Below are 288,358 nucleotides of genomic sequence, written 5' to 3'. Positions count from 1 at the left end.
CCGCAATCTCAGGCTGTAATTTAACACCGTCGGGCTGTACCTAGCGGGGATACAGCACTGCGCCATGCTTCATAATCCAAATGGAGGTTCCTTTTCTTCAGTGCAGACATTCAAGGCGGCCCTTGGGGGGATCCAGAAGTGCGGGGATGTCCCTACCGGCCGTAGACAGCCTGTCTCCGGCGAGATGTTTAGGAGACTGTCGTCCGCGCGGGATGGACATTCTTTTGGGCACTCCCCTAGTTTGGTTATTAAGGCAGCTCTGTACCTCGGGTTTATGGGTTCCTTAGGCCAGGTGAGTTCACCAGCACCTCCCCTAAACGTCAGGGATTGCAGGTGCGGCAATTGTCCTGGGTCCATGACCCCTTTGTCCTCTGGCTCCCTTCCATGAAATCTAATCGGCTTGGGCCTCCCTCGGAGGTCAGGTTCTCCAAAACTTCGAACGATTGGTGCCCGGTCATGGTCCTCCGGCGATTGGTAGCCCTGTTGCCAGATGCCTCCCTAGATGGCCCGCTGCTTCCTTAGCGTGGGAGTTTCAGGACTTCGATCCAGTTCGTGTCCCACATCAGAACGCTGGCTTCAGGTCTCGGTCACAACCCGCTGGCCATCACAGGACACTCGCTCCAGGGCCGCGTCCTCAGCATGAAAAAAGGGGGTCCCGGCGCACGTGATCAAATGCATGGGTCGCTGGTGTTCTTCTTGCTTCACGAGGTACATCCCGAACCCAAACGTAGAGATTTCCCAGGCTTTCTGTAACCTTGCTCTCTGAGAGGAATTAAATGTTTTGGACACTACTCTGCTCTCCTCGTCTATTTTTGCCCACTGCTAGGCTTACCCTCGCCCCTGGCTCCCGGCACAACACAGCCAGTTTAAGTCAGGGGAAGCGCTTCCCCCTCATCATAGCCTAAGCCTCTCCCATAAGTGGAAGGCTGAAAAGTCAGCCTAAATTTGTGGGAGGGGCGTCTTACCTTCTTAAGCTCCAGCCCCCAGCTCCTCAGGGCGCTTCTGCTCATACCCACCCACCCCCCCCTGTTCTCAAACACTCCCTTTAGGGTATGCCCACTGCTAGGCTTACCCTCGCCCCTGGCTCCCGGCACAACACAGCCAGTTTAGGTCAGGGGAAGCGCTTCCCCCTCATCATAGCCTAAACCTCTCCCATAAATATATATATGTATATATATATATGAATAAAAAATAGAGGAGCAGCACACAAATCCAAGGTGGTGCAATTCCTTGAAACGGATCGCGGACTTTGATCCAGCTGAGTATATGCAGAAAATAATCCAAGGCAGCACACAGGTATCCGTGAAAAAAAGGGTATTTTATTCACCCATGTGTAGACAGCAACGTTTCAGCTCTCTCAATGGAGCCTTTGTCAAGCCATAATAGAAAGTGCAAACTCAGGTGCTTATAAAGCATACATAGTTAACAAAGTGATTACATAATTGTATCCCAATTAATAAAAAAATTATTAATAAAACCAGTGAATTCTCAATTGTACATGATTATATTGTAAAAAGTATAACCAAATAGAACCAAATATCAAGAAAGTGCTGTGTGCCACAAATATTAACCATCGATACATACAGGGAGTGCAGAATTATTAGGCAAGTTGTATTTTTGAGGATTAATTTTATTATTGAACAACAACCATGTTCTCAATGAACCCAAAAAACTCATTAATATCAAAGCTGAATATTTTTGGAAGTAGTTTTTAGTTTGTTTTTAGTTTTAGCTATTTTAGGGGGATATCTGTGTGTGCAGGTGACTATTACTGTGCATAATTATTAGGCAACTTAACAAAAAACAAATATATACCCATTTCAATTATTTATTTTTACCAGTGAAACCAATATAACATCTCAACATTCACAAATATACATTTCTGACATTCAAAAACAAAACAAAAACAAATCAGTGACCAATATAGCCATCTTTCTTTGCAAGGACACTCAAAAGCCTGCCATCCATGGATTCTGTCAGTGTTTTGATCTGTTCACCATCAACATTGCGTGCAGCAGCAACCACAGCCTCCCAGACACTGTTCAGAGAGGTGTACTGTTTTCCCTCCTTGTAAATCTCACATTTGATGATGGACCACAGGTTCTCAATGGGGTTCAGATCAGGTGAACAAGGAGACCATGTCATTAGATTTTCTTCTTTTATACCCTTTCTTGCCAGCCACGCTGTGGAGTACTTGGACGCGTGTGATGGAGCATTGTCCTGCATGAAAATCATGTTTTTCTTGAAGGATGCAGACTTCTTCCTGTACCACTGCTTGAAGAAGGTGTCTTCCAGAAACTGGCAGTAGGACTGGGAGTTGAGCTTGACTCCATCCTCAACCCGAAAAGGCCCCACAAGCTCATCTTTGATGATACCAGCCCAAACCAGTACTCCACCTCCACCTTGCTGGCGTCTGAGTCGGACTGGAGCTCTCTGCCCTTTACCAATCCAGCCACGGGCCCATCCATCTGGCCCATCAAGACTCACTCTCATTTCATCAGTCCATAAAACCTTAGAAAAATCAGTCTTGAGATATTTCTTGGCCCAGTCTTGACGTTTCAGCTTGTGTGTCTTGTCCAGTGGTTGTCGTCTTTCAGCCTTTCTTACCTTGGCCATGGCTCTGAGTATTGCACACCTTGTGCTTTTGGGCACTCCAGTGATGTTGCAGCTCTGAAATATGGCCAAACTGGTGGCAAGTGGCATCTTGGCAGCTGCACGCTTGACTTTTCTCAGTTCATGGGCAGTTATTTTGCGCCTTGGTTTTTCCACACGCTTCTTGTGACCCTGTTGACTATTTTGAATGAAACGCTTGATTGTTCGATGATCACGCTTCAGAAGCTTTGCAATTTTAAGAGTGCTGCATCCCTCTGCAAGATATCTCACTATTTTTGACTTTTCTGAGCCTGTCAAGTCCTTCTTTTGACCCATTTTGCCAAAGGAAAGGAAGTTGCCTAATAATTATGCACACCTAATATAGGGTGTTGATGTCATTAGACCACACCCCTTCTCATTACAGAGATGCACATCACCTAATATGCTTAATTGGTAGTAGGCTTTCGAGCCTATACAGCTTGGAGTAAGACAACATGCATAAAGAGGATGATGTGGTCAAAATAATTATTTGCCTAATAATTCTGCACGCAGTGTATGTACCGGTGCCATCTCGTTATGGGCCCGGTACATAGATGACATTTTTATCATCTGGAATGATACTTCCCTGTCTTTCAGTAATTTTGTCCAACGACTCAATTCCAATACCATTGGCTTAAGGTTCACACATGAGTCCAATACAGAGACCCTACCCTTTTTAGATGTGTATATCTATAAAAAAACACCTCTGATGAACTTTCTACTCTGATCTATAGAAAGCCAACTGCAACTAATTCAGTGCTGCACTGGAATAGCAGTCATCCTACACTGCTCAAAAGAGGGATCCCGCGGGGTCAGTATTTGCGACTCCGCCGTAACTGTTCTGAAAAATCTGAATTTATCAAACAGGCTGATGTGCTGAGGGCAAGGTTTTCATCTAGGGGTTACCCAGACCATACACTCAGACCGGCCTTTCAGACAGCACTCTCTACTGATCGTACCAAACTACCTGGTGATAAGAACAATGGGGATCGGAAAATATGCCTCATCACCACTTTTGATGGTGCGTCAGGACGAGTTAAAGAGATCCTCAAAAAGCACTGGCCTATCCTGTTAATGGACCCCGACATCAGGGAGGTCATCCATGACTATCCACAAGTTACATTCAGGAAGAGCAGTAGCCTACGGGATTTCTTGGTCCAAAGTCATTACACCCCCGCCCCACAAAAGGGCACATGGCTGGATCGAGAACCTAAAGGATGTTTCAGATGCAGCGGCTGTGTTGCATGCAACACGATCCAATGTAGTAAAACCTTTTACAGCACTAATCTAAAGAGATTCTTCACAATTAAGCATTTCATTAATTGTAGGACGAAGGGGGTCATCTATAAGATTACTTGTGACTGTAAAAAGGAATACATTGGTAAAACAAAAAGGGAGTTTCGTTGTCGCATAGGGGAACACCTGGGAGACATTGCTAATGGCAGAGACACTGCTGTGTCTAGACACGTACACGAGTGTCACCAGGGTAACCCCAAATGCATTAAAGCCATAGGCATTGAAGTGGTTTACCCACCCATATGTGGTGGAGATTGGGATCACATCTTATTACAGCATGATGCCCGGTGGACCTATCTTTTACGTACCATGTCTCCATCAGGATTAAATTAGCAACTCAATTATAGTTGTTTTATTTGATTTTCTGTAGCCCTTTTACTATACTTTGATCTCTTATCAGCATATCTGTGCATGTTGCACGTATGCTGCACGTGTGCCGCGTTGCATATGTGCTACATTTATCATTTTAGACTGCTGATTACTATATACACTATATGACATATGTGCGGCATTTACATTGTTATTGTAGACTGCCGACCCTCCGCGACCCTTATATGGGCAGACTGCAATTGTTCCTAACTGCCTGATGCCATCAGCTAAATAGTATCCTTTTATAACGCCTTAAATACAGTCTTTCCATTGCGGCTGCTTATCTGGTGGACCGCATTACTGACAGCTGCCGGGGACGCGTCCCGGTCACTAGGCAACCCTGTCAGAATGAACTGCGCATGTCCCGGCAGGTTCAAACGCGATGACGTCATCAGTGCTCACCACGTCATCAAGGAGAGAGCTAAGCCTCGTTTTGGGATGGCACTCTGTTTAAAAGACCGGTGGCCTTAACATGTAAGTTAGGCTTTTCATCACCTGCAAATACTAGGCCCCTAGTCAGGGAGGATTGTGGCCATTATCACATGCCACAATACGGCCCCCTATTTAGCCTTTTGAGCTGACTTCACATCCCGACTCAGCTCCAACGTTATTTGGGAACCGGCGGTCCAGGGCCAATGCATTACTGCGGCTCCTTGACTCCAACCATAATTGTGCTCAGCTCCCCATGTTTCCCCTGATGAGTCTTCTTCTGAAGGCGAAACATGCATGTAGAGATAGATAGGAGCAGGGCTTACTAGGGCTATTTATTTCAGGGCAAGGTTCCTGAGCGGGTGCTCTACTGTTAGGCTGCTACTTGTGTTTAGTTATCAGGGCCAGACCACTACCCCCCACTTAGGGCTTAATTAGAGATTTTTCCCCCTACCTTGCAGTATTTCATTAGCACGTTATTTAGCCCAGGGATAGCTATTACCTCTATTTCAGCTTCCTTCCTGGGATCGTGGATCATTGGAACCTTGAGGGTTGTGGTAGGACATTTGGTTATCAATGTCAGGTGCAGCCGGCCTTTTTCCTACCACATTTTTTATGTATTGTGATATATCATTCATTTTCAGGGATATCTTATATTAATAATATTTATTAAAAGTTATGTTTTAGGCTTTTCATACTCCATATGATTGCCTCTCCAGGTTGTATTCGCCCAAGCAGACTCAAATAGCGTAACGCACTTACACAAATAGAATTCTGCGAATGTTTAATGATCGATTTTTTTCGCATAACAGGAACCGTTGTAAAATAGGCTGCATGGAATGGTATTTCAAGGGTCACTCAGTCAGTACACGATAGGATGTGTGGTAATATTTAAGTGCCGATTTTTCTCATAATATACACTATATGTGAAATACTTGTAGTAGTTTAGGCGGGAAAACCATTACACAAAAAGATGTTTGCGAATGTGCTAGCAGTGAATTTTCGCATAGAATGCAATATATATTGACAGTGTTAAAATGAAATGAGTACTGAATGGTTTTTGAATTGTCATGTGAATTCTTGGCACGGTTGCTTGTCATGGAACATAACTTAGCTTTTGCGAAAAATCGTCTTTTGAATATGCGCGTAGATCGGATCGCACAGAAGCTTTAAGCATTAAGCATAGCAATGCTTGACTTTGCTGAAATGACAAATATTTAGAATATAGCGTTATATTCGACAATTACGAATATAGCACTATATTCGAAAAATACGGATTGGGATTGCCATTATGCTATTATATTTAAGCGCATACCTAAGGATAACATTTTAAATATCTCATAATTTAAATTTCTTACATATGGAAAAGAAATTAGGATGCTTCTTCAATTTCAATGTATGCAAATTATATATTTTTTTTAAATGCGCTTGATTCGAGTCGGAAAAGGCATTTGAGTAATGCACTAATTAGTAATCAAGAAGATGTTGAAGGAACTTCGATAGTTAGAATTTACGAATATGGAGAATATAGTGCTATATTCGTAATTGACGAATATAGCGCTATCTTCGACATATTCGATTACCAACCCAACCACAGTTGTCAGGTGCGATGCGATTAATGCGCTTATTTAATTGTAATTATTCGCGTGAACAACACTGACGGGAAAAATAGAAATTGGGAGAAGTTTTTATTAATCTGAAAGACAGAATATATATGTAACGGTCGCGTACACACACACACAGGGGGAAGGGAAGTGACCACTGCGCTCCACCCTTACCCCTGGCCCTGCCTACTTGCCTCGTGAGTCCTAATGACAGGGGACAACTGGACGGCAATTCCTAACTTGGAATAAGTGCAGGGATGATAGACAGACAAACAAAAGGACGTGAACGGACCGAGTCAATACCAGGAAAGCTACAAAGTACAAATGGAGCAAGCAGAGAATTGTCAGGAGAAGCCGGGGTCATAAATACCAGGAGAGCAGCAAAGCACACAAGGAGCAGGCAGAGGATCGTCAGGAATTCAGCAGGAGGTAAGTACGCCAGGAAAGACCAAATCACAGGTGGAACCTAAATTAACAGGCAACCTGTGGCCAGCAGGCTGCCTGTATTTATAGTGGGGAGTGAGGGTCATGTGACGTGGCCAGCGTCACATGACCGACAGACCAACCAGTCGAGCACCGAGTGATCAGCTCGGCGCTCAAGGCAGACTTAGGACCAGGGAGCCACCCAGCTAGTAACACCGCCCTGAGAATGAGGTCAAACACAGATCCTCATTCCCAAAGCTAAGCAACAGGTCTGCGGGTAATGGGGGACCGAGTGCACCTTCGGAACCCCGTTACAATATAATATGTGCATTCTTCAAATTGCATTTGGCCGTACTGTAAAGTGGGGTCTGGTAGAGGACGTCCCCACTCCAGTACAGCCTGACACAGTTTCTTTTGACTAGGCCCATGTGCAGCATGAGGCCCCAAAACGTCCTCTTCTTGGCTGCACTGACCGGAGTCCAGCCACCGGCCCAAGCCAAAAAGGAGCTGGGGTGTTGAGCAATGAACTGTTGGGCGAACAAGTTTGTTTGCTCCACCATCAGATTCATAAAGTGGTCACTGAAAAAAAGACTAAAATATTAATCATATTAAGTGAAGCCCACTGTGGGAATCTGGATTCCTGGTTGGCCAACAAAATCAGGAATCAGAGGCTCAAAATCCTCTGGGGTACACCATGCAAGTTCACCTGTAGGGGGCTCAGGTGGACTTATCTGGTGGGCCGGAAAACTAGTACGAGTCCCAGAGCTGCTCGTACTAGTGTGGGCCACAGGGTCCCTGGCATGGCGGTCCCCTTGCTCCGCCTGGCAGCATCTCCGCCGCCTTGGGGGCTCATCATCATCGCTAGATGATGAGGAGGATGCAATTGACAAGAGGAAAGTGGGGTCATCCTCGTCCTCATTGGGACTCTCGGAGTCGGAGGCAAGCTGGGCGTACGCCTCCTCGGCCGAGAACATCCCGCGGGGCCATAGGGGAGCGTGTGTGTGCGTGCATGGAAAACTTTATTTAGTGTGCGTGTGGGGGCACGGGTGTTCAAGGACTTTGCCCTAAACCTAACAGAAAAAATAAATAAATAAAAATAACCCAAAAATGGCAAAAGAAAAAAAAAAGATTCAAACTGTCTGATCAGCCATCCGGAGCTGATCAGCAGTGGGATGGGCGATGCGCTAACAGTGGCCGGACGCTAAGAGGGCCGGCCACACTCAGCGTACGCAAAAAAATAAATAAAATAAATGCTTGCGCCCCCAAATATGTGTGTGTGGGGGTGGTGGGGGGCAAGCTACAGCACCCCTGGGGGGTCTAGGGTCACACAGCTGTGCAAACTTTTTTTTTTCCCCTAAACTTTCCCTGAATATCCCTGCCTAACCTAACCTTTCCCTAACCTGCCCCTAAAGTACCATTTAGTCCCAGATCATCTGAGACGTGCTGCGGTGGTCCTCTCATGTACTTATCTTGAAACATAAGTGGTTGGGTATCGGTGCACTCAATATCTTCCACTTCTGGGGCAGGGCTAGGTGGATGGCCCTGGGAAACCCTGCTAGCAGAGTCATCAAAAAGCAGAAGAGACTGCTGCATGACTTGGGGCTCAGACTGCTTGACTGATTTGCAAGGGGGTGAGGTGAAAGACTGATGGACATCGGCTGCAGGTGCCAACTCTGATCTTTCAGCCGGAGACTGGGTGGGAGACAATGTAAAGGAACTGGAGGCACTGTCATCAACCCAATCTACTATCGCCTGTTCTTGTTCTGGCCTCAACATACGTAGAGCCGCATTACGCCCGACCAAATACTGCTGACGGTTCTGTCGCCGACTCGCACCTGAGGAAGGTGTTTCACTTGTGCGTGTAGCTGGCACAGATCAACCACATCCTCTCACTGCAACAGGAGCTCCACCAGCAGCACCACGACCGGGGTCACGTCCCTTATTTGACGCTCTCCTCATATTTCTCAAATTTAGGATCTTGCCCAAAATGGGTGTTTTTTTAATAGCAGAATAGAACAACAGTAACTAAAGGGTGTATCTCACACGTACAGATGCAGCAAAGGCTGCAAATTAAGTATTTTGCACAAAATTGGTGTTTTTTTAACCCCTTAAGGACGCATGACGTACCGGTACGGCATGTTTCCCGAGTCCTTAAGGACCCATGACGTACCGGTACGTCATGGCTTTAAATCGCGATTCCGGCACCGCGGGGGTTAATCGGAACGGGATGCCGTATGAAATCATTCAGCCGGCATCCTGTAACAATGCAGGGGGGGTCATTTGACCCCCCCGTATCGGCGACGCAGAAAACCGCAGGTCAATTCAGACCTGCGGTTTTCTGCGTTTCCGGTCCATTCGGGTCTCCGGTGACCCGATGAACCGGAAAAAGACTGCGATCGGTGGCGTAATTATACACCACCTATCGCAGTCCGAGGATTTGGAGAGGCGGCGCTGGCTCTGGTGCTGAATGCCGCTGTCCAGGGTGCTGATTGGTGCAGGGGAGAGAGGCGCGAGATTCAAACTTCCTGCGCTCCTCTCTCCCCTCCTCTTCCTGTTCTGCACGAGCACCCGGCAGCATCGTCCAGCACCAGCTCCTGAGTCCCCCCTAATCGCCATCCATCACCCTCCTGCACCCATCGCCACCCAGGTAGGTTAGGGTCAGTGAGGGAGAGGCACCGTTAGGCAGGGAAAGAAGGGAAAAGTTAGAAGAAAAAAAAAACTTTTATTCTAAACTTTCTTTGGTACATCTTTCAGACCCCAGACCCCCCCCTGCCACTTGCCCCCCACCACCAACCCCTCTTCCACCACCAGCCCCCCCCACCACCAGCCTCCCCCCCCCGTCCACCAGTTCCCCCACCACCACCCTCCTTACCACCACCTTTTTTTTTTCCGTGTGCTGACTGTCCGGCACTCTTAGCGTCCGGCCACTGTTAGCGCACCGCCCCACCGCCCCACCACTGATCAGCGTTGTACCGCTGATCAGCAAGTTTAAAAAAATTTTTCTTTTTTTTTCTACCACTTGCCCATTTTTTTGCCTGGACTTTTTTTAGTACGTGAACACCCGTGCCCCCACACACACGCACATACAATAAAGGTTTACACACACGCACATACACACGCACACACACACCCATGGCCCGCCGGATGTTCTCGGCCGAGGAGGCATATGCTCAGATTGCCTCCGACTCCGAGAGCCCCAGTGAGGATGAGGATGACCCCACATTCCTTTTATCATCCGCATCCTCATCATCATCATCTGATGACGATGAGCCCCCAAGGCGGCGAAGACGCCGCCAGGCGGAGCCAGGGGCCCCGCGTGCTAGGGATCCTGTGGCCCACCCTAGTACGAGCCGCCCTGGGGTTCGTACTGGTTTCCCGGCCCACCAAATAAGCCCACCGGAGCCCCCTGCCGATGAACTTAGCTGGTGTCCCCCAGTGGACTTTGAGCCCGAGATTCCGGGGTTTACTGAAATTGACTTTTTTAGTTTTTTTTTCAGTAACCCACTGGTGAATCTGATGGTGGAGCAGACGAATCTGTACGCCCAACAGTTCGTCGCTCAAAACCCGGGCTCATTTTTGGCTAGACCCGGTGGCTGGACGCCGGTCAGTGCAGCCGAGATGAGGACATTTTGGGGCCTCGTGCTGCATATGGGTCTAGTTCAAAAACCCAGTGTCAGGCAATACTGGAGTGGGGACGTCCTATACCAGACTCCACTGTACAGTATGGTCATGACACGTCCCCGGTTTGAGGCCATCCGGAAATGTCTGCATTATTCCGATAATGCAGCATGTCCCCCCCGAGGTGATCCTGCCTATGACCGGCTGTATAAGATACGGCCGGTCATCGATCACTTTGGGGCCACATTTCAGCAGGCCTACGTACCTGGAAGGGAGGTCGCGGTTGATGAGTCTCTCGTTGCGTTCAAGGGGAGACTCAGTTTCCGCCAATACATTCCCACAAAGCGGGCGAGGTATGGCGTGAAGCTATACTAAATTTGTGAGAGTACCTCAGGGTACACTTACAAATTTTGTGTGTACGAGGGGCGATATTCCCGTATTCAACCCCCAGAATGTCCCCCCACTCTGGGTGTTAGCGGGAAACTCGTGTGGGACCTTATGTACCCACTGCTGGATAAGGGTTACCACTTGTACGTGGACAACTTTTATACTAGCATTCCCTTGTTCAGGTCCCTTGCCGCCAGATCCACGTTCGCTTGTGGGACCGTGCGGAAAAATCAACGCGGCCTCCCTGCCCACTCCCTCCAGGTACCTATCCCCAGGGGTGAGACCCGTGCCCTTGCCAGTGGAAACCTGTTGCTGGTCAGGTATAAGGACAAGAGGGATGTCCTTATGCTGTCCACAATCCACGGTAACAGCACCACCCCAGTCCCCGTGCGAGGTACCGCGGCAACGGTCCTCAAGCCCGATTGTATCGTCGACTACAATCGGTATATGGGAGGAGTTGATCTCTCTGATCAAGTCCTCACGCCATATAATGCCATGCGCAAAACCCGGGCATGGTACAAAAAAGTTGCGGTCTACTTGGTGCAGGTTGCCATGTACAACTCTTTTGTACTATCCCGAAGCGCTGGCAGCACAGGGACATTCCTCCAATTCTATGAGGCAGTCCTCAAGGACCTGATCTTTTCGGACCGGGAAAGAGCAGGCCGGAGTACCTCGGGAACTGGAGGCGCCCGGATCGTCCCTCGCCAACACTTTCCAGGTGTGGTCCCCCATACTGAAAAGAAGGGACGAACCCAAAAAAGATGCAGAGTGTGTCACAAGAGGGGGATACGGAAGGACACCACCACTCAATGTGAAACTTGCCCCGATCATCCGGGCCTCTGCGTTATCGATTGCTTCAGGGAGTATCACACTTCCATGGAGTACTAAATTTTTATAATCCCCAACAGTCCACTAGAGAACATAAAAAACTATGGCTCTCAGACTTTGGAGACACGGAAACATTTTTTTTTCCCCAAAAAATATTAGTTTTAGTGCAGGCATCCTCAAACTGCGGCCCCCCAGATGTTGTAAAACTATAACTCCCAGCATGCCCAGACAACCTACAGCAATCAGCAGGGCATGGTGGGAATTGTAGGTTTACAACATCTGGAGGGCCGCAGTTTTTAGGATGCCTGCTTAGTGTCTCCAAAGTCTGAGAACCATACATATTGGGCATCGTCGCGTGCGTAAAAGTCGTCGCTATAAAAATAACTTTTGCCCAAACGCCTCGGATGAACAGTGTTAAAAATATAAAATAAAAACGATGCCAAAACACCAATTTTTGGGCAAAATTTCCATTTGAATCCTTTTTGCCGGTAACAAAGCAAGGGTTAACAGCCAAACAAAACTCAATATTTATGGCCCTGATTCTGTAGTTTGCAGAAACACCCCATATGTGGTCGTAAATGGCTATATAGCCGCACGGCAGGGCATAGAACGAAGGGAACTCCATATGGTTTCTGGAAGGCAGATTTTGATAGACAGTTTTTTTTTTTGACACCATGTCCCATTAGAAGCCCCCCCTGATGTAGCCTAGACTAGAAACTCCAAAAAAGTGACCCCATCTAAGAAACTACACCCCTCAAGGTATTCAAAAGTTACTTTACATGTTTATGTTAACCCTTTAGGTGTTCCACAAAACTAAATAGCGAATGTAGAAACAATTTTAGAATTTTTTTTTTGTTACATTGCCTCAAAAAAGAGTAATATAGAGTAATAAAAAATCATATTTACCCTAAAATAGTCCCAAAACAACAACCACCTTATCCCGTAGTTTCCTAGATGGGGTCACTTTTGTGGAGTTTCTACTCTAGGGGTGCATCAGGGGGCTTGAAAGGGTACATAGTGTAAATAAACCAGTCCAGCAAAATCTGCCTTCCAAAAACCATATGACGTTCCCCTTCTTCTATGTCCTGCCGTTTGGCCAAACAGTAGTTTACGACCACATATGGGGTGTTTCTGCAAACTACAGAATCGGGGCAACCCATTTTGAGTTTTGTTTGGCAGTTAACCCTTGTTTTACTCCTGGAAAAAATTTATTATATTGGAAAGTTTTCCAAAAAATAGAAATTTCAAAATTGTTTCTCCATCTGCCATCAACTCTTGTGGAACACCTAAAGGGTTAACAAAGTTTGTAAACCCAGTTTTGAATACCTTGAGGGGTGTACTTTCTTAGATGGAGTCACTTTTTTGAAATTTCTATTCTAGGGGTGCAACAGGGGGCTTCAAATGGGACATGGTATAAACAAAACCAGTCCTGCAAAATCTGCCTTCCAAAACCAATATGGTGTTCCCCTCCTTCTATGTGCTCCCGTTCGGCCAAACAGTAGTTTACGACCACATATGGGGTGTTTCTGCAAACTACAGAATCGGGGCAACCCATTTTAAGTTTTGTTTGGCAGTTAACCCTTGTTTTACTCCTGGAAAAAATTGATTATATTGGAAAATTTTCCAAAAAATAAAAATTTCAAAATTGTTTCTCCATCTGCCATCAACTCTTGTGGAACACCTAAAGGGTTAACAAAGTTTGTAAACCCAGTTTGAATACCTTGAGGGGTGTACTTTCTTAGATGGAGTCACTTTTTTTGAAATTTCTATTCTAGGGGTGCAACAGGGGGCTTCAAATGGGACATGGTATAAACAAAACCAGTCCTGCAAAATCTGCCTTCCAAAACCCATATGGTGTTCCCCTCCTTCTATGTGCTCCCGTTCGGCCAAACAGTAGTTTACGACCACATATGGGGTGTTTCTGCAAACTATAGAATCGGGGCAACCCATTTTGAGTTTTGTTTGGCAGTTAACCCTTGTTTTACTCCTGGAAAAAATTGATTATATTGGAAAATTTTCCAAAAAATAGAAATTTAAAAATTGTTTCTCCATCTGCCATCAACTCTTGTGGAACACCTAAAGGGTTAACAAAGTTTGTAAACCCAGTTTTGAATACCTTGAGGGGTGTACTTTCTTAGATGGAGTCACTTTTTTGAAATTTCTATTCTAGTGGTGCAACAGGGGGCTTCAAATGGGACATGGTATAAACAAAACCAGTCCTGCAAAATCTGCCTTCCAAAACCCATATGGTGTTCCCCTCCTTCTATGTGCTCCCATTCGGCCAAACAGTAGTTTACGACCACATATGGGGTGTTTCTGCAAACTACAGAATCGGGGCAACCCATTTTGAGTTTTGTTTGGCAGTTAACCCTTGTTTTACTCCTGGAAAAAATTGATTATATTGGAAAATTTTCCAAAAAATAGAAATTTCAAAATTGTTTCTCCATCTGCCATCAACTCTTGTGGAACACCTAAAGGGTTAACAAAGTTTGTAAACACAGTTTTGAATACCTTGAGGGGTGTTCTTTCTTAGATGGAGTCACTTTTTTGAAATTTCTATTCTAGGGGTGCAACAGGGGGCTTCAAATGGGACATGGTATAAACAAAACCAGTCCTGCAAAATCTGCCTTCCAAAACCCATATGGTGTTCCCCTCCTTCTATGTGCTCCCGTTCGGCCAAACAGTAGTTTACGACCACATATGGGGTGTTTCTGCAAACTACAGAATCGGGGCAACCCATTTTGAGTTTTGTTTGGCAGTTAACCCTTGTTTTACTCCTGGAAAAAATTTATTATATTGGAAACTTTTCCAAAAAATAGAAATTTCAAAATTGTTTCTCCATCTGCCATTAACTCTTGTGGAAGACCTAAAGGGTTAATAAAGTTTGAAAAAACAGTTTTGAATACCTTGAGGGGTGTAGTTTCTAGAATGGGGTCATTTTTGGGAGGTTTCTATTATCTAAGCCTCACAATATGACTTCAAACCTGAACTGGTCCATAAAAAGTGGGATTTTGAAGATTTCTGAAAATTTCAAAATTTGCTTCTAAACTTCTAAGCCTTGTAACATCCCCAAAAAATAAAATATCATTCCCAAAATGCTACAAACATGAAGTAGACATATGGGGAATGTAAAGTCATCACAATTTTTGGGGGTATTACTATGTATTACAGAGGTAGAGAAACTGAAACTTTGAAATTTGCTAATTTTTCAAAATTTACGGTAAAAATTGTATTTTTTTATGCAAAAAAATTAACTTTTTTGACCCAATTTTAGCAGTGTCATGAAGTACAATATGTGACGAAAAAACAATCTCAGAACGGCCTGGGTAAGTCAAAGCGTTTTAAAGTTATGAGCACTTAAAGTGACACTGGTCAGATTTGCAAAAAATGGCCAAGTCCTTAAGGTGAAATAGGGCTGAGTCCTTAAGGGGTTAAAATACCAGAATAGCACAGCAGTATCTAAAGCGTGTATCTCACACGTAAAGATGCAGACAAGGCCACAAATTAAGTATTTTTCCCAAAAAGGGTGTTTTTTGAATAACAGAATATGACAGCAGTATATAAAGCTTGACTTTCACACGTACAGACACTGACTAATGCGGCAGAGGCCCAAGATGGAGGGTATTGCCAAAAATGGGTGTTGTTTAAAACCCAAAAAATTATTGCAGTATTTCAAGCTTGTTTTAACAATCACAGATGCAGCAAAGGCTGCAATACTAAGTACTTTGCCCAAAAGAATATGACAGCAGTATATAACGCTTGAATTTCACACGTACAGATGCAGCAAGGGCTGTAAAATTTAGTATTTTGCCCATCTAAGAATCTACACCCCTCAAGATATTCTAAACTTATTTTACTTATTAGGTGTTCCACAAGAGTTATTGGCAAATGGAGATGAAATCTAATAATTTATTTTTTGGGGCAAATTTTCCATTTTAATCTATTTTTTCCAGTAACAAAGCAAGGGTTACAGCCAAACAAAACTCAATATTTATTGCCTTGATCCTGTAGTTTGCAGAAACACCGCATATGTTGTCGTAAAGTACTGTACGTGCACACGGCAGGGCATAGAGGGAAAGGAGCACCGTGTGGTTTTTGGAAGGCAGATTTTGCTGGACTGGTTTATTTACACCATGTCCCATTTGAAGCCCCCCTGATGCACCCCTAGAGTAGAAATTCCATAAAAGTGACCCCATTTTGGAAACTATGGGATATGGTGGCAGTTTTGTTGGGACTATTTTTAGGGTACATATGATTTTTGGTAGCTCCTATTACATTTTTTGAGGCAAGGTTACCAAAAATAGAAATTCAGAAATTTCTTCTCCATTTGCCATAAACTGTTGAGGGACACCTAAAGGGTTGTTTGTAAAATCAGTTTTGAATACCTTGAGGGGTGTAGTTTTTTTTTTAGATGGGGTCATTTTTATGGAGTTTCTACTCTAGGGGTGCATCAGGGGTTCTTCAAATGGGACATGGAGCCAAAAAAAAAGGCCAATAAAAAACTGCCTTCCAGAAACCATATGGCGTTCCTTTCCTTCTGCGCCCTGCCGTTTGGTCATACAGCAGTTTACAACCACATATGGGGTGTTTAAGTAAACTGCAGAATCAGGGTAATAAATATTAAAACAAAACATGCAATGCAACAGCTCTCTGCAAACCAAATAAAGTACAAAAATGCATAATATCTGCCCCATAGGCTGATTTTAATTAGTGTGAATATATATCTTAGCCTGCTCTCCCTCATTCACTGGAAGCCATTTGGCACCAGGAGAGGTATAGTGTGGACTCTCATTGCATTCTTTGGTGGCCATTTGGTACCAGGAGAGGTGTGGAGGGGGCTCTGCATGCATGTTGGTACCTGCATTCCTTGGATATAATGGAGGCCATTTTGGCACCAAAGATGATAGAAATTAAAGCTGGCCCAGCATGCATGTGGAACCTACACTCCCTGAATTGTATGGTAGCCGTCATGGCACATAACAGGTAGAATTTAGTGTTAGGAACCCGTCTTACAGAGATCTCTTTGATGTGCGGCAGACAGGCTCAAATAATTTTGTACAAAATAATTTGCCAAGCATCTCTAATTTATAAGTATAGCATTAGCAATTATTATGCATTTTTGTACTTTATTTGGTTTGCAGAGAGCTGTTGCATTGCATGTTTTGTTTTACAGTGTTGTTCTCAGCCATAGCAACGTGCCACTGTGCATTGGGATGTGCTGACTGACCAGCTTTTTCTTTGCAGTTTGTACTGGAGGTGTGGTTGACACCTCAGTCGTGCACTCCTGACCAGCTCGTCTGTCCCATAGGCTGATTTTAATTAGTGTGGGTATATAGCTTAGCCTGCTCTCCCTCATTCACTGGAAGCCATTTGACACCAGGAGAGGTATAGTGTGGACTCTCATTGCATTCTTCGGTGGCCATTTGGCACCAGGAGAGGTGTGGAGTAGGCTCGGCATGCATGTTGGTACCTGCATTCCTTGGATATAATGGAGGGCATTTTGGCACCAAAGATGATAGAAATTAAAGCTGGCCCAGCATGCATGTGGAACCTACACTCCCTGAATTGTATGGTAGCCGTCATGGCACATAACAGGTAGAATTTAGTGTTAGGAACCCGTCTTACAGAGATCGCCTTGGCGTGCGGCAGACAGGCTCAAATAATTTTGTACAAAATAATTTGCCAAGCATCTCTAATTTATAAGTATAGCATTAGCAATTATTATGCATTTTTGTACTTTATTTGGTTTGCAGAGAGCTGTTGCATTGCATGTTTTGTTTTACAGTGTTGTTTTTAGTCATAGCAACGTGCCCCTGCGCATTAGGATGTGCTGATTGACCTCCTTTTTCCTAATAAATATAAAGTTTTGTTTAGCTTTTAACCCTTGCTTTGTTACTGGAAAAAATGGATTAAAATGGAAAATTTGCCCAAAAATTGCTGTTTTGCCACAGCTTTTTTTTTTTTTTGACAGTGTCTACTTTTTTAAATTTATTTAGGTTTTACACTATATTATCCTTTTTTAAATAAAAAATGAAACATTTTAGTATCTCCATAGTCTAAGAGTCAGTTTTTTTTTTCTTCGTCTTTAGCCGATTGTCTTAGATAGTGGCTAATTTTTTGAGGGATGAGAGGACGGTTTTATTGGTACTATTTTGGGGGGGCATATGACTTTTTTTTTAAAACCCAGAAAATATTAGCTGTTTTTCTAGCTTAAATTGCACACTGACTAATGTGGCAGAGGCCCCAGATGGAAGGTATTGCCAAAAATGGGTGTTTTTTAAAACCCAGAAAATTATTGGAGTATTTCAAGCTTGTTTAAACAATCACAGATGAAGCAAAGGCTGCAATATTTAGTACTTTGCCCAAAATGTTTTTTTTTTTACTAACAGAATATGACAGCAGTATATAAAACGCTTGAATTTCACACGTACAGATGCAGCAAGGGCTGTAAAATTGAGTATTTTGCCCAAAAAGGGTGTTTTTTAAAACCCAGAAAATTATTGCTGTATTTCTAGCTTAAATTGCACACTGACAAATGCTGCAAAGGCACCAGCTGTAGGATTTTGCCAACAATGGGTGTTTTTTTAAACCCAGATTATTATTGCAGTATTTTAAGCTTGGATTTGTATGTCACAAAAAGCACATATGCTGTGCTGGTGAACTGAGCTTGCATAAAATGGCCACCGCCACCCACCTAACTAACAGACGGATAAAAGTTATTTTTCTGTGTCACTGGGCTCAGGGCAGGGTAAAAAGATTGTGCACTGCACCCACAAAACTAATTCTAGGTAGATCGCTTAGTTAACAAGCACTTCTGATTAAAGATTATTTCCTATTCTCTCCCTCACAGCAGCAGCATCCTTTCCCTACACTAGTAACAGCAGAATGACGTGCAGCGCTACGTGACTCCAGCTTATATAGAGGCTGGGTCACTTGCTGCACTGGCCAATCACATGCTGCACTGGCCAATTAACTCACTGAACACCGAACCCGAACCCAAACTTTTAATGAAATGTTCGGGTCGGGGTCCAAAAATCCTAAAGTTCGGTACGAACCCGAACTTTACAGTTCGGGTTCGCTCAACCCTGTTTATAACAAATTTTATTTGTTTAGAATTGATTTGCTCATCTCTAAAAGTAACCAATGAGGAGATTATACAAGGTTTTTTATATGTTTTAATGACAACTGATCTTAAAACGGTTTTCTGGTGACCTATAGTGATGATCGAGCACCAAAGTATTCGGGTGTTCGGCCCAAACACATTGCTATATTCGTGTGCTCGGCTGCGTATAATGGAAGTAAATGGGAGACAAACAGGCAGGGTGGGTGCCTGGTCCATTGGAAAAAGTCAGAAAGTGACAGAGACACCACCAAAATCGGGAACAGCATAGGGACGATGTCTGGATGCATCTTGGACTCCGAGGTCACTGCTGGGAAGCATGTTGTCTGAGTTGTATGCCACTTTTACAGATTGACAAAAATATGCACAAAACCCTCCCAAAAAATCAATTTTACAGGAAAAATTGTTAGGAAACATTCTTTTCTGTATATTCAATTGTATATAAGTGCAAGTGCTGCAAAAAATGACAAGCAAGAGGCACTCCAAAACAGCCTGTATATCACATAAAGGAGGGTCTCATTCACATTGTGGTACAATTGTTCAGGTAGTGGGACTCCTACACTCATAAACTCTATGCAGTGTAAGTGAAAGAGCTGCCAAAAATTACAAGGAACCGGCACTCCAAAACACCCTTTGTTACACATAAAGGAGGGCATCTTACACACCCTTGAAAAATTATGATTGATGGCCTGCTGGTGACCCTCAAAAACATTTGGAGCAAGGGCCTGCTAATCTGACCATCTAAAACATTAGGGCCTGCTGCCGCATTGGTGACTCTAGATAACCTCTGGGCGATTGCACGGCCCCGTGGCGGTGACAATCCATTTTGGTGTCTGCCCTATCAACTTTAAATGTTCTCTTCTGCACCTACCATGGTGATCATGGGTAACGGGGAATCAGGGCTCGATCCCACATACCACATCCAAGGGAGGTCAATGGCTGAAATCTGTTGTTGCCGTGCCCCATTTTTTCCCAAATTGTAAACCACCTAGAGAGGGTGGGACAAGTTATTAAAGCTCAAGATTCCAAGGTAGGCAGCAGGCTTGCAGCAATTACCCACTCCCGACTCAGGGAGGTAGTGACGGTAAATAACAATACAGCACTCCTAAGCGGCCCTGTTATTGGAATGAGTAGAATTTCCGTTTACGAGGATCTATTGGAGGGCAAGTCTGGTGCCAGCAGTCAACTTGCTCCCGGCCTCCACAACGTTCACCCAGTGTTCCATCATGGTGAGGATTGTGTTGACCAGACTCTTGGCTACTGAGACTAGACTTGTAGGTGAGGGCCTGCTGCCGCTTTGTTGACTCTAGATCACTTCTAGGTCATCGCACGTCCCCGTGACGGCGACAATCCATTTGGATGTCTGCCCTATCAACTTTGGAGCAATTTTTCAACAAGGACCTTCTGGTATAGCACCGGTTTGCTTGTCCTCTCCACCAGAGAGATGAGAGATGAGAGATGAGAAGTTTTCTTTGTAGCGGTGGTCGAGAAGGGTGAATAACCAGTAATTCGTGTTGTCTAAAATGTGTATAATGCGCGGGTCGTGGGAAAGGCATCCAAACATGAAGGCAGCCATGTGTGCCAGCGTATTACCAGGCAAGACTTTGCTGTCATCAACAGTAGGTGAGCTGACCCCGTAAAAGATTGTAGGTGAGGGTCTGCAGGTGATCTGACCCTTTAAAACATTATATGCGAGGGCCTGCAGTTGAGTTGACCCTGTAAAAGATTTTAGGTGAGGGCCTGCTGGTGACCTGACCCTGTAGAACATTATTTGCGAGGGCCTGCAGTTGAGCTGACCCTGTAAAACATTATATGCAAGGGCCTGCTGCTGAGCTGACCCTATAATACATTAGGGGCAAGGGCCTGCTGCTGAGCTGACGTTGTAAACAATACATGTGAGGGCCTGCAGTTGAGCTGACCCTGTAAAACATTATATGCGAGGGCCTGCAGTTGAGCTGACCCAGTAAAACATTATATGCGAGGGCCTGCAGTTGAGCTGACCCTGTAAAAGATTTTAAGTGAGGGCCTGCAGGTGACCTGACCCTGTAAAACATTATATGCAAGGGCCTGCAGTTGAGCTGACCCTGTAAAACATTATATGCGAGGGCCTGCTGCTGAGCTGACTCTCTAAAACATTAGGGGCGAGGGCCTGCTGGTGAGCTGACGTTCTCAAAAATTATATGCGATTGCCTGCTGGTGAGCTGACGCTGTAAAATATTATATGTGAGTGCCTGCTGGTGAGCTGACGCTGTAAAATATTATATGTGAGTGCCTGCAGGTGAGCTGACGCTCTAAAACATTATATGCAAGTGCATGCTGTTCGAATGACGCTCTAAAACATTATATGCGAGTGCATGCTGACGAAGCCTTTTCCTGGCGAAACGCACGTCGAGGTGCAGCTCTGGTCAGACACTCGTTGCTTCCGCATATCATGGGTAACTTATGCACTCTGTAATCTATGTTTTGTGCTTCATTTTGCTGTTACTGCTTACACATACCATTGTTGCTCTATTATGATTCTATTTACCATGTGACCTGGCTGTTTGTTTGTTCTTTCATACAGGTAGGCCACGAGCGTCATGTGTGGTGGGCAACCTTGATATGTGTGACTAGGTGATTTTTTGTACATTTGCGGAATGCGTCTATTTATATGTTATTTTGGGTGAATCTACATCTCGCCCACTATAGTGCGGTTTAGCACCCAGTGTTCCTGGCATGTTCCCCTGTTAGTGTGATATATGTGAGGGTGGGGGTTCTCGGCTCCGATAAACGGGGCATCCTATCCCCCATTACCTTGTGCCTTCGTGTCATTGTATATCTATTTTATGTCTTAATAAACTACATATATTTTATATGAATGTTTTCCTCATTTTTTGTGGGGTTATTGTTTTTGGCTCTTGTTGGTTACAGCTGACACTTTAAAACATTATTTTCAAGTGCATGTTGTTCAGCTGATGCTCTAAAACATTATTTGCTAGTGCGTTTAGGTGAGCTGATGCTCTAAAGCATTATTTTCAAGTGCATGTTGTTCAGCTGACGCTCTAAAACATTATTTGCGAGTGCCTTCAGGTGAGCTGATGCTCTAAAACATTATTTGTGAGTGCCTTTAGGTGAGCTGACGCTCTAAAACATTATATGCGAGTGCATGCTGTTCAGCTGACTCTATAAAAAAAATTGAGTTGAGGGCCTGCTGCTGAACTGACCCTATAAAAAAAAAATTAGTTGAGGGCCTGCAGTTGAGCTAATCCTATTAAAAAAAATAGAGTGGAGGGAATATATACAATCTGGATGAGGAGGAGGAGAAAACAAGATTCAACCATATACTCTTTTTTTGTGGTGGAAAAGGTGCATGGGAATACACTAAAGTAGATTGAGTACATTATAAATGATAGATTGAAATTGCCTTTATGTTCATCATCAGCTCAGCTCTCATCTGTTGAAGTTGAGAAGTCAGGGGCAATCCAGGCCTTGTTCATTTTTATGTGAGTCAACCTGTCAGCATTGCCAGTGCCAGTTTGCACTTGTGTTCAAATGACTGTGTTATAGACATTTGGACGCTGCCCTGGGACAGGGAAGTGGATGTTGTTGCTGATTCATGCTGGTTCATGCAAAGGTCCAGGTGCAGGGCGAGGGGCATCCGGGCCTGCGCCTTCGACAGTGGATTGGCCAGCAGTGCGTAACACAGGGGAAGAGGAGGCAGTGGTGTGACCCGCAGACCCATATTGTGGACCCAGGCGTTCGGCCCACTTGTTAGGGTGCTTAGATGCCATGTGGCGGATCATGCTGGTGGTGGTGAGGTTGCTAGTGTTCACACCCAGGCTCATTTTGGTACGCCACTACCACTCTTTTGTCGTCTGCACTTTCATCAAAAAAGCGCCATACTGCAGAACACCTACCCCTTGGCAAGGTAGATTTACGCATGGGGGTGCTCGGTGTAACGTTTGTGGGCCTGTTTGGTGTGGGACGACTTCTCCATTTTGCAACCCCACTGCCTCTTCTAGCCTGTTGCGGTGCTGAGGATCCCTCCCTCTCTGTACTGTTGTCCTCGCTCGGCTTTTCACCTTCCCATGTTGGGTCAGTGACCTCATCGTCAACCACCTCCACTTCCTGACTCTGCTCATCCTCCTGACTTGACCTAACCACAACCTCAGTGATTGACAACTGTGTCTCATCATCATCTACCTCGTAAACAAATGATTGCCGTTCACCACCGTCATCTTCTTAAGACTGTGAAGGCTCAAGAGGTTGGGAATCAGGGCACAATATCTCAGGTCCCTCTTCAAGCGTGCTGGGCTCGAGGGCCAAATGTAATAGTGACGCTGGAAAGATCTCCTCGGAATAACCGAGTGTGGGATTACTCGTTTGGCAAGCATCTCCATGGTGGGAGGAAGGATGATCAGAGTGAGGATTCAGTTGAGCAGACTCTTGGCTACAGAGACCGGACTTGGTGGAAGAGAGGGTGGTACTTAACCGACTGGAAGCATTATATTCAGCAATCCAACCGACCAACTGTTCGCACCGGTCCGACTTGGACAGTGTTGTCCTGCGCCGCCCAGCTAAGTTGGACATGAAGCTGGGTACGGTGGATGTTTTTTTTTTTCTGGTGCACAGGCAGCAGGCACAGTTTTATTGTGCCCAGGGCCACGGCCTCTGCATGCACCATCAGCATCACTACCGCTTCCACGTCTCTTTGTACTCGCCTTCTTCACATTTATGTTTTTGTCACTAGATGTGGCGCAGATTGCTTTTCAGTACGCTAAAGACACCGTTTTCGGATGCAGGACAGTATATGTCACAGAAAGCCCAGATTAGTTAAATTTTCCCTAAAGAAACAGTTTTCGGATGGAGTACTGTATATGTCACGGATGTGTATTACACGCGTACACTACAGAGACAGTAGATGAGGCCTGGCCCCTAATTATTTAAATTAACGCTAAAGAAACAGTTTTTCGGATCACGTACTGTATATGTCACAGAAAGCCACACACTATGGACACTAGATTAGGCCCAGATTATTGGAATCTGCCCTAAAGAAACAGTTTTTGGATGGCATACTGTATATGTCACAGAAAGCCACACACTATGGACCGTAGTTTACGCCCAGATTATTGGAATTTGCAATGCAAACTCCGTTTTCGGACCAGATTAGCTAAATTTGCCCTAAAGAAACAGTTTTCGGATGGAGTACTGTATATGTCACGGATGTGTATCACACACACACTACAGAGACAGTACATGAGGCCTGGCCCCTAATTATTTAAATTAACGCTAAAGAAACAGTTTTCGGATTGCGTACTGTATATGTCACAGAAAGCCACACACTATGGACACTAGATTGGGTCCAGATTATAGGAATCTGCCCTAAAGAAACAGTTTTCAGATGGCGTACTCTATATGTCACAGAAAACACACTATGGACACTAGATTAGGCCCAGATTATTGGAATCTGCCCTAAAAAAACAGCTTTCGGATGGCGTACTCTATATGTCACAGAAAACAACACCCTATGGACACTAGATTAGGCCCAGATTATTGGAATTTACACTAAAGAAACAGTTTTCCAATGAAGTACTGTATATGTCACAGATGTGTATTACACGCACACACTACAGAGACAGTAGATGAGGACTGGCCCCTAATTATTTAAATTAACGCTAAAGAAACAGTTTTCGGATTTCGTACTGTATATGTCACAGAAAGCCACACACTATGAACACTAGATTGGGTCCAGATTATAGGAATCTGCCCTAAAGAAACAGTTTTCAGATGGCGTACTCTATATGTCACAGAAAACACACTATGGACACTAGATTAGGCCCAGATTATTGGAATTTACACTAAAGAAACAGTTTTCGGATGGAGTACTGTATATGTCACGGATGTGTATTGCACGCACACACTACAGAGACAGTAGAGGAGGACTGGCCCCTGATTATTTAAATTTACTCTAAAGAAACAGTTTTCGGATGGAGTACTGTATATGTCACGGATGTGTATTAAACACACACTATAGACAATAAATGTGGCGCTGATTATTTGAATTTACGCAAAAAGACACAGTCTGCGGATGATGTACAGTATATGTCACTAATAGGTATTAAAGAAAATTATCTTGCTGCTGTCAAACACACACAAAGTAGTCCTTAAAAGGACTTTGGGGTCTTTGAAAAGCTTTTGGTAGTAAAAACAGCAAATTGTTCTCCCTGCACTATCTGTCCCTTCCTCAGCACGAATGTCCCTGAGACTGATCAATTTAGCGCAGGTAAAAATATATTGCTGCTCTAAAACACACAGACACACACAGTAGTCCTTTAAAAGGACTTTTGGGTTTTTGAAAGGCTTTCTTCGAATAATAACTGAGAATGTCGCTTCCTACACTGCCTTTCCCTTCCTACCCTCTGGTCTGCCTGACTATGACTGATTCGAGCACGTGTCATCGGGTGCTATATAGCATCCGATGATGCGTTCCGGCCAGCCAATCACTGTAATGCCAGCAGCCAACATGGCTACTGGCATTACAGTGATGGTAGTACTTACCTGCACGTCTATTGGCTGCTTAGCAAGGAGACTGGCATGGTGCTCGAGCACATGCAGTACTCGGCCGAGTACCGCCATGTGCCGAGGATTTCGATGCTCGGGCCGAACCGGTATTCAGCCGAGCATGCTCGCTCATCACTAGTGACCTATCCTCAGGACCAGCGGCAGACTGTAAACTTAAAGTGGCCCTGGAAAAAATACAAAAATTGGCCTTGTTTTGTAATTGGGTCCAAATTGATGGAAGGCTGGGCCAACACAAGTAGTTGGGGCCAGCAATACCATATAATGGCACATTATACCTACCCAACAGAGCCAAATACCACAGTCCATCACAAAATACTGCCTCCAGCAGCACAAAATACATTCTCAAAAACTTCCACTGGCTGGCTGTGAAAAGGGCTCAGGCGGCCCCCTGGGTATGGGCCCACCAGGAAATTCCCCTGTAAGGTCTATGGCCAATCCACCCCTGCTCAAGACAGATTAGTTTCTCATCTGTGGGGGCCCGACACCCAGGACCCCCACCGATCACCTGCCTAAAGAGAAGGGCGCACACTGTGCCAGTGGATCCTTCCCCTCTTTGTTTACCTGCTGACCATCAACATTGCAGTGAGCCTGTGAGCGTCACTGCCTTCTCGCAGCTTAGCAAGCACAACGCTGTGCTCAGCCCCATTCACTTCTATGGGGCTGAGATGCACCTAGTCCATGCAACTGATGAAAGTGTCATCACTGGCCTAAGGAAAGCAGTGAGAAGACCGCGGTGAGAAGCAGTGAGAAGACCGCGGTGAGAATACCTTCCCAAACAGTTGGACGGCGGTAATAATGAGATTATGCTACATTTTGTTGTTTTGCTTTTTTTTAAGGGGGGAGGAGTAGGGCATTCTAGATTTAGCTCCCCTTTAACATGTCATATACAGTACAGACCAAAAGTTTGGACACACCTTCTCATTCAAAGAGTTTTCTTTATTTTCATGACTATGAAAATTGTAGATTCACACTGAAGCCACCAAAACTGTGAATTAATACATGTGGAATTATATACATAACAAACAAGTGTGAAACAACTGAAAATATGTCATATTCTAGGTTCTTCAAAGTAGCCACCTTTTGCTTTGATTACTGCTTTGCACACTCTTGGCATTCTCTTGACGAGCTTCAAGAGGTAGTCCCCTGAAATGGTTTTCACTTCACAGGTGTGCCCTGTCAGGTTTAATAAGTGGGATTTCTTGCCAAATAAATGGGGTTGGGACCATCAGTGGCGTTGAGGAGAAGTCAGGTGGATACACAGCTGATAGTCCTACTGAATAGACTGTTAGAATTTGTATTATGGCAAGAAAAAAGCAGCTAAGTAAAGAAAAACGAGTGGCAATCATTACTTTAAGAAATTAATGTCAGTCAGCCGAAAAATTGGGAAAACTTTGAAAGTAAGGGCTATTTGACCATGAAGGAGAGTGATGGGGTGCTGCGCCAGATGACCTGGCCTCCACAGTCACCGGACCTGAACCCAATCGAGATTGTTTGGGGTGAGCTGGACCGCAGAGTGAAGGCAAAAGGGCCAACAAGTGCTAAGCATCTCTGGAACTCCTTCAAGACTGTTGGAAGACCATTTCAGGGGACTACCTCTTGAAGCTCATCAAGAGAATGCCAAGAGTGTGCAAAGCAGTAATCAAAGCAAAAGGTGGCTACTTTGAAGAACCTAGAATATGACATATTTTCAGTTGTTTCACACTTGTTTGTTATGTATATAATTCCACATGTGTTAATTCATAGTTTTGATGCCTTCATAGTTATGAAAATAAAGGAAACTCTTTGAATGGGAAGGTGTGTCCAAACTTTTGGTCTGTACTGTACATATTCCTGACAGGGATAGATGCTGAAGTATTTTATTTTATTTTTAAAAAGCCAAACACCACAAATGAAAGTTGGAAAAAATGTCAACAAAAACACAAATGTGTTGTAGAAAAAGGAAGGAATATAGGCTCACCCAACTTGAGGTATGGAAAGGTGCTCTAGTCACGTGTTGACCCACCCGGTCAAGAGAAGAAACAAAAATTTAATGTAGAATAAAGTGACTGGCACTCGACCTTTGAAACCACGAGTTTGCAATTTATTTGTAGATTGGTTCATACAGTATAAAATAGCAAATATGAAAACTTGTGTATAAAAGTGCAGATTTAAGCACCTATAAAAAAATCGCAAATATAGACACATTGCATAAGATGGCTAAATGAACAAGCATAAATATTTGTATATAAAATCGCAATGTAGATGGGTATGGTATAGTCCCAATCCTATAACCTAAGAGTCGTATTTGGATGGTCCTCTTGCTTGATGTTGAGCAGACAATAGTCACAGACTTGTCATGAATAAGGATCTGTATTAGAGTATCCAAAACACGTAGACCAATCTGCTATGTTGGATATTTAACAATTTAGTGTGTTATTGGAATAAAGAACATATCTTTTTTGGAAGCTGGGCCCTTTTCTTCATTTTTCACAGTTTTGACTATGGTAAGCAATGTCAACACAAATGTAACCTACAGGAATTGCAGCAAAAAAAAAAAAAAAAATTGTCATTGGCAAAAGTTTTAGACTTATTAGATATAGTACTATATTTTGTTTCATCACATGGAGCCGAGGGGAGTCAACTACAGTTTATAAGGTTAAAAGTGAACCAAGTATCCAGGAAGAATCAAAATATATGCTCGTTTTTCAGATCAAAAGGCTTTTGTTCTTGAGTTTTCTTTCTCAGAATTGTGCCAGTTTGGTATTGCAATGATTTATCCTAGGAAAGTGTTCAGCTACAGGTAAGTCTTCCTTGATCATTTCAGCATTCTTTCATTTTGTGTCTGTGAAGATTGATTCTTGTTCTTAGTTTGCCTCACCAATGTAGCATTTATCTTTGCATCTCTTGTACTGTAGGAAGTGTACTTCATTCCAGAATAAAAAATTTTCAGCTGTGAGTGACAGTTGACGCTGGGCACAGTTTGCGGCATCTAGTTACAAGCATTTGTGCCACTTTATTTTACTTTACGGAACTTATTCTGTGTAAGAAGAAAGGCATCTTTGTCCAGTTTTTCATGTTATCACCCATTGACAACAATAGATTTAAAAGGAGATAACTGTTTTGTCAGCGTTTGAAGGAAAAAAAGCTCTAAAAATGAAACACTATGGCAAAACACTAGAGATTTTTAGATACAAAGATATTATGTATACAATGGTAGCTAAAAGCAGTCAAAAATATATTTTGAATGATACCTTAACCCTTTTAAGACTGGGGATATTTTGTACATTACCTTGATGCTCACAGCAAAATCTCACCTTTTAGTATGCTGATACTAATACTAATGGTGATGTATTACTAATTTTTACTTCAATGTGTTTTGTAGGCCTTATTTAGAGAAAATAAATTGTCAGACAGGAAAAAAGAATCAAATTTTCCTAATTTTCTCATGCTATGTTGTAAGGTAGCTTGTTTGATATTTACCCGCAAATACTATTATTTTAATTCTCTTGCATAGTGCTGAAAACAAGAAGCTTATTTTATTTTTAATTGTTTCTATTTCTCTTTAGCTTTAGACTATATTTTAAGTAAAGTTACAAATGTAGGTAGGTAGAAATTTGTGGCCAGTGGAAATTATTATTTTTGGTGTAACATAGATTTTGCATGACATACCATAATAATGCCTGTACATTTTGAGAGGATCTTTTTAATTTTTTTTCAATATTTATTAATATTTTTTTCATTTTATTTACTCTAGTTGAAACATTTTACTGTGCTATTGTTATGGCACAGGTTAGTTAGGAGCACATTATTATTATGTATTCCATGCAGGCTCTTTATACAGACCACTGATTAGGCCTTATGCACACGACCGTTGTGTGCATCCGTGGCCGTTGTGCTGTTTTCTGTTTTTATTTTTTTTGCGGACCCATTGACTTTCAATGGGTCCGTGGAAAAATCGGAAAATGCACCGTTTTGCAGCCGCATCCGTGATCCTTGTTTCCTGTCCGTCAAAAAAATATGACCTGTCCTATTTTTTTGACGGACAACGGTTCACGGAGCCATTCAAGTCAATGGGTCCGTGAAAGAACTCGGATGCACACAAGATTGTCATCCGCATCCGTGATCCGTGGCCGTAGGTTACTTTCATACAGACGGATCTGAAGATCCGTCTGCATAAAAGCTTTTTCAGAGCTGAGTTTTCACTTCGTGAAAACTCAGAACCGACAGTATATTCTAACACAGAGGCGTTCCCATAGTGATGGGAACTCTTATAGTTAGAATATACTACGAACTGTGTACATGACTGCCCCCTGCTGCCTAGCAGCACCCGATCTCTTACAGGGGGCTGTGATCCTCACAATTAACCCCTCAGGTGCTGCACCTGAGTGGTTAATTGTGCATATCATAGCCCCGTATAAGAGATCAGGGGCTGCCAGGCAGGAGGGGGAAGACCCCCCTCCCTCCCCAGTTTTAATTTCATTGGTGGCCAGTGCGGCCCCCCCGGCCTCCCCTCCCTCCCTCTATTGTATTAATTTCATTGGTGGCCAGTGCGGCCCCCCGGCCCCCCCTCCCTCCCTCTATTGTATTATCATTGGTGGCCAGTGTGCGCCCCCCCCCCGGCCCCCCCTCTATTTTTTTCATATCATTGGTGGCCAGTGTGCGCCCGCCCCCCCTCTATTGTTTTAATATCATTGGTGGCCAGTGTGCGGCCTCCCCTCTCCCCCCCCCCCCGATCATTGGTGGCAGCGGAGAGTTGCGATCGGAGTCCCAATTTAATCGCTGGGGCTCCGATCGGTAACCATGGCAACCAGGACACTACTGTAGTCCTGGTTGCCTTGGTTACTTAGCAATATTAGAAGCATCATACTTACCTGCTGCGCTGTCTGTGACTGGCCAGGAGCTCCTCCTACTGGTAAGTGACAGATCATTAAGCAATGCGCCGCATAGACCTGTCACTTACCAGTAGGAGGAGCTCCCGGCCGGTCACAGACAGCACAGCAGGTAAGTATGATGCTTCTAATATTGCTAAGTAACCATGGCAACCATGACTACAGTAGTGTCCTGGTTGCCATGACTCCGATCAGAACTCTCCGCTGCCACCAATGATCGGGGGGGGTGGAGAGGGGAGGCCGCACACTTGCCACCAATGATATTAAAATAATAGAGGGGGGCTGGGGGGGCCCAGACTGGCCACCAATAATATTAAAACAATAGAGGGGGGGCCGGGGGGCGCACACTGGCCACCAATGATATTAAAACAATAGAGGGGGGGCCGGGGGGGCGCACACTGGCCACCAATGATATTAAAACAATAGAGGGGGGGCCGGGGGGGGCGCACACTGGCCACCAATGATATTAAAACAATAGAGGGGGGCCGGGGGGGACGCACACTGGCCACCAATGATATTCAAACTGGGGAGGGAGGGGGGGTCTGCCCCCTGCTGCCTGGCAGCCCCTGATCTCTTACAGGGGGCTATGATAAGCACAATTAACCCCTTCAGGTGCGGCACCTGAGGGGTTAATTGTGCTGATCACAGCCCCCTGTAAGAGATCAGGTGCTGCCAGGCAGGAGGGGGCAGTCATGTACACAGTTCATAGGATATTCTAACTTGAAGCGTCCCCTTCACCATGGGAACGCCTCTGTGTTAGAATATACTGTCGGATATGAGTTTCACGATCTAACTCAAATCCGATGGTATATTCTTTTTTTTAATTCTTTATATTTTTATTTTGAAAATACATAAAGTTAATACATAAACCAATTTAAAATAAATCAGTATATATAGTAAAGCAGACATACATATCTTTATTTCCCTCCCCCCCCCCCCATTGGCTGTCGTTTACAACAAAACAGTAAATACATTTAGAGATATCTACGTGGCTCTGCGTGCTACTCTCCGCTTCCTTTCCATATCCTCATAAATTTTGATTTGTTGAAGGTATAGATCCCACCCTCTTGAAGAGGGCTGAGAGGCTGAGCCCCAGTACTTCACCAATATAACTTTCGCCACCATCAAACCCCTCATCCAAATCCGTCTAACCTGGGGGGGGACTTCTGTTTCCGAACCATAATCTCCTAAGATCACTGTCAATATCCCCGGGTTATATTTCATTGAGGATTCTTTTTGTAGAGCAGAGAAAACCTCATCCCAATATTTTCTTATTTTATTGCAACTCCAGAACAAATGGACATAGTTCGCATTCACATGTCCACATTTAGGACAGCAGCAGTCCCGGCCCCTATTTTGGGGAAATTTTTCTTGAATTTGGGGCGTATAATACAGCCTATGGAGGATCTTGAATTGTATTAGTCTATGTGCACTGGAAACTGTCGCCCTTCGCACGTTCCTGTAAATAGTAGACCAGTGTAAAGGGGGGCAATTCAACTCTTGCTCCCATTTACTTGGGCTTTTGAAAGGCGTTACAGCCACCAGTGCCATTCGGAGTTTAGAGTATAATCTAGATATTTTCACCTTCTCATCCTTCTGGGCATAACAGTAATCAAGAAATATATTCTCTCGTGGGATAATACGACCCCTATTCCTAGAGGCTTCAAATAAGTGTTTCAAGCGTGTATACATAAATACATCCAATGGTGAACAATAATTAAATCCAAATTCCGAAAGTGATTTAAATCGACCTAAGTAAAAAAGGTGAGACACCGTGTAGATGCCATTGCGTGTCCAGTAACCAAAATCTGTAATTTTGAAGAACTCCTCCAGCGCCCCGTTCCCCCACAGAGGAGTGAAACCAAGCGGACCGGAGACTTTAAGAATCTCCTTCAGCCTGTTCCACACCCTCTGCAGTGAGTAAGGGACCAGCAAGGACCTCCTCATTCCCATAGTACCAGTTTCCAAACATACAAAAATGTTCTCTATTGGTGTGTCAATAACTTTATTCAAGTATTGTGATAATAAACTCTCTTTCCAATGGCAACACCGCTGAATCTGTGCACAAAAATAATAACCTTGAAAGAAAGGTAGTGACAGCCCACCATCTGCCTCCGACAACCATAGATATATCTTCCTACCCCAGATTAGGTCATTAATCAGAGTCTCCAATCTATAAAAAAAGATGTTGTCAATCCAAATAGGGGAAGCACACATCGGGAACAAGACCATAGGTAGAATAATCATCCTAATCAATGCGATTCGGTCTGTCTGTGCCAATATTAGCTTCCGCCAAGCGCCAACTTTAGTTCTAACTTTATTCAAAACTGGGGCAAGATTCAGGTCGTAAAATCTACTTATTGGAACCCCGATCTTAACCCCCAGATAGTTCAAGGAATCGTTAGGGGCCAAAATACAGACTCGGCTCCCCAGATCTACAGCTTTCCGGTTCAGCGGGAGGAGCGATGACTTTGTCCAATTGATCATATATCCTGATAATTTACCGTAAGATTCTATTACCTCTATAACATACGGGAGGATTTTCCATCCCTGATCCAGGAACAGAATCACATCATCTGCATATAGACTTATTTTATCGCTCACTCCCGCCACCCCGAAGCCTTCTATACAATTCTCCAAACGAATCCGACAAGCCAATGGTTCGATAAAGAGAGCGAAAAGAAGGGGAGACAGGGGACAACCCTGTCTCATCCCTCTCAACATCGACACAGGAGAGGAGCTCATACCATTGACACTAATACGTGCAACTGGCTGTGCATATAACATCTGAGTCATTTCCAAAAATGGATTTCTAAAGCCGAAATGGGACATCGTAGCCCAGAGAAAAGACCACTCCATCCTGTCGAACGCCTTTGCGGCGTCTAATGACAGGATGGAGTGGTCCACACCACCCCCAACAGACAAATTCAGATAGACCCTATATATGCTCGTCTGAATTTGGCGACCCGGGATAAAGCCCGTCTGGTCCGGGTGGACCAGACCGGCTATAACCCTCTTCAAGCGATTAGCCAGAATTTTTGTAAAGATCTTATAGTCCGTATTTAAGAGCGATATGGGTCTATATGACCCCACATCGCAGGGGTCCTTGTCCTTTTTCAGGACCAAGATAATTACTGCCTCTCTGAATGATGATGGTAAAGAGCCAAATACGCAGGATTCATTAAAGACTTGAAGTAGAATTGGCAAAAAAGATTTGGCATGGTATCTATAAGTTTCAAACGGTAGCCCATCTGGGCCGGGAGAAGAACTATATTTTAATACCGGAAGAGTCGCTTGGAGTTCCTCCAAAAGAATAGGGGAGTCCAACATCGCTCTCTCCTGGGTAGATAGCTGGGGGAGCGCCAATTGTTGGAGATATTGATCCATATCCGTGCGTCTAAACATAGAGTCAGATTTATAGAGGGTAGAGTAATATTTCACGAATTCCTCTCTTATCTCCTCTATGGATCTCACCCCAATTCCTTGGGAGTTCCTGATTTCTTTTATAGTAGTGACCTCTCTATGGTTGGCCACCAAACGGGCCAAAAATCTACCTGTTTTACCAGACTCACAAAATCGGTTCTGACCTTGAAAGAAGAGCTTATTTTGTGCTTTTTCATATAAAATTGCTTTTTTGGTATATTCTAACATAGAGGCGTTCCCATGGTGATGGGGACGCTTCAAGTTAAAATATACCATTGGATTAGAGAAAACTCTGATCCTATGGTATATTAACTCCTGACTTTACATTGAAAGTCAATGGGGGACGGATCCGTTTGCAATTGCACCATATTGTGTCAACGTCAAACGGATCCGTCCCCATTGACTTGCATTGTAAGTCAGGATGGACCCGTTTGGCTCCGCACGGCCAGGTGGACACCAAAACAACTTTTTTTTCATGTCCGTGGATCCTCCAAAAATCAAGGAAGACCCACGGACGAAAAAACGGTCACGGATAACGGACCAACAGAACACTGTTTTGCGGACCGTGAAAAAATACTGTCGTGTGCATGAGGCCTAACAGTGATGTAATGGTAACAGCCAGTAAATCATTTTACTAGTGATCTTACACATGGATCACATTTTCTCTGCATACTTCCAATCCCCCTATGCAAAAGGAATGCCTGTGCCAACATTAGTAATGGGCAAACAATATCTGTGTATTTTATTGTTACAGGGATCAAATTAGATCAGTTTCCTGTCATAGTACATGATTGGGCTATCACTGTGACAGCCCAATCCTTCTGATGGCACTAAATTTATAGGCTGCAGGCACAGTTTTTATTATGCATTTTTGTACTTTTTTGGTTTGCAGAGAGCTGCTGCATTTCATGTTTTGTTTTACAGTGTTGTTTTCATCCATAGCAACGTGCCCCTGCGCATTGGGATGTGCTGACTGACCCCCTTTTTTCTTTGCAAAAATGACACATATTATGGACATGATTTCCTGGACCCAAGGTTTCCCAGCAGAACATTGTCAAGAACATCACACTGCCTCTGCCGGCTTGCATCCTTTACAAAGGGCCTCCTGCTGCCATGTCTTCACCAGGTTAGTGGTGCATACACACCTGGATGTCCACATAATCTAAAAGTAAATGTGACTTATCAGACCAGGCCATCATTTTGGTACCTGCATTCCTTGTATATAATGGAGGACATTTTGGCGCCAAACATTATAGAAATTAAAGCAGGCCCAGCATGCATGTGAAACCTACACTCCCTGAATTGTATGGTAGCCGTCATGGCACAAAACAGGTAGAATTTAGTGTTAAGAACCCGTCTTACAGAGATCTCCTTGACGTGCGGCAGAAGGACTCAAATAATTTTGTACAAAATGATTTGCCAAGTATCTCTAATTTACAGTACAGACCAAAAGTTTGGACACACCTTCTCATTCAAAGAGTTTTCTTTATTTTCATGACTATGAAGGCATCAAAACTATGAATTAACACATGTGGAATTATATACATAACAAACAAGTGTGAAACAACTGAAAATATGTCATATTCTAGGTTATTCAAAGTAGCCACCCTTTGCTTTGATTACTGCTTTGCACACTCTTGGCATTCTCTTGATGAGCTTCAAGAGGTAGTCCCCTGAAATGGTCTTCCAACAGTCTTGAAGGAGTTCCCAGAAATGCTTAGCACTTGTTGGCCCTTTTGCCTTCACTCTGCGGTCCAGCACACCCCAAACCATCTCGATTGGGTTCAGGTCCGGTGACTGTGGAGGCCAGGTCATCTGGCGCAGCACCCCATCACTCTCCTTCATGGTCAAATAGCCCTTACTTTCAAAGTTTTCCCAATTTTTCGGCTGACTGACTGACCTTCATTTCTTAAAGTAATGATGGCCACTCGTTTTTCTTTACTTAGCTGCTTTTTTCTTGCCATAATACAAATTCTAACAGTCTATTCAGTAAGACTATCAGCTGTGTATCCACCTGACTTCTCCTCAACACCACTGATGGTCCCAACCCCATTTATAAGGCAAGAAATCCCACTTATTAAACCTGACAGGGCACACCTGTGAAGTGAAAACCATTTCAGGGGGCTACCTCTTGAAGCTCATCAAGAGAATGCCAAGAGTGTGCAAAGCAGTAATCAAAGCAAAAGGTGGCTACTTTGAAGAACCTAGAATATGACATATTTTCAGTTGTTTCACACTTGTTTGTTATGTATATAATTCCACATGTGTTAATTCATAGTTTTGATGCCTTCAGTGTGAATCTACAATTTTCATAGTCATGAAAATAAAGAAAACTGTTTGAATGAGAAGGTGTGTCCAAACTTTTGGTCTGTACTGTATAAGTATACCACTAGCAATTATTATGCATTTTTGTACTTTATTTGGTTTGCAGAGAGCTGCTGCATTGCATGTTTTGTTTTACAGTGTTGTTTTCAGCCATAGCAACGTGCCCCTGCACATTGGGATGTGCTGACTGACCCCCTTTTTCTTTGCAGTTTGTACTGGAGGTGTGGCTGACACCTCAGTCGTGCACTCCTGACTAGCTCGTCTGCCCCATAGGCGGATTTTAATTAGTTTGAGTATATAGCTTAGCCTGCTCTCCCTATGACACATAGTATGGACATGATTTCCTGGACCCAAGGTTTCCCAGCAGAACATAGTCAAGAACATCACATTGCCTCTGCCGGCTTGCATCCTTTACAAAGGGTCTCCTGCTGCCATGTCTTCACCAGGTTAGTGGTGCATACACACCTGGATGTCCACATAATCTAAAAGAAAATGTGACTTATGAGGCCAGGCCATCATTTTCTATTGCACCCTGCACCCTGGTTCACTGCTGTTCCTCCCTTGGACCCCTTTTGGTAGGTACTAAACCCTACACCCTGGCAAATACAGAATGCATGCCATTTTGAAAATGCTATGACCAATCCATCTAGCCTTATTCAAAGTTGCCAATATTACTTTTAGTATTGAGCGAATCAGAGTATCCAAAGTGGACTTTGATCCGAATTTAAGAGAAAATTAGATTCAAACAAAGCGGAATTTCCTCGTGCCTCATGGTAGCAAATCAATTTTCTCTGAAATGGCAGTAAAAAAAACATACTTAGCTTACCCATGAGCGCAAGGAGGCCACCACCGCCCTCTTGATTGAAGATCTCGCAAAAAATCTTGTGTGCAGAGACATATGATGTCATCACACTGGTCAGCGAGTTTCACACACACAGGGGGTGGGGTAGTGACCACTAAACTCCACCCTCACCCCTGTCCCCACCTACTTGCCTTGCAAGTTCTAGCAACAAGGGACAACTGGTCGACAAACCCTTAGCTAGGATAGTGCAGGGTAGACAAACAACACATATACAGAAAGGTCAAACAAGCCACGTGAAAACCAAGAGAGCAGAAATGTTACCGGAGGAGCAAGCAGAGAATCGTCAGGAGACTTAGGACAAGCCGAAGTCAAACCAGGAGAGCATGCCAAGACCAGAGGATGAGATGGACGGGAAATCGGAAGCCAAGCAGGAACAAACAAACCAGGTGAGTATCATGCAGGAAGGACCTCAATAACAGGCTATCTGTGGCCAGCAGATTGCCTGTTTAAAAAGAGAGTGCTGGTGGAGTCGTGTGACGTGGCCAGCGTCACATGACTCCTGAGTTCTGATGCAGCTGAGAGATCAACTCGGCGCTCAGCCCTATTGCGGTTGTCATGGGAACGGGCGACGCCGGGCACGCTGATGACGCGAGCGTGCCCCGGCCGTCCCCACTTCCCAGAAAACCGCATCGTGACAGCGAGATTTTGAGCTGGATCTTCAATCAAGGTGGCCACAGTGGTCTCTTCGCGCTCAAATTAATAAAGTATTTTTTTTTACCGCTTAACCCCTGAAAGCCCACATTTTTTAATCTCAGATGCCGTGATCAGCAATGAAACAGCATTTGAGGGATTCAATGACACCATTTCCCACAAAGAAATATGCTTCTCGATGATGTAATTCTTTGTGAAATTTTCTAAACTTCGCTCACCTCTCATTATCTTTACTAGTGATGAGCGGCAGGGGTCATATTCAAATTCGCGATATTTCGCGAATATTTTGTAGAATATTTATTTATTTTTTACTCGAAAAATCGGAAAGGTAATGATTGTGTAATATGCGAATTTTTGGCATTTGAATTTTCGGATTCAAATTTTTTATTGCGAATTTTTCGACTTACAACTATTAGACAAAGAAGATTATAGCACTATATTAGCTAAATTGCTCTATATTCGATTTTTTTCGAATATTCTCTATATTGCTATAACTTAGTTTTTTCGAATATTCGTAATATTCTAAAACAAGAATATTTAGCAATATAGCTAATATTCAAAAATAACGAATATAGAGCAAAATTCGCAAACACTACTACTCCTAAAGTCAAGTATATTGCAGCCTTCTTATTGGCCCACATGCTAGAAGCAGTGAGGGATCATGTGTACTGATAAAAAAAATAAAAAAAACATTTTTTTTTTCCGAATATTCGAAATTACGAATATATATATATAACTATATTCGAAATATTCGCAAATTTTCAAAGTACCTATATTCGCAATAAAAATTCGAAATTCAAATATTCGTGATCAACACTAATCTTTACCCATTGACAGGTGAAATTGTCATCTACCAATCACCTGTCAATTGTTTTATTGTATGATAATTGCAGAATTTAAGCAGATCAGATAATAATACATAGAGTGCACTAGTTTTTAACATTTTAAATACATTAAAGGGTTTCTACCACCACATTTTCACCAATTTAACTGTCAGACACTAGCGATCTGCTAGTGTCTGCTCTACCTAACCATGCTATTGTAATCCCTTTCTGTGCAGCGGTTACTCTAAAAAAGTAGTCTTATTGGTATGCTAATGAGCCTCTAGGTGCTATGTGGGCGTCTTTTCAGCACCTAGAGGCTCCGTCCACTCACAATTTTCGCCGCCCAGCGCGCTCCAGCCCGCCCCTCTCCTCTAGATTGACAGCCCACTCGCGCCTGCGCCGTGTGCTTCTGTATTCGGCGCAGGCGCAGTGACTGTTGGACTGCTCCCTGCGTCGTAATCGCCGCAGGCGCAGTGAAGATGCCGGCGCAGGGAGACGGTCACTGCGCCGAATACAGAAGCACACGGCGCAGGCGCGAGAATTCGGCCGAGATGCAGAGAAGTAGTCTGTCAATCTAGAGGAGAGGGGCGGGCTGGAGAGCGCTGGGCGGCAGAAATGGTGAGTGGACGGAGCCTCTAGGTGCTGAAAAGACGCCCCCATAGCACCTAGAGGCTCATTAGCATAGCAATAAAACTATGTTTTTTAGGGTAACCGCTGCACAGAAAGGGATTACAATAGCATGGTTAGGTAGAGCAGACACTAGCAGATCGCTAGTGTCTGACAGCTAAATAGATGAAAATGTGGTGGTAGAAACCCTTTAAGCAATGAATGTATTTTTTAATTGGTCTAATATGTCTAGAACTGTTTTATTGAACTTTCGTAAATTCTAATTAAACATATAGTCCAGCATAAGAAAAAAATGTCCACTGTTGTCTGCGAGTTGTGCCTGCTATTTCTGCAATACTAGACTTGGCTCACAGATTTGGTTTTTGGGTGAGGGAAACTTTTTTTATTACTAATCTCAGACAACCTCTTCAGATGTGTTCACATTATGTTCAGGGCTTATGAGCAGCCTGCAAGTTTAACCCTTTCATTACCAAGGGTCATTGATGCCCCAGTGTACATGTCAAAATTTACAAATCTGACATGCTTCACTTTATGTGGTAATAGCTTTGGAACACTTTTATTTATCCAAGCCATTCTGAGATTGTTTACTCGTGACAAATGTGTCACGAGAATGGTACTTCATGACAGTCATAAATTTGAGTCAATATATTTCACCTTTATTTATGAAAAAATCCCAAATTTACCAAACATTTAGAAAAATTTGCAATTTTCTAAATTTCTATTTCTCTGCTTTTAAAACAGAAAGTGATACCTCATAAAATATTTATTACTTAACATTCCCTATATGTCTACTTTATATTGGCATCATTTTGTAAATGTAATTACATTTTTTTAGGACGTTAGAAGGCTTAGAAGTTTAGAAGCAATTCTAAAAAAATTTAAGAAAATTTCAAAAACCACTTTTTAAGTAACAGTTCAGGTCTAAAGTCACTTTGTGGGACTTGCATAGTAGAAACCCCCCATAAATGACCCCATTGTAGAAACTACACCCCCTCAAGTTACTCAAAACTGATTTTACCCCTTTAGGTGTTCCACAAGAATTAAAAAAAAAATGGAGATGAAATTTCAAAATTTCACTTTTTTGGCAGATTTTGCATTTTTATAAAAAAAAAATCTTTAACACATTGAGGGTTAACAGCCAAACAAAACTCAATATTTATTACCCTGATTCTGCGGTTTACAGAAACACCCCATATGTAGTCGTAAACTGATGTAAGGGCACACGGCAGGGCGCAGAAGAAAAGGAACGCCATATGGTTTTTGGAAGGCAGATTTTGCAGGACTGATTTTTAGATGCCATGTCCCATTTGAAGCCCCCCTGATGCACCCTTACAGTAGAAACTCCCAAAAAGTGACCCCATTTTGGAAACTAGGGGATAAGGTGCCAGTTTTATTGGTGCTATTTTGGGGTACATATGATTTTTAATTGCTCTATATTACGTTTTTTGTGAGGCAAGGTAACCAAAAAAATTGCACCTTTTTTATTTTATATTTTTTACTACATTCATCTGAAAGTTTAGATCATGCACTATTTTTATAGAATGCGTCTCCATTTTCTGAAAGCCATATTTTTGCAGGGGCTTGTTTTTTGCAGGAAGAGTTGAAGTTTTTATTGGTACCATTTATGGGTACATATGATTTTTTGATCATTCATTATTACACTTTATGGGGCATGCTGACCAAAAGAATTGTTGTTTTGGAACAGTTTTATTTTTTTTATTTTTACAGTGCTCACCTGAGAGGTTAGGTCATGTGAAAGTTTTATATAGCAGATCATTATGGACGTGGCAATACCTAATATGTATTACATTATGTTTTAGTGTCTCCATAGTTTGAGAGCCATAGCTTTTTTAATTTTTCGGGCGTTTGTCTTAAGTAGGGTCTCATTTTTTTGCGGGATGAGGTGATGGTTTGATTGGTACTATTTTGGGGGGTATATGCCTTTTTAAACTCTTGGTGTTGCACTTTTTGTGATGTAAGGTGACAAAAATGGCTTTTTGGCACAGTTTTTTTACGGTGTTCATCTGAGGGGTTAGGTCATGTGATATTTTTATCAAGCATGTTGTTACGGTGCGGCGATACCTAATATGTACACTTTCTTTCATTTATTTCACTTTAACACAATAATAGCATATTTGAAATAAAAAAAGATTTTTTAGTGTTTCCATGTTCTGAGAGCTATAGTTTTTTTTAATTTTTTGAGCAATTTTCTTATGTAGAAGCAAATTTTTTGTGGGATGAGGTGAAGTTTTTATTGGTACCATTTTGTTTGACATACACCTTTTTGATCGCTCGGTGTTGCACTTTTTGTGATTTTTACACAGTTTTGAAATTTTTTTTAATGGTGTTTATCAGACGGGGTGGATAATGTTATTTATTTATAGAGCCGGTTGTTACGGACGCGGTGATACCTAATATGTCTAGTTTTTGTTTTGTTTTTTAATTTTTTGTAGGAAAAGGCAATTTATTAAATTTTTTATTTACATTTTTATTTATTTATTTTTGCTTTTATTATTTTCAATTTTTTTTAATCAAGTCTCACTTGGATCTTGAAGATCCAGTGGGGCTGATGGCTGTACAATACTTTGTAATGCTCTTGCACTGCAAAGTATAGTACTATCAGATTTACTGTAGATGGCAACACCGGACACCTTTGCAAAGCGGCATCTAAGGGCAGCCGCTGCCACCATCAAATAGAGCAGGTGGACCGCATTGGGGAGGAGGCACAGATGGGGGCAGGATACATGGATGGGGGGGACCGAATCAGGGGTAGGCAGGGACAGATGGCGGAACGGGAGAGCGCCTGCCCGGCAAAGAGGCAGGGCTCACAGGGGGGGTTGGAGGCACATGGGGGGGCACAGATGAGGCCCACAGATCGGGGGGCATGAGGACACATTACCTGATTTCAGGCTCTGATCTGCAGAGTGCAGATCAGAGCCTGCAACAGGCACTTTTACACTGCCGTGATCCGATTGGTTTGTCTGCACAGACTAACCAATCGGATCGATTGCCAGCAAGGGACCACTCTAATTGGTCCCTTGCCGGCATTACTGAACTGTATGCTGTCCGTGACAGCAGCAGGGCAGGGGCAGAAGCTTTGACGTCTATACACGTGCTAGATGCACGGTGTATTTGCAGACAGGATGTATATAGTCGTATAGCAGTCGGTAAAGTATTAAAGTATGCCACATATGTCCTAGATCAAGGGTCAGCAACCTCTGGCATTCCAGCTGTTGTGAAATTACAACTCCCAGCATGCTCCATTCACTGCTCTGGATGGTCTGAGAACAGCCAAGCAAGTGTGCATACTGGGAGTTGTAGTTTCATCACACCTGGAGTGCTGAAGGTTGCCGACCCCTGTCCTAGTAAATCAAACTGTCAATACAGATGTGTAAATCTCCATTGATTCACATTTTTTGTATAAATATGGCTATTGAGGTTTATGGGCATGTCAGCATAGTCATACGCCAAATGTACATCACTGACTTGATGTAAATAAAGCCTAAGCCTAAGGAGATTACACGTGAGTATTCTCTTTCAGTTGCATTGCAGATGAGACATTCAAATATAATATAAGGACACAATTAATATGTAATACATCCTTTGAATACATTTTGTCATCTATATGTAACTATAAATTACTATAATCTATTAGTTACTACAAGGTGACCCACTGAAAAGTAACCCGCCTTCATCGATAGTATGACAAGATGAATGAGCAAGTGAATTTTTATAAATTTTTTAATTACCCACAAGTCCCAAAAGATGGTGAAAGCGGTCCCCATTGATGTCTCTGCATCTTTGGGCACGTCGGATGATGCGGTGATGCTGCAGAAGAAAAATGTCCTGCTTTTTCCAACAGGATGGGGCAGGGGTTCATGAACTGTTTATGTAGGAGCGAACTGTGAGCAAGGGGTTATGGCCTTACGTTTGACAGCCTTATCCACATGAGTTTTTATCTGTGGGGAAATTTAAAACAGAAAGTGTACACTAACAATCCACATACCCTGGATGAACCCAAGGAAAACATCACAAACACTATCTTCAGCATCACTGTTGAAGAGCTGCAATCAGTATCAGCCAACAAAATACGACGTGCCCAAAGATGCATAGACGTGAACAGGGACCACTTTCAGCATCTTTTGTGACTTGTGGGTAATAAAAATAAATCCACTTGCTCGTTAATCTTGTTATACTATTGCTGGAGGCAGACAACCTGTAGAATTTATAAGTAAATTTACTAGCTATAAAATATTGTCCTTTGAAGTGCCCTTTCAACAGTTACTAGAGTGACCATTTGTTTAGCTGAATCCAGTTAATTGTCAATGTAATTTTACAAATTAAAAATCTTATTCTTCCTATATAATAATAAATAGGTGACAATCACAAAGTTTGATAAAGGACAGCAGGGTTGCTACCTCCGTATCGATCAAAAATTAGTTCAGCACTAGTGGAGAAAATACTTTTTATTTTCAGTTAAACTGTGCCTGGTGCAACTGAAAAAAGTTGGCCGAAGCCAACAAAGTTTGTGACTGCATCTATGAACGGAATTAACTCAGTTTGAGACCCAACACAATTTCATTGTGACCTTGAGCAAGCCACTTCATCTCCCTGTGCTCCACGTACCAAGCAATTATTTTATGAAGTGTTTGAAGCAATGGAATTTCCTGTTAGCAGTATCCAGCCATACTATCCAGTAATATAAAGGAAATGGATGGATTCTGATTAGTATAATGTGATTCATGTTACAGAAAAAGGATTCATGTTAATGCTGCTTACAATGCAAAGTTATAGACATGATATTTCTGATTAATTTCCTATGCTAATAAGTATATTTACACTACTCACAAAAAGTTAGGGATATTTGGATTTCGGGTGAAATGTATGTAAAATGTAAAAAGTTCACTTTACAGTGATATTATATCATGAAAGTACGGCATTTAAGTAGAAGTATGCAATGGTGATTTTCTCATCTCAAACACTTTATTGAAACAAAAGCCAACAACAGTGGTGGGTATAACCCCACAAAAAATCTCAATGTCTCAATAACTTGTCGTATGGCCTTGTGCATCAATTACAGCTTGGCAACAACATCTCATGCTGTTCACAAGTCGACTTATTGTCTACTGAGGCATTGCCTCCCACTCTTCTTCAAGGTTGACCCTTAGGTCATTGAGGTTCTGGGGTACAACGTTTTGAGCCTCTTCACGGCAACTCAGCTGATCCCATATGTTTTCTATGGGATTCAGGTCTGGAGAACATGCAGGCCACTCCATTTGAGGTCCCCCAGTCTCCAGCAATGATTCCCTAATGATGCGACCTCTTTGAGCTGGAGCAATGTCATCCATGAAGTTGAAATTAGGCCTGTGTTGTTCATGCAGAGGCAAAATGACTGGATTAATGATATTATTCAAGTAGTATGGGCTTGTCACTGTACCATTCACAAAGTGTAGGGCAGTACTGTACTGACTTACCCAAAATGTAACATCCCCACCACCAAAGGCTTGTCTGGTGACAACAGTGGCTGATGCATAGCGCTCTCCTTGACGTCTCCAACATCATTGGAGGTCATAATTTCTGCTCAGTGTGAATCAACTTTAATCAGTGAACAGCACTAAGACCCACTGGTACCTTATCCAGCTCCCTGCCCCATGCAAGACGATGATGCCTGTCGTCTAGCACGCAGACCACACTGTTGAACAAATGATTTTGAATGGTCTGACATGACACTTAAATGAGCCTGGAGTTATGTGGCATTCATAATCCGGTTCCACAGGGCATTGGTCACAATGAACCGGTCAACAGTGTGGCATGTGGCCAAAGGACGTCCACTTCTATACCTTTCTGTGACTCTTCCAGTCTCTCTGTATCTCTGTTGCAACCTGTTGATGACACTCTGTGACAATCTAAGCTCAGTGGCTACTTCACCCTGAGAACATCCTGCTTAAAACCTTGCAATGGAGAGGCACTGTTGATCAATTAATTAGCAATTCTAATTGAACCAGGCAATTTATTGGTAGTGATGAGTGGCAGGGGCAATATTCGAATTCGCAATATTTCGCGAATATATGGTAAAATATTCGTCATATATTCGCAAATATTCGTATTTGAGATATTTGTTTTATTGTGAAAATCTGTAATAAAAAAATTGCATAATGCTAATTTGTATGCGAAAAAAAAAGGTGTTGGTCAAAAACGAGTATATAGCACTACAGAATATACTGCTATATATTCGTTTTTAGAATATTCGTCATTTTTTCCATCTGAACAAATGATTTCTCCCTGCTTAAAATGCTTGTGGGTTAATGAGTCCTTGGCCCACAAGCAAGAAGCAGGGAGGAATCATGAAAAAAGACGAATATTCAAAAAAACGAATATATAGCACTATAGGGAATATATTTGTTTTGAATTTTTTTTGAATATTCATCTTTTTTTTTTCTTCTCCAAACAGTACAGTTAAACCCCTTTGGCATACTCCTCCCTACAAGCGTCCCCGTCACCATGGGAACGCCTGGTGGTTAGAATATACCATCGGATCTGAGTTAGATTGTGAAAACTCAAATCCGATGGTATATTCTAACACAGAGGCATTCCAATGGTTGCAGGTAAATGAAGAAAAAAGGTCCCGGAGACAAATGGAGTTCCTCTGTCAGCTCTTCTTTATTTGTCACATATATTTGACAGACATAACCACCTCATACACGGCATGACGTTGACGCGTTTCGGGTTGGTACCCTTAGTCGTAACAATTTGCTATGTGTGACCCCTCAATTTAAAGGGGTTGGAGTACACCTCCCCCAACAACGAGGAAGGAGTCTCCAACTCCATAGGTTGCCACACATTAAGACACACCTTTTCATTTGCTGCATCAATCACGGATATAATTAGTAACACACTGTGTGGACACTTCTCTGAGCATATTAACCCCGGGTATACCGAGGTATTCATTCCCAGTCAAGAAACCGCACAGTGTGAACATGCCATCATTCCAACAATTAAAAAATATATAATACATACAAAAACATACAACAAAAAATGACCTTCTGTACTCCAGCAGGCTGGAATCAGTTCTATTGTAGCAGATTACATTAAAAATTCATTTGTAATACTGTTACTTGATAATACCGGCAAGTAACCTATTGATCCTGGAAGCAAATATTGAAAGATTCTGCTGCTCACAGGTAGCAACGGCTGCATATATATAACATAGTGAAAATACATAGCTTTCAATAAACCCTGGATGCGCTAGATGTAACCGTTCTATAAACAGCCAGAATGCAAGCGAAAAGCCGCCCTATCTGACCAGCGTCCTGTGCACAGATGAACAGAGATATGTATAAAAGCCGAACAGCCTGGCTTATCAACATTTGGGGAAGATTCTTTTGATAAACATACAATATACTATCATACTGAGTTTCTTAATGGTATATATTTGAAACTAGTCTATTTATTTAGTAACTCACTGATAAATATATATTAGTTTTTTTTTCAAGTTGAGACCTACTGGAATTCTAGTGTCAAGTCTAAAAATCCAGTAGGCCTCTCGGAGAAGGATTTTTTTCCGATGATCTCCGGCCCTTTTTGTGCCAGAACTCGCTCTATGGCATATGCCTGAAAAAATGACACCTCACGAGCATGTTTCTGTATGAAGTGCCTTGCTATATTCGAAATATTTAAAATATTCGGGTTGTTAATATAATTAAGATGTTCAAGAATACGGCTTTTGAACTTGCGGGCTGTGCTGCCTACATACATCAGATCGCAATAAGTGCATCTGATTACATAAATAACACCTTCCGTATTACAATTAATGTAACTACGGATGGGAAATTTGCATGAGTGAGCTGAATTCTCAAATAACTTTGTAGGAAGCACATAATCACAGGTCTTACAAGGATTGCCTCCACATTTGGTAAATCCTTTGTAAATAAGCCAGCTTGGCTTGAACTTGGTTCCCATGTTACTGGCAGTGTACAGGGACGGAGACAGCGAGCAGGACAGAGTAGTGGCTTTCCTAGAAACAATTCTGCAGCCTGATTTGAGAGCTTGGTATAGAATGTCATCATCGAATAGAATAGGTAAACATTTTTTTATTGCAGAACTGATTGTATTGAATTCACTACTATATGTCAAAGATAAAGTAGGAACACTGTTCTGGTCACTGTCTCCGGATGCCTCCACACCGCCAGCAGGGGCCTTCAAGCCAGGCTTATGTTTTGGCTTTCCAAATAACATATCTTTTTTTTCCTTCTGTGATGCTATCTCTCTCCCTCTTTTTATCATCCAACCTGGATAGTTTCTATCCCTCAATCTTTTTTCTACTTTATTAAATTCCTCATCCAATTTTTCCTCTTCGCTACAGTTTCTGGCTGCACGCATGAATTCACCCACGGGAATTGCTCTGATAGTGTGCATGGGGTGATGACTTTTGGCATTCAGGATAGAATTACCTGCCACTTCTTTCCTGTAGGTGATGGTGTGCACTACCTCACCTGGACTCCCGCGGAGTGTCTAATCAAGGAAGTTTGTATGGGATTCATGTGCTACACATATGAATTGTAAATTGTAATGGTTATTGTTTAAATATGCCTGGAGGTCTGGGACGGCAGACACACCGCCGGCCCATATCATGAGCACGTCATCGATGTATCTGCCGTACCAGACCAGACCAGGCATAAATGGATTATCCAAATTGCAGATATATTTCTCTTCCCAATATGACATTGTCAGATTGGCCAGTGATGGTGAGAATCTGGCCCCCATTGACACTCCGCGGGTCTGTAGGTAGTGCACCCCATCAAACATAAAATAATTATGAGTTAACAGGAATGCTGTTATTTCACAAACAAAATCGATATAACCGGAATGAAGTCCAGTATATCGATGGAGATGGTACTCCATTGCCAGCAGAGCAACCCCGTGGGGAATAGAAGGATAGAGGGAGACCACATCTGCTGTAATCCAACTGTAATTTTGCTCCCACTTCAATTTGTACATAGCTCGTAGTACATCCGCTGTATCTTTTAGGAACCCTGGAGTGCGCCTGACTAGAGGCTGGAGAATATTGTCCAGCCAACTACCCAGGCGCTCTGTCAGGGAACCCATGCCAAAGACTATGGGGTGAAGGGGGGGGGAAGGGGGTGGACGCCCTTATGGACTTTGGGCAAGGCATGCATAATGGGTGTGACTGGGGCATCCACGCACAGGTATTTGTATTCACTGTCACTGAAGATACCCAACTCCTTTCCCTTCAGTAGCAGTGACATATAGCTTTTCATATATTCCCGTAATGGGTCTCCTAATAATTTACTGTACGTGGATGTATCAGCCAACATCTCCCGTAATTGGTTGCCATAAATCTCCTTGTCCATGACGACCACCGCCCCCCCCTTATCCGCCATTTTGATGACCAGGGAATCACACTGTTGTAACTCCTGGAGTGCTCGGGCTTGGGATGCACTAAGATTGTTATGATTATTAGTTTTTTTACTTTCTATTTCAATATTCCTCAGCTCTTTTTCCAATACCTCCTGAAAAATATCCATACTGCCTGTGCGAGACATAACAGGATAGAACTTGGTATTTTGTGTATGGAATTTTCTAGGAGGTTTGGGTAAATCCCTAATTCCCTGTTCCTCCTGAAGACCCTCTAAACAACACAGTGATACTTGTTCTTTGAACAATAAATCTTTAAAGGAATTTTCCTCGTATCTCTGTGTCCCGTTATATGGGGAGTCAGGAGGAGACGGAATATCATGAAAATGTCGAGATACAGTAATATTACGTACAAATTTATTAATATCAAGTAAAGTGGAAAACATATCAAAATGGCCTGTAGGTGCAAAATTCAGACCGAGGGAAAGCACACATCTCTGTTCATCACTCAGTACAACGCTGGACAGGTTAACAACACTTAACTGTTCAAAATTCATTTCTGTTTTGTCTGCAGTCGGGTAGCTCTTGGATGCCGTTGACCGATGCCTCCGTCCTCCCCTAGTTCTACGTTTTTTGAGACATTTGCTATATCTCATTTTTCTTTTTCTATTTTGGACCTTTTATAATAGGAGGCAGTATTGCCAATCTCATCAAATGAAAGAGGCAGGGCGGAGACATCAGTTCTTGGCTCCAATTCACCAGCTGCATGTGAGAATTCAGATCCCTCTGTATCCGAGGAGAAACTGACTCTAGGTATTTTCTTTTTTTTACGGTTTTTCAGTATCGATTTGGGTGTGGAATAAAAGTTATCCCGCCTCCCCCATTCATAGACTTGGTTGTGGTTATAGTCATATAAGTCCCGCTGGTATTTGGAATGTTTATACTCCATAATAGTGTCCTCGAGTTTGATAATAGATAACTTCATATCTTCTGCCATTAGCATATATTCCGGATTGCTATCAAATTTCTCAAGCGATTCTCTGGTAGATTGGATTTCCCGTTGCAGTATAATCAACTTATCATTTTCAAACTCTATAATGAGTTTCATTAGCTCCATAGAGCAGTCCGTCAAAATGTTGTTCCATCTGCATACAAAGTCATCTGAAAAGACGGTGGTGGGAACTTTTTTAATTCTTAGCCCACGTGGGATCATGCATTTTTCTTTATATTTAGTGAGAGTAATACAGTCCCACCAAACACGGGTCTCTTGGTTCAATAAGCGCTCCAGGTTATTCATTCCACTCTTGATATCTAAATCACTGGAGCCACCTTGATCTTCAGCAGAAAAAACTGAATCCGCTTTGGATTGCCGGTCCGGCCGGATACAAAAGGTCATTATAAAAAGGTATGTCCGTTTTTTTTTTTTCTTCATTTACCTGCAGCCTGCTATGGGAACACTCCCCTAGGGCCTCTGGAGCCGGGACTACAAATTCCACCAGGAAGGTGAGCTGGATAAAGTTTTCTATAGCGTTCCAATAGTGATGGGGACGCTTGAAGTTAGAGTATACTAACAGGCGCATACATACTGGCCCCCTGCTGCCTGGCGGCACCTGACCTCTGACAGGGCACTGTGATCCACACAATCAACACCTCAGGTGCCGCACCTGAGGGGTTAATTGTGCGGATCACAGCGCCCTGTCAGAGGTCGGGTGCCGCCGGGCAGCAGTGCGCCCCCCTTCCTCCACTATTAAAATCATTTATGGGCAGAGCGCCCTAACCCCCCCTCACCAGTATTATAATCATTGGTGGCCAGTGCGGATCCCCCCCTCCGTATTAAACATCATTGCTGGCAGTGCGCCCTCAATCCCCCCTCCCACCATATTAATCATTACTGGCAGTGCGCCCTCAATCCCCCCTCCCCCGTATTAATCATTGTGGCAGTGCGCCGTCAATCCCCCCTCCCTCCCCAGTATTAATCATTGGTGGCAGCACGCCCTCAATCCCCCCTCCCTCCCCAGTATTAATCATTGGTGGCAGTGCGCCCTCAATCCCCCCTCCCCCGTATTAATCATTGCTGGCAGTGCGCCCTCAATCCCCCCTCCCCCCGTATTAATCACTGGTGGCAGTGCGCCCTCATTCCCCCCTCCCATCCCAGTATTAATCATTGGTGGCAGTGCACCCTCAATCCCCCCTCCCTCCCCAGTATTAATCATTGGTGGCAGTGCGCCCTCAATCCCCCCTCCCTCCCCAGTATTAATCATTCTGGCAGTGCGCCCTCAATCCCCCCTCCCCCCCATATTAATCATTAGTGGCAGTGTGCCCCCCCTCCCTCCCCAGTATTAATCATTGGTGGCAGTGCGCCCTAAATCCCCCCTCCCTCCCCAGTATTAATCATTGCTGGCAGTGCGCCCCCCCTCCCCAGTATTAATCATTGCTGGCAGTGCGCCCCCCCATCATTGGTGGCAGCGGCAGTTCCGATCGGTGTGCCAGCAGTGTAATGCTGGGGCTCCGAAAGGTTACCATGGCAACCAGGATGCTACTGAAGTCCTGGCTGCCATGGTCAGTTAGTCAGCATTGTACTAACCTGCGCTAGGGTTGCCAGGCGCTTCTTCTTCTCAAACTCACAGGTCTGTGCGGCGTATGCTTATAGCAATGCGCCACACAGACCTGTGCAGGTAAGTACAATGCTGACTAACTGACCATGGCAGCCAGGACTTCAGTAGTGTCCTGGTTGCCATGGTAACCGATCGGAGCCCCAGCATTACACTGCTGGGACTCCGATCAGAACTGCCGCTGCCACCAATGATGGGGGGGGGGGGCGCACTGCCAGCAATGATTAATACTGGGAGGGACAGGGGATTGAGGGCGCACTGCCAGCAATGATTAATACGGGGGGAGGGATTGTCAGCGCACTGCCAGCAATGATGTTTAATACGGAGGGGGGGATCCGCACTGGCCACCAATGATTGTAATACTGGTGAGGGGGGGGGGAGTTGGGGTGCACTGCCTATGAATGATTTTAATAGTGGAGGGGGGGCGCACTGCTGCCCGGCAGCACCTGACCTCTGACAGGGTGCTGTGATCCGCACAGTTAACCCCTCAGGTGTGGCACCTGAGGGGTGTCATGCCCTGCTCGGCCGGTGTGCGGAGGTCTGTCAGATTGGCAGCACGTGTCTAACCTTTTGTTTGTTTTGGAATCATGCTGGATCCGCCTTCCTTCAGGTGCTCTGGGTGGGGTCATTGGCTTAAATTGCCTTCAATCCCAGAGGGCCATGCGGGTTATAGAATTCAGTCTGGCCTTGGATTCAAGGAAGGAAGGATTGTCTGTTCCAGCTCAGATAAGTTTGGTTTCTGTTTGTGTTGTTTGCGGTCTAGGCTATTTGTGTGTCTTCTGCTCCTTCTCAGGGATTCAAGGGTGTTTGCAGTCCAGGCACGAGGAAACATCATTCCTACCATCAAGGTCTGAATGTGGGCTTAGCAGCATAGGGAGAGAAGTCAGGGATGTGCTAGGAGGTGACCTTTCCCCAGCATCTAGCCTAGACACTTGTGTATTTGGTTGTCTGTGTATCTGAGATCCTGTCCGCCGTGACAAGGGGTTAATTGTGTGGATTACAGTGCCCTGTCAGAGGTTAGGTGCCGCCAGGCAGCAGGGGGCCAGTATGTATGCGCCTTTACCATGGGAACGCCTCTGTGTTAGAATATACCATCGGATTTGAGTTTTCACATCTAACTCAGATCCGATGGTATATTCTAACCACCAGGCGTTCCCATGGTGACGGGGACGCTTGTGGGGAGGAGTATGCCTGACTCATTGACCACAAGCATTTTAAGCAAGGATGAATCATTTGTTCAGGTGTAAAAAATGACGAATATTCGATATAATGAATATATAGCAGTATATTCGTAATATTTGCGAATTATCTAAGTTGCGATATTCGCAATTAATATTCGCTATTCGAATATTTGCGCTCAACACTATTTATTGGGTGATTCATCTTAATAAAGAATGAGACACCAATGCTTTTTAACAAACTTTTACCTTTGTGATTCCAGTCAGTAGTAATGCAACGGCCCCAGCAGAAGCTTTGGGCGTGCACACATTTCTTCTGAAATGTCTATAATTCCTAACTGCGAGGTGCAAACTCCAAAAGCAGCAATGTAAGTTGTCAACTTATTAGAAAGGGTTGCCAGAAGCTAGAAAAATCCTGTCCTTTTTATTAGCTGTAGACACGGATTACCCTCACAGACAAAAACCTTACACCTCTCTTCCAGCTTCTCAGGGGTTCTTCAGCTACACTCAGTTACAGGGATTCACTGAAGTCTCATGGGGTCAAATTGACTGACAGGGTTGACAACTGCTCTTTCAGCTTCTCTCTTACCACCAACAGACATTGAACTGAACCAAAAGAGACTAAGCATAAGAGATTAAGCTTAACCTTCCTTCTGGAAACATTTCAAGTTAACAACCTATATTTAAACTCTTCAGGACAAAGCCATTTTTTAATCATCTGAATCGGAATTCAAGCTGAAGTTTAGAAAAAATTTGATTCGCTGCAAAGTCAAATTTCCTTATGCTCCGTGGTAACAAATCAGATTTTTTTTTAAATGGTTGCTGCACCTATTGCAAAAAGAAAATAAGAAGCCCAGGAATGTGATATGACCCATAACACTGTGCAGCTGGCCAATCAGCAGATAGCCATCCCCTGTGATCTCATAGTCCTATAAAAGGTCTCATTCTGCGTAGTTTCTGCCATTTCAATGTAAGCTAAGCTTAAGGAGAGACATAACAAGTAGAGATGGCCTTGCGGTTCGCCCGGCTGTCATTTTGCGGCGAACTTTGCGTGTTCGCGATTCGCCGAACATGCAAACATATGGAGATATTTGCGCCCGCCATATTCTTTTACATTGTGAAGAACTTTGACCCATGACACATCCATCAGTTAGTACAGGACAGCCAATTGAGACGTTTCAGCACATGGACATACCCCCTACCTTATAAATAAACCTGATCTGGCCGCCATTTTACATTCAGTCTTTTGCCAGTGTAGGGAGAGGTTGCTGTGTTGAGCAAGGACAGGCTGTTAGGGACACCAAACTCTAGCTAATAGGTCCACAAAAGTCCTTTTTAAGGACTGGTATAGGTGTGCTATTGATTGGTGTGATACACAGAGGGGTGTGATATACTTATAATATACTTTTATAATGAGTCAAAAACATATAGATCTATATAGTGATCACCTGGAAGTCAGGGGCCTAGGGGCTAGGGGCTTACTAGGGCCTTTTTTTTTATATAGGGTAAGGTTATCAGGGCGGGTAGTCTGTGGTTAGGCTATCAGGGCCAGAATAGCACCCCCCTGTATGGCAATATCAGGGACAGTTCTTTGCCCACCCTGTCCTTGAATACCACATCATCATCTAACCCAGGGATAGCTGTTTTTTGCTTTCCCTCTGGGATACATGGATGTGCACAGGAACCCCCCGGATTGTGGTAGGACATATGGTTTCTGATTTGGTGCCGCCAAGCACCTGATTTAGTGCCGCTGAACACTTGTTATTGCCTACCACATCTATGCTTTTTGCTTAACTTTAATAATGTAATTTATTTTCATTTTGAGGGTGCCGGAATGTGCTGTCCGCATCCACATTTGCGGATCCGCATCCGCATTTGTGGATCCGCACTTCCGCATCCGTGCTTCAGTTTCTGGAAAAAAATAGAACATGTCCTATTCTTGTCCACAATTGCAGACAAGATTAGGCATTTTCTATTATAGTGCCGGCAATGTGCGGTCCGCAAATTGCGGAATGCACATTGCTGGTGTCCGTGTTTTCGGGATCCGCAAAACACTTACGGACGTGTGAATGGACCCTCATAGTAACATTATTAAAGGTTACATTTTATCTTTATGTATATTCCAATGGATTGCCTTCCTTGTACAATGTTATAATATACTTTCTATGTTAGAAAGTATATTATAGTGCATTTGTATTGTGCTGCAGTTGTGTGCGGTTCTGCTGCGATACTGCAGGTATATAGAGGGACAAGCATTATTAGAACAAATAATTTCTACTGGTGTGATATACCAGTCGTCCCCCAAAAAAACTGATTGAAGAGGGGTGTTATATGCCAATATACTTTCTTTATAGTGCATTTTGGTACTGTATAGTGCATTTGCGCATGCGCATACGCGAAAACTATATTGCTGATATTTCGCATTGAAAAAAATAATGAATGGAGATTTCAAATTTGAATAATACATCGGGTATGTGTCACGGCCTTTGGTTTTCGCTGTGACACTGTTGCCACACTTGCGGTTGCCCATGTTGCTGTGAGAGCATGTGGTGGCAGTGTCTCGGCCTTCTGGGTGATTGCCGGGACATGGTTGCCACGCATGCTGTTGCCGGTGGTAACATGTGGATTTGTATGCTTGTGTGTGCACTTCCCCTTTAAGTGGCTTCCTTCCCTTGTCTGGTGAAGGGTTAACTCCCTTCCTAGTGTTTTGTTAACACTGGGTTTATGTGTGTGTGGGTGTGTGGTTGCTTGGACTATTTAGCCTCTGCTGGATGCCTAAAGCTGAGGGGTACTCCAGCCATGGTGTATGCTGGAGCTATCATCCTGGTCTTCATATTCCATTTGTCCAGTGAGGGCCACCCTTGTGCTCATAGATGTTCTTATGGTGTCTCACATTTATTGCAGCTATGGGTGTCCTGGATTCCTGTGTGGTTTGTGGTGTGTGCTGTGTCCTTTTAATGTTGGTGTGGACACCAGCACTAGTGCACGGGTTCCAGTCAGTGTGTCTGTGGCAGTTAACTGTGTTATTGGTTTCGCTTACCTGCCATCTCCTTATGCTGTATGTGTTCCCCTCTCCTTGCAGCCTGGCCTCAGATAGAGACTCCTGTTCCTCCATGACTGGGATGAACAGGTTGTCTCTCCCCTGCTCCTAAGTGAGGGATTACCAGGGCGACTTAGGGTTTCTAGGAATCCTGAGTATGAGTCGTCCTACCATCGGGGTCCGCTCATACAGTGAGGAGTCAAGGAGAGAATTAGGGACGCGGTAGGAGGTGACCTGCTCCTTTATTACTCCTTTTGGCCAGGCTGATCCCCTTTACCCTTTGATACGGCACAGTGGGGGGTTTCCCCCACTCCCCGCCGTGACAGTATGTCACTGTCCATGTTGTGGGACTATTTGTGCACTTGTAGTAATTATTTCTTGGCTGCAAATATGAGCTTAAGGTTTTTCAGGTTTGCCTGCCATTAAAATAAATGGGACCCGCCACAAACTTGCGGCTCGCGGACATTTGACCGCGTTCGCGAACAGTCCCAGCAGATGTTCATCCATCACTAATAACAAGCGCTCATGCACTAGGGACATAGTTATTATAAACTGTTTAAAAAAGAATATTAGAGAGGGAGAGTGCAGGGGCAGGGCAGGGACAGTGCAAGGAGATAATAGGGAGAGTTTTATCAGACTGTAGGGAGATTGCAGGGACAGTGCAGGCCAAAAGTAATCGCCCTGTGCATCTTAACAGGCATATTGTTGCATTTATCTTGTTCACTTGCTGCAGCATTTATACTTAATCTGATTTTATATATATATATATATATATATATATATATATTGTGGCAATGTGAACATTGAGGTGTTGTTTCCCCAGGTTCCAGTCCGGGACTTAGGGCATGCTCATGTCCAGGGATCCTATTTAATCCTGCTAATGGATCCTGGGTGTGTCTCACTCTGGAGAGTGTGCAGACAGAGGCCTGGTGAGGCTCTGTCAGTGTGGTCTCAGCTAGGCAAGGCTGAGGGGCCACGAGGCTATGCAATAGCCTGGACTTTGGGGGACTCAGCGACACCCAGGAACAAGCATTGAAAGGTCAGAGTCAGGAGGACTGCTAGACCACAACCCCCTCCAAAGGTACTGCATTTGTTACAGCCTGAGGGCTGGTGGACTGTATGTCTGGGGTAAGCCGCACCTGGTTCCATGTGGGAACGTTATCGTATAGTCGAGTTAGGGATACAATGTTTATTATGTTTAGGTAGAGCCCAGACGGGCAGGCTTTTGTTTTATGCCATGTTGTGTATGAAGAGTGTAAAATAAATTGCACTGTTTGGACCTGAAACCCAGTGGTTATGAAGATCCTTGTGAGAATGACCCCCGAATAAGAGGCGATCCCTTACAAAATATATATTTACAGTGCGTCAGACTCAGTCTTAACATGCAGTCTAATATATCGAGCATTTATCTTGTTCACCTGCTGCAGCATACATACTCTGATATAGAAACAAAAAGCAACAGCAGCATAGCAACAGTGAAGATCGGGTGCAATCCCTCATGGACTGTAAGTGGCAAAGACCATAGGTAACTTCCAAAAGACAAATAATGAGGCAGCACTCCAGCGTAGGAAAAGGTTGTCAAACATATTTACCCCTCTAGCAACGTTTAAGCCCAACTCAATGGGGTCTTTGTCAGGCAAACAAATTAAATACACCACTGTTGTTGATAATGACATAATTACATAATTGATTAATAAAGTGCAAAAGTTAACAAAACATGATTATATATTCATAAAAAATATTCCTGAGTGTTACAACATAATTGGTTCACCACATATTGCATGCCTAATAATTTCAGGTGCATACAGTAATCAAATTCATAACATAAAGTGCCAAGTGCATTAGTAATGAATTGTCACCTCCTGTGTAAAGTGTATTTTACGTAATTGTATAAAATAGTGACAGCTGTATAAATTTAAAATCAAAGTCAAACACCTACTACATCGTTGGTGGTTCCAGTGTGATACATAGCATCCCCGAGCAGCCACTGCGCATGTCTCGGCGTCCCAGGCTTACCAATCTACCACTCGCTGGGACGCGTGTCACGTGACCAGGAAATGTCATCACACATGTCACGTAAGCATGCCCTAGGTAACGTGAGCACGTCCGGGGGAGGGAGGAGAGGAACACACCCAGGATCACCTAACAAATCCAGTCACATGATCGGGTCACAGCTACATGTAAATAACAATGTATAACAATGGATATCAATAGAACTGAAGACTGGAGTGGCTCAAATAGGATATATTAACACAAGACAGAAATGGACATCCAACGAACTATAAATAAATAAAAGATTAAACATAATGGCCCTATTGTAGATCAACATTAGGAATGTATTAAACACCATAGGTGTAACAACTTAAATTCCTTAAATATATAGATACAAAAGAGCCATTCTGTGTGAGATATTAACCCCCTGTAGGGGGAAACCAGTAATAGTGGCCATATAAGAGTACCATTGTATGTGGAACATTAACCCCTTGTAGGGGGAAACTAATAGTAGTTGTAAGAGGGAGATATCAACCATTATTCATGGCCAAATAGCTCCCGCTTGTGGATAGGGAGATACAGGGACTGGGTGCGAGAATCTGCCACTGACAATGGCCAAATAATCAGCACCAATTTATGGACTCATGATGAAGGACACAAGTTCATGTCATTCGACACAAGACCAAATTCTAATCCCCAACTCCCCAAATAAGACCACAGAGGTGCTAAAAGCTTCAAGTGTTCACACATACTAGACTGATATCTATGCAAAAAACAGTATAGATAATAAATGACACAAAATCAAACAAGAAGTCCTACAAATACAATATTACTTTAATAATAATTCCTAGAGGGCCAGACCTGTCAAAATATGATAGTAATCAAGATGTATAAATAATCAATCAGGTCACAAAGCGGAACCATCCAACTGTAGTGGTGATGGATTGACAAAGATTATATCAATCTAAAGAAAAAAGAAAACAATACTAGTTAACTTAAAACGAGCAAAAGCTACTGTTTCTATAAATATAATAATGACATCATGAGAAATAACCCACAGAAGATCATAATAAGAGACTTCAACACCATTGCACTGTGGCGACCCCATATCCTCAGTCAAAGAGATTCCACTTGAACTTAGTGTTCAGGCCCCTGGGTCTCAGGGTCTGCAATCGGTGAATCCATTGGAGTTCTCTTTGCTTGAGGATTAATTCCCTCCCCCCCCCCCCCCCTCTTCTCAATGGTGGAACATGATCAAGTATTCTGAACTTTAAATCTTTCTCTTTGTGTCCAAGTTCACTAAAATGTTTAGGAACCAGTACATTTTTTCCTTTTCTGATGAATAGTAATCTGTGTTGGTTTAATCTTGTCATCAAATCCCAAGTGGTCTCTCCAACATAGAGCAGTCCACAGGGGCATTGAAGGAGATGAAGGTAGAAATGAAAGGAATACATGGCAAGGGGTCTTGTCCCTTCTAGTAGAGTTGCTTTGTTGATTAAGTACATTAGTGAGATGTCTATCAATGACCTTAGAGGTATAACCTCTTTGAACGTGAGTGCCATTTGTTGATATTTAGAAGGTCGTTGTGTAGGCTCTTGCACTATACGTTGAATTCTCAAGAATTGACTATAAGGCAAAGCATCAAATATTGGTCTAGGGTGGCAACTTTCGTACCTGAGTAGATTGTTACAATCAGTGGGTTTAATGTATAAATCAGTACTCAACTTCTCTCCCACCACCTGTACTGTAGTGTCAAGAAATTTAAACTGTTCTTTTGAACATGTTAATGTAAAGGTAATCTCCGGATCAATATGGTTCAAAAATTTGTGAAAATCCTGTAGAGAAGCTTCACTCACTGTCCAGATCAAGAAAATATCGTCGATGAATTGCCACCACTCCAACACATGGTTGAAGTGGTGGGACACATAGACAAACTCCTCTTACAAGGCCGCCATAAATATATTTGAATACGTGGGCGCCACATTAGACCACATGGCGGTCCCATGCAATTGCAAATGAAAATGGTCCTTAAAAGCAATATAATTGTACCGTAAAACTAGCAGATCAACAATGAAACATTGACTGTCTTTGGTGTATACACTTGTTTCCAAGAAATTCCGAACTGCAGTACCCCTGTTGTGATCAATTGAGGTATACAAACTAGTGACATCAAAAGAAGCCACTATGCATTGTGAAGGTAAAATAATGTTAGAATTTTTTTTAAAGAAAATCACTAGAGTTTGAGGCTTCGACGGGTTCGGCCAAACTTCACAAAAAAGTTTGAGTTCGGGACCCGAACTTGACCCCGAACCCCATTGAAGTCAATGGAGACTCGAACTTTTGAGCACTAAAATGGATGTAAAAGTGTCATGGAAAGGGCTAGAGGGCTGCAAATGGCATAACAATGTGGTTAAGAGCATGGCAAGTGCATATCACAGCCAAAAATTGGTGAATTTCACCTGAAAATGTAACAGACAAATTAGTAAAATGTTACCTGTCTACTAGGTAGAGCAGGGGTATATCATACCCAAAAATTTGTGAATTTCACCAGAAAATGTAACAGACAAATTAGTGAAATGTTTTTACCTGTCTACTAGGTACAGCCGGGGTATATCACACCCAAAAAGTGGTGAATTTCATCAAAAATGTAACAGACAAATTAGTGAAATGACATATATAATAAAATACGTAAAAAAATAACCTTGATTTATGAGGTGGAGGTCCATATGGAGTAGGAGTTTGAGGAGGCGGTGGACGTAGCAGTGTAGGTAGAAGCGGCGGTGGAGGAGGATGAGGTAGCCAACAATGGTTTTTGGTATTAATATATTATTTTTTATTTTATTAGGGTACACTCTAAAAGAGTGTGAAAAATCCAAAATGAAAATGAGCAATTGCGCTGTAGTATAACAATGGCTGGTTAAGACCGGTATACATCTTCTGTTTAAGATAATGTTCCTGGCAAGACTCCTAATAGCACACTCTTGGTTTGTGCGAGATCTTCCAAGTATTAATACATAGTTAAAGTTGGTAGATACCAACAAGAGATATGAACACATCTTGTATAAGCAAAGAGACACTGAGATAAAATGGAGTAAAATTTGGGGAGATTGGAATCTATAGAGCTTCCACCGCTCTCTATTCTTCTCCATCTTTCCTCGGTCGTGTTACGGAGGTCTGGTAGCGAAGGAGGACACATCAGGGGATGGGAGGGGGAGGAGGAGGGGTGGGGTATATGGGGTTTGAAAATTACAGTAATATATATATGTATGTTCAAAATTGTTTGTGATTATTTGAACTTTAATAAAGAAAGTTAAAAAAAAAAAAAGACCGGTATACATGTCTATTCTGCACAAGGTACGGACAAGTCCTGTGGGATCCATGCCTGGTTCATTTTAATGAACGGGAGCTTGTCCACATTGGCTGTGGACAGGCGGCTGAACTTGTCTGTGATAACGCCCCCTGCCGTGCTAAACACACATTCAAACAATACACTGGCTGCAGGGCAGGCCAGCACCTCCAAGGCATAAAGGGCAAGCTCAGGCCATGTGCCCAATTTTGAGACCCAGAATTTGAAGGGGGCAGACCCGTCATTCAGTACGTGTACACATACTGCTTCATGTTGCTGAAATGCTGCCTCCTGCTAAGACGTTCCATATCAGCTGGTGGTTCTGGTTGTTGTGGCGTGCTGACAAAGCTTTTCCACATTTCAGCCATGCAAACCCTGCCTTCTGAGGTGCTGGTGGTGACCCAGCTGCGTTGGTGACCTCTTCGTCATCCTCTGCCTTCGCCTTGTGCTTCCACTGTGCCCTCACTGTCACGTGGGAATGCCACCAGCAGCGTGTCTACCAGCGTGTGCTTGTATTCGCGCATCTTACGATCACGCTCCAGTGATGGAATTAAGGACGGTACGTTGTCCTTGTAACAGGGATCCAGCAGCGTGGCCACCCAGTAATCAGCACAAGTTAGAATGTGGGCAACTCGGCGGTCGTTGTGGAGACACTGCAGCATGTAATCGCTCATGTGTGCCAGGCTGCCCAGAGGCAATGAAAAGCTGTCCTCTGTGGGAGGTGTATCGTCTGTGTCCTCTGTATCCCCCCAGCCACTCACCAGTGATGGCCATGAGCAGGTTTGAGTGCGACCCTGTTGTGAACACGGTTCCTCCTCCTCCTCCTCCTCATCCTCCGCCTCCTCATCCTCCAGAACTGTGCCCTGAATTGACAACTGTGTACCTGGCATTTGTGGGTGCAGGAATCTACCCTCGGAGCCACTTGTGAATGACTGGCCGGAAACCCTTTGAAATGATCCCTCTTTCTCCTCCTGTGCCACATCCTCTTCCATCATCGCCAGCAGCGTTTTTTCAAGGAGGCATAGAAGTGGGATAGTAAGGCTGAGAACGGCGTTATCGGCACTGGCCATGTTGGTGGAGTACTCGAAACAGCGCAAAAATGAACATAGGTCTCGCATGGAGGCCCAATCATTGGTGGTGAAGTCGTGTTGTTTCACAGAGCGACTCACCCATGCGTGCTGCAGCTAAAACTTCACTATCGCATGCTGCTGCTCGCACAGTCTGGCCAGCATGTGAAAGGTGGAGTTCCACCTTGTGGGCATGTCGCATATGAGGCGGTGAGCGGGAAGCCCGAAGTTACGCTGCAGCGCTGACAGGCGAGCAGCAGCAGGGTGAAAGCGCGCACAGACGGCCAGCACTTTATGCAGCAGCTCTGACATATTGGGGTAATATTTAAGGAACCTCTGCACCACCAAATTCAGCACATGCGCCAGGCAAGGGATGCACATCAAACCAGCTAGTCCCAGAGCTGCTATGAGATTTCACCCATTATCGCACACCACCAGGCCGGGCTTAAGGCTCACTGGCATCATCCAATCATCGGTCTGTTGTTCAAGGCCTGTCCACAGCTCCTGCGCGGTGTGGTGTTTGTCCCCCAAACAGATAAGTTTTAAAACTGCCTGCTGTCGTTTACCCCTGGCTGTGCTGAAGTTGGTGGTGAAGGTGTTACGCTGACCGGATGAGGAGCCGGTAGAGGATGAGGAAGCGGAGTAGGAGGAGGAAGCAACAGGAGGCAAACAGAAGCGCCCTGCAATCCTCGGTGGTGGAAGGACATGCGCCGAACTGCTATCCGCCTCAGGCCCAGCCGCCACTGCATTTACCCAGTGTGCTGTTATGGAGATATAACATCCCTGACCGTGCTTATTGGTCCACATATCGGTAGTTAGGTGGACCTTGCCACAGATGGCGTTGCGCAGTGCACACCTGATTTCGTTCCCCACTTGGTTGTGCAGGGAAGGGATGGCATGCCTGGAAAAGTAGTGGCGGCTGGGCACAATGTACTGTGGGACAGCCACTGCCATACGGCTTTTAAAACTCTCCGTCTCCACCGGACGGAATGACAGCATTTCAAAGGACAGTAATTTTGAAATGCTGGCATTCAGGGCCAGGGATCGCGGGTGGGTAGAGGGGTACTTCCTTTTCTGCTCCAGTGTTTGGGAGATGGAGAGCTGAACGCTTCAGTGGGACATTGTGGGGATGCTTGGTGACCCAGGTGGTGTTGTTGCTGGCAGATCCTCTGTTTGCGGGGTGCCAGGTGGCACTGTCACTCCAGAGGTGGATGAAGAGGCCGAGACTGCAGCAGAAGAGGAAGCAGAAGGAGCAAGAGACCTTTCTTGGTTTTTGAGGTGTCTAAATTGCAGCTTGTGCTTTGCACTTAGATGCCTGGTCATGCAGGTTGTGCTCAGGTTGAGAACGTTTATGCCTCGCTTCAGGCTCTGATTGCCCAAAATGATATATATTTTTTTTTATACCAGAATAGCACAGCAGTATCTAAAGCATGTATCTCACACTGATAGATGCAGACAAGGCCGCAAATTAAGTATTTTGCCCAAAGTGGGTGTATTTTTAATACCAGAATAGCACAGCAGTATCTAAAGGGTGTATCTTACAATGACAGATGAAATAAAGGCTGCAAAATTAAGATTTTTGCCCTAAATGGGTGTTTTTTTAATAGCAGAATAGAACAACAGTATCTAAAGCGTGTATCTCACACGTACAGATGCAGACAAGGCCGCAAATTAAGATTTTTGCCCCAAATGAGTGTTTATTTAATACCAGAATAGTAAAGCAGTATCTAAAGTGTGTAGCTCACACTGACAGATGCAGACAAGGACGCAAATTAAGTATTTTGCCCAAAATGGGTGTTTTTTGGATAACTTAATATGACATCAGTACATAACGCTTGAATTTCACACGTACAGATGCAGCAAGGGCTGTAAAATTTAGTATTTTGCCCTAAAAGGGTGTTTTTTAAAACCCAGAAAATTATAGCTGTATTTCTAGCTTAAACTGCTCACTGACTAATGCAGCAGAAGCCCCAGATCGAGGGTTTTGCCAAAAATGGGTGTTTTTAAAACCCAGAAAAACCATTATTTTTATTTATTTTTATAGAGCAGATTCTTACGGACGCAGTGATGCCTAATATGTCTACTTTTTTAAAATTTATTTAGGTTTTTTACTATATTATCCTTTTTTAAATAAAAAATAAACCATTTTAGTATCTCCATAGTCAAAGAGTCAGTTTTTTTTTTTTTTTCGTTTTTAGCCGAGTGTCTTAGATAGTGGCTAATTTTTTGCGGGATGAGAGGACAGTTTTATTGGCACTATTTTGGGGGGCATATGACTTTTTTTTTTTTAAAACCTAGAAAATATTAGCTGTATTTCTAGCTTAAATTGCACACTGGCTAATGAGGCAGATGCCCCAGATGGAAGGTATTGCCAAAAATGGGTGTTTTTTAAAACCCAGAAAATTATTGGAGTATTTCAAGCTTGTTTTAACAATGACAGATGCAGCAAACACTGCAATATCAAGTACTTTTCCCAAAAATTTAGTTTTTTTAATAACAGAATATGACAGCAGTATATATTGCTTGAATTTTGACACGTACAGATGCAAACTAGGCCACAAATTAAGTATTTTGCCCAAAATGGGTGTTTTTTTTGTAGCAGAATAGCACAGCAGTATGTAAATGGTGTATCTCACAATGACAGATGCAGCAAAGGCTGAAAAATTAAGATTTTTGCCCTAAATTGTTTTTTTTTTTAATAGCAGAATAGAACAACAGTATCTAAAGCGTGTATCTAACACGTACAGATGCAGACAAAGCCGCAAATTAAGATTTTTGCCCAAAATGGGTGTTTTTTTAATACCAGAATAGCACAGCATTATATAACTCTTGAACTTCACACATACAGATGCAGCAAGGGCTGTAAAATTTAGTATTTTGCCCACAATGGGTGTTTTTTAAAACCCAGAAAATTATAGCTGTATTTCTAGCTTAAACTGCACACTGACTAATGCAGAAGAGGCCCCAAATGGAGGGTTTTTAAAACCCAGAAAAGTATTTCAAGCTTGTTTTTAACAATCACAGATGCAGCAAAGGCTGCAATATTAAGTACTTTGCCCCAAAATGGGTGTTTTTTTAATTTCAGAATATGACAGCAGTGTATAATGCTTAAATTTCACACGTGCAGATGCAGCAAGGACTGTAAAATTTAGTATTTTGCCCAATAAGGGTGTTTTTTAAAACCCAGAAAATTATAGCTGTATTTCTAGATTAAATTAAATTGCACACTGACTAATGCAGCAGAGGCCCAAGATAGAGGGTATTGCAAACAATGGGTGTTTTTTAAAACCCAGAAAATTATTGAAGTATATCAAGCTTGTTTTAACAATAACAGATGCAGCAAAGGCTGTAATATTAAGTACTTTGCCTAAAATGGGTGCTTTTTTTTATTAACAGAATATGACAGCAGTATATAACACTTGAATTTCACACGTACAGATGCAGCAAGTGCTGCAAAATTGAGTATTTTGCCCAAAAAGGGTGTTTTTTTTTCCATTATAGCTGTATCTCTAGCTTAAATTGCACACTGACAAATGCTGCAAAGGCACCAGATGTAGGATATTGCCAAAAATTTGTGTTTTTTTAATCCTAGATTATTATTGCAGTATTTTAAGCTTGGATTTGAATGTCACAAAAGCATATATGCTGTGCTGGTGCACTGAGCTTGCATAAAATGGCTGCTGCCGCCCACCTAGCTAACAGACAGATAAAAGTTCTTTTTCTCTGTCACTGGGCTCAGGGCAGGGTAAAAAGATTGTGCACTGCACTCACAAAACTAAATCTAGGTAGATCACTGAGTTCAATTGCTGTTCTGATTAAAGTTTCTTTCCTATTCTCTCCCTCACAGCAGCAGCATCCTCTCCCTACACTAGTAACAGCAGAGTGACGTGCAGCGCTATGTGACTCCAGTTTATATAGAGGCTGGGTCACATGCTGCACTGACCAATCACAGCCATGCTATTAGTAGGCATGGCTGTGATGGCTTCTAAGGGCACAGAGTTAAATGCTTGTTGATTGGCTGCTCTGCCATAAAATAGCCGAACACCGAACCCAAACCCAAACTTTTACTGAAATGTTCGGGTCCGGGGTCCAAAAATCCTAAAATACGGTTCGATCCCGAACTTTACAGTTCGGGTTCGCTCAACCCTACTAATGTTCCTAATATAAGATCTTGTTTTGACAGCATAATCACGCAATATTTTATCCCCAAAAAATAGCGATGTTGGAGAAAATAGATTCTCTACCTGAAACAATTGGACTTTCAGGAGGATTAGTAAGCGATTTATAAATCTTAGGTAAAATATACAGCAATGGTGTTTGAGGATGTACGATTTATTAAGTCTGGTAATGTCAAATTTGGGATCATAAGATATCCGTTTATAAACATCAACATCACTATGTTGTCTCTCAATTTCCATAATGTACCAAGATGTATCCATAATAACCACCGCACCGCCTTTGTCGGCAGGCTTGATGGTTAATTTGTTGTTATTGCCCAATTCAGAAATAGCCTGAAGATCAGCACTAGACATATTTTGATGATTCAAGGGTGTCTCCATCGATTTTGTTTTCAAAATCTCAATATCAGATGTGACAGCTTTAATGAATGTGTCTACTGCCGGTACATTAATCTTGTGGACTGAAGTCACTTCTTAGATGCAAATTCAGATGTCTGAGAGTGAGTTCAGAACCTGTATCGCCAACACTGTAATCCCTTGCTTGACAGTGTTTAGAAAACCATTTTTTAAGTTTAATGCCATGAAACAAACGCTGTAAATTAATTTCTAATTTAAACTAATCTTTCCTAGTAGTGGGGCAAAAATATAAACCCTTATTCAATACCCCCATTTGTGCATCAGGAAGAACAACAGAAGATATATTTACCACTGTTGTCTTTGCAGCGATATTTCCTAATAAGTCTGTTGTTGTGTTCTCTTGCGTAGAGTTCTGTTCTTCACAGATCACTTTTCTTTCGCGCTTCCTCCACTTGTGCTGTCTCCTCCCTCCTCATCTGGTCCTGTAGGTGTCAGGCTTGGACCTAAAGAAAAGAAGAAGGCAGTGGCATCTCACCTCTGGTTGTACGTGGATCACCAGACTGACTTGTTTCCTGTTGTGTGTTTCCAAAATGTTTCCTTATGGTCAAGGAACGTTGAGTGAATGGACGTTTCTTAGATGGATCATCCTGCCAAGTGTACACGTTGCCTTTCAGATAGTCATCAGCATCCCTCAGTCATTTCTTTCTCTTAGTAACCTCCTGTTCTTTGATCAATTTGTCAAGGTAATTGGTACAATTAGTGAAATATAGATCCCAAACTTCCTTAGCCAACACATATTTAGGTTTAGCTTCAGTTTGCGGATGTCTAAGCTTCACATTAACAAGTTCAGATTGTAAAATATTTGGAAAATAACTTCAAAGGCATAATTGTAGGAGATTTGAATAAACTTTTATGCATACGATGAATCAGCTGAAAACAAATTAGGCTTGAAATGTGAACTAAAATCTCCAACAAATCTCCAACAAATATGCCTTTGATGTTATTCTCCTAAATCTGGAGTTATATACTATATAAATGTGGTATCACTGTAATCATACTAACCTGGAGAATAAGGGAGCACACATGTTCACATATTTGTTTTTATTTACAGAATCAACGGAATGTGACTGTGTTGTTAGCCCATTATTACAAGATTTGGGGCCCCACTTTTGACTTTGCCCTGGACCAAATTTTGTCTAAAACCGGCCTTGCTAATTACTAAGGGGTGGAGTGAGCATTTTGATTGCACAAGTATTTTACAGACTGTGAAAATTGCAAGTTTTTCACAGATAGGGCAATTTAGTGCCCAATATGTTGTGTTTGTGTCCAGCTGGTGCCATCTGAGACACACCATGCCCTTTCAATTGTTAGGTAGGTTCTACTAGGTACAGAAATGTAAAACATGTGGATATAAACAGCTGTTGAAAAGGGAAAGGCCACCGTTTAACTTTTGCACTGCAGATTTTTAAAGGGGTTCTGCAGTTTGTTTAAACTGATGATCTATCCTCTGGATAGATCCTCAGCATCTGATGGGACCCCCGCCAATCAGCTGTTTGAGAAGGTAGTGCCTTCTCACTGTTTACCGCAGGCCCAGTGATGTCACAACTTGTATCAACTGGCCTGGGCTCGGCTAAGCTCCATTCAAGTAAACAGAGCTTAGCCACACCCAGGCCAGTTGATACAAGTCGTGACATCACTGGGCCTGCGGTAAACAGTGAGAAGGCAGCGGCGCTCCAGGAGCGCCACTGCCTTATCAAACAGCTGTTCGGCGGGGGTGTCGGACCCCTGCCGATCAGATGGTGATGATCTATCCAGAGGATAGATCATCAGTTTAAACAAACTGATTTTCTGGTGATGGCTTTGTATTAGGGCTAGTTTTAAGCTAAGCAGGATGAGTTGATGTTTTTATTGGTACCATTTTAGGGTACATAGTGCTTACATAGACAGAAATACGCTACTCTTTTGGTATAATCACACAACAATGAAAAATGGCTATGTGACAGCTGTTTTTTAACAACTGTTATGTGACCATTTTCAGAACAATGACAGTATATGGGAGTATTCACACATCCATTTGTTTAACCACCTCCCGTCCGCCCATAGACTATAAACGTCCGGGAGGTGGTTCTCTATTTCTGAATGGACGTTCTAGAACGTCCGTTCAGAAACTGCAGCTGCACACTAATTCTGCAGCTGCTGATCGGGTTGCCCGCTGTCAGTGACAGCAGGGCAACCCAGAGAGAAGGCAGGGACAGTGCCCAGGTGTCCCTGCCTTCTGGATCGCTGCATACACAGGGCTCACCACCGGGACCGGAGAGTGCAGGAGCTGTGTGAGGTCTTTCACAGACATCGATCAGCCCTGCACTGAGGCTGTACAGCACTGTATTGCGCTGTACAGCCTCTTTGGGGGAGTGTATTTCTCCTGTAACTGGGGCTACTATGTCAGCCCCAGTTACAGGAGAAATCAACAGTGAAAAAAAATAAGAAAAAGAGAAGTAAATGTCCCCCAAAGGTCTTGTATGAACTTATGGGGGACGAAAAGTGTAAAATAAAAAATAAGAAATAAAGTGTTAAAAAAAAAAAAAAAAAGTTTCACATGTAAAAAATAAGTAAGGAATAAAAAAAAAATGTTAAAAATAGAAAAAATAAAATAAAATAGACATATTTGGTATTGCCGCGTCCGTGACGGTCGGCTCTATAAATATATCACATAATCTAACCAGTCCAATAAACATGATAAAAAAATAACTGTCAAAAAAAGCCATTTTTGTCACCTTATATCACAAAGTAAAACACCAAGTGATCAGAAAGGCGTATGTCCCACAAAATGGTAGCAATAAAACCGTCACCTCATCCCGCAAAAATCTCTCAAAAAAAAAAAAAAAAAAAAACTATAGCTCTTAGAACATGGAGACACTAAAACATAATTTTTTTTGGATTCAAAAATGCTATTATTGTGTTAAAGTGAAATAAAAAAAAAAGTATACATATTAGGTATAGCCTTGTCCGTAACAATCTGCTCTATAAAAATGCCACTTGAATGAACCGCTCAGGTGAACGCTGTAAAAATAAATAAATAAATAAAAACTGTGCTTAAACAACCAATTTTTTGGTCACCTTGCCCCATAAAGTGTTATAATGAATGATCAAAAAATCATATGTACCCAAAAATAGTACCAATAAAACTGGCACCTTATCCCCTAGTTTCCAAAATGGGTTCACTTCTTGGGAGTTTCTACTGTAAGGGTGCATCAGGGGGGCTTCAAATGGGACATGGCATCTAAAAACCATGTGGAGTTCCTTTTCTTCTGTGCCCTGCCGTGTGCCCATACAGAAGTTTATGACCACATGTGGGGTGTTTCTGTAAACCGCAGAATCTGTATAATAAATATTGAGTTTTGTTTGGCTGTTAACCATCGATGTGTTAAAGAAAAAATTGGATTAAAATGGAAAATCTGCCAAAAAAGTGAAATTTAAAAATTTGATCTCCATATTCCTTTAATTCTTGTGGAACGCCTAAAGGGTTAACAAAGTTTGTAAAATCGGTCTTAAGTAACTTGAGGGTTGTAATTTCTACAATGGGGTCATTTATGGGGATATCCACTATGTAGGCCCCACAAAGTGACTTCAGACCTGAACTGGTCCTTAAAAAGTGGGTTTTGGCAATTTTCTTAAAAATTTGAAGAATTGCTTCTAAACTTCTAAGCCTTCTAACGTCCTAAAAAAATAAAGTGACATTTACAAAATGATGCCAACATAAAGTAGACATATGGGGAATGTTAAGTAATAAATATTTTATGAGGTATCACTTTCTGTTTTAAAAGCAGAGAAATTGAAATTTAGAAAATTGCGAATTTTTCTAAATTTTCGGTAAATTTGGGATTTTTTCATAAATAAAGGTGAAATATATTGACTCAAACTTATGACTATCATGAAGTACAATGTGTCACGAGAAAACAATCTCTGAATGACTTGGATAAGTAAAGGCGTTCTAAAGTTATTACCTGGTCAGGAAGGGGGCAAATGGCCCAGATGGGAAGTTGTTAACAAACCATGAATACTTGCTGTCACAAATTAGTTCAGGTCCTATTGTGTCCTTTTCCATGACATGTCAGCCCCCATAAGGGGACTATTTTTAATGGCCATTTTTCAGAAAGACATCCATGAAAAACTGACAGTTAAAACATGTTTTAACCGCCTCCGGACCGCCTAACGCAGGATCGCGTTCCGGAGGCGGCAGCCCTGCGCAGAGTCACGCATCGCGGGCCGGCAAAAGTTAGAGGGGGGTTGGGTCATCAGCTTGCCAGCCAATGATCGTCGCTGGCAAGCTGATGATTTTAAAAAAATCGAATGAAAAGCCAGATAACACATTATATTTGTAAATATGATCTGTTATATGGCTTGTCTGCTCCTCTGCTGGTCCTTTTCGTCGGTTGGTTCCAGCAGAGGAGCAGACATCACAGTGAGTAGCACCAAACACTACACCTTAGCCCCAGATCACCCCCATCACCCGAATTAACCCCTTGATCACCCCTTGCTCGCCCCTGTCAATCACCTAGTAAAAGGAAAAAAGTGATCAGTGTAAACTGTCACTTTTTTTTCCCACTGGTATTGACTGATAGGTTTTAGGATAGTTTAGGCCCCTTGGTTAGGTAGTTTAGCATCAGTTAGTGCCCAGCCCACCGCACCGTAGTCACTGATTCGCTAATTAGCGTATCGCTAATCAGCATTTGTACTGTTATAGTATCTGTAAGTGATCAGAACTGGTGAAGTGGCGAGCACCAGAAGGGCAGTTGAAGCTGGTACGGTGGCACGTGCAATAGTTACCCCGTCGCAGCCACCGCAAAGACAGGCCCGTAGAGCCTCTAGAGTCCCTGAGGTGCTGGCAAACCCTGATTGGCAGTAACCAACTTCAGCCGCACCTGTAGTTCCCCCTTTCACCGCCCAGTCTGGAGTTGGGGTTGAGACAGCTCAGATCGGTTCGGCCCTGGGATTTTTTGAGCTGTTCTTGACTGCGGAGCTCTTGGACTTAGTCGTGGCAGAAACAAATCGGTATGCAACACAATTTATATCCGCCAACCCGGGAAGCTATTATGCCCAGCCTTTCCGGTGGAAACCAGTCCAAGTTTCCGAAATTAAAATTTTTCTGGGCCTTCTCCTGAACATGGGTCTAACCAAAAAGCATGAATTGCGGTCATATTGGTCCACGAACCCGATTAATCACATGCCCATGTTCTCTGCTGCTATGTCCAGGGCACGTTTTGAGACCATCCTGCGTTTCCTGAACTTTAGCGACAACAGCACCTCTCGTCCCAGAGGCCACCCAGCTTTTGACCGGCTCCACAAAATTCGGCCCCTCATAGACCACTTCAACCAGAAATTTGCAGATTTGTATACCCCAGAGCAAAACATCTGCGTAGACGAGTCCCTAATACATTTTACCGGGCGCCTTGGCTTCAAACAATACATCCCAAGCAAGTGCACCCGGTATGGGGTCAAATTGTATAAGCTCTGTGAAAGGGCCACAGGCTATACCCACAAATTTCGGATCTATGAGGGAAAAGATCAGACCCTGGAGCCGGTTGGTTGCCCTGACTACCTGGGGAGCAGTGGGAAGACAGTCTGGGACTTGGTGTCACCCTTATTTGGCAAGGGGTACCATCTTTATGTGGACAATTTTTACACAAGTGTGCCCCTCTTCAGGCATTTGTTCCTAGAACAGATTGGCTGCTGTGGCACCGTGTGACCTAGTTGCGTGGGCTTCCCCCAACGGCTCGTTACCACCCGTCTTGCAAGGGGGGAGAGGGCTGCCTTGTGTAACGAAGAACTGCTTGCGGTGAAATGGAGAGACAAGCGTGACGTTTACATGCTCTCCTCCATTCATGCAGACATGACAATACAAATTGAAAGGGCAACCCGTGTCATTGAAAAGCCCCTCTCAGTCCACGACTATAATGCGCTCATGGGAGGGGTGGACTTCAATGACCAGATGTTGGCTCCCTATTTAGTTTCCCGACGCACCAGACGCTGGTATAAGAAGGTGTCTGTATATTTGATTCAATTGGCGATGTACAATAGTTTTGTTCTCTACAGTAAGGCTGGGAGAACAGGATCCTTCCTCAAATTTCAGGAAGAGATCATCGCGAACCTCCTGTATCCAGGAGGTTCCGTGGCCCCATCCACCAGTGTAGTTTGCCATCTACACGAGCAACATTTCCCCAGTGTCGTTCCTGGTACCTCAACCCAACCGTCACCCCGAAAAAGATGTCGTGTCTGTAGCAGGAGTGGAATAAGGCGTGACTGCTGGTATATCCAGTACTATCCGGTACAAAACGTAAAATGTGCGATCCAGTCAGTTGGTTGCAATTATCAGTGGTGCTCTGCTATCAAGAATGTCCACAATGTAGCATACGATAATCCATATAGTAGATAGAATAACGATAGCGGCACTCACCCAAATGTTGCAAAAACTTATTTATTCGTACACTTCAGATAAAAGTAGTAAGCGGGCTGGGGCGGACCATAGCGTGTATCTGCTGAGTGATCAGCTGGCGACAGCCGTTTTGCACACTTGTGCTTCCTCTGGCCTCTGACCTAGTCGCGCTGCCTATGCACTCATTTTAAGGTGTCTCTGTTGCCTTGGCAACCATTGATGCTAAAAAGCAACTACCTCGCAATCAAAGCGTAAGGTAGGTGATAGACTAGAAACATCCCTAACACTAAGTAGTCTGCTTGCATGTGTGTATACTCGCATATTCTATTGTTATATATCACTTTGCCTGAACGGCTTTTCTAAGCTTCTGTACATGTATCTGCTGTCTGAACTGTTTGGTAATAAGTATGGTAATAGGTACCCCCATGGGATATGCCTCAGAAGTAGGGACCTGTAAGATGGCTGCAGTCATAACCCACCCTATGTGCTCTGTTCACTAGCTCTGATGCATTTTTAGTTACCCATCTCCATGTTAGACCTGTATCGTGTGTGTACTTGTAACCTGTGGCCTTACTTTGGCAAGGAAGGGTCCCTACGAGTATACATTTGTGATCTTGTGACAGCACCCTGTACACTGAATCTGTCCTGTTTTCATCATACCTCATTATGGAGGATAACAGGGGATCATAAGACCATGCTCCCCTGATGAAGCCGCACTAGCGGCAAAACATATCTGGAGGGGTTGCGCTTTGTTTTTAGAAACAGCTGATGGGAAGGGACCACAGTATTCAACTACAAACAATCACATATGTGGATGAAATAGAATGAATGTGTTATAGGGAGAGCTATAGCAGGCAGGGTGAAGCAGCACTGGTGGAGTGCATGTATGTGTGGTCATATACAGTCGTGGCCAAAAGTTTTGAGAATTAGATAAAGATTGGAAATGGGAAAAGTTGCTGCTTACGTTTTTATAATAGCAATTTGCATATACTCCAGAATGTTATGAAGAGTGATCAGATGAATTGCATAGTCCTTCTTTGCCATGAAAATTAACTTAATCCCCAAAAAAACTTTCCACTGCATTTCATTGCTGTCATTAAAGGACCTGCTGAGATCATTTCAGTAATTGTCTTGTTAACTCAGGTGAGAATGTTGACGAGCACAAGGCTGGAGATCATTATGTCAGGCTGGTTGGGTTAAAATGGCAGACTTGACATGTTAAAAGGAGGGTGATGCTTGAAATCATTGTTCTTCCATTGTTAACCATGGTGACCTGCAAAGAAACGCGTGCAGCCATCATTGCGTTGCATAAAAATGGCTTCACAGGCAAGGATATTGTGGCTACTAAGATTGCACCTCAATCAACAATTTATAGGATCATCAAGAACTTCAAGGATTGAGGTTAAATTTTTGTTAAGAAGGCTTCAGGGGCGTCCAAGAAAGTCCAGCAAGCGCCAGTGCAGAGCTTGCTCAGGAATGGCAGCAGGCATGTGTGAGTGCATCTGCACGCACAGTGAGGCGAAGACTTTTGAACGATGGCCTGGTGTCAAGAAGGCCAGCAAAGAAGCCACTTCTCTCCAAAAAAAACATCAGGGACAGATTGATCTTCTGCAGAAAGTATGGTGAATGGACTGCTAAGGACTGGGGCAAAGTCATATTCTCCGATGAAGCCTCTTTCCGATTGTTTGGGGCATCTGGAAAAAGGCTTGTCCGGAGAAGAAAAGGTGAGCGCTACCATCAGTCCTGGCTCGGGGACCAAAACTTTGACATTTTTGGTCCATGGCCTGGAAACTCCCCAGATCTTAATCCCATTGAGAACTTGTGGTCAATCCTCAAGAGTCGGGTGGGCAAACAAAAACCCACTAATTCTGACAAACTCCAAGAAGTGATTATGAAAGAATGGGTTGCTATCAGTCAGGAATTGGCCCAGAAGTTGATTGAGAGCATGCCCAGTCGAATTGCAGAGGTCCTGAAAAAGAAGGGCCAACACTGCAAATACTGATTCTTTGCATAAATATCATGTAATTGTCGATAAAAGCCTTTGAAACGTATGAAGTGCGTGTAATTATATTTCACTACATCACAGAAACAACTGAAACAAAGATCTAAAAGCAGTTTAGCAGCAGACTTTGTGAAAACTAATATTTGTGTCATTCTCAAAACTTTTGGCCACGACTGTACAGTGTTTGTTGTTACCACCTCTGAAACCATACCTAATGGATAGAACCTCAGAGATAGTATATGGAGATACATTTGTCTCTCTGTAATTGGCCATAAACCATTAAATACAGCAACTATATCATACAGACGCTGTAATTACAAACAAAACCTGAATGAGAGATTACAGTGCAGGCTATAGAAGCTACATCAAGTAGAATAGCCAAAAGAATTCCAGGCTCCTGTGTGTGTGTATATATATATATATATATATATATATATATATATATATATATATATATATATATATATTTATATATATACTGTGTATGTGTGTATATATATATATATATATATATATATACAGTCCTGATCAAAAGTTTAAGACCACTTGAAAAATGGCAAAAAATCTGATTTTACATTGTTGGATCTTAACAAGGTTCCAAGTAGAGCTTCAACATGCAACAAGAAGAAATGAGAGTGAGAGAAAACATTTTTTGAGCATTCAATTAATTGAAAATAACGATTAAACTGAAACAGGCTGTTTTTCAGCTGATCCATATTTTAGGACCACATGCCTTTTAATGGCCAAATCTGTGCAAAGATGTGGATTCATTGTAATTTTCTGTCAGGTAGTCACATGTTGTAATGGCAAAGGCGAAGAAAGTTTTATTCTCTGATGAGAAAAAATTTAACCTTGATGGTCCTGATGGTTTCCAACGTTACTGGCATGACAAGCAAATCCCACCTGAGATGTTTTCTATGCGTCACAGTGGAGGAGGCGCCATAATGGTCTGGGGTGCTTTTTCCTTCAGTGGAACAATGGAGCTTCAGGAAGTGCAGGGGCGTCAAACGGCCGCTGGCTATATCCAGATGTTGCAGAGAGCATTCCTCATGACTGAGGGCCCTCGTCTGTGTGGTAGCGACTGGGATTTTCAACTGGACAATGCTACAGTACACAATGCCCGCAGGACAAGGGGCTTCTTCCAGGAGAATAACATCACTCTTTTGGCCCATCCTGCGTGTTCCCCTGATCTAAATCCAATTGAGAACCTTTGGGGATGGATGGCAAGGGAAGTTTACAAAAATGGACAAAAGATACAGACAGTAGATGGCCTTCGTGCGGCTGTCTTCACCACTTGGATAAATGTTCCCACTCACCTCATGAAAACGCTTGCATCAAGCATGCCGAAACAAATTTTTGAAGTGATAAACAATAACGGCGGAGCTACTCATTACTGAGTTCATGTTTGGAAGTTGGATTTCTGTTTTGACGGGGGGGGGGGATAGGTTTTTTTTGGAGGTGTGGTCCTAAACTTTTGATCAGCTGAAAAACAGCCTGTTTCAGTTTATTCGTTGTTTTCATTAAATTGAATGTTCAAAAAATGTTTTGTCTCACTCCCATTTCTTCTTGTTGCATGTTGAAGCTCTACTTGGAACCATGTTAAGATCCAGCCATGCTAAATATGATTTTTTGCCACATTTAAAGTTGTCTTAAACTTTTGATCAGGACTGTATATACAGTATGTATATACAGTACAGACCAAAAGTTTGGACACACCTTCTCATTCAAAGAGTTTTCTTTATTTTCATGACTATGAAAATTGTAGATTCACACTGAAGGCATCAAAACTATGAATTAACACATGTGGAATTATATACATAACAAACAAGTGTGAAACAACTGAAAATATGTCATATTCTAGGTTCTTCAAAGTAGCCACCTTTTGCTTTGATTACGGCTTTGCACACTCTTGGCATTCTCTTGATGAGCTTGAAGAGGTAGTCCCCTGAAATGGTTTTCACTTCACAGGTGTGCCCTGTCAGGTTTAATAAGTGGGATTTCTTGCCTTATAAATGGGGTTGGGACCATCAGTTGCGTTGAGGAGAAGTCAGGTGGATACACAGCTGATAGTCCTACTGAATAGACTGTTAGAATTTGTATTATGGCAAGAAAAAAGCAGCTAAGTAAAGAAAAACGAGTGGCCATCATTACTTTAAGAAATGAAGGTCAGTAAGTCAGCCGAAAAATTGGGAAAACTTTGAAAGTAAGGGCTATTTGACCATGAAGGAGAGTGATAGGGTTCTGCGCCAGATGACCTGGCCTCCACAGTCACCGGACCTGAACCCATTCGAGATGGTTTGGGGTGAGCTGGACCGCAGAGTGAAGGCAAAAGGGCCAACAAGTGCTAAGCATCTCTGGGAACTCCTTCAAGACTGTTGGAAGACCATTTCAGGTGACTACCTCTTGAAGCTCATCAAGAGAATGCCAAGAGTGTGCAAAGCAGTAATCAAAGCAAAAGGTGGCTACTTTGAAGAACCTAGAATATAACATATTTTCAGTTGTTTCACACTTGTTTGTTATGTATATAATTCCACATGTGTTAATTCATAGTTTTGATGCCGTCATAGTAATGAAAATAAAGAAAACTCTTTGAATGAGAAGGTGTGTCCAAACTTTTGGTCTGTACTGTGTATATATATATATATATATATATATATATATATATATATATATATATATACTACAAAGAAAAAAATAAGGGGTTGGGTCAGCACAACCTGCCTGCAGGTGCAGATCACTATGGCGAAATACATAACATATATAAACGGAAAATGCAAATGTGATCGCACACTACATCCAGCACTCTGCCCTCCATGCTGGATGAGACATTGGTTTATATTTTGGCCAAAGCATAGTAAGCCACTCACCGCGTCAAGGTCGTCTCATGAGTGGTCCCTAACTCTTGTTCCTACCTGTTCATGGGCCATGACAGCCACATAAAATCCAGGGAATGCAGGTCAGCATGCAAGCCAAGTACACTTTGCTTGTAACCCCGTCCGGTGCCATTACAGCTTTCATCGGATCCAGGGATGCAAGTACCAACATGCATGCTGAACCCACCATATACTTCTCCTGGAGCCAGATGGCTAATGGTAGGTTCTATACAAGCAGACTCAGTTTTATACTGACTTTAAAACCAGCCTCAAGGACAGATTAACTGGTCAGGTGTGCAATGACTCCAAGGAGATCGCCACGCCTCCAATATATACTACAAAGAAAAAAATAAGGGGTTGGGTCAGCACAACCTGCCTGTAGGTGCAGATCACTATGGCGAAATACATATATAAACGGAAAATGCAAATGTGATCGCACACTACATCCAGCACTCTGCCCTCCATGCTGGATGAGACATTGGTTTATATTTTGGCCAAAGCATAGTAAGCCACTCACCGCGTCAAGGTCGTCTCATGAGTGGTCCCTAACTCTTGTTCCTACCTGTTCATGGGCCATGACAGCCACATAAAATCCAGGGAATGCAGGTCAGCATGCAAGCCAAGTACACTTTGCTTGTAACCCCGTCCGGTGCCATTACAGCTTTCATCGGATCCAGGGATGCAAGTACCAACATGCATGCTGAAGACCATTTCAGGGGACTACCTCTTGAAGCTCATCAAGAGAATGCCAAGAGTGTGCAAAGCAGTAATCAAAGCAAAAGGTGGCTACTTTGAAGAACCTAGAATATAACATATTTTCAGTTGTTTCACACTTGTTTGTTATGTATATAATTCCACATGTGTTAATTCATAGTTTTGATGCCTTCATAGTAATGAAAATAAAGAAAACTCTTTGAATGAGAAGGTGTGTCCAAACTTTTGGTCTGTACTGTGTGTGTGTGTATATATATATATATATATATATATATATATATAATGTGTGTCATCTAGCACTAAGGTGTATACCTCTGAGATACAAGGGGGCATTCACAAAGAAATAAAAAAATAAAACACAAAAAAACACAAAATAAGACAGGACACAGGACTGCTAAATCATTCAGAAAACTTAATTCTAATGATCGGATCCAAAAAATGGTAAAAAGCAAATGAGTGGTAAAAAACAGGTTAAACAAACAATAAGAAAATCTATAAAATAAAATATTATTAATAATTTGAAGTTATGAATAAGAAATAGCTTCTTGAATCATGCACACAAACAAGGCTGCAGCCCTTCTGTGAAAATAGCTCAGAATACAGTATATAGGTTTCCTAAAAATCTGCTGATAATTTTAAACTTTTCCTTTTAATTTGGGCACTTTATTGTTATTATTATTGTTTTGCGGTTTAGTTTATAAAATAAAAATTACATTTTACATATCATCTTTCTACCATGATAGAAGATAAAAAAAATTAAGATTCCTCAGAAAGAGACCTGAGTAGTCTCGAAAGCTTGCAATTTTGTCATTATCTTTTGCAGTTAGCCATTTAAAAGTATCAAACACTAAGAAATATAAAAAAAAAAATATCACCTCATGTAACGGGGTGCCGAAGGCGCACTCGGGTCTCCCATCAGCCGCAGACCTGCTGCTTAGCTTCGGGAGCGAGGATCTGTGTTTGACCTCGTTCCCCGGGGCGGCTTTGCTAGCTGGGAGGCTCCCTGCTCCTAGGTCTGCCTTGAGTGCTGAGCTGATCACTCGGTGCTCGACTGTTTGATCTGTCGGTCATGTGACGCTGGCCACGTCACATGCCCCTTACTCCCCACTATAAATACAGGCAGCCTGCTAGCCACAGGTTGCCTGTTAATTTAGGTTCCTGGCGTTTGTTGGATACCTGTATACTTACCTGATCCTGTTCCCTGACGATCCTTTGCCTGCTCCTCCTGTACTGCGCATCCCTCCTGGTATTTTGACCTCGGCTTCCACCTGACTATTATTTGTGGACTCCTTTGGTACTTCTCGACTCTCCTGGTATTTATGACCCCAGCTTCTCCTGACCATTCTTTGCTTATCCCTCTGTACTGCGTTGTCCTCTTGGTTTTGACCCGGTCCGTTCACTATCTGTTATTTGTCTTGTCTGTCCTTCCCGCACGTATCCTAAGTTAGGGACTGCCGTCCAGTTGTCCCCTGTCATCAGGACTCGTGAGGCAAGTAGGCAGGGCCAGGGGTGAGTGTGGAGCGCAGTGGTCACTATCCTCCCCGCTGTGTTTGTGTGTACGTGACCGTTACAGATTAACAGGCCCAATAACCACTGTATAATGAATCCTCTGGTGACCCTGACTGACCATGTCTCTAATCTGACGCAGATGGTGCAGGAGCTAGGGGAAGAACTCTGTTCTTTTGAGTTAGGGCAAGGTTCTTCCACTCCTCAGGCCTCCAGTCCGCATTTTGAGCCCCAGATTAAGCTCCCAGAACCCTTTTCTGGAGACCGGAAGAAGTTTCTCTATTTTAAAGAGGACCTTTCACCAATCCTGACATTGTGAACTAAGTATCATGACATATACAGCGGCACCCAGGGATCTCACTGAACTTACAATTATCCCTGGGCACCGCTCCGTTCTCCCGTTATGTCCTCCAGTATGTTCGGGGACTTGGTTATAGTAGGCGGAGACTTAGGGGACTTGGTTATAGTAGGCGGAGTCTGCCCTTGTTCTGCTGGGCGTCTCCTTCTCCTAGGCTGTAGCGCTGGCCAATCGCAGCGCAGAGCTCACAGCCTGGGAGGTTTTTTTCTCCCAGGCCTTGAGCTCTGCGATGCGATTGGTCAGCGCTACAGCCTAGGAGAAGGAGATGCCCAGCAGAACAAGGGCAGACTCCGCCTACTATAACCAAGTCCCCGAACATACCGGAGGACATAATGGGAGAACGGAGCGACTCCCAGGGATAATAGTAAGTGCAGTGAGATCCCTGGGCGCCGCTGTATATGTCATGATACTTAGTTCACAATGTCAGGATCGGTGAAAGGTCCTCTTTAAGGAGAGTTGCAGACTTTACTTCTGTTTGCGCCCCGTGTCCTCTGGCCCCGAGAGTCAATGCTTGGGCATTATCATTTCCCGACTACAGGGTGATCCCCAGGAATGGGCATTCTCTTTACCTGCTGGCGCCAGTTGTTTAACTTCTGTGGAGGGGTTCTTTCAGGCCCTGGGTACCCTCTATGATGAACCAGACAGGGCTCTGGTAGCCGAGACGGCTCTAAAGGCACTGGTTCAGGGCAATCTACCTGCGGAGGATTATTGCACCCAATTCAGAAGGTGGTGTGTCCCCTCAGGATGGAACGAACCAGCCCTGAAGAGTCAGTTCAGGTCAGGTCTGTTTGATAATTTAAAGGATCTTCTGGTCAGTTATCAACTTCCAGAGACCTTAGAGGAGATGATGACCCTTGTTGTCCGACTTGACCGACGGGTTAGAGAGAGACAACAGGAATAACAGTTCTCTTCCCAGATGGTGGTCCAGCCAGAGGCCTATCCCAGAGACAACGCTGAGGTCTCCACCGAGGAACCCATGCAGGTTGGCATGACCCGAGGGAATCTTCGCCGCAGACGTGGAGAATGCTTTTACTGTGGAGATCCTGACCATTGGATCAACCAGTGACCTAAGAAGGTCCTCTCTGTCAAGTCTCCTAAGGCAAGGCAACCTAAAGACCAGGTACACCCTGATTTTTCTAAATGTAAGCTTTTGGTACCCATTACGATTTCTCTGGTGGTAGATAAATAGCCGGGTAAGGTCTTTATTGATTCTGGCTCAGCGGCCAGCTTTATTGACTCTGAGTACGCTGTAAGATTGGGTATTCCAATGTTTGCTTTACCAACTCCTATCCATGTGATGGCTATTGATGCTACTCCTCTTATTGGTGGTAGGGTGAGCTCATGTACCTCAGAGATTTCTCTAACCGTGGGTGTGTGCCACTCAGAGAGATGTTCCCTTTTAGTCTTGGAGAACCTACCTGTTGAGGTGGTACTAGGGTTGCCTTGGCTCTGACTACATAACCCCACTATAGATTGGTCCAAGGGGGAGTTGGTGAGATGGGGGCCTAAGTGTGACTCGTGCTTGTCCGTGGTACAGGCTGGGGTCTCAGTAAAGTCTGATACTTTACCCACTGTTGTTAGGGAATATTCTAATCTATTCTCATCACCAACCCCAGAGGTTCTACCCCCCCATAGGCCTTATGATTGTACTATAGCGCTAGTAGAGGGGGCCAAGTTTCCTAAGGGGCAAATTTATAATCTTTCTAAGCCCAAACACAAGGCCATGGAAGATTATATTAAGGAGAGCCTTGGTAAAGGGCATATTAGACCTTCTGTCTCTCCTATGGGGGCAGGGTTTTTCTTTGTTAAGAAAAAAGATGGTGGTCTTAGGCCATGTATCGATTACTGGAGATTAAATAAAATAACTGTCCAGAATAGATACTCCCTCCCATTGATTCCGGATTTATTTAACCAGGTTCTGGGGGCAACCTGGTTTTCCAAGATTGACCTGAAAGGGGCATACAATCTAATCCGAATCAAGGAGGGAAAAGAATGGAAGGTTCCTGGCGTTTGTTGGATACCTGTATACTTACCTGATCCTGTTCCCTGACGATCCTTTGCCTGCTCCTCCTGTACTGCGCATCCCTCTTGGTATTTTGACCTCGGCTTCCACCTGACTATTATTTGTGCACTCCTTTGGTACTTCTCGACTCTCCTGGTATTTATGACCCCGGCTTCTCCTGACCATTTATTGCTTATCCCTCTGTACTGCATTGTCCTCTTGGTTTTGACCCGGTCCGTTCACTATCTGTTATTTGTCTTGTCTGTCCTTCCCGCACGTATCCTAAGTTAGGGACTGCCGTCCAGTTGTCCCCTGTCATCAGGACTCGTGAGGCAAGTTGGCAGGGCCAGGGGTGAGTGTGGAGCGCAGTGGTCACTATCCTCCCCCCTGTGTGTGTGTGTGTAAGTGACCGTTACACCTTGCTGCAGTACTGCAAGAATTATCCTCCTCTCGCTCTGTGAACTGCTGCATGGCTGTTTGCAATTGCTTATCAGCCTGGGCTATATTAACTCTGTTGGGTCCTCATTTCCTTGTCTGGGCAATTTTGTAGATCCTGTCAGGTCTCTCTAGCTTGCTAAAGTCTGTAGACTGAAGAACTATAATCAGTTTTTCTTCCTGTGTATCAACTGCTGTCTGTATCCAGAACCTTCTGCCACCTGACCTGTGTCTGTTCACTGTACTGAACCTGTGCTGCCTGCCCTGACCTCTGCCTGTTTCTTGACTACGAGTATTGCCTAATTCTTTGGTGCCACGCAACTGTGTCTCTGACCCCAGTTGGTTAGCAGCGAACCACATGAGGACTATTCCATGACCTAATGGCCTGGTGGCTTCCCTGTAATGGAGGCCAGATACCTGGATAGGAGGTAAATACCAGGGGACCACCAGAATAACACCCTCAGGACTAGCTCAAAATAAAACCTGTTGGTGACAAAGTGGATCCACATCCATTGCCTCTGAAACTACTGTGTCTATGACTCATTTGTCTATGCTCAAAGAACCAGAAGTCTTGGCATATTTTAAGCCTAATAGCTAATGTAAAAACTGCATGATTTTAGGATACATGGAAACTTTAAAAAAAATCAACATGTGTCAAAGCAGGACTAGTGGCTGTGATGGGGGAGTGCAAGTAAAAAGTATCTTTGTACCATGTCCATGTAACTAGCTGGGTGGGAGAAGCTATAAATTAGCTGTGCATGGTTAGGGGTGGTGCTAGAGCTGTATTAATGTATGAAGTGCATCACTGGCTTGGTTGGATACAGCAACAGGAAGTGCTTTTTATGGCTTTTTGTACTGATATTGTATTAAAGAGTAGGGTTATTAAACCGTGGTTTGACAGCTAGGTATGGGCCTTGCTTAGGAAACAGAATGTTGCTTATACATCTGAAGATGTGGTGGCCTATAGGGATGCTCAAAAGGAATTGAGGAAGGGTATTAGGATTACTAATATTTGGGGCGAGTCATAAGAGTCACAAAACATTTTATCTTTTCCATTTTTCATCTTCTGGGCCAGGCCAAATTTAGAAAATATGACGTGTCACTTTATGTGGTAATAACTTTGGAACGAATCCAAGCCATTCGAATATTGTTTTCTCATGACACATTGTACTTAATGATAGTGGTAAATTTTAGTCAATATAAATCACCTTTCTTTATAAAAAATAAAAAAATTACAGAAGATTTGATATTTTTATTTTTTTTCTAAATTAGATTTTTTCTGCTTTTAAGGCAGATAGTGATAACTCACAAAATAGTTATTGCTTTACATATCCCATATGTCTTCTTTATGTTGGCACCATTTTGTAGATTTAATTTAATTTTTTAAAACATTAGAAGTCTTAGAATTTTAGAAGCACTTTTTTTTTTTAAGGACCAGTTTAGTTATGAAGTCATTTTGTGGGGTTTACATAAATGATATAATCTCAGCCTGCTAGAACGTTGAAAACAAAAAGAAAATAATAAAGTTTTAATTCAAATTCCTTGTAAAAGAGGTTACAGATATATCAAAAAGTCTAAAAATAAGGCAAACAGGAGACCTCAATGTAGAGAGGGTTAATTACCATCTACATATGGGACACCAGGGTAGATGGTAACCCTCTCTACAAGCAGCATACAGTTTGCTAGCATCAAGAGTGCTTGGTGAAATGCCTGCAAACTAAGGCTATCATAGATACCCACTGGGGACAGGGACTCACTGTCACAGGCTAGTACCTGTTATGAATTCACACCCTTTATCTATGTGTACTTAACATAGGTGGAAAGATGCACTAGTCTGACGAATCTGATTAATATACACAAGTGAAACAGTGGCACTGAATGCTAGCACCTGTTCTGCCTAGTGAACTATGTCTAAATAGCACATATACTCAACCTGTTTCTACATGGGTAAACACAATTGCTGGTTATAACATTATGCCGCACTGTTGCGTGCGGGCATCGGCTCTGTGATGGCCATACGCGGCCGAAGACCTGCCGAATTTATATAGGAAATGCCCCTCCCTTCGGAAGTGTGCACTAGCCTGAGGAGCCTATCAGAGGTGGAGGCTCGTCTGTCAGCACGCCTACCATGCCAACCTCACTAAAATAGGGCATTACAAGTCCAGAGGAGAGCGCAAGTGTGCCGAGGATAAAGGAGAATCGAAGATGTGGCTTGTAAAGATCAAGTATGCGGTCTGAATGTGACTGTATGCAGAATACCAGGAAGGTATAAATATCTCAATGGGCATTATAAAGTGCACCAAGAACAGAACTATGTAAAAGGCCTATAACAATGGGGACTGGGCTAACATAACACCCCAATGTGGTAGATAGTGACAGATATGTTTCAGTAAATGACATAGAGGACCAATATCAAAAGGTCAAGTCTGGTACAACCAAAATGAAAGATGAGCTAATATGAGTTAAATGAAACATGCAAAGGAGATCGCCTCTTTAAGTCCCTTGGGGTGGATGGTACACAATTTAAAAATCCACTGGGTCCCCTCTGTGAATTTATTTTTTGTTCTATCCCCTGGACCCTGAGTACCCCTGGATTGCCGTCATGGTGGTCGCATACATGACGTGCCACAGATGTCTCGCAGTTATTTCTGATATCATATAGGTGTTCACCAATCCACCTTCTCAGCTCACGTCTGGTCTTGCCTACATATTGTAACCCAAATTGACAGGGAAGTACAGCCAGGTCCATAAATATTGGGACATCAACACAATTCTAACATTTTTGGCTCTATACACCACCACAATGGATTTGAAATGAAATGAACAAGATGTGCTTTAACTTCAGACTGTCAGCTTTAATTTGAGGGTATTTACATACAAATCAGGTGAACGGTGTAGGAATTACAAACAGTTTGCATATGTGCCTCCCACTTGTTAAGGGAGCAAAAGTAATGGGACAGAATAATAATCATAAATCAAACTTTCACTTTTTAATACTTGGTTGTAAATCCTTTGCAGTCAATTACAGCCTGAAGCCTGGAACGCATAGACATCACCAGACGCTGGGTTTCATCCCTGGTGATGCCCTGCCAGGCCTCTACTGCCACTGTCTTCAGTTCCTGCTTATTATTGGGACATTTTCCCTTTAGTTTTGTCTTCAGCAAGTGAAATGCATACTCAATCGGATTCAGGTCAGGGGATTGACTTGGCCTTTGCATAACATTCCACTTCTTTCAGTGCCATCTTAAGAGCATTATAGGCCCCCGGGCAATACAGTGCACTGGGGCCCTGTCTACACAATCACGCACTAGAATAAAAATGCAAATTATCAATAAGGCGATATTTATTGGGCATTTCCTCTTGTGGATTTTCCCCAGCAGTAGGATCAGGTAATGATACCATTGGTATTTCTGCTGGAATTGGAGTGCATGTAGATGTGGATGCTACATCTGGAGGAGCAGAACTACTGGCTGACGTTGCACCTGGATTGAGCCAAGATGTTAGTTTTGGAAGTTTGCACATTTTCTCTTTCTCCTCTGCAGCCTTTTTCCTCTTCTGTGCTCCACTCAAAACATTACGTTTCATTTCTGCACTAAAGGTTATTTTCACCAACACGTAATAAACTTTATTTTTCCTCACCTTTTTTACACTTCCTCGAACGAGTGGCAACTCTAAGATTGCTATATAAGGGGGACACATAAGATATTACAGTCAAAACTTGAGGGGCACTAATAACTTAAAGTGGATGTAAACCCAAACATTTTTTTTTTTTGTGATGTCACAATGTAGAGTACCCAGGCAGTACACACGCCACTCCAACATTAATACCCACCAGCACCAGCAGTACCCACACCAGCATTACCCACCAGCACCAGAGTGTGTGTACATTTATATATATATCTATATTTATTTCGTTTTTTTAGTTGTATGATTAAAGTGGATGTAAACCCCCAAGTATGCAGTATAGCACCCTATAGTATACAGCACCACACAGTATGCAGTATAGCACCCTATAGTATACAGCACCACACAGTATGCAGTATAGCACCCTATAGTATACAGCACCACACAGTATGCAGTATAGCACCCTATAGTATACAGCACCACACAGTATGCAGTATAGCACCCTATAGTATACAGCACCACACAGTATGCAGTATAGCACCCTATAGTATACAGCACCACACAGTATGCAGTATAGCACCCTATAGTATATAGCACCACACAGTATGCAGTATAGCACCCTATAGTATACAGCACCACACAGTATGCAGTTTAGCACCCCACACTATACAGTACCCCACAGTATATAGTAGAGCAGTATAGACCCCCACACTATACAGCACCTCACTGTATACAGCACCCCAAACTATACACGATACAGCCCCCCACACTATACAGTACAGCACTCTACACTATACCGCACCCACAGTATACAGCCCCCCACACTATACAGTACAGCAGTATAGCACTCCCCCCACTATACAGCCCCCCCCCACACTATACAGGCCCCCCACACTATACAGGCCCCCCACACTATACAGCCCACCACACAGTATACAGGCCACCCCCCCCCCACACACAGTATACAGCCCACCACACAATATACAGCCCATTACACAATGTATAGCCCACCACACAATATACAGCCCACCACACAGTATACAGGCCCCCACACAGTATACAGCCCCCCACACAGTACACAGCACCCCACTATACAGTAGTTTACAGTATATTAAAATAACAACCCCATGTCACCTTTTTCTGATGTAATCTTTACACAGAAAAGCTCCACAGTTAACTTCTGCAACACTCCTGATAGGACCTGTGATGACTTCATAGCCATGTGACCAGTAATTGCTAGGTTACTGGTCACATGGTAATGATGTCATTAAGGTCCTAGATCAAAACTCATTAAGGTCCTAGAATTAAGATCATTAACACAGTACGATCATGATGCCTGTGTAGCCGACAGCCTGACACCCGGGGCAGTAGCTAGCAGGGCTCAAGAGGCAGCTGCCTTGGGCCCCCCCAGGAGCAACTGGGCCCAGGGCAGCTGCCCCTTTTGCCCCTTGGTAAAGACGGCCCTGGCGGCAACGCTGCTAAATGACGGTTGGGAAGTTGGCTGGTGGGTTCACTGGGCAGGCGGGCCCCCAGGCAAGTGGGGCCCCCGGGCAACTGCCCAGCGTGCCCATTCGAAAAGACGGCCCTGACTTCTTTCCCTTAAAAAACTCTTTGGTTGCTCTTGCAGTATGCTTTGGGTCATTGCCCATCTGCACTGTGAAGCGCTGTCCAATGAGTTCTGAAGCGTTTGGCTGAATATGAGCACATCACATCATCAATAAATACAAGAGAACCAGTTCCATTGGCAGCCATACATGCCCACGCCATGACACTACCACCACCATGCTTCACTGATAAGGTGGTATGCTTAAGATCATGAGCAGTTCCTTTCCTTCTCCATACTCTTCTCTTCCCATCACTCTGGTACAAGTTGATCTTAGTCTCATCTGTCCATAGGATGTTGTTCCTGAACTGTGAAGGCTTTTTTAGATGTCGTTTGGCAAACTCTAATCTGGCCTTCCTGTTTTTGAGGCTCACCAATGGTTTATATCTTGTGGTGAACGCTCTGCATTCACTCTGGTGAAGTCTTCTCTTGATTGTTGACTTTGACACACATACACCTACCTCCTGGAGAGTGTTCTTGATCTGGCCAACTGTTGTGAAAGGTGTTTTCTTCACCAGGGAAATAATTCTTCGGTCATCCACCACAGTTGTTTTCCGTGGTCTTCCGGGTCTTTTGGTGTTGCTGAGCTCACCGGTGCATTCCTTCTTTTTAAGAATGTTCCAAACAGTTGTTTTGGCCACGCCTAATGTTTTTTCTATCTGTCTGATGGGTTTGTTGTGTTCTTTCAGCCTAATGGTGGCTTGGTTCACTGATAGTGACAGCTCTTTGGATCTCATCTTGAGAGTTGACAGCAACAGATTCCGAATGCAAATAGCACACTTGAAATGAACTATGGACCTTTTATCTGCTCAATGTAATTGGGATAATGAGGGAATAACACACACCTGGCCATGGGACAGCTGAGAAGCCAATTGTCCCATTACTTTTGGTCCCTTAACAAGTGGGAGGCACATATGCAAACTGTTGTAATTCATATACCGTTCACCTGATTTGGATGTAAATACCCTCAAATTAAAGCTGAAAGTCTGCAGTTAAAGCACATCTTGTTTGTTTCATTTCAAATCCATTGTGGTGATGTATAGAGCCAAAGATGTTAGAACTGTGTCGATGTCCCAATATTTATGGACCTCACTGTAGATAGACAACTCCTACTGATGTGCATCTGATGGCAGAGCGAATAGAATATCTCTCCTTAGTCACCTGACTGGTGCAGAATGCACATTTAATTATGTTGCCACAAATGACAATGTATTTTTGAGCCAGGTATTTGATGTGGGAAATGTGTACATGCTATGGACCAGACGGTTGCGTAGATTGGAACTCCATCGATACGCGATGGAGGAACGTTCTGATATCAGTTCTCCAATGTCTCTAATAAACTGCAAAATAGGCCAATGCCGCTGTGGTACCTGCTTGTGTGCTTTATAGTAAGTGGCTATGATCCTAGGAGCATTATTATCCTTTGCCCTGATTTTCAGGACAAGGAGTTGTTCATGGCCAATGCTCATGGAATGGTGAAACGCCTCTTTAAGCGTATGTTGTTCATATCCCCGATTTAAAAATCGGGTCCTAAGATCACATGCAGCAGCCTTAAAATCACAGATTTCTGAGCAATTCCTCCTAGTCCTCAGATATTGTCCCTTAGGGATACCTTTCTTGAGGGCTAGTGGAGGTCCTCTATCCCAGCGTAACAGGCTGTTCGTAGACGTCTGTTTTCTGAACAGATTCGTAATGATCTTTCTATCTGTCCCTACTGAGATGGTAAGATCCAGAAATGTAATTTCCCATACAGTGATGTCTGACGTAAAAAAAACAGGCCTAGCTTGTTAACATTAAGTTTGGCCACAAAACAGATAAGCTTCTTAGTCCCTTTCCATAGCAGGAACACATCATCAATATATCTAATCCACATTAATACCGATGATGTGTAATGATCCTTTGTTTCACTTAAAACGACCTCCATTTCCCACCTTCCAAGGTAGAGATTTGCTTAGGTTGGGGCACAGGGACTGCCCATCACAACTCCCCTGAGCTGGTGGAACACTTGGCAGTCAAACAGAAACACATTGCAGCATTAGTCAGTGTGCAATTTAAGCTAGAAAAACTGTTTTATTTTTCTGGGTTTTAAAAAAAAACACCCTTTTGTGGCAAAATACTCAATTTTAAGCCCTGAGCTGGTGGAACACTTGGCAGTCAAACAGAAACACATTGTGTGTCAAAACAAAATCCATTAACTCTATCACAAAGGCATTATGCCGATTGCAGTGTTCACCTCTCTGTTGAAGGAAGACCTTGATAGCTTGACATCCAGTATCGTAAGGTATGGAGCTATACAAGGCCTCCACATCTAAACTGGCCAGCGATGTACCGTATCATCATCGCACTGGATGCCATCCAGTCTCTGTAGAACATCCATTGTATCCCTGGCGTAAGAAGGCAGTCCCACCACAAATGGTCGTAGTAGCACATCAATATATATACTGATTTGTGCCGTGAGACAGCCCACGCCGGATACAATGGGCCTACCCTTTATCGATGTGCCTTGCTTGTGTAATTTAGGTAGCCCATAGAAGGCGGCAAGCACCAGGAATTTAGGTAAGAGATAATCAAGTTCAGTTTTGCTGATGAGCTTGTCCCTAAAGGCCTTGTTCAGCAGTAGAGATAATTGGGCCCTAAACACAGGGGTTGGATCAGTAGAAAGATGCCTGTATGTAGCAGTGTCCTCCAGTATCCTAAGGCACATATCACGGCACTGGTCCTGGTCCATTAGTACAATATTACCCCCCTTATCTGAGGGTTTGATAACTATACTGGTATAACCCTCCAGATCTTTCAAGGATTTTCTTTCCTCAGGGCTTAGATTGTCCAAACTAAAGTACTTCCCCTGCAGTTTAAATAGATCTTGGGTGACAACTGATAGGAAAGTGTCAATCGGCGTGTTATCATTCAGAGGGCGAAAGCGTTTGGAAGGGTTCCTAAAATCGGTATAGGGACCGTCACCAATATTCCTATCCCCCTCTTCATACAGATCAGCCAAGAGTTGCACATCCTGAAGATCCTCCAACCCAATTCCTGGCATCTGCGTTTATCATGGGTGAGGAAAAACTTTTTCCATTTCAACTTCCATGCATAGAGGTGTAAATCTTTGACCCAAGTAAATAGATTAAATTTTTGAAGAGGGAGAAATGAAAGCCCCTTTTTAAGGACATCTGTTTCAGGTAGGGTTAAGGTGCGCTGTGATAAGTTGACAACTAGGGTTGAGTGAACCCGAACTTTACAGTACCGAACTTTAGGATTTTTAAACCCCGGACCCGAACCCGATCATTTTAGTAAAAGTTTGGGTTCAGGTTCGGAGTTCGGCGATTTCTTGGCACTTTTTGAAAGGCTACAGAGCAGCCAATCAACAAGCGTTTAACTCTGTGCCCTTAGAAGCCATCACAGCCATGCCTACTAATGGCATGGCTGTGATTGGCCAGTGCAGCATGTGACCCAGCCTCTATATAAGCTGGAGTCACGTAGCGCTGCACGTCACTCTGCTGTTACTAGTGTAGAGAGAGGATGCTGCTGCTGTGTGGGAGAGAATAGGAAAGAACAGCAATTGAACTCAGCGATCTACATAGATTTAGTTATGTGCGGCCATTTTATGCAAGCTCAGTGCTGGTGCACTGCATATGTGCTTTTGTGACATTGAAATCCAAGCTTGAAATACTGCAATAATAATCTGGTTTTAAAAAAACACCCATTTTTGACATTATCCTACATCTGGTGCCTTTGCATCATTAGTCAGTGTGCAATTTAAGCTAGAAAAACAGTTTTATTTTTCTGGGTTTTAAAAAAAAACACCCTTTTGTGGCAAAATACTCAATTTTAAGCCCTTGCTACATCTGTACGTGTGAAATTCAAGCGTTATATACTGCTGTCATATTCTGTTAGTAAAAAAAAACACCCTTTTTGGACAAAGTACTTAATATTGCAGCCTTTGCTGCATCTGTTATTGTTAAAACAAGCTTTAAATACATCAACAATTTTCTGGGTTTTAAAAAACACTCATTTTTTGCAATACCCTCCATCTGGGGCCTCTGCCGCATTAGTTAGTGTGCAATTTAAGCTAAAAATACAGCAATCATTTTCTGGGTTTAAAAAAAACACCCTTTTTGGGCAAAATCCAAAATTTTACAGCCCTTGTTGCTTCTGTACATGTGAAATTCAAGCGTTATATACTGCTGTCATATTCTGTTAGTAAAAAAACAGCCATTTTGGGCAAAATACTTAATTTGCGGCCTTGTCTGCATCTGTCAGTGTGAAATTCAAGCGTTATATATACTGCTGTCATATTCTATTATAAAAAAAAACACCCATTTTGGGCAAAGTACTTAATATTGCAGCCTTTGCTGCATCTGTTATTGTTAAAACCAGCTTGAAATACTTCCAAATTTTTCTGGCTTTGAAAAACTTTTAGAAATAACCTCCATCTTGGGCCTCTGCTGCATTAGTCAGTGTGCAATTTAAGCTAGCAATACAGCTATAATTTTCTGGGTTTTAAAAAACACCCATTTAGGGCAAAATACTTTGTTTGCGGCCTGTCTGCATCTGTCAGTGTGAGATACATGCTTTAGATACTGCTGTGCTATTCTGGTATTAAAAAAAACACCAATTTTGGGCAAAGTACTTATTTGCGGCCTTGTCTGCATCTGTACGTGTGAAATTCAAGCGTTGTATACTGCTGTCATATTCTGGTATTAAAAAAACACACATTTAGGGTAAAAATCTTAATTTTGCAGCCTTGTCTGCATCTGTACGTGTGAAATTCAAGCATTGTATACTGTTGTCATATTCTGGTATAAAAGAAAACACACATTTAGGGCAAAAAACTTAATTTTGCAGCCTTTGCTGCATATGTCATTGTGAGATACACCCTTTTAGATACTGTTGTTCTATTCTGCTATTAAAAAAACACCCATTTAGGGCAAAAATCTTATTTTGCGGCTTTGTCTGCATCTGTATGTATGAGATACACGCTTTAGATGCTGCTGTGTTATTCTGGTATTAAATAAACACACATTTAGGGTAAAAATCTTAATTTTGCAGCCTTGTCTGCATCTGTACGTGTGAAATTCAAGCGTTGTATACTGCTGTCATATTCAGGTATTAAAAAAAACACACATTTAGGGCAAAAAACTTAATTTTGCAGCCATTGCTGCATATGTCATTGTAAGATACACCCTTTAGATAATTTTTTAGTCACAGGTTACCTCCTGTTATAAAACGTGGCCTTTAATGTTAGTTACATATAACATAACAAACTCCCACAAACAAACAAAACACAGAGATGAAAAGAAAATAAATAAAGAAACGACACATCAGGGTTATATACTATGTGTGCTCTGTGGCAATGCTCCTGTTCCTTAGTTGTGATTTGAGGACATAGAGATATAGGCAGGGTAGTCTCTTGTTATTTTGGGCCTGTCCCTAGATATGGCCCTCTACTACGCAAGCCCTGCTTAAATATGGAATGGCCGCCCCGATAGGGGCGATTCCGTATTCTGGAACCTCCTGATATGCCCTAGGCTGACCCTATTACACGATTATGGGCAGACCCTTTAGATACTGTTGTTCTATTCTGCTATAACAAAAAAACACCCATTTAGGGCAAAAATCGTATTTTTCGGCCTTGTCTGCATCTGTATGTATGAGATACACGCTTTAGATACTGCTGTGCTATTCTGGTATTAAATAAACACCCAATTAGGGCAAAAATCTTAATTTTGCAGCCTTTGCTGCATATGTCATTGTATGATACACCCTTTAGATACTGTTGTTCTATTCTGCTATAAAAAAAAACACCCATTTAGGGCAAAAATCGTATTTTTCGGCCTTGTCTGCATCTGTATGTATGAGATACACGCTTTAGATACTGCTGTGCTATTCTGGTATTAAATAAACACCCAATTAGGGCAAAAATCTTAATTTTGCAGCCTTTGCTGCATATGTCATTGTATGATACACCCTTTAGATACTGTTGTTCTATTCTGTTATAAAAAAAAAAAAACATTTTGTGCAAGATCCTAAATTTGAGAAATAGGAGGAGAGCGTCAAATAAGGGATGTGGCCTCGGTCGTGGTGCTGCTGGTGGAGCTCCTGTTGCAGGGAGAGGACGTGGTCGATCTGTGCCAGCTAGACGCACAAGTGAAACACCTTCCTCAGGTGCGAGTAGGCGACAGAACCTTCAGCGTTATTTGGTTGGGCCTAATGCGGCTCTATGAATGGTGAGGCCAGAACAAGTACAGGCGATAGTATATTGGGTTGCTGACAGTTCCTCCAGTTCCTTCACATTGTCTACCACTCAGTCTCCTGCTGAAATATCATAGTTGGCACCTGCAGCTGATGTCCATTAGAGATGTCGCGAACATAAAATTTTCCGTTCGCGAATGGCGAATGCGAATTTCCACAAATATTCGCAAACGGGCGAACCGCCATAGACTTCAATAGGCAGATGAATTTTAAAACCCACAGGGACTCTTTCTGGCCACAATAGTGATGGAAAAGTTGTTTCAAGGGGACTAACACCTGGACTGTGGCATGCCGGAGGGGGATCCATGGCAAAACTCCCATGGAAAATTACGTAGTGGACGCAGAGTCGGGTTTTAATCCATAAAGGGCATAAATCACCTAACATTCCTAAATTGTTTGGAATAACGTGCTTTAAAACATCCAATGTGTGTATACGATCAGGTATGATGTTGTATCAATCAGGTAGTGTAAGGGTTGCGCCCGCTTCACAAACTCCCCGTTTAACGCACCGCAAACAGTCCATTTGCACAACCGCAAACTCCCCATTTGCACAAGGTTGGATACCAAGCTAGCCATGTCCCGTTCCTTGTCCTCACTGATGTCATTGAAGGTCTCTTCCTCCACCCAGCCACGTACAACACCAAGGGTCCCCGAAAGGTGACAACAAGCCCCCTGGGACGCCTGCTGTGGTTGGTCTTCCACCTCCTCAAAGCCACCTTCCTCCTCTGACTCCTCTTCTTCAGACTCCTCTCTCTGCTTTGCCGCAGGTCCAGCAATCGACGACGACAAGGCTGCTTCTGGTGGTGATGGTGACCACAACTCTTCCTCTTCATGCTCATCTATGGCCTGATCCAGCACTCTTCGCAGGGCACACTCCAGACAAAACTCATATGGGATGAGGTCGATGATGATGGGTTTGACTGACCAGGTTTGTCACCTCCGCAAAAAGATGCATTAGCCTACAGCCATTGTGCATGAGCGTTCAGTAACGCGGCCAAAAAATACCCAGCTCCACAGAGGCTGTCCTCTTTTTTTTTTATTAAAAAAATCTGTTCTTACCAGTTTAATCTCTGTTTTGTTCCCTATCAGGGTCCGGTGTATGGAATAGATTTTAGGAATCGGGAGATGGAAAAAGATGGTTGGTCGGTCCTCTTACTTCCAATTTGGGTCACTGCACGTGCGCCGTGCAATGTACTGTGCACCCTATATGAATGGTGTGTTAAGTAGTACTATTCCTATCAGTTTAATCCCTGTTACGTCCCCTATCAGGGGACGTGTATCAAATAGATTTTAGACAACCGCAAAGAGTTGTCAATAGTTGAAACACTCATGACATAAATTTTATTCCTCTATGCATCAATCTTGGTGTAGTGATGACTGTGCTCGTGCGCAAGTTTGGGAGATTGCAGGCGATGGGGTTTTTTCAAAGCCTATGGTTGTGCTGAGGTAGTTCAGTGACAGTTAAGTGACCCAGAAAACAATGATTCTGCAGTGTGGGCCCATTGATGGCCTAGTAGGCTTTAATGATCACCTTAGATGATCACAAAGAAAATGAATGTTTTTTCTATGCAAAATTATCCAGCTGATCGCTTTTGGTCTGTTCACAATGAAGCAACGACCTTATCATCTGGGGTGTGCCAACATTGCCAACACACTCATAGAGGTGATCACTTCATTGTGATAACGCAAGCCCCTTCGCCACAACAAGCTAACGGTCACAAAGGGGAATTGACACATGTATATGCCTTTTTTTTGTTTTGGCATGTACACATGCCTGAAAAATTAGGCATGTACACATGCCTGAAAAATTAGGTATTGTTGCAGCCGCTGCTGTAGCAGTGGCCAGAAAAATTGATGTTTCCCAAGCAGAAAGTGCCCTAAAACATTGCGGCTTGAACCCTAGTTGGTGGCGGAGAAGTCACGCAAGTCATGCAGAGATTACATACAGCAGCGTGTTTTAGCCCAAGGCATCTCATCAGGCCTTTTAGTCAAATGCATCCCACACTGTCAGTCCCTTCGAGATCCATGCCTCATTCATCTTAAACCTTTCATGACCAAGGGTCATTGATGCCCCAGTGTCCAGGCCAAAATTTACAAATCTGACATGCGTCACTTTATGTGGTAATTGCTTTGGAACACTTTTATTTATCCAAGCCATTCTGAGATTGTTTCCTCGTGACATATTGTACTTCATTAAAGTCATAAATTTGAGTCAATATATGTCACCTTTATTTATGAAAAAATCCCAAATTTATCTGAAATTTAGAAAAATTCACAATTTTAAAAATTTTTAGTTCTCTGCTTCTAAAACAGAAAGTCATACCTAATAAAATATTTACTACTTAACATTTCCCATATGTCCACTTTAAGTTGGCATCGTTTTGGAAATGTAATTTTATTTTTTTTAGGACGTTAGAAGGCTTAGAAGTTTAGAAGCAATTCTTAAAATTTTTAAGAAAATTTCCAAAACCCACTTTTTAAGGGCCAGTTCAGGTCTGAAGTCTCTTTGTGGGGCTTACATAGTGAAAACCCCCCATAAATGACCCCATTGTAGAAACTATACCCCTCAAGTTACTCAAAACTGATTTTACAAACTTTGTTAACCCTTTAGGTGTTCCACAAGAATTAAAGGACAATGGAGATGAAATTTCTAAATTTCACTTTTTTGGCAGATTTTCCATTTTATTACATTTTTTTCTTTAACACATTGAGGGTTAACAGCCAAACAAAACTCAACATTTATTACCCTGATTCTGCGGTTTACAGAAACACCCCACATGTGGTAGTAAACTGATGTAAGGGCGCACGGCAGGGCGCAGAAGGAAAGGAACGCCGTGTGGTTTTTGGAAGGCAGATTTTGCTAAACTGGTTTTAGATACCATGTCCCATTTAAAGCCCCCCTGATGCACCCATACAGTAGAAACTCCCAAAAAGTGACCCTATTTTGGAAACTAGGGGATAAGGAGCCAGTTTTATTGGTACTATTGTGGGGTACATATGATTTTTTAATTGCTCTATATTAAGTTTTTTGTGAGGCAAGGTAACTGAAAAATATCTGTTTTGGCACATTTTTATTTTTATTTTTTACAAGATTCATCTGACAGGGTAGATCATGTGCTATATAAAGCAGGTTGTTACGGACGCAATGATATCAAATATGTCTACTTTCTTTGTTTGTTTGTTTCAGTTTTACATAATAAAGCAATTTTGAAAAATAAATTATGTTTTTGTGTGTCCCTTTTCTGAACGCCATACAGTACAGACCAAAAGTTTGGACACAGCTTCTCATTCAAAGAGTTTTCTTTATTTTCATGACTATGAAAATTGTAGATTCACACTGAAGGCATCAAAACTATGAATTAACACATGTGGAATTATATACATAACAAACAAGTGTGAAACAACTGAAAATATGTCATATTCTAGGTTCTTCAAAGTAGCCACCTTTTGCTTTGATTACTGCTTTGCACACTCTTGGCATTCTCTTGATGAGCTTCAAGAGGTAGTCCCCTGAAATGGTTTTCACTTCACAGGTGTGCCCTGTCAGGTTTAATAAGAGGGATTTCTTGCCTTATAAATGGGGTTGGGCCCATCAGTTGCATTGAGGAGAAGTCAGGTGGATACACAGCTGATAGTCCTACTGAATAGACTGTTAGAATTTGTATTATGGCAATAAAAAAGCAGCTAAGTAAAGAAAAACGAGTGGCCATCATTACTTTAAGAAAGTCAGTCAGCCGAAAAATTGGAAAAACTTTGAAAGTAAAGGCTATTGAAGGAGAGTGATGGGGTGCTGCGCCAGATGACCTGGCCTCCACAGTCACCGGACCTGAACCCAATCGAGATGGTTTGGGGTGAGCTGGACCTCAGAGTGAAGGCAAAAGGGCCAACAAGTGATAAGCATCTCTGGGAACTCCTTCAAGACTGTTGGAAGACCATTTCAGGGGACTACCTCTTGAAGCTCATCAAGAGAATGCCAAGAGTGTGCAAAGCAGTAATCAAAGCAAAAGGTGGCTACTTTGAAGAGCCTAGAATATGACATATTTTCAGTTGTTTCTGTAATGACCGGCGTCACGCAAAGGGAGGGAAATGGGAAGGCCCTGTCCAAGGGAGAGGGAAAGATGGTGACCCCTGACTCACCTTGCGGCTGGCACCTGACTGCCCTGACGTCCCTAGACGGGTTCCTCACCCGTACGCCGATCACGTGCCTAAACCCTGGCTTTCCCTAAGATGAGCCCTATGTAGTGAACGGGGCGGTGGGATCACTAGTCCGCACCACTGACACTAAGAGGAAAACACCAAGGAGAGGACAGACAATACAGGCAAACATATAATCCCAGATGGGTGACAACAGCAGACCACCAAGGCCCAACAGGGATCCGGAGGGTAACGTTCTGGAACAACAACCAGGGAACACAGCTACAGAGCTCCAGTGGGTCAGTATAGAAGTCCAGGCAGGAAGCTCTATATCTGGCAACCAGAGAAGTGAGAGATGGGAATATAAGGAGGTTGGGATTGCTGGACAAGAAACAGCTGAGGAGGAGAAGCTACGGATCCCTGAGTGAGCCAAAAAGGATTGCAAGGCAAACCCAGAAAGCTACCATTAATAAACAGCACTGTCTTTAGACATAGAGCATGCTGCCACCCGCTGCGACTTCCTGACCCCGGGTATAACGGAGTCAGGCGTGGCTCTTGACACCCTCGTGACAGTACCCCCCTCTCTACGAGGGGCCTCCGGACACTCAGGACTAGGTCTCTCAGGATGAGAGGCATGAAAAGCCCGAACTAACCTGTCGGCGTTTACCTCAGACACTGTAACCCACATTCTTTCCTCGGGACCGTAACCCCTCCAATGCACCAGATATTGAAGAGAGCGGCGGACCCGACGAGAATCAACAATTTTGGATATTTGAAACTCTAGATTACCATCCACAACAACAGGAGGAGGTGGCAGTGGTGACGGTTCTAGAGGTGGAACATACTTCTTGAGTAACGACTTATGGAAGACGTTATGGATTTTAAAAGTCTGAGGTAGCTCCAGGCGAAAAGCCACGGTGTTAATGATGGCTACTATTTTGTAAGGGCCAATGAACGTAGGACCCAGTTTCCAAGAGGGAACCTTTAATTTAATATTCCTAGTAGACAACCACACAGTCATTCACTACTAGGTCCAGACCGGGCGACCGTCTCTTATCAGCCATGCATTTATATTTACCTCCCATATTTTTCAAATTAGCTTGCACTTTCTGCCATACAGAAGAAAGAGATGACGAAAACCGTTCCTCTTCGGGAACCCCAGAAGACCCCCCCTCTTTGAAAGTACAGAATTGGGGATGAAAACCATATGCACCAAGAAATGGTGACTTGTCAGTAGATTCCTGACGGCGATTATTTATGGCAAACTCGGCTAACGGTAAATATGATAACCACACCTCTTTGTTTTCAGACACAAAACATCTTAGATATGTCTCAAGGTTTTGGTTGGTACGCTCAGTCTGTCCATTCGACTGAGGATGGAAAGCTGAGGAAAAGGACAAGTGTACCCCCAAACGGGAACAAAAAGCTTTCCAAAATTTAGAAATAAACTGGGTTCCCCGATCCGAAACAACATCGGAAGGGACCCCGTGAAGCTTCACGATTTCACTGATGAATACCTGAGCAAGAGTCTTAGCATTAGGTAGTGCGGGTAACGCAATGAAGTGTACCATTTTGCTAAACCTGTCCACTACTACCAAGATAACTGTTTTACCCGCAGACAAAGGTAAGTCAGTGATAAAATCCATTGACAGATGTGTCCATGGCCTATTGGGAATGACAAGTGGCAATAAAGACCCTGCAGGACGTGTATGAGAGACTTTCGCACGCACAAGTAGAACAGGAAGACACAAAATCCATTACATCCTGACGCAACCTTGGCCACCAAAAACGACGAGACAATAGCTCCAAGGTTGCTTTACTACCCGGGTGCCCAGCAAGTGCCGAATTATGATGTTCCTTTAATAATTCGAAACGCAGGTTCAACGGTACAAACAATTTCTCTGAGGGGCAAGAGACCGGGGCGTCCCCCTGGGCCTCTAACACCTTCCCCTCCAGAACAGAGTGTACCGCAGAGACAACCACTCCTCTTTGTAGAATGGGTACCGGATCACTCACATTACCCCCTCCAGGGAAACAATGAGATGCATCTGCCTTGGTATTTTTTGCCCCAGGACGATAGGTAATAACAAAGTTAAACCTTGTAAAAAATAGCGACCACCTAGCTTGTCTAGGGGTGAGACGCTTAGCTGATTCGAGGTACAGAAGGTTTTTGTGGTCCGTATTTACAGTGACGGGGTGGATTGCCTCCTCTAAAAAGTGACGCCATTCTTCAAACGCTAGTTTAATAGCTAATAGTTCCCTATTGCCAATATCATAGTTCTTCTCTGCTGCAGATAGTTTTTTAGAAAAGAACGCACAAGGACGCCATTTGCCAGGATACGGACCCTGAGACAGCACAGCCCCCACTCCCACCTCTGACGCATCAACTTCAACAATAAAAGGCTGGGAGACATCAGGTCGGATTAGTACAGGTGCCGAGGTAAACCTCTCTTTTAGAGAGGAAAAAGCAATTTTAGCGGCGTCAGATCATTTAGAAAAATCTGTCCCCTTCCTAGTCATGTCATTAAGGGGATTTACAATCACCGAATAATTTTTAATGAACTTTCTATAGAAATTTGTGAAGCCCAAGAACCGTTGCAGTGCTTTGAGGTTCTCAGGAAGATCCCAATCTAAAATTGCCTGGACCTTCCTAGGATCCATACGGAAACCTGAAGCAGATAATAAATAACCTAGGAACTGTATTTCCTGAACGGCGGAGACATACTTTTCAATTTTAGCATATAATTTATTCGTCCGTAGGACCTGCAGTACCTGTCTGACATGCACCTCATGTGTTTTCAGATCAGACGAATAAATTAAAATCTCATCTAGGTATATCACCACAAACCTGCCGATAAGATGACTAAAAATGTCATTAACGAAATGTTGGAAGACAGCAGGAGCATTGGTCAGACCGAAAGGCATGACTAGATTTTCATAATGCCCCTCAGGGGTGTTAAAAGCTGTCTTCCACTCATCCCCTTCCTTGATACGAATCAGATTGTAGGCCCCCCTAAGATCAAGTTTGGAGAACCACCTAGCACCTGCAATCTGATTAAACAGGTCAGGAATGAGAGAAAGAGGGTATGGGTCTCGGATGGTTATCCGGTTTAATTCGCGAAAATCTAGGCAAGGACGCAGGCCCCCATCTTTCTTTTTAACGAAGAAAAACCCTGCAGGCACGGGTGAAGAAGAGGGTCTGATGTGTCCCTTAGCCAAGCTCTCGGAGATATAATCTTTCATGGCTTGTCTCTCCGGACTCGAAAGATTATATAACCTGGTCTTGGGTAATTTTGCACCGGGAATCAGGTTAACCGGGCAATCATAAGGACGATGAGGTGGTAACTTCTGGCAACCCTTTTCAGAAAAAACGTCCTCAGAGTCCGAAACAAATGTAGGTAGGGTAGCTATGGAGGCAACTAAGCAATTGCTATTTAAGCAATTTTCTCTGCAATGCTCACTCCACTCCAATATCTCCCTGGCCTGCCAATCCACCACTGGATTGTGCACTACCAACCAGGGAAGACCCAACACCACAGGAGTGGGAATATGGGAATAGGTCTCTGTAGCGTACAGAGAGACAAACCCATAGTGTGGGCAAAATGGCATCTATCAAATTTACTCCTGCTCCACTGTCTAGAAAAAAAGAAATAGTCTCTGTCTTAACACCAAAAACAACAACCGCTGGCAACACAAATTGCGATGTTCGTATGGAGGAATCGTATACCCCCTGGCTGACATCCTCCACACAGCCTGGGGTTAGTAGTTTTCCGACGGTCTTTTGTTTTTGAGAAAGAAAGGACAGACATTAATAAAATGACCCCTCTCCCCACAGAAAAAACAAACCCCACGCCTATGGCGAGCCTCAGGAGGACAGACCTGACGAGTAGTTCCTCCTAGCTGCATAGGCTCGTCTAAGTCTGTACAGACTAACTGCTGCTTTGGAGGGGTTACCAGTTGCTCCGGATTTTTCAATCTGTCCCTAAGACGTCTATCTATCCTGATAGAAAGGGACATAACCACATCAAGGGAAAAGGGAGTCTCATACAGCGCAAGCGCATCCTTAATCCTTCGGATAACCCAGAGCAGAACTGACTCCTGAGAGCCGGGTCGTTCCGCTGGGTATCCGTAGCCCACCTACGGAACTCTGAGCAATAATCCTTTACTGGCCGCTCTCCCTGTAGGAGTCTCCGTAACTTTGATTCAGCCAGAAGCAGGGAAATAACAACCCTTATCCGCTGTTCTTCATTACCAGAGGAGTAAGGGCGCAGTTTAAAATATAATTTACAGGCCTCACGGAACTTCACAAATTTGTCCCTTCCCCCAGAAAATCTGTCAGGAAGAGCAACCTTGGGTTCCGCAACAACCTGGTTACCTGTAGCAACCGCTGGGCTTGCGGTCTGTAGCAATTGCTGTTGTTGCTGGAGGACCAATGCCTTTAATCCTGGCTTTGAAGTTGCTTTGACAAAGCAGCAATTGGATCCATACTGGATTCTAAGTAGGTAGAAAGAAAAAGTTTTTTTTTTTTTTTACCTTCACAAAATAAGGGCCATATATAACGTAATGACCGGTGTCACGCAAAGGGAGGGAAATGGGAAGGCCCTGTCCAAGGGAGAGGGAAAGATGGTGACCCCTGACTCACCTTGCGGCTGGCACCTGAGTGCCCTGACGTCCCTAGACAGGTTCCTCACCCGTACGCCGATCACGTGCCTAAACCCTGGCTTTCCCTAAGATGAGCCCTATGTAGTGAACGGGGCGGTGGGATCACTAGTCCGCACCACTGACACTAAGAGGAAAACACCAAGGAGAGGACAGACAATACAGACCAACATATAATCCCAGGTGGGTGACAACAGCAGACCACCAAGGCCCAACAGGGATCCGGAGGGTAACGTTCTGGAGCAACAACCAGGGAACACAGCTACAGAGCTCCAGTGGGTCAGTATAGAAGTCCAGGCAGGAAGCTCTATATCTGGCAACCAGAGAAGTGAGAGATGGGAATATAAGGAGGTTGGGATTGCTGGACAAGAAACAGCTGAGGAGGAGAAGCTACAGATCTCTGAGTGAGCCAAAAAGGATTGCAAGGCAAACCCAGAAAGCTACCATTAATAAATAGCACTGTCTTTAGACATAGAGCGCGCAGCCACCCGCTGCGATTTCTGACCCCGGGTATAACGGAGTCAAGCGTGGCTCTTGACACCCTCGTGACAGTTTCACACTTGTTTGTTATGTATATAATTCCACATGTGTTAATTCATAGTTTTGATGCTTTCATAGTCATGAAAATAAAGAAAACTCTTTGAATGAGAAGGTGTGTACAAATTTTTAGTCTGTACTGTATGTTTTTTATTTTTCTGCCGATCGTCTTGTGCAGGGGCTAGTTTTTTTCAAAAAGAGTTGAGGTTTTTATTAGTACCTTTTTTGGGTACATAGGATTTTTTGATCATTCATTATTACACTTTATGGGGCAAGGTGACCAAAAAATTGGTTTTGGAACAGTTTTTATTTATTGATTTTTACAGCGTTTATCTGAGGGGTTAGGTCATGTGACAGTTTTATAGAGCAGATCGTTACGGACGTGGCAATACCTAATATGTATACTTTTTATTATTAATTTAAGTTTTACACAATAATAGCATTTCTGAAACCAAAAAAATTATGTTTTAGTGTCTCCATAGTCTGAGAGCCAAAACTTTTTTATTTTTTGGGCGATTGTCTTAAATATTGTATAATTTTTTGCGGGATGAGGTAACGGTTTGATTGGTACTAATTTGGGGGTCGTAAGCCTTTTTGATCGCTTGCTGTTGCCCTTTTTGTGATGTAAGGTGACAAAAATTGCTTTTTTTACACAGTTTTTATTTTTTATTTTTTATGGTGTTTATCGGACAGGGTCTATCATGTGATATATTTATAGAGACGGTCAATACGGACGTGGTGATAGCTAATATGTGTATTTTATTTTTTTCATTTTTTATAGGAAAAAGCAATTTATTTTAATTTTACATTTTTATTTATTTATTTATTCTTACTTTTATTATTTTCACGTTTTTTTTTTATCAAGTCCCTCTTGGATCTTGAAGATCTAGTGGGGCTGATGGCTGTACTATACTTTGCAATGCTCTTGCATTGCAAAGTATAATACAATCAGATGCCCTGTAGGTGGCAACAGCGGACGCTTTTGCAAAGTGTCCGGTTGCCAGGGCAACCATCGGGCGCTGCAATCGCAGCGCGGCAGCCCCGATGGTGGAGAGAGGGAGCCCCCTCCATCTATTAACCCCATGGATGCCGCGGCATCTATGGGTTACAGCAGAGTGTCAGCATGGAGCTGACACTAGCTGCTGATGGTGGCGGCTCAGGAATGGAGCCGCCGCCATCACACACAGCAGGGGGACCGCACGGCATGGGGGCAGCGCTGAGGGAGGTGATGCATCACGTCCAGCATTGAGGGAGGTGATGCATCACATCACGAAATGGGGGCAGGAGGAATGTATGGGGCGGGGAGGGGGCGGACTGCATCAGGGCAGGAGGCAGGAGATAAGCTTCAGCGGCAGGTGGACACAAGGGGGGGCTTGGAGTCGCACAGATGAGGGGCACAGATGGGGGGCACCGATCGGGGGCACCAGGACACATTACCTGATTTTAGGCTCTGATCAGAGCCTGAAACCGGCATTATTTCACTGCCGCGATCCGATTGGTTAGTCTGCACAGACTAACTAATCGGATCGATTGCCGGCAAGGGGCCACTCTGATTGGTCCCTTGCCGGCATTACTAGACTGTATGCTGTCTGTGACAGCAGCAGGGCAGGGACAGAAGCTTTAATGCAAGCTGCACGGGGTATGTGCAGCTATCACGTATATATACAGATTGCAGGACACTCGAAGCGGGGCAGGCCAGAAGTTCTATCGCAAATTGGGATAGCTCAGGCCACAGCTCAAGCCTGCACACCCAGTAGTCAAGGGGTTCATCGCTCCTCAGAGTGTCGATATCTGCAGTTAAGGCGAGGTAGTCTGCTACCTGTCGGTCGAGTCGTTCTCTGAGGGTGGACCCCGAAGGGCTGTAGGACTTAGGACTTAAAAAGCTCTGCATGTCCTCCATCAACAACACGTCTGTTAAGTCGCCTGTCCCTGCCGATATGGTCGTGGTAGGAGGAGGATTACTTTCACCTCTTCCCCTGTTAGATTCCGATTGTGCTGTGACATCACCCTTATACGCTGTGTAAAGCATACTTTTTAACTTGTTTTGGAACTGCTGCATCCTTTCCGACTTCCGGTAATTCAGTAACATTTCAGCCACTTTCTGCTTATACAGGGGGTCTAATAGCGTGACAGCATGAAAGACCCCATTTGCACAAGGTTGGATACCAAGCTACTCATGTCCCGTTCCTCATCCTCACTGATCTCATTGAAGGTCTGTTCTTCCCCCCCGCCACGTACAACACCACGGGTACCAGATAGGTGACAACGAGCACCCTGGGATGCCTGCTGTGGTTGGTCTTCCTCCTCCTCAAAGCCACATTCCTCCTCTGACTCCTCTTCCTCAGACTCCTCTTCCAGCATTGCCGCAGGTCCAGCAAGCGATGATGATAAGGCTGTTTCTGGTGGTGATGGTGACCACAACTCTTCCTCTTCACGCTCATCTACGGCCTGATCCAGCACTCTTTGCAGGGCACGCTCCAGGAAGAAAACAAATGGGATGATGTCGCTGATGGTGCCTTCTGTGCGACTGACTAGATTTGTCACCTCCTCAAAAGGACGCATGAGCCTACAGGCATTGCGCATGAGCGTCCAGTAACGTGGCAAAAAAATACCCAGCTCTGCAGAGGCTGTCCTAGCACCCCGGTCATACAAATACTTGTTGACGGCTTTTTCTTGTTGGAGCAGGCGGTCGAACATTAGGAGTGTTGAATTCCAACGTGTCGGGCTGTCGCAAATCAAGTGCCTCACTGGCATGTTGTTTCGCCGCTGAATATCGGAAAAGTGCGCCATGGCCGTGTAGGAACGCCTGAAATGGCCACACACCTTCCTGGCCTGCTTGAGGACGTCCTGTAAGCCTGGGTACTTATGCACAAAGCCTTGTACAATCAGATTCAACACACATGCCATGCACGGCACATGTGTCAACTTGCCCAAATTCAATGCCGCCAACAAATTGAGAGGCGGAGTGGCGGGTGGTTGAGAGGGGGCAAAGAGGACAGCAGTGGTTGACGTGGCTGAAGATGCTGGACCAGGAGGAGGATTGTGGCTTTGAGTTTCTGTGCTGCTTGTACTCATCATGTCATGTGTTGATCCCATAGGCGTTTGTGATGTTAGATCATGTGCCTTCGCAAAGCAGTTGTACCTAGGTGGGTGTTGGACTACCCACGACTCAGTTTCTTTTGGCACAGGTTGCAAATGGCATTGCTGTTATCAGAGGCAGACACACAAAAAAAATGCCACACTGCTGAGCTTTGCAATGACGGCATTCTGGTGGTGGCAACAGCATGTGTTGATTGGCGTGCTGTCTGGCTGACCCCGGGTACCGATACATGCTGTCTGACTGTGCCACTAGGTCCTTGCGTTGACCTCCCCCTGCTTCCAACTCGTCTCCTCCTCCACTCTGTCTCCCCATCTGAACTTTCCCCCTGTTCTTCTTCTCTTCAAGCGGGCACCCACGTGACATCCACGGACACATCGTCATCATCAACCGCTTCACTTGTATCTGACAACTCAGCAAAGGAAGCAGCAGCAGGTACAACATCATCATCATCACACCGTACGTCCATGTGTGTAATGCTGCCTGACTGTGACATATCCCTGTTATCTACATCCTCTGGCAATAATGGTTGCGCATCACTCATTTCTTCCAACTGATGTGTAAATAACTCCTCTGACAGATCAAGTGAAGCGGGTGTGGTGCTAGTGTTGGTGGTGGTGGCGGGCGGGCGAGTGGTAACTTGAGAGGTGCCCGAAGTTGAGCTGGAGGAGGATGGTGCGCCAAGGTTCCAAGCGGAAGCTGTAGAAGATTGGGTGTCCTATGTTAGCCAGTCAACTATGTCCTCAGAATTTTTCGTGTTCAGGGTACGTGGCCTCTGAACACTGGGCATTATTCTAGGGCCAAAGGAAATCACAGCACCACGACCACGACGGCCCCTGCGGGGTGGCCTGCCTCTGCCTGTCATTTATTTATTTTATTAGTGGTACTATGCGTGCAAGGTACTGTGCCACCCTATATGAGTGGTGGGCAGTGGGCACAGTACAGTCTGTGGGCCTGACACTCACTGGCAGGCAACTGCAATTATATTACAGAGAAAAAATTAAATGACTTTTTTATCTGCAAGATACTGTGCCACCCGTGATGAGTGGTAGGCACTGGCAGTGGGCACAGTACAGTCAGTGGGCCTGACACACACTGGCAGGCAACTGCAATTATATTACAGAGAAAAAATTAAATGACTTTTTTATCTGCAAGGTACTGTGCCACCCAATATGAGTGGTGGGCACTGGCAGTGGGCACAGTACATTAAGTGGGCCTGACACACACTGGCAGGCAACAGCAATTATATTACAGAGAAAAAAATTAAATGACTTTTTTTATCTGCAAGGTACTGTGCCACCCGATATGAGTGGTGTGCACACAGTACAGTCTGTGGGCCTGTGGCCTCTCACACACGGGCAGGCAACTGCAATATATATATATATATATATATATATATATATATAGAAAAGGGGAAAAAAAGCAGACTGATGTACCAGCCCTAAAAAGGGCTTTTTGGGGTGCTGTCAGGACGCTGTCCTTACAGCAGATGAGTCTTTGAGGACTGGAGTGGACACAGAACACTGGCCTAGCTAACGATTTCCCTATTAATTCAGCAGCAGCAGAACTCTCCCTGCTCTCACTAACACTGCAGCTTCAGAATGAATCTAAGATGGATGCTGTCCTTGCTTTTTGATAGGAGGTGGGAGGGTCTGGGAGGGAGGGTATGCTGATTGACTGGAATGTGTCTGCTGACTGAGGTACAAGGTCAAAGTTTGCTCAATAATGATGTAAAGGGGGCGGACCGAACATCACATATGTTCGCCCACCGCGGCGAACGCGAACAAGCGATGTTCGCCGGGTACTGTTCGCCGGCGAATAGTTTGGGACATCTCTAATGTCCATCAGTCTTTCACCTCACCCCCTTGCAAATCAGCCAAGCGGTCTGAGCCCCAAGTCATAGCAGCCTCTTCTGCTTTTTTAAGACTCTGTTAGCAAGGTTTCCCAGGGCCATCCACCTAGTCCTGCCCCAGAAGAGGAAGAGATTGAGTGCACCGATGCCCAACCACTTTTGTTTCAAGATGAGTACATGGGAGGACCATTGCAGCACATCTCAGATGATGACAAAACACAGGTGCCAACTGCTTGGGCTTTCGAAAGTGTGCAGAGTGACAAGGAGTACAGGGGTGATGACTGGGTGGAAGACGATGTGGAGGACAATGAGGTCCTCGACCCCACATGGAATCAAGGTCATGCAAGTGACCTGTGTACTTTGGAGGAAGAGGCGGTGGTCGCACAGAGCCACCAGCACAGCAGAAGAGGAAGCAGGGTGCAAAAGTTGAGCGGCCATCCCCTAGACAGTATGCCTGCTACTGCCCACCGCAGCGAGGGTCCGAGCACACCAAAGCCAGCTCCAAGGAGTTCCCTGGCGTGGCAGTACTTCAGACAATGTGCTGACGACAATACACGAGTGGTTTGCACGCTGTGCAATCAGAGCCTGAAGCGAGGCATAAACGTTCTCAACCTGAGCACAACCTTCATGACCAGGCATCTCATAGTCACATAGTACATAAGGACGAAAAAAGACATTTGACCATCCAGTTCAGCCTGTCATCCTGCAAGTTGATCCAGAGGAAGGCAAAAAAAAAAACTGTCAGGTAGAAGCCAATTTTCCCCACTTTAGGGGAATAAAAAATTATTTCCCGACTCCAATTAGGCAATCAGAATAACTCCCTGGATCAACGACCCCTCTCTAGTAGCTATAACCTGTAATATTGCTACACTCCAGAAATACATCCAGGCCCCTCTTGAATTCCTTTATTATACTCCCCATCACCACCTCCTCAGGCAGAGAGTTCCATAGTCTCACTGCTCTTACCGTAAATAATCCTCTTCTATGTTTGTGTACAAACCTTCTTTCCTCCAGACACAGAGGATGTCCCCTCATCACAGTCACAGTCCTGGGGATAAATAGATGATGGGATAGATCTCTGTACTGACCCCTGATATAATTATACATAGTAATTAGATCTCCCCTCAGTCGTCTTTTTTCTAAAGTGAATAACCCTAATTTTGATAATTTTTCAGGGTACTGTAGTTGTCCCATTCCATGTATTACTTTAGTTGCCCTCCTCTGGACCCTCTCCAGCTCTGCTATGTCTGCCTTGTTCACAGGAGCCCAGAACTGTACACAGTACTCCATGTGTGGTCTGACTAGCGATTTGTAAAGTGGTAGGACTATGGTCTTATCACGGGCATCTATGACCCTTTTGATGCAGCCCATTATCTTATTGGCCTTCGCAGCAGCTGCCTGACACTGGTTTTTGCAGCTTAGTTTGCAGTTTATTAAAATTCCTAGATCCTTTTCCATGTCAGTGTTACCGAGTATTTTACCATTTAGTATGTACGGGTGACTTGCATTATTCCTTCCCATGTGCATAACTTTACATTTGTCAGTGTTAAACCTCATCTGCCACTTATCTCCCAAGCCTCCAATCTATCCAGATCCCACTGTAGTAGTATACATTCCTCTTCAGTGATAATTACTTTACACAGTTTAGTGTCATCTGCGAAAATTGATATTTTACTATTCAAGACTTCTACAAGATCATTAATAAATATATTGAAGAGAATAGGGCCCAATACTGACCCCTGAGGTACCCCACTAGTGACAGTGACCCAATCTGAGTGTGTACCGTTAATAACCACCCTCTGTTTTCTATCACTAAGCCAGTTACTTACCCACATAAAGACATTTTCTTCCAGTCCGAGCATGCTCATTTTAAATACTAACCTTTTATGTGGTACAGTGTCAAATGCTTTGGAGAAGTCCAGATATACGACATCCATTGATTCGCCGCTGTCAAGTCTAGAACTTACCTCCTCATAGAAACTGATTAAATTAGTTTGGCATGACCGATCCCTCATGAAGCCATGCTGATATGGCGTTATTTGCTTATTTCCGTTGAGATGCTCTAAGATAGCATCTCTTAGAAAACCTTCAAACAGTTTACCCACAACAGATGTTACCGGCCTATAGTTTCCAGGCTCTGTTTATTGACCCTTTTTGGATATTGGCACCACATTTGCTATGCGCCTATCCTGTGGGACATTCCCTGTCAGTATAGAGTCTGCAAATATCAGAAATAAGGGTCTGGCTAGGACATTACTTAATTCCCTTATTATACGGGGGTGTATGCCATCCGGTCCTGGTGATTTGTCTATTTTAATCTTTTAAAGTTGCTGTTGTACTTCTTCCTGGGTCAGATAGGGCAATTTTAATGGGGAATTAATTTTTACATTCAGCATTTCATCTGACAGTTTATTTTCCTCAGTGAATAGATTGGAGAGAAAAATATTTAACAGCTTTGCTTTCTCCTCGTCCCTCTCTGCGACTCCCCCCTCATTACTCTTTAAAGGGCCGACACCTTCAGATTTATACTTTTTAAGATTTAAGATGGATATTGGCACCACATTTGCTATGCGCCAATCCTGTGGGACATTCCCTGTCAGTATAGAGTCTGCAAATATCAGAAATTAGGGTCTGGCTAAGACATTACTTAATTCACTTAGGATACAGGGATGTATGCCATCCGGTCCTGGCGATTTGTCTATTTTAATCTTTTAAAGTTATATCCCATTTTGTGGCTGTATTTAATTTTTTTTAAGGACTTTGTTCAAGTTAGTTAGGCCTATGGCCTCTCTTAGTTGGCTAAATTTAGCTTTTTTGAAGTTTGGTATTTTTGTTCCTCCCTGTAGAAACGCTCTTTTGAATTATAATTAGAAGGTTATTACTTTATGGTCACTATTTCCCAGGTTTCCCCCAACCTGCACGTCTGTTGTTCTGTCAGGCCTATTAATTAATACAGTCCAGTATGGCCGTCCCTCTAGTCGGGTCCTGAACCAGTTGGGAGAGGTAATTGTCTTTGGTTATTGGCAAGAACCTGTTTCCTTTATGAAATATACAAGTTTCAGTTTCCCAGTCTATATCTATGTAGTTGAAGCAAAGCATGAGCTGCAGTGGAGTAGACACCTCAAAAACCAAGAAAGGTCTCTGGCTCCTTCTGCTTCCTCTTCTGCTGCAGTGTCGGCCTCTTCATCCACCCCTGGAGTGACAGTGGCACCTGCCACCCAGCAAACAGAGGATCTGCCAGCAACACCACCAACTGGGTCACCAAGCATCTCCACAATGTACCACGGAAGCGTTCAGCTCTCCATCTCCCAAACACTGGAGCGGAAGAAGTACCCCCCTACCCACCCGTGATCCCTGGCCCTGAATGCCAGCATTTCAAAATTACTGTCCTTTAAAATGCTGTCATTCCGTCTGGTGGAGACAGAGATTTTTAAAAGCCTTATGGCGGTGGCTGTCTCACAGTACATCGTGCCCAGCCACCACTACTTTTCCAGGCATGCCATCCCTTCCCTTCACAACCAAGTGGGGGACAAAATCATGTGTACACTGCGCAACGCCATCTGTGGCAAGGTGCACCTTACTACGGATACGTTGTCCAGTAAGCACGGTCAGGGACGTTATATCTCCATAACAGCACACTGGGTAAATGCAGTGGCGGCTGGGCCTGAGGCGGATTGCATTTCGGCGCATGTCCTTCCACCACCGAGGATTGCAGGGCGCTTCAGTTTGCCTTCTGTTGCTTCCTCCTCCTACTCTGCTTCCTCATCCTCTACCGGCTCCTCATCCGGTCAGCATAACACCTTCACCACCAACTTCAGCACAGCCAGGGTTAAACGACAGCAAGCAGTTTTAAAACTTATCTGTTTGGGGGACAAACTTCACACCGCGCAGGAGCTGTGGACGGGCCTTGAACAACAGACCGATGAGTGGTTGGTGCTAGTGAGCCTCAAGCCCGGCCTGGTGGTGTGCGATAATGGGCGAAATGCTGTAGCAGCTCTGGGACTTGCCGGATTGATGCACATCTGCTGAATTTTGTGGTGCAGAGATTCCTTAAAATTTACCCTGATTATGTCAGAGCTGCTGCATAAAGTGCGGGCCATCTATGCGCGCTTTTGGCGTTCTCACTCTGCTGCTCGCCTGTCAGCGCTGCAGTGTAACTTTGGCGTTCCCGCTCACCGCCTCATATGCGACGTGCCCACAAGGTGGAACTCCACCTTGTACATGCTCGCCAGACTGTGCGAGCAGCAGCAGGCAATAGTAGAGTTTCAGCTGCAGCACGCATGGGTGACTTGCTCTGCGGAACAGCACCACTTCACCACCAATGACTGGGCCTCCATGCGAGACCTGTGTTCCTTGTTGCACTGTTTCTAGTACTCCACCAACATTGCCAGTGCCGATAAGGCTACTTTCACACTAGCGTTCGGGTGTCCGCTCGTGCGCACCGTTTGAAGGGGCTCACGAGCGGCCCCGAACACATCCGTCTGGCCCCAATGCATTCTCAGTGGAGGCGGATCCACTGAGAATGCATCCGCCTGCCAGCGTTCAGCCTCCGCTCCGCTCAGTGAGCGGACACCTGAACGCTGCTTGCAGCGTTCGGGTGTCCGCCTGGCCGTGCGGAGGCGAGCGGATCCGTCCACACTCACAATGTAAGTCAATGGGGACGGATCCGCTTGAAGATGACACAATATGGCTCAATCTTCAAGCGGATCCGTTCCCCATTGACTTTCAATGTAAAGTCTGAACGGATCCGCTCAGACAACTTTCACACTTAGAAAATTTTCTAAGTTTTAATGCAGACGCATCCGTTCTGAACGGATGCGAACGTCTGCATTATCGGAGCGGATCCGTCTGATGAAACATCAGACGGATCTGCTCCGAACGCTAGTGTGAAAGTAGCCTAACACTGTTCTCAGCTTTACTATCCCACTTCTATGCCTCCTTGAAAAAACGCTGCTGGCGATGATGGTAGAGGATGTGGCACAGAAGGAGGAGGAGGAGGAGGAAGAGGGATCATTTCATAGGGTTTCCAGCAAGTTATTCACAAGTGACCCCAAGAGTGGGTTCCTGCACCCACAAATGTCAGGTTCACAATTTTCCAGCCAGGGCACAGTTCTGGAGGATGACGAGGTGGAGGATGAGGAGGAGGAGATGGAGGAGGAGGAACTGTGTTCACAGCAGGGTGGCACACAGACCAGCTCATGGCCATCACTGGTGTGTGGCTGGGGGGATACAGAGAACACAGACGATACACCTCCCACAGAGGACAGCTTTTTATTGCCTCTGGGCAGCCTGGCACACATGAGCGATTACATGCTGCAGTGTCTCCGCAACGACCGCCAAGTTGCCCACATTATTACTTGTGCTGATTTCTTGGTGGCCACGCTGCTGGATCCCCGTTACAAGGACAACGTACCATCCTTAATTCACTCACTGGAGCATGACCGTAAGATGCGCGAGTATAAGCACACTTTGGTAGACACGCTGCTGGTGGCATTCCCACCTGACAGCGGGGGCACAGTGGAATCACAAGGCGAAGGCAGAGGAGAAGGAAAAGGTCACCAACGCAGCTGGGGCACCACCAGCACCTCAGGGTTAGCATGGCCGAAATGTGGAAAAGCTTTTTCAGCACACCACAACAACCAGCACCACCAGCTGATGGAACGTCTTAGCAGGAGGCAGCATTTCAGCAACATGGTCGAGCAGTATGTGTGCACACGCCTACACGTACTGAATGATGGGTCTGCCCCCTTCAACTTCTGTGTCTCCAAATTGGGCACATGGCCTGAGCTTGCCCTTTACGCCTTATGCCCTGCAGCCAGTGTATCATCTGAACGTGTGTTTAGCACGGCAGGGGGCATTATCACAGACAAGCGCAGCCGCCTGTCCACAGCCAATGTGGACAAGCTCACGTTCATTAAAATGAACCAGGCATGGATCCAACAGGACTTGTCCGTACCTTGTGCAGAATAGACATGTATACCGGCCTTAAGCAGCCATTGTTATACTACAGCGCAATTGCTCATTCTTGTATTTTGGATATTTCACACTATTTTGGAATGTACCCTAATTTTAAAAAAATATATATAAAAAAAATAAAAATTAAAAACCAGTGTTGGCTATCTCATCCTCCTCCACCGCTGCTTCCACATACATCGCTATGTCCACTGCCTCCTCAAACTTCTACTCCATATAGACCTCCACCTCATAAATCAAGTTTTTTTATTTATTTGTAAGTATTTTATTTTATAAAGAAATAGAAAGTTCAGCAGCTCTCACCTGCCCCTCCTTCACCTGTGAGCACGGATAACCCGAGTCAGGCCCGGGCGACACAATGCAGAAAAAAGGGTTGCAGGAATCCAGCTTCACTTTGATAAAGGAATCTTTTATTTTGCTTGCGGTAAAATCTCATCCATTAGTTACAAAAAAATAGTATTAATCTTGTCTACGCGTTTCGGGTTACCAGAGACAATTCCAGCCCTTCCTCATGACACAGTAAGACATTAAAAGTGGAACCTTTTAAAGGGGATAGTGCACCTGTTTTCACTGATTGTGTTCACATAACTGCAACCGCCCTTAAAAAGGTACCACACCTTTAAACAACTCTTCTCATGAAAATAAGAATAAAAAAAGAAAAACCATATATAACATAGTGACAAAACTATGCAGAAAACACACATAAGGTATATGCTGGATAGAAAGATACTAAGATATAATAAGATATAATAAAATTAGAGGGAAGGGAGGATGTCCCACATGTGTTCCCAAAAATGAAAACTGCATGGATTATAAAAGTGTGGATTATTGCTGCAAAATTAAATCTAGACGTTTATTTAAACCATCTGGATGGCGCGTATTCAGTGCAAAGATCCGGAAGGACTCTCTATTTAATAGTTTTCTTCTGTGGTCTCCTCCACGTTTAGGCAGAAAAACTCTTTCTATGCCTTGTACCACCATATCTGATGTGTCCCCACCATGGCAAACAGCAAAATGCAGACTAGCTGCAGACACATTGCGATTGCCATGGTGGGGGCACATCAGAAATGTGTTTACGTATTCTAGCTTTGATAGCATTGATGGTGCACCCCACATATTGCAGATTACACTTTTTACATGTAATTAAATAAACTGCATGGGTTGTGTTACAGTTGAGGTACGATTTCACTTGAAATACTCTGTTATTTGATGCTGAAACAAAAGTCTTGGAGATCAACATATGTGTGCAACAAATACACCTATGGTGTCCACACCTGTAGCTCCCTTTGGTCTTAAGCCAGACTGGTTGCGATTTTTTCTCTTCTTGGTACAGACTAGGGCTGACATAGTTTGCGATGGTGGGCGCTCTTCTAGCTGCACATTGAACCCCATCCGCAACTATGTCAGTCCATTCCTTGTCATATGCCAGGACAGGATTTTTTTTTTTTTATAATACAACATATTTGTTTAAACTCTGTACTGTATTGAGTGACAAAAAGGTTATTCCTCCTACTGCTAATGTTGTTGGAGTTTGTATTGCAATTTTTATTCCTGTTGGTAACTGCATTGCAGGATTCACCCCCCTTTGCTACATTTTCCTGGTTAGGATGAAATAGGGATCCTCTTTCAATGGTTGAGACCTGTCGTATTGCATCCTCAACCTGCTTTATGCCATAAGCTCTTTTATGTAATCTGTGAGAAATATTTACAGCCTCATTCATGAAGCTTTTTTCATCTGTGCAATTTCTTCTTGCGCGTATTATCTCACCCATAGGTATATTGGCTATTACATGTTTGGGATGGCAAGATGTAGCATGCAGTGTGGTGTTCCCTGCCATAGGTTTTCTGTAAGTGCATGTGGAAACTTGATTGTTGGAGGGATCCCCCCGCAGGCGCAAATCCAAGAATGAAACCTCCTGTGTGTCATAATGGACGCTAAAGGAAATAGCGTCCACACAGGAGTTGATGTAGCTGCAAAAAGGTGGTATGGCCGCCACATCGCCCGTCCAAATTAGGATCAGGTCATCCACCTGATGCAGTGCCAGAATGGGTGGGTGTCGATGAGGAGAAAACTCCTCTCCCACCATGCCATAAAAATATTGGCTATGGAGGGAGAGAATTTGGCCCCCATCGACACCCCCGATATCTGGAGATAAAACTTGTTGTTGAACATAAAGAAATTGCGCCTGAGGAGGAAGTCCACCACCAAAAGAACATATTCCTGTAAGCCTGCAGTAATGTTCCCATATGTTTTTAGGAACCAGGCTAGGGATTGTATGGCCAATTCATGTGGGATGTTGGTATATAAAGACACAACGTCCGCTGTGATCCATATGTAATTTGAGGACCACTAAATTTTCTTAACTGTTTGTAAAACGGACGCTGTGTCTTTAAGGAAACCAGGTATGAGTGGTATAAGCGGTTGAAGTATATAATCAACCCAATGTGAAATTCTTTCAGAAAATTATCCAATGCCCGCTACAATTGGCCTAAGGGGAGGTGGAAAAATATTTTTATGTGTCTTAGGAAGTGCATGAAACACCGGAATGACGGGGGACATAATGTAAATATATTCAGATTCCTTATTAGTCAGGAAGCCTGATTTAATTCCTAAATCCAGAATATCTTTCAATTCCTTCTGGAAAGAGGAGAGGGGGGTTGTCGCTGAGGGTAACATACACTGTTGTGTCACTGAGCATAGACTCAATTTGGGTCCTGTAAAGACCACTATCCAATACGACCACCCCACCCCCTTTATCAGATTGTTTTATCACGATGTCCCCCCTCGATTTCATTTCCTGTAATGCCTTCATTTCATTTTTAGTTACATTGTTGCAGCTAGCAGGATTTAAATTAATTTGATCATGCAACAGGACTAAATCTCATTCCACCAGTTCTTGGTATCGATCCAGTGCTGGGGATCTGGATTGAATCGGATAAAAATCCAGATTTTTTGTATGAAAGTACAATGACCTATTATTTAATTCCAGATCACCCAGGACTGTGTTCGATTCCTGAAGTTCGCATGCATGCATCATTTCATAGAAACTCATGTTTCTTATGCTATGGGAACTTACATCATCATAAGCAGACGGATCACTCGAGGGCGCAACAGGGTGATCAGCATCCCCAGCCTCCACAGCACAGACATCATCACCTCCCACCTGAAAATGGGCGCGGGCCAGCCTGTTGACGTCCAGGAGCGTCCTGTATAAATCAAATTGGCAGGTGGGAGAAAAAGTTAAGCCTCTTTTAAGTACATTAATGTCATCAGCTGATAATATAGAGGCGGACAAGTTAATCACTTGGAGTTCATCCTGTCCTTTTTGTATCTCACTGGATATCGGCGATTTTCTGTGTTTTCGACCCGCCCTCCGTTTTTTGAAGCCGCTTTGTGTGAACCAGTCTCTTGGACTTGTGAGGTATGCGTCAACGAGGAGGTAAGATCCTGTTCAGAATCGACAGAATCTAAGTCCGTTGAGCTAAAAGAGACCCTTTGAGGATTTCTTCTTTTCTTTTTGTTGTGCAGCTTTTTTAAGATGGAACAAGGTGTATTCTGTTTGGAATCTGTCCATGTATACACCTGATTAGACTCATAGTCAAGCAGATCACAATTATATTTCCTTTGCTTAAACTTTATGAGGTCATCCTCCATCTTTTGAAGATCATCCTTCAATTTGTTATCCAGGTTGGTGAATTCAGGATTATTTATGTGTACACACAAGGTTTCTTGTGTTTTTTTAATATTTTCCCTAAATTCCACCAATGCTTGACTTTCATTGGATATGATTAAGTCCATCAGTTTCAGAGAACACTCCGATAAAATAGCTTCCCACTCTTTTAAAAAGGTATCCGAATATATGGTAGTTGGTTTTTTCTTTAGTCTGAGCCCTCTAGGAATCATTCTTTTGTCTGTGTACTTCTTCAGTGAGGTAAGATCCCACCATGTACAGAGCTCTCTAGACATAAGATTCTCAAGTGAAGACATTGACATAGTTAATTGTAGATTCTCCTGGATGGATTTGTTGGGTGTATCATAAATGGCATTCATTTGCTGTAATCTATCTTCATCATCCCCCAGGGGACGGAGCGAAACACCATAACCGCACCCTTGTGAACAACCGCTTAAACAGCCGAGGCTAATTAATGGATGAGATTTTACCGCAAGCAAAATAAAAGATTCCTTTATCAAAGTGAAGCTGGATTCTTTCAACCCTTTTTTCTATTTTATTTTATGTTATTTTACTAATTGGTCTGTTACATTTTCGGGTGAAATTCACCAATTTTTAAGTGTGATATTCCACTGCTATACCTTGTAGACAGGTAAAAAAAACAAAAACACTAATTTGTCTGTTACATTTTAGGGTGAAATTCAGCAATTTTTGGGTGTGATATACCACTGCCATACATCGTATACAGGTTAACAAAATTCACTAATTTCTCTGTTACATTTTTGGGTGAAATTCACCTATTTTTGGGTGTGATATACCACTGCTATAACTAGTAGACAGGTATAAAAAAAAAAATCTATAATTTGTCTGTTACATTTCCGGGTAAAATTCACCAATTGTTGGGTTTGATATACCACTGCTATACCTAGTAGACAGGTAAAAAAAAATCTATAATTTGTCTGTTTTTGGGTGAAATTCACAAATTTTTGGCTGTGATAGACCCTGCTCTACCTAGTAGACAGGTTAATAAATGTAACAAATTTTTCTGTTACATTCTTGTTTTGACAATTTACAATTTTTGCCGTGAATTAACCCCTGCTCTGCATAGGTGACAGGGACTGAAATTTAAAAAAATAATCTGTTCCATTGGTGGGTGACATTAACTCATTTCTGGCGATGAAAAACCCCTGCTCTGCATAGGTGACCGGGACTTAGATTTCTAAAATTCGTCTTTAATTGGCCCTTTCATTCGATCCATCTGCTTTAATAACTTGTCCTACATTTCCGCTTCATCCCATTGAAGCCATTGACCTCCCTTGGATGAGGTCTCCCTTTCTCACGCTCCCTCTCCAGCATGGAACCCTGATTCGCCGATAACTGTGATCAACATGGTAGGCTCAGAAAAGAACATCGAAAGGTGATAGAGAAGATATCCAAATGGAACGTGGACGTCACAGGGATGTGCGATTAGGCAGAAATTATCTAGAGTCAACAAAGTGGGCGGCAGCAGGGCTTCTCCTGGCTAACATTTACAAATCCAAAAAACCCCAGTGACATTCCCTATAATAAGTTTGTGTCCCGAACTCGAACTTTTTTGTGAAGTTTGGCTGAACCCGTTGAACCCGAACATCCAGGTGTCCGCTCAACTCTATTGACAACCTGAAGTTCCTCTATTTGGGAACCTCCGATGTTTTTTTTTGTTGCGTAATAGATAATCGGAGACTGGGGGGTTGTTGTCTAAAAAAACACACCCTTGAGCCTCTGCCTGTTTACATAAATGACCCCATTTTACAAACTACACCTCTCAAGTTATTCAAAACTAATTTTATAAACTTTGTTAATCTTTTAGGAGTTCCACAAGAATTAAAAGAAAATGGAGATACCAATTCTAAAATACACTTTTTTGGCAGATTTTCTATTATCCAATTTTTTCCTGTAACACAGCCAGGGTTAACAACTAGAGTTGAGCGAACCTTAACTGAAAAGTTTGGGTGCGTACCGAACTTTAGCTTTTTTTGGACCCGGACCCGAACCTTTACATAAAAGTTTGTGTTCGGCGATTTTTATGGCGCTTTTTGAAAGGTTGCAAAGCAGCCAATCAACAAGCGTTTAACTGTGTGCCCATAGAAGCCATCACAGCCATGCCTACTATTGGCATGGCTGTGATTGGCAAACTGCAGCATGTGACCCAGCCTCTACGTCACTCTGCTATTCTTAGTGTAGGGAGAGGATGCTGCTGCTGTCAGGGACAGATCAGGGATAAATACTAAGAAGAACTGCCTTATAACTCACCGATCTCAATCCAATGTGTTTTGTGGGTGCAGTGCACAGTTTTTTTAAGCCTGCACTGAGCCAACTTCTGTTGAAAACGCTTTTTTTTTTTTACTTCAGTTTGTCACTATGAATACCTAATTGGCAGCCATTTTATGCAGACATACTGTGCACTAAGCACTATCTTTCTGCATGTCTGCTAGTCCAGAAATACAGCTTTTTTGCTGACTGTGTTTAAAAAAAAAATAATTCATATAGTTTACCAGCACTATCTATCTGCATGTCTGCTAGTCCAGAAATACATTTTTTTTTGCTGACTGTGCTTAAAATATATATTTTTTCATATAGTGCACCAGCACTATCTGTCTGCATGTCTAGTCCAGAAATACAGCTTTTTTGCTGACTGTGTTAAAAAAATCTTTTTTTTCATATACTGGTCATCTTTGATTACACGTGCATAAGTGACTGTCACATTTAGGCAACAAATACGGCCATTAGGTTACTGCGTTTATAAAAAAAATCTTTTGTTTCATATACTGGTCATCTTTAATTACACGTGCATAGGTGACAGTCACATTTAGGCCACAAATACGGCCATTTGTTTACTGCGGTTGAAATAAACCGTGTGTTCATATACTGCTCATTTTAAATTTAACGTACATAGAATACAGTCATATTTAGGCCACAAATACGGCCATTCGTTTACTGCGGTTGAAATAAACCGTGTGTTCATATACTGCTCATTTTGAATTTAACATACATAGAATACAGTCACATTTTGGCCACAAATACGCCCATTCGTTTACTGTGGTTGAAATAAACCATGTGTTCATATACTGGTCATCTTTGATTACACGTGCATAGGTGACAGTCACATTTAGGCCACAAATATGGCCATTCGTTTACTGCGGTTGAAATAAACCGTGTGTTCATATACTGCTCATTTAGAAATTAACATACATAGAATACAGTCACATTTAGGCCACAAATACAGCCTTTAATTACACGTGCATAGGTGACAGTCACATTTAGGCCACAAATACGGCCATTTGTTTACTGCGGTTGAAATAAACCGTGTGTTCATATACTGCTCATTTTAAATTTAACGTACATAGAATACAGTCATATTTAGGCCACAAATACGGCCATTCGTTTACTGCGGTTGAAATAAACCGTGTGTTCATATACTGCTCATTTTGAATTTAACATACATAGAATACAGTCACATTTTGGCCACAAATACGCCCATTCGTTTACTGTGGTTGAAATAAACCATGTGTTCATATACTGGTCATCTTTGATTACACGTGCATAGGTGACAGTCACATTTAGGCCACAAATATGGCCATTCGTTTACTGCGGTTGAAATAAACCGTGTGTTCATATACTGCTCATTTAGAAATTAACATACATAGAATACAGTCACATTTAGGCCACAAATACAGCCATTTGTTTACTGTGGTTGAAATAAACAGTGTGTTCATATACTGCTCATTTTAAATTTAACGTACATAGAATACAGTCACATTTAGGCCCCAAAAACGGCCATTCGGTTACTGCAATTGAAATAAACCGTGTGTTCATATACTGGTCATCTTTGATTACACGTGCATAGGTGACTGTCACATTTAGGCAACAAATACGGCCATTAGGTTACTGCGGTTGAAATAAACCGTGTGTTCATATACTGCTCATTTTGAATTTAATGTAAATAGAATACAGTCCCATTTAGGCCACAAATACGGCCATTCGTTTACTGCGGTTGAAATAAACCGTGTGTTCATATACTGCTCATTTAAATTTAACGTACATAGAATACAGTCACATTTAGGCCCCAAAAACGGCCATTCAATTACTGCGGTTGAAATAAACCGTGTGTTCATATACTGGTCATCTTTAATTACACGTGCATAGGTGACAGTCACATTTAGGCCACAAATACGGCCATTTGTTTACTGCGGTTGAAATAAACTGTGTGTTCATATACTGCTCATTTTGAATTTAACGTACATAGAATACAGTCACATTTTGGCCACAAATACGGCCATTCGTTTACTGCGGTTGAAATAAACCGTGTGTTCATATACTGGTCATCTTTGATTACACGTGCATAGGTGACAGTCACATTTAGGCCACAAATACGGGCATTCGTTTACTGCGGTTGAAATAAACCGTGTGTTCATATACTGCTCATTTAGAAATTAACATACATAGAATACAGTCACATTTAGGCCACAAATACAGCCATTTGTTTACTGTGGTTGAAATAAACAGTGTGTTCATATACTGCTCATTTTGAATTTAATGTACATAGAATACAGTCCCATTTAGGCCACAAATACGGCCATTTGTTTACTGTGGTTGAAATAAACCGTGTGTTCATATACTGCTCATTTTGAATTTAACGTACATAGAATACAGTCACATTTAGGCCCCAAAAACGGCCATTCGTTTACTGCGGTTGAAATAAACAGTGTGTTCATATACTGGTCATCTTTGATTACACGTGCATAGGTGACAATCACATTTAGGCCACAAATACGGCCATTAGTTTACTGCGGTTGAAATAAACCGTGTGTTCATATACTGGTCATCTTTGATTACACGTGCATAGGTGACAGTCACATTTAGGCCACAAATACGGCCATTAGTTTACTGCGGTTGAAATAAACCGTGTGTTCATATACTGCTCATTTTAAATTTAATGTACATAGAATACAGTCACATTTAGGCCACAAATACGGCCATTAGTTTTTTGCGGTTGAAATAAACCGTGTGTTCATATACTGCTCATTTTTGAATTTAACGTACATAGAATACAGTCCCATTTAGGCCACAAATACGGCCATTTGTTTACTGCGGTTGAAATAAACCGTGTGTTCATATACTGGTCCTCTTTGATTACATGTGCATAGGTGACAGTCCCATTTAGGCCACAAATTTGGCCATTCGTTTACTGCAATTGAAATAAACCGTGTGTTCATATACTGCTCATTTTGAATTTAACGTACATAGAATACAGTCACATTTAGGCCACAAATACGCCCATTCGTTTACTGCGGTTTAAATAAACCGTGTGTTCATATACTGCTCATTTTGAATTTAACATACATAGAATACAGTCACATTTAGGCCACAAATACGGCCATTTGTTTACTGCGGTTGAAATAAACCGTGTGTTCATATACTGCTCATTTTGAATTTAACGTACATAGAATACAGTCACATTTAGGCCACAAATACCGCTGTCATATAGAGTTTAAAACAAAAAAATTAGTGCAATACCCTACATCAGGGTTTAATCATTTTTAACATACTTAACCAATTTTTACTTTGCTTTGTGAACGCTAACTATGAGGCAAACATCTAATAAGGGACGGTGGTAGTGTTGGTGGAGCCTCTGGTGCAGGGAGAGGACGTGGCCGTTCTGACAAAGCTACACGTCCTACTGAATCTACTACCTCAGATCCCAGTAGCTGCCAGAATCTACAGCGATATTTGGTTGGGCCTAATGCCGTTCTAAGGATGGTAAGGCCTGAGCAAGTACAGGCGCTAGTCAATTGGGTCGCCGACAGTGGATCTAGCACGTTCACATTATCTCCCACCCAGTCTTCTGCAGAAAGCGCACAGGTGGCACCTGAAACCCATGCCCATCAGTCTGTCACATCACCCCCGTGCATATCTGAGAACCTGTCTGAGCCTCAAGTCATGCAGCAGTCTCTATGCTGTTTGAAGACTCTGCTGGCAGGGTTTCCCAAGGGCATCCACCTAGCCCTTCCCCAGGGGTGGAAGACATAGAATGCACTGACGCACAACCACTTATGTTTCCTGATGAGGACATGGGAATACCACCTCAGCACGTCTCTGATGATGAAGAAACACAGGTGCCAACTGCGTCGTCTTTCTGCAGTGTGCAGACCGAAAAGGAGGTCAGGGAGGAAGACTGGGTGGAAGATGATGGAGGGGACGATGAGGTCCTAGACCCCACATGGATTGAAGGTCGTGCCACTGGCTTTCACAGTTCGGAGGAAGAGGCAGTGGTGAGACCGAGCCAACAGCGTAGCAAAAGCGGGAGCAGGGTGCAAAAGCAGAGCGGCCATCGCCGAAACAGTTCGCCTGCTACTGGCCACCGCCACAGGAACCGAGGACACCAAAGGCAGCATCAAGGAGTTCCCTGGCATGGCACTTCTTCACACAATGTGCTGACCCGAGTGGTTTGCACGCTGTGCCATCAGAGCCTGAAGTGGAACATGGTGGAACAGTACCTGTGCACACGCCTACACGTACTGACTGATGGTTCTGCCCCATTCAACTTCTGGGTCAAATTGTCCACATGGCCAGAGCTTGCCCTGTATGCCTTGTCGGTGCTGGCCTGCTCTGCAGCCTGTGTACTCTCTGAACGTGTATTTAGCACGGCAGGATATACCCCACTTCCCCTGACGAAGCCACAACAGTGGTGAAACATGTCGGGAGGGGTGTAAAACTGTGTAGCGTCAGAGCGGTTTTAGACTGTGGACAGTGAGAAACTTAAGTGTAGCACATTTGCTATCTGAGGGCAAGTAACAGTGTTACATACCAGGAACAAATGGCTGAGCGAGCGCTCCGGTAATAGTGCCGGGCCGGGTGCATGAGATCAGCGTGAGGGATACATAGTGACAGGGCAAAGTCATCACATAGTTAGAAATGTTTCCAAATAAGCCGTAGCGTGTTTAATGGTATACAATATCTTAGAGAAATTGTTACAATTGTGTGACCTGTGAAATAAACAGGCTTGCAAAAAACAGTGGGAAGCATACTCCCACCAATTGCCAATACATGCTAGGCGTTTCAAAACCTGTGTACGGCAGTGTAAAATACAGACCATACACAACTAGATAACGTAGCATATGTGGCCACCCTCACAGTGCCAATAAATAAACCCACACGCTTATGGACCGTATATAGCTGAGCAAATAGCGGGGTCTAATACATCCATTTAACCATCTGTGGTGTACCAATTCACACAAAAAATAAATTATTTGCAGAGGTAACAGGGGTAAATAATACCTGTACTCAAGTGTAGTGAAATTGGATACCACAAATCCCTCAGTTGCCGCTAGCAACTACTGGCAGCTACAAAAATAAAATATTTAACCTCAGTCACTGACAATTTTAAGATATCGTTTTTCTTTTCGCTCTTGTAGTTTTAATTGAGTCATAATAAAGATATTTAATTTTAATTTCATCACACCATTTAGTAGAAACCCCTAAAGGGATTTTGTCCCGGTCTATTGACCGTTTAGTTTATTGATTTAAACATCCCGAGGGTCTCTAAGAGGGCCCCCAATAGATTTAGCATGGCAGGAGGCGTCATTACAGACAGACGCAGCCGCCTGTCCACAGCCAACGTGGACAAGCTCACGTTCATTAAAATGAACCAGGCTTGGATCCCACAAGACTTGTCTGTACCTTGTGCAGAATAGACATTTATACCACCATCAAACATACATTCTTGTATTCAAGTCAAGTGCAATGATTCTTTGTTTTCTTTTTTTTTTATTTGTCCCAATATTTTGGGGGCTACCTACCCCAATAAAAAAAAAAACATTGTTGGCTGCCTCCTCCTCCTCTATTGCTGCCTCCACCTACAACACCACATTCACCGCCTCCTCAACTTCCGACTCTATATCCACCTCCTTCTCTGAGTTGCAGGTTAATAATTTGCAATTTTTTGTTTTATTTTATTTTAAGTTATTTCCCTATCCACATTTGTATGCAGAGCAGTTGCCATGCTCTTAAGCACATTTTACTGCCTTTTTCCATCCCTCTAGCCTTTTCAAGGACTATTTTAGAGCCATTTTAATGCAAAAAAGTGCCAATTTTAGTGCCCTAAATTGAAAAAAAATCATATTTTCAATTGTCGGGTGACATTTTACCATTTTTGGCGTATACAAACCCCTGCTGTGCCTGGTTGACAGGGGCCTAAATCTCTCAAAATTGTCTGTTCTATTGCTGGGTGACATGAACCCCCTTTTGCCGTGAATGAACCCCTGCTGTGCCTGGGTGACAGCGGCATAAATCTCTCAAAATCGTCTGTTCTATTGCTGGGTGACATGAACCCCTTTTGCCGTGAATGAACCCCTGCTGTGCCTGGTTGACATGGGCCTAAATCTATCAAAATCGTCTGTTCTATTGCTGGGTGACATGAAACCTCTTTTGCCGTGAATGAACCCCTGCTGTGCCTGGTTGACAGGGGCCTAAATCTCTCAATGCAAAAAAGTGCCAATTTTAGTGCCCTAAATTGAAAAAAATCATATCTTCAATTGTCAGGTGACATTTTACCATTTTTGACGTATACAAACACCTGCTGTGCCTGGGTGACAGAGGCCTAAATCTCTCAAAATCGCCTGTTCTATTGCTGGGTGACATGAACCCCCTTTTGCCGTGAATGAATCCCTGCTGTGCCTGGTTGACAGGGGCCTAAATCTCTCAAAATCGTCTGTTCTATTGTTGGGTGACATGAAACCCCTTTTGCCGTGAATGAACTCCTGCTGTGCCTGGGTGACAGGGGCATAAATCTCTCAAAATCGTCTGTTCTATTGCTGGGTGACATGAACCCCCTTTTGCCGTGAATGAACCCCTGCTGTGCCTGGTTGACAGGGGCCTAAATCTCTCAAAATCGTCTGTTCTATTGCTGGGTGACATGAACCCCCTTTTGCCGTGAATGAACCCCTGCTCTGCCTGGTTGACATGGGCCTAAATCTATCAAAATCGTCTGTTCTATTGCTGGGTGACATGAACCCCCTTTTGCCGTGAATGAACCCCTGCTCTGCCTGGTTGACATGGGCCTAAATCTATTAAAATCGTCTGTTCTATTGTTTGGTGACATGAACCCCCTTTTGCCGTAAAAGAACCTCTTCTGTGCCTGGTGGACAGGGGCCTAAATCTCTCAAAATCGTCTGTTCTATTGCTGGGTGACATGAACCCCCTTTTGCCGTGAATGAACCCCTGCTGTGCCTGGTTGGCAGGGGCCTAAATCTCTCAAAATCGTCTGTTCTATTGCTGGGTGACATGAACTCCCTTTTGCCGTGAATGAACCCCTGCTCTGCATTGCTGACAGGGAACTGAATTTAGTGAAAACATATGTTACTGATCGGAAGATGCGCGACTACAAGCGCACGCTGCTGGTGGCATTCCCACCTGACAGCTGGGGCACAGTGGAAGCACAAGGCGAAGGCAGAGGAGGATGAAGAGGTTGCCAACACAGCTGGGGCACTACCAGCACCTAAGAAGGCAGGGTTAGCATGGCCCAAATGTGGAAAAGCTTTGTCAGCCTTGGAGGTGCTGACCTGCCCTGCAGCCTGTGTATAGTGTGAACGTGTGTTTAGCACGGCAGAGAGCATTATCACAGGCCACAGCCAATGTGGACAAGCTTACATTTATTAAAATGAACTAGGCATGGATCCCACAGGACTTGTCCGTACCTTGTGCAGAATAGACATTTATACCAGCCTCAACCATCCATTCTTGTACTCAAGTGCACTTATTCTTTGTTTTATTTTGCTATATGTCCCAATATTTTGGGGGATACCCCAATTTAAAAATAAAAAACAACACAAATCAGTGTTGGCTACCTATTCCTCCTTCACCGCCGCTTCCACCTACACTGCCACGTTAACCTACACCGCCACATCCACCCATCCACCGCCTCCTCAACCTCCTACTCCTAGATCCAGATTGTTATTTTTAATTTTTCAGTATTTTATGTTATTTTAAGTCATTTCTCTATCCACATTTGTTTGCAGAACAGTTGCCATGCTCTTAAGCACATTTTGATGCCTTTTGCAGCCCTCTCGTCCTTTCCAGGACTATTTTAGAGCCATTTTAGTAGCCAAAAGTTCGGGTCCCTATTGACTTCAATGGGGTTTGGGTTCGGGGTCAAGTTCGGGTGCCGAACCCGAACTTTTTTTTCAAGTTCGGCCGAACCTGCCGAACCCGAACATCCAGGTGTCCGCTTAACTCTATTAACAACCAAACAAAACTCAAAATATTACACTCATTCTGCAGTATACAGTAACACCCCACATGTGGTCATAAACCTCTGTATGGGTGGCCACAGCAGGGCTGCCATAGGGTTTTTGGAGGGCACATTTTGCTGGACTGTATTTTTGTTAGAAATACTTTCTGAGGCTAAACAAAGAACAGGCAGACAGTCTTTCAGGTTTAACTGACCTCTGCTCGGTAACTGCACGAGCAGAGGTCAGTTAAATCTTAAAAAGACTGTCTGACTGTTCTTTGTTTAGCCTCAGAAAGTATTTCTAACAGGTTATGGGCCCAGGACATGATACAGAAGCCCTGTATATAACACAGATTACCTCTGGATAAAACCAGATACAGTGAGCTAAAGCAATTGAGTGCAGGAGACATCAACAGAAAGGCAAACAGCAGAAATGGCTGCCACCATCCCCTCAGCAAAGTTTTCCATCGCAAATCTGACAAATCAGAACTACCAATCCTGGAAATTTAAGATGAAAATGCTGCTTATAAGAGAAGGTACGTGGAAATGTATAAATGAACCCAGACCTGTACAGCCCACAGAAGAGTGGTTAGACAGAGATCAGAAAGCCCAGAGCACAATCTCTCTGTGCATAGACGATGATTAAATCATGCATATATGTAACTGTCAAACTGCTAAAGACATGTGGGAAGGATTACAAAAAGTGCATGAAAGAGTTAATCTCAGCAATAAACTGTATTTAATCAGAAAGCTGTATCAGACTAAGCTACAGAAAGACCAGGACATGCAGGACTATATAAGACAGACCTTAGAAATGGTGGAGAGACTGAGAGGGATTGGAGAAGATATAAAAGATTTCCATGTTGCAGCGTTATTGTTAAGAGGACTTCCTTAACCTCTTAAGGACACATGACGTACCGGTACGTCATGATGTCCTGGTACTTAAGGACACATGACGTACCGGTACGTCATGTGTTGTTCCGATCACTGCCGCCCGGCCGGCAGTGATCGGAACCCGGTGCCTGCTCAAATCATCCAGCAGGCACCTAGGCTAAATGCGCGGGGGGGTCCCGTGACCCCCCCATGTCGGCGATAGCGGCAAACCGCAGGTCAATTCAGACCTGCGGTTTGCTGAGATTTCTGCAGTTTCTGGTCCCCGCGGTATGGTGGCGGGAGGTGCAGGGGGAGGGTTGCGGGCGGTGTGGGCGGTGCGGGAGGCGGGCGGTGCGGCAGGCGGGATCGCGATCCCCCGCCCGCCTCCCCTTGTATAATCGTTGGTTTCTAGTGGGTATACCTGGGTGCCAGCACATTGCTGGCACCCTGGTATAAACGGCTGACATCTGCGATGCGATGTCAGCCGTTAACCCTTTCCATACAGCGGTTAGTACGGACCGCTGTATGGAAAAGGTTAACAGCGCAGGGAGCTCCCTCCCTCTCCCATCGGGGGGCTGCTGTGCCTTTGCAGCCCCCCGATGGGAGAGGGAGAGAGCCCCCAGAGAGCCCCCCTCAGCCCTGTGCTTACCCTTCCCCGTCTGAGCAGTTCTGAGCAGACGAGGAAGGTTCCCATGGCAACAGGACGCCTCTCAGGCGTCCTGCTGTCCATGGTGCTGAACAGATCTATGCTAAAAGCATAGATCTGTTCAGTGTAAGTAAAATACAGTACAGTACAATATATATTGTTCTGTACTGTATTATACAGACATCAGACACACTGGATCTTCAAGAACCAAGTGGGTCTGGGTCAAAAAAAAGTGAAAAAAAGTGAAAAAAAAGTAAAAATCAAAAAACACATTTATCACTGATTAAAAATGAAAAAAATAAAATTCCCTACACATGTTTGGTATCGCCGCGTCCATAACGACCTGATCTATAAAACGGTTATGTTACTTTACCCGAACGGTGAACGCCATAAAAATAAAAAATAAAAAACTGTGATGAAATTGAAATTTTGCCCACCTTACTTCCCAAAAAAGGTAATAAAAGTGATCAAAAAATTCGCATGTACGCCAAAATAGTACCAATCAAACCGTCATCTCATCCCGCAAAAATCATACCCTACCCAAGATAATCGCCCAAAAACTGAAAAAACTATGGCTCTTAGACTATGGAAACACTAAAACATGATTTTTTTTTTGTTTCAAAAATGAAATCATTGTGTAAAACTTACATAAATAAAAAAAAAAGTTTACATATTAGGTATCGCCGCGTCCGTATCGACCGGCTCTATAAAAATATCACATGATCTAACCCCTCAGATGACCACCGTAAAAAAATTAAAATAAAAACGGTGTAAAAAAAAGCCATTTTTTGTCATCTTACGTCACAAAAAGTGTAATAGCAAGCAATCAAAAAGTGATATGCACCCCAAAATAGATGCCAATAAAACCGTCATTTCATCCCGCAAAAAATGAGACCCTACTTAAGATAATCGCCCAAAAACTGAAAAAACTATGGCTCTTAGACTATGGAGACACTAAAACATTTTTTTTGTTTTAAAAATGAAATCATTGTGTAAAACTTACATAAATAAAAAAAATTGTATACATATTAGGTATCGCCGCGTCCGTAACAACCTGCTCTATAAAATTACCACATGATCTAACCTGTCAGATGAATGTTGTAAATAACAAAAAATAAAAACGTGCCAAAAAATCTATTTCTTGTTACCTTGCCGCACAAAAAGTGTAATATAGAGCAAACAAAAATCATATGTACCCTAAACTAGTACCAACAAAACTGCCACCCTATCCCGTAGTTTCTAAAATGGGGTCACTTTTTTGGAGTTTCTACTCTAGGGGTGCATCAGTGGGGCTTCAAATGGGACATGGTGTAAAAAAAAACTGTCCAGCAAAATCTGCCTTCCAAAAACCGTATGGCGTTCCTTTCCTTCTGCGCCCTGCCGTGTGCCCGTACAGCAGTTTACGACCACATATGGGGTGTTTCTGTAAACTACAGAATCAGGGCCATAAATAATGAGTTTTGTTTGGCTGTTAACCCTTGCTTTGTAACTGGAAAAAAAATATTAAAATGGAAAATCTGCCAAAAAAGTGAAATTTTGAAATTGTATCTCTATTTTCCATTAAATCTTGTGCAACACCTAAAGGGTTAACAAAGTTTGTAAGATCAGTTTTGAATACCTTGAGGGGTGTAGTTTCTTAGATGGGGTCACTTTTATGGAGTTTCTACTCTAGGGGTGCATCAGGGGAGCTTCAAATGGGACATGGTGCCAAAAAAACAGTCCAGCAAAATCAGCCCTCCAAAAACCAAACGGCGCACCTTTCACTCTACGCCCCGCTGTGTGCCCGTACAGTAGTTTACGGCCACATATGGGGTGTTTCTGTAAACAGCAGGGTCAGGGCAATAAAGATACAGTCTTGTTTGGCTGTTAACCCTTGCTTTGTTAGTGGAAAAAATGGGTTAAAATGGAAAATTAGGCAAAAAAATGAAATTCTCAAATTTCATCGCCATTTGCCAATAACTCTTGTGCAACACCTAAAGGGTTAACGATGTATGTAAAATCAATTTTGAATACCTTGAGGGGTGTAGTTTCTTAGATGGGGTCACTTTTAGGGAGTTTCTCCTCTAGGGGTGCATCAGGGGGGCTTCAAATGGGACATGGTGTAAATAAACCAGTCCATAAAAATCAGCCTTCCAAAAACCATACGGCGCACCTTTCACTCTACGCCCCGCTGTGTGGCCGTACAGTAGTTTACGGCCACATATTGGGTGTTTCTGTAAACGGCAGAGTCAGGGCAATAAAGATACAGTCTTGTTTGGCTGTTAACCCTTGATTTGTTAGTGGAAAAAATGGGTTAAAATGAAAAATTAGACAAAAAAATAAAATTCTCAAATTTCCTCCCCATTTGCCAATAACTCTTGTGCAACACCTAAAGGGTTAACAACGTATGCAAAATCAGTTTTGAATACCTTGAGGGGTGTAGTTTCTTAGATGGGGTCATTTTTGGGTGGTTTCTGATAGGAATCTCTGAGTCCCACTTGGTACCCCTGGCACCAAACTTCTAGTATCGGCTTGTTTTGAGTCCCTTTCTGACGTCAGGAGAGCGCTTCACTCAGTAGGTAACAAAAGACACAACAGTGATGTACTGAATGAACACTCTGAGGTTTATTTTTAATGCACACAGGTTATATAGAGGGGGCTTTACCCTCTTTATTAGCATATCATCGTATGTTATGTATTTAACCTATCATATTAACACGTTTCATTCTACGCTCAGAGAAATAGAAACAAAAACGGAACTTCCATATTAGGAATATTGTCCGGGAGTAGTGCCAAAGAGATAAGATTCAGGGTTACAGAGAATAGAAACCTTACAGTATATTAGTTTCACAGCAATCAGAGTTAGTACCTAACATAGAAACAAAACTTCAGCAAAAAGCAGAATTCATTTTGACATAATAAAGAACATGGATTCCTTTCAAATCCCCTCTTAAGAACCTTTAGTGGATCACACTACATGGTTCTTTCCTTTCTTGTCCTTTTTCTCTCTATATGATATTAGGTAATTCTTATACCCATCTGGGCTTCGATCCTCCTGGGGTACAGTAGTCTGATATAATGACATATTAGAGAGCCCTTTTTCTAGCATTCGTCTCACACAGGGAATAACACATAATGCCACTACACCTATTACTACAATTACTATTAGTATGACAATCCCTAGTTGCATGAGACCTTGTTTCCAATTTGTGAACCACCCAAAGTATTGATCCCATGGATCATTTATACCTGAGTTCTTTTTCAGTTCTACTGACAGATCTTCAAGCTTTTTTATAGCTATTGTGACCTTACCAGTGGGGCCAGTATTATTTGGTATGTATGTGCAACAGGAGGTTGGATCAGTCAATACTCGGCACACTCCGCCCTTCTCTGCAAGAATCATATCCAACACCATTCGATTCTGGAATGTCATGATTGAGTCTGCTTGTAGTTCTTCTGCTACCCCTAGAAATGCATCTCTGGTATAGTTTACAAACCTTTGCTGATTGTAGTATATGTAATTTATCCAATCAACAATTTTATTCACAGTAATAATGGGAAATATTGATTCAAATCCGGCGGCTACTTGATCTCTAGCTTTGAACTCATCTGGGACCCCTCTTGGAACACCTATTGCATCTATATACACATGGGGGTCAAAACTTGAAAGGGGGCTGCTTCTTTTGTTTATCTTTACCACCCCTTTGTCTATAATATCTGATTCAGTAAAAATGTGCATGTTCATTATAGCTTTGGCAAGCGCACATTCACCTTTCCAGGCACCTTCCAATCTGGATCTTATCTTTCCATCTCCACAGATCCAGTACACATCTCCTATGGAGTACACTTGGTTCTGAGTGAGGGATATATTCAGATTGCTGTATTTGTGACAATAACCTTTGGTGAAATTCTGTACATTCCTCCCATGTGTACTCCCCTTGTAACATGTGTAGTTACCTGGATATACCTGGATATTTGAATACCTTGAGGGGTGTAGTTTCTTAGATGGGGTCATTTTTGGGTGGTTTCTATTATGTAAGCCTCGCAAAGTGACTTGAGACCTGAACTGGTCCCTAAAAATTTAGTTTTTGTAAATTTCTGAAAAATTATAAGATTTGCTTCTAAACTTCTAAGCCTTATAACATCCCCAAAAAATAAAATATCATTCCCAAAACAATTCAAACATGAAGTAGACATATGGGGAATGTAAAGTCATCACAATTTTTGGGGGTATTACTATGTATTACAGAAGTAGAGAAACTGAAACTTTGAAATTTGCAAATTTTTCCAAATTTTTGTTAAAATAGGTATTTTTTGGTGCAAAAAAAAAAATTTTTGGACTTCATTTTACTAGTGTCATGAAGTACAATATGTGACGAAAAAACAATCTCAGAACGGCCTGGATAAGTCAAAGCGTTTTAAAGTTATCAGCACTTAAAGGGACTCTGGTCAGATTTGCAAAAAATGGCCTGGTCCTAAGGTGTAAAAAGGCTGTGTCCTTAAGGGGTTAAAGTTATGAGACACTTGTCACAGCACTGGATGCACGTCCAGATGATGAACTGACACTGGAATATGTTAAAGGCAAGCTTGTGGATGAATACAAGCGCAAAACAGAAAGCATGAGTAATGCAAGTGTGTGTTCAGAGACTGCTTTAAAGATGAAATACAAAAATAAAAGCAGTAATGTGCAGCTAGAAAAGCGGGAATGCTATGTGTGCAAAAAGCCAGGACACCTAAAGGCAGTTTGTAGAATCTGGAAAGCTAGAATGCAAAAACATGCCATAGGATGTAAATGGGTTTTTAAAACCAAATGTAACTCTGAAGGGAAAGTCTGTCGGAACAAGGCAAGGCTGGTTGCTAAAGGTTACTCACAGAAGTTTGATGAGGACTATGATGCTACTTTTGCTCCAGTTGCTAAACAAAGTACTTTCAGAAGACTTATGACAGTGGCTGCAATGCGTACAATGATTGTGAAACATCACGATATTAAGACAGCTTTTCTTAATGGTGATATTGAAGAAGAAATTTACATGTCTCAGCCAGAAGGATATGTGAAAAAGGGACAAGAGCACCTTGTCTGCAAGTTGGAAAAATCCTTTTACGGCCTTAAACAATCAGCTCGAGCATGGAACTTGAAGATTAATCAAGTTTTACTAAATGAAGGATTTACAAGAAGCAAAGCTGAGCCGTGCCTATACACTAAACAAGTAGACGCTGAATGGATGTACCTGCTAATTTATGTGGATGACCTGATCATTGCTCACAAAAACAGCAATGAAATTGCAAAGTTAACAGGAATACTCAATAAGCACTTTGAAACTAAAGACCTAGGTGAAGTGACATATTATCTTGGAGTTGACATCCAGCGTGAGAAAGATGGAAGTTTCCTGTTCAACCAGAGTGCAAAAATTGAATCTATTCTTCAGCAATTTAACATGACAGAGGCCAAAGGAACAAGCACACCTATGGATACAGCCTATCCAAAGTTAGAAGGAGAAGATGATCTTCTCACATCTAATGAACAGTACAGACAAGCAGTGGGGGCACTTCTTTACATTGCAACCACTACACGTCCAGATATTGCAGCTGCCATGTCTCTTCTATGCAGGCGAGATGATAAACCACGTCAAAGAGATTGGAATGCAATTAAAAGAGTTATGAGATATCTGAAACGGACAAAAGACTTGAGTTTGAAACTGTCAGCAAGTGGTGATTTAAACCTCATGGGATATGTGGACTCCGATTGGGCAGGTGACCACAGCACACGCAAATCCACAAGTGGTTACTTATTAAAATTAGGAAACAGTCCTATATCTTGGACCTGCAAGAAACAGATGTCAGTGGCATTGTCTTCTACAGAAGCTGAATACATATCTGCAGCTTATGCCAGTCAAGAAATTGTGTGGTTACAGCAATTACTCAAGGATCTTGGGGAAGCAACATCAGAACCTACCGTCTTATTTGAGGACAATCAGGCTTGCATTAAGCTTACAACAAGTGAAGAGATTAGTGCAAGAACTAAGCACATCAAAGTCAGACATCATTACATTCATAACTTAATTTTGGGAATTGAGTCAGCACAACCTGTATATAGGTGCAGATCACTTAGTTGATCAGAAAGTGATTGTACTTGTGTATTGTGAGTCAGAAAAAATGATTGCTGATGCTCTGACAAAGCCACTCGCTAGAAACAGATTTGAGGATCTTAGATCAGAAATGGGACTGACATAGATAGTAGTTGTTGAGTGGGGGTGTTAGGATACAAGGTTTGTATTGTATAAGCAACAACCACTGCATGTCATTCCTATATGCCTAGTATATTGTATGGTCACTAGATGGCAGCGTTACATTTGTGTAACTTCCTGTTTTTCTATCCTTCAATAAAAACAGTTAAGTGCTCGTGCAGTTACCGAGCAGAGGTCAGTTAAACCTGAAAGACTGTCTGACTGTTCTTTGTTTAGCCTCAGAAAGTATTTCTAACAATTTTAGGCACCATGTCACATTTGAATAACCCCGATGAACCCTACAGTAAAAACTCCCAAAAAGTGACCCCATTTTGGAAACACATGGTAAGGTGGCAGTATTATTGGTACAAGAGACATGGTGACAGTTTAATGCCATGACAAATATACTCATCATACTCATCACTAAGTAGCAGTGCTCCATGACGAGTATATGCATTAAGGGATTAAAACCATATAGCAAAACATTTTTTTTCTAATCTGTTTTTATTTTCTGATTACAGACTTTTTCTATTTCCTGAAGTTGATTAGTGGGACTGCTATCTTGCCTGAGCTTTTCTTAACAGCATTTAGAAAGAAAATTGCTTTATGGCAGCCACATGGGCAATAGACACAATGGTCAGGAGGGGACCCTATTGACTTCTATGGGAGAGTTTTCTAGGCATGCTTTCTGACCATTGCAAAGGTCATTGTGCAATGAAAGAATTGATAACCTATTATCTATTATAAATAGTGAATCCAGTCTTATCTATACAGAAAGGTAAGATAATTACAGGTAGTATTAGCATGACAGATAAGCAGATACCTGCAGTAAAGTCATCTGTACAGACCAAGAAGTGGTCACTACTATTAGGCTTAGTGGCCAGTGCAAAAACTGCAGGATTTTATGTTTTTTTTATTTAAATATAGATATTGACATGGAAAATTAAAAATAACTTAAAAATTATTTAAAGATATATTTAATATAAAAGTGTGATTTAAACAATAGCTCCTTTTCTTAACCACCTCCCGTCACACTAACGCCGATAGGCGTCAGGACGGTGGTGCTCTCAGGTCTCGATGACGCCAATAGGCGTCATCTCGTGAGACCCGAGATTTCCTGTGAACGCGGGCTCACAGGAGTGCGCGTTCACAGGATCACGAAGTAAACAAGTTGAACTACAGCCTGCCAGCGCTGATCATTCGCTGGCAGGCTGTAGATGCGATTTTTTTTAACATCAGAAAGGTATATTAGACGCTGTTTTGTTAACAGCGTCTGATATACCTGCTACCTGGTCCTCTGGTGGTCCCTTTTGCTTGGATCGACCACCAGAGGACACAGGCAGCTCTGTAAGTAGAACCAAGCAACAGACTACACTACACCCCCCCTGTCACTTATTAACCCCTGATCACCCCATATAGATTCCCTGATCAACCCCCTGTTATTGATCACCCCCCTGTAAGGCTCCATTCAGACGTCCGTATGTGTTTTGCGGATTCGCGCAAAACACTGACACCGGCAATGTGCTTTCCGCATTTTGCAGATCCGCACATTGTCAGAACTATATAGAAAATGCCTTTTCTTGTCCGCAATTGTGGACAAGAATAGGACATGTTCTATATTTTTGCGGAACGGAAGTGCGGACCCGAAAGTGCAGATCCGCAATTCCGGATCCGAGCGGGACAAAGTCTGTCCCCATAGAAATGAATGGGTCCGCAATTCCGTTCCGCAAAATGCGGAACAGAATTGCGTACGTGTGAATGGGGCCTAAGGGTCCCTTATCACCGCCAGTTAGTTAGCTACTTGTTAGGTAGTTAACGCCCAGCCCACCGCACCGCAGTCACTGATTAGCGTCATCACTGTCGCTAATCAGCACTAGTACTATATAGTATCTGTAAGTGATCAAGACTGATCGCAATCAGATCTATATCAGTACATTAGGGTCACCTTAGGCTCTACAAAAAACGCAGTGTTCGCTCGATCAGGCCTGATCTTGTGCGCACACTTGCGTTCAGTCCGCCCGACCGCAGTGACAGAATTAATTTTTTTCTGATCACTGCAAAAACACCGTAAAATTTCTGCGGTGCTATAAAGATCACTTTTGAGCTTTTTGGATCTTTATTAGCGATCGCAGCTTTTATTTTTTTTTGGCAGAGACTTTTTCATCCACATTGATCGATGCGAATGAAGAAATCTGTGCCGTTCTCATTACCCGTATGCTCAATATAAGGCCTCATGCACATGACCGTGCAGTTTTTTGTGGTCCGCAAAAAACGGAAGGCGCCCATGTTGACTTCCGCAATTTACGGAACGGGAGCCGGCAATATAAATGCCTATTCTTGTATGCAAAGGGCGGACAAGAATAGGACATGTTATATTTTTTTTTGCGGGGCCGCGGAACGGAGCCACGGATGCGGACAGCACACGGAGTGCTGTTCTCATCTTTTGCGGCCACATTGAAATGAATGCGGACCCAAAAAACGGTTGTGTGCATGAGGCCTAAGGAGAATAGCAGAAACTCCTAATGTTGGCCATACATGTAATGATTGCGGAGACCCTAAAATGGCAGGGCAGTACAAACACCCCACAAGTGACCACATTTTGGAAAGAAGACACCCCAAGGTATTCGCTGAGGGGCATATTGAGTCCATGAAAGATTGAACTTTTTGTCACAAGTTAGCGGAAAGGGAGACTTTGTGAGAAAAAACTAAAAAAAATTCCGCTAACTTGTGCCAAAAAATAAATCTTCTATGAACTCGCCATGCCCCTCACGTAATACCGTTGGACTTTCGGCCCCTTTGCGCATCTTGGCTGCAAAAAAGTGTCACTCATGTGGTATCACCGTACTCAGGAGAATTGTGTTTTGGGGTGTATTTTTACATATACCCATGCTGGGTGAGAGAAATATCTCTGTAAATTGACAACTTTGTATAAAAAAATGGAAAAAGTTGTCATTTACAGAGATATTTCTCACACACAGTATGGGTATATGTAAAAATACACCCCAAAACACATTGCCCTACTTCTTCTGAGTACGACGATACCACACTTTTTTGCAGCCTAGGTGCGCAAAGGGGCCCAAATTCCAATGAGTACTTTTAGGATTTCACAGGGCATTTTTTACGCATTTGGATTCCAAACTACTTCTCACGCTTTAAGGCCCCTAAAAGTCCAGGGCAGTATAAATACCCCACAAGTGACCCCATTTTGGAAAGAAGACACCCCAAGGTATTCCGTGAGGGGCATGGCGAGTTCATGTAAAATTAAATTTTTTGTCACAAGTTTGAAAGAAAAAAAAATATATATATATATATATCATTTTCCGCTAACTTGTGCCAAAAAAAAAAAATCTTCTATGAACTCGCCATGAGGGGCATAGTGAGTCCGTGGGAGATTTATATTTTTTTTGCCAGAAGTTAGCAGAAATGGAAACTTTATTATTTTTATTTTTTCCTCAGAAAGTGTCATTTTCCGCTAACTTGTGAAAAAAAATTAAATCATACATGAACTCACCATGCCCCTCTGTGAATACTTTGGGGTGTCTTCTTTCTAAAATAGGGTCATTTGGGGGGTATTTATACTATCCTGGCATTCTAGCACATCAAGAAACATGACAGGTGCTCAGAAAGTCAGAGCTGCTTCAAAATGCGGAAATTCACATTTTTGTACCATAGTTTGTAAACGCTATAACATTTGCGTAAACCAATAAATATACACTTATTGGATTTTTTTTTTATCAAAGACATGTAGCACAATAAATTCTGATACAAACTTGTAGAGAAATGTAATTATATTTGAACAATTTTACCAGAAAAAGTTAAAAATACACTTTTTTTTGAGAAAATTGCGGTCTATTTTGATTAATATCAGAAAAACGAAAAATCTCAGCAGCAATCAAATATCACCAAAAGAAAGCTGTATTTGTGAGAAGAAAAGGAGGTAAAATTCATTTGGGTGCCAAGTTGCATGACCGAGCAATAAACCGTTAAAGTTGTGAAGTGCCGATTTGTAAAAAAGGGCCTGGTCGCTAGGGGGTATAAACCTGTGGTCCTAAAGTGGTTAAGACTATAACAGATTATAAGATGGGTATGGGATGGATGAGTCCAGATTTTGTACTCTCTGATACCTTGAATCCTTTTTTTTTTGCGCTTTTCGGAAGTTGTAAAGGTGAAGTAAGGACTCAGATGGTACTGCCACTTACAGTAGGCAGGAGGAGTCTGGGGTTGTTTTACAATGTCATCAGTAGTATTGATCACGAATATTCGTATTGCGAATTTTAATCGCGAATATCGGCACTTCGAGAATTCGCAAATATTTAGATTATCGCAAAATATATTCGTAATCTCGAATATTATTATTTTTTTAAATACCAGTTCATGCGAATTTTTATGCGAATATTCTAGGCAAATTTTATGTGAATTTTCGCAATCAAGAAAATAATGCCTGGAGATCATGAATTCGCGAATTCTCGAATATATGGCAAATATTCGCCCAAATATTCGCGAAATATCGCGAATACGAATATTGCCCCTGCCGCTCATCACTAGTCATCAGGTGAGATCAATAATGAGAAAAACTGATATTACTAAAGCAGCAGGGCCAGATAGAATGCATTTTAAAATTGTGCGCTAACCAGTTAGTGGGTATATTTAATTTGTTGCTTCAGTTAGCTGTAGTCCCTAGATGTTTAAAAACTATTATTGTCTTCCTAATTCCTAAAAAGCAGAGAGCTGGATGTTTGTATGATTAAAGGCCAATGGCTTTGACATCAATCATTATGAAATGCTTTAAAAGATTTGTTTTATCTTATATTAGGGCAATATTCCTGTTACATTGGATAGCTACCAGTTTGCCTATAGAAGTAATAGAAGTAATAGGTTGGGAGGCGCATGCGCGAAGCCGGAGGAGAAAGACATGCTTCTCTGAGCTCCGTGCCGCGGGCCGTAGAAATCCCCTCATAAGCGCCGTCATATCGGCTCCACAAGCCTCCAAACTTCGCGACAAGCTGCATGAGGATGTCCCGTAACAGAGGGAAGACAAGGACGGAGAATACGCCGACTCCTTCGCAGACTTTGCCTGAACTTTTCAGAAGTGCCGGGCGAACAGCAATGGCAGACCCCTCTCCAGCTCCATCTAGCCCCGCCTTCTCCACTGCCAGTGGAGCCATCCTGGAGCCTCGAGACCAGCAACCAGGTCAGACGGAGCTCTTTAATAATATAGCATCGCTGTTCCGCACGGAGCTTTCGCAAGTAGGGATGAGTGAACCCGAACTGTATAGTTCGGGTTCGTACCGAATTTTGGGGTGTCCGTGACACGGACCCGAACATTTTCGTAAAAGCCTGGGTTCGGGTTCGGTGTTCGGCGCTTTCTTGGCGCTTTTTGAAAGGCTGCAAAGCAGCCAATCAACAAGCGTCATACTACTTGCCCCAAGAGGCCATCACAGCCTTGCCTATTATTGGCATGGCTGTGATTGGCCAGTGCAGCATGTGACCCAGCCTCTATATAAGCTTGGGTCACGTAGTGCTGCACGTCACTCTGCTGATTCAAGCATAGGGAGAGGTTGCTGCTGCGACGTTAGGGCGAGATTAGGCAGATTAACTCCTCCAAAAGACTTAATTCAGTGATCGATCTCCAGCTGTGGATCATTGAAGTGCTGATATTGAATTGCTCTCTTTTTTTAGGCTGCCCAGAGCGTTTTTATATCACTTTTTTCTGGGGTGATCGGCGGCCATTTTGTGGCTTGTGGTGCGCCAGCACAAGCTACCACCAAGTGCATTTAACCATCAATAGTGTGGTTATTTTTTGCTATATCCTACATCAGGTGCAGGCTGAGCCTGTGTCACCCAAGTGCATTTAACCATCAACAGTGTGGTTATTTTTTGGCCATATACTACATCAGGTGCAGGCTGAGCCTGTGTCACCCAAGTGCATTTAACCATCAACAGTGTGGTTATTTTTTGGCCATATACTACATCAGGTGCAGGCTGAGCCTGTGTCACCCAAGTGCATTTAACCATCAATAGTGTGGTTATTTTTTGGCCATATACTACATCAGGGGCAAGTTGAGCCTGTCACCCAGCGCCTAAAAAATAGCCCTGACATTTATATTCCTCCAAATCAGTACTGTTTTAGCTGGTCAAATTATTTGTAGTGACCGTAAAAGCACCGTTTTTGTTCTGGGTTGAAAAAGTATTCCCAAATTTACAATTTTCAAAATTAGTAGTTTCTGCTATATCAGGCCTACTTTAAATCTATCCCAAAAAGGTTATATTAGATTCAAGGTGCTGATAGTGTCATTCTGAAAAACTTAACACACACGCTACAGTGCAGATACAAGTCTAATTCTGTGATTAAAGGTATACCTGTGTAACGCACCTAGTTGATCAGTTAGGATCTCAACTGCGGAAGCAATGGACATCCACTATTATCCCACCGCCCACTGTTTTTGGCTGTGGGATTCGCGGTTACTCAGTATGTACCCCAGGCGTCTCTCTCAGTCGTGGACGTAGAGTTTGGGGTAACAAAATCATTTACCGCTATCCATCTAATTAGTTACTGCTGGAAAGGATGGTCCCCCAGTATTACAGGAGTCACCAGTTAGTATAAGCTTGTGCACAGTTCAGAGTTAGTACACTGCGTGCAGAATTATTAGGCAAATGAGTATTTTGACCACATCATCCTCTTTATGCATGTTGTCTTACTCCAAGTTGTATAGCCTCGAAAGCCTACTACCAATTAAGCATATTAGGTTATGTGCATCTCTGTAATGAGAAGGGGTGTGGTCTAATGACATCAACACCCTATATTAGGTGTGCATAATTATTAGGCAACTTCCTTTCCTTTGGCAAAATGGGTCAAAAGAAGGACTTGACAGGCTCAGAAAAGTCAAAAATAGTGAGATATCTTGCAGAGGGATGCAGCACTCTTAAAATTGCAAAGCTTCTGAAGCGTTATCATCGAACAATCAAGCGTTTCATTCAAAATAGTCAACAGGGTCGCAAGAAGCGTGTGGAAAAACCAAGGCGCAAAATAACTGCCCATGAACTGAGAAAAGTCAAGCATGCAGCTGCCAAGATGCCACTTGCCACCAGTTTGGCCATATTTCAGAGCTGCAACATCACTGGAGTGCCCAAAAGCACAAGGTGTGCAATACTCAGAGACATGGCCAAGGTAAGAAAGGCTGAAAGACGACCACCACTGAACAAGACACACAAGCTAAAACGTCAAGACTGGGCCAAGAAATATCTCAAGACTGATTTTTCTAAGGTTTTATGGACTGATGAAATGAGAGTGAGTCTTGATGGGCCAGATGGATGGGCCCGTGGCTGGATTGGTAAAGGGCAGAGAGCTCCAGTCCGACTCAGACGCCAGCAAGGTGGAGTACTGGTTTGGGCTGGTATCATCAAAGATGAGCTTGTGGGGCCTTTTCGGGTTGAGGATGGAGTCAAGCTCAACTCCCAGTCCTACTGCCAGTTTCTGGAAGACACCTTCTTCAAGCAGTGGTACAGGAAGAAGTCTGCATCCTTCAAGAAAAACATGATTTTCATGCAGGACAATGCTCCATCACACGCGTCCAAGTACTCCACAGCGTGGCTGGCAAGAAAGGGTATAAAAGAAGAAAATCTAATGACATGGCCTCCTTGTTCACCTGATCTGAACCCCATTGAGAACCTGTGGTCCATCATCAAATGTGAGATTTACAAGGAGGGAAAACAGTACACCTCTCTGAACAGTGTCTGGGAGGCTGTGGTTGCTGCTGCATGCAATGTTGATGGTGAACAGATCAAAACACCGACAGAATCCATGGATGGCAGGCTTTTGAGTGTCCTTGCAAAGAAAGGTGGCTATATTGGTCACTGATTTGTTTTTGTTTTGTTTTTGAATGTCAGAAATGTATATTTGTGAATGTTGAGATGTTATATTGGTTTCACTGGTAAAAATAAATAATTGAAATGGGTATATATTTGTTTTTTGTTAAGTTGCCTAATAATTATGCACAGTAATAGTCACCTGCACACACAGATATCCCCCTAAAATAGCTAAAACTAAAAACAAACTAAAAACTACTTCCAAAAATATTCAGCTTTGATATTAATGAGTTTTTTGGGTTCATTGAGAACATGGTTGTTGTTCAATAATAAAATTAATCCTCAAAAATACAACTTGCCTAATAATTCTGCACTCCCTGTATATAGTATGCCCTCAGTTTAGTATATAGTATGCCATAGGTTCAGGGTTAGTATATAGCATGTCCTCAGTTTAGTATGTAGTATGCAGTAGGTTCAGAGTTAGTATAGCATGTCCTCAGTTTTATTATATAATATGCAGTAGGTTCAGAGTGAGTATAGCATGTCCTCAGTTTAGTATATAATATGCAGCAGGTTCAGAGTTAGTATAGCATGTCCTCAGTTTAGTATATAATATGCAGCAGGTTCAGAGTTAGTATAGCATGTCCTCAGTTTAGTATATAATATGCAGTAGGTTCAGAGTTTGTATAGCATGTCCTGAGTTCAGAGTTGGTTTGGGAATATAGCCTCACACCAGCAGGAACCACCCCACTCTGAGTTCCAGGACCTTAATCAGAGCAGGTAACAGGCATATACTTGCGGATAGTTGGTCCTGGCTAGGAAGCCAGCAGTGGGGAAGCCAGTGGCAAGAAGGTAGGCAGTCCTTCACAATGTTGTTAGGGATCCAGGTCTGGATATGTGGACAGAGTCCTCAGATGCAATGGAGCTAGCAGGGTGCGCACTCCATTAGTGGAACACCCTGCTTAGCACCTGTCTTCTATTTAAGGCCCGGAGGTAAGTGGGCGGAGTCACAGGGAGCCGCTGTGATCCAGGCTGTACTGTTACAGTACCCCCCCTTAAGGGACCCCTCCGGGGTACCCCACTAGGAGAGGGTCGGTTGGGAAATCTTCTATGGAACAATCTTTGGAGTCTGGGAGCATGAACGTTTTGCACATCTTCCCAAGAGTCATCCTGGGGACCATACCCCTTCCATCTAACGAGATACTGGATCTTCCCCCATCTTCTTCTGGAATCAATGAGCTGCTCAACTTCAAATTCTTCTTCTCCTTGGACCTCTATCGGCGGCAAGGGTCGAGGATCATTTGATGGGAACGGCCTAGGTCTAAACGGCTTCAGTAGTGACACGTGGAATGTGGGATGTACCTGTAATCGAGGAGGAAGGGTGAGTCTCACCGTGTTGGGGTTAATAATCCTATCTATCGGAAAAGGACCCAGGAATTGTCTTCCCAATTTCTTGGAAGGTACCCCCAACCGAAGGTTTCTTGTTGATAACCAAACCGAGTCTCCTACCTGGTAGGGAGGATTTTCTCTCCTACGACGGTCGTAGTAAAACTTCTGTCTTTCCTTTGCCCGTTGAAGGTTGTCTTTTAGCGTCTTAAGGGTAGTTTGCAAAGTGGTCAGATAATCGTCTGTGGCTGGAACGTTTGTGGGAAGGCTGGTTTGAGGAAGAGACCTAGGGTGAAATCCGTAATTAGCAAAGAATGGAGTATGTAATGTGGAGGAATTCGTAGAATTATTATAGGCGAATTCAGTGAGAGGAAGTAGGCCCTCCCAGTCATCCTGGAGAAATGAGCAGTGACATCTGAGAAACTGTTCCAGACACTGATTCACCCTTTCAGTCTGCCCATTAGTTTGGGGGATGATAGGCGGTAGACATTCTGTGGTCGATTTGAAGTCTGAAACAAAGTGCTCTCCAGAATTTGGATACGAATTGCGAACCCCTGTCTGATATGACCTGGCTAGGAATTCTATGTAACTTAATAATATTAGACAGGAATACCACGGCCGTTTCCTTGGAGGAGGGTAACTTCTTGAGGGGCACGAAGTGTGCCATCTTAGTCAGCAAATCCACTACCACCATGATGGTATTGTTTCCTCTGGAAAGGGGAAGTTCAACTATGAAATCCATCGAGACCCATTCCCAGGGTCTGTTGGCGATGGGAAGACTCATTAGGAGACCATAAGGTCGGTTCCTGTCAGTTTTACATGAGGCACAGGTCTCGCACGTGGAAACGTATTCCTCAATTTGTTTGGTCATCTTTGGCCACCAGAAGTTCCTGCGTATCAGGGTTGTGGTTTTAGCAATGCCGGGATGTCCCGCGAGGGGTAAATCATGGCAAAGTTTGATCACCTGATTGGTGAGGGAGGGTGGTATATACAGTTGGCTGTCCTTGTAAAGGAGACCCTGTTGGTTCTGCGAAAGACCAGGGGGGGTATTAGCATGGTCATTAATTAGAGCATCCTTGAGCTGGGTTTCCAACGTTATGGTGGCAAGGACGAGTTTCTTCGGTGGAATGATCCATGTGGGGGCCGTGTCTGAGGTGCGAATTTCAGCCAGTCGTGACAAGGCGTCGGCCTTCCCATTTTTTGAGCCTGGTCGGTATGTAATTTGGAAGTTAAACCTGTCGGAAAAAAAACTCCACCGTACTTGGCGGCCTGATAGTGTTTTATTGGTTTTCAGGTATTGTAGATTACGGTGATCCGTATAAATTGTGATGGGGTGTATTGATCCTTCAAGTAAATGCCTCCAATTTTCCAGGGAGCATTTTATGGCGAGGAGTTCCTTTTCGCCTATGGGGTAATTGAATTCGGCGGTATTTAGCGTCCGGGAGTAGAACCCGATAGGATGTAACGGAGTTGAAAAAGAGCTTCGCTGGGACAGAACGGCTCCTATGGCTGCCTGGGATGCGTCTACTTCCATCACGTAGTGATGGCTCGGATTTGGGAGAGTCAGTATCGGTGCCGTAGTGAACCTGTTCTTTAATAACTCAAACGCTGATTGGGCGTCCTTGGACCAAACAAACTTTGTGTTGACACTAGTTAAGCGGGTTAGTGGTTTAGTGGTAGCGGAGAAATCTTTAATAAATTTCCTATAGAAGTTTGAGAACCCCAGGAACCGTTGAAGAGCTTTCCTGGAATCCGGGATCGGCCAATTTTGGATGCATGTGATTTTTGAGTGATCCATCTGGATACCCTTGGGTGAAATTATGTATCCGAGGAAGGGAAGAGAAGTAGTCTCGAACACACATTTTTCCTGTTTGACGTATAAGCGATGAACACTTAACCGTGCAAGAACCCAACGGACATGTTTCCTGTGATCGTGTTATCGGAATACACTAGTATATCATCAAGATAGATGATTACACATACGTCCAGTAGATCCCTAAAGATGTCGTTAATAAAATTTTGGAATGTGGCAGGGGCGTTGCACAACCCGAAGGGCATCACTGTATACTCGAAGAGTCCATACTGAGTGCGGAAGGCTGTCTTTCATTCATCACCTTTTCTGATCCTAATTAAGTTGTATGCGCCTCTCAAATCCAGCTTGGTGTAGATTGTTGCTGTTTGTAATCTTTCTATGAGTTCGGATATTAGCGGCAAGGGGTACCGATTTTTGATTGTTACTTTGTTCAAGGCTCTGTAATCTATGATGGGCCTTAGGCTTGAGTCTTTGTTTCTCACGAAGAACATCCCTGCTGCTGCCGGGGAGGTTGAAGGCTGAATAAAACCTTTTCGTAAATTCTCTTCTAGGTACTGTTTGAGGTGAACAAGTTCTGGTTGTGCCAATGGATAAATTCTACCCGTGGGTATCTCACTACCCGGCAGCAAGTCTATGGGGCAATCGTAAGATCTATGGGGCGGAAGAGATTCCGCCTTCTTTGCTCTGAATACCTCAGCAAAGTCTGCGTATTGGCTGGGAACCTGGTTCACTCCCACGTGCATGAGAGATTTGAGAGAAAAGCAGGTCTCCATACAATAAGGTGACGTAAACTGAACTCTCCTCTGTTTCCATAGGAGGGTTGGCTGGTGTATTTGCAACCATGGCAACCCAAGAATCACGGGAAACAATGCAGAGTGTATGATATCAAGGGATAAGAATTCTGTGTGGTTATTTTCACATGTCACCATGAGGGGTTGAGTCTGACTGTGGATAGGACTAGAAGTGGTACCATCAATGAAACTCACGGATATCGGAACGTTTTTTCTCATGTGGGGAATTTTATTTCGCTCAACCAGATGCATGTCGATAAAATTCCCCGAAGCTCCCGTGTCCACCATGGCTTCAACGATAATCCGGTTTTGGTCCCACTGTAAGGTGAGAGACGTGTATATGTAACCACCAGTACTATTTTTTGTACTGCCTAAGGTACAAAACGTGCCGCTCTTACCTTCGCACTTCTTACGTATCGCGGGGCATCCGTCAACGGTATGGTCAGCAGACGCACAGTATAAACAGAGGTTGAGGTTACGTCTCCTGGCTTTCTCTCTCTCGGTCAGAGGTACTCGGATCGCCCCAATCTCCATCATCTCTACAGCAGGACCCTGGCTGGACGGTCTTGGGTTGGGTGTGAAGCCTGAGACTCTCTCGGCTCTGCGTTCCCTCAGCCGTCTGTCAATGGTGGTGGCCTTCTGCATCAAGGCATTAAGTGTAATGGTAATTCTCCTCGGGCTAATTCGTCCTTCAGGGCCTCGGAAAGACCTAGGCGGAACTGATTCCTAAGGGTGAGGTCATTCCATTCAGTCTCCCGGGCCCAGCGAGTGTATTCCGCAATAAAGTCCTCTACAGGTCGTCTCCCTTGCTTAAGGCTGCGTATAGCGGTCTCAGCGGTCAGCTGTTTACTATGGTCCTCGTAGAGAAGGGCCATTTTTTCAAGGAACAGAGGGAAGGAATCCAGGACTGGGTCTTCCTTTTCTAAATAAGTATTGGCCCATGCTCTGGGCTCCCCCCTGAGGTAAGAGATCATGGTAAGTACTTTTGTTCTGTCAGTTGGGTAAGTCCGGGGCTGCAGCTCAAACATTAGTTTGCACGTGTTCAGGAAATCCCTGAACTGCCTTCGGTCACCCGAGAATATCTCAGGTGGGCTGACCTTGGGTTCTGGTCCATCACGGGGGTGTCCTGGTGTCACTACCAGAGCTTTGGGACGTTCTCACAGCTCTGTTTCTCCACCCCTGTGATGATGTCACTACTAGAGCTGGGAGGAGTTCTCACTACTCTGTTTACTTTTGGTTTCTTTCACCACAGCTGTTCTTCATGTGTTTGATTTCCATCTCTTTATATCACCCCTCCTCCTATGATAGGATGTGGATTATAGTTCTCACTTCAGTTGTAGCTCTTGCTTTAGTTTCTTCACTTGTAGCTATCAGTTCACTGGACCTGTGTTCTGCTGCAGCTAGCACTCCGGATATTGCCAGCCTGTCCTTGGATCCGTCTTCTCTGCGGCTACAACACCTTCAGCTAAGTCTGCAGACATTGCTGTATTCCTGTTTGTTTTCTGACTGGATCTGAGGTGGCCACGGTTCCCTCCATATACTGAGTAGGGCACTGGTGGCCGTGCCCCTTCCACTATTGTAGGGGTTACAGTGGTCATTAGTCTTAGGCACGTGGGCATGCCTCGTTCCGCCATTTGGATCCGGGCATGTGCTTTAGCAGAATAGGGAAAGCGTTGAGGGTCGGACAGGGGTCACCCTTTATCCTCCCTAGTTCTGGGTCCAGTCAGTTGCTCTGTACTGTGTATTACTATTGTTGCTCACATACAGCCGTGACATTATAATCCACCAAAACCGTCCTTTTTTGACATGGATCCGCTTTCTGACCTGGTTGACCGCATGCAGGGTCTTTCTTTGGAAGTAGCGGATCTCCGTCAATCTATGACCCAGCTTCAAGCATTGGGCCCTGCTCCGGCTCATGGAGTCTGTTGGGAGCCAAAGGTCTCACTTCCGGAGACGTTCTCCGGGGGCAGTGAGAATTTTGTTCGTTTCAGAGAGGCATGCAAACTCCATTTTTGCTTGTGTTCTCACTCTTCTGGTAATCAGGAGCAGAGGGTGAGGATTGTCATTTCCCTGCTCAGGGGTAATGCTCAGACTTGGGCTTTTTCGCTGCCATCAGGGGATCCCTCCCTTCGATCCGTGGAGGGATTTTTTGTGGCCCTCGGGCAGATTTATGATGACCCGGATCGTGTTGCTCTGGCCGAATCTAACCTACGTGTTTTATGCCAGAACAAACGGTCTGCGGAGCTTTATTGTTCTGAATTTCGGAGATGGGCAGCTGATTCGGGTTGGAATGATGCTGCACTCCGGAGTCAGTTCTGTCATGGTCTCTCGGAGAGATTAAAAGATGCGTTTGCTTTCCATGAGAGACCAACGTCCTTAGAGTCTGCCATGTCATTGGCGGTACGCCTTGACAGGCGTCTAAGAGAAAGAAACGAGACCTCTCTGTCCAACCATTGTCAGTCTAGGGGCAGTGGTGCGGACTCATTCAGTGTGCAGGGGCCTCATCCTGTCTCGCTCCCCTCTGAGGAGGAGCCCATGCAGCTAGCTCGACTTGCCCCTGATAAAAGAGGATTTAGTCCTCAGAGTATGGTCTGTTTTTGTTGTGGGGGCATAGGTCATTTGGCAAATGTTTGTCCGTCTAGGAGATTCTTGAACCGTACTAAGAGCGATAATAAGAGAAAAATCTCAAAAGGTAAATCATCAGGTTCTGCTTCATCTGCTACTTTGGGCAAAGTTGATGTAGGATTTGATGCTTTTCCTCTGACCTGCAGTTCCCGTTTTCTCCTGTCTGCCAGGGTGGCGCTAGAGAGCAAAGTCATTTCTTGTGAGATTTTTGTCGATAGTGGAGCGGCCGTCAATCTTATTGACACTCAATTTGTAGCCATGCATGGTTTTCAGGTTTGCACATTAGATAAAGATATACCTGTTTTTGCTATTGACTCTGCTCCACTTTTACAGAGATCTCTGAAGGGCATTGTTCACAATATCCGGCTAGCTGTAGGTGACACTCATGTGGAGGATAAATCTTGTTTTGTCCTTAACGGATTGCCGTCTCCTCTAGTTTTGGGGTTACCCTGGCTCACTAGACATAACCCCACTATTGATTGGCAAGGAAGGCAAATAAATGAGTGGAGTGATTTTTGTAGAGAGAATTGTCTCACAGCGACTTTTGCAGAGGTGTCTACTAAAACGGTGCCATCATTTCTCTCTGATTTCTCGGACGTGTTTTCCGAGAGCGGTGTTCAGGAGCTACCTCCTCACCGGGAGTTTGACTGTCCCATTAACCTCATTCCCGGCGCCAAGCTGCCAAAAGCACGCCTCTACAATCTCTCACAACCGGAAAGAATCGCTATGCGAACTTACATCTCCGAGAGTCTCGAAAAGGGGCATATTCGTCCCTCAAAGTCACCTGTGGCCGCGGGTTTTTTTTTGTTAAAAAGAAAGATGGCTCTCTGAGACCTTGCCTAGATTTTAGGGAGCTGAACCGTATCACGATTCGCGATCCCTATCCCCTTCCTCTGATCCCGGACCTTCTCAATCAAATTGTTGGGGCCAAGGTGTTTTCCAAATTGGATTTGAGAGGCGCGTACAACCTGGTCAGGGTCAGAGAGGGGGATGAATGGAAAACGGCCTTTAATACCCCTGACGGGCATTTCGAGAATCTCGTTATGCCTTTCGGCCTGATGAATGCTCCGGCCGTCTTTCAGCATTTTGTTAATAGTATTTTCTATCATTTAATGGGGAAATTTGTATTGGTGTATCTTGATGATATTTTGATTTTTTCCCCTGATGTTCAGACCCATCAGGATCATCTTTTTCAGGTTCTGCAGATTCTGCGGGAAAATAAATTGTACGCCAAGCTGGAGAAATGTCTTTTTATGGTATCGGAGATTCAATTTCTGGGTTTTCTCCTCTCTGCTTCTGGTTTTCGCATGGATCCCGAGAAGGTCCGTGCTGTACTTGAGTGGGAGCTTCCTGAGAATCAGAAGGCATTGATGCGCTTTCTGGGTTTTGCGAACTATTACAGAAAGTTCATTTTGAATTATTCCTCTGTTGTCAAACCCCTCACTGACATGACAAAAAAGGGGGCGGATTTTTCCTCTTGGTCGGAGGAGGCGCTTACAGCCTTTTCTAAGATTAAAGAGAATTTTGCGTCTGCTCCCGTCTTGGTGCATCCCGATGTTTCCTTACCTTTTATTGTTGAGGTGGATGCTTCCGAGGTGGGTGTGGGTGCGGTTTTGTCCCAGGGCCCTTCCCCTGCCAAGTGGCGACCCTGTGCCTTTTTCTCTAAAAAACTCTCCCCGGCAGAGAGAAACTATGATGTGGGAAATAGGGAGTTGTTGGCCATCAAGTTGGCTTTCGAGGAATGGCGCCATTGGTTGGAGGGGGCCAGGCACCCTATCACCGTTTTTACCGACCATAAGAATCTGGCATACTTGGAGTCGGCCAGGCGTATGAATCCGAGACAGGCCAGATGGTCTCTGTTCTTCTCCAGATTCAATTTTGTTGTTACATTCCGACCTGGGATAAAAAATGTGAAGGCTGATGCTCTCTCTCTCGCTGTTTTCCGGGAGGAGGAAACTCAGAGGACCCGGGTCCCATTTTGGCGGAGGTGGTAGTTGTTTCTGCTCTATATTCCGATTTGGAGGCCGAGGTCCAGGCTGCCCAGACTGAGACACCTGCCCGTTGTCCTTCTGGGAAGTTGTTCGTGCCTCCTGAGCTACATCACAAACTCTTTAAGGAGCATCATGATACGGTTCTTGCTGGTCACCCCGGGAGTAGAGCCACGGTAGATCTCATTGCTCGGAGATTTTGGTGGCCGGCTCTTCGTAAGTCGGTGGAGGGTTTTGTGGCTGCTTGTGAGACGTGCGCTCGAGCTAAGGTCCCTCGTTCACGGCCTTCAGGTTCCCTTCTCCCGTTACCCATTCCTTCCCGTCCTTGGACACACCTGTCCATGGACTTTATCACGGATCTTCCTCGTTCCTCGGGGAAGTCGGTGATCCTGGTGGTGGTGGACCGTTTTAGCAAGATGGCTCATTTCGTACCTTTCCCTGGTTTACCCAATGCTAAAACGTTGGCGCAAGCTTTTGTCGACCATATTGTTAAATTGCACGGCATTCCCTCTGATATTGTTTCCGATAGAGGCACGCAGTTTGTGTCCAGGTTCTGGAAGGCTTTCTGTTCTCGCCTGGGGGTTTGGCTGTCCTTCTCTTCTGCTTTTCATCCGCAGTCGAATGGTCAGACTGAGCGCCTCAATCAGAATCTGGAGACATATTTGCGCTGTTTTGTGGCAGAGAACCAGGAGGATTGGTGTTCATTTCTCCCTCTTGCTGAGTTTGCTCTGAACAACCGTCGTCAGGAATCTTCTGATAAGTCACCATTCTTTGGTGCATATGGGTTCCATCCGCAGTTTGGGACATTCTCGGGAGGGGCTCTTTCTGGTTTACCTGAGGAGGAGAGATTTTCCTCGTCTTTGTCTACCATTTGGCAAAAGATTCAGAGTAATCTTAAAAAAATGAGTGAGAAGTATAAGCGTGTGGCTGATAAGAGACGTGTGCCTGGTCCGGACCTGAATGTGGGTGATCTGGTGTGGTTGTCTACTAGAAACATTAAGTTGAAGGTTCCCTCCTGAAAATTGGGTCCCAAGTTTATTGGGCCTTATAAAATCTTGTCAGTCATCAATCCTGTTGCCTTCCGTCTTGATCTTCCACGGGTTTGAAAGATACATAATGTATTTCACAGATCTCTCTTAAAACCATATGTCCAGCCACGGTACCCTCCTCTTTGCCTCCTCCTCCGATTTTGGTTGATGGCAATCTGGAGTTTGAGGTTTCCAGAATTGTGGACTCTCGCATTGTCCGCGGTTCTCTTCAGTACCTCGTTCATTGGAAGGGTTATGGTCCTGAGGAGAGGATGTGGGTTCCGGTGTCGGACATTAAAGCCACTCGCCTCATCAGGGCATTTCATAGGGCTCATCCTGAGAAGGTGGGTCCTGGGTGTCCGGAGTCCACCCGTAGAGGGGGGGGGTACTGTCACTACCAGAGCTTTGGGACGTTCTCACAGCTCTGTTTCTCCACCCCTGTGATCATGTCACTACTAGAGCTGGGAGGAGTTCTCACTACTCTGTTTACTTTTGGTTTCTTTCACCACAGCTGTTCTTCATGTGTTTGATTTCCCTCTCTTTATATCACCCCTCCTCCTATGATAGGATGTGGATTATAGTTCTCACTTCAGTTGTAGCTCTTGCTTTAGTTTCTTCACTTGTAGCTATCAGTTCACTGGACCTGTGTTCTGCTGCAGCTAGCACTCCGGATATTGCCAGCCTGTCCTTGGATCCGTCTTCTCTGCGGCTGCAACACCTTCAGCTAAGTCTGCAGACATTGCTGTATTCCTGTTTGTTTTCTGACTGGATCTGAGGTGGCCACGGTTCCCTCCATATACTGAGTAGGGCACTGGTGGCCGTGCCCCTTCCACTATTGTAGGGGTTACAGTGGTCATTAGTCTAAGGCACGTGGGCATGCCTCGTTCCGCCATTTGGATCTGGGCATGTGCTTTAGCAGAATAGGGAAAGCGTTGAGGGTCGGACAGGGGTCACCCTTTATCCTCCCTAGTTCTGGGTCCAGTCAGTTGCTCTGTACTGTGTATTACTATTGTTGCTCACATACAGCCGTGACACCTGGCCCCTGAGTGACAAGTTGCCGTAGTGCCTGGTTTTCTAGCTGGAGATGTTGTACAGTCACGTTGAGGGTCTCCACCCTTTTAGTGAGGGTGACGAGGTGACCTGCAACCTCTGCTGGATCCATGTGTGGTTCCACTAATATGTAACGCACCTAGTTGATCAGTTAGGATCTCAACTGCGGAAGCAATGGACATCCACTATTATCCCAGCGCCCTTGTTTTTGGCTGTGGGATTACTCAGTATGTACCCCAGGCGTCTCTCTCAGTCTTGGGCGGAGAGTTTGGGGTAACAAAATCATTTACCGCTATCCATCTAATTAGTTACTGCTGGAAAGGAAGGTCCCCCAGTATTACAGGAGTCACAAGTTAGTATAAGCTTGTGCACAGTTCAGAGTTAGTATATAGTATGCCCTCAGTTTAGTATATAGTATGTCATAGGTTCAGGGTTAGTATATAGCATGTCCTCAGTTTAGTATGTAGTATGCAGTAGGTTCAGAGTTAGTATAGCATGTCCTCAGTTTTAGTATATAATATGCAGTAGGTTCAGAGTGAGTATAGCATGTCCTCAGTTTAGTATATAATATGCAGCAGGTTCAGAGTTACTATAGCATGTCCTCAGTTTAGTATATAATATGCAGCAGGTTCAGAGTTAGTATAGCATGTCCTCAGTTTAGTATATAATATGCAGCAGGTTCAGAGTTAGTATAGCATGTCCTCAGTTTAGTATATAATATGCAGCAGGTTCAGAGTTAGTATAGCATGTCCTCAGTTTAGCATACAGTGGGGGAAATAATTATTTGACCCCTCACTGATTTTGTAAGTTTGTCCAATGACAAAGAAATGAAAAGTCTCAGAACAGTATCATTTCAATGGTAGGTTTATTGTAACAGTGGCAGATAGCACATCAAAAGGAAAATCGAAAAAATAACTTTAAATAAAAGATAGCAACTGATTTGCATTTCATTGAGTGAAATAAGTATTTGAACCCTCTAACAAAAAAAGACTTAATACTTGGTGGAAAAACCCTTGTTTGCAAGCACAGAGGTCAAACGTTTCTTGTAATTGATGACCAAGTTTGCGCACATTTTAGGAGGAATGTTGGTCCACTCCTCTTTGCAGATCATCTCTAAATCCCTAAGGTTTCGAGGCTGTCTCTGTGCAACTCTGAGCTTGAGCTCCCTCCATAGGTTTTCGATTGGATTAAGGTCCGGAGACTGACTAGGCCACTCCATGACCTTAATGTGCTTCTTCTTGAGCCACTCCTTTGTTGCCTTTGCTGTATGTTTTGGGTCATTGTCGTGCTGGAACACCCATCCACGACCCATTTTCAGTTTCCTGGCAGAGGGAAGGAGGTTGTCGCTCAGGATTTCACGATACATGGCTCCGTCCATTTTCCCGTTTATGCGAATAAGTTGTCCTGTGCCCTTAGCAGAAAAACACCCCCAAAGCAAAATGTTTCCACCCCCATGCTTGACGGTGGGGACGGTGTTTTGGGGGTCATAGGCAGCATTTTTCTTCCTCCAAACACAGCGAGTTGAGTTAATGCCAAAGAGCTCTATTTTGGTCTCATCAGACCACAGCACCTTCTCCCAGTCACTCTCTGAATCATTCAGGTGTTCATTGGCAAACTTCAGACGGGCCTGCACATGTGCCTTCCTGAGCAGGGGGACCTTGCGAGCCCTGCAGGATTTTAATCCATTGCGGTGTAATGTGTTTCCAATGGTTTTCTTGGTGACTGTGGTCCCTGCTAATTTGAGGTCATTAACTAACTCCTCCCGTGTAGTTATAGGATGCTTTTTCACCTTTCTCAGAACCATTGACACCCCACGAGGTGAGATCTTGCGTGGAGCCCCAGAGCGAGGTCGATTGATGGTCATTTTGTGCTCCTTCCATTTTCGAACAATCGCACCAACAGTTGTCACCTTCTCTCCCAGCTTCTTGCTAATGGTTTTGTAGCCCATTCCAGCCTTGTGCAGGTCTACAATTTTGTCTCTGACATCCTTGGACAGCTCTTTGGTCTTTCCCATGTTGGAGAGTTTGGAGTCTGCTTGATTGATTGATTCTGTGGACAGGTGTCTTTTATACAGGTGACTAGTTAAGACAGGTGTCCTTAATGAGGGTGACTAATTGAGTAGAAGTGTCTAACCACTCTGTGGGAGCCAGAACTCTTAATGGTTGGTAGGGGTTCAAATACTTATTTCACTCAATGAAATGCAAATCAGTTGCTATCTTTTATTTAAAGTTTTTTTTTCGATTTTCCTTTTGATGTGCTATCTGCCACTGTTACAATAAACCTACCATTGAAATGATACTGTTCTGAGACTTTTCATTTCTTTGTCATTGGACAAACTTACAAAATCAGTGAGGGGTCAAATAATTATTTCCCCCACTGTATAATATGCAGTAGGTTCAGAGTGAGTATAGCATATCCTCAGTTTAGTATGTAATATGCAGCAGGTTCAGAGTTAGTATAGCATGTCCTCAGTTTAGTATATAATATGCAGCAGGTTCAGAGTTAGTATAGCATGTCCTCAGTTTAGTATATAATATGCAGCAGGTTCAGAGTTTGTATAGCATGTCCTGAGTTCAGAGTTGGTTTGGGAATATCGCCTCACACCAGCAGGAACCACCCCACTCTGAGTTCCAGGACCTTAATCAGAGAAGGTAACAGGCATATACTTGCGGATAGTTGGTCCTGGCTAGGAAGCCAGCAGTGGGGAAGCCAGTGGCAAGAAGGTAGGCAGTCCTTCACAATGTTGTTAGGGATCCAGGTCTGGATATGTGGACAGAGTCCTCAGATGCAATGGAGCTAGCAGGGTGCGCACTCCATTAGTGGAACACCCTGCTTAGCACCTGTCTTCTATTTAAGGCCCGGAGGTAAGTGGGCGGAGTCACAGGGAGCCGCTGTGATCCAGGCTGTACTGTTACAACCTGTCACACAGCGCCTAAAAAATAGCACTGACATTTATATTCCTCCAAATCAGTACTGTTTTAGCTGGTCAAATTATTTGTAGTGACCGTAAAAGCATAGTTTTTGTTCTGGGTTGAAAAAGTATTCCCAAATTTGCCATTTTCTAAATTAGTAGTTTCTGCTATGTCAGGCCTACTTTAAATCTATCCCAAAAAAGGGTATATTAGATTCAAGGTGCTGATAGTGTCATTCTGAAAAACTTAACACACACGCTACAGTGCAGATACAAGTCTAATTCTGTGATTAAAGGTATACCTGTCACCCAGCGCCTAAAAAATAGCCCTGACATTTATATTCCACCAAATTAGTACTGTTTTAGCTGGTCAAATTATTTGTAGTGACCGAAAAAGCACAGTTTTTGTTCTGGGTTAAAAAACTATTCCCAAATTTGCCATTTTCAAAATTGTGGTGAACGGGAACAATGAGGAAAACATCTAGTAAGGGACGCGGACGTGGACATGGTCGTGGTGGTGTTAGTGGACCCTCTGGTGCTGGGAGAGGACGTGGCCGTTCTGCCACAGCCACACGTCCTAGTGTACCAACTACCTCAGGTCCCAGTAGCCGCCAGAATTTACAGGGATATTTGGTGGGGCCCAATGCCGTTCTAAGGATGGTAAGGCCTGAGCAAGTACAGGCATTAGTCAATTGGGTGGCCGACAGTGCATCCAGCACGTTCACATTATCTCCCACCCAGTCTTCTGCAGAAAGCGCACAGATGGCGCATGAAAACCAAGCCCATCAGTCTGTCGCATCACCCCCATGCATATCAGGAAAACTGTCTGAGCCTCAAGTTATGCAGCAGTCTCTTATGCTGTTTGAAGACTCTGCTGCCAGGGTTTCCCAAGGGCATCCACCTAGCCCTTCCCCAGGGGTGGAAGAGATAGAATGCACTAACGCACAACCACTTATGTTTCCTGATGATGAGGACATGGGAATACCACCTCAGCACGTCTCTGATGATGACGAAAAACAGGTGCCAACTGCTGCGTCTTTCTGCAGTGTGCAGACTGAACAGGAGGTCAGGGATCAAGACTGGGTGGAAGACGATGCAGGGGACGATGAGGTCCTAGACCCCACATGGAATGAAGGTCGTGCCACTGACTTTCAGAGTTCGGAGGAAGAGGCAGTGGTGAGACCGAGCCAACAGCGTAGCAAAAGAGGGAGCAGTGGGCAAAAGCAGAACACCCACCGCCAAGAGACTCCTCCTGCTACTGACCGCCGCCATCTGGGACCGAGCACCCCAAAGGCAGCTTCAAGGAGTTCACTGGCATGGCACTTCTTCAAACAATGTGCTGACGACAAGACCCGAGTGGTTTGCACCCTGTGCCATCAGAGCCTGAAGCGAGGCATTAACGTTCTGAACCTTAGCACAACCTGCATGACCAGGCACCTGCATGCAAAGCATGAACTGCAGTGGAGTAAACACCTTAAAAACAAGGAAGTCACTCAGGCTCCCCCTGCTACCTCTTCTGCTGCTGCCGCCTCGGCCTCTTCTGCTGCTGCAGCCTCTGCCTCTTCCTCCCCTTTTGGAGGAACGTTGGCACCTGCCGCCCAGCAAACATGGGATGTACCACCAACACCACCACCTGCGTCACCAAGCATCTCAACCATGTCACACGGCAGCGTTCAGCTCTCCATCTCACAAACATTTGAGAGAAAGCGTAAATTCCCACCTAGCCACCCTCGATCCCTGGCCCTGAATGCCAGCATTTCTAAACTACTGGCCTATGAAATGCTGTCATTTAGGCTGGTGGACACAGACAGCTTCAAACAGCTCATGTCGCTTGCTGTCCCACAGTATGTTGTTCCCAGCCGCCACTACTTCTCCAAGAGAGCCGTGCCTTCCCTGCACAACCAAGTGTCCGATAAAATCAAGTGTGCACTGCGCAACGCCATCTGTGGCAAGGTCCACCTAACCACAGATACGTGGACCAGTAAGCATGGCCAGGGACGCTATATCTCCCTAACTGCACACTGGGTAAATGTAGTGGCGGCTGGGCCCCAGGCGGAGAGCTGTTTGGCGCACGTCCTTCCGCCGCCAAGGATCGCAGGGCAACATTCTTTGCCTCCTGTTTCCTCCTCCTCCTACTCAGCTTCCTCCTCCTCTTCTTCCACCTGCTCATCAAGTCAGCCACACACCTTCACCACCAACTTCAGCACAGCCCGGGGTAAACGTCAGCAGGCCATTCTGAAACTCATATGTTTGGGGGACAGGCCCCACACCGCACAGGAGTTGTGGCGGGGTATAGAACAACAGACCGACGAGTGGTTGCTGCCGGTGAGCCTCAAGCCCGGCCTGGTGGTGTGCGATAATGGGCGAAATCTCGTTGCAGCTCTGGGACTAGCCGGTTTGACGCACATCCCTTGCCTGGCGCATGTGCTGAATTTGGTGGTGCAGAAGTCCATTCACAACTACCCCGACATGTCAGAGCTGCTGTATAAAGTGCGGGCCGTCTGTTCGCGCTTCCGGCGTTCACATCCTGCCGCTGCTCGCCTGTCTGCGCTACAGCGTAACTTCGGCTTTCCCGCTCAACGCCTCGTATGCGACGTGCCCACCAGGTGGAACTCCACCTTGCACATGCTGGACAGACTGTGCGAGCAGCAGCAGGCCATAGTGGAGTTTCAGCTGCAGCACGCACGGGTCAGTCGCACTGCGGAACAGCACCACTTCACCACCAATGACTGGGCCTCCATGCGAGACCTGTGTTCCCTGTTGCGCTGTTTCGAGTACTCCACCAACATGGCCAGTGGCGATGACGCCGTTATCAGCGTTACAATACCACTTCTATGTCTCCATGAGAAAACACTTAGGGTGATGATGGAAGAGGAGGTGGCCCAGGAGGAAGAGGGGTAATTTTTAGCACTTTCAGGCCAGTCTTTTCGAAGTGACTCAGAGGGAGGTTTTTTGCAACAGCAGAGGCCAGGTACAAATGTGGCCAGCCAGGGCCCTCTACTGGAGGACGAGGAGGACGAGGATGAGGAGGAGGTGGAGGAGGATGAGGATGAAGCATGTTCACAGCGGGGTGGCACCCAAAGCAGCTCGGGCCCATCACTGGTGCGTGGCTGGGGGGAAACACAGGACGATGACGATACACCTCCCACAGAGGACAGCTTGTCCTTACCTCTGGGCAGCCTGGCACACATGAGCGACTACATGCTGCAGTGCCTGCGCAACGACAGCAGAGTTGCCCACATTTTAACGTATGCCGACTACTGGGTTGCCACCCTGCTAAGTCCCCGGTACAAAAACAATGTGCCCACCTTACTTCCTACACTGGAGCGTGATAGGAAGATGCGCGAGTACAAGCGCACGTTGGTAGACGCGCTACTGAGAGCATTCCCAAATGTCACAGGGGAACCAGTGGAAGCCCAAGGCGAAGGCAGAGGAGGAGCAAGAGGTCGCCAACGCAGCTGTGTCACAGCCAGCTCCTCTGAGGGCAGGGTTAGCATGGCAGAGATGTGGAAAAGTTTTGTCACCACGCCACAGCTAACTGCACCACCACCTGATACGGAACGTGTTAGCAGGAGGCAACATTTCACTAACATGGTGGAACAGTACCTGTGCACACCCCTCCACGTACTGACTGATGGTTCGGCCCCATTCAACTTCTGGGTCTCCAAATTGTCCACGTGGCCAGAGCTAGCTTTTTATGCCTTGGAGGTGCTGGTCTGCCCGGCGGCCAGCGTTTTGTCTGAACGTGTATTCAGCACGGCAGGGGGCGTCATTACAGACAAACGCAGCCGCCTGTCTACAGCCAATGTGGACAAGCTGACGTTCATAAAAATGAACCAGGCATGGATCCCACAGGACCTGTCCATCCCTTGTGCAGATTAGACATTAACTACCTCCCCTTAACAATATATTATTGTACTCCAGGGCACTTCCTCATTCAATCCTATTTTTATTTTCATTTTACCATTATATTGCGGGGCAACCCAAAGTTGAATGAACCTCTCCTCTGTCTGGGTGCCGGGGCCTAAATATGTGACAGTGGCCTGTTCCAGTGGTGGGTGACGTGAAGCCTGATTCTCTGCTATAACATGAAGACTGATTCTGTGCTGACATGAAGCCAGATTCTCTGTTACGGGACCTCTCTCCTTTGCCTGGGTGCCTGGGCCTAAATATGTGACAGTGGCCTGTTCCAGTGGTGGGTGACGTGAAGCCTGATTCTCTGCTATGACATGAAGACTGATTCTGTGCTGATATGAAACCAGATTCTCTGTTACGGGACCTCTCTCCTCTGTCTGGGTGCCGGGGCCTAAATATGTGACAGTGGCCTGTTCCAGGGGTGGGTGACGTGAAGCCTGATTCTCTGCTATGACATGAAGACTGATTCTGTGCTGACATGAAGCAAGATTCTCTGTTACGGGACCTCTCTCCTCTGTCTGGGTGCCAGGGCCTAAATGTGTGACAGTGGCCTCTTCCAGTGGTGGGTGACGTGAAGCCGGATTCTCTGCTATGACATGAAGACTGATTCTGTGCTGACATGAAGCCATATTCTCTGTTACGGGACCTCTCTCCTCTGTCTGGGTGCCAGGGCCTAAATGTGTGACAGTGGCCTCTTCCAGTGGTGGGTGACGTGAAGCCTGATTCTCTGCTATGACATGAAGACTGATTCTGTGCTGACATGAAGCCAGATTCTCTGTTACGGGACCTCTCTCCTCTGTCTGGGTGTCAGGCCTAAATGTGTGACAGTGGCCTGTTCCAGTGGTTGGTAGACGTGAAGCCTGATTCTCTGCTATGACATAAAGACTGATTCTGTGCTGACATGAAGCCAGATTCTCTGTTACGGGACCTCTCTCCTCTGTCTGGGTGCCGGGGCCTAAATATGTGACAGTGGCCTGTTCCAGTGGTGGGTGACGTGAAGCCTGATTCTCTGCTATGACATGAAGACTGATTCTCTGCTGACATGAAGCCAGATTCTCTGCTATGGTATGAAGAGACTGATTCTCTGCTGACATGAAGCCAGATTCTCTGCTATGGCATGAAGAGACTGATTCTCTGCTGACGTGAAGCCAGATTCTCTGCTATGACATGAAGTTTGATTCTGTGCTGATATGAAGCCAGATTCTCTGTTACATGACCTCTCTCCTCTGTCTGGGTGCCAGGGCCTAAATGTGTGACAGTGGCCTCTTCCAGTGGTGGGTGACGTGAAGCCTGATTCTCTGCTATGACATGAAGACTGATTCTGTGCTGACATGAAGCTAGATTCTCTGTTACGGGACCTCTCTCCTCTGTCTGGGTGCCAGGGCCTAAATGTGTGACAGTGGCCTCTTCCAGTGGTGGGTGACGTGAAGCCTGATTCTCTGCTATGACATGAAGACTGATTCTGTGCTGACATGAAGCCAGATTCTCTGTTACGGGACCTCTCTCCTCTGTCTGGGTGCCGGGGCCTAAATATGTGACAGTGGCCTGTTCCAGTGGTGGGTGACGTGAAGCCTGATTCTCTGCTATGACATGAAGACTGATTCTCTGCTGACATGAAGCCAGATTCTCTGCTATGGTATGAAGAGACTGATTCTCTGCTGACATGAAGCCAGATTCTCTGCTATGGCATGAAGAGACTGATTCTCTGCTGACGTGAAGCCAGATTCTCTGCTATGACATGAAGTTTGATTCTGTGCTGATATGAAGCCAGATTCTCTGTTACATGACCTCTCTCCTCTGTCTGGGTGCCAGGGCCTAAATGTGTGACAGTGGCCTCTTCCAGTGGTGGGTGACGTGAAGCCTGATTCTCTGCTATGACATGAAGACTGATTCTGTGCTGACATGAAGCTAGATTCTCTGTTACGGGACCTCTCTCCTCTGTCTGGGTGCCAGGGCCTAAATGTGTGACAGTGGCCTCTTCCAGTGGTGGGTGACGTGAAGCCTGATTCTCTGCTATGACATGAAGACTGATTCTGTGCTGACATGAAGCCAGATTCTCTGTTACGGGACCTCTCTCCTCTGTCTGGGTGCCGGGGCCTAAATATGTGACAGTGGCCTGTTCCAGTGGTGGGTGACGTGAAGCCTGATTCTCTGCTATGACATGAAGACTGATTCTCTGCTGACATGAAGCTAGATTCTCTGCTATGGTATGAAGAGACTGATTCTCTGCTGACATGAAGCCAGATTCTCTGCTATGGCATGAAGAGACTGATTCTCTGCTGACGTGAAGCCAGATTCTCTGCTATGGGACCTCTGTCCAATTGATATTGGTTAATTTCTTTTATTTTATTTTTTATTTTAATTCATTTCCCTATCCACATTTGTTTGCAGGGGATTTACCTACATGTTGCTGCCTTTTGCAGCCCTCTAGTTTTTTCCTGGGCTGTTTTACAGCCTTTTTAGTGCCGAAAAGTTCGGGTCCCCATTGACTTCAATGGGGTTCGGGTTCGGGACGAAGTTCGGGTCGGGTTCGGATCCTGAAACCAAACATTTCCGGGTAGTTCGGCCGAACTTCTCGAACCCGAACATCCAGGTGTTCGCTCAACTCTATTCGCAAGCAGTAGCCGAGTTCACACGCCAGATACAAGATCTGGGGCAATGGGTCGCGGATCTAGAGTTCCGGACTGACGACAGCAGATGCTCTGGGGGCAGACAGAGTGGTCATTGATGCGCACGCTGCGCAACTAGAGGCACTCGAATCGAATGAGGAAATCTCCGGGTGAGAGGTTTGCCGGAATTATACACGGACTTGCCTGCCACCATGACAGCGCTATTCACCGCCCTTCTCCCACAGGAGGATCAAAGCCGCCTGAAAATGGACAGAGTCCACAGGGCCTTGGGCAAACCGCACTCAAATGACCTACCCAGGGATGTTATCATGAAATTCCACAACCCTGAAGTCAGGGATCTGATCCTGGCGGCAGCCAGAAACATCTCTGAATTACCGGACCTCCCATCATCTGTACATCTTTATGCGGACTTGGCGCCATCAACCCTCCGCCGCCGCCGTGATATGCGGCCTGTTACCCAAGCACTACAGAGGGCACAAGTCAAATACAGATGGGGCTTCCCCTTCGCGCTGTCCTTCCAGCTCAACTCTCGGTCCCATGTAATCCGCTCACTATCAGAAGGCCTGGAGACCTTACAAAGGGCAGGCATACCGCACGACCAAAGAGATGGACCAGAGCCGGCCCCCAAGCCTCAAAGACCAGCTAGAGTCTGGACCACAGTTGCTCCGTCCTCCGGTACCGTGAGTCGTTCTCCTAGAACCTGAACTGTAAAGGTCGAGGTGACCCGATACCCTGAAGAACTGAACTTATTGTTCTATCGTTTTTAAGGGTTGCTATTACCCCTGTTTTGTTATGCCTTGACTTATTCATCAGCCATACTCACTCCCCTGTTGACATACACCACACTGGGTTTTCCTCAACGGCTGTATAACAGTTTTTTACCCTATCCTGGAGTCCCATACCAGGGATACGGCCTAGTGGATTTCCATGTTGCCTCACCTGAGAGGGTTGATGGAGACGGAGATTCGCACCATTTTTGGGCGAAGTCTCCCCTCATCCAACCCGTCAATGTTAGCTGACCTGAGTCAGTCAATGTTAGACTTTGCTTTTCATGCAATAGTCACAATTTTACTTATGGGAGAGGCTTAGGCTATGATGAGGGGGAAGCGCTTCCCCTGACCTAAACTGGCTGTGTTGTGCCGGGAGCCAGGGGCGAGGGTAAGCCTAGCAGTGGGCATACCCTAAAGGGAGTGTTTGAGAACAGGGGGGGTGGGTGGGTATGAACAGAAGCGCCCTGAGGAGCTGGCGGCTGGAGCTAAAGAAGGTAAGACGCCCCTCCCACAAATTCAGGCTGAATTTTCAGCCTTCCACTTATGGGAGAGGCTTAGGCTATGATGAGGGGGAAGCGCTTCCCCTGACCTAAACTGGCTGTGTTGTGCCGGGAGCCAGGGGCGAGGGTAAGCCTAGCAGTGGGCAAAAATAGACAAGGAGAGCAGAGTAGTGTCCAAAACATTTAATTCCTCTCAGAGAGGGAAATCTCTACGTTTGGGTTCGGGATGTACCTTGTGAAGCAAGAAGAACACCAGCGACCCATGCATTTGATCACGTGCGCCGGGACCCCCTTTTTCATGCTGAGGTTGCGGCCCCGGAGCGAGTGTCCTGTGATGGCCAGCGGGTTGTGACCGACACCTGATGCCAGCGTTCTGATGTGGGACACGAACTGGATTGAAGTCCTGAAACTCCCACCCCAAGGAAGCAGCGGGCCATCTAGGTGGGCATCTGGCAACCGGGCTACCAATCGCCGGAGGACCATGACCGGGCACCAATCGTTCGAAGTTTTGGAGAACACGACCTCCAAGGGAGGCCCAAGCCGATTGGATTTTGTGGAAGGGAGCCAGAGGACAAAGGGGTCATGGACCCAGGACAATTGCCGCACCTGCAATCCCTGACGTTTAGGGGAAGTGCTGGTGAACTCACCTGGCCTAAGGAACCCATAAACCCGAGGTACAGAGCTGCCTTAATAACCAAACTAGGGGAGTGCCCAAAAGAATGTCCATCCAGCGTGGACGACAGTCTCCTAAACATCTCGCCGGAGACAGGCTGTCTACGGCCGGTAGGGGCATCCCCGCACTTCTGGATCCCCCCAAGGGCCGCCTTGACTGTCTGCACTGAAGAAAAGGAACCTCCATTTGGATTATGAAGCATGGCGCAGTGCTGTATCCCCGCTAGGTACAGCCCAATGGTGTTGAATGACAGCCTGAGATTGCGATGACAGTGGGCTATGAATGCCAGGGTGTAGGAGACATCGTCCAAGCCACCTTGCGAGTGGGACTTGGAAAAAATGTTGTAAACCTTGACACCAGCTTGGTAGTTTCCTGATGGTATGGGAAAACCCCTGAGCGTTTTCAGGCAAATATATTGGATCCTGAGCGATTCAGGCAACTGCGTACACCCTGTGGGATATAAGACCTGAGCGATTCAGGCAAATACGTACAACCTGTGGGAAATAAGACCTGAGCGATTCAGGGAAATACGTGACCTGAGAGAATCAGGAAAATACATACAACCTGGAAATACAGTCAACCTGAAGAGACAGAAAAATACAAACCTGCGCGATTCAGGGAAATACATAACCCTGAGCGATCCAGGAAAATACATGGCCCGAGCGATTCAGGGAAATACATAAACCCGAGCGATTCAGGTCAACTGAGACCTGGGTGATTCTTGGAAATACGTGAAAATTTGAGCTAATCAGGGAAATATATTAAACCCGATTCAGGAAAATACACCCTGAGATATTCAGGAGAGTACACATACATATATTTCCCTCTCTGTTTTTTTAATTTTTTTAATTTTTCCTTTCCTTTTGAGCAGTGGCCGAGTGACCGGCGAGAGTGGAAAGGAAACAGGAATGACCATGGTATAAGAAGGATTGCAACCTACCCGGATCGACGGACAGCGCTGCCAACTCTCCTGCGATACTGAAGACCTAGGGATGGAGGCTCGTGATGAATAAAGGAAGGCTCCGAGCTGTGGAGGAGCGTAAAGCCGCCACTCGGTTGGACCTTACCTGAACCGTGGAGTGACTGGACACGGAGGAGCCCTGCGACACAATTAAGGATGGATTGAAATTCCGGTGGCCTGAGGCCCTGCTTACATGACAATAAGCTTGCGTTGGTACGAGACCCGGAGAGAGGTGCGATTTGGTGGCACTGGGATGAAGCGACGGAGAACCAGGATGCAGCCTGGGCGCCATGGCCAACTGCTGGGTGACCCTGAACTGCCAGAATCAGGGCCCGAAGTCGCGCTGCATGCAACGAGACCTGCGGGAAACGGGAATCCAGACATGCAGGACACGAACCGGGTAACCGGGAACCAGCGGGACCCTGCTGAAAACCCCTGAGCGTTCCAGGCAGATGCATGGAACCTCAGCGATTCAGGCAAATACATTGGATCCCGAGCGGTCCAGGCAACATGGAGTCCTGAGCGAATCAGGCGATTACATACGCCTTTCGTGAAGATGACGGACCCTGGGTGCGTCGGGCATTACCTTGGAACTGGGTGGACCTGGCCACTACCTACCCACTGAGAGACCAGGGAAAAATACAGAAGCCTGAGCGATTCAGGCCAATACTTAAACCTGAGTGATTCAGGGGAATACATAACCAGACTGTTCCAGGAAAAATATGCAATAACTATATATGACCAGAACGTAGTACGACCGGTGCCTACGAGAAGGCTTGTGTCGGCCTGGGTACGTACCTGGGCTTAGAGGCTATTACCTGTACCGATGTCTTGGGTCACCTGACCTTGGTCCAAAATGTCGCACCAGTGAATGGTCAGGGCACGTTCCTGAGAGGGCAAATCCATAAAGTTCGGAAAGAAAAGAGAACATAACTGGGGAGGATGACAGGCCTGGGCGAACCAGGAGACAGAAGTAGGTGTGAGCCTGAGCGAACCAGGAGACAGAGGTAGTTGCGTGCCTGGGCGATCCAGGAGGCAGAGGTAGGTATGAGCCTGGGCGAACCAGGAGACAGAGGTAGGTATGAGCCTGGGCGAACCAGGAGACAGAGGTAGGTATGAGCCTGGGCAAACCAGGAGACAGAGGTAGTTGCGTGCCTGGGCGATCCAGGAGGCAGAGGTAGGTATGAGCCTGGGCGAACCAGGAGACAGAGGTAGTTGCGTGCCTGGGCGATCCAGGAGGCAGAGGTAGAGGTAGGTATGAGCCTGGCAAACCAGGAGACAGACATAGGTGCGAGCCTGGGCGATCCAGGAGGCAGAGGTAGGTATGAGCCTGGACGAGCCAGGAGACAGAGGTAGGTGCGTGCCTGAGCGATCCAGGAGGCAGAGGTAGGTATGAGCCTGGACGAGCCAGGAGACATAGGTAGGTGCGTGCCTGGGCGATCCAGGAGGCAGAGGTAGGTATGAGCCTGGACGAGCCAGGAGACAGAGGTACTGTAGGTGTGAGCCTGGCGAACCAGTAGAGGAGACAGCAGCATATAACGTGAAAATACATACATATAACACATGGCACTGACTCCCCATGGAATAGATGACTGTAGTGAGCATTGTGACCGCTGAATGAGTATGGTGTGTGATGATGACCTGGCCCACTCGTATTGGGACCCCCCAGTTTCTTTGAACACCGAACTGGAACTAGCGATCTTTCAGCCCAGCGGGGACCCCGGGGCCCCTCCCTAAATGAGGAATCGGGGATGACCTTGTGAGCTTGTGGTTGGGCCCTACTGAGGGATTTTTATTTATTTATTTTTTTGCGGCTGTTTGTGGACGTGGCCGTTGTTGCCCAGGGGCTAGATACCCCTACTACGTATGGCCTGATTTGACGGGGGTGACAGGCTTGCCTGGGAAAATGTGCAGGGGGGGTGACCATGCGGACCAGCAGACTGGGGGACGGGGACCACCCGTCCTAAGTAGTACGTAGGGCGGGAGACCTGGTTGTGGGGCCAGAATCAAGGTGTGTATCGAGAGGGGGAGGGACCCAGTGGGGACAGGATTAACTCCGGCTGGAGCCACCGCACTGGAGCCGCCACGTCGCATGAATCTGCCGGGCCTGAATGAAGATTCCGGCGTGCGTTCCACTCTGGAACGCACGCCGAACACGTGACCAGGCCCAGGCCCGGCGGAGGGACTCCGGCGTGCGCTCCAAGCTGGAACGCACGCCGAGCACGTGACCCGGAGCTCATGTCTGGTGGCGGATTTCCGGCGTGCGCTCCACGCTGGAACGCACGCCGGGCTGCAGCGGAGCCCTAAGTAAGGACGGGGGAGGCCGTGTGGAGGGGGGGACCCGAGGGCCGGACCTTGCCCCCCCTGCTGCCTCGGTAGGGAGTTGGATGGGGAAAATGAGACAAGCATATACAATAAAAAACAACTTGGGGCAGGAATGTGTTCCACGCTGGAACGCACGCCAACTCAGGGAGCCGAAGTGTCACGAGTTGGAGGTCCCAGGAGAGACCACCGCGTCGTCAAGCAATAACAAACGGAAATCAGGTACAGACACATAAGAGAGCTGACCAGAACTGAGGAAACCTCAGCCTTATATACAGGTTTCATGGGTGCAGCAGAGAAGCCACACCCATGGAGCAGACAGAGGATTAACTCCAAATAGGCACACAGGGGAGTTAACCCATAAAGAACCACAAATGACACACAGAAACGAAGCTGCAGCGAGAGCATAGACAGAAGGTCACAGCCAAAGGTAACGACTGTGACACGAAGTATGGCACAGAATTTACCTCTCCAGAAGACGTGAACGGCAGTATATGAAACTAAACGAAGCAGATGAAAGCAACTCACGACGTGCACGGATGCAGTACTAGAGCAAGCGACTCCTTATCCAGCGTATGAACAGAAGCGCCCTGAGGAGCTGGGGGCTGGAGCTTAAGAAGGTAAGACGCCCCTCCCACAAATTCAGGCTGACTTTTCAGCCTTCCACTTGTTTTGATGTTTGGTTTTTATGTTATGGATCAACCATTTCACAGTACCAATGAGAGCTTGACAACAAGAGTGGAGGGGTGTGTTGAGGAAACTGAACCAGAGAACGTTGCTTCCTCTAGCATACATTTGATCCCCTTAAATATCACGGACCATGTATAAAGTTTTGTCACATAATGTACGGGGTCTAAACTCCCCTAGAAAGCGGAAGACAGCATTCGCAGTTTACTTGAAACACAAACCAGACGTTCTCTGCCTTCAGGAGTCTCACTATACGCCAGGGTCCTACCCGAAATTTTTTCACCCTCAGTATTCTAGATTCTTTTCATCTACTTTCCAGTCAAAGAGTAGGGGTGTAATAACGCTACTAAGGAATTCCTTTCCCATGATAGTCACACAGTCAATCCTTGATCCTAACGGCAGATTTGTCATTTTATTAGGAACATACCAGGAGGAAACTCTCTGTCTAGTCAATGTGTATGCACCTAATGAAGACCCTATCTCATTTTTTAGTGAGATGGGCTCTGTCATTGATTCACTCACATTTCACAAGATTATATGGTGCGGGGACTTTAATTTCACTATTAACCCTATATTGGATCGCTCATCACCTCCCACCCAATTACGTCCTCGCGCCCATGATATTAGAATCCGCAAGGTTCTTGAATCAATAAACATAGCAGACACATGGAGGGAACATAACGGGCCGCAAAGGAGTTACACCTATTACTCGCCCATACATCAAATATATACACGCATTGATATGATCCTATCCTCCTTGAGTCTTCTCCCATTTATTTCTTATTCGAGGCATATCCCTTCCTCCTGGTCTGATCATGATATGGTATTAGCCGAGATAGATTGTCCAGGCCGGATACCTATGCCTTTTAACTGGAGACTAAATGAGTCTTTATTGTCCCGACCTGGTCTGGTTGACCAGTTGCAAATAGACATCTGTGAATTTTTTAGGGATAACACCACGGCTGACTCTGACCCTCTGAATGTATGGGTAACCCACAAGGCATTTATGAGGGGGAAACTTATTAGTGTAGCCTCGCGTCTGAAACGTGAACGTACTGAAGCCCAGAGAGCTTTAGAGGCTAAACTAGAGACTGGTAATCAGATGTTCCAGCTGCGTACAGCCACAGGACATCTTACTTCCAACCCAGACATGATCCATCAGGCATTTCACTCCTTTTATCAAAAGCTTTATTCCACCCCCAACCCCCCCCCCAAGTCCCATCTACAAAGCTTCCTCTCCTCGGTCCCTATCCCGCGAGTGACACTGGAGGTCTCGTCGTCGCTTGACAGACCTGTATCTGAGGAGGAGGTCGAAGTAATCATAAAAGACGTAAAATTAGGTAAAGCCCCCGGCCCAGACGGGTTCTCGGCCTTATATTATAAGAAATTTGCCCCATTACTTTCTGCTCATATTGCAAAATACTGCAACCTCTTCCTACAGGGTCGCGCCCCTCCAATAGAATTTCTGCAAGCCAACATTACAGTTATTCCCAAACCCAACAAAGACCCATTGAACCCTTCAAACTATAGGCCAATTTCTCTCCTTAATTTAGACAACAAAATCTTCACTTCCATACTGGCCCGGAGGTTGAACGCCATTCTACCTGATCTAATATATAAGGACCAGGTGGGGTTCATTCCCGGGAGAGAGGCCCCAGACAATATTAGAAAAGTATTGAACCTTGTGCAAGGAGCTAATCGACGCAATACACCCCTAACACTGTTAGCGTTAGATATAGAAAAGGCGTTTGACTCGGTCAACTGGGATTATTTAAACAAAGTCCTTACCAGGATGGGTATAGTTGGCCCTTTCCTTGCAGCGATTGGCTCATTGTACTCTTGCCCTGAAGCAAACCTTAAACTTCCTACCTCTAGTCCTTCCCCTATACGGATTCACAGAGGTACACGACAGGGTTGCCCCTTATCCCCTGCTCTCTTTGCTATGGCAATGGAGCCTTTATCCATTCATATTAGAAGCAACCCTGACATCAGCGGAGTGACTATAGGTGGGACGGAGTACAAACTGAGCCTATTTGCAGATGACTTGTTGATGTCCATCACAAACCCCATAGTGTCCCTCCCCAACCTGCTACAATTGCTAAAATCCTTTTCAGAAGTCTCGGGCCTTAGAATTAACCACAATAAGTCAGAACTTCTCCCCTGCAATGTCCCTCCCCAGCAGAAAGATCAACTGTTATGTAACTTTCCCTTCCAGCATAAACCGCAATACATTTCTTATCTAGGGACGTTATTGCCGACCAAACCTGAACTAGTCTACAAATTTAATTTTCCCCCGATGTATAATAAAATCAGACAAGATTTGAAATCTTGGACTTCTTTACCGGTATCATGGGTGGGCAGGATTCATATAATTAAAATGGTGGTACTTCCAAGACTATTGTACCTATTTAGGACTCTCCCCGTCCCAGTCCCCTCGGCCGATCTAAAATCCCTACAGAAGGATGTCATGAAGTTTATATGGGCTAACAAAAGACCACACATTTCTAAGTCCACTATGTGTAAACATAAATCCCAGGGGGGTCTATCTGTCCCAGACTTCCTGAAATACTACAGAGCAGCTAGACTGGCCCAACTCTTTTTAACACACTTAGATAAGAAAAAACAGCCACTATGGGTTTCTATAGAGATGTCTAACATGGCGCCTTATACCTGGACAGCCTTGATATGGATGGCTCCGTCCCTGCCGTCGACTGTCCGCAGCACGTCCCTTCTATCACATTACTCATTGATACTCTGGAGGTTAGTTTGTTTCAAATATAAGTTGCAATCTACACCATCCCCGCTGACCACGATTTTTGGCAACCCGTTGTTTCGCCCAGGTTTGCACTCCCCGTCCTTCCACTGGTGGATCAGCAAGAATCTCTGTACGTTACATAAATTCCTTCGTAGGGGTACCCTAGAATCTAAAGGCGATTTTTTGGGGAAACATTCTCCTCCTGATGGAGAACATTTTAATGTTAATAGAATTTTCTCCTTCTTAAAGTCATTGGTTGGATCAGCCCAGAACCTAGATTTTGTCCCTTTTGAGAGAATGATCACATATTCCCTATATAAACAAGGTCTTCTTTCTAGAATATATGGATTTCTTGACGCTCACCCAGAAGGGATAAAACTACCTTATATGTTGGCCTGGGAAAGCGACATGGGACTAGAATCCTCTGTTCCTACATGGTTTCAACGATCACAAACACTTACGAAAGGTTCCTGGCAAGTCACCTTAGCAGAAACCTCTATAATTTTTTTTATATAGGACATACATGGTACCGGCCAGGTTACATCTTATGTACCCTGAGGTTTCCTAGAAATGTTTTAGGGGATGTGATGCGGACGGTACGATGCTACACACTTGGTGGAGCTGCCCTGTAGTGAGGCGTTTTTGGGACCAGATCTGCTCATTGATTGCTTCCGCCTTAGGTTGTAGATATTTGGCTAGGATCCCTCTTTGTTTATTGGGCGATAAGCCCTCAGGATTATCTATGCCTAATTTCAAATTGTCACAATTTATCTTGCTAGCTGCAAGAATCCATGTCGCTTTCAAATGGCGCACACCCTCACTTAGCAGACAAGCGGTTATAGATAGGGTTAACAAATTGCTCCTTTGTGAAAGAGTCACAGCAATCAGAACAGATACGGTCAATGTCTTTGAGAAGGTCTGGGAACCTTGGATGTCATCTACTTTCTCTGTGGACCTCAGATACACCTTCATGCTATAACGTATATGTATAAGACTGTACAGTCACTCATTGTACCTACCTATCTCTGATAACAATTGATCCGAGTTGTTTTTTTAAATTTTTTTTATTGTTAGATCTTTTCTGACAAAACATTATGATAATGATCTCTAATGCAGTATTGATTTGTAGTGTATTTCTTTACTGTAATTTCTCTTGCTTGAATCATAAAACTTCAAATAAATGATTTTTGAAACTAATAGAAGTAATAGGTTTACGTAAAATGCAATTTTGATCACACTTCATTCTGTCTTGTTGCATGTAGAAAAACCAAACACGTACAAACACATATGTTATGATGTTTGTTGCTTTTGGCTCTGCTTTTTAATACAACTATCTCTCAACCTGGAATTTTCTTGCAAATCGTTCAAAGAAAGTTAGAGTAGGAAAGTGTGAGTCATCCACTCTAGTATTGAATATGGACAATCCACAAGGATATGTCCATAGTCTTACTCTTTTTACACTGTTTATTCATGACTGTGTATCCATGTATCCACTTAATATTATAGTGAAGTTTTCTGATGACACCACAGTAGTAGAATTGGTATCAGGAAATAATGAGGGTGTATTAATAGGAAAAAGAATACATCTTAATTGCCGTTCTGTGGTGAAGTACTACAGCCTTTTATTGGGTGTATTTTAATTTCTGTTTAATTATTTTATTATACAGTATGTCAGACAGACAAGTGACAGGCCCTTCAAAGGGAATGGACAGTGGCCAAAATGTTTCTGTCACAGGCAGAAGTAGCAGCAGAAAAAAGGGGGTGGCAGCAGGAGTTGAAGTGCCAGTCATTCAGCCTGTCGGTGTCTGCCAAAGTGCAAGACAATACATGTCCTTTACGACCTACTGGGTGAATGTGGTTCCTGCAAAGCCACACCAGCAACTTGGCCAGGTGACGGCACTTCCGCCTCAACGGTGCCTCGCAGTTGGTCCAGCGACATTGTCCGCCTCTGCCTCCTCATCCTCCACCGTGTCCTCATCCTCTACTGCAGGGACAATGCACAGTGCTCCTCCAGCATACCACATGTGCAGGGCACGGCGGTGTCATGCTGTTCTGCACCTTGTTTGCTTGGGAGAACGAAGTCACATAGGGGAGGAACTGGTCCATATCCTTCATCAAGAAATCGAAACCTGGCTTTCTCCTCAACAACTCAAAATCGGAACCATGATGATCGACAATGGGAAGAAAATGGTGTCTGCGCTGCTTCAAGGAGGGCTGAGCCATGTGCCCTGCATGGCGCATGTGTTCAATCTGGTTGTAAAGCGGATCCTGAAGTCTTCACCCCATCTGCAAGACATACTGAAATTGGCCAGGAAACTTTGCATGCACTTCAGCCACTCATACACTGCAAAGCAGACCCTTCTTGAGCTGCAGCTGCAGAAGTGCGTCACCTAACATAGGCTGATATGCAAAGTTTCCAGGTAATAGGAACCTCATCAGGTAATTGGAACCTTTTAGCAGGTTCAAAAATCATTGTTTGCCAGCTGCAGATCGTGCAGTGTAATGACAATCTTCTGTCGCCAAACAGGGATTTAGTATGAGGACAAGTGATGGCATTAGCGATCGCTCCTCTCCATACACTGGAAGAGATTGCTGCATGTAATAGCAGCAGTCTCCTCCTCTAGCGAGCAGGCAATTTCTGGAAAGGAAGACTTTTTTTCCCTTCATCTGCAGGTGTAATAGGACCCTTACCCTAAAGTATTGGAGACAATAATAAATTATACTATGCTGATCTGTTCATATACGGAACAGGATTGTGTCTGCATCAACTGCACCATTAATAGGCTAAATAAGGTAGAATTCTTTTTACTACATTAGACTTGTACTAAAACACTTGCAGCTGTTCCTTATCTAGATGCTGGTTTACTACTGAGATAAAAGTTCATATTTATATGTACTTCCCATCTTTTCATAAATACGCTTTAAAAACTATAGCCTAGGCAAGCCATTTCCAAACACTTCTACATATGAAACAGGAGTGGATAACTTATTTAGACCATAAAAGAGACTACTTTTTTTATATTTTCTCTCCTCTAAAGTTTCCAGATAGCTTTTTGCTGTAGATTATATACAGTTGCCTGGCACTTGAGCTATTATTTAGATAAATCAGGGCACAAGAACCAGACAGAAATATAACACAAAGAAGATTCAGCAATATAAAATGGTTTTAAATACTCCAGCTCTGTGCTAGTGTAGAATGTGTTACTTATCTTGAAACATATCATTTAAAGCAGTAAGTACTTCCAGTATATGTCCACAGTAACTCATCTCTCATTATCTTTGACTATAAACATGTTTTTTTCACTACACAGACATCTTGGATTTAACTGCATTACGCTGAATATTTAGATTTATTTGTACATGTTGCACCATCTGTGGCCTTATCCCATTTAGTTAATTACAAATTTGAAGCAGACATGATTTTTGCAATCATCCCTAACTTGGATCATGAAAACTGTAAGTGAGACATCTTGAAATTTATATGAGATGTGATTATAATGTCTTTTTTGTTTCATCGCTAGCATTGCTATAAATAAAAGTGAACTTCATATTCATGAATCCCATAAATCCATGAATTTGCATCTTTTTAAAGACATTTGTTCTGGAATAAAAATGACTTTTGCATGTTCATGAACAGAAACATTTTCTTGAGGGACCTCATCATTCAGAAAAAGGAAAAATGTTTGGTGCCTAGTGAAAAATTTGTTAAATATGACACTTTTTTTTGAAGATTACAAATCTGTAGGTTTTTTTTAAAAGCAAGGAAATATTTAACTACCTTCAATAAAAATGGGATCTTCTCACATGACATTTCCATGATGTATTTTGCATTTGGCTGTTACCACAGTGGCTTAATGTTACATATACAGTAAGTAAACATAAGTAAATGGGAACTAATCTTTAGGAAACAGAGCAGAGAACCTTTCATTTTAATAACCACAATATGTATGCCTAGATGTGTTTTCCCCCAGCTGGCTGATAGGCTGACTTTACTTTACAAATGGGTTATCTTCATGAGACAATCCTTTAAAATGGTTATGTCAGGCAGCCTATGCTACCCTTTCTACAGTAGATGCAGCACAGAGAGGGAAATATTGAGGTATGGTATATATAATTTCCATTTTTATTCTCTTGGAAAATTATGCCAGGACTCAAAAAAATTCGATTTAAATTTTCACCATATTTTTGTACTGCCATTTATATACTTCTTAATGTTTATCATGTTTCACATTTTCAGAACAAAATAACTTTAATTTATTCTTTGCTCATAAGTGAGATCCTCCATACTCATCTGCAAGGGGCCTTACAACTCCTGGATATAAACTAGTGTCCAAAACAGTACTGAATTTTCCAAATGTGGCCACACTCATGCTTAGGTAATATTATGTCCCTGCCCAATTTCTTCTTTAACCCCTTCCCATTGCAATCCATTGTAAACTATTTTTAATTTTTATTTAAATTTTTTACTAGTTGCCTTCAAAGGGTTGTAGTTATAGTTATAGTTATTAAAGTTGTGTGTGTGTGTTTGTCTGTTTATATATATATATATATATATATATATATGCACACACACACACATTCTATATAACGGCACAATGGCACCATTCTGTATGGTGTATTGGGCAATTGGCATAAAATTACTAATGGGGTGAAATCATTAACCACTTAAGGACCAAAGGTTTTCTACCCCCTAGTGACCAGGCCCTTTTTTACAAATCGGCACTTCACAACTTTAACGGTTTATTGCTCGGTCATGCAACTTGGCACACAAATGAATTTTACCTCCTTTTGTTCTCACAAATACAGCTTTCTTTTGGTGGTATTTGATTGATGCTGAGATTTTTCATTTTTCTGATATTAATCAAAATAGACCGCAATTTTCTCAAAAAAGGTGTATTTTTAACTTTTTCTGGTAAAATTGTTCAAATATAATTACATTTCTCTACAAGTTTGTGTCAGAATTTATTGTGCTACATGTCTTTGATAATAAAAAAAATCCAATAAGTGTATATTTATTGGTTTGCACAAAAGTTATAGCGTTTACAAACTATGGTACAAAAATTTGAATTTCCACATTTTTAAGCAGCTCTGACTCTCTGAGCACCTATCATGTTTCTTGATGTGCTAGAATGCCAGGATAGTATAAATACCCCCCAAATGACCCCATTTTAGAAAGAAGACACCCCAAAGTATTTGCGGAGGGGCATGGTGAGTTTATGTATGATTGAATTTTTTTTCACAAGTTAGCAGAAAATTACACTTTATGAGGAAAAAAATAAATAATAAAGTTTCCATTTCTGCTAACTTCTGGCAAAAAAAAAAAAATCTCCCACGGACTCACTATGCCCCTCGGTGAATACCTTGAAGTGTCTACTTTCCGAAATGGGGTCATTTGTGGGGTGTGTTTACTGTTCTGGCATTTTGGGCAGGGCTAAATTGTGAGCAACCCTGTAAAGCCTAAAGGTACTCGTTGGACTTTCGGCCCCTTTACGCACCTAGGCTGCAAAAAAGTGTCACTCATGTGGTATCGCCGTACTCAGAAGAAGTAGGGCAATGTGTTTTGGGGTGTATTTTTACATATACCCATGCTGTATGAGAGAAATATCTCTGTAAATTGACAACTTGTATAATTTTTTTAAAAAGTTGTCATTTACAGAGATATTTCTCACACACAGTATGGGTATATGTAAAAATACGCCCCAAAACACATTGCCCTACTTCTTCTGAGTACGGCGATACCACATGTGTGACACTTTTTTGCAGCCTAAGTGCAAAAAGGTGGCCAAATTCCAATGAGTACCTTTAGGATTCCACAGGGCATTTTTACGCATTTGGATTCCAAACTACTTCTCACGCTTTAGGGCCCCTAAAATGCCAGGGCAGTATAAGTAACCCCATTTTGGAAAGAAGACACCCCAAGGTATTCCGTGAGGGGCATGGCGAGTTCAGAGAAGATTTTTTTTTTTGGCACAAGTTAGCGGAAAATGATATATATATATATTTTTTTCTTACAAAGTCTCATACTCCATTAACTTGTGACAAAAAAAAAAAATTTACATTAACTCGCCATGCGCCTCACGGAATACCTTGGGGTGTCTTCTTTCCAAAATGGGGTCACTTGTGGGGTATTTATACTGCCCTGGAATTTTAGGGGCCATAAAGCGTGAGAAGTAGTTTGGAATACAAATGCGTAAAAATGCCCTGTGAAATCCTAAAGGTACTCATTGGAATTTGGGCACCTTTGTGCACCTAGGCTGCAAAAAAGTGTCACACATGTGGTAACAGAAGAAGTAGGGCAATGTGTTTTGGGGTGAATTTTTACATATACCCATGCTGGGTGAGAGAAATATCTCTGCAAATTGAAAACTTTGTATACATTTTTTTTAAAAAGTTGTCATTTACAGAGATATTTCTCACACACAGGATGGGTATGTGTAAAAAAAAGACACCCCAGAACACATTGCCCTACTTCTCCTGAGTACGGCAATACCACATGTGTGACACTTTTTTGCAGCCTAGGAGCGCAAAGGGGCCCAAATTCCAACGAGTACCTTTTAGGAGGGCATTTTTAGACATTTGGATTCCAGACTTCTTCTCACGCTTTAGGGCCCCTAAAATGCCAGGGCAGTATAAATATCCCACATGTGACCCCATTTTGGAAAGAAGACACCCCAAGGTATTCCATGAGGGGCATGGAGAGTTCATAGAAGATTTTTTTTTTTGGCACAAATTAGCGGAAATTGATTATTTTTTGTTTTTTCTCACAAAGTCTCCCTTTCCGCTAACTTGTGACAAAAAGTTCAATCTTTCATGGACTCAATATGGACTTAATATGCCCCTCAACGAATACCTTGGGGTGTCTTCTTTCCAAAATGGGGTCATTTGTGGGGTGTTTGTACTGCCCTGGCATTTGAGGGTCTCCACAATCATTACATGTATGGCCAGCATTAGGAGTTTCTGCTATTCTCCTTATATTGAGCATACGGGTAATGAGATTTTCTTTTCCATTCAGCCTCTGGGCTGAAAGAAAAAATGAACGGCACAGATTTCTTCATTCGCATCGATCAATGTGGATGAAAAAATCGAGGGGAAAGGCGTATGCCACGACATAGGAGCTCCGCCCAACATCCAAACCCACTTCAGCTCGTATGCCCTGGGAAACCCGATTCCTCCATTCACATCAATCGATGTGGATGAATAAATCATTGCCAGAATTTTTTTTATTTTTTTATACAAAGTGTTTGCCAAAGCATATGAACACTGCCCCTCAGCTCATAAGCCTCGGCAAACGTATATTTTTTACTGCAGAGGAGAAATCTCATCTTGCAGCGCCGCATACACCAACTTTGTGTAAACTGACAGCAGTTTAATGCTTCTGTCAGAATGCACATCAGTGCTGCAGCTGGTTAATCGCTTGGTCCACCTAGAAGCTAAAAAAAGAACAACAAAAAAAACAGGCAGCAACGCAATAAATTTATTAACATCAACTTTTATAAACTTTATATAACATTTGAAACAGAACATAAACTTTTTTGCTTACCTGTGATTTATTTTTATTTTTTTTACCTTTAGAGGACAAACCTCTCCTTCCCCATGAGACAATGTGCAAAGTGCAAATCGCCCAGAGATGTGGCGAAGTACATTATGCACTTTGTCCCAGGTGAAAGGAGAGGTTTGTAGCAGCTCTGTGTGAAAGGGCCCTAAGACCCCTGTGTGCCTGTCCTGTGTCACGCGATCCCTACACTAATAGGGTACCTGTGTGTGGTACTTGCGGAAACACTCCCCTATGCATAGGGCAGGCTGGTCAGGACAGTCAGGACAAAAAACTGTGGTGTCACGCCTTATTCCAGCCCTGCTACAGACACAACATTTTTTTCTTTGGGAACGGTTAGACACTCGGGAAGTGTCTGTCATGTAGCCGGCTAACTACATCAGGGACTTGGGGCACGGACCCTCCTGGATACAGGAGTTCCGAAATGATCTCTTCCTGGAATTTTAAGAAGGATCCCGTTCTCCCAGCCTTACTGTAGAGAACAAAACTATTATAGACAGCTAATTGAATAAAATAAACAGACACCTTCTTATACCAGCGTCTGGTGCGGCGGGACACTAAATAGGGAGCCAACATCTGGTCATTGAAGTCCACCCCTCCCATGTAAAGATTATAGTCTTGGACAGAGAGGGGTTTCTCAATGACAACTGGACCTTTCAATTTGTACTGTCGTGTCTGCGTGAATGGTGGACCGAAGGTAAACGTCCCTCTTGTCCCTCCACTTCACTGCGAGCAGTTCTTGGACACACAAGGCAGCTCTCTCCCCCCGTGCAAGTCGGGTATCAACGAGCCATTGGGGGAAGCCCCGGCGACTAGGTTGCGCGGTGCCACAGCATTGAATTCCGACTATATGTAAGTGCCGAAAGAGGGCCACGCTTGTGTAAAAATTGTCCACGTATAAGTGGTACCCCTTGTGGAGTAAGGGTGACACCAAGTCCCAGACAATCTTGCCACTGCTCCCCAGGTAGTCAGGGCATCCGACCGGCTCCAGTTTTGAGTCTTTTCCCTCATAGACTCTAAAACGATATGTATTGCCTGTGGCCCTTTCACAGAGCTTATACAGTTTGACCCCATACCGGGCGCGCTTGCTGGGGATGTACTGTTTGATGCCAAGGCGCCCGGTAAAATGCACAAGCGACTCGTCTATGTAGATGTTCTGATTGGAAGTATACACATCTGCAAACCTGGATGACAAACGGTCTATGAGGGGCCAAATTTTGTGGAGCCGGTCATAAGCAGGGTGGCCTCTTGGATGACTGGTTTTATTGTCAGTGAAATGCATAAAGCGCATGATGCCCTCAAAACGTGCCCTGGACATAGCAGCAGAGAACATGGGCATGTAATGTATTGGGTCTTTAGATCAATAGGACCGCAATACATTTGTTTTAGTTAGACCCATGCTGAGGATAAGGCCCAAAAATATTTTAAATTCGGAAACTGTAACCGGAAAGGCTGGGCATAGAAGCTTTCCGGATTGGCGGTAATATACTGAGTGGCGTAGCGGTTGGTTTCTGCCACAACAAAGTCATAGAGATCCGCGGTGAAGAACAGCTCAAAAAACTCAAGGGCTAATCCTAAATGAGCTGTATCCACGCGAACTCCAGACTGGGCGGTGAAAGGGGGCAATACGGGTGCGCCGGAAGCAGGGGATTGCCAATTTGGGTTTGCCAGCACCTCTGGGAGACTAAGGGCTCTACGGGCCTGTGAACGTGGTGGCTGCGACGGGGGAGTTACTGCACGTGCCACCGTACCAGCTTGAACTGCCCTTCTGGTGCCACTTCACCAGGGAATACGGCAGTGCTGGTAGAAGGTCCAGGATGTGCTGCGCTGCTGGTGTATGCCGCACCATAAAAAAGATCAGCGCTAGCACCACTCTTCTGCAAATGAGGCTCATCACGCGGGGTATGCAGAACACTGAGATGGGGTCGGGTACGCCTGACCATAGTAGGGACCTCAACCTCGTCATCTTTACTAGCGGTTAGAGTGCCACTGCTGTCTACAGGTTCATATTCTGAACCACTGGATTCAGCGGGTGAGGCGTCCCCATCGCTTTCATCCATCAGGACCAGAATCCTGTAGGCCTCTTCAGCGGAATACCCCTTGTTTGACATTTTGGGCTAACTAAATTTAGGGGGTATTCCTCTGAGATTACCCAGGAAAAAGAGCACACCTGCCTAGTAAAAAGGAGTGCTTGCGATGTAAAGCTGCGATCGCTAATAAAGATCCAGAAAGCTCAAAAGTGATCTTTATCGCGCCGCAGTGATTTTACAGTGTTTTTGCAGTGATCAGAAAAAAAAAATATCCTGTCACTGCGGTGGGGCAGACTGAACGCAAGTGTGGGCACAAGATCAGGCCTGATCGGGCGAACACTGCGTTTTTTGTAGAGCCTAAGGTGACCCTAATGTACTGATATAGATCTGATTGCGATCAGTCTTGATCACTTACAGATACTATATAGTACTAGTGCTGATTAGCGACAGCGATGACGCTAATCAGCGACTAATCAGTGACTGCGGTGCGGTGGGCTGAGCGCTAACTACCTAACAAGTAGCTAAGTATCTGGCGGTGATAAGGGACCCTTACAGGGGGGTGATCAATGACAGGGGGGTGACAGGGGGGTGATCAGGGAGTCTATATGGAGTGATCAGGGGTTAATAAGTGACAAGGGGGGGGTGTAATGTGTGTGTGGTGTTTGGTGCTACTTACAGAGCTGCCTGTGTCCTCTGGTGGTCGATCCCAGCAAAAGGGACCACCAGAGGAGCAGGTAGAAGGTATATCAGACACTATTTACAAAATAGCGTCTGATATACCTATTTGATTGGTTATTTTAAAAATCTACAGACTGCCAGCCAATGATCAGCGCTGGCAGGCTGTAGTCCAACTTGTGAACTGCGCAATCCTGTGAACGCGCGCTCCTGTGAGCGCGCATTCACAGGAAATCTCAGGTCTCACGAGATGACGCCAATAGGCGTCGCCGAGACCTGAGAGCGCTGCCGTCCGGACGCCTATCGGCGTTACAGTGGCGGCAAGCGGTTAAAAAAAATTCATTTGGGTTCAATTTTTCAAGCGTTCACTATACAGTAAAAATGCCATGTTGCCTTTATCCTTTCTATCGGTCAGTAAGATTATAGCAATACCAAATTTATTTACTTTATGTTATGTTTTAATACTGTAGGGATTCGCTCTGGTAGGTAGGGTAAGCAGACACAGTACAGAGGCAAAAAACAGTTTGTAAAGCAAAACTTCAGTGTTTATTCACACATAAGGTATAGCACAAAACGCAAGTCACTTTGCAGCCTTGGTATTCGTTCACACACACGAAAAGTTCATTAGCAAGAAAGTCACCTTATCTCCTGGGTGTTAGTTCACACCCTGCTGGCAGTTCTGCCTTGTCAAGTCCATAAGCAGGCTTTAGGAGGCCTGTTTCCCCTACACCCGGGTCTCAGCCCTCCAACTCGGCACAAGCCTCAGATCCCAACACAGAGATCCCTTCTTCTGAACCCAGCTGTCTTTTGAAGGCCTTTTGAAGTTCAGTGCTAAAGTGCAGGGTGCTGTAGAGGTTACTGTTAAGGGGGCGGGGTGTTGTGGAGGTCATATTTTAAGGGAACAGAACTCTCTGAAGGTCACTGTTAAGGGGACTGGTTATTGTGGAAATCACTGTTAACAAGACAGGGTACTGTGGAGGTCCCTAATAAAGGGGCGGCCGCTGTGGAGGTCACTGTTAAAGGGGAGGGCGCTGTGGATGTTACTGTTAAGGGAGCAGGTCACTGTTAAAGGGGAGGGATACTGTAGATGTCGCTGTTATACTGTCAATATCTTTTAACGGCACCCACAAATATTAAATTAAATTGATTAAATATACCCCTGCGAAGCCAGGTCCTTCTGCTCGTCTAATATATAAAGCTGAGTGTATGTGTGTGTGTGCATGTCCGCTAAAGGAATACGCACCGTCGCATTTACAATCATGAAATTTGGCACACAAGTACATCAGGCGTCCGGGAAGCTCTCTAGGACATACCGTTCCTGAGATATTCCCAAAAAATGCATTAGCCAATAGAAGCTTGGTCACATGACCCTCATGAGCCAATAGAAGCTCGCAGGTCCTCCAGTCTCCACATACAGTTTTACTCCAGGTTTCCATAGCAACCCAGCCATTTATTTTCACTGCTGTAGGACAGCTTTAAAGGAAATCTGTCACCAGGATAATCGCTATTGAAGTACTTAGTACCTTATTTCAAGATGTGCCTTCGTTCCAGCAATAGATGTTTTTATCCTCTGAAAATCCAGTTTATTTGAAATGCAAATAAGCCAGTAAGGTGCCCAGAGGGGCGTCACTCTTGCAGGAAGGAGCCCAGACACGACCCCTGCTGCAATGTATCCACACTTAAAAGACAAACTTAAAACCCTGCCCACAGGTCTCGCTAAGCCACGCCCCCGATCATGTTAGGCCATGCCCCCTCCCACTTCTTAGCCTACAAGGATTGAAAAAATTAAGTAAAAAAATCTACTTCTGTAAGCTGCAGAGGTAGGAAGGAGGATGACTTTCTCCCTGCAGCTCACATTCAGACAGAACAGTGCTGCTGTCTCAGACTGAGCTGTTCAAAAGGACATGCCCCCAATCCAGTTAGGCCACACCCACTCCTCAGATGACAGGGATTGAAAAAATGAAGTTAAAAATCAACTTATAGGTCCCGCTAAGCCACGCCCCGATCAGATTTGGCCACGCGCCTCCTACTCATCAGCTTAAAAAGGGATAAGAAAAATTAGGTTAAAAATTTACTTCTGTCAGCTGCAGCTGTGGGAAGGACGGTGACTTTCTTCCTGCAGCTCACACTCAGACAGCACAGTGCTGCTTTATGAGAGTAAGCTGTTCAAAAGGACATCCTTGTGTCCGTCCAGGCTCTGTGCCAGATGGAGCACAGAGAGTCTAAAATCCGGACTGTCCGGCCTAAAACTGGACCTCTGGCCACCCTAGGGGCAGACTGCTGTGGAGGTCACAGTTAAGGGGATGGTCCGCAATGGAGGTCAGTGTTAAGGGGCAGATTGCTGTAAAGGCCACTGTTAAGGGGGCGGGCCCCTGTGGAGGTCACTGTCAAGGGAGTGGTATGCTGTGAAAGTCACTGTTAAAAGGAGAAGGCTGCTGTAAAGGTCAAAGTTAAGGCTGCTGGGAAGGTCCAATTTTAAGGGATGGGGCACTGTGGGGGGGGGGGGTCAGTGTAAAGGGGTGGGGGGCTGTGGAGGTCACTGCTAAGGGGGCGGGGTGCTGTAGATGTCACTGTTATAGTGGATATTGTGAAATCTTTTAACGACACACAGAAACATTAAATGAAATTGATTAAATATACCCGAGAGAAGCTGGGTCCTTCAGGTAGTCTAATACAGTTGCAATAAAAAGTATGTGAACCCTTTGGAATGATATGAATTTCTGCACAAATTGGTCATAAAATGTGAACTGATCTTCATCTAAGTCACAACAATAGACAATCAGTCTGCTTAAACTAATAACACACAAAGAATTAAATGTTACCATGTTTTTATTGAACACACCATGTAAACATTCACAGTGCAGGTAGAAAAAGTATGTGAACCCCTAGACTACTCAGCCAACTGGAGTCCAATGAATGAGATGAGATTGGAAATGTTGGTTATAGCTGCCCGGCACTATAAAAAACATTCACCAGTTCTGGGTTTGCTTTTCACAAGAAGCATTGCTTGATGGGAATGAGGCCTCGCCAAAAAGAGCTCTCAGAAGACCTACGATTAAGGGTACTTTCACACTAGCGTTTTTCTTTTCCGGCATAGAGTTCCGTCACAGGGGCTCTATACCAGAAAATAACTGATCAGTTTTATCCCCATGCATTCTGAAAGGAGAGTAATCCATTCAGTTTGCATCAGGATGTCTTCAGTTCAGTCGTTTTGACTGATCAGGCAAAAGATAAAACCGTAGCATGCTACGGTTTTATCTCCGGCGAAAAAAACTGAAGACTTGCCTGAATGCCAGATCCGGCATTTTTCCCCAAAGGAATGTATTAGTGCCGGATCCGGCATTCAAAATACCGGAATGCTGGATCCGTGAAAAAAATACAAGACAGATCCGTCTGTCCGCATGACAAGTGGAGAGACGGATCCGTTCTTGCAATGCATTTGTGAGACGGATCCGGATACGTCTGACAAATGCTTTCAGTCACATCAAAATTGGCAGATCGGGCGTTTTAAAAACGTGCGTTCAGAAATAGAGATCCACCCATAGGACGTTTATATCCTATGGGCGGACGGGAGGTGGTTAAAGAGGTTCTGCAGCTCTTTTAAACTGATGATCTATCCTTTGGATAGATCATCAGCATTTGTTCGTCGGACGTCCGACACTCGCTCTAGGAACACCGCGGCCTTTTCTCGGTTTCCCCTTAAGCCCAGTGATGTCACGACTAGTATCACTGGGCGGTGCTAAGCTCTGTTCACTTGAAAGGAGCTTAGCCGCGTACAGGCCAGTGATACTAGTCGTGACGTCACAGGGGCCTGCGGTAAACAGCGAGAAGGCCTCTGCCTTCTCAAAAAGCTGATCGGCGGGGGTTCCAGGTGTTGGACCCCAACTGATCAGATATTGATAATCTATCCAGACGATAGATCATCAGTTTAAAAGAACTGCAAAACCCCTTTAAGTGTATAATAATTCTGTGGGGGTTTTAAACACTGTCAATTAAAGACAATAATGCCCCATAAGTAGTGATGAGCGAGCATGCTCGGCCAAGTACCGGTTCGGCTCAAGCATCGATATGCTCGGCAGATCCGAGCGCTCTGCCAAGTACCACATGTGCTTGAGCGCCATGCTCGAGTCTCCTCCCCGCACGTTTGGCGCCATCTAAGCAGCCAATAAATATACTGGTAAGTATTACCATCACTGTAAAGACATTAGCCATGTTTTCGACTGGCATTACAGTGATTGGCTGGTCGAAACACGTCATCGGGTGCTATATAGCACCCGGACACACGGGTTCGGCTCATTGCGAGTCAGGGAGAGCTGCTGTTAGGAAGGGACAGACAGTATAGGGAGATTGTGATTGCAAGTTACTTTCTCAAGACGTTTTAAAGACCCAAACGTCCTTTTAAGGACTACTGTGTGTGTGTTGGCAGCAATTTAAAGTGCAAATTTGAACTTTATTTTTATTTTTTTTTACAAACAAAATCGCTTCTTAATAGAAGGTGTCTGCAGTGACTTCTGCCATCTGTGCAATACCTTCTGTGTAGCAGGCGCATAGATAGGAAGAATATCAGTGAAAACAATATTTTTTGGTCCCAGAATCTGAGAACAAAGCTTTCCTGTCTGAGGCAGAAATCGTTTATTGCAGCGCATTGCATTTCTATACCGTCTGAGTGTTCAATCCCATATATTGGGAAAAAGTGAAAATCAATATATGTACAAATTTCACTTAATCTGCATACAGTTTTCTTGTCTGCGGCAGAAACCGTTTATCGCAGAGCATTGCATTTCTATACCGTCTGAATGTTCAATCCCATATATTGGGAAAAAGTGAAAATCAACATATATACAAATTTCACTTAATCTGCACAAAGTTTTCTTGTCTGCAGCAGAAACCGTTTATCGCAGCACATTGCATTTCTATACCGTCTAAGGGCTTCAATCCCATATATTGGGAAAAAGTGAAAATCAATATATATACAAATTTCACTGATTCTGCACACAGTATTCTTGTCTGCGGCAGAAACCGTTTATCGCAGAGCATTGCATTTCTATACCGTCTGAGTGTTCAATTCTATATATTGGGGAAAAGTGAAAATTCATATATATATACAAATTTCACTGATTCTGCAAAGTTTTCTTTCTTGTCTGAGGCAGAAATCGTTTATTGCAGCGCATTGCATTTCTATACCGTCTGAGTGTTCAATCCTATATATTGGGAAAAAGTGAAAATCAATATATATACAAATTTCACTTAATCTGCACACAGTTTTCTTGTCTGCAGCAGAAACCGTTTATCACAGCACATTGCATTTCTATACCGTCTAAGTGCTTCAATCCCATATATTGGGAAAAAGTGAAAATCAATATATATACAAATTTCACTTATTCTGCACACAGTTTTCTTGTCTGCGGCAGAAACCGTTTATCGCAGAGCATTGCATTTCTATACCGTCTGAATGTTCAATCCTATATATTGGGAAAAAGTGAAAATCAATATATATACAAATTTCACTGATTCTGCACACAGTTTTATTGTCTGCGGCAAAAACCGTTTTTCGCAGATCATTGCATTTCTATACCGTCTGAATGTTCAATCCCATATATTGGGAAAAAGTGAAAATCAATATATATACAAATTTCACTTAATCTGCACACAGTTTTCTTGTCTGCAGCAGAAACCGTTTATCGCAGCACATTGCATTTCTATACCGTCTAAGTGCTTCAATCCCATATATTGGGAAAAAGTGAAAATCAATATATATATACAAATTTCACTGATTCTGCAAAGTTTTCTTGTCTGAGGCAGAAATCGTTTATTGCAGCGCATTGCATTTCTATGCCGTCTGAGTGTTCAATTCTATATATTGGGGAAAAGTGAAAATCAATATATGTACAAATTTCACTTAATCTGCATACAGTTTTCTTGTCTGCGGCAGAAACCGTTTATCGCAGAGCATTGCATTTTTATACCGTCTAAATGCTTCAATCCCATATATTGGGAAAAAGTGAAAATCAATATATATACAAATTTCACTGATTCTGCACACAGTTTTCTTGTCTGCGGCAGAAACCATTTATCGCAGAGCATTGCATTTTTATACCGTCTGAGTGTTCAATCCTATATATTGGGGAAAAGTGAAAATCAATATATATATACAAATTTCACTGATTCTGCAAAGTTTTCTTGTCTGAGGCAGAAATCGTTTATTGCAGCACATTGCATTTCTATACCGTCTGAGTGTTCAATCCTATATATTGGGAAAAAGTGAAAATCAATATATATACAAATTTCACTTAATCTGCATACAGTTTTCTTGTCTGCGGCAGAAACCGTTTATCGCTGCGAATTGCATTTCTATACCGTCTGAGTGCTTCAATCCTATATATTGGGAAAACGTGAAAATCAATATATATACAAATTTCACTTAATCTGCATACAGTTTTCTTGTCTGCGGCAGAAACCGTTTATCGCTGCGAATTGCATTTCTATACCGTCTGAGTGCTTCAATCCTATATATTGGGAAAACGTGAAAATCAATATATATACAAATTTCACTTAATCTGCATACAGTTTTCTTGTCTGCGGCAGAAACCGTTTATCGCAGAGCATTGCATTTCTATACCGTCTGAATGTTCAATCCCATATATTGGGAAAAAGTGAAAATCAATATATTTACAAATTTTACTGATTCTGCACACAGTTTTCTTGTCTGCGGCAGAAACCGTTTATCGCAGCACATTGCATTTCTATACCGTCTAAGTGCTACAATACTACATATTGAGAAAAAGTGATAATCAATATATATATACAAATTTTACTGATTCTGCAAAGTTTTCTTGTCTGAGGCAGAAACCGTTTATCGCTGCGAATTGCATTTCTATACCGTCTGAGTGTTCAATCCTATATATTGGAAAAAGTGAAAATCAATATATATACAAATTTCACTTAATCTGCACACAGTTTTCTTGTCTGCGGCAGAAACCGTTCATCGCTGCGAATTGCATTTCTATACCGTCTGAGTGCTTCAATCCCATATATTGGGAAAAAGTGAAAATCAATATATATACAAATTTTACTGATTCTGCACACAGTTTTCTTGTCTGCAGCAGAAACCGTTTATCGCAGCACATTGCATTTCTATACCGTCTAAGTGCTACAATCCTATATATTGAGAAAAAGTGAAAATCAATATATATATACAAATTTCACTGATTCTGCAAAGTTTTCTTGTCTGAGGCAGAAATCGTTTATCGCAGCACATTGCATTTCTATACCGTCTGAGTGTTCAATTCTATATATTGGGGAAAAGTAAAAATCAATATATGTACAAATTTCACTTAATCTGCATACAGTTTTCTTGTCTGCGGCAGAAACCGTTTATCGCAGAGCATTGCATTTTTATACCGTCTGAATGTTCAATCCCATATATTGGGAAAAAGTGAAAATCAATATATATACAAATTTCACTTAATCTGCACACAGTTTTCTTGTCTGCAGCAGAAACCGTTTATCGCAGCACATTGCATTTCTATACCGTCTAATTGCTTCAATCCCATATATTGGGAAAAAGTGAAAATCAATATATATACAAATTTCACTGATTCTGCACACAGTTTTTTTTTCTGCAGGAGAAACCGTTTATCGCAGAGCATTGCATTTCTATACCGTCTAAGTGCTACAATCCTATATATTGAGAAAAAGTGAAAATCAATATATATATACAAATTTCACTGATTCTGCAAAGTTTTCTTGTCTGAGGCAGAAATCGTTTATCGCAGCACATTGCATTTCTATACCGTCTAAGTGCGACAATACTATATATTGAGAAAAAGTGAAAATCAATATATATATACAAATTTCACTGATTCTGCAAAGTTTTCTTGTCTGAGGCAGAAATCGTTTATTGCAGCGCATTGCATTTCTATACCGTCTGAGTGTTCAATCCTATATATTGGGAAAAAGTGAAAATCAATATATATATACAAATTTCACTGATTCTGTACACAGTTTTCTTGTCTGCGGCAGAAACTGTTTATCGCAGAGCATTGCATTCCTATACCGTCTGAGTGTTCAATCCTATATATTGGGGAAAAGTGAAAATCAATATATATATACAAATTTCACTGATTCTGCAAAGTTTTCTTGTCTGAGGCAGAAATCGTTTATCGCAGCACATTGCATTTCTATACCGTCTGAGTGTTCAATCCTATATATTGGGAAAAAGTGAAAATCAATATATATACAAAATTCACTTAATCTGCACACAGTTTTCTTGTCTGCGGCAGAAACCGTTTATCGCTGCAAATTGCATTTCTATACCGTCTAAGTGCTTCCATCCCATATATTGGGAAAATGTGAAAATCAATAAATATACAAATTTCACTGATTCTGCAAAGTTTTCTTGTCTGAGGCAGAAATCGTTTATTGCAGCGCATTGCATTTCTATACCGTCTGAGTGTTCAATCCTATATATTGGGAAAAAGTGAAAATCAATATATATATACAAATTTCACTGATTCTGTACACAGTTTTCTTGTCTGCGGCAGAAACTGTTTATCGCAGAGCATTGCATTCCTATACCGTCTGAGTGTTCAATCCTATATATTGGGGAAAAGTGAAAATCAATATATATATACAAATTTCACTGATTCTGCAAAGTTTTCTTGTCTGAGGCAGAAATCGTTTATCGCAGCACATTGCATTTCTATACCGTCTGAGTGTTCAATCCTATATATTGGGAAAAAGTGAAAATCAATATATATACAAAATTCACTTAATCTGCACACAGTTTTCTTGTCTGCGGCAGAAACCGTTTATCGCTGCGAATTGCATTTCTATACCGTCTAAGTGCTTCCATCCCATATATTGGGAAAATGTGAAAATCAATAAATATACAAATTTCACTGATTCTGCAAAGTTTTCTTGTCTGAGGCAGAAATCGTTGTCACGGAACCATGAACCAGACGTACAACAAGGGATAAGTGAAAATAAGAAGGCTTTATTGAAAATAAAGCTGTAAAGCAAAAGTCCAAACGGATGGCGAAACCGAAGCAGAGTCTTTGCGAAGCCAGAGGTCAGGAACCAGAAGGGTAGTCAGACGAAGCCAGGATCAGGAACCAGCAGGGTAGTCAGACGAAGCCAGGATCAGGAACCAGCAGGGTAGTCGGACGAAACCAGGATCAGGAACCAGCAGGGTAGTCGGACGAAACCAGGATCAGGATCAGGAACCAGAAGCAGCAGCAGTCTAGAAGCATGTGAACACAGGAGGACCAAGCGAGGAACTGAAGCCACAGACCTCCTATATATATGAGCTAGGCATCCAGCTCCTCCCAGTGGGAAGGAGGAGCCGCAGGGTGGGAGGCTACAAGAAACCCAGAAACCAAGATGGCCGCCAGCACATGTCAAACGAAGGAGAACAGCAAGAAGGTAAGACCATGACAGTACCTCCCCCTCAAGGGCCCCTCCTCCGCGGAGTAAAGAACGGTTTCTGAGGGAAGCGTGCGTGAAAGGCTCGGAGCAAGGCAGGAGCATGGACATCTGCGGAGGGAACCCAGGAACGCTCCTCTGGACCATAACCACGCCAATGGACCAAAAACTGCACCCGACCGCGGACCAGGCGTGAGTCCAGGATATTGCTCACCTCATACTCCTCACGATTACCCACTTGGACCGGACGAGGCCGAGGAAGTGAAACGATTACACACCAGTGGCTTCAACAGGGAGACATGAAACACGTTGGAGATCCGCATGCCAGGAGGAAGCGCAAGGGCATAGGCTACCGGGTTTACCCTGCGAAGCACTCGGAAGGGACCAACAAAGCGAGGCGCCAGCTTGGGAGTGGGCACTCGAAGGTTGAGGTTGCGGGTGGACAACCATACACGGTCTCCGACCTGGTAGGAAGGAGCAGGCGCTCGTCTGCGATCAGCCTGGAGTCTCTGGCGCTGCGCAGAGACCTCAAGGGACTTCTGGATCAGTACCCAAGAAGCACGTAGGACAGAAAGGTGATCCTCCACAGCCGGAATATCCTGGGGAGAGAATACCTCCGGTAACACGGCAGGTTGGAACCCATAATTGGCCATGAAGGGAGACGTCCCAGAGGAAGAGTTCACCGCCGTGTTCCTGGCAAACTCAGCCCAAGGCAGGAGGTCAACCCAATTGTCTTGGTGATTGGAGACATAGCAACGAAGGAATTGCTCCAAGGCCTGATTGGATCGTTCTGCGGCCCCATTGGACTGGGGGTGGTAGGCCGAGGAGAAGGAGAGATGAATCCCCAACTGGGAGCAAAAGGCGCGCCAGAACCTGGACACAAACTGACTCCCCCGATCCGACACAATCTCCTTGGGCAAACCGTGCAACCGGAAGACCTCCCTGGCAAAAATCGTGGCCAACTCTTGTGCAGAGGGTAACTTCTTGAGAGGAACACAGTGGCACATTTTGGAAAACCGATCCACAATCATGAGAATGACCGTATGGCCTCGGGATGCAGGGAGGTCCACAATGAAATCCATCCCCAGGTGTGACCATGGGCGCTCCCCGGTGGCTATGGGTTGCAGAAGGGTCAACCGAAGGTGCCGAGGGGACTTACTCTGGGCACAAACGGAGCATGCCGCTACATATGCGGCGATGTCGGAACGTAGGGAAGGCCACCAGAACAGACGTGAAACAGCCCAGGACAGCTGATTCTTTCCAGGATGCCCCGCGGTCTTGGAGTTATGGTAGGTTCGCAACAACCGAGTGCGCAACTCCTCAGGCACAAAACATCTGCCGTTGGGTCTCCCAGAGGGAGCACCAGATTGAGCAGCCAAAATCTGCTCACCCAGGGGAGAGGTCAGGCTGGTGCGAATGGCGGCCAAGATCTGATTCGGAGGTATGACCGAAGTCGGAATCGACTCCTCCCTGGACAGCTCGGAGTTCTGCCGTGATAAGGCATCCGCCCTGATGTTCTTGGAACCGGGTAGGTAGGAGACCACGTAATTAAAACGTGACAAGAACAGAGCCCATCTGGCCTGACGTGGTGTCAATCTCTTGGCCTCAGAAAGGTAGGTCAGATTCTTGTGGTCCGTCAGGATGAGGACCGGAACCACCGAACCCTCGAGCAAGTGCCTCCATTCTTTAAGGGCCTGCACGATGGCCAATAACTCCCTGTCACCAATCTGATAGTTGCACTCCGCGGAAGACAGTTTCCGGGAGTAAAACCCACAAGGAAGCAGAGGACCCTCTGGTGTTCTACGCTGAGACAGAAGGGCGCCTACTCCCGTCTCAGACGCGTCCACCTCGAGGACAAAGGGCAACCCAGGGTTGGGATGCGACAGAATCGGAGCCGACACAAAGGCGGACTTTAGAGCCTCAAAAGCTCGGATGGCCTCGAGCGGCCAGACCTGGGAATTACTGCCCTTCCTGGTCAGATCCGTGAGAGGCTTGGCTAGCATGGAAAAGTCCCTGATGAACTTCCGATAATAATTGGCGAAGCCCAAAAAGCGCTGCAGGGAACGAAGACCACTGGGCTGGGGCCACTGTAAGACAGCCGAAACCTTCTCAGGATCCATGGAGAACCCCTCCGTGGAAATGATGTAACCTAAGAAGGTTACCTGGGATCGGTGAAATTCGCATTTCTCAAGCTTACCGAACAGCTTGTTCTCTCGTAACCGTTGCAACACTCGTCTGACATCCAGAATGTGGGCCTCCATGGATTCAGAATATACCAAGATGTCATCCAAATAGACCACCACACACTGCTGCAACAGGTCACGGAAAACATCGTTGATGAATTCCTGAAAGACTGCGGGCGCATTGCACAACCCAAAGGGCATAACCAAGGATTCATAATGACCGGTCCTGGTGTTAAACGCGGTCTTCCACTCATCGCCCGCCTTGATCCTTACCAGGTTATATGCCGCCCTCAGGTCGAGTTTGGTAAAGACCGTGGCCCCTTTAAGGCGATCGAACAGCTCGGAAATCAAGGGTATCGGGTAAGCGTTCTTGATCGTGATGCGATTGAGACCCCTGTAATCGATGCAAGGCCTCAACTCACCACCCTTCTTTTTAACAAAGAAAAATCCAGCCCCTGCCGGGGACGAGGATTTGCGAATGTGTCCGCGTGAAAGCGCCTCCTTCATGTACTCCTCCATGGCCTCATTCTCCGCTACCGACAGTGGATAGACTTTGCCACGAGGAGGAACGGCACCAGATTGTAACTCTATGGCACAATCGTATGGGCGGTGCGGAGGTAGGGCAACCGCGCGCACCTTATCGAATACATCCCGGTACTCCTCGTATTCAGGAGGCAACAGAGAGTCCGAGGAAGTACACAGCAACTTGACAGACCCATGGATGCAACTAGCCCCACACTGCGGTGACCACGAGAGGATCTCGGCCGATCTCCAATCGAAAGTCGGATTATGCTTCCGGAGCCAGGGGTACCCCAAGACCACCGAGTAGTGTGGAGACGAAATAACCTGGAGGCAGACCGACTCTCTGTGAACGGCACCAATGGCTATCCCCACTGGAAGGGTCTCATGAGTCACGTGTGGCGGCAGAAGGGGTCTGCCGTCTATCGCCTCAAGAGCCAGTGGGGAACCTCGAGCCTGCAGAGGAATGGAATTGGCGGCAGCGAACACATCATCAATGAACAAACCACCAGCACCAGAGTCCACCAACGCCTGGGTCGTCACCGAGCCCCCGACCCAGGAGAGGACAACAGTGATCAGTGGTTTGTCAACACGGGAAACCGGGGACGAGGAGACTCCACCCAAGATCTGCCCCCGACAGGATCTCAGGTGCGAGCGTTTCCCGGACGGTTCGGACATGCCAACCGAAAATGCCCACCGAGACCACAGTACATGCATCGGCCCTCGCGTCTCCGGAGTACCCTCTCCCCCTCGGACAGGCGAGCAAACCCCAGCTGCATGGGTTCACCCCCAGACAAGTCATCCCCAGGAGGCGTGGGAGGAGAGGGAGGCACGGGTGGGACAGCAAACGTAGGCGCCAATCTGTTAGAAAACCTCCGCAGGCTCTCCTTAAAGGAAGGTCTCTCCCTGAGTCTGGTGTCAATCAAAATCAGGAAAGAAATAAGAGACTCGAGCTCCACTGGTAGGTCCTTAGCTGCAACCTCATCCTTCAAGGCATCCGAGAGACCATGAGAGAAAGCAGCGACCAGAGCCTCATTATTCCAGCCCACCTCTGCTGCCAGGGTACGAAACTCAATGGCGTATTCAGCTACGGATCGTGAACCCTGTCTGATGGACATAAGGAGCTTCGCAGCAGAGGCAGCACGAGCCGGCACATCGAATACCTTCCGAAGAGAAGCAACAAAACCGGAAAACTCGGCAACCACCGGATTGTTGTTCTCCCATAAAGGGCTGGCCCAGGCCAAGGCCTTGTCCGAGAGCAGCGAGATCAAGAAGCCCACCTTCGATCTCTCACTACGAAAGGCATGTGGCAGCAACTCGAAATAAATGCCCACCTGGTTAAGGAAACCTCGGCACTGAGTTGGCTCTCCCCCAAAGCGCTGTGGAAGAGGGGCAGAACCGGTCATACCCCGAAACACCGCAGGTGCAACAACAGGTGTCGGGGTAGACTCTGGCGCAAAAACCGGAGAGGCAGTAGGAGCGGGCCCAGGAGCGACAACCGACCCATCGGCAACGGGAGCGAAATGAGCCGTGCGTTCAAGCAGGGTTTGCAACGCCACAGCGAACCGACCCAACAGGTGATCCTGCTGATCAAGTCTGGCAACCAGCATGGGTAGCGAGGATGGCCCTGTACCGTCAGAATTCATGGCTTGGTCCTAATGTCACGGAACCATGAACCAGACGTACAACAAGGGATAAGTGAAAATAAGAAGGCTTTATTGAAAATAAAGCTGTAAAGCAAAAGTCCAAACGGATGGCGAAACCGAAGCAGAGTCTTTGCGAAGCCAGAGGTCAGGAACCAGAAGGGTAGTCAGACGAAGCCAGGATCAGGAACCAGCAGGGTAGTCAGACGAAGCCAGGATCAGGAACCAGCAGGGTAGTCGGACGAAACCAGGATCAGGAACCAGCAGGGTAGTCGGACGAAACCAGGATCAGGATCAGGAACCAGAAGCAGCAGCAGTCTAGAAGCATGTGAACACAGGAGGACCAAGCGAGGAACTGAAGCCACAGACCTCCTATATATATGAGCTAGGCATCCAGCTCCTCCCAGTGGGAAGGAGGAGCCGCAGGGTGGGAGGCTACAAGAAACCCAGAAACCAAGATGGCCGCCAGCACATGTCAAACGAATGAGAACAGCAAGAAGGTAAGACCATGACAATCGTTTATTGCAGCGCATTGCATTTCTATACCGTCTGAGTGTTCAATCCTATATATTGGGAAAAAGTGAAAATCAATATATATACAAAATTCACTTAATCTGCATACAGTTTTCTTGTCTGCAGCAGAAACCGTTTATCGCAGCACATTGCATTTCTATACCGTCTAAGTGCTACAATCCTATATATTGAGAAAAAGTGAAAATCAATATATATATACAAATTTCACTGATTCTGCAAAGTTTTCTTGTCTGAGGCAGAAATCGTTTATTGCAGCGCATTGCATTTCTATACCGTCTGAGTGTTCAATCCTATATATTGGGAAAAAGTGAAAATCAATATATATACAAATTTCACTGATTCTGCACACAGTTTTCTTGTCTGCGGCAGAAATCGTTTATTGCAGCGCATTGCATTTCTATACCGTCTGAGTGTTCAATCCTATATATTGGAAAAAGTGAAAATCAATATATATACAAATTTCACTTAATCTGCACACAGTTTTCATGTCTGCGGCAGAAACCGTTTATCGCTGCGAATTGCATTTCTATACTGTCTGAGTGCTTCAATCCCATATATTGGGAAAAGTGAAAATCAATATATATACAAATTTCACTTAATCTGCACACAGTTTTCTTGTCTGCGGCAGAAACCGTTTATCGCAGCACATTGCATTTCTATACCGTCTAAGTGCTACAATCCTATATATTGAGAAAAAGTGAAAATCAATATATATATACAAATTTCACTGATTCTGCAAAGTTTTCTTGTCTGAGGCAGAAATCGTTTATTGCAGCGCATTGCATTTCTATACCGTCTAAGTGCTTCCATCCCATATATTGGGAAAAAGTAAAAATCAATATATATACAAATTTCACAGATTCTGCACACCGTTTTCTTGTCTGCAGCAGAAACCGTTTATCGCAGCACATTGCATTTCTATACCGTCTAAGTGCTTCCATCCCATATATTGGGAAAAAGTGAAAATCAATATATATACAAATTTCACTTAATCTGCACACAGATTTCTTGTCTGCGGCAGAAACCGTTTATCGCTGCGAATTGCATTTCTATACCGTCTGAGTGCTTCAATCCCATATATTGGGAAAAAGTGAAAATCAATATATATACAAATTTCACTGATTCTGCACACCATTTTCTTGTCTGCAGCAGAAACCGTTTATCGCAGAGCATTGCATTTCTATACCATTTGAGTGTTCAACACTATATATTGGGGAAAAGTGAAAATCAATATATATATATATATATATATATATATATATATACATACAAATTTCACTGATTCTGCAAAGTTTTCTTGTCTGAGGCAGAAATCGTTTATCGCTGCGAATTGCATTTCTATACCGTCTGAGTGTTCAATCCCATATATTGGGAAAAAGTGAAAATCAATATATATACAAATTTCACTGATTCTGCACACAGTTTTCTTGTCTGCAGCAGAAACCGTTTATCGCAGCACATTGCATTTCTATACCGTCTAAGTGCTTCAATCCTATATATTGGGAAAAAGTGAAAATCAATATATATATACAAATTTCACTGATTCTGCACACAGTTTTCTTGTCTGAGGCAGAAATCGTTTATTGCAGCGCATTGCATTTCTATACCGTCTGAGTGTTCAATCCTATATATTGGGAAAAATTGAAAATCAATATATACTGTATATACAAAATTCACTTAATCTGCACACAGTTCTCTTGTCTGCGGCAGAAACCGTTTATCGCTGCGAATTGCATTTCTATACCGTCTAAGTGCTACAATACTATATATTGAGAAAAAGTGAAAATCAATATATATATACAAATTTCACACATTCTGCACACAGTTTTCTTGTCTGCGGCAGAAACCGTTTATTGCAGCACATTGCATTTCTATACCGTCTGAGTGTTCAATCCCATATATTGGGAAAAAGTGAAAATCAATATATATATACAAATTTCACTTAATCTGCACACAGTTTTCTTGTCTGCAGCAGAAACCGTTTATCACAGCACATTGCATTTCTATACCGTCTAAGTGCTTCAATCCCATATATTGGGAAAAAGTGAAAATCAATATATATATACAAATTTCACTTATTCTGCAAAGTTTTCTTGTCTGAGGCAGAAATCGTTTATTGCAGCGCATTGCATTTCTATACCGTCTGAGTGTTCAATTCTATATATTGGGGAAAAGTGAAAATCAATATATGTACAAATTTCACTTAATCTGCATACAGTTTTCTTGTCTGCGGCAGAAACCGTTTATCGCAGAGCATTGCATTTTTATACCGTCTGAATGTTCAATCCCATATATTGGGAAAAAGTGAAAATCAATATATATACAAATTTCACTTAATCTGCACACAGTTTTCTTGTCTGCAGCAGAAACCGTTTATCGCAGCACATTGCATTTCTATACCGTCTAAGTGCTACAATACTATATATTGAGAAAAAGTGAAAATCAATATATATATACAAATTTCACTGATTCTGCAAAGTTTTCTTGTCTGCAGCAGAAACCGTTTATCTCTGCGAATTGCATTTCTATACTGTCTGAGTGCTTCAATCCCATATATTGGGAAAAAGTAAAAATCAATATATATACAAATTTCACTGATTCTGCACACAGTTTTCTTGTCTGCGGCAGAAACCGTTTATCGCAGAGCATTGCATTTCTATACCGTCTGAATGTTCAATCCCATATATTGGGAAAAAGTGAAAATCAATATATATACAAATTTCACTTAATCTGCACACAGTTTTCTTGTCTGCAGCAGAAACCGTTTATCGCAGCACATTGCATTTCTATACCGTCTAATTGCTTCAATCCCATATATTGGGAAAAAGTGAAAATCAATATATATACAAATTTCACTGATTCTGCACACAGTTTTCTTGTCTGCGGCAGAAACCGTTTATCGCTGCGAATTGCATTTCTATACCGTCTAAATGCTTCAATCCCATATATTGGGAAAAAGTGAAAATCAATATATATACAAATTTCACTTATTCTGCACACCGTTTTCTTGTCTGCAGCAGAAACCGTTTATCGCAGCACATTGCATTTCTATACCGTCTGAGTGTTCAATCCTATATATTGGGGAAAAGTGAAAATCAATATATATATACAAATTTCACTGATTCTGCAAAGTTTTCTTGTCTGAGGCAGAAATCGTTTATTGCAGCGCATTGCATTTCTATTCAGTCTGAGTGTTCAATCCTATATATTGGGAAAAAGTGAAAATCAATATATATACAAATTTCACTTAATCTGCATACAGTTTTCTTGTCTGCGGCAGAAACCGTTTATCGCTGCGAATTGCATTTCTATACCGTCTGAGTGCTTTAATCCCATATATTGGGAAAAAGTGAAAATCAATATATATACAAATTTCACTGATTCTGCACACAGTTTTCTTGTCTGCAGCAGAAACCGTTTATCGCAGCACATTGCATTTCTATACCGTCTAAGTGCTACAATCCTATATATTGAGAAAAAGTGAAAATCAATATATATATACAAATTTCACTGATTCTGCAAAGTTTTCTTGTCTGCGGCAGAAACCGTTTATCGCTGCGAATTGCATTTCTATACCGTCTGAGTGTTCAATCCCATATATTGGGAAAAAGTGAAAATCAGTATATATACAAATTTTACTTAATCTGCACACAGTTTTCTTGTTTGCGGCAGAAACCGTTTATCGCAGAGCATTGCATTTCTATACCATCTAAGTGTTCAAATCTATATATTGGGGAAAAGTGAAAATCAATATATATATATATATATATATATACAAATTTCACTGATTCTGCAAAGTTTTCTTGTCTGAGGCAGAAATCGTTTATCGCTGCGAATTGCATTTCTATACCCTCTGAGTGCTTCAATCCCATATATTGGGAAAACGTGAAAATCAATATATATACAAATTTTACTTAATCTGCACACAGTTTTCTTGTCTGCGGCAGAAACCGTTTATCGCTGCGAATTGCATTTCTATACCCTCTGAGTGCTTCAATCCCATATATTGGGAAAAAGTGAAAATCAATATATTTACAAATTTTACTTAATCTGCACACAGTTTTCTTGTCTGCAGCAGAAACCGTTTATCGCAGCACATTGCATTTCTATACCGTCTAAGTGCTACAATACTACATATTGAGAAAAAGGGAAAATCAATATATATATACAAATTTCACTGATTCTGCAAAGTTTTCTTGTCTGAGGCAGAAATCGTTTATTGCAGCGCATTGCATTTCTATACCGTCTGAGTGCTCAATCCTATATATTGGAAAAAGGGAAAATCGATATATGTACAAATTTCACTTAATCTGCACACAGTTTTCTTGTCTGCGGCAGAAACCGTTTATCGCTGTGAATTGCATTTCTATACCGTCTGAGTGTTCAATCCCATATATTGGGAAAAAGTGAAAATCAATATATATACAAATTTTACTTAATCTGCACACAGTTTTCTTGTCTGCGGCAGAAACCGTTTATCGCAGAGCATTGCATTTCTATACCATCTGAGTGTTCAATCCTATATATTGTGGAAAAGTGAAAATCAATATATATATATATATTCAAATTTCACTGATTCTGCAAAGTTTTCTTGTCTGAGGCAGAAATCGTTTATTGCAGAGCATTGCATTTCTATACCGTCTGAGTGTTTAATCCTATATATTGGGAAAAAGTGAAAATCAATATATATACAAATTTCACTTAATCTGCACACAGTTTTCTTGTCTGCGGCAGAAACCGTTTATCGCTGCGAATTGCATTTCTATACTGTCTGAGTGCTTCAATCCCATATATTGGAAAAAGTGAAAATCAATATATATACAAATTTTACTTAATCTGCACACAGTTTTCTTGTCTGCGGCAGAAACCGTTTATCGCTGTGAATTGCATTTCTGTACCGTCTGAGTGTTTCAATCCCATATATTGGGAAAAAGTGAAAATCAATATATATACAAATTTCACTGATTCTGCACACAGTTTTCTTGTCTGCAGCAGAAACCGTTTATCGCAGCACATTGCATTTCTATACCGTCTAAGTGCTACAATACTATATATTGAGAAAAAGTGAAAATCAATATATATATACAAATTTCACTGATTCTGCAAAGTTTTCTTGTCTGAGGCAGAAATCATTTATTGCAGCGCATTGCATTTCTATACCGTCTGAGTGTTCAATCCTATATATTGGGAAAAAGTGAAAATCAATATATATACAAATTTCACTTAATCTACACACAGTTTTCTTGTCTGCGGCAGAAACCGTTTATCGCTGCGAATTGCATTTCTATACCGTCTGAGTGTTCAATTCCATATATTGGGAAAAAGTGAAAATCAATATATATACAAATTTTACTTAATCTGCACACAGTTTTCTTGTCTGCGGCAGAAACCGTTTATCGCAGAGCATTGCATTTCTATACCGTCTGAGTGTTCAATCCTATATATTGGAAAAAAGTGAAAATCAATATATATACAAATTTCACTTAATCTGCACACAGTTTTCTTGTCTGCGGCAGAAACCGTTTAACGCTGCGAATTGCATTTCTATACTGTCTGAGTGCTTCAATCCCATATATTGGGAAAAAGTGAAAATCAATATATATACAAATTTCACTGATTCTGCACACAGTTTTCTTGTCTGCGGCAGAAACTGTTTATCGCAGAGCATTGCATTTCTATACCGTCTGAGTGTTCAATCCTATATATTGGGGAAAAGTGAAAATCAATATATATATATATATATACAAATTTCACTGATTCTGCACACAGTTTTCTTGTCTGCGACAGAAACCGTTTATCGCAGAGCATTGCATTTCTATACCATCTGAGTGTGCAATCCTATATATTGGGGAAAAGTGAAAATCAATATATATATATATATTCAAATTTCACTGATTCTGCGAAGTTTTCTTGTCTGAGGCAGAAATCGTTTATTGCAGCGCATTGCATTTCTACACCGTCTGAGTGTTCAATCCTATATATTGGGAAAAAGTGAAAATCAATATATATACAAATTTCACTTAATCTGCACACAGTTTTCTTGTCTGCGGCAGAAACCGTTTATCGCTGCGAATTGCATTTCTATACTGTCTGAGTGCTTCAATCCCATATATTGGAAAAAGTGAAAATCAATATATATACAAATTTTACTTAATCTGCACACAGTTTTCTTGTCTGCGGCAGAAACCGTTTATCGCTGTGAATTGCATTTCTGTACCGTCTGAGTGTTTCAATCCCATATATTGGGAAAAAGTGAAAATCAATATATATACAAATTTCACTGATTCTGCACACAGTTTTCTTGTCTGCAGCAGAAACCGTTTATCGCAGCACATTGCATTTCTATACCGTCTAAGTGCTACAATACTATATATTGAGAAAAAGTGAAAATCAATATATATATACAAATTTCACTGATTCTGCAAAGTTTTCTTGTCTGAGGCAGAAATCATTTATTGCAGCGCATTGCATTTCTATACCGTCTGAGTGTTCAATCCTATATATTGGGAAAAAGTGAAAATCAATATATATACAAATTTCACTTAATCTACACACAGTTTTCTTGTCTGCGGCAGAAACCGTTTATCGCTGCGAATTGCATTTCTATACCGTCTGAGTGTTCAATTCCATATATTGGGAAAAAGTGAAAATCAATATATATACAAATTTTACTTAATCTGCACACAGTTTTCTTGTCTGCGGCAGAAACCGTTTATCGCAGAGCATTGCATTTCTATACCGTCTGAGTGTTCAATCCTATATATTGGAAAAAAGTGAAAATCAATATATATACAAATTTCACTTAATCTGCACACAGTTTTCTTGTCTGCGGCAGAAACCGTTTAACGCTGCGAATTGCATTTCTATACTGTCTGAGTGCTTCAATCCCATATATTGGGAAAAAGTGAAAATCAATATATATACAAATTTCACTGATTCTGCACACAGTTTTCTTGTCTGCGGCAGAAACTGTTTATCGCAGAGCATTGCATTTCTATACCGTCTGAGTGTTCAATCCTATATATTGGGGAAAAGTGAAAATCAATATATATATATATATATACAAATTTCACTGATTCTGCACACAGTTTTCTTGTCTGCGGCAGAAACCGTTTATCGCAGAGCATTGCATTTCTATACCATCTGAGTGTGCAATCCTATATATTGGGGAAAAGTGAAAATCAATATATATATATATATTCAAATTTCACTGATTCTGCGAAGTTTTCTTGTCTGAGGCAGAAATCGTTTATTGCAGCGCATTGCATTTCTACACCGTCTGAGTGTTCAATCCTATATATTGGGAAAAAGTGAAAATCAATATATATACAAATTTCACTTAATCTGCACACAGTTTTCTTGTCTGCGGCAGAAACCGTTTATCGCTGCGAATTGCATTTCTATACCGTCTGAGTGTTCAATCCCATATATTGGGAAAAAGTGAAAATCAATATATATACAAATTTTACTTAATCTGCACACAGTTTTCTTGTCTGCGGCAGAAACCGTTTATCGCAGAGCATTGCATTTCTATACCGTCTGAGTGTTCAATCCTATATATTGGGAAAAAGTGAAAATCAATATATATATACAAATTTCACTGATTCTGCAAAGTTTTCTTGTCTGCGGCAGAAACCGTTTATCGCAGAGCATTGCATTTCTATACCGTCTATGTGTTCAATCCAATATATTGGGAAAAAGTGAAAATCAATATATATACAAATTTCACTGAGTATGCACACAGTTTTCTTGTCTGCGCTAGAAACCGTTTATCACAGCGCATTGCATTTCTATACCATCTAAGTGTTTTATTCCATATATTGGAAAAAAGTGAAAATTTATATATATAGAATTTCACTTAATCTACACACAGTTTTATTGTCTGCGGCAGAAACCGTTTATCACAGCACATTGAATTTCTATACAGTCAGCGTGCTTCAATCCCATATAATGGGAAAAAGTGAAAATAAATATATATACAATTTTCACTGAATTTGCACTCAGTTTTCTTGTCTGTGACATAAATCGTTTATCGCAGCGCATTGCATTTCTATACCATCTAAGTGCTTCAATCCCATATATTGGGAAAAAGTGAAAATCAATATATATACAAATTTCACTGTTTCTGTACACAGTTTTCTTGTCTGTGGCAGAAACCATTTATCGCAGCGCATTGCATTTCTATACCGTCTGAGTGCTTCAATCCCATATATTGGGAAAAAGTAAAAATCAATAAAAATTTCACTGAATTTGCACCCAGTTTTCTTGTCTGCGGCAGAAACCATTTATCGCAGCGCATTGCATTTCTATACCATCTGAGTGCTTCAATCCCATATATTGGGAAAAAGTAAAAATCAATAAAAATTTCACTGAATTTGCACCCAGTTTTCTTGTCTGCGGCAGAAACCGTTTATCGCAGCACATTGCATTTCTATACCATCTGAGTGTTCAATCCCATATATTGGAAAAAAGTGAAAATCAATATATTTACAAATTAAACTGAATTTGCACCCAGTTTTCTTGTCTGCGGCAGAAACCGTTTATCGCAGCACAATGCATTTCTATACCGTCTGAGTGCTTAATCCTATATATTGGGAAAAAGTGTAAATCAATATATATAGAATTTTCTCTGATTCTGCACACAGTTTTCTTGTCTGTGGCAGAAACCATTTATCACAGCGCTTTGCATTTCTATACCATCTGAGAACATAGTCCTACCACTTTACAAATCGCTAGTCCGACCACACATGGAGGACTGTGTACAGTTCTGGGCTCCTGTAAACAAGGCAGACATAGCAGAGCTGGAGAAGGTCCAGAGGAGGGCAACTAAAGTAATAATTGGAATGGGCCAACTACAGTACCCTGAAAGATTATCAAAATTAGGGTAATTCACTTTAGAAAATAGACGACTGAGGGGAGATCTAATTAATATGTATAAATATATCAGGGGTCAGTACAGAGACCTATCCCATCATCTATTTATCCCCAGGACTGTGACTGTGACGAGGGGACATCCTCTGCTTCTGGAGGAAAGAAGGTTTGTACTCAAACATAGAAAAGGATTCTTTACTGTAAGAGCAGTGAGACTATGGAACTCTCTGACTGAGGAGGTGGTGATGGTGAGTACAATAAAGGAAATCAAGAGGGGCCTGGATGAATTTCTGGAGCGTAATAATATTACAGGCTATAGCTACTAGAGAGTAGTCGTTGATCCCAGGAGTAATTCTGATAGCCTGATTGGAGTCGGGAAGGAATTTTTTATTCCCCTAAAGTGGGGAAAATTGGCTTCTACCTCACAGGTTTTTTTTTTGCCTTCCTCTGGATCAACTTGCAAGATAAAAGGGTGAACTGGATGGACAAATGTCTTTTTTCGGCCTTATGTACTATGTTAATATGTTACTATATATTGGGAAAAAGTGAAAATCAATATATATACAATTTTCACAGATTTTGGACACAGTTTTCTTGTCTGCGGCAGAAACCGTTTATCACAGCGGATTGCATTTCTATACAATCTGAGTGTTCGATCCCATATATAGGGAAAAAGTGAAAATCAATACATATAAAAATTTCACTGTTTCTGCACACAGTTTTCTTGTCTGCGGCAGAAACCGTTTATCACAGCGCATTGCATTTCTATACCATCTGAGAGATCAATTCCATATATTGGGAAAAAGCAAAAATCAATATATATACAAATTTCACAGAATTTGCACCCAATTTTTTTTGTCTGCGGCAGAAACCGTTTATCGCAGCTCATTGCATTTCTTTACCGTCTGAGTGTTCAATCCCATATATTGGGAAAAAGTGAAAATCCAAATATATAAAAATTTCATAGAAATTGCACACTTTTTTCTTGTCTGCGGCAGAAACCGTTTACCGCAGCGCATTGCATTTCAATACCGTCTGAGTGTTCAATACTATATATTGGGAAAAAATGAAAATCAATATATATAGAATGTTGCTCTGATAGTGCACACATTTTTCTTGTCTGCGGCAGAAAGCATTTATCACAGCGCATTGCATTTCTATACTGTCTGAGTGTTCAATCCCATATATTGCGAAAAAGTGAAAATCAATATATATACAAATTTCACAGAATTTGCACACAGTTTTCTTGTCTGCGGCAGAAACCGTTTATCACAGCGGATTGCATTTCTATACGGTCTGAGTGCTTTAATCCCATATATTGGGAAAAAGTGAAAATCAATATACATAGAATTTTGCTCTGATTCTGCACACAGTTTTCTTATTTGCGACAGAAACCATTTATCACAGCGCATTGCATTTCTATACCAGCTGAGTGTTCAATCCCATATATTGGGAAAAAGTGAAAATCAATATATATACAAATTTCACAGAATTTGCACACAGTTTTATTGTCTTCGGCAGAAACCGTTTATCGCTGCGCATTACATTTCTATACCATCTGAGTGTTCAATCCCATATATTGGGAAAAAGTGAAAATCAATATATATAGAATTTTGCTCTGATTGTGCGCACAGTTTTCTTGTCTGCGGCAGAAACCATTTATCACAGCACATTGTATTTCTATACCATCTGAGTGTTCAATCCCATATATTGGGAAAAAGTGAAAATCAATATATCTACAAATTTCACAGAATTTGCACACAGTTTTCTTGTCTGCGGCAGAAACCGTTTATCGCAGCGCATTGCATTTCTATACCATCTGAGTGTTCAATTCCATATATTGGGAAAAAGTAAAAATCTATATATATACAAATTTCACAGAATTTGCACCCAATTTTCTTGTCTGCAGCAGAAACCGTTTATCACAGCGCATTGCATTTCTATACGGTCTGAGTGCTTCAATCCCATATATTGGGAAAAAGAGAAAATCAAAATATATATATACAAATTTCACGGTTTCTGCACACAGTTTTCTTGTCTGCGGCAGAAACCGTTTATCGCAGCGCATTACATTTCTATACGGTCTGAGTGCTTCAATCCCATATATTGGAAAAAGTGAAAATTTATATACAGGTAAAACTTTGAATATCGTGCAAAGTTCATTTATTTCAGTAATGCAACTTAAAAGGTGAAACTAATATATGAGATAGACTCATTACATGCAAAGCGACATATTTCAAGCCTTTAGTTGTTATAATTTGGATGATTATGGCTTACAGCTTATGAAACCCAAAGTCTAAATTTTGAGGAACCCTTTGCTCAGGGGATATGGATTAATTAGTTTTCTTGTCTGTGGCAGAAACCGTTTACCGCAGCGCATTGCATTTCTATACCGTCTGAGTGTTCAATCCCATATATTGGGAAAAAGTGAAAATCAATATATATAGAATTTTGCTCTGATTGTGCGCACAGTTTTCTTGTCTGCGGCAGAAACCATTTATCACAGCACATTGTATTTCTATACCATCTGAGTGTTCAATCACATATATTGGGAAAAAGTGAAAATCAATATATCTACAAATTTCACAGAATTTGCACACAGTTTTCTTGTCTGCGGCAGAAACCGTTTATCGCAGCGCATTGCATTTCTATACCATCTGAGTGTTCAATTCCATATATTGGGAAAAAGTGAAAATCAATATATATACAAATTTCACAGAATTTGCACCCAATTTTCTTGTCTGCAGCAGAAACCGTTTATCACAGCACATTGCATTTCTATACGGTCTGAATGATTGAATGCCATATATTGGGAAAAAGTAAAAATCAATAAATATACAATTTTCACTGATTCTGCACCCAGTTTTCTTGTCTGTGGCAGAAACTGTTTATCGCAGCGCATTGCATTTCAAAACTATCTGAGTGATTGAATGCCATATATTGGGATAAAGTAAAAATCAATATATATACAATTTTCACTGATTCTGCACACAGTTTTCTTGTCTGCGGCAGAAACTGTTTATCACAGCGGATTGCATTTCTATACCATCTGAGTGCTAACGTAAAAATCAATATGTATACAAATTTCACAGGATTTGCTCCCAGTTTTCTTGTCTGCGGCAGAAACCGTTTATCGCAGCGCATTGTATTTCTATATGGTCTGAGTGCTTCAATCCCATATATTGGGAAAAAGTGAAAATTTATATATAGGTGAACCTATAAAAATTTGACTATCGTGCAAAGTTCATTTATTTCAGTAATGCAACTTAAAATGTGAAATTAATATATGAGATAGACTCATTACATACAAAGCGAGATATTTCAAGCCTTTAGCTGTTATAATTTGGATGATCATGGCTTACAGCTTATGAAACCCTAAAGTCTCAATTTTGAGGTACCCTTTCCTCAGGGGATATGGATTAATTAGCTGACTAGAGTGCGACACTTTGAGCCTAGAATATTGAACTTTTTCACAAAATTCAAATTTTAAGCTGCATTAATGCAATTTCTTTAAATTTGCATTACTGAAATAAATTGAGTTTTGCACGGTATTCAAAATTTTCGAGTTTCACCTGTATATACAAATTTCACTTAATCTGCACACAGTTTTATTGTCTGCGGCAGAAACCGTTTATCCCAGCGCATTGCATTTCTATACGGTCTGAGTGTTCAATCCCATATATTGGGAAAAAGTGAAAATCAATATATATACAAATTTCACTGATTCTGCACACCGTTTTCTTGTCTGCGGCATAAACCGTTTATCGCAGCGCATTGCATTTCTATACCATCTGAGTGTTCAATACCATATATTGGGAAAAATTTAAAATTTACATACAGGTGAAAGCAAAAAAATTAGAATATTGTGCAAAGTTCATTTATTTCAGTAATGCAACTTAAAAGGTGAAACTAATATATGAGAGACTCATTACATGCAAAGCGAGATATTTCAAGTCTTTAGTTGTTATAATTTGGATGATTATGGTTTACAGCTTATGAATAGGGATGAGCGAACCTGAACTGTATAGTTCGGGTTCGTACCGAATTTTGGGGTGTCCGTGACACGGACCCGAACCCGAACATTTTCGTAAAAGTTCGGGTTCGGTGTTCGGCGCTTTCTTGCCGCTTTTTGAAAGGCTGCAAAGCAGCCAATCAACAAGCGTCATACTACTTGCCCCAAGAGGCCATCATAGCCATGCCTACTATTGGAATGGCTGTGATTGGCCAGTGCAGCATGTGACCCAGCTTCTATATAAGCTTGGGTCACGTAGCGCTGCACGTCACTCTGCTGTTACAAGTGTAGGGAGAGGTTGCAGCTGCGACGTTATGGCGAGATTAGGCAGTGATTAACTCCTCCAAAACACTTAAGACAGTGATCGATCTACAGCTGTGGATCATTGAACTGCTGCTTTTCAATTGCTCACTGTTTTTAGGCTGCCCAGAGCGTTTTTCAGTCACTTTTTTCTGGGGTGATCGGCGGCCATTTTGTGGCTTGTGGTGCGCCAGCACAAGCTGCCACCAAGTCCATTTAACCATCAATAGTGTGGTTATTTTTTGGCTATATCCTACATCAGGGGCAAGCTGCCACCAAGTCCATTTAACCATCAATAGTGTGGTTATTTTTTTGCTATATCCTACATCAGAGGCAAGCTGCCACCAAGTCCATTTAACCATCAACAGTGTGGTTATTTAAATCTATCCCTAAAAGGGTATATTAGATTCAAGGTGCAGATAGGGTTATTCTCAATAACTTCACACACACGCTACTGTGCAATTCCAAGTCTAATTCTGTCCGTAAACGTATACCTGTCACCCAGCGCCTAAAAAATAGGCCTCAAATTTATATTCATCCAAATCTGTCATTATTGCTTTAGCTGGTCAAGTTATTTAGTGTCCGTCAAAGCACAGTTTTTGTTCTGGGTTGAAATACAATTCCCAATTTTGCAATTCTCTAAATTAATGGTTTCTGCTGTATCAGGCCTACTTTAAATCTATACCTAAAAGGGTATATTAGATTCAAGGTGCAGATAGGGTTATTCTCAATAACTTCACACACACACACTACTGTGCAATTCCAAGTCTAATTCTGTCCGTAAACGTATACCTGTCATCCAGCGCCTAAATACTAGGCCTCAAATTTATATTCAGCTAAATCTGTCGTTACTGCTGTGCCTTTATTAGTGTAATACGGTACCTAAATAGATAGCCAGATAGTGTTAGGTGTCTGTAAAAAAAGGCCTGAATTTGAATTCAATACATTGGGCCAAATAATATTTTTCTTATTGTGGTGAACGGTAACAATAAGGAAAACATCTAGCAAGGGACGCGGACGCGGACATGGTCGTGGTGGTGTTAGTGGACCCTCTGGTGCTGGGAGAGGACGTGGCCGTTCTGCCACAGCCACACGTCCTAGTGAACCAACTACCTCGGGTCCCAGTAGCCAGCAGAATTTACAGCGATATTTGGTGGGGCCCAATGCCGTTCTAAGGATGGTAAGGCCTGAGCAGGTACAGGCATTAGTCAGTTGGGTGGCCGACAGTGGATCCAGCACGTTCACATTATCTCCCACCCAGTCTTCTGCAGAAAGCACACAGATGGCGCATGAAAACCAAGCCCATCAGTCTGTCACATCACCCCCATGCATATCAGGGAAACTGTCTGAGCCTCAAGTTATGCAGCAGTCTATTATGCTGTTTGAAGACTCTGCTGCCAGGGTTTCCCAAGGGCATCCACCTAGCCCTTCCCCAGGGGTGGAAGAGATAGAATGCACTAACGCACAACCACTTATGTTTCCTGATGATGAGGACATGGGAATACCACCTCAGCACGTCTCTGATGATGACGAAACACAGGTGCCAACTGCTGCGTCTTTCTGAAGTGTGCAGACTGAACAGGAGGTCAGGGATCAAGACTGGGTGAAAGACGATGCAGGGGACGATGAGGTCCTAGACCCCACATGGAATGAAGGTCGTGCCACTGACTTTCACAGTTCAGAGGAAGAGGCAGTGGTGAGACCGAGCCAACAGCGTAGCAAAAGAGGGAGCAGTGGGCAAAAGCAGAAAACCCCTCCGCCAAGAGACTCCGCCTGCTACTGACCGCTGCCATCTGGGACCGAACACCCCAAAGGCAGCTTCAAGGAGTTCCCTGGCATGGCACACTTCAAACAATGTGCTGACGACAAGACCCGAGTGGTTTGCACGCTGTGCCATCAGAGCCTGAAGCGAGGCATTAACGTTCTGAACCTTAGCACAACCTGCATGACCAGGTACCTGCATGCAAAGCATGAACTGCAGTGGAGTAAACACCTTAAAAACAATGAAGTCACTCAAGCTCCCCCTGCTACCTTTTCTGCTGCTGCCGCCTCAGCCTCTTCTGCTGCTGCCGCCTCGGCCTCTTCCTCCGTCTCTGGAGGAACGTTGCCACCTGCCGCCCAGCAAACATGGGATGTACCACCAACACCACCACCTGCGTCACCAAGCATCTCAACCATGTCACACGGCAGCGTTCAGCTCTCCATCTCACAAACATTTGAGAGAAAGCGTAAATTCCCACCTAGCCACCCTCGATCCCTGGCCCTGAATGCCAGCATTTCTAAACTACTGGCCTATGAAATGCTGTCATTTAGGCTGGTGGACACAGACAGCTTCAAACAGCTCATGTCGCTTGTTGTACCACAGTATCTTGTTCCCAGCCGCCACTACTTCTCCAAGAGAGCCGTGCCTTCCCTGCACAACCAAATATCCGATAAAATCAAGTGTGCACTGCGCAACGCCATCTGTGGCAAGATCCACCTAACCACAGATACGTGGACCAGTAAGCACGGCCAGGGACGCTATATCTCCCTAACTGCACACTGGGTAAATGTAGTGGCGGCTGGGCCCCAGGCGGAGAGCTGTTTGGCGCACGTCCTTCCGCCGCCAAGGATCGCAGGGCAACATTCTTTGCCTCCTGTCTCCTCCTCCTCCTACTCAGCTTCCTCCTCCTCTTCTTCCACCTGCTCATCCAGTCAGCCACACACCTTCACCACCAACTTCAGCACAGCCCGGGGTAAACGTCAGCAGGCCATTCTGAAATTCATATGTTTGGGGGACAGGCCCCACAACGCACAGGAGTTGTGGCGGGGTATAGAACAACAGACCGACGAGTGGTTGCTGCCGGTGAGCCTCAAGCCCGGCCTGGTGGTGTGCGATAATGGGCGAAATCTCGTTGCAGCTCTGGGACTAGCCGGTTTGACGTACATCCCTTGCCTGGCGCATGTGCTGAATTTGGTGGTGCAGAAGTTCATTCGCAACTACCCCGACATGTCAGAGCTGCTGCCTAAAGTGCGGGCCGTCTGTTCGCGCTTCCGGCGTTCAAATCCTGCCGCTGCTCGCCTGTCTGCGCTACAGCGTAACTTCGGCCTTCCCGCTCACCGCCTCATATGCGACGTGCCCAATAGGTGGAACTCCACCTTGCACATGCTGTACAGACTGTGCGAGCAGCAGCAGGCCATTGTGAAGTTTCAGCTGCAGCACGCACGGGTCAGTCGCACTGCGGAACAGCACCACTTCACCATTGTGTTGGATTGTCAATGCAACCCTTTTCTCCCACTCTTCACACACTGACAGACACTGCAGGAGAAATGCTAGCACAGGCCTTCAGTATCCTTAGTTTCAGGTGCTGCACATCTCGTATCATCTGAAGGCAATCGTCTATGCTGTGAAGATACGAGATGTGCAGCACCTGAAACTACGGATACTGGAAGCCTGTGCTAGCATTTCTCCTGCGGTGTTGCAATCAGTGTGTGAAGAGTGGGAGAAGAGGGTTGCATTGACAATCCAACACAATGGGCAGCACATTGAACACATTTTATAAGTGGTCAGAAACTTGTAAATAACTCATAAAAGAATAAAGTTACGTTAAAACCAAGCACACCACTGTTTTTCTTGTGAAATTCCCAATAAGTTTTATGTGTCACATGACCCTCTTCCTATTGAAAAAACAAAAGTTGGATTCAAAATGGCCAACTTCAAAATGGTCGCCATGGTCCACCCATCTTGAAAAGTTTCCCCCCTCACATATACTAATGTGCCACAAACAGTAAGTTAATATCACCAACCATTCCCATTTTATTAAGGTGTATCCATATAAATGGCCCACCCTGTATATAGAATTTACTCTGATTCTGCACACAGTTTTCTTGTCTGCTGAAGAAACCATTTATCACAGTGCATTGCATTTCTATACGGTCTGAGTGCTTTAATCCCGTATATTAGGAAAAAGTGAAAATCAATATATATACAAATTTCACTGAATTTGGACTCAGTTTTCTTGTCTGCAGCAGAAACCGTTTATTGCAGCGCATTGCATTTCTATACCGTCTGAATGCTTCAATTCCATATATTGGGAAAAAGTGAAAATCAATATATATACAAATTTCACTGTTTCTGCACACAGTTTTCTTGTCTGTGGCAGAAACCGTGTATCGCAGCGCTATGCATTTCTATACTATCTTAGAGTTTAATCCCATATATTGGGAAAAAGTGAAAATAAATATATATACAAATTTCACTTAATCTGCACCCAGTTTTATTGTCTGCGGCATAAACCGTTGATTGCAGCGCATTGCATTTCTATACGGTCTGAGTGCTTCAATTCCATATATTGGGAAAAAGTGAAAATCAATATATATACAAATTTCATTGATTCTGCACACAGTTTTATTGTCTGCGGCAGAAACCAATTATCGCAGCACATTTCATTTCTATACCGTCTGAGTGCTTCAATCCCATATATTTTGAAAAGTGAAAATCAATATATATATAAATTTCACCGAATTTGCACCCAGTTTTCTTGTCTGCGGCAGAAACCGTTTATCGCTATGCATTGCATTTCTTTACGGTCTGAGTGCTTCAATCCCATATATTGAGAAAAAGTGAAACTCGAAAAATGTGAATATTGTGCAAAGTTCATTTATTTCAGTAATGCAACTTAAAAGGTGAAGCTAATATATGAGATAGACTCATTACATGCAAAGCGAGATATTTCAAGCCTTTAGTTGTTATAATTTGTATGATTATGGCTTACAGCTTATAAAACCCCAAATACTCAATTTTGAGGTACCCTTTGCTCAGGGGATATGGAATAATTAGCTGACTAGTGTGCAACACTTTGAGCCTAGAATATTGAACCTTTTCACAAAATTATAAATTTAAGCTGCATTAATGCAATTTCTTTTTATTTGCATTTACTGCAATAAATGGACTTTTGCACGGTATTCTAAATTTTCGAGTTTCACCTATATATACAAATTTCACTGATTCCGCACACTGTTTTCTTGTCTGCGGCAGAAACCGTTTATCGCAGCGCATTGCATTTCTATACCATCTGAGTGTTCAATTCCATATATTGGAAAAAAGTTAAAATCAATATATATACAAATTTCACTGAATTTGCGCATTGCATTTCTATACCTTTGCTCAGGGGAAATGGATTAATTAGCTGACTAGAGTGCGACACTTTGAGCATAGAATTTTGAACCTTTTCACACAATTCTTAAATGGACTTTTGCACGGTATTCAAATTTTTCGAGTTTCACCTGTATATACAAATTTAACTTAATCTGCACAAAGTTTTATTGTCTGCGGCAGAAACCGTTTATCGCAGCGCATTGCATTTCTATACGGTCTGAGTGCTTTAATCTTATATATTAGGAAAAAGTGAAAATCAATATATATACAAATTTCACTGAATTTGGACTCAGTTTTCTTGTCTGCAGCAGAAACCGTTTATTGCAGCGCATTGCATTTCTATACCGTCTAAGTGCTTCAATCCCATATATTGGGAAAAAGTGAAAATCAATATATATACAAATTTAATTGATTCTGCACACAGTTTTATTGTCTGAGACAGAAACCGTTTATCGCAGCGCATTGCATTTCTATACCATCTGAGTGTTCAATCCCATATATTGGGAAAAAGTGAAAATCAATATATATACAAATTTCACTTAATCTGCACACAGTTTTATTGTCTGCGGCAGAAACCTTTTATCATAGCATTTCATTTCTATACCGTCTGCGTGCTTCAATCCCATATATTTTAAAAATGTGAAAATCAATATATATACAAATTTCACCGAATTTGCACCCAGTTTTCTTGTCTGCGGCAGAAACCGTTTATCGCAACACATTGCATTTCTTTACGGTCTGAGTGCTTCAATCCCATATATTGGGAAAAAGTGAAACTCAAAAAATTTGAATATCGTGCAAAGGTCATTTATTTCAGTAATGCAACTTAAAAGGTGAAGCTAATATATGAGATAGACTCATTACATGCAAAGCGAGATATTTCAAGCCTTTAGTTGTTATAATTTGTATGATTATGGCTTACAGCTTATGAAACCCCAAATACTAAATTTTGAGGTACACTTTGCTCAGGGGATATGGATTAATTAGCTGACTAGAGTGCAACACATTGAGCCTAGAATATTGAACCTTTTCACTAAATTATAAATTTAAGCTGCATTAATGCAATTTCTTTTAATTTGCATTACTGAAATAAATGGACTTTTGCACGGTATTCTAATTTTTCGAGTTTCACCTACAGTACAGACCAAAAGTTTGGACACACCTTCTCATTCAAAGAGTTTTCTTTATTTTCATGACTATGAAGGCATCAAAACTATGAATTAACACATGTGGAATTATATACATAACAAACAAGTGTGAAACAACTGAAAATATGTCATATTCTAGGTTCTTCAAAGTAGCCACCTTTTGCTTTGATTACTGCTTTTCACACTCTTGGCATTCTCTTGATGAGCTTCAAGAGGTAGTCCCCTGAAATGGTCTTCCAACAGTCTTAAAGGAGTTCCCAGAGATGCTTAGCACTTGTTGGCCCTTTTGCTTTCACTCTGCGGTCCAGCTCACCCCAAACCATCTCGATTGGGTTCAGGTCCGGTGACTGTGGAGGCCAGGTCATCTGGCGCAGCACCCCATCACTCTCCTTCATGGTCAAATAGCCCTTACTTTCAAAGTTTTCCCAATTTTTCGGCTGGCTGACTGACCTTCATTTCTTAAAGTAATGATTGCCACTTGTTTTTCTTAGCTGCTTTTTTCTTGCCATAATACAAATTCAAACAGTCTATTCAGCAGGACTATCAGCTGTGTATCCACCTGACTACTCCTCAACGCCACTGATGGTCCCAACCCCATTTATAAGGCAAGAAATCCCACTTATTAAACCTGACAGGGCACACCTGTGAAGTGAAAACCATTTCAGGGGACTACCTCTTGAAGCTCATCAAGAGAATGCCAAGAGTGTGCAAAGCAGTAATCAAAGCAAAAGGTGGCTACTTTGAAGAACCTAGAATATGACATATTTTCAGTTGTTTCACACTTGTTTGTTATGAATATAATTCCACATGTGATAATTCATAGTTTTGATGCCTTCAGTGTGAATCTACAATTTTCATAGTCATGAAAATAAAGAAAACTCTTTGAATGAGAAGGTGTGTCCAAACTTTTGGTCTGTACTGTTTATATACAAATTTCACTGATTCCACACACAGTTTCTGCGGCAGAAACCGTTTATCGCAGCGCATTGCATTTCTATACCATCTGAGTGTTCAATTCCATATATTGGAAAAAAGTAAAAATCAATATATATATACAAATTCCACTGATTCTGCACACAGTTTTATTGTCTGTTGCAGAAACCCTTTATCATAGCACATTTCATTTCTATACCGTCTGAGTGCTTCAATCCCATAATGTCACGGATGAAGTTAGCAGATAGGTGGAACATATAAATAAACCGTTTATAGCAGCGCATTGCATTTCTATACCATCTGAGTGCTTCAATGCCATATATTGGGAAAAAGCGAAAATCAATATATATACAAATTTCACTGAATTTGCACCTAGTTTCTGCGGCAGAAACCGTTTATCGCAGCGCATTGCATTTCTATACCGTCTAAGTGCTTCAGGCCCATATATTTGGAGAAATTGAAAATCAGTATAAATACACATTTCACTAAATCAGCACCCAGTTGTCTTGTCTGCAGCAGAAACCGTTTATTGCAGCGCATTGCATTTCTATACCGTCTAAGTGCTTCAATCCCATATATTGGGAAAAAGTGAAAATCAATATATATACAAATTTAATTGATTCTGCACACAGTTTTATTGTCTGAGACAGAAACCGTTTATCGCAGCGCATTGCATTTCTATACCATCTGAGTGTTCAATCCCATATATTGGGAAAAAGTGAAAATCAATATATATACAAATTTCACTTAATCTGCACACAGTTTTATTGTCTGCGGCAGAAACCTTTTATCATAGCATTTCATTTCTATACCGTCTGCGTGCTTCAATCCCATATATTTTAAAAATGTGAAAATCAATATATATACAAATTTCACCGAATTTGCACCCAGTTTTCTTGTCTGCGGCAGAAACCGTTTATCGCAACACATTGCATTTCTTTACGGTCTGAGTGCTTCAATCCCATATATTGGGAAAAAGTGAAACTCAAAAAATTTGAATATCGTGCAAAGGTCATTTATTTCAGTAATGCAACTTAAAAGGTGAAGCTAATATATGAGATAGACTCATTACATGCAAAGCGAGATATTTCAAGCCTTTAGTTGTTATAATTTGTATGATTATGGCTTACAGCTTATGAAACCCCAAATACTAAATTTTGAGGTACACTTTGCTCAGGGGATATGGATTAATTAGCTGACTAGAGTGCAACACATTGAGCCTAGAATATTGAACCTTTTCACTAAATTATAAATTTAAGCTGCATTAATGCAATTTCTTTTAATTTGCATTACTGAAATAAATGGACTTTTGCACGGTATTCTAATTTTTCGAGTTTCACCTACAGTACAGACCAAAAGTTTGGACACACCTTCTCATTCAAAGAGTTTTCTTTATTTTCATGACTATGAAGGCATCAAAACTATGAATTAACACATGTGGAATTATATACATAACAAACAAGTGTGAAACAACTGAAAATATGTCATATTCTAGGTTCTTCAAAGTAGCCACCTTTTGCTTTGATTACTGCTTTTCACACTCTTGGCATTCTCTTGATGAGCTTCAAGAGGTAGTCCCCTGAAATGGTCTTCCAACAGTCTTAAAGGAGTTCCCAGAGATGCTTAGCACTTGTTGGCCCTTTTGCTTTCACTCTGCGGTCCAGCTCACCCCAAACCATCTCGATTGGGTTCAGGTCCGGTGACTGTGGAGGCCAGGTCATCTGGCGCAGCACCCCATCACTCTCCTTCATGGTCAAATAGCCCTTACTTTCAAAGTTTTCCCAATTTTTCGGCTGGCTGACTGACCTTCATTTCTTAAAGTAATGATTGCCACTTGTTTTTCTTAGCTGCTTTTTTCTTGCCATAATACAAATTCAAACAGTCTATTCAGCAGGACTATCAGCTGTGTATCCACCTGACTACTCCTCAACGCCACTGATGGTCCCAACCCCATTTATAAGGCAAGAAATCCCACTTATTAAACCTGACAGGGCACACCTGTGAAGTGAAAACCATTTCAGGGGACTACCTCTTGAAGCTCATCAAGAGAATGCCAAGAGTGTGCAAAGCAGTAATCAAAGCAAAAGGTGGCTACTTTGAAGAACCTAGAATATGACATATTTTCAGTTGTTTCACACTTGTTTGTTATGAATATAATTCCACATGTGATAATTCATAGTTTTGATGCCTTCAGTGTGAATCTACAATTTTCATAGTCATGAAAATAAAGAAAACTCTTTGAATGAGAAGGTGTGTCCAAACTTTTGGTCTGTACTGTTTATATACAAATTTCACTGATTCCACACACAGTTTCTGCGGCAGAAACCGTTTATCGCAGCGCATTGCATTTCTATACCATCTGAGTGTTCAATTCCATATATTGGAAAAAAGTAAAAATCAATATATATATACAAATTCCACTGATTCTGCACACAGTTTTATTGTCTGTTGCAGAAACCCTTTATCATAGCACATTTCATTTCTATACCGTCTGAGTGCTTCAATCCCATAATGTCACGGATGAAGTTAGCAGATAGGTGGAACATATAAATAAACCGTTTATAGCAGCGCATTGCATTTCTATACCATCTGAGTGCTTCAATGCCATATATTGGGAAAAAGCGAAAATCAATATATATACAAATTTCACTGAATTTGCACCTAGTTTCTGCGGCAGAAACCGTTTATCGCAGCGCATTGCATTTCTATACCGTCTAAGTGCTTCAGGCCCATATATTTGGAGAAATTGAAAATCAGTATAAATACACATTTCACTAAATCAGCACCCAGTTGTCTTGTCTGTGGTTTAAAACGTTAATCGCAGTGCATTGCATTTCTGTACCATCTGTGCGCTTCAGGCTTATATATTCAGAATAATATAGTCATAAATATTAGCAACATTATAAAACAGTGTCTGTACTGAAGATAATCTGTTGCTAAAATACTGTACAAAATCTGTGCTGTTCTGTGTCATATACTGCCCTGTATCTGAAAACTGTCTTTTGTGGACAGTAAAAAACACTGCGTCACAACCATAAAAAAATCCATAAATATGAAGAAGGCCAGCACTAAGGGACGGGGAAGTGGGCATTATGCTGATGGTTCAGGCAGAGATCGTGGCACTGGGTGCAATAAAGCTGTGCTTGCTGCCAGTGAACCAAAAAAAATAAAAAATAAAAATAAAACCGTACCCAGCTTCATGTCCAACTTAGCTAGGCGGTGCTCGACAACACTGTCCAAGTCAGACCAGTGCAAAAAGTTGGTCAGTTGGCTTGCTGATGATAATGCTTCCAGTCGGCTAAGCACCACCCTCTCTTTCACCAAGTCTAGTCTCTGTAGCCAAGAGTCTGGTCAGCCAACTCCTCGCTCAGATCATGCTTCCTCCCACCATGGAGAGGCCTGCCAAACGAGTGATCCCACACTCGGATATTCCTAGGAGCTCTTTTCAGCTCCACTATTAGATTTGGCCCTCGTGGCCAGCATGCTTGCAGAGGGACCTAAGATATTGTGCCCTGATTCCCAACCTCTTGAGCCTTCACAGTCTCAAGAAGATGACGGTGGTGAAAATCAATCATTAGTTCACGAGGTGGATGACTATGAGACACAGTTGTCAATCACTGAGGTTGTGGTTAGGTCATGACAGGAGGATGATCAGAGTGAGGAAGTGGAAGAGGAGGTGTTTGACGATGAGGTCATTGACCCAACATGGGAAGGTGAAAAGCCGAGCGAGGACAGCAGTACAGAGAGGGAGGGATCTGCAGCACCACAACAGGCTGGAAGAGGCAGTGGGGTTGCAAAAGGGAGAAGTCGGCCCACACCAAACAGGCCCGCAACCGTTACACCGATCACCCCCATGCGTAAATCAAACTTAGCAAGGGGTAGGTGTTCTGCAGTATGGCGATTTTAGAGGAAAGTGCAGAGGACAAAAGAGTGGTACTTTGCAACCTGTGTGGTTCCAAAATGAGCCGAGGCATGAACACTAGCAACCTCATAACTACCAGCATGATCCACCACATGGCATTCAAGCACCCTACTAAGTGGGCCGAACGCCTGAGTCCACAATCTGCGGGTCACACCACTGCCTCCTCTTCCCCTGTGTTATGTGCTGTCCAATCCCCTCTCCAAGACGCAGGCCCAGATGCCTCTCGCCCTGCACCTGGACCTTCGAATGAACCAGCAGCAACAACATCCACTTCCCTGTCCCAGTGCAGCATCCAAATGTTTTACCACAGTCATTTGAACGCAAGCGCAAATAACCACCCACCCACAGACCATAGCACTTACTGTAATTGCCAACTTTCAAAATTACTGCTCTTTGAAATGTTGCCATATAGGCTTGTGGACACTGAGGCCTTCCGCAGCCTGATGTCGTCCGCGGTCGCTCGGTGCGCAGTCCCCAGCTGCCACTATTTTTTGCGGTGTGCCGTGCCCGCCTTACACCAACATGTGTCCCAGAACATCACCTGTGCCCTGACCAACGCAGTTACTGGGAAGGTCCACTTAATCACGGACAAATAGACATGTGCTGGTGGCAAGGGACCCTACATTTCCCTGACCGCACACTGGATGAATGTGGTGGAGGCTGGGAGTGAGTCGTACCCTGGGATGGCACAGGTGCTACCAACGCCCAGGATTGCGGGCCCTACGTCCATCAGGGTCTCCGCAAGCAGCTATGTTACTGGCTCCAACCCCCACTTCTCCTCCTCTTCTGCCTCATCCTCCTCCACTTCCACCTCCAGCAGCAATCAGCCATCAGTCGCTAGCTAGAAGCAGTGTAGTACTGCTGTGGGTAAGCATCAACAGGCCGTGCTAAAGTTGATCTGCTTAGGGAACAAACAGCACACCGCTGCAGAGCTTTGGCAGGGTATAAGGGACCAGACCCAGCTGTGGCTCTCTCCACTCAACCTACAACCAGGCATGGTTGTGTCTGACAATGGCCGGTACTTGGTGGCGGCTTTGGATTTTGGCAACCTGACACACATCCCAAGCCTATCCCACATCTTAACCCCTTAAGGACTTAGGACGTACCGGTATGGCATGTTTCCCGAGACCTTAAGGACCCATGACGTACCGGTACGTCATGTGTTGCTCCGATCACCGCCGCCCGGCGGGTGGTGATGCGAACCCGGTGCCTGCTCAAATCATTGAGCAGGCACCTTTGCTAAATGTGCGTGACCCCCCCATGTTGGCGAACAATTCAGACCTGCGGTTTGCGGCTTTACCTGCGGTTTGCGGCGGCGTGTGGCGGTGCCATCGGGTCCCCATGCGGCTTTAGGAGGGACCCGATGGCATGGAAGGCAGCGCGATGCCTAAGGAAGGCATCGTGCTGCCTTCCGGTGACGAACCTGTGAGATCCAGCCCCCTGGATCTCACAGGCCGGAAGCTGTATGAGTAATACACACAGTATTACTCATACAGCCAATGGATTCCAATACAGAAGTATTGGAATGAATTGTAAAGGATTAGACCCCCAAAAGTTCAAGTCCCAAAGTGGGACAAAAGATAAAATGAAAAAAAAGTTGAAAAAATAACGTTTTCCCCCCAAAAAATTAAAAGTTTCAAGTAAAAATAAACAAAAACGTAATTTCCCCCAAATAAAATAAAAAAAAAAAGGTAAAAAATAGGGGGGAAAAAAAGTATACATATTAGGTATCGCCGCGTCCGTATCGACCATCTCTATAAAAATATCACATGACCTAACCCCTCAGATGAACACCGTAAAAAATTTAAAATAAAAACTGTGCTAAATAAACCATTTTTTGTGACCTTACATCCCAAAAAGTGTAATAGCAAGCGATCAAAAAGTCACACGCTTCATAAAATAGTGCCAATAAAACCGTCATCTTATCCAGCAAAAATAATACCCTACCCAAGGTAATCGCCCAAAAACTGAAAAAATTATGGCTCTCAGACTATGGAAACACTATAACATGATTTTTTTTTGCTTTAAAAAAGAAATCATTGTGTAAAACTTTCATAAATAAAAAAAAGTATACATATTAGGTATCGCCGTATCCGTGACAACCTGGTCTATAAAAATATCACATGATCTAACCTGTCAGATGAATATTGTAAATAATAAAAAATAAAAACGGTGCCAAAACAGCTATTTCCTGTTATCTTGCCTCACAAAAAGTGTAATATAGAGCAACCAAAAATCATATGTACCCTAAACTAGTACCAACAATACTGCCACCCTATCCCATAGTTTCTAAAATGGGGCCACTTTTTTGGGAGTTTCTACTCTAGGAGTGCATCAGGGGGCTTCAAATGGGACATGGTGGCAAAAAAAACAGTCCAGCAAAACCTGCCTTCCAAAAACCGTATGGCATTCCTTTCCTTCTGCGCCCTGCCGTGTGCCCGTACAGCAGTTTACGACCACATATGGGGTATTTCTGTAAACTACAGAATCTGGGCCATAAATATTGAGTTTGGTTTGGCTGTTAACCCTTCCTTTGTAACTGGAAAAAAATTATTAAAATGGAAAATCTGCCAAAAAAGTGAAATTTTGAAATTGTATCTCTATTTTCCATTAATTCTTGTGGAACACCTAAAGGGTTAACAAAGTTTGTAAAAATCTGTTTTGAATACCTTGAGGGGTGTAGTTTATAGAATGGGGTCATTTTTGGGTGGTTTCTATTATGTAAGCCTCGCAAAGTGACTTCAGACCTGAACTGGTCCCTAAAAATTGGGTTTTTGAAAATTTCTTAAAAATTTCAAGATTTGCTTCTAAACTTCTAAGCCTTGTAACATCTCCAAAAAATAAAATATCATTCCCAAAATGATCCAAACATGAAGTAGACATATGGGGAATGTAAAATAATAACTATTTTTGGAGGTATTACTACCTATTATAGAAGTAGAGAAATTGAAAATTGGAAATTTGCAATTTATTAAAAATTTTGGTAAATTTGGTATTTTTTAATAAATAAAAATGAAATTTTTTGACTTTATTTTACCAGTGTCATGAAGTACAATATGTGACGAAAAAACTATCTCAGAATGGCCTGGATAAGTCAAAGCGTTTTAAAGTTATCACAACTGAAAGTGACACTGGTCAGATTTGCAAAAAATGGCGGGGTCTTTAAGGTGAAATCGGGCTGAGTCCTTGAGGGGTTAAATTTAGTGGTTCAGCAGTTTATCAAAACATACCCCAATTTTCCAGAGCTAGCTGTGTGTGTGCCCATTTCCGCAAGTCGTCCACACTTTATGCTGGCCTGTTATCGCTGCAGCAGCGCTTGTGGCTTCCAGCTCACCAGCTGTTCTGCAACGTGAGAATGCGCTGGAACTCTACGTTCTATATGTTGGCCAGGCTTTGTGAGCAGCAGAGGGCAGTTGTGGAATACCAGCTGCAACATGTTCGTCGCCTTTCAAGTCAACTGCCACTATTCACAAGCGAGGAGTGGGCATTGATGTCAGACCTATATTGAGATTTTAAAAAACTTTGAAGAATCCACACAGATGGTTAGTGGAAATAACACCATTATCAGCGTAACCATCCCACTGCTGTGTCTACTCAAATGATTGATACTCACAATTAGGGACGATGCTCTGAATGTGGCAGATGACAAACTGGGGGAGGACATCTCCCAGGGTGATACCAAGACCACCCACAGTTCGTCTTCTCAGCACGAATTGGACTGTGAAGAGGAGGAGGAGGTGAAGACTGTTGCCTCTGCTACTGAGGCTAGTACCCATGGAACTTTAATTCCATCTATTCAGCGTGGATGGGCCGAAGAGGAGGAGGAGGAGGAGGAAGAGGAGATGGAGAGTCATCCTGATGTAGACATCTTGCTTATTGGTACTCTGGCACACATGGCTGAATTCATGTTAGGCTGCCTTACCCGCGACCCTCGCGTTATACGCATTTTAGATAACACGGATTACTGGGTGTTTAGCCTTCTCGACCCCCGCTACAAAGAAAACTTCTCATCTCTCATTCCTGTGGTGGAGAGGACGAGTAAAATGGTGCAATACCAGAAGGTACTTGTTGAGAGATTGCTCCAGAATTTTTCATCTGACAACGCTGAAGGTAGAGTCCGTACTTCCTTAGGCAGCCGGGGAAGGATGACAATGGGAACACATAGCAGTTCCAACAAAGGCAGGGCAACACTCTTAAAGGCATGGGACACTTTCATGACACCCCACCAGCAACCTCACCCTGAAGCGCAGCCTAGTGGTACAAGGAGGGAAAAGTTTTGGAAAATGGTGAAGGAATACATAGCAGACCGTGTCAGCGTCCTTAATGATCCCTCAGTGGCTTACAACTACTGGGTGTCCAAGCTGGACACGTGGCACGAACTTGCGCTCTACGCCTTGGAGGTGTTGGCCTGCCCTGTCGCCAGCGTTTTGTCTGAGCGTGTATTTAGTGCATCATAACAGATAAGCGTATCCACTTGTCCATTGGCAATGCTGACAGGTTGACTCAGATAAAATCGAACAAGGCCTGGATTGCCCCTGACTTCTCCACTCCACCAGAGGAACGCTGAGCTAATGATGAACAAACACTCAATTTAAATGTATGCTTTACTATGTACTCACTCCACAAGATTCAGATGCACCCTTTTCACCTCCAAAAAAGGGTATATGTTTGAATCTTGTTTACTCATCCTCTTCCTCCTCCTGTTTCATACAGTATATATGCCCTCAGTACAATGTTTCATACAGTCTGCTCACCTGTAGGCCCTCACTCTGTTTCATACAGTCTTCTCACCTGTAGGCCCTCACTCCAATGTTTCATACGGTCTGCTCACCTGTAGGCCCTCACCTCCAATGTATTATATGGTCTGCTCACCTTTAGGCCCTCACTACAATGTTTTATGGGGTTTGCTCACCTTCAGGCCCTCACCTCCAATGTTTCATACGGTCTGCTCAGCTGTAGGCCCTCACTACAATGTTTTATGGGTTTTGCTCACCTGTAGGCCTTCACCTCCAATTTTACATACAGTCTGCTCAGCTGTAGGCCCTCACTACACTATTTTATGGCGAGGGACTGGAACAAGGGGATACTAGTATAAAAGTTATCCACGTACAGGTGGTAACCCTTATCTAGCAGTGGGTGCATAAGGTCCCACACAAGTTTCCCGCTAACACCCAGAGTGGGGGGACATTCTGGGGGTTGAATACGGGAATCTCGCCCCTCGTACACACAAAACTTGTAAGTGTACCCTGAGGTACTCTCACAAAGTTTGTACAGCTTCACGCCATACCTCGCCCGCTTAGAGGGAACATACTGGTGGAAAATGAGTCTCTCCTTGAAAGCAATGAGAGACTCATAAACTGCGACCTCCCTTCCAGGTACATAGGCCTGCACAAATTTGGCCCCAAAGTGATCGATGACCGGCCTGATTTGGTACAGGCGGTCATAGGCAGGATGCAGGCATTTCCGGATGGCCTCAAACCGGGTACGTGTCATTGCCGTACTGTAAAGTGGGGTCTGGTAGAGGACGTCCCCACTAAACTAATGCCAGAACTAGGTTTTTTGTGTCAGGCATTAAAATCATTTGTGTCCAGTGCGGCCTCCCCTCTCCCCCCCACCCCTAATTAAAATCATTGGTGGCAGTGGCCACAGGTTAACAACCCCCCTCCCCCCCATCATTGGTGGCAGCGGAGCGGCAGTTCCGATCGGAGTCCCAGTTTAATCGCTGGGGCTCTGATCGGTTACCATGGCAGCCAGGACGCTACTGCAGTCCTGGCTGCCATGGTTACTTAGCACTTTTAGCAGCATTATATTTACGTGTGCTGTCTGTGGCCGACCAGGCGCTCCTCCTACTGGTAAGTGACAGGTCTGTGCTATAAGCAAAGTGCCGCACAGACCTTTCACTTACCAGTAGGAGGAGCGCCGGCTGCCATGGTAACCGATCGGAGCCCCAGCGATTAAACTGGGAACTGCCGCTCCGCTGCCACCAATGATGGGGGGGGGGAGGGGAGTTGTTAACCAATGATTTTAATTACGGGGGGGCTCGATCAACCCTAGCAGTGGTATATCACACCCAAAAATTTGTTAATTTCACCTGAAAATGTAACAGACAAATTAGTGCAATGACATAAAATAAAATAAAATACGTACAAATGAAAAAAAATAAACTTGATTTATGAGGTGGAGGTCCATATGGAGTAGGAGTTTGAGGAGGCGGTGGACGTAGCGGTGTAGGTGGAAGAGGCGGTGGAGGAGGACGAGGTATCCAGCACTGGTTTTTGGTTTTAATTTTAATTTTTTTTTTTTATTAGGGTATAGAGTTGAGCGAACACCTGGATGTTCGGGTTCGAGAAGTTCGGCCGAACTTCCCGGAAATGTTCGGGTTCAGGATCCGAACCCGACCCGAACTTCGTCCCGAACCCCAACCCCATTGAAGTCAATGGGGACCCGAACTTTTCGGCACTTAAAAGGCTGTAAAACAGCCCAGGAAAGAGCTAGAGGGCTGCAAAAGGCAGCAACATGTAGGTAAATCCCCTGCAAACAAATGTGGATAGGGAAATGAATTAAAATAAAAATAAAAAATAAAAAAAAATTAACCAATATCAATTGGACAGAGGTCCCATAGCAGAGAATCTGGCTTCACGTCAGCAGAGAATCAGTCTCTTCATGCCATAGCAGAGAATCTGGCTTCATGTCAGCAGAGAATCAGTCTTCATGTCATAGCAGAGAATCAGGCTTCACGTCACCCACCACTGGAACAGGCCACTGTCCCATATTTAGGCCAAGGCACCCAGGCAGAGGATAGAGGTCCCATAACAGAGATTCAGGCTTCATGTCAGCAGAGAATCAGTCTTCATGTCATAGCAGAGAATCAGGCTTCACGTCACCCACCACTGGAACAGGCCACTGTCACATATTTAGGCCCAGGCACCCAGGCAGAGGAGAGAGGTCCCATAACAGAGATTCAGGCTTCATGTCAGCACAGAATCAGTCTTCATGTCATAGCAGAGAATCAGGCTTAACGTCACCCATAACTGGAACAGGCCACTGTCACATATTTAGGCCCAGGCACCCAGGCAGAGGAGAGAGTTCCCGTAACAGAGATTCAGGCTTCATGTCAGCAGAGAATCAGTCTTCATGTCATAGCAGAGAATCAGGCTTCACGTCACCCACCACTGGAACAGGCCACTGTCACATATTTAGGCCCCGGCACCCAGACAGAGGAGAGAGGTCCCGTAACAGAGAATCTGGCTTCATGTCAGCACAGAATCAGTCTTCATGTCATAGCAGAGAATCAGGCATCACGTCACCCACCACTGGAAAAGGCCACTGTCACATATTTAGGCCCAGGCACCCAGGCAGAGGAGAGAGGTCCCATAACAGAGATTCAGGCTTCATGTCAGCAGAGAATCAGTCTTCATGTCATAGCAGAGAATCAGGCTTCACGTCACCCACCACTGGAACAGGCCACTGTCACATATTTAGGCCCATCTACCCAGGCAGAGGAGAGAGGTCCCATAACAGAGATTCAGGCTTCATGTCAGCAGAGAATCAGTCTTCATGTCATAGCAAAGAATCAGGCTTCACGTCACCCACCACTGGAACAGGCCACTGTCACATATTTAGGCCCAGGCACCCAGGCAGAGGAGAAAGGTCCCATAACAGAGATTCAGGCTTCATGTCAGCAGAGAATTAGTCTTCATGTCATAGCAAAGAATCAGGCTTCACGTCACCCACCACTGGAACAGGCCACTGTCACATATTTAGGCCCAGGCACCCAGGCAGAGGAGAGAGGTCCCATAACAGAGATTCAGGCTTCATGTCAGCAGAGAATCAGTCTTCATGTCATAGCAAAGAATCAGGCTTCACGTCACCCACCACTGGAACAGGCCACTGTCACATATTTAGGCCCAGGCACCCAGGCAGAGGAGAAAGGTCCCATAACAGAGATTCAGGCTTCATGTCAGCAGAGAATTAGTCTTCATGTCATAGCAAAGAATCAGGCTTCACGTCACCCACCACTGGAACAGGCCACTGTCACATATTTAGGCCCAGGCACCCAGGCAGAGGAGAGAGGTCCCATAACAGAGATTCAGGCTTCATGTCAGCAGAGAATCAGTCTTCATGTCATAGCAAAGAATCAGGCTTCACGTCACCCACCACTGGAACAGGCAACTGTCACATATTTAGGCCCAGGCACCCAGGCAGAGGAGAGAGGTCGCATAACAGAGAATCTGGCTTCATGTCAGCACAGAATCAGTCTTCATGTCATAGCAGAGAATCAGGCTTCACGTCACCCACCACTGGAACAGGCCACTGTTACATATTTAGGCCCCGGCACCCAGACAGAGGAGAGAGGTCCCGTAACAGAGAATCTGGCTTCATGTCAGCACATAATCAGTCTTCATGTCATAGCAGAGAATCAGGCTTCACGTCACCCACCACTGGAACAGGCCACTGTCACATATTTAGGCCCAGGCACCCAGGCGAGGAGAGAGGTCCCATAACAGAGATTCAGGCTTTATGTCAGCACAGATTCAGTCTTCATGTCATAGCAGAGAATCAGGCTTCACGTCACCCACCACTGGAACAGGCCACTGTCACATATTTAGGCCCAGGCACCCAGGCAGAGGAGAGAGGTCCCATAACAGAGATTCAGGCTTCATGTCAGCAGAGAATCAGTCTTCATGTCATAGCAGAGAATCAGGCTTCACGTCACCCACCACTGGAACAGGCCACTGTCACATATTTAGGCCCATGTACACAGGCAGAGGAGAGAGGTCCCATAACAGAGATTTAGGCTTCATGTCAGCAGAGAATCAGTCTTCATGTCATTGCAGAGAATCAGGCTTCACGTCAACCACCACTGGAACAGGCCACTGTTACATATTTAGGCCCAGGCACCCAGGCAGAGGAGAGAGGTCCCATAACAGAGATTCAGGCTTCATGTCAGCAGAGAATCAGTCTTCATGTCATAGCAAAGAATCAGGCTTCACGTCACCCACCACTGGAACAGGCAACTGTCACATATTTAGGCCCAGGCACCCAGGCAGAGGAGAGAGGTCGCATAACAGAGAATCTGGCTTCATGTCAGCACAGAATCAGTCTTCATGTCATAGCAGAGAATCAGGCTTCACGTCACCCACCACTGGAACAGGCCACTGTCACATATTTAGGCCCCGGCACCCAGACAGAGGAGAGAGGTCCCGTAACAGAGAATCTGGCTTCATGTCAGCAGAGAATCAGTCTTCATGTCATAGCAAAGAATCAGGCTTCACGTCACCCACCACTGGAACAGGCAACTGTCACATATTTAGGCCCAGGCACCCAGGCAGAGGAGAGAGGTCGCATAACAGAGAATCTGGCTTCATGTCAGCACAGAATCAGTCTTCATGTCATAGCAGAGAATCAGGCTTCACGTCATCCACCACTGGAACAGGCCACTGTCACATATTTAGGCCCAGGCACCCAGGCGAGGAGAGAGGTCCCATAACAGAGATTCAGGCTTTATGTCAGCACAGATTCAGTCTTCATGTCATAGCAGAGAATCAGGCTTCACGTCACCCACCACTGGAACAGGCCACTGTCACATATTTAGGCCCAGGCACCCAGGCAGAGGAGAGAGGTCCCATAACAGAGATTCAGGCTTCATGTCAGCAGAGAATCAGTCTTCATGTCATAGCAGAGAATCAGGCTTCACGTCACCCACCACTGGAACAGGCCACTGTCACATATTTAGGCCCATGTACCCAGGCAGAGGAGAGAGGTCCCATAACAGAGATTTAGGCTTCATGTCAGCAGAGAATCAGTCTTCATGTCATAGCAGAGAATCAGGCTTCACGTCAACCACCACTGGAACAGGCCACTGTTACATATTTAGGCCCAGGCACCCAGGCAGAGGAGAGAGGTCCCATAACAGAGATTCAGGCTTCATGTCAGCAGACAATCAGTCTTCATGTCATAGCAAAGAATCAGGCTTCACGTCACCCACCACTGGAACAGGCAACTGTCACATATTTAGGCCCAGGCACCCAGGCAGAGGAGAGAGGTCGCATAACAGAGAATCTGGTTTCATGTCAGCACAGAATCAGTCTTCATGTCATAGCAGAGAATCAGGCTTCACGTCACCCACCACTGGAACAGGCCACTGTCACATATTTAGGCCCCGGCACCCAGACAGAGGAGAATCTGGCTTCATGTCAGCACAGAATCAGTCTTCATGTCATAGCAGAGAATCAGGCTTCACGTCACCCACCACTGGAACAGGCCACTGTCACATATTTAGGCCCAGGCACCCAGGCGAGGAGAGAGGTCCCGTAACAGAGAATCTGGCTTCATGTCAGCACAGAATCAGTCTTCATGTCATAGCAGAGAATCAGGCTTCACGTCACCCACCACTGGAACAGGCCACTGTCACACATTTAGGCCCCGGCACCCAGACAGAGGAGAGGTTCATTCAACTTTGGGTTGCCCCGCAATATACAGGGAGTGCAGAATTATTAGGCAAGTTGTATTTTTGAGGATTAATTTTATTATTGAACAACAACCATGTTCTCAATGAACCCAAAAAACTCATTAATATCAAAGCTGAATATTTTTGGAAGTAGTTTTTAGTTTGTTTTTAGTTTTAGCTATTTTAGGGGGATATCTGTGTGTGCAGGTGACTATTACTGTGCATAATTATTAGGCAACTTAACAAAAAACAAATATATACCCATTTCAATTATTTATTTTTACCAGTGAAACCAATATAACATCTCAACATTCACAAATATACATTTCTGACATTCAAAAACAAAACAAAAACAAATCAGTGACCAATATAGCCACCTTTCTTTGCAAGGACACTCAAAAGCCTGCCATCCATGGATTCTGTCAGTGTTTTGATCTGTTCACCATCAACATTGCGTGCAGCAGCAACCACAGCCTCCCAGACACTGTTCAGAGAGGTGTACTGTTTTCCCTCCTTGTAAATCTCACATTTGATGATGGACCACAGGTTCTCAATGGGGTTCAGATCAGGTGAACAAGGAGGCCATGTCATTAGATTTTCTTCTTTTATACCCTTTCTTGCCAGCCACACTGTGGAGTACTTGGACGTGTGTGATGGAGCATTGTCCTGCATGAAAATTATGTTTTTCTTGAAGGATGCAGACTTCTTCCTGTACCACTGCTTGAAGAAGGTGTCTTCCAGAAACTGGCAGTAGGACTGGGAGTTGAGCTTGACTCCATCCTCAACCCGAAAAGGCCCCACAAGCTCATCTTTGATGATACCAGCCCAAACCAGTACTCCACCTCCACCTTGCTGGCGTCTGAGTCGGACTGGAGCTCTCTGCCCTTTACCAATCCAGCCACGGGCCCATCCATCTGGCCCATCAAGACTCACTCTCATTTCATCAGTCCATAAAACCTTAGAAAAATCAGTCTTGAGATATTTCTTGGCCCAGTCTTGACGTTTCAGCTTGTGTGTCTTGTTCAGTGGTGGTCGTCTTTCAGCCTTTCTTACCTTGGCCATGTCTCTGAGTATTGCACACCTTGTGCTTTTGGGCACTCCAGTGATGTTGCAGCTCTGAAATATGGCCAAACTGGTGGCAAGTGGCATCTTGGCAGCTGCATGCTTGACTTTTCTCAGTTCATGGGCAGTTATTCTGCGCCTTGGTTTTTCCACACGCTTCTTGCGACCCTGTTGACTATTTTGAAAGAAACGCTTGATTGTTCGATAATCACGCTTCACAAGCTTTGCAATTTTAAGAGTGCTGCATCCCTCTGCAAGATATCTCACTATTTTTGACTTTTCTGAGCCTGTCAAGTCCTTCTTTTGACCCATTTTGCCAAAGGAAAGGAAGTTGCCTAATAATTATGCACACCTAATATAGGGGGTTGATGTCATTAGACCACACCCCTTCTCATTACAGAGATGCACATCACCTAATATGCTTAATTGGTAGTAGGCTTTCGAGCCTATACAGCTTGGAGTAAGACAACATGCATAAAGAGGATGATGTGGTCAAAATACTCATTTGCCTAATAATTCTGCACTCCCTGTATAGGTAAAATGAAAATAAAAATAGGATTGAATGAGGAAGTGCCCTGGAGTACAATAATATATTGTTAAGGGGAGGTAGTTAATGTCTAATCTGCACAAGGGATGGACAGGTCCTGTGGGATCCATGCCTGGTTTATTTTTATGAACGTCAGCTTGTCCACATTGGCTGTAGACAGGCGGCTGCGTTTGTCTGTAATGACGCCCCCTGCCGTGCTGAATACACGTTCAGACAAAACGCTGGCCGCCGGGCAGGCCAGCACCTCCAAGGCATAAAATGCTAGCTCTGGCCACGTGGACAATTTGAAGACCCAGAAGTTAAATAGGGCCGAACCATCAGTCAGTACGTGGAGGGGTGTGCACAGGTACTGTTCCACCATGTTAGTGAAATGTTGCCTCCTGCTAACACGTTCCGTATCAGGTGGTGGTGCAGTTAGCTGTGGCGTGGTGACAAAACTTTTCCACATCTCTGCCATGCTAACCCTGCCCTCAGAGGAGCTGGCCGTGACACAGCTGCGTTGGCGACCTCTTGCTTCTCCTCTGCCTTCGCCTTGGGCTTCCACTGGTTCCCCTGTGACATTTGGGAATGCTCTCAGTAGCGCGTCTACCAACGTGCGCTTGTACTCGCGCATCTTCCTATCACGCTCCAGTGTAGGAAGTAAGGTGGGCACATTGTCTTTGTACCGGGGATCCAGCAGGGTGGCAACCCAGTAGTCCGCACACGTTAAAATGTGGGCAACTCTGCTGTCGTTGCGCAGGCACTGCAGCATGTAGTCGCTCATGTGTGCCAGGCTGCGCAGAGGTAAGGACAAGCTGTCCTCTGTGGGAGGCGTATCGTCATCGTCCTGTGTTTCCCCCCAGCCACGCACCAGCGATGGGCCCGAGCTGCTTTGGGTGCCACCCCGCTGTGAACATGCTTCATCCTCATCCTCCTCCACCTCCTCCTCATCCTCGTCTTCCTCGTCCTCCAGTAGTGGGCCCTGTCTGGCCACATTTGTACCTGGCCTCTGCTGTTGCAAAAAACCTCCCTCTGAGTCACTTCGAAGAGACTGGCCTGAAAGTGCTAAAAATGACCCCTCTTCCTCCTCTTCCTCCTGGGCCACCTCCTCTTCCATCATCGCCCTAAGTGTTTTCTCAAGGAGACATAGAAGTGGTATTGTAACGCTGATAACGGCGTCATCGCCACTGGCCATGTTGGTGGAGTACTCGAAACAGCGCAACAGGGCACACAGGTCTTGCATGGAGGCCCAGTCATTGGTGGTGAAGTGGTGCTGTTCCGCAGTGCGACTGACCCGTGCGTGCTGCAGCTGAAACTCCACTATGGCCTGCTGCTGCTCGCACAGTCTGTCCAGCATGTGCAAGGTGGAGTTCCACCTGGTAAGCACGTCGCATATGAGGCGGTGAGCGGGAAGGCCGAAGTTACGCTGTAGCGCAGACAGGCGTGCAGCAGCAGGGTGTGAACGCCGGAAGCGGGAACAGACGGCCCGCACTTTATGCAGCAGCTCTGACATGTCGGGGTAGTTGCGAATGAACTTCTGCACCACCAAATTCAGCACATGCGCCAGGCAAGGGATGTGCGGCAAACCGGCTAGTCCCACAGCTGCAACGAGATTTCGCTCATTATCACACACCACCAGGCCGGGCTTGAGGCTCACCGGCAGCAACCACTCGTCGGTCTGTTGTTCTATACCCCGCCACAACTCCTGTGCGGTGTGGGGCCTGTCCCCCAAACATATGAGTTTCAGAACGGCCTGCTGACGTTTACCCCGAGGTGTGCTGAAGTTGGTGGTGAAGGTGTGTGGCTGACTGGATGAGCAGGTGGAAGAAGAGGAGGAGGAAGCTGAGTAGGAGGAGGAGGAGACAGGAGGTAAAGAATGTTGCCCTGCGATCCTTGGCGGCGGAAGGACGTGCGCCAAACAGCTCTCCGCCTGGGGCCCAGCCGCCACTACATTTACCCAGTGTGCAGTTAGGGAGATATAGCGTCCCTGGCCGTGCTTACTGGTCCACATATCTGTGGTTAGGTGGACCTTGCCACAGATGGCGTTGCGCAGTGCACACTTGATTTTATCGGACACTTGGTTGTGCAGGGAAGGCACGGCTCTCTTGGAGAAGTAGTGGCGGCTGGGAACAACATACTGTGGGACAGCAAGCGACATGAGCTGTTTGAAGCTGTCTGTGTCCACCAGCCTAAATGACAGCATTTCATAGGCCAGTAGTTTAGAAATGCTGGCATTCAGGGCCAGGGATTGAGGCTGGCTAGGTGGGAATTTACGCTTTCTCTCAAATGTTTGTGAGATGGAGAGCTGAACGCTGCCGTGTGACATGGTTGAGATGCTTGGTGACGCAGGTGGTGGTGTTGGTGGTACATCCCATGTTTGCTGGGCGGCAGGTGCCAACGTTCCTCCAGAGGCGGAGGAAGAGGCCGAGGCTGCAGCAGCAGAAGAAGCCGAGGCGGCAGCAGCAGAAGAGGTAGCAGGGGGAGCCTGAGTGAGTTCCTTGTTTTTAAGGTGTTTACTCCACTGCAGTTTCTGCTTTGCATGCAGGTGCCTGGTCATGCAGGTTGTGCTAAGGTTCAGAACGTTAATGCCTCGCTTCAGGCTCTGATGGCACAGCGTGCAAACCACTCGGGTCTTGTCGTCAGCACATTGTTTGAAGAAGTGTCATGCCAGGGAACTCCTTGAAGCTGCCTTTGGGGTGCTCGGTCCCAGATGGCGGCGGTCAGTAGCAGGCGGAGTCTCTTGGCGGAGGGTGTTCTGATTTTGCCCACTGCTCCCTCTTTTGCTAAGCTGTTGGCTCGGTCTCACCACTGCCTCTTCCTCCGAACTCTGAAAGTCAGTGGCACGACCTTCATTCCATGTGGGGTCTAGGACCTCATCGTCCCCTGCATCGTCTTCCACCCAGTCTTCCTCCCTGACCTCCTGTTCAGTTTGCACACTGCAGAAAGACGCAGCAGTTGGCACCTGTGTTTTGTCATCATCAGAGACGTGCTGAGGTGGTATTCCCATGTCCTCATCATCAGGAAATATAAGTGGTTGTGCGTTAGTGCATTCTATCTCTTCCACCCCTGGGGAAGGGCTAGGTGGATGCCCTTGGGAAACCCTGGCAGCAGAGTCTTCAAACAGCATAAGAGACTGCTGCATAACTTGAGGCTCAGACAGTTTCCCTGATATGCATGGGGGTGATGTGACAGACTGATGGGCTTGGTTTTCATGCGCCATCTGTGCGCTTTCTGCAGAAGACTGGGTGGGAGATAATGTGAACGTGCTGGATGCACTATCGGCCACCCAATTGACTAATGCCTGTACCTGCTCAGGCCTTACCATCCTTAGAACGGCATTGGGCCCCACCAAATATCGCTGTAAATTCTGCTGGCTACTGGGACCTTAGGTAGTTGGTTCACTAGGACGTGTGGCTGTGGCAGAATGGCCACGTCCTCTCCCAGCACCAGAGGGTTCACTAACACCACCATGACCATGTCCACGTCCGCGTCCGCGTCCCTTATTAGATGTTTTCCTCATTGTTCCCGTTCACCACAATTTTGAAAATGGCAAATTTGGGAATAGTTTTTCAACCCAGAACAAAAACTGTGCTTTTACGGTCACTACAAATAATTTGACCAGCTAAAACAGTACAGATTTGGTTGAATAGAAATGTGAGGCCTATTTTTTTCGCGCTGTGTGACAGATATACCTTTAATCACAGAATTAGACTTGTATCTGCACGGTAGCGTTTGTGTTAAGTTTTTCAGAATGACACTATCAGCACCTTGAATCTAAGATATCCTTTTTGGGATAGATTTAAAGTAGGCCTGATATAGCAGAAACTACTAATTTTGAGAATGGCAAATTTGGGAATAGTTTTTCAACCCAGAACAAAAACTGTGCTTTTACGGTCACTACAAATAACTTGACCAGCTAAAACAGTACTGATTTGGAGGAATATAAATGTCAGGTCTATTTTTTAGGCGCTGGGTGACAGGCTCAACTTGCCCCTGATGTAGTATATGGCCAAAAAATAACCACACTATTGATGGTTAAATGCACTTGGGTGACACAGGCTCAGCCTGCACCTGATGTAGTATATGGCCAAAAATTAACCACACTGTTGATGGTTAAATGCACTTGGGTGACACAGGCTCAGCCTGCACCTGATGTAGTATATGGCCAAAAAAAAAACACACTGTTGATGGTTAAATGCACTTCGGTGACACAGGCTCAGACTGCAGCTGATGTAGGATATAGCAAAAAATAGCCACACTATTGATGGCTAAATGCGCTTGGTGGTAGCTTGTGCTGGCGCACCACAAGCCACAAAATGGCCGCCGATCACCCCAGAAAAAAGTGATATAAAAACGCTCTGGGCAGCCTAAAAAAAGTGAGCAATTCAATATTAGCACTTCAATGATCCACAGCTGGAGATCGATCACTCAATTAAGTCTTTTGGAGGAGTTAATCTGCCTAATCTCGCCCTAACGTCGCAGCAGCAACCTCTCCCTAGGCTTGAATCAGCAGAGTGACGTGCAGCGCTACGTGACCCAAGCTTATATAGAGGCTGGGTCACATGCTGCACTGGCCAATCACAGCCATGCCAATAGTAGGCAAGGCTGTGATGGCCTCTTGGGGCAAGTAGTATGACGCTTGTTGATTGGCTGCTTTGCAGCCTTTCAAAAAGCGCCAAGAAAGCGCCGAACACCGAACCCGAACCCGGACTTTTACGAAAATGTTCGGGTTCGGGTCACAGTTCGGGTTCGCTCATCCCTATTAGGGTACACTCCAAAAGAGTGGGAAATATCTAAAATACAACAATAAGAAAATTGCGCTGTAGTATAACAATGGCTAGTTAAGGCTGGTATACATGTCCTTTCTGCACAAGGTACGGAGAAGTCCTGTGGGATTCATGCCTGGTTCATTTTAATGAATGTGAGCTTGTCCTCATTGGCTGTGGACAGGCAGCTGTGCTTGTTTGTGATAACGCTCCCTGCCGTGCTAAACACATGTTCAGATAATACACTGGCTGCAGAACAGGTCAGCAAGTCCAAAGCGTAAAGGGCGAGCTCAGGCCATGTGCCCAATTTGGAGACGCAGAAGTTGAAGGGGGCAGACACGTCATTCAGTACGTGTAGGCGTGTGAAAACATACTGCTCCACCATGTTGGTGAAATGCTGCCTCCTGCTAAGTTGTTCCATATCAGCTGGTGGTGCTGGTTGTTGTGGCTGACAAAGCTTTTCCACATTTCGGCCATGCTAACCCTGCCTTCTGAGGTGCTGGCGGTGCCCCAGCTGCGTTGGCAACCTCTTCCTCCTCTTCTGCATTCGCCTTGTGCTTCCACTGTGCCCCCGCTGTCAGATGGTAATGCCACCAGCAGCGCGTCTAACAGCGTGTGCTTGTACTCGCGCATCTTACGATCACGCTCCATTTACGGAATTAAGGACGGTACATTGTCCTCGTAACGGGGATCCAGTGGCCACCCAGTAATCAGCACAAGTTAAAATGTGGGCAACTTGGCGGTCGTTGTGGAGACACTGCAGCATGCAATCTCTCATGTGTGCCAGGTAGAGATGTCCCGAACTATTCGCCGGCGAACAGTTCCCGGCGAACATCGCTTGTTCGCGTTCGCCGCGGCAGGCGAACATATGCGATGTTCGGTCCGCCCCCTATACATCACCATTGAGCAAACTTTGACCCTGTACCTCACAGTCAGCACACGTTCCAGCCAATCAGCAGCTTACCCTCCCTCCCAGACACTCCCACCTCCAATCAAAAAGCAAGGACAGCATCCATCTTAGATTCATTCTGAAGCTGCAGTGTTAGTGAGAGCAGGGAGAGTGCTGCTGCTGCTGATTTAATAGGGAAATCGATAGCTAGGCCAGTGTTCTGTGTCCACTTCAGTCCTCAAAGACTCATCTGATCTTCTGTAAGGACAGCGTCCTGACAACACCCCAAAAAGCCCTTTTTAGGGCTAGTACATCAAACAGCTTTTTTTTTTCTCTGTAATCTAATTGCAGTTGCCTGCCAGCATGTGTGTCAGGCCCACAGCGTGTACTGTGCCCACTACTGCCAGTGCCCAGTGCCACCACTTATATCTGGTGTCACAGTAGCTTGCATTTAAAAAAAAAAACTATTTTTTCACTGTAATCTAATTGCAGTTGCCTGCCAGCGTGTGTGTCAGGCCGACAGCGTGTACTGTGCCCACTACTGCCAGTTCCCAGTGCCACCACTCATATCTGGTGTCACAGTAGCTTGCACGCATAGTACAACTAATTGAAAAAAAAAATGACAGGCAGAGGCAGGCCACACCGCAGGGGCCGTCGTGGTCGTGGTGCTGTGATTTCCTTTGGCCCTAGAATAATGCCCAGTGTTCATACGCCACGTACCCTGAACTCGAAAAGTTCTGAGGACATAGTTGACTGGCTAACACAGGACACCCAATCTTCTACAGCTTCCGCTCAGAACCTTGATGCACCATCCTCCTCCAGCTCAGCTTCGGGCACCTCTCAAGTTACCACTCGCCCGCCTGACACCACCACCAACACTAGCACCACAGCTGCTTCACTTGATCTGTCAGAGGAGTTATTTACACATCAGTTGGAAGAAATGAGTGATGTGAAACCATTATTGCCAGAGGATGTAGATAACAGGGATATGTCTCAGTCAGGCAGCATTACACACATGGACGTACGGTGTGATGATGATGATGTTGTACCCGCTGCTGCTTTCTTTGCTGAGTTGTCAGATACAAGTGAAGCAGTTGATGATGACCATGTGTCCGTGGATGTCACGTGGGTTCCCGCTCTAAGAGAAGAAGAACAGGGGGAAAGTTCAGATGGGGAGACAGAGAGGAGGAGGAGACGAGTTGGAAGCAGGGGGAGGTCGTCGCAAGGAGCTAGTGGCACAGTCAGACAGCATGCATCGGCACCCGGGGTCAGCCAGACAGCACGCCAATCAACGCATGCTGTTGCCACCACCAGAATGCCGTCATTGCAAAGCTCAGCAGTGTGGCATTTTTTGTGTGTGTCTGCCTCTGATAACAGCGATGCCATTTGCAACCTTTGCCAAAAGAAACTGAGTAGTGGGAAGTCCAACACCCAACTAGGTACAACTGCTTTGCGAAGGCACATGATCTCACATCACAAACGCATATGGGATCAACACATGATGAGTACCAGCAGCACACAAACTGAAAGCCACCATACTCCTCCTGGTCCAGCATCTTCAGCCACATCAACCACTGCTGTCCTCCTTGCCCCCTCTCAACCATCCGCCACTCCGCCTCTCACCTTCAGCAGTTCCTGCTCATCTGCCCACAGTCAGGTGTCTGTCAAGGAAATGTTTGAGCATAAGAAGCCAATGTCACAGAGTCACCCCCTTGCCCGGCCGCTGACCGCTGGCTTGTCGGAACTCTTAGCCGCCAGCTTTTACCATACAAGCTGGTGGAGTCTGAGGCCGTCAAAAAATTTGTAGCTATTGGGACACCGCAGTGGAAGGTACCCGGCCAAATTTTTTTTTCACAAAAGGCAATCCCCAACCTGTACTCTATTGTGGAAAAGGAAGTCATGGCATGTCTGGCACACAGTGTTGGGGCAAGGGTCCATCTGACCACTGATACCTGGTCTGAAAAGCACGGTCAGGGCAGGTATATCACGTACACTGCACATTGGGTAAACCTGCTGACGGCTGCCAAGCATGGAATGTGTGGCTCTGCAGAGGAATGTGGCTTTGAGGAGGAGAAAGACCAATCACAGCAGGCATCCCAGGGTGCTGGTTGTAACCTATCTGGTACCCGTGGTGTTGTACGTGGCTGAGGGGAAGAACAGACCTTCAATGAGATCAGTGAGGACGAGGAATGGGACATGAGTAGCTCGGCATCCAACCTTGTGTAAATGGGGTCTTTCATACTGTCATGCCTGCCGAGGGACCCTCGTATAAAAAGGCTGAAGGAGAACGAACTGTACTGGGTGGCCACGCTACTAGACCCCCGGTATAAGCAGAAAGTGGCTGAAATGTTACCGAATTACCGGAAGTCGGAAAGGATGCAGCAGTTCCAAAACAAGTTAAAAAGTATGCTTTACACAGCGTATAAGGGTGATGTCACAGCACAACGGGAATCTAACAGGGGAAGAGGTGAAAGTAATCCTCCTCCTACCAGGACCACCCGGCAAGGACAGGACGCTTTACAGCGGCTGCAACAATACCAGGTTTTTCAGGCATGTGTACATGCCTAATATTTCTGGCCTCTGGTGCTGCACTGTGGCTGCAAAAACAAAACAAAAAAAAAGGCACATACATATGTCAATTCCCCTTCGTGATCGTTACCTTGTTGTGGTGAAGGGGCTTGCGTATCACAATGAAGCGATCACCTCTATGAGTGTGTCGGCAATGGCAATGTTGGCACACCCCAGATTAGATAAGGTCGTTGCTTCATTGTGAGCAGACCAAAAGCGATCGGCTGGATAATTTTGCATAGAAAAAACATTAATTTTCTTTGTGATCATCTAAGGTGATCATTAAAGCCTACTAGGCCAACAATGGGCCATGGCTAGCTTGGTATCCAACCTTGTGCAAATGGGGAGTTTGCGGTTGTGCAAATGGACTGTTTGCGGTTGTTTGCGGTGCGTTAAACGGAGAGTTTGGTCTGTCACTGTGAAGCGGGCGTAACCCTTACACTACCTGATCGATACAACATCATACCTGATGTTTTAAAGCACATTATTCCAAACAATTTAGGAATGTTAGGTGATTTATGCCCTTTATGGATTAAAACCCGACTCTGCGTCAACTATGTAATTTTCCATGGGAGTTTTGCCATGGATCCCCCTCCGGCATGCCACAGTCCAGGTGTTAGTCCCCTTGAAACAACTTTTCCATCACTATTGTGGCCAGAAAGATTACTTGTGGGTTTTAAAATTTGCCTGCCTATTAAAGTCTATGGCGGTTCGTCTGGTTCGCCAGTTCGCGAACATTTGCGGAAATTCGCGTTTGCCGTTCCCGAACGGAAAATTTTATGTTCGTGACATCTCTAGTGCCAGGCTGCCCAGAGGCAACGAAAAGCTGTCCTCTGTGGGAGGAGTATCGTCTGTGTCCTCTGTATCCCCCCAGCCATGCACCAGTGATGGCCATGAGCTGGTTTGGGTGCCACCCTGCTGTGAACACAGTTCCTCCTCCTCCATCTCCTCCTCCTCATCCTATGCCTCATCATCCTCCAGAACTGTGCCCTGACTGGACAATTGTGTACCTGGCGTTTGTGGGTGCAGGAACCCATCCTCGGAGCCACTTGTGAATGACTTGCCGGAAAATCTATGAAATGATCCCTCTTCCTCCTCCTCCTCCTGTGAAACATCCTCTTCCATCATCGCTAGAAGCGTTCTTTCAAGGAGGCATAGAAGTAGGATAGTAACGCTAAGAATGGCGTTATCGGCACTGGCCATGTTGGTGGAGTACTCGAAACAGTGCAACAAGGAACACAGGTCTCACATAGAGGCCCAGTCATTGGTGGTGAAGTGGTGCTGTTCCACAGAGAAACTCACTCGTGCGAACTGCTGCTGAAACTCCACTATCGCTTGCTGCTGCTCTCACAGTCTGGCCAGCATGTGCAAGGTGGAGTTCCACCTTGTGGGCACGTCGCATATGAGGCATGAGCGGCAAGGCCAAAGTTACGCTGCAGCACTGACAGGCGAGCAGCAGAAGGTTAAGAACATTGAAAAAGCGCACAGACGGCCCGCACTTTCTGCAGCAGCTCTGACATAATCGCGGTAATTTTTAAGGGACCTCTGCACCACCAAATCAGCATATGCGTCAGGCAAGGGATGTGCGTCAAACCGGCTAGGCCCAGAGCTGCTACGAGATTTTGCCCATTATCGCACACTACCAGGCCGGGCTTTAGGCTCACTGGCACCAACCACTCATCGGTCTTGGTTGTTCAGGGAAGGAATAGCTTGCCTGGAAAAGTAGTAGCGGCTGGGCACGACGTACTGTGGGACAGCCACCGCCATAAGACTTTTAAAACTCTCCGTCTCCACCAGACGATCCCTGGCCCTGAATTCCAGCATTTTAAATGCCAGTAATTTTGAAATGCTGGCATTCAGGGCCAGGGATCGTGGATGGTTAGGGGGTACTTCCTCTTCCGCTCTAGTGTTTGGGAGATGGAGAGCTGAACGTTTCCGTGGGACATTGTGGAGATGCTTGGTGACCAAGGTGGTGTTGCTGGCAGATCCTCTGTTTGCGGGTTGGCAGGTGCCAATATAACTCCAGAGGTGGATGAAGAGGCCAAGACTGCAGCAGAAGAGGAAGCAGAAGGAGCCAGAGACCTTTCTTGGTTTTTGAGGTGTCTACTCCACTGCAGCTCGTGCTTTGCACTTAGATGCCTGGTCATGCAGATTGTGCTCAGGTTGAGAACGTTTATGCCTCGCTTCAGGCTCTGATTGCACAGCATACAAACCACTCGTGTGTCTTGTCATGAGCACATTGTCTGAAGAACTGCCACTCCTGGGAACTCCTTGGAGCTGGCTTCGGTGTGCTCGGTCCTTTGCTGCGTTGGGCAGTAGCAGACGTACTGTCTAGGGGACGGTCGCTATGCTTTTGCACCCTGCTCCCTCTTCTGCTGTGCTGGTGGCTCTGTGCGACCACCATCTTTTCCTCCGAACTACACGGGTCACTCGCATGACCTTGAATCCATGTGGGGTCAAGGACCTCATAGTAACATAGTAACATAGTACATAAGGCCGAAAAAAGACATTTGTCCATCCAGTTCGGCCTGTCATCCTACAAGTTGATCCAGAGGAAGGCAAAAAAACCCTGTGAGGTAGAAGCCAATTTTCCTCACTTTAGGGGAATAAAAAATTCCTTCCCGACACCAATGAGGCAATCAGAATAACTCCCTGGATCAACGACCCCTCTCTAGTAGCTATAGCCTGTAATATTATTACACTCCAGAAATACATCCAGGCCCCTCTTGAATTCCTTTATTGTACTCACCATCACCACCTCCTCAGGCAGAGAGTTCCATAGTCTCACTGCTCTTACCGTAAAGAACCCTTTTCTATGTTTGTGTACAAACCTTCTTTCCTCCAAACGCAGAGGATGTCCCCTCGTCACAGTCCTGGGGATAAATAGATGATGGGATAGATCTCTGTACTGCCCCCTGATATATTTATACATAGTAATTAGATCTCCCCTCAGTCGTCTTTTTTCTAACGTGAATAACCCTAATTTTGATAATCTTTCAGGGTACTGTAGTTGCCCCATTCCAGTTATTACTTTAGTTGCCCTCCTCTGGACCCTCTCCAGCTCTGCTATGTCTGCCTTGTTTACAGGAGCCCAGAACTGTACACAGTACTCCATGTGTGGTCTGACCAGTGATTTGTAAAGTAGTAGGAATATGTTCTCATCACGGGCATCTATGCCCCTTTTGATGCAACCCATTATCTTATTGGCCTTGGCAGCAGCTGCCTGACACTGGTTTTTGCAGCTTAGTTTGCTGTTTATTAAAATTCCTAGATCCTTTTCCATGTCAGTGTTACCGAGTGTTTTACCATTTAGTATGTACGGGTGACTTGCATTATTCCTTCCCATGTGCATAACTTTACATTTCTCAGTGTTAAACCTCATCTGCCACTTATCTGCCCAAGCCTCCAATCTATCCAGATCCCTCTGTAGTAGTATACTGTCCTCTTCAGTGTTAATTACTTTACACAGTTTAGTGTCATCTGCGAAAATTGATATTTTACTATGCAAGCCTTCTACAAGATCATTAATAAATATATTGAAGAGAATAGGGCCCAATACTGACCCCTGAGGTACTCCACTAGTGACAGTGACCCAATCTGAGTATGTACCGTTAATAACCACCCTCTGTTTTCTATCATTGAGCCAGTTACTTACCCACTTACAGACGTTTTCTCCGAGTCCGAGCATTCTCATTTTATATACTAACCTTTTATGAGGTACAGTGTCAAATGCTTTGGAGAAGTCCAGATACACGACATCCATTGATTCGCCGCTGTCAAGTCTAGTACTTACCTCCTCATAGAAACTGATTAAATTAGTTTGACATGACCGATCCCTCACGAAGCCATGCTGATATGGCGTTATTTGCTTATTTCCCATAAGATGCTCTAACATAGCATCTCTCAGAAAACCTTCAAACAGTTTACCCACAACAGATGTTAAACTTACCGGCCTATAGTTTCCAGGCTCTGTTTTTGGACCCTTTTTGAATATTGGCACCACATTTGCCATGCGCCAATCCTGTGGGACATTCCCTGTCAGTACAGAGTCCGCAAATATCAGAAATAAGGGTCTGGCTATGACATTACTTAATTCCCTTAGGATACGGGGGTGTATGCCATCCGGTCCTGGCGATTTGTCTATTTTGATTTTTTTAAGTCGCTGTTGTACTTCTTCCTGGGTCAGACAGGACACTTTTAATGGCGAATTTATTTCAGCATTCAGCATTTCATCTGACAGTTTATTTTCCTCAGTGAATACACTGGAGAAAAAAATATTTAACAGCTTTGCTTTCTCCTCGTCGCTCTCTGCGACTCCCCCCTCATTACTCTTTAAAGGGCCGACACCTTCAGATTTATACTTTTTAACATTTATATAATTGAAGAACATTTTAGGGTTAGTTTTACTCTGTTTGGCAATTAATCTCTCGGTCTCTAGTTTGGCCGCTTTTATTTGTTTTTTACATGTTCTGTTTTTTTCCTTATAGTTTTTCAGTGCTTCCGTGCTACCCTCCTGTTTTAGGGTTTTATATGCTTTCTTTTTGTCATTTATTGCTTTCTTTACAGTTCTGTTTATCCACATTGGTTTCTTTTTGTTCCTTAACCTTTTATTCCCATACGGTATGTACCTCTCACAATGAGATTTTAGGATGTTTTTAAAGATATCCCATTTTTTGGCTGTATTTTTATTTTTGAGGACTTTGTCCCAGTTAGTTAGGCCTATGGCCTCTCTTAGTTGGCTAAATTTAGCTTTTTTGAAGTTTGGTATTTTTGTTTCTCCCTGTAGAAACGCTCTTTTGAATGATAATTGGAAGGTTATTACTTTATGGTCACTATTTCCCAGGTGTCCCCCAACCTGCACGTCTGTTGTTCTGTCAGGTCTATTGGTTAATATTAAGTCCAGTATGGCCGTCCCTCTAGTCGGGTCCTGAACCAGTTGGGAGAGATAATGGTCTTTGGTTATTGCCAAGAATCTGTTTCCTTTATGAGATATACAAGTTTCAGTTTCCCAGTCTATATCTGGGTAGTTGAAGTCCCCCATAATAACCACCTCATTATGATTTGCCGCCTTGTCTATCTCGTTTAGTAGTAGATTTTCTGTGGACTCTGGTATATTAGGTGGTTTATAGTAGACTCCTATTAGTAATTTATTGTTGTTTTTAGCTCCATGTATCTCTAACCACAGTGACTCCACATGTTCATGTCCCTCACTTATATCTTCACGGAGTGTGGGCTTTAGACAAGATTTTACATAAAGGCAGACCCCTCCACCTCTCCGGTTTTGACGATCCTTTCTGAACAGACTGTAACCTTGTACATTAACTGCCCAGTCATAGCTATCATCCAGCCATGTCTCAGTTATTCCCACTATGTCATAGTCCTCCTCACACATCACTAATTCCAGTTCACCAGTTTTATTAGTCAGACTTCTGGCATTAGTATACATACATATGAGAGGTTTATGTATATTTTTTACCCTACACCTTTCCTTTTGAACTGTTCTTGTCCCTCCTTCCATTTCTCCCCCAGTCCCACTACCTTGCCCCCGGTCTCTATCTGCACTATCTTCCCCTTCTATAGTGTAATTACCCTCCCCCCCAGTCCCTAGTTTAAACACTCCTCCAACCTTCTAGCCATCTTCTTCCCCAACACAGCTGCTCCTTCCCCATTGAGGTGCAGCCCGTCCCTACGATAGAGGCTGTAGCCGACAGCGAAGTCGGCCCAGTTCTCCAGGAACCCAAACCCCTCCATCCTACACCAGTTCTTGAGCCACTTGTTAATTTCCCTAATCTCCCGCTGCCTTTCTTGTGTGGCCCGTGGTACCGGTAGTATTTCGGAAAATACTACCTTTGAGGTCCTTGCCCTAAGCTTTTGCCCTAAATCCCTGAAATCATTTTTAAGGACTCTCCACCTACCCCTAACTTTGTCATTGGTTCCGATATGGACCATGACCGCTGGATCTTCTCCAGCCCCTCCCAGTAATCTGTCAACCCGATCCGCGATATGTCGAACTCTAGCGCCAGGAAGACAGCACACTGTTCGGCGATCACGGTCTTTGTGACAGATTTCCCTATCTGTTCCCCTAATAATTGAGTCTCCCACTACCAGCACCTGTCTGGCCTGCCCTGCTCTCCTGGTCCCCTGCTTACCGGAGCTGACATTCCCCTGACTGGCAGAGGAAGTGTCCGGCTGCGGCAGTGCCGTCCCTGGACTGACATCCCCCTCATCTGCCAAACGTGCAAACTTGTTGGGGTGTGTCAGATCAGGGCTAGCCTCCCTGGCACTCTTCCCTCTACCCCGCTTTCTAAATGTTACCCAGCTAGCTACCTCACTTTCCTCAGCCTCCTCTCTGTCACCCTCTCCCTCATCTACCCCAAAGAGTGCTTGCTCGGTGAGAAGCAAACTTTTTTGCAAATTGTCAATGCCTCTCAGTGTTGCAACTTGCCCATTTAGAGACTCGATTAGCGATTCCAAACGGGTAATTTGCTCACATCTTGAACAAAGAAATTCACCCTGGAACGGCTGTTCCAGGACTGCATACATCATGCAAGATGTGCACTGGACTGCGTTGTCAATTGTGCAACACATACTAAATGGGGATTACACCACAAAAGAAAAAAATACAATACAATGTAGTAATAATATACAGGCTAATTGCAGTCCCCCTCCGAAGTCCCTGAATCTAAAGTCACTTAATCTTAAGTCACACACTTACACAACCACACTTAATCAACCACGCGTCGCGGTCAAACTCGTGTTATATATCTGCTTATATTAATATAAATGCAGCTCACTGCACCAGCCTGGTTTGCTTCCCCTCTGGAATCAAAAAGGCTGTGCTGTTCTTACTGCTGAGTTTTTAAAGTCTCCTAATTAGACAGCCACACCCTAATTAAACAGCCACACCCTAATTGCTCACCTGTGCAACCCTGCACCAGCCTGGTTTGCTTCCCCTCTGGAATCACATCATCTTCCACACAGTCTTCACCCCTGCCCTCCTTGTCGGTCTGCACACGCACACTGAAGAAAGCCACAGCAGTTGGCACCTGTGTTTCATCATCATCCGAGACGTGCTGCGGTGGTCCTCCCATGTACTCATCTTTAAATACAAGTGGTTGGGTATCGGTGCACTCAATCTTTTCCACTTCTGGGGCAGGGCTATGTGGATGGCCCTGGGAAACCCTGCTATCATAGTCATCAAAAATCAGAAGAGACTGCTCCATGACTTGGGGCTCAGACTGCTTTTAAACCCAGAATATTATTGCTGTATTTCAAACTTGTATCTCACACTGACAGATGCAGCCAAGGTAGAAAATTTTGTATTTGGCCCAAAATGGGTGTTTTTTTAACCACCTCAGCCCCCAGTGCTTAAACACCCTGAAAGACCAGGCCACTTTTTACACTTCTGACCTACACTACTTTCACTGTTTATTGCTCGGTCATGCAACTTACCACCCAAATGAATTTTACCTCCTTTTCTTCTCACTAATAGAGCTTTCATTTGGTGGTATTTCATTGCTGCTGACATTTTTACTTTTTTTGTTATTAATCGAAATTTAACGATTTTTTTGCAAAAAAATGACATTTTTCACTTTCAGTTGTAAAATTTTGCAAAAAAAACGACATCCATATATAAATTTTGCTCTAAATTTATTGTTCTACATGTCTTTGATAAAAAAAAAATGTTTGGGTAAAAAAAAAATGGTTTGGGTAAAAGTTATAGCGTTTAAAAACTATGGTACAAAAATGTGAATTTCCGCTTTTTGAAGCAGCTCTGACTTTCTGAGCACCTGTCATGTTTCCTGAGGTTCTACAATGGCCAGACAGTACAAACACCCCACAAATGACCCCATTTCGGAAAGTACACACCCTAAGGTATTCGCTGATGGGCATAGTGAGTTCATAGAACTTTTTATTTTTTGTCACAAGTTAGCGGAAAATGATGATTTTTTTTTTTTTTTTTCCTTTTCTTACAAAGTCTCATATTCCACTAACTTGTGACAAAAAATAAAAACTTCTATGAACTCACTATGCCCATCACGAAATACCTTGGGGTCTCTTCTTTCCAAAATGGGGTCACTTGTGGGGTGGTTATACTGCCCTGGCATTCTAGGGGCCCAAATGTGTGGTAAGGAGTTTGAAATCAAATTCTGTAAAAAATGACCTGTGAAATCCGAAAGGTGCTCTTTGGAATATGGGCCCCTTTGCCCACCTAGGCTGCAAAAAAGTGTCACACATCTGGTATCTCCGTACTCAGGAGAAGGTGGGGAATGTGTTTTGGGGTGTCATTTTATATATACCCATGCTGGGTGAGAGAAATATCTTGGTCAAATGCCAACTTTGTATAAAAAAATGGGAAAAGTTGTCTTTTGCCAAGATATTTCTCTCACCCAGCATGGGTATATGTAAAATGACACCCCAAAACACATTCCCCAACTTCTCCTGAGTACGGAGATACCAGATGTGTGACACTTTTTTGCAGCCTAGGTGGGCAAAGGGGCCCATATTCCAAAGAGCACCTTTCGGATTTCACAGGTCATTTTTTACAGAATTTGATTTCAAACTCCTTACCACACATTTGGGCCCCTAGAATGCCAGGGCAGTATAACTACCCCACAAGTGACCCCATTTTGGAAAGAAGACACCCCAAGGTATTCCGTGAGGGGCATGGCAAGTTCCTAGAATTTTTTATTTTTTGTCACAAGTTAGTGGAAAATGATGATTTTTTTTTTTTTTTTTGATACAAAGTCTCATATTCCACTAACTTGTGACAAAAAATAAAAACTTCCATGAACTCACTATGCCCATCAGCGAATACCTTGGGGTCTCTTCTTTCCAAAATGGGATCACTTGTGGGGTAGTTATACTGCCCTGGCATTCTAGGGGCCCAAATGTGTGGTAAGGAGTTTGAAATCAAATTCTCTAAAAAATGACCTGTGAAATCCGAAAGGTGCTCTTTGGAATATGGGCCCCTTTGCCCACCTAGGCTGCAAAAAAGTGTCACACATCTGGTATCTCCGTACTCAGGAGAAGTTGAGGAATGTGTTTTGGGGTGTCTTTTTACATATACCCATGCTGGGTGAGATAAATATCTTGGTCAAATGCCAACTTTGTATAAAAAAATGGGAAAAGTTGTCTTTTGCCAAGATATTTCTCTCACCCAGCATGGGTATATGTAAAATGACACCCCAAAACACATTCCCCAACTTCTCCTGAGTACGGAGATACCAGATGTGTGACACTTTTTTGCAGCCTAGGTGGGCAAAGGGGCCCATATTCCAAAGAACACCTTTCGGATTTCACAGGTCATTTTTTACAGAATTTGATTTCAAACTCCTTACCACACATTTGGGCCCCTAGAATGCCAGGGCAGTATAACTACCCCACAAGTGACCCCATTTTGGAAAGAAGAGACCCCAAGGTATTCGCTGATGGGCATAGTGAGTTTATGGAAGTTTTTATTTTTTGTCACAAGTTAGTGGAATATGAGACTTTGTATGAAAAAAAAAAAAAAAAAAAAAATCTGCATTTTCCACTAACTTGTGACAAAAAATAAAAAATTCTAGGAACTCGCCATGCCCCTCACGGAATACCTTGGGGTGTCTTCTTTCCAAAATGGGGTCACTTGTGGGGTAGTTATACTGCCCTGGCATTTTCCAGGGGCCCTAATGTGTGGTAAGTAGGTAAATGACCTGTGAAATCCTAAAGGTGCTCTTTTGAATATGGGCCCCTTTGCCCACCTAGGCTGCAAAAAAGTGTCACACATGTGGTATCTCCGTATTCAGGAGAAGTTGGGGAATGTGTTTTGGGGTGTCATTTTACATATACCCTTGCTGGGTGAGAGAAATATCTTGACAAAAGACAACTTTTCCCATTTTTTTATACAAAGTTGGCATTTGACCAAGATATTTCTCTCACCCAGCATGGGTATATGTAAAATGACACCCCAAAACACATTCCCCAACTTCTCCTGAGTACGGCGATACCAGATGTGTGACACTTTTTTGCAGCCTAGATGCGCAAAGGTGCCCAAATTCCTTTTAGGAGGGCATTTTTAGACATTTGGATACCAGACTTCTTCTCACGCTTTGGGGCCCCTAGAATGCCAGGGCAGTATAAATACCCCACATGTGACCCCATTTTGGAAAGAAGACACCCCAAGGTATTCAATGAGGGGCATGGCGAGTTCATAGAATTTTTTTGGCACAAGTTAGCGGAAATTTATATTTTTAATTTTTTTCTCACAAAGTCTCCCGTTCCGCTAACTTGGGACAAAAATTTCAATCTTTCATGGACTCAATATGCCCCTCACGGAATACCTGGGGGTGTCTTCTTTCCGAAATGGGGTCACATGTGGGGTATTTATACTGCCCTGGCATTCTAGGGGCCCTAAAGCGTGAGAAGAAGTCTGGAATATAAATGTCTAAAAAATTTTACGCATTTGGATTCCGTGAGGGGCATGGTGAGTTCATGTGAGATTTTATTTTTTGACACAAGTTAGTGGAATATGAGACTTTGTAAGAAAAAAAATATATAATTCCGCTAACTTGGGCCAAAAAAATGTCTGAATGGAGCCTTACAGAGGGGTGATCAATGACAGGGGGGGTGATCAATGACAGGGGGGGTGATCAATGACAGGGGGGGGTGATCAATGACAGGGGGGTGATCAGGGAGTCTATATGGGGTGATAACCACAGTCATTGATCATGCCCCTGTAAGGCTTCATTCAGACGTCCGGATGCGTTTTGCGGATCCGATCCATCTATCAGTGCATCCGTAAAAATCATGCGGACATCTGAATGGAGCTTTACAGGGGGGTAATCAATGACAGGGGGGTGATCAGGGAGTCTATATGGGGTGATAACCACAGTCATTGATCACGCCCGTGTAAGGCTTCATTCAGACGTCCGGATGCGTTTTGCGGATCCGATCCATCTATCAGTGCATCCGTAAAAATCATGCGGACATCTGAATGGAGCTTTACAGGGGGGTAATCAATGACAGGGGGGTGATCAGGGAGTCTATATGGGGTGATCACCACAGTCATTGATCACGCCCCTGTAAGGCTTCATTCAGACGTCCGGATGCGTTTTGCGGATCCGATCCATCTATCAGTGCATCCGTAAAAATCATGCGGACATCTGAATGGAGCTTTACAGGGGGGTAATCAATGACAGGGGGGTGATCAGGGAGTCTATATGGGGTGATCACCACAGTCATTGATCATGCCCCTGTAAGGCTTCATTCAGACGTCCGGATGCGTTTTGCGGATCCGATCCATCTATCAGTGGATCCGTAAAAATCATGCGGACGTCTGAATGGAGCTTTACAGGGGGGTGATCAATGACAGGGGGGTAATCAATGACAGGGGGGTGATCAGGGAGTCTATATGGGGTGATCACCACAGTCATTGATCACGCCCCTGTAAGGCTTCATTCAGACGTCCGGATGCGTTTTGCGGATCCGATCCATCTATCAGTGCATCCGTAAAAATCATGCGGACATCTGAATGGAGCTTTACAGGGGGTTGATCAATGACAGGGGTGTAATCAATGACAGGGGGGTGATCAGGGAGTCTATATGGGGTGATAACCACAGTCATTGATCATGCCCCTGTAAGGCTTCATTCAGACGTCCGTATGCGTTTTGCGGATCCGATCCATCTATCAGTGCATCCGTAAAAATCATGCGGACATCTGAATGGAGCTTTACAGGGGGGTGATCAATGACAGGGGGGTGATCAGGGAGTCTATATGGGGTGATAACCACAGTCATTGATCATGCCCCTGTAAGGCTTCATTCAGACGTCCGGATGCGTTTTGCGGATCCGATCCATCTATCAGTGCATCCGTAAAAATCATGCGGACATCTGAATGGAGCTTTACAGGGGGGTAATCAATGACAGGGGGGTGATCAGGGAGTCTATATGGGGTGATAACCACAGTCATTGATCATGCCCCTGTAATGCTTCATTCAGACGTCCGAATGCGTTTTGCGGATCCGATCCATCTATCAGTGCATCCGTAAAAATCATGCGGACATCTGAATGGAGCTTTACAGGGGGGTAATCAATGACAGGGGGGTGATCAGGGAGTCTATATGGGGTGATAACCACAGTCATTGATCATGCCCCTGTAAGGCTTCATTCAGACGTCCGTATGCGTTTTGCGGATCCGATCCATCTATCAGTGCATCCGTAAAAATCATGCGGACGTCTGAATGGAGCTTTACAGGGGGTTGATCAATGACAGGGGTGTAATCAATGACAGGGGGGTGATCAGGGAGTCTATATGGGGTGATCACCACAGTCATTGATCATGCCCCTGTAAGGCTTCATTCAGACGTCCGGATGCGTTTTGCGGATCCGATCCATCTATCAGTGCATCCGTAAAAATCATGCGGACATCTGAATGGAGCTTTACAGGGGGGTAATCAATGACAGGGGGGTGATCAGGGAGTCTATATGGGGTGATCACCACAGTCATTGATCATGCCCCTGTAAGGCTTCATTCAGACGTCCGGATGCGTTTTGCGGATCCGATCCATCTATCAGTGGATCCGTAAAAATCATGCGGACGTCTGAATGGAGCTTTACAGGGGGGTGATCAATGACAGGGGGGTAATCAATCACAGGGGGGTGATCAGGGAGTCTATATGGGGTGATCACCACAGTCATTGATCACGCCCCTGTAAGGCTTCATTCAGACGTCCGGATGCGTTTTGCGGATCCGATCCATCTATCAGTGGATCCGTAAAAATCATGCGGACGTCTGAATGGAGCTTTACAGGGGGGTGATCAATGACAGGGGGGTGATCAATGACAGGGGGGTAATCAATGACAGGGGGGTGATCAGGGAGTCTATATGGGGTGATCAGGGGTGATCAGGGGCTAATAAGGGGTTAATAAGTGACGGGGGGGGGGTGTAGTGTAGTGTAGTGGTGCTTGGTGCTACTTTACTGAGCTACCTGTGTCCTCTGGTGGTCGATCCAAACAAAGGGGACCACCAGAGGACCAGGTAGCAGGTATATTAGACGCTGTTATCAAAACAGCGTCTAATATACTTGTTAGGGGTTAAAAAAAACACATCTCCAGCCTGCCAGCGAACGATCGCCGCTGGCAGGCTGGAGATCAACTCTCTTACCTTCCGTTCCTGTGAGCGCGCGCGCCTGTGTGCGCGCGTTCACAGGAAATCTCGCGTCTCGCGAGAGGACGCGCCGGCGCATCCAGGAGGAATGAATCAACCACCTCCAGGACGCGTCTGTGCGTACAGCGGTCCGGAGGTGGTTAATAACAGAATAGAACACCACTATCTAACGCGTGTATCTCACAATGACAGATGCAGCAAAGGCTGCAAAATTCTGTATTTTGCCCAAAATGGGTGTTTTTTTTTTATTACAGAATATGACAGCAGTATCTAACGCTTGTATTTTACACTGACAGATGAAATCAGGGCTGTAAAATTTAGTATTTTGCCCAAAAAGAGTGTTTTTTAAAACCCCGAAAATTATTGCAGTATTTCAAGCTTAAACATCACACTGACTAATGCAGCATAGTTCCCAGATGGAGGGTATTGCCAAAAATGGGTGTTTTTTTAAAACCAAGAAAATTATTGAAGTATTTTAATCTTGTATTTAACAATGACAAATGCAGCAAACGCCGCAAAATTTGGATTTTGCCCTAAATGGGTGTTTTTTTAATTACAAAATATGACAGCAGTATATAACGCTTGAATTTCACATTGATAGCTGCAACCAGGGCTGTAAAATTTAGTATTTTGCCCACAAAGGGTGTTTTTTTAAAACCCAGAAAATTATTGCAGTATTTCAAGCTTAAATTGCATACAGACAAATGATGCAAAGGCCACAGATGTAGGTTCTTGCCAACAATGGGTGATTTTTTTAAACCCAAAATATAATTGCAGTACTTCAAGCTTCTATTTGACTGTCACAAATGCACATATGCTGTGCTGGTGCACAGAACTTGCATAAAATGGCCGCCGCCGCCCACCTAACTAACAAACTGATAAAAGTAATTTTTCTGGGTCACTGGGCTCAGGGCAGGGTAAAAAGATTGTGCACTGCACCCACAAAACAAAATCTAGGTAGATCGCTGAGTTAACAAGCAGTTCAGATTAAATATTCTGTCCTATTCTCTCTCTCTCACAGCAGCAGCATCCTATCTCTACACTAATCAGAGCAGAGTAAAGTGTTGCGCTACGTGACTCCAGCTTATATAGAGGCTGGGTCACATGCTGCACTGGCCAATCACAGATATTTAATTAGTAGACATGGCTATGATGGCTTCTAAGGGCACACAAGTTAAACGCTTGTTGATTGGCTGCTCTGTTTGGGACCCTACATCTGGGGCCTTTGCTGCATTTGTCACAGTCAAATACAACCAATCAATACTGCAGTTGCATTGTTGGTTGACAAATTTAAATTTTTTGTGAAGGTGAAGTAATTGTATAAAATTAGCATGTCACACTGTTGTGACCTCAAGAAATGTTTCCTCTTTATGACACCGGCACTGCCTTACTCTCAGTGAACTTAATTGTTGAGTATTGGTGGTTACATTGTCACCTGACATAAACTATCTGTTAGCTTGGTGGGCAAACGCAAAGAATGAGGAGAGCGTCAACGTGGCCCCGGTCGTGGTGCTGCTGGTGGAGCTCCTGTTGCAGTGAGAGGATGTGGTCAATCTGTGCCAGCTACAAACACAAGTGAAACACTTTCCTCAGGTCTCAGGTGTGAGTAGGTGACAGAACCTTCAGCGGTATTTGGTCAGGCCTAATGCGGCTCTACGAATGGTGAGGCCAGAACAAGTAAAGGCAATAGTTGATTGGGTGGCTGACAGTGCCTCCAGTTCCTTCACATTGTCTCCCACCCAGTCTCCTCCTGAAAGATCAGAGTTGGTACCTGCAGCTCATGGCCATCAGTCTTTGACCTCACCCCCTTGCAAATAAGCCAAGCAGTCTTAGGCCCAAGTCATGGAGCAGTCTCTTCTGCTTGTTGATGACTTTGCTGGCAGGGTTTCCCAGGGCCATCCACAAAGCCCTGCCTTAGAAGTGGAAGAGATTGAGTGCACCGATGCCCAACCACTTATATTTCAGGATGAGTACATGGGAGGACCACCGCAGCACATCTCGGATGATGATGAAACACAGGTGCCAACTGCTGTGGCTTTCTGCAGTGTGCATGTGCAGACCGACAAGGAGGGCAGGGGTCAAGACTGGGTGGAAGATGATGTGGAGGTCGATGAGGTCCTCGACCCCACATGGAATCAAGGTCATGCGAGTAAACTGTGTAGTTCGGAGGAAGAGGCGGTGGTCGCTCAGAGCCACCAGCACAGCAGAAGAGTGAGCAGGGTGCAAAAGCGGAGCGACTGTCCCCCTAGACAGTATGCCTGCTACTGCCCACCGCACCTAGGGACCGAGAACACCAAATCCAGCTCCAAGGAGTCCCCAGGCGTGGCAGTTCTTCAGACAATGTGCTGACGAAAAGACACGAGTGGTTTGCACGCTGTGCAATCAGAGCCTGAAGCGAGGCATAAACGTTCTCAACCTGAGCACAACATGCATGACCAGGAATCTAACTGCAAAGCACGAGCTGCAGTGGAGTAGACACCTCAAAAACCAAAGAAAGGTCTCTGGCATCTCCTGCTTCCTCTTCTGCTGCAGTCTCGGCCTCTTCATCCCCCTCTGGAGTGACAGTGCCACCTGCGTCCCCGCAAACAGAGGATGTTTCAGCAATGCCACCACCTGGGTCACCAAGCATCTCCACAATGTCCCATGGAAGCGTTCAGCTGTTTATCTCTCAAACACTGGAGCAAAGGAGGAAGTACCACCCTACCCACCTGCGATCCCTCACCCTGAATGCCAGCATATCAAAATTACTGGCCACTGAAATGCTGTCATTCCGTCTAGTGGAGACGGAGAGTTTTAAAAGCCTTATGTCGGTGGCTGTCCCACAGTACGTCGTGCCAAACCGTCACTACTATTCCAGGTGAGCCATCCCTTCCCTGCAAAACCAAGTGGGGGACAAAATCAGGTGTGCACTGTGCAACGCCATCTGAGGCAAGGTCCACCTAACTACGGATACGTGGACCAGTAAGCACGATCAGGGACGTTATATCTCCCTAACAGCACACTGGGTAAATGCAGTGGCGGCTGGGCCTGAGGTGGATAGCAGTTGGGCGCATGTTCTTCCACCGCAGAGGATTGCAGGGCACTTCTCTTTGCCTCCTGTTGCTTCCTCCTCCAACTCTGCTTCCTCATCCTCTATCGCCTCCTCATCCGGTCAGCGTAACACCTTCACCAACAACTTCAGCACAGCCAGTGGTAATCGACAGCAGGCAGTTTTAAAACTTATCTATTTGGGGGACAAACCCCACACCGCGTAGGAGCTGTGGACGGGCATGGAACAACAGACCGATGAGTGGTTGGTGCCAGTGAGCCTCAAGCCTGGCCTGGAGGAGGGTGATAATGGGCAAAATCTCGTAGCAGCTCTGGGCCTAGCCGGTTTGATGCAGATTCATTGCCTGGTGCATGTGCTGAATTTGGTGGTGCAGAGGTTCCTTAAAAATTACACTGATATGTCAGAGCTGCTGCAGAAAGTGCGGGCCATCTGTGTACGCTTTTGGCATTCTCACCCTTCTGCTGCTCGCCTGTCAGCGCTGCAGCGTAACTTCGGACTTCCCGCTCACCACCTCGACGTGCCCACAAGGTGGAACTCCAACTTGCGCATGCTGGCCAGACTGTGCAAGCAGCAGCAGGCAATAGTGGAGTTTCAGCTGCAGCACGCACGGGTGAGTCGCTCTGCAGAACAGCACCACTTCACCACCAATGACTGGGCCTCGATGCGAGACCATTGTGCCTTGTTGCGCTGTTTCGAGTACTCCATCAACATGGCCAGTACTGATGGGATATATGTGACTCCATTTTGTCTCATTTAGCCACGTGTATTACATTTGGTTAGTGCACTACAAAACCTCCCTTCCCCCTATGGAATGTGAGACACTTCCTTAAACTGTTTCATGGAATCCATACAGTTTGAAAGTATGAACAGTTCAAGCCATATAAGGACATCTCGTTCAACTGTATGCTAGCTTATGTGTATATACCTGATTGGTCAAATGCTGTTACTATGAGTCAGCTATTATGTTAATGCAGAGCTTATGTGTGACCATACCATAGGTCAAATACTAATGCTAACATATGATTGGATGTAAAGGAAGCTCAACCCCCTCTTTTAAAACTGTTTGCCAGCTGTGAATAAACCAGAATGGGTTAGAACTACACACTCTTCAGTGTTATCTTATTCATTCTCCTGGTACCAGTTAGGGTTAATTCAAGCTGATCACCGAAATCTGAAGACAGGGACAAGTTAGGTAAAAGAGAGTAAATTCTCCTAACAGATCTGGGGTCTCAGTCCGGGATTGGGAGGGTCCTCTTCAGGTCTACAGTGAAAGACTTCAATTTTTGTCCAACTCTTGGACCTGGAGCACTGACCAAAATCTCATCCAAGTAAGTCGAACCATCTATTTATGATTTCGGTGAATTGCGGTGTCTGGGTACACGCAGAAGCTATAGATAGCTTTAAAAAGTTGTTGATTATAAGAAGCTCCAGGAGCTCATATCAGTATAGTGCACTAAGGATTTCTGTTTAGGAAACAGAAGGTTACAAGCTTGGATTAACTCTTATATATATATAGTATAAGTATTTTAGAAATAATAAGATTATCTGTTTGTGTGAGAGACTGACCGGTTGGTAAGTGTACGGTCGCATCCCACTGTTATTATCAAATTGATGTATTTTGGGTTAACTACTGGTAATGTGTAAAATTGTTTGTGTTGTGGAGGACTGCAAGACGCCCCAGTTTTTCGGCTAGGATCTGTGATCTGTTGACCCGGAAAATTTGAACGCAAGTGGCGGTCCGAAACAACAATAGTCGATAGGGGTCCAAAGAGTATAGAGAGACATTAAGATACGAATCAGCTGATCAGTTGACAGGTCTTGTCGGCGCTATTTCAGTGCAGTACAGCCAGTCCTGACAGTGATTGTCTCACTTATTCTTTGAACTATGAATACTAACATGGGAGGACAAGGGTCTAAAACTAAATTCCCTAAACTAGAACCAGGAGAGACTTGCAAAATCTATGTAGCCCGTGTTAGTCCAACAAACTATTACCTGATCAACCCGTGGGTAGATAATCTAGCAGGCTGGACCGAGGTAATGGATGCTGCAGATCCATTCCCCAGGGACGGTGATAATAGTATTTATCATATGGATATGGTCAAAGGACTATGTCTAGGTGATAAAACAGCCTGGCCGCATTTCGATGCGGATCCTTCCTGGGACATGGATTACATGTCCAGGAGTGCAGAACAGTGGCTGGAAATAGCCCCCCACTGGTATGATGCAGGTAATAGCAAGAAGAATAAGAATCTAAAAAGTCCCAAAAATGATAGGTCTCTACATGAAATAGAACAGGAGGTAGGTACAAAGAAGAGAAGTCAGAAATCCCCTCCACCTTATAATAAATCCACCCCCACGGCACTGCTGTATCCAGTTCTGACTCAGATTGAGGAAGATGCTGTAACAGCGGTTATACCATTAAAACTAGAAGAAAAATACCGACCCCCCATGCCAACATTTGGAAACATTATAGAGCGCAGTCTAAATATTGGCACACCGCATACTAGTTATACTACACGCAGTACAAGTAGAATGAAAGATGAAACAGAAAAGGAAGAATCAAAAGAGGAAGTCCAAGTAATCGCTCCCTTTCTGACAGTAGGACAGCACTTAGTAAAAAAGCCCATAGAAATAGAGGATCTCAACAAAATTATAAAGTATTGTCCCAAACCTTCCATAGCCCCACTGGGGACTATTACATACCTAAAAAAGGCCTGTAGAGGGCGCAACTACACACAGGAAGATTTAAGGCTTATCCTGGATGGTATTATAGGAACACACACAACCTGGAATTGGGACAAGGTTAGCTCCATATCTACTATTACACAACGCTGTGATGCTCTAGATTATGTATGTAATACAGAAGCGGGTCAGAAAAGGATATGGGCGGAGATTGAGGAACATATGAATGAGGTATTCAAACAAAAATCTTCATTGCCCGTAGCAGTAGCCTGCAAACAGAAATCTGCTGAGTCGGTCACTGAATTTTGGAAGCGATTTATTGATTGCTGGAAGACCGAGGCGGGTCTACCTGTACGTGACAATGATAGTTTGATTATCTCCACATTTGTAAACAATCTATCAGATAAATTGATCTTAACTGTAAAACAAAATGTGTCCTCTTGGACTTCAGATGCAACTGATGAGTTTGAGAAACATCTCTTTGAAAAGGAAGCAGCTGGATGCTTTGAGATTAGGAAAGCAATTTCCCCCACACACGCATATGCTAGCAGAGGGAGGGGGAGGGGGAGGAGGGGCAGAAATAATACAACCTACAATGAAAGACAGGACTCATTGCCAAATAATTGTTGTTATAACTGTGGAAAAGAAGGACATTGGGCACGTCAATGCCGTGCGCCAAGACAGAATGGGAAAATTCAAGATTACAGCACACAGAAACCTGACACTCAGTCACAAAATAATCAACCAAGTCAGATAAACCACAGACAAGGTCCACAGAGTCAGCCCAGATTCCCATTAGATTGGCATCAGCAAAACTCATACTGAAGATGCCCAGAGGGACAAAGCCCCGCTTTCACGCAGGTCACCACACATTGGAAGGACACACCAGTAATTCTACTTAGAGTAGGAGGAAGAAAAGTGGGATTCTTAATAGATAGTGGAGCTACTTCTAGTGTGTTAAACAATTCAATGTACAAAGGGCCTTTAAGGAAGTGTGCGCCCTCTATGGGAATAAATGGGGTACTGACGAGGACATACAGAACAGATTCCTTACCAGTAGAAACTATTGATAGGGAACACATTACAGATCATGCTTTTAGCATCATACCTGAATGTCCTGTGAGCCTTCTGGGAAGAGACTTATTCATTAAGTTAGAGTTGCAAATTACTGTTGAGAACAATGGCATCAGTGTATACTCTGATGCTTTGCCCATAATAACCCCCACACCTCTGATCTTTACAAACTTACAAGATCACTCAGAATTAGAGGAAATAGACCCATCATTATGGGCAAGAGGGGACTATGACACAGGATTCATTGACTGCACACCATACAAAGCAACCATCAAAGAGGGCAGTACACCTGTATATCAGAAACAATACCCGCTGTGAAAGAGAAACTTGATGGACTTAGGCCAATGATAAAGGAATTCCTACAAAAGGGAATCCTGGAAGAGGTGATTTCACCCTACAGCATGTCCGTAAATCCAGTGACAAAGGCAGATGGTACTACCCGCTTTGTGCAGGATTTAGGGGCAATAAATAATATCATTGTGCCTATTGCTCCTATTGTCCCAGATGTCACTTCACTTCTTTCTGCAATTCCTGCAGACGCTGTCTATTTCAGTGTGATAGATCTGAAGAATGCTTTCTTCTCTATCCCAGTTGATAAGGCAACCAGACTACTTTTTGCTTTTTCCTTTGATGGACGACAACTGACCTGGTGCAGAATGCCTCAGGGATTTGCTGATTCACCTGTAGTGTACAGCATAGTCCTCCAAGCCACGTTAAAATCCTGGTACCCCCCCCCCAAGGCTCTGTGTTGCTGCAATATGTTGATGATTTGTTACTGTGTAGCATGTCAGCGGAGGCCAGCATTCAGGATGGTTTATCACTGTTACAATGGTTGTCAGGATGTGGTCACAAAGTGACACTTAAGAAAATGCAATGGTGTAAAATGCAGGTTGAATACTTGGGCTTTGTCCTCACAAAAGGTGAAAGGAGAATCAGCGCAGAAAGAGTCCAGTCTATTGCGGGTTTGGTCGCCCCGCACACCAGGGAAGAAATGTTATCTTTCCTTGGTATGATAAATTACTGTAGACAATGGATTCCTGATTGCTCCTATTATGACAATGTTTTGAGGCAAGCCACTCTGGATGGTAATCCAGATCTGATTAAATGGTCTTCTGAAATGTACAATGCATTTGATTGTCTAAAATGTTCACTCATGTCGAGTCCAGGGCTGGGCCTCCCTGACTATAATATGCCCTTCCACATGTTTGCACGCCAAAATTGTAAAACCATGGCGGGGGTACTGACACAAGAACACGGAGGCAAGTTGCGTCCTTGTGCGTTTTTCTCAAAGGTTATGCCCACCTCTGTCCAGGGGATGCCGGCATGTCTGCGTTCCCTTGCAGCCTGTGCAATGATGGTAGAATTAGCAACTACTTTCACCCTGGGACATTTAACCTTCTTGCACACTACACATGATGTTGTAGGCTTACTCAGAGGTGTACATACACAACACATGTCAGCGCAAAGATTATCTGGATATGAGATCCTGTTGCTCAGTAACCCTTCACTCCAGATTAAATATGCATCCAACATTACAGGACCAGCACCTATTTTGAATGCATTACTAGGGCTGAAAGGAACAGAAGATGCCCTTCCTGACACACATGATTGCCTACAGGTGCTCAATCATGAGACGTCACCTAGGGCTGACTTATCAACTGTTCCCATACCTGATGCACCAGAAGTTTTTGTTGATGGATCATGCTCTCGCCCCACTGATACTATATTCTGTGCAGCATATGCTATTGTTATGCTGCCAGATATAGTCTTGGAAACAAGCCCAATTCCCATCCAGTCTGCACAGGCAGCTGAACTCATTGCACTCACAAGGGCTTGCATACTACACACCAATAAACCTGTCACTATTTACACAGACAGCAGATATGCTCATGGTGTAGTATGGGATCATGGGATGATTTGGCAGAGGAGAGGATTCACTGCAGCAGACGGTAAGAGAATCTCACATGCACAGCTAGTCACGGACCTCCTGGCTGCAATCAGATTGCCTTCAGATCTAGCTATAGTACATTGCAGGGCACATACAAATGGAAAAGACAGAATTTCAAGAGGTAATGCATTTGCAGATAGTGTAGCTAGAGACACAGCCAAGAGTAATCCAAATAGAATGAATCATGACAATTGGGAAATGGCAGTCCTACACCCACCCTCACCTGATTTGACACACATGCTAACAGACCTACAAAGGTATGCAACTGAAACAGAGGAGAAGGATTGGTGCTATCCAATCTTGCAGAAAAATCCAAAGTCTGGATTGGTCTGCAAGGAGGGGAAGCCTTGCATACCACAGCATAGTGCATCCATCTTCATTGCACACTTTCACGGTGTAGGACACAACAGCATACAAGCTACCCATATGTTGTTGAGCCAAAGTTTTTACATTACTGATAGCAAACAGCTAGTCACAGACTACATACACAGATGTATTACGTGCTTGAGAAACAACCCTAACAACCCACTGAAAATACCTCACCAACACCTTGACTACCCCACTACACCATTCACCCACTTGCAGGTGGATTACACGCATATACCTAAAACAAAAGGGAAACAAGAGTATGCATTAGTGATAGTGGATATGTTCTCAAGGTGGCCAGAAGTCTTCCCTACAAAGGCAGAAGATGCTAAAACTACAGCCAAAATTCTGACTCAGCAAATAATCCCAAGGTGGGGCTGTCCTCTGGTTATTGAATCAGACCAGGGGCCGGCCTTCACCTCAAAACTTAACAAGGAGGTAGCTAGACTGTTACAGGTGGAATGGAAATTTCATATTCCATACCATCCACAAAGCTCAGGCATTGTGGATAGAATGAACAGGACAGTTAAAGACAAACTCAGGAAGGCCACTGCTGGTACATTTGAAAAATGGAAGCAAATCCTACCCATAATACTTGCAGAAATTAGAATGACGCCTTAGGCTACTTTCACACTTGCGGCAGAGAGATCCGGCAAGCAGTTCCGTCGCCGGAACTGCCTGCCGGATCAGGCAAAATGTATGCTAATTGATGGCATTAGTAAGACTGATCAGGATCCTGATCAGTCTTAAAAATGCCTGATCAGTCGAAAAAATGCATTGAAATGCCGGATCCGTCTTTCCGGTGTCATCCGGCAAAAACGGATCCGGCATTTATTTTTTCACCTTTTTTTCAGTCTGCGCATGCGCATACCGGAAGGACGGATCCGGCATTCCGGTATTCTGAATGCCGGATCCGGCACTAATACATTCCTATGGGAAAAAATGCCTGATCCGGCATTCAGGCAAGTCTTCAGTTTTTTTAGCCGGAGATAAAACCGTAGCATGCTACGGTTTTCTCTTTTGCCTGATCAGTCAAAACGACTGAACTGAAGACATACTGATGCAAACTGAACGGATTACTCTCCATTCAGAATGCATGGGGACATACCTGATCAGTTCTTTTCCGGTATAGAGCCCCTGTGACGGAACTCTATGCCGGAAAAGAACAACGCAAGTGTGAAAGTAGCCTAATAAGAAGTTAGGGATGTCACCATTTGAAATTCTCATGGGTAGGCCTTTCCCCACACCATGGGCAAAACGCCCCTTGGTGGTGCAGGAAGGGGACTTGGACCTGATCAGGGAAGAGTATGTTACTAATCTAATCAAAGTCCTCAGTAAAACTGAAGAAAAAGTTGCTTGTAAGTCTCCTTCTCTTCCACAGGAACCAACCCATCCATTCCGGGTAGGCGACCAGGTGATGATCAAGATTTTAAAGAAGGGAAAGGAACCAGGAAGCTTCACCTATGGACCACCCACCGAGGTAGTCGCGATCACCAGAACAGCAGTCCTCACTGAACAGTCGCCCACGTGGATCCACGCCACAAGGATTAAGTTGGTGAAGAAAAGAGAGGTACTAACGGGGGCAGACAGCCCTGACCTCCAACGAGGCCCAGAGGTATTAACGGAGGCAGACAGCCTTGACCTCGAAGAAGATACAGAAGGGGTACTAACGGAGGCAGACAGCCTTGACCCTCAACGAGATGACGCAGTCGGGAAATTCCTCGAGATGGCTGAGATGCAGTGCCTTAATAATTGCAGTTTTGTGTCTCCTACTTACTGTCCCATGGCTGTGGGACAGACAGATATACTTGAAAACAGAATGCAGAGGGGAAGACAATTTATGGAAGACAAAGGAGAACTTATGGCTGTACCTGGCCAAAACTCTGAACTTAACTGACTTTTGTCTCCGAACCACTTTATCCGCATCTAACATTTTGGAGACATGTCTGGTAGCAGTCCCTACCCCAGTAGCTGTATGGACGGGGCTCCTACGTTCCCAATGGAATGACACAGACTTGGAGGATCATGATGTTAAATATGGATATGTAAATCCTTATCATGCTTGTTATGACTGTCCTACATATGAGAATCTGCAGAGTAATATGATAGAAATAATTACAGGTCTTGTCACAGCAGCAGAAATATGTTATAACTTCACCTGTGATGAGACACTATTGCCTCCCTGCATACAAGCAAAAATGCAGAACAAGACTAAGCCAAATATTTGTGATAGAGATTTAGGTAGTTGTAAAAAGATAATATCAGGAAAAAATATGCAATGTAATATTACTAAAACAGTACCATCCCTAGACAAACATGTACCTCTACCAACAGGATGGGTATTGGCCTGTGGGAATACTAGTTACACATACATACCGGCCAATATTACAGAGGGACCCTGTACAATAGCTAGGTTGACATTAGCAATGATACCACTATTCCCAGCAATGCAGACACGACACACGAGAGACACTTCCCTACAGTTACCAGAAAATTGTGATTATAATGTGAATCTCCTCTCTAGATCAGAATATATGAGTTTAGGGATGTCTTTGATAGGAGTACCAGGTTTGGCCGTATATAACCACAGGACAATATCAAAACTTGCCTGTTTTATGGTAAAACAGATAAATATCACTAGTGCAATTCTGCAAGATATGCTGCTGGATATACAATCATATAAAAAGGCTATCTTGCAGAATAGGGCAACTATTGACTATTTATTGCTCCAACATGGTATAGGATGCTCAGCGTTCGCAGGGATGTGTTGTTTCAATCTATCAGATCAGTCCCGTGGAATAAAAGATAAAATAGGCCAATTAGAAGAGATGATAAAACATATAAAACAAGATGTTGACCAAGGTTGGTGGGACTGGCTTTTTGGCTGGATACCTGACTTTGGTCAAATAAGATATGTTGTAGGAGTGGCATTTGCCGTGGTCGCTGCAATAGTGGGTCTCTGCTGTTGTCTACAGTGTGTGCCCTCCTTTCTTACCATATGTAAAAATGTGGCCGAAAGAGGGGTACACTCAACATTCCTCTATACTCCGGTAGAGGTAGAAGAGGTAAACCCAACCTCAACAAAGCCTGAGGATTATACTCCTGAAGGGTATATGGAATATCTAAAGGCTTACAAGCAAACCAAGGAAGAGCAGAGAAAGAACCATATAGTATAAGGTATATATATAAGGTTCTAAGAGGGGATTTGATGGGATATATGTGACTCCATTTTGTCTCATTTAGCCACGTGTATTACATTTGGTTAGTGCACTACAAAACCTCCCTCCCCCCTATGGAATGTGAGACACTTCCTTAAACTGTTTCATGGAATCCATACAGTTTGAAAGTATGAACAGTTCAAGCCATATAAGGACATCTCGTTCAACTGTATGCTAGCTTATGTGTATATACCTGATTGGTCAAATGCTGTTACTATGAGTCAGCTATTATGTTAATGCAGAGCTTATGTGTGACCATACCATAGGTCAAATACTAATGCTAACATATGATTGGATGTAAAGGAAGCTCAACCCCCTCTTTTAAAACTGTTTGCCAGCTGTGAATAAACCAGAATGGGTTAGAACTACACACTCTTCAGTGTTATCTTATTCATTCTCCTGGTACCAGTTAGGGTTAATTCAAGCTGATCACCGAAATCTGAAGACAGGGACAAGTTAGGTAAAAGAGAGTAAATTCTCCTAACAAGTACCAATGACGCCATTCTCAGCGTTACTATCCCACTTCTATGTCTCCTTGAAAAAAACGCTTCGGGCGATGATGGAAGAGGATGTGGCACAGGAGTAGGAGGAGCAAGAGGGGTCATTTCCAAGGGTTTCAGGCCAGTCATTCACAAGTGGCTTCGAGGGTGGGTTCCTGCACCCACAAACGCCAGATACACAATTGTCCAGCCAGGGCACAGTTCTGGAGGATGACAAGGTGGAGGAGGAGGAGGAACCGTGTTCACAGCAGGGTGGCACCCAAACCAGCTCATGGCCATCAATGGTGCGTGGCTGGGGGGATACAGAGGACACAGACGATACACCTCCCACAGAGGACAGCTTGTCGTTGCCTCTGGGCAGCCTGGCACACATGAGCCATTACATGCTGCAGTGTCTCCGCAACGGCCACCGAGTTGGCCACATTCTAACTTGTGCTGATTACTGGGTGGCCACGCTTCTGGATCCCCCTTACAAGGACAACGTACCGTCCTTAATTCCGTCACTGGAGCGTGATCGCAAGATGCGCGAGTACAAGCGCACGCTGGTAGAAGCACTGCTGGTAGCATTCCCACCTGACAGCGGGGGCAGAGTGGAAGAGGTCGCCAACGCAGCTGGGGCACCGCCAGCACCTCAGAAGGCAGGGTTAGCATGGCCGAAATGTGGAAAAGCTTTGTCAGCACGCCACAACAACCAACCAGCGCTATGCGCTTCCTGTTCCGGCCCGGCGGTCATCTGATCGCCGGGGGCTGGAGAGTGCAGGAGCTGTGTGAGGTCTTTCAGAGACCTCCATCAGCCCTGCACTGAGGCTGTACAGCGCTGTATTGAGCTGTACAGCCTCTCTGGGGGGTGTATTTATCCTGTAACTGGGGCTACTATGTCAGCCCCAGTTACAGGAGAAATCAACAATGAAAAAAAAAAAAAGTGAAGTAAATGTCCCCCAGAGGTCTTGCATGACCTTATGGGGGATGCAAAGTGTAAAATAAAAAAAATAAAGTGTTAAAAAAATAACAAAAAAAGGAAAAAAGGAATACATTTTTTTTTTGTAAAAATAGAAAAAATAAAATAGACGTATTTGGTATTGCCGCGTCAGTGAAATATATCACATGAGCGACCCAGTCCGATAAACACCATAATTATATTTTTTTTAACCCCTTAAGGACACAGCCTTTTTACACCTTAGGACCAGGCCATTTTTTGCAAATCTGACCAGTGTCACTTTAAGTGCTGATAACTTTAAAACGCTTTGACTTATCCAGGCTGTTCTGAGATTGTTTTTTCATCACATATTGTACTTCATGGACACTGGTAAAATGAAGTCAAAAAAATTATTTTTTTTGCACCAAAAAATACCTAATTTAACAAAAATTTGGAAAAATTTGCAAATTTCAAAGTTTCAGTTTCTCTACTTCTGTAATACATAGTAATACCCCCAAAAATTGTGATGACTTTACATTCCCTATATGTCTACTTCATGTTTGAATTATTTTGGGAATGATATTTTATTTTTTGGGGATGTTATAAGGCTTAGAAGTTTAGAAGCAAATCTTGAAATTTTTCAGCAATTTACAAAAACTAAATTTTTAGGGACCAGTTCAGGTCTGAAGTCACTTTGCGAGGCTTACATAATAGAAACCACCCAAAAATGACCCCATCTAAGAAACTACATCCCTCAAGGTATTCAAAACTGATTTTACATACGTTGTTAACCCTTTAGGTGTTGCACAAGAGTTATTGGCAAATGGGGATGAAATTTGAGAATTTAATTTTTTTGTCTAATTTTCCATTTTAACCCATTTTTTCCACTAACAAAGCAAGGGTTAACAGCCAAACAAGACTGTATCTTTATTGCCCTGACTCTGCCATTTACAGAAACACCCAATATGTGACGGTAAACTACTGTACGGCCACACAGCGGGGTGTAGAGTGAAAGGTGCGCCGTATGGTTTTTGGAGGGCTGATTTTTATGGACTGGTTTATTTACACCATGTCCCATTTGAAGCCCCCTGATGCACCCCTAGAGTAGAAACTCCCTAAAAGTGACCCCATTTAAGAAACTACACCCCTCAAGGTATTCAAAACTGATTTTACATACGTCGTTAACCCTTTAGGTGTTGCACAAGAGTTATTGGCAAATGGGGATGAAATTTGAGAATTTCATTTTTTTGTCTAATTTTCCATTTTAACCCATTTTTTCCACTAACAAAGCAAGGGTTAAGAGCCAAACAAGACTGTATCTTTATTGCCCTGACTCTGCCGTTTACAGAAACACCCAATATGTGGCCGTGAACTACTGTACGGCCACACAGCGGGGCGTAGAGTGAAAGGTGCGCCGTATGGTTTTTGGAGGGCTGATTTTTATGGACCGGTTTATTTACACCGTGTCCTGTTTCAACCCCTCTGATGCACCCCTGGAGTAGAAACTCCCTAAAAGTGACCCCATTTTGGAAACTACGGGATAAGGTGGCATTTTTTGGGGGACTATTTTTAGGGTAAATATGATTTTTGGTTGCTCTATATTACATTTTTGTGAGGCAAGGTTACCAAAAATTTTAATTCTGAAATTTCATCTCCATTTGCCATTAACTGTTGAGGAACACCTAAAGGGTAAATAAAGTTTGTATAATCAGTTTTGAATACCTTGAGGGGTGTAGTTTCTTAGATGGGGTCAGTTTTGGGGAGTTTTTACTCTAGGGTGCATCAGGGGGGCTTCAAAAGGGACATGGTGTCAATAAAAAAGGCCATCAAAATCGGCCTTCCAGAAACCATGTCGGTCCTTTCCTTTTGCGGCCTCCCTTTTACTGATACAGCAGTTTACGACCACAAATGTGGTGTTTCTGTAAACTGCAGTATCAGGGTAATAAATATTAAGTTTTGTTTGGTTGTTAACCCTTGTTTTGTTACCGGAAAAAACAGATTGAAATGGAAAAGTGGCAAAAATAGCGGTTTTGGCACAGTTTTTTTTTTTTTTTTTAACCGTGTTAATCTGGGGGGTTAGGTAATGGGATATTTTTATAGAGGAGATTCTTACGGACGCGGCAATACCTAATAAGTCTACTTTTTTTTTACAATTAATTAGGTTTGTGACTATATTATCTTTTTTGATACAAATCTTTTTTTTGGGTATCGCTAAAGTCTAAGGGTCATTGTTTTTTATTTTTTTTTATCCAATTATCTCGTGTGGGGGCTCATTTTTTGCGGGATGAGCGGACGGTTTTATTGGCACTATTTTGGGGGCTATATGACTTTTTTATCGCTTGCTATTAAACTTTTTGTTATGTAAGGTGACAAAAAAATTCTTTTTTTGCACCTTTTTTTTTTGACCGTGTTAATCTGGGGGGTTGGTTCATGGGGTATTTTTATAGAGGAGATTCTTACGGACGCGGAAATACCTAATAAGTCTACTTTTTTTACAATTATTTAGGTTTTAGACTATATTATCTTTTTTGCTACAAATTTTTTTGGGGGTATCTCTAAAGTCTAAGGATCATTTTTTTTAAATTTGTTTATCGAATTATCTCATGTGGGGGCTCATTTTTTGCGGGATGAGCGGACGGTTTTATTGGCACTATTTTGGGGGCTATATGACTTTTTGATCGCTTGCTATTAAACTTTTCATTGTGTAAGGTGACAAAAAAAACCTTTTTTTGCACTTTTTTTTTTTTTTCCTTGACCGTGTTAATCTGGGGGGTTAGGTCATGGGGTAGTTTTATAGAGGAGATTATTACAGACGCGGCAATACCTAATATGTCTACTTTTAATCAATTATTTTAGTTTTTTTGGGTGTCTCAAGTCTGAGAACCATAGTTTGTTATCCGATTGTGTCACGGATGGTGTACAGGAAACAAGACAATACCATATAAACAATGTCTCTCTGGATCCACAACTAAGGAACAAAGGGAGACCCCTGCAATAGACCTGCCGCTCTCCCTTACTGCTCAGCCTATGCGAGCACCCCAAAGGTGGATGGCCGCATATCCACGTTCCTCGGCTATCTATTACCTGAAGACCCTACAATAGTGAAGGGACACGACCACCGGCTCCCTACACTGACACGGAGGGAGTCAGGGTCACCTGGATCCAGAAAAGACAAAATCATAAATACATAAACAGCACTTATCTTGCAGACAACTGAGGACTGAGGACTGGGAACTGGGAACTGGGAACAGCATGCACACACACTCCAGGAAGTTGTATCAGCCGCACACTACTGCATTATGGGGAGGAACTTAAAGGGTAGCAATTAGTCCAACTGCATGACAGCTGAGATAGACTAACGAGATGAGAAACTAAACCAAAACAAAGAAATTCAAGGAGGAGGATCTGAGAAGCTCCTGTGAGCGCTTCTCAGCTGTCTGGCTGTGACAGATTGTCAGTGGCTAAATTGGGGAAGGGGAATATAAATTTAGCACTCCATGGAAGTGTGATACTCCCTGAAGCAACCGTCAATGCAGAGGCCCGGATGATCGGGGCACGTGTCGCACTGAGTAGTCGTGTCCTTCCGTATCCCCCTCCTGCGACACACTCTGCACTTTTTTTGGGTTCGTCCCTTCTTTCCAGTATGGGGGACCACACCTGGAAAGTGTTGGCCAGGGACGATCCGGGGTACTCCGGCCTGCTCTTTCCCGGTCCGAAAAGATCAGGGCCTTGAGGACTGCCTCATAGAACTGGAGGAATGTCCCTGTGCTGCCAGCGCTTGGGGATAGTACAAAAGAGTTGTACATGGCAACCTGCACCAAGTAGACTGCAACTTTTTTGTACCATGCCCGGGTTTTGCGCATGGCATTATATGGCTTGAGGACTTGATCAGAGAGATCAACTCCTCCCATATACCGATTGTAGGCGATGATACAATCGGGCTTGAGGACCGTTGCCGCGGTACCTCGCACAGGAACAGGGGTGATGCCGTTACCATGAATTGTGGACAGCATAAGGACATCCCTCTTGTCCTTATACCTGACCAGCAACAGGTTTCCAGTGGTAAGGGCACGGGTCTCACCCCTGAGGATAGGTACCTAGAGGGGGTCGGCAGGGAGGCCGCGTTGATTTTTCCGCACGGTCCCACAAGCAGACGTTGATCTGGCGGCAAGGGACTGGAACAAGGGGATACTGGTATAAAAGTTATCCACGTAAAGGTGGTAACCCTTATCCAGCAGTGGGTACATAAGGTCCCACACAAGTTTCCCGGTAACACCCAGAGTGGGGGGACATTCTGGGGGTTGAATCCAGGAATCTCGCCCCTCGTACACACGAAATTTGTAAGTGTACCCTGAGGTACTCTCACAAATTTTGTATAGCTTCACGCCATACCTCGCCCGCTTGGAGGGCACATACTGGCGGAAAATGAGTCTCCCCTTGAACACAATGAGAGACTCATCAACCGCGACCTCCCTTCCAGGTACATAGGCCTCCATGAATTTGGCCCCAAAGTGATCGATGACCGGCCTCACCTCGGGGGAGGACATGCTGCATTATCGGAATAATGCAGACATTTCCGGATGGCCTCAAACCGGGAGCGTGTCATGGCTGTACTGTAAAGTGGGGCCTGGTATAGGACGTCCCCACTCCAGTACAGCCTGACACTGGGTTTTTTCACCAGGCCCATATGCAGCACGAGGCCCCAAAATGTCCTCATTTCGGCTGCACTGACCGGCGTCCAGCCACCGGGCCTGGCCAAAAAGGAGCCCGGGTGTTGAGCGACGAACTGTTGGGCGTACAGATTCGTCTGCTCCACCATCAGATTTACCAGTGAGTCACTGAACAAAGGACAAAAAAAGTCATATTCAGTGTAGCCCACTGTGGAAATCTGGATTCCTGATTGGCCTACAAAATCAGGAATCACGGGCTCGCATCGCTCTGGTCTACACCAGACAAGTTCACCGGTAGGGGGCTCCGGTGGATTTAACTGGTGGGCCGGGAAACCAGTACGAGCCCCAGAGCTGCTCGTACTAGTGTGGGCCACAGGGTCCCTAACATGGCGGTCCCCTTGCTCCGCCTGGCGGCGTCTCCGCCGCCTTTGGGGCTCATCATCATCGCTAGATGATGAGGAGGATGCGGATGACAACAGGAATGTGGGGTCATCCTCATCCTCACTGGGTGAGCAGTACCCCTGGGGGGTCTAGGGTCACACAGCTGTGCTGTGGACCCCAGACACCCTAACTTAGGGTGATGCAATCAAAGTTCAGAAAAGTTCAGAAACTAACTTTCCTTTTTTTCCCTGCCTAAACCAAACTTTCCCTATGCTGTCCCTATGTACCTGATGGGGGGTGCTGGGGCACAGATCGGGTCCTGGGGGCACAGATCGGGTCCTGGGGGTGCTGGCAGTGATGGTGGACACACGTGCAGGCAGCTCCTCTCTCCTCCGGCTCCGGAACACAAAAGGAGGGGGAGAGGAGCGCCTGCCTCTTTTGAATCTGCCGCTGGACCGCCCACAGACCAATCAGAAAGCGATCCTGAGTGGTGATGTCACCATCACCACTCAGGATTGCTGGATGGTTATTGGTGGGGTGTAATCACACCACCATCACCATCCTGTTCCGGGTTATCGGGTGTTCAGAGACCCGAACAACCCGGAAACGCAGAAAACCGCAGGTCTGAATTGACCTGCAGTTTTCTGCGATCGCATATATGGGTGGTCACCGGACCCCCCGGCGCATTTGCCCCAAGTGCCTGCTCAATGATTGTCACGAGGGTATCTAGAGCCACGTCTGACTCCGTTATACCCGGGGTCAGGAGGTCGCAGCGGGTGGCTGCGCGCTCTATATCTAAAGATCACGTTGTTTCTTAGTGGTTGTTTTCTGTGTTTGCCTTGCTATCCTTTTTGTCTCAATCAGGGATCCGTAGCTTCTCCTCCTCAGCTGTTTCTTGTCTGCCACTCCCAACCTCCTTATATTCTCCCCTCACACTTCTCTAGTTGCCAGTTATAGAGCTTCCTGCATGGACATCTATACTGACCCACTGGAGTTGTGAATCCTGGTTGTCGTTCCAGAGTGCTACCCTCCGGATCCCTGTTGGGCTTCTTGTTGTCTCCTGTTGTCACCCACCTGGGATTATATGTTGAGTTTGTATTGTCTGTCCTTCCCTTGGTGTTTTCCTTTAGAGCTAGTGGTGCGGACTAGTGTTCCCACCGCCCTGTTCACTATCTAGGGCTCAGCTTAGGGAAAGCCAGGGCTTTAGGCACGTGATCGGCGTACGGGTGATTTGCCTCGCTTGCCAATCAATGGTGGGGTTATGTTTAGTGAGCCAGGGTAGCCCCAACACTAGAGGAGTAGGCAAACCGCTAAGGACGAAACATGACACATCCTCAACATAAGCATCACTCACAATTAAACGGATATTGTGAACTATGCCCTTTAATGATTTCTGAGAAAGTGGAGCTGAATCAATAGCAAAAACAGGAATATCCTTTCCCAAAGTGCATACCTGGAAACCATGAGTGCATACCTGGAAATTGATTATCAATGAGGTTGACAGCTGCTCCACTATCCACAAAAATCTCACAAAAAATGCTCTTGCTCTCTAGCGCCACCCTAGCAGGCAGGACAAAACGGGAACTACAAGCAAACGGAAAACCTTCAATTTCCGCCTCAACCCTGCCAATAGTAACAGACTGAACATTTTTAAAAGATTTTTTCCTTTTTGTCTCTTTATTACTCCCAGAAAACTGCCTGAATCTCCTAGAGGGACAAACATTTGCCAGATGATTTATACCTCCACAACAAAAACAAACCCTCCCCTGCGGGCTGAATCTTCTATTGTCAGAGGCAATCAACCCCAGCTGCATGGACTCCTGCTCAGAAGGGGCTGACAGCGACTGAGACCCCTGTGCACAGAATGAGACCGCTGCACTGTCCCGGGACTGAGTATGACAGGAAGGAGAGATCTCTCCTCTCTCTCTGAGACGCCTGTCAATACGAACAGCCTGAGACATAGCAGAATCCAAGGAGGTAGGTCTTTCATGAAAGGCAAATGCATCTTTCAATCCCTCTGAAAGACCATAGCAAAATTGACTTCGGAGTGCAGCATTATTCCAACCCGTATCTGCTGCCCATCTCCGAAATTCTGAACAGTATATCTCTGCGGATTGTTTACCCTGGCATAACAGACGTAGTCTAGACTCAGCCAGAGCAATACGATCCGGATCATCATATATCTGACCCAGGGCTAAAAAGAATTCATCCACTGAACGAAGGGGCCGTGCCCCCTCCGGCAGCGAAAAGGCCCAGGACTGAGCGTTACGCCTGAGCAGCGATATAATGATCCCCACCCTCCGTTCTTCATCACCAGAAGAATGGGGAAGAAGGCGAAAATGGAGTTTGCAAGCCTCTCTAAAACGCACAAAATTCTCACTACCCCCGGAGAACGTATCCGGGAGCGAGATCTTAGGCTCAGCACAAACTCCATGAACGCAAGCTGAACCAGTCACTTGAAACTGAGAAAAAGTCTTACGGAGATCAGCTACCTCCAAAGAAAGACCCTGAAAGCGTTCAGCCAAAAGTGAAACCGGATCCATGCTTGAGACGGTTTTGGCGGCTGATAATGTCACGGATGGTGTACAGGAAACAAGACAATACCATATAAACAATGTCTCTCTGGATCCACAACTAAGGAACAAAGGGAGACCCCTGCAATAGACCTGCCGCTCTCCCTCACTGCTCAGCCTATGCGAACACCCCAAAGGTGGATGGCCGCATATCCACGTTTCTCGGCTATCTATTACCTGAAGACCCTACAATAGTGAAGGGACACGACCACCGGCTCCCTACACTGACACGGAGGGAGTCAGGGTCACCTGGATCCAGAAAAGACAAAATCATAAATACATAAACAGCACTTATCTTGCAGACAACTGACGACTGAGGACTGAGGACTGGGAACTGGGAACTAGGAACTGGGAACTGGGAACTGGGAACAGCATGCACACACACTCCAGGAAGTTGTATCAGCCGCACACTACTGCATTATGGGGAGGAACTTAAAGGGTAGCAATTAGTCCAACTGCATGACAGCTGAGATAGACTAACGAGATGAGAAACTAAACCAAAACAAAGAAATTCAAGGAGGAGGATCTGAGAAGCTCCTGTGAGCGCTTCTCAGCTGTCTGGCTGTGACAGATTGTCAGTGGCTAAATTGGGGAAGGGGAATATAAATTTAGCACTCCATGGAAGTGTGATACTCCCTGAAGCAACCGTCAATGCAGAGGCCCGGATGATCGGGGCACGTGTCGCACTGAGTAGTCGTGTCCTTCCGTATCCCCCTCCTGCGACACACTCTGCACTTTTTTGGGGTTCGTCCCTTCTTTCCAGTATGGGGGACCACACCTGGAAAGTGTTGGCCAGGGACGATCCGGGGTACTCCGGCCTGCTCTTTCCCGGTCCGAAAAGATCAGGGCCTTGAGGACTGCCTCATAGAACTGGAGGAATGTCCCTGTGCTGTCAGCGCTTGGGGATAGTACAAAAGAGTTGTACATGGCAACCTGCACCAAGTAGACTGCAACTTTTTTGTACCATGCCCGGGTTTTGCGCATGGCATTATATGGCTTGAGGACTTGATCAGAGAGATCAACTCCTCCCATATACCGATTGTAGGCTACAATCGGGCTTGAGGACCGTTGCCGCGGTACCTCGCACAGGAACAGGGGTGATGCCGTTACCATGAATTGTGGACAGCATAAGGACATCCCTCTTGTCCTTATACCTGACCAGCAACAGGTTTCCAGTGGTAAGGGCACGGGTCTCACCCCTGAGGATAGGTACCTAAAGGGGGTCGGCAGGGAGGCCGCGTTGATTTTTCCGCACGGTCCCACAAGCGGACGTTGATCTGGCGGCAAGGGACTGGAACAAGGGGATACTGGTATAAAAGTTATCCACGTAAAGGTGGTAACCCTTATCCAGCAGTGGGTACATAAGGTCCCACACAAGTTTCCCGGTAACACCCAGAGTGGGGGGACATTCTGGGGGTTGAATCCAGGAATCTCGCCCCTCGTACACACGAAATTTGTAAGTGTACCCTGAGGTACTCTCACAAATTTTGTATAGCTTCACGCCATACCTCGCCCGCTTGGAGGGCACATACTGGCGGAAAATGAGTCTCCCCTTGAACACAATGAGAGACTCATCAACCGCGACCTCCCTTCCAGGTACATAGGCCTCCATGAATTTGGCCCCAAAGTGATCGATGACCGGCCTCACCTCGGGGGAGGACATGCTGCATTATCGGAATAATGCAGACATTTCCGGATGGCCTCAAACCGGGAGCGTGTCATGGCTGTACTGTAAAGTGGGGCCTGGTATAGGACGTCCCCACTCCAGTACAGCCTGACACTGGGTTTTTTCACCAGGCCCATATGCAGCACGAGGCCCCAAAATGTCCTCATTTCGGCTGCACTGACCGGCGTCCAGCCACCGGGCCTGGCCAAAAAGGAGCCCGGGTGTTGAGCGACGAACTGTTGGGCGTACAGATTCGTCTGCTCCACCATCAGATTTACCAGTGAGTCACTGAACAAAGGACAAAAAAAGTCATATTCAGTGTAGCCCACTGTGGAAATCTGGATTCCTGATTGGCCTACAAAATCAGGAATCACGGGCTCGCATCGCTCTGGTCTACACCAGACAAGTTCACCGGTAGGGGGCTCCGGTGGATTTAACTGGTGGGCCGGGAAACCAGTACGAGCCCCAGAGCTGCTCGTACTAGTGTGGGCCACAGGGTCCCTAACATGGCGGTCCCCTTGCTCCGCCTGGCGGCGTCTCCGCCGCCTTTGGGGCTCATCATCATCGCTAGATGATGAGGAGGATGCGGATGACAACAGGAATGTGGGGTCATCCTCATCCTCACTGGGTGAGCAGTACCCCTGGGGGGTCTAGGGTCACACAGCTGTGCTGTGGACCCCAGACACCCTAACTTAGGGTGATGCAATCAAAGTTCAGAAAAGTTCAGAAACTAACTTTCCTTTTTTTCCCTGCCTAAACCAAACTTTCCCTATGCTGTCCCTATGTACCTGATGGGGGGTGCTGGGGCACAGATCGGGTCCTGGGGGCACAGATCGGGTCCTGGGGGTGCTGGCAGTGATGGTGGACACACGTGCAGGCAGCTCCTCTCTCCTCCGGCTCCGGAACACAAAAGGAGGGGGAGAGGAGCGCCTGCCTCTTTTGAATCTGCCGCCGGACCGCCCACAGACCAATCAGAAAGCGATCCTGAGTGGTGATGTCACCATCACCACTCAGGATTGCTGGATGGTGATTGGTGGGGTGTAATCACACCACCATCACCATCCTGTTCCGGGTTATCGGGTCTTCAGAGACCCGAACAACCCGGAAACGCAGAAAACCGCAGGTCTGAATTGACCTGCAGTTTTCTGCGATCGCATATATGGGGGGTCACCGGACCCCCCGGCGCATTTGCCCCAAGTGCCTGCTCAATGATTGTCACGAGGGTATCTAGAGCCACGTCTGACTCCGTTATACCCGGGGTCAGGAGGTCGCAGCGGGTGGCTGCGCGCTCTATATCTAAAGATCACGTTGTTTCTTAGTGATTGTTTTCTGTGTTTGCCTTGCTATCCTTTTTGTCTCAATCAGGGATCCGTAGCTTCTCCTCCTCAGCTGTTTCTTGTCTGCCACTCCCAACCTCCTTATATTCTCCCCTCACACTTCTCTAGTTGCCAGTTATAGAGCTTCCTGCATGGACATCTATACTGACCCACTGGAGTTGTGAATCCTGGTTGTCGTTCCAGAGTGCTACCCTCCGGATCCCTGTTGGGCTTCTTGTTGTCTCCTGTTGTCACCCACCTGGGATTATATGTTGAGTTTGTATTGTCTGTCCTTCCCTTGGTGTTTTCCTTTAGAGCTAGTGGTGCGGACTAGTGTTCCCACCGCCCTGTTTACTATCTAGGGCTCAGCTTAGGGAAAGCCAGGGCTTTAGGCACGTGATCGGCGTACAGGTGAGGAACCCGTCTAGGGACGTCAGGGCAGCCAGGTGCCAGCCGCTAGGTGAGTCAGGGGTCACCACCTTCCCTCTCACTTGGTCAGGGCCTTCCTTGTTCTCTCCCTCTGTGTCATGTATGTGATAGTCACGCCGACCGTGATAATGATTTGAGCAGGCACGGGGTTCCGATCACCGCCCGCCGCGCGGCTGTGATCGAAAATACACAGGGCGTACATGTACGCCCTGTGTCCTTAAGTACCAAGGCACAAGGGCGTACCTGTAGCCATTTTTGTCACCTTACATCACAAAAAGTGCAACACCAAGTGATCAAAAAGGCGTATGTCCCACAAAATGGTACCAATAAAACCATCACCTCCTCCCGCAAAAAATGAACCCCTACATAAAAAAATAAAAAAAAATAAAAACTAGCTCTCAGAATATGGACACATTAAAACATAATTTTTTGGTTTCAAAAATGCTATTATTGTGTAAAACTTAAATAAATAACAAAAAGTATACATATTAGGTATCACCACATCCGTAAAGATCTGCTCTATAAAAATGGCACTTGACCGAACCCCTCAGGTGAATGCTGTAAAAATAAATAAATAAAAACTGTGCTAAAACAACCAATTTTTTTGTCACCTTGCCCCATAAAGTGTTATAATGAATGATCAAAAAATCATATGTACCCAAAAACTGTACTAATAAAACTGGCACCTTATCCCCTAGTTTCCAAAATGGGGTCACTTCTTGGGAGTTTCTACTGTAAGGGTGCATCAGGGGGGCTTCAAATGGGACATGGCATCTAAAAACCATGTGGCGCTCCTTTTCTTCTGCGCCCTGCCGTGTGCTAATACAGCAGTTTATGACCACATGTGGGGTGTTTCTGTAACCTGCAGAATCTGGGTAATAAATATTGAGTTTTGTTTGGCTGTTAACCATCGATGCGTTAAAAAAAAAAATTGGATTAAAATGGAAAATCTGCCAAAAAGGTGAAATAATTTTTTTATCTCCATTTTCCTTTAATTCTTGTGGAACGCCTAAAGGGTTAACAAAGTTTGTAAAATCGGTTTTAAGTAATTAAGGGGTGTAGTTTCTACAATGTGGTAATTTATGGGGGTATCCACTATGTAAGCCCCCCAAAGTGACTTCAGACCTGAACTGGTCCTTAAAAAGTGGGTTTTGGCAAATTTCTTTAAAATTTTAAGAATTGCTTCTAAAACTTCTAAGCCTTCTAACATCCCCAAAAAATAAAATGACATTTCCAAAATGATGTTAACATAAAGTAGACATATGGGGAATGTTAAGCAATAAATATTTCATGAGGTATCACTTTCTGTTTTAAAAGCAGATAAATTGACATTTAGAAAATTGTAAATTTTTCAAAATTTTGGGTAAATTTGGGATTTTTTCATCAATAAAGGTGAAATATATTGACTCAAATTTATGACTAACATGAAGTACAATGTGTCACGAGAAAACAATCTCTGAATGACTTGGATAAGTAAAAGCGTTCCAAAGTTATTACCACATAAAGTGAGATATGTCAGATTTGCAAAATTAGGCCTGGTCAGGAAGGGGGCAAATGGCCCGGATGGGAAGTGGTTAAACCTTGGAGGTGCTGGCCTGTTCTGCAGCCAGTGTATTGTCTGAACGTGTGTTTAGCATGGCAGGGGGCGTTATCACAGACAAGCGCAGCTGCCTGTCCACAGCCAATGTGGACAAGCTCACGTTCATTAAAATGAACCAGGCATGGATCCCACAGGACTTGTCCGTACCTTGTGCATAATTGACATGTATACCGGCATTACCCAGCCATTATTATACTTCAGCGCAATTTTCTCATTGTTGTATTTTTTATATTTCCCACTTTTTTGGGGTGTACCTTAATTTAAACAAAAAAATTTAAAATTTAAACCAAAAACCAGTGTTGGCTACCTCCTCCACCTCCACCGCCGCTTCCACCTAAACCACTACGTCCACTGCCTCCTCAACCTCCTACTCCATATGGACCTTCACCTCATAGATCAAGATTATTATTTTTAATTTTTACTTATTTTATTTTATTTTAAGTCATTTAACTAATTTGTCTGATACATTGTCGGGTTATATATCCCAAATTTTTGGCTGTGATATACCCCTGCTCTACATTGTGGACAGGAAAAATACATTTCACTAATTTGTCTGTTGCATTGTCGGGTGAAAATCACCAATTTTGGGCTGTGATATACCCCTGCTCTACCTAGTAGACAGGGAAATACATTTCACTAATTTGTCTTACATTGTCGGGTGAAAATCACCAATTTTTGGCTGTGATATACCCCTGCTCTACCTAGTGGACAAGGAAATAAATTTCACTAATTCGACTGTTACATTGTTGGGTGATATTCACCAATTTTTGGCTGTGATATACCCCTGCTCTACCTAGTGTACAAGGAAATACATTTCACTAATTTGACTGTTACATTGTTGGGTGACCTTCACCAATTTCTGGCTGTGATATACCCCTGCTCTACCTAGTGTACAAGGAAATACATTTCACTAATTCGACTGTTACATTGTTGGGTGACCTTCACCAATTTTTGTCTGTGATATACCCCTGCTCTACCTAGTGGACAAGGAAATACATTTCACTAATTTGTCTGTTACATTGTTAGGTGAAATTCTAAAATGTTTGGCTGTGATATACCCCTGCTCTACATAGTGGAAAGGGAAATACATTTCACTAATTTGTCTGTTACATTGTTGGGTGACATTCACCTATTGTTGGCTATGATATACCCCTGCTTTACCTAGTGGACAAAAAAATGCATTTCACTAATTCGTCTGTTACATTGTTGGGTGAAATTCACCAATTTTTGGCTGTGTTATACTCCTGCTCTACCTAGTGGACAAGGAAATACATTTCACTAGTTCGTCTGTTACCTTGTTGGGTGACAAATGCTCATCTTTTGAGCTAGAAAGTACATTTGCGGCCTACACTGCATTTAGGACAGTGCGAATGGTGAGGTCAGAACAAGTACAGACTATAGTAGATTGGGAGGCTGACGGTAACTATAGTTCATTCACATTTTCTCCCACCAAGTCCCCTGCTGAAAGATCAGAGTTGTCACCTACAGCCCATGGCCATATGTCTTTCAACTCACCCCCTTGCAAATCAGGCAAGCAGTCTGAGCCCCAAGTCATGCAGCAGTCTGTTATGCTTTTTGATGACTCTGCTGGCAGGGTTTCTGTGGGCCATCCACATAGCTCTGCACCAGAAGTGGAAGAGATTGAGTGCACTGATGCCCAACCACTTATGTTTCAGGATGAGGACATTGGAAGACCACCACAGCACGTCTCTGATGATGACAAAACACAGGTGCCAACCTTCTGCAGTCTGCAGACCAACAAGAAGGGCAGCGGTAAAGAGTTGGTGGAAGATGATGTGGAAGATGATATACTAGACCCCACATGGTATCAAGGTCATGCGAGTGACCTGTCTATTTCAGAGGAAGAGGCGGTGGTCGCACAGAGGCACCAGCACAGCAAAAGAGGGAGCAGGGTGGGTGCAAAAGCGTCTGTTACATTCTTGGGTGATATTTTACCACTTTTGCAGTGAATAAATCCCTGCTCTGCATAGCTGACAGGGACCTAAATTTAAAAAAATCATCTGTTACATTTTTCAGGTGACATTTTACCAATTTTGCCATATACAAACCCCTGCTCTGTATAGGTGACAGGGACCTAACATTGTCTGTTCAGTTGTTGGGTGACATGAACACAGTTTTGCCGATGAAAAAACCCTGCTCTGCATAGGTGACAGGAACTTACATTTCTAAAATTCGTCTTTAATTGACACGAGCCACCTCCTTTTATTTGATCCTTCCGCTTTAACAACTTGTCCCACATTTCCGCTCGATCATATTTCAGCCATCCCTTGGATGTGGTATCCCTTTCTCACGCTCCCTCTCTGGCGTGGAACCCTGATTCGCCGCTAACCGTGATCAACATGGTAGGTGCAGAAAAGAAGATCAAAAGTTGATAGAGAAGATATCCAATTGGATCATGGACGTCACGGGGACGTGCGATCAGTCAGAAGTTATCTAGAGTCAACTCTCCTGTCTAACGTTTCCAAATCCAAAATACCCCAGTGACATTCCCTGTAATTTTGTATTAATCATTACAATAACAGGGCATCTTAAGAGTCCTGTATTGTTATTTATCGTCACTACCTCCCCGAGTCGGGAGTGGGTAATTGCCACTCGCCCCCTCCTTTGGAAGCGGCTTCAATAATTTGTCCCACATTTTCGCTCGATCACATTTAATTTAATCCATTGACCTCCCTTGGATGTGGTATCCCTTTCTCAGGCTCCCTCTCCGGCCTGGAACCCTGATTCACTGCTACCTGTGATCTCCAAGGTAGGCGCAGAAAAGAACATCGAAAGGAGAATAGAGAAAATATTCAATTGGATCGTGTACATCACGGGGACGTGCAACATGGTTGAGCAGTATGTGTGCACATGCCTACACGTACTGACTGATGGGTCTCCAAATTGGGCACATGGCCTGAGCTTGCCCTTTACGCCTTGGAGGTGCTGGCCTGCCCTGCAGCCAGTGTATTGTCTGAACGTTTGTTTAGCATGGCTGTAGGGGGTTATCACAGGTTATATTTCCCAATGTTTTGGGGTGTACCCTAATTTAAAGGGAATCTGTCACCTGCTTTTACCATTTTAGGCTGTCACCATCGCCATGTTCACTATAGTACCTTATTTCCAGCAGTCTTATTCTTACTTTATTTTGTTTTGTCCTTTTTTTTGTTTTGTCCTTTTCATTAGCATATGATATGCTAATGAAGCTCCAAGGTGCCCAGAGGGGCGTTTTTTTCCCTCTCCGGTGCCCAGTGACGCCCCCCTGCAGTGCCCAGCCCGCCTTAATTTGAATCCCAAGAACGCCTCCTGATCCTCAAATAACCTCCCACACCCCGGCAAACGTTTCTGCCCCCTCCCCACGTCATCGTCTACCTTCTAGAAATGCCCCGTCCTTCTTCCTGTCGGCGGCCAAAAAACTTGCACAGGCGCAGTACCGCCAGCAACCTGCGCCTGCGTGATCATCAAGCTCCTGAGGGCAACAGCCTCAAAAGTCTCACTGGGCATGTGCCGAGCCCAGTGATGTAATCTGAGCGCTGTTGCCCTGAGGAGGTTGATGATCGTGCAGGCGCAGGCCGCAGGCGGTACAGCGCCTGCGCAAGTTTTCTGGCCGCCGACAGGAAGAAGGACGGGGCATTTCTAGAGGGTAGACGATGACGTGGGGAGGGGACGGAACCGTTTGCCGGGTGTGGGAGGTTATTTGAGGATCAGAAGGCGTTCTTGGGATTCAAATTAAGGCGGGCTGGGCACTGCAGGGGGGCGTCACTGGGCATGGCGATGGTGACAGCTTAAAATGGTAAAAGCAGGTGACAGATTCCCTTAAAAAAAAAAAAAACTGTGTTGGCTACCTCCTTCTCCTCCACCACCACCGCTTCCACCTACAACGCCATATCCACCGCCTCCTCAACCTCCTACTCCATATGGACATCCTCCTCCTAGATCAATATATATATTTTTTTTAATGTATTTTATGTTATTTTAAGTCATTTCCCTATCCACATTTGTTTGCAGAGCACTTGTCATGCTCTTAACAGCATTTTTCTGCCATTTGCAGCCCTCTAGCCCTTTCCATTACTTTTTTAGAGCCATTTTAGTGCTCAAAAGTTCGGGTCCCCATTGACTTCAATGGGGTTCGGGGTCAAGTTCAGGTCAAGTTTGGGTCCCGAAACTTGAACTTTTTTGTGAAGTTAGGCCAAACCTTGAACCTGAACATCCAGGTGTCTGCTCAACTCTACTTACAAGGAGTGGGCCAAAATACCTTTGGACAGTTGCAGAAGTCTCATTGGGAGTTACAGAAAATGTTTGATTGTCATGATTGCTGCATAACGTTGTGCAACAAAATTAAGGGTACCATCATTTTAGTCTGGGCAATTTTCTTTAGTTTGTTTTATAAATTATTTTGTTGAACCAGAAGGAAAGGTGTAAGGTAAAAAATATACATAAACCTCTTAAATGTATGTATACTAATGCCAGAAGCCTGACTAATAAAACTGGGGAACTGAAATTAGACATGTGTGAGGAGGACATAGTGGGAATAACTGAGACATTGCTGGATGATAGCTATGACTGGGCAGTTAATGTACAGGGTTACAGTCTGTTTAGAAAGGATTGCCAAAACCGGAGAGGGGAGGGGTCTGCCTTTAGGTAAAGTCCTGTCTAAAGCCAACAGTCCGAGAAGATATAAGTGAGGGACATGAACATGTGGAGTCACTGTGGGTAGAAATACATGGAGGCAAAAACAATAAAAAATTACTAATAGGAGCTTATTATAAACCACCTAATATACCAGAGTCCACAGAAAATCTGCTACTAAACGAGATAGACGAGGCGGCAAATCCTAATGAGGTCGTTATTATGGTGGACTTCAACTAGCAATATATAGACTGGAAAACTGAAACCTGTACATCTCATAAAGGAAACAGGTTCTTGGCAATAACCTAAGACAATTACCTTTTCCAACTGTTTCAGGACCAGACTAGAGGGACAGCCATACTAGACTTAGTATTAACCAATAGACCTGACAGAACAACAGATGTGCAGGTTGGGGGAAACCTGGGAAATAATGACCATAAAGTAATACCCTTCCAACTATCATTTAAAAGTGTGTTTCTTCAGGGAGGAACAAAAATACCAAACTTCAAAAAAGCAAAATGTAGCCAACTAAGAGAGGCCATAGGCCTAACTAACTGGGACAAAGTCCTCAAAAATAAAAATACAGCCACAAAATGGGATATTTTCAAAAGCATCCTGAAATCTAATTGTGAGAAGTACATACCTTATAGGAATAAAAGGTTAAGGAACAAGAAGAAACCAATGTGGATAAATAGAACTGTAAAGAAGGCAATAAATGACAAAAAGAAAGCATTTAAATCACTAAAACAGGAGGGTAGTGAGGAAGCACTGAAAAACTATAAGAAAAAAAATAGAATATATAAAAAAACAAATAAAAGTGGCTAAACTAGAGACTGAGAGATTAATTGCCAAAGAAAGTAAAACTAACCCTAAAATGTTCTTCAATTATATAAATGGTATAAAGTATAAATCTGAAGGTGCCGGCCCTTTACAGAGTGATGAGGGGGGAGTTTCAGAGAGCGATGGGGAGAAAGCAAAGCTATTAAATATTTTTCTCTCCACTGTATTCACTGAGGAAAATAAACTGTCAGATGAAATGCAGAATGTAAAAGTAAATTCCCCATTAAAAGTGCCCTGTCTGACCCAGGAAGAAGTACAGCGGCATCCTAAAAAGATTAAAATAGACAAATCGCCAGGACAGGATGGTACACACCCCCGTATACTAAGAGAATTAAGTAATGTCATAGCCAGACCCTTATTTCTGATATTTAAGGACTCTATACTGACAGGGAGTGTTCCACAGCAAATGTGGTGCCAATATTCAAAAAGGGTCCAAAAACAGAGCCTGGAAACTATAGGTTGGTAAGTTTAACATCTGTCGTGGGTAAACTGTTTGAAGGTTTTCTAAGAGATGCTATCTTGGAGCACTTCAATGAAAATAAGCAAATAACACCATATGGCTTCATGAGGGATCGGTCATGTCAAACTAATTTAATCAGTTTCTATGAGGAGGTAAGTTCTAGACTTGACAGCGGCGAATCAATGGATGTCGTATATCTGGACTTCTCCAAAGCATTTGCCACTCTCCTGCATAAAAGGTTAGTATATAAAATGAGAATGCTCAGACTGGGAAAAAATGTCTGTATGTGGTTAAGTAACTGGCTCAATAATAGAAAACAGAGGGTGGTTATTAATGGTACACAGTCAGATTAGGTCACTGTCACTAGTGGGGTACCACAGGGGTCAGTATTGGGCCCTATTTTCTTCAATGTATTTATTAATTATCTTGTAGAAGGCTTGCACAGTAAAATATAATTTTTTGCAGATGACACTAAACTGTGTAAAGTAATTTACACGGAAGAGGACAGTATACTGCTACAAATGGATCTGGATAGATTGGGGGCTTGACGTCGCCACTGTTCTTGAGGTCGCCATGCGATTTTATGTTTATCTGGTCAGTGTGTTCCATGCTCTTCTCACTAATTAAAAAATTCTCCAAGGTTATGCAGCTTCCCGGTCAGCTTTGTCAATGCTGCCTAAACTACAAACTCAAGACACTGAGTAAAATATGACTCCAATTTATCATACCCGTACATCAGTTTTCTGATATCAAAACTTGTGCATTTCTGTGCAAACCAGAATTTGTGCAAAAATGTGCGACTTTATCATGAGATTGCACGTTTCTCCTAGCAACTAGGAGGATGACCGCTGCAAGAAGGATGAGAAAAGGAGTGCAGCAAAGGTCAGGCAGATGCTGGTGGTAGGGGACTCTATTATTAGGCAGATAGACAGGGTCATCTGTCGCCGCGACCATGAATGCCGAACAGTGTGTTGTCTGCCATGTGCTCAGGTTCGGCATATCGCGGATCGGATTGACATATTGCTGGGTGGGGCTGGGGAAGACCCGACGGTCATGGTACACATTGGCACCAATGACAAAGTCAGTGGGAGATGGAAGGTCCTTAAACACGATTTTAGGGAACTAGGTGAGAAGCTCAAGTCCATGACCTCCAAGGTAGTGTTTTCAGAAATACTACCAGTGCCACGACCGTCACCAGCGAGACAACGGCAGCTTAGGGAGTTAAATAAGTGGCTCAGAAGCTGGTGCAGGAAGAAAGGGTTTGGGTTCATGGAGAACTGGGCCGACTCGGTCGGTTACAGTCTCTACATTAGGGTCGGGCTGCACCTTAATGGGGAGGGTGCAACTGTCCTGGGGTAAAAAATGTTTAGACGGCTGGAGGGGCTTTTAAACTAGGATCTGGGGGTTGGGTGGTGGGTCATACTAATAAGGGGGTA

This window comes from Bufo bufo, chromosome 1, assembly GCF_905171765.1.
Source record: "Bufo bufo chromosome 1, aBufBuf1.1, whole genome shotgun sequence".
Lineage (NCBI taxonomy): Eukaryota > Metazoa > Chordata > Amphibia > Anura > Bufonidae > Bufo > Bufo bufo.
The sequence above is the reverse complement of the archived record's forward strand: the minus strand, read 5'-3'. Positions refer to the sequence as shown.